Source organism: Struthio camelus, chromosome 8 (genome assembly GCF_040807025.1).
Source record: "Struthio camelus isolate bStrCam1 chromosome 8, bStrCam1.hap1, whole genome shotgun sequence".
NCBI lineage: Eukaryota > Metazoa > Chordata > Aves > Struthioniformes > Struthionidae > Struthio > Struthio camelus.
Window position 1 is genome coordinate 7,798,386 of NC_090949.1, and position 218,980 is coordinate 8,017,365.

The 218,980-nt window shown below is 52.1% G+C and overlaps 1 protein-coding gene across 3 annotated transcripts; it reads left to right on the forward strand.

Moving 5' to 3' along the window:
* The first annotated feature begins 12,869 nt into the window (after positions 1-12,869).
* Positions 12,870-170,312, forward strand: PBX1 (PBX homeobox 1). Of its 3 annotated transcripts, XM_068951865.1 has the most exons (9): positions 13,004-13,533; positions 16,216-16,289; positions 142,312-142,556; positions 145,992-146,182; positions 147,282-147,417; positions 151,021-151,180; positions 159,065-159,177; positions 160,650-160,739; positions 169,543-169,983. In XM_068951865.1, the coding sequence occupies exons 1-9, from the start codon at positions 13,343-13,345 to the stop codon at positions 169,633-169,635; spliced, it is 1,293 nt and encodes a 430-aa protein (XP_068807966.1). In that variant the 5' UTR covers positions 13,004-13,342; the 3' UTR covers positions 169,636-169,983. The 3 variants fall into 3 exon arrangements, with proteins under 3 accessions (XP_068807967.1, XP_068807966.1, XP_068807968.1); XM_068951866.1 differs by lacking the exon at positions 159,065-159,177 and having other exon boundaries at positions 12,870-13,533; positions 169,543-170,312; XM_068951867.1 differs by lacking the exons at positions 159,065-159,177; positions 160,650-160,739 and having other exon boundaries at positions 13,005-13,533; positions 169,543-169,585.
* The last annotated feature ends 48,668 nt before the right edge of the window (positions 170,313-218,980 follow it).

Here is a 218,980-nt window from a genome sequence, read left to right on the forward strand (position 1 = left end):
TTCAGCAAGCTCTACTAAGTGCAACTTGCCTCCCTAAGTTTCTTCAGCCCTTTCAGTGAGGCCTGATCTCGTTCACCATTTCCAGGCTTCAAGGTGTGGGTACTGCTGTCTGCGACGTCTGCTTCTAAAAGGACTTTGGAGGTTGGGAGGTATCTTTACCTGGGAGCATGTTTCTAAATACTATGGATATGCTGGGTGTATGCACACGCGTGCACAGTCCTTTCCCTTCCACAAAGGAATCAACCAGGTGGTCATGTGCTGAGATCTGTACGTATTTGTAAAAAAGCTGCAGCTGCAGGGGTTGATTTCTTAGGGGCTGGGGGAAGAAGAGGGAAGGCTGTGTGTGTGGGCATGCATGTGTTACATGTGCACAAGTTCTCCTGGAATCCTTCAAGGTGAAAAAAAGGCCTGTTGGTAGCCTGTCACTATGGTTAGTGCACTTACTTCTCACTAACCAGAAAAGGCCTAACTGATGGTATTGATAAAATATTCTATGGTGGGTGTGGGAGACAGTGGTGTCTTGTGTTTTAGGAAATAATGTAAGAACCAGAAGAGGTAGGTTGTGTCCTTGCGTACATCCGGCACAACTTGATGAACTGGGAAGTTGCTGCTTAGCCTCAGTTTTCAAGGACGGATGCTTAAAGATGGCTAGCTCTGCCCACCTCTTGGCACCCAGATGCTGAGGGCCAGCAGAGAGGCTGACCCTTAGCTCAACTCCTTTCAAAATTGTCTTGCTTATTTACATGATGGTGGGGGAAAGATATGCATTTAGATGTCAACAAACGAATTAGAAGGCAAATAATTAAATGAATATTCTTAATTTTCTTCTCTATAAAGTAGACAGTCTTGGGTTGTAGTTACTACGGGAGTAATTGAAAGGTTTCCCTAGCAGAAACGAGAGCTCTACCCAGTGAAACTCTGTAAGAAAGAGTCCCTGTCCAGGCAGGAGGCACACAGGCTAGAGAGACGCTGCAAGGGGAACAGAGGCAGTGGCATTTCAGCATGTCTGAGGGAGCCCATGAGCGCAGGCAAGGCCAGCCCGGGAGCCCAGCCCAACGGACTGGCCTGCTTCTCCCCACGGTGATGCTCGTAACATTGGGCAAGGCACGGCCGTTAGCACAAAAAGTGCTAACTGAAAAGCACTTTTTGAGGCAATAGAAGCAGTGTGCTATTACTCTTAGGCTATAGCCATTCACACATTTTTCTCTGCAAAATGGGACCCTCCCTCCTTTATGCGTTTAGTTTGTGCTTGTCTGCTATTCCCTGCCTGTGCGGCGTCCAGCACAGCGATATCCTGATCTTGTCTGGGGAGCTAAAATAGTGCAAATTACCCTCAACTACAGACCTTTGGGTTTGAACCTGAGCACTGCACTTTTGCTGTAGCTCTGTGTCGAAACCAGTGGAGCTAATGACCTGAAACCGTGGGGATGTTTGGACACAGGCTGCAAATCTGTCTCTCGGTAATGCACTTCTCAAAGGATTAGGAGAAGCTTCCCTGGCAAACTGGGAAGGAGTCCAGCCTGGGGAAGCTGGTGTGATAGGAACTGACAGGGCTGGAAATTTGATTTCTGACTCTTTGTGTGTGTATTTCTCGTGAAAGAGGGAGAGGGAGCCGGGGAGTACTTTGAATCCTGCAATCATTAAAACCAATTCCTCTTTTCCTGCCCCTGCCCACCTCCTGATATGTGTGTGAAACAATCTTTACAGCTACACAGCCATCAGATGGTATCGACCCAGCGGTGGAAATTGCTATTGACTGCTGCTGGTGCTGCTCTCTGCACTTCCGTAGCTTTTAAAGCGACACTATTCAGGTGATTTCACTTTGCACATTGTACAGCTTGGGAAGCTGTGCCTCAAACAGGCCAGAAAGGGCATGTGTGATTTGTGTGTGCATGTATGTGCAACAGACACCACAGTTCATTGCCGTTTAGGTGGGGGAAGGATGTTAGAGTAAGCAGGAAGGCATGCTGACACCAGAAACACTTACCTCACGGGAAGATTTAGAAATTTGCTTTTGTCTTTTGTCTGTCATGAAGGGATTCTTGTGTCCCACTAGAGATTTTTCCTTCCAGATCCACTGATCAGAAATCTTCTGCAATTGTAGCATCAAAACAAGACGAATCTTCTACCCTTGTGAGCGTGAAACCCATGTTCCTAGATGGACTGTGGGACGTTGGTTCCTTGTTTTAAGGGACACCTCTAACACTGCGTTATGAATTCTTGCTCAACTGCACTGGGTTCCAAAGAAAAAGCAGGAAATAATGATATTTGCCTTTTTAATGTAAGTGGTTTATGCAGCCTAAATAACTCCTTTCATCATGAAGCATGCGAACCGGGCTCTGGCTCAGGACTGTAAAAATGCGTGTTTTGTTTCTTTTGAGGCAATTTATTTGATGGTATTTAGGTATTGCAGCACTTAGGTTTGGAGCTAAGTAGCGGTGAGGGGAGATGATAAAAGAGCTGTGTAAGAGCTAGGGTTAGAGTCTAATCCCAGCTTCACTGAGTAAATCTAGTGCAATGCCATTCTCATATCACTGGGATCACTTGGGTTCCTGGTGTAGAGAGAAACCTGTGACTGAATGGAGTCAGCTAACCATGTCTACTTGGGGGGGGTGGTTTGCTCCAACTTGCTGCTGTCTTTGAAATGACTCACTTTGATAACTTGACATCAAAATGCAGGCATGTCTTCACCGCTGTGAACCAAACTTTGTTCCTGGTGAAGGGCTCTCCTGCATTGCTTGTGTCCGTCCGTTCACAGGCGACCATTGCAGTGCACAGTGAAGGCCCCTCTGCTGCCTACAGTGAAGATGTGGCAGAGGCTGCTGAGGACATCATGTCTCACACTGCCTTCTTCTGGACGGGCTGTGAAGGGGGAGCTGCCCAGGAGCTGTTTTCTTCTGGGGTTTTGCTCTGGGACTGACGGCGGCACAGCAAGCTCTACCTGCAGTCTGCAGTCCATCGGTAGTTCATCAGCCAAGCGCTGGTTGGACATTGATTCTCTCTATGTTGTGTGGCTTTGCTGGGCTATGAAAATAGCCTCAATGTGTTCTGGTAAATGACGCTTCTCTGATCAAGGAATAAAACAGAGTGCTACCTGCAGTGGTCTGCCTTGTGCTCCCGACCTGACTAAGCCTCCATTTTTCTTTTGCCAGCAGGGCTGGAGGTGCTGTTATGAAAGGGACGTATGTTGCTGTTTCTCATGATGCTTTACCTTTGCTGTCTCTGTAGGCTCACGCCTTTGACTTCAACCACATGGCACTGCTGAGGAACAGCAGCTGGCGAGATGTGCCCAGGAGCACGCATGGAAGGAGTCCCCTTTCTTGGCCATCCTGCCATCTGGCAATCTTGGAGAGCCTGCTGAGCCAGTCTGTTAGCTCAAATGCTAGGGCAAATAACCAGGGCTATTAGCTCTGAGCAGCCCCTAACTGAGCCTTGTTTTCAGGTCACAGGATCAGCAAGCCGACCAGGCTTTCAGGACACTTTTCAGGACTGACATGGAGTCATCCCCCTGCTCTCCGGCCCAAGCCCTGGGAACTGCTCTCCCCGCTTTACGGTGAACCTTGGGGTCCATGTGGTGACCCTTCTCAGCCTGGCTCTGTCTCAGCTGAATGGTAGGAAGAGGGTGAAATAGAAAGGGCTGGGCGTTGAGAACGCTTCCCTGTGGGATGCTTTGCATTCTCCGTTCCTTCTAGGGAATGTTGGGCAGGCTGCAAGGGGAGATGGAGCAGAGCTGGGAGATGGGGTTCGCTGGGAGATGGGGTTCGCTGGGAGTCAGAAGACCTGTGGGATGCTGAGCTGAAGGCTTGGCAGTCTAGGCAGTCTGAGGTCTGGCCTAGAGGGTTGTTTAATGCAGCAAGCACTGTCCTATACGCTTGCTGCAGTTTTCCTCTGAGCAAAAGGCACAGGCCACCTTTGGGTAAGCATGCATCCTTTTGCTGTCTTTGCATCTGCTGCCCACCTCTGGGCCAGTCATTTGAATTGTGGGGGTTGTCGACAATAAAATACCTGCGTCCCCTTCCCTGCAAAACCAAAAGGCTGCAGCTTCCTTTGCCTCACCTCCCTTTCACCTCTGCTCAGGGAGGCCTGTATTTCCCAGCACGTTGCTCTCATTTCTGTCCTTCCACTCTATCCCCATCCAGCTGCTTGGAGCCAGACACCGCCTGTTCCACAGGGATGGTGGGGACCCAGAAGGGTGCTTCTCCTCCCTACTCCTCCTTGGGCTCTGCCACCATCTTTCTCTCTGCCGTGATTCTTGCATTGTTCCAGAAATAGACTACTCAAGTGGGGAAAGAACAATTAGCTGGAGGAAGGGGCTGAGCAGCCTGGAATGCAGGAGGAGCTTCAGCTCTTTTATTCGAGGCCAGGGAAATGCAGGCCTGGTTGGGTCTTCCTAGCCTGGGCCCTGAAATTCAGGCTTTGCTGAAACACCCATTTGGGGCCTCTAAAATCTGAAAGCCAGATCTGCACTATGGGTAAATTGGTACTGCTTTAGAGGAGGTTTATTGATTTACATCCTTTGGGGATCTTCTCTAGTCTGAGTCTGGGGGAAAAGCAGTACGTTAAGGCCGCCAGTAGCCTTCCGAGTTTTGTGTGTCCTCCTTTCGTTTTCCTTCTTGCTACAACCACGGTTCCCTCATCCTCTCTCCAAACCCCAGCAAATATTTTCTGGCCTTCTCTCGAAGAGCCCCATCCCTTGGACACCTTGACGTTTACACTCATTAAATGCAAGGCGGGAAGGCTGAAGCTGCTTCTGGGCTGTGGCTTGCCCTCTGGGACAGTTGCTGAGCTGAGCAGTGGTGGTGTTTTCAGTCCAGGGAGAGAATGCTGGAACCGAACGCTTGCTGCTTTGTGGGCTTTGCTCTTGTTCAGAGAGAGCCACAGGCCATCCTTTCTGGCCTTTCCTCTCAAAGAGAACGTACCTGCTCTTAGGGAAGGCAACCAGCTCCCCCAGGCCCCTCCAGCTCCCCAGGGCCACAGTCACTGGGCACCGCTGGAATATAGAGGTAACCTCGCTGAACAAGCAGCCTTTGATAGTTTCTCTTTCTTCTGGGCTTAACTCGCCTAAATTTTTTTGGGGTGGGATATGATATGCAACCTGACAGCAGCTCTAGATGAGAGTTTTGTCTTCTCTGTGGATTTCCTGCCCAGTCAACCAGGAAGAGGGAAGTTCTTGGTGAACAGTAACCGAGTCTGAGGGCAAATGGCCTGCTGCTGTGATTTGTGTTTAGAATCTCTGCAGCACTGCCTCTTTACTCGCAAGTGAGGGGCTGGCGGCTTTGACACCTCTTTACAATCTGGGAGCCACAAGAAAGGGGGCTTACATATGTCTTGGAAAAACAAGGTCCTCAGCAAGGTCGGCTAATATTGTTGTTTCAGCTGACTGTATGAGAATCCCAACAACTATGAGGACTAAATAGTAATTAAAGTGAACACCCCAGTTTTAGGTTGTTTGGCTATTTGAACTGGTGCTTCTTCAGGTGGACCAAAATATAGAGACATTACTGGGAAAGCCACTGGTAAGAGCAATAGACAGGACGTCCTGGTGTGAAACCTATCTGTCCTGCAACCTTCGGTGTCTGCCAGGGGATGTGTTTCGTGGGCTGTGAAGAACCAATATGGGATGCAATCATATATCAGTGATTGTATCGATCGCTGTCGCAGATCTGTTCAGTCAAGGACACCCGGTGCCTTTGGAAAGGAATTGTCGTTCCTGCTTCGGGAGTCTCGAGAGGGTGTTAAATGCGTGGCAGTGACCGCGTGAGAGGGGAAGTGACTCTGTTTTAGGGAATGCTAGGCCCACGCTCGAACCAATTAGTAGAATGGAGCTGAGCAAAGTACAGGAGGGACCAGACTGATAATAAGCAAAGTGCTCAAATATGGAAAGTTGGGGAAGAAGCCAAATGAAAATGAAATGAAAGGCTATGGTCCAACTCTGGCAGTCGTGTAGGAAGGATGGGATAGCTGACAATAGGAAAGCCTGCAGGAACACTGGGTCAAAGCCCCAGCTAGAGAGATTGGAAGAATCTGCGGACAAGCCAAGGGGGGGAATTTTATCGGAAAGAGAGTCAGCAAATTGGAGCTGTTGGCTTGCTTACAGCCATTGAGACCAGAGTCTGCTTCTCTGACCCTTTTTCTCACTGGAGCTGCGCTTTGTGGTGTTGGCCAACTTGAGAGATGCATGGGACGGTAGGGCTGTAGCTCAGACAGCAGCAACAGCCTCCTTCGTGTGAGGTCTTTACGCGGGAGGACACTTCCCTCCAACTTCGCTGCTGGTATTTTGGGCGGGCAGAAGGGCTTTGCTCTATCCCTTGATTCAGAGGGGGCTATCCTGGGTGGTGGGGGCTGTCTTTGGGGTAGCCCTATCCCCTCTTTTATGCAGATGAAATCTGAAACCCAAGATTGAGCCTCTTCCTTTGCAATCTTTCTCTGCCTCGGACATCTGTGGAAAGCTCATGAGAGGAAAACCAGCTTCTGCCTGCAGATGAATTCCATAAAGACCACTTGGAGGTAGCTGCTGTGGGGGGAAACAGCCCAAAACCATGAGTGTCCATCTGAGGCAGGAAGAAAGTCATTCTAGATACTTATAGCTCACATGGGGCAGCAAGGGCTTCTTTCAGAGAGGATGCGTTCAAGGCAGCTACTGCACGATCACGTCTAGGGGCCAATCTCTGCTCTTGCTGCTGCTTCACGGAGGTAAAGCCTTTCCTTTTCTTGTGCCTCCGTTTATCCATTGGTACAAGAAGACTAGAGATACACCTTCTTGGCAAAGCATCTGGAAACAGGCTTAGTACAAAAGTAAGCCCATACGAGACCGTCTCTTCACCACCGTCAGTTTGCTTGACTTGTGAGATCTTGTGGAGAAGCTATAGAGTGTAGTCATATGCCTACCTCTCTAATGTGACTTTCCCTTTAAAAAGCGCTGTGCAGAATGGGAGATACACTAGGTAAGAGTGGAATTAATGGCTATTTTGTATCCTTTAAGGAACAGCAGGGTATTGGTTGAAAGAGGGAAAAGACCTTTTTCGCTAGGTCCAGAATGGATCTGCTTTTATTGTAGAACTCTATGACTGTTTTTGTTGATACCTCCTCTGATAGCTTTTACCTGACTTGTTTTCAAAATCCACGTTGAATTTTTTCAGTCTTCAAAACCAGCATTTCCTTGCTGAAATTCAAATTTGGGGTCTGGAAAAATGTCCAAAATGATTTTGTAAATGGCTTGCTACAATGTAGAAGATGCAGAAATAGGATATTCTTTAAGGGTCGTCACTTTTTTATTTCTGGGAGGGTAGAGAATTTATTTTAAACAACGTCATTTTCTTTTCAATTAGAGACATTTTTGTGGAAAAAAAATGAAGAAGTCTCTAAGAAAGAGCATGTGATCACAATTAAAGGATGTGTTGTGCTGTATCAGAAGGTAGCATTTAAACTGAGAAAAGACTGAATATTGACTATAACTCATTGTAATTACACCATCTATTTCAAACATGTAAATATGTTTGGTAGCACTCACATGTTTATGTCAGCTATCGGGAAAAGCAGTTTTCCTTTTTGGTAAACTTCTGATGATAAGGATTTTGTTACTTGCATTTGAATAAGCAACAGACATCAACTTTAGACACAACAAATTTTTGTGTGAAAAGAAGTTGATCCTCTCTCCCGCGGTTCCAGTATTTTATCCATATTAAGGTTGTTTGGAATAATATCGTGAGACGGAGGTATTAAAAACAATGCAAAAACATGCATATCTTAACCGAATACACCACTTACCATACCAAGTCAGTGTGATGTAGAGGGCAGAACATGAGATGGGGAACGAGGTGACCGGGAATCTGTTTCGGGCTCTCCCACTGAGTGGCTAGATGTACACTAGCAAATCACTTCTCATGCCTCTCTCCCCATCCACTAAATGGGAATAATGATATTTAGCTCCTTCTGAAAGGGCTTTGAGAGCTACAGATTAAGAGCACTCCAGAAGACCCAGGTACTTTGCTAAGGTCTAACACACAAACCCTGCGTAAACTTGAACATTGATTTGACCTGACACCGTGAGTGAAAAGTCATGTCTCTACTAAAATTGATGAGAAAACTCCCGTAGCTTCTGGGGACTGGGGTCCTCCACCAGGGGAAATTATTCCGAGTCCGTTTCCCTTCCCTTTGACACCTTCTGTTTTATCACCAGCCAAAAGAGTAAACAAGAAGGTTAATAACTAAATCAACAAATAAACATTCAGTTCAAAAAAGCAACACATTTCCAGGAATATTTAAGAATCTCCCCTGAAAACCAATTAGGAGTTTAAACTCTGCTGCATTTCAGCCCAAGAGAGACCATCCATAAGGAGCTCGTTGTGTGATGGTTGCGGCCGGCTGGGGAAGAGGAAGGGTTTTGTTTTTTCCATGGAATACGTTAGAGAAAATTGCAGAACAAGGAAGAAAATGAATTCTGCCACTGTGAATGGAGGAGATCAGTGCCACAGAGGTGATGTGGGTACCGTTCCCTGCCGTAGGGGCGAACAGGTCTGTGGATGGGATGTGCCACCCAGCAGGCAGAGGTGCTCTGTCGTGGCGGTGGCCCAGACCAAGCGCAGTGTGGGAGATAAGGTCCTGCTCTGCCAGTGTCGCATGCAATCTATACACAATCCATCTCCAGGCATTCAGATTTTGGACAGTAGAGTAAAATATTCTGTGGAACTCGGCCTCCCTTCACCAAAATGAAAACGTGTAGGGAGCCGCAGGCCGGGGGACTTGCTCCCGTTCCGTCACGACGCGAGCGCTCAGGGGCCATGACTGCACGCTTGGGATGAGTGACGCAAGCCTATGAGAAGACGCTCATGGACATTCAGAGAAACAGCGCGTTTGGCCTTCGTTTTCGAGGGCTTCGCTTTGCCACAGTAATGATGCGTTAAAAACAGCTTGATTTTCATTTAATAAATAATAGGAATGACGCTAAGAAGGAGCCAAGATTTTAAATAAGGGACTCCCATAAACATTTTCTTCAGGAATCTGTGATCAACCAAAGATAGCGTTAGACGTACTTACAGGGAGTGGGGAAGACAGACTTGGAATCCGTCCATCTGCTTCACCATTGAAACAAACCACTTTATAATAACCACAGAGGAAAGGAAGCGATGCAGCTTGGCGTATACACTTATACTATGTGTGGTGGAAATGTTTATTCTTCATTTCAGAAAGATTTAGTGAGTGTAGAGATAATAGAGCATAGTGTTTGCTTGTATCGTGGGGAAGGAGGGGTGACAGTATTTGGGTTTTAAGGGAGTCCAGTGTCGGCTCCCATGGGGAACATTTTGGGTAATACCTATTGCAATCTCAGGCACTTGGAAGGCAGAAGGAGACAGAGGAATGAAACGTGCTTTTTCAGGAGAGGCGTTATAAAGGCCCAGGATTAGCTATCTCCAACAAGAAGGATTTTACAGACTCCAGTAGATAGCAGAGGCAGAGCCTTGGCCATTCCTGCCCTGCCCAATTGCTCCCCCAAGGGCCCCCTGCCGGAAAGCCTCCCTCGTGGTAGGACTCACCGCCTTCTGGGTCACTCTCCGTTTTCCATGGGAAACGCTGGGGGGCCACCCTGGACCCACAGACAGCTCATCTCCAGCACTTGCCCCCTTGCATGCCTCATACCCCACCACTGCTGGCTGACCTGTAGTGTCCTCCTGCTCCTGTCCTCTGGTATTGGCTTGATTAGCCAGAAGCATTGCATTGTGACTTGGGAAAGGGGGGAAGGACTTGTCTGTGGGGTCAGCAGGCCACCCTATCCCGTGGGCCCCGCCATCACTGGGGCATCGCTGCCTGTCCCTCCCCTCTACACCACTCCCTAGTCTGCAGTCCGTGTTCAGCTCAGCTGCAGCTCCTCTCCTTGGAGCTGCTCAAGATCAAATAGGAAAGACCCTGTCCTGACCTCTGGGGATGGGACAGTCCCTGCCAGATTTTTAGACAACACATGTCTAGACTTGGTGTGTGAGCAAGCGAGTGAAGAGATGACTAAGTGTCTGAAAGTTTGGAACTTCGGAGAGGAGTCCCTTGGCTGATGCGTTTTTCTTGGATTAAGTTCCATTTCCTGTGAAGCCATGTAGATAATGGATATTTTCTCCCATTTTTGGCCCTTTCAAAAAAAGTAAAAAATATATAGATATATTTTTGGGGTGAGAAAACAGAAACCTTTGAAAATTTTGGCAAATCAAGGGGAAAAAAAAGAACGTGTGTTAAGTGAAACATTTCACAGAGACAAAAATCAAAACATCTCACTTTGGCTTCAACCACTTTAAAACATTTTAATGGTTCAAAAGGAAATTTCAAAATGAAAAGTCATGTTTTGCTTAAAACATTGGAAAGTGTTTCATTAAAATAGAAGAGAGGAAGCAAAACTATTGCTTCTTTATTTATTTATTTATTTATTTTTCCTTTCCAATGAACTGGGTGGCTCTTTCCTCAGCCTGTGCTGCAATTAGGAACAGGGCATGGCCTTTCTTCCCTTGCGTTACAAAGGACCTGGAACTTAGAAACTCTCAGATCCGAGAAAGGGACAATCTGAAGAAATCATCCTCCAAGCAGGAAATGCTTGTGATCACCAAAACTACTTTCTATTTCTTAAAAATACAAGTTTGCAGGCAAGCCTTAGCTTCAGGCCATCCCTGGTCATCACTTGCCAATGCCTACAGAGGTCTTTTTGGCCAGGTGACAGTCTCAGATCCAGGGGAACACAGGAAGGGGCTGGAGAAGTCCTTTACTTCTTGAGTGCTGTGACACTGTAACCAACCCATGTAGATCTGAATGGCAGTCACCGTGGCCTTAGGACCTCTGCTAACTTCCCCTGCTCAGAGGGCGTACTGGTTGGGCAGAGCGCTGGCTCCAAAACAAGCTTGGGAGCAGTGGTGGTGGTTGTGGTAGTGGGTGTGTGGGTCCTGCTGGTGTTCAAGGGTAAGGGACATGGCAAATCGATGGGCTTGCTTCAAAGGGATGTGGCCTTTCCTGACCTTCCTCCTCCTCCCAGACGTCCCCCTGAAGGCCTATAAATCACAGAATCACAGAATCGTTGGGGTTGCAAGGGACCTCTGGAGATCAACTAGCCCAACCCCTCTGCTCATGAAAGGTCACCTCGAGCACATTGCATAGGATTGTGTCCAGATGGCTTTTGAATATCTCCAAATAAGCGATATGTGGGTGCCCTTTCTTCCCTGGACCTGAGTGGTGGATCATGGAAGAAGAGCAGAGGAAGAAGGTGAGGAGAAGCTGGATATCCCTTGCCTGGCCCAGCCACCCTCACCCCACTGCGTCCTGCTCCTCCAGCAAACGCCCACCTACTCCTGTCCTAGTTCTCACCCCTTGTCCCCATGTCCCTGCTCAGCCACTGAACGCCTACTCCTCCCACTATGGTTGGAGACAAGATGCCTGCGTGTGGGTTGAGGAAACATCTGACACCACCATCTTCTAGTCTGGTGGATCCCCAGGGGCTCCCTCTTCCATTTCTGGGTTTTGCTTGTCTGCCTCATCCCTCCCCAACCTTCTTTGGAAGGCCTTGGAGGAACTCCTCGGCATGTGAATATTTCCAGACAAATCAGGGCTCCTTCCTCCAAACCGTGCAAACCACAACCCCATTTCCTCCCGTGGAAGGAGAGCAAAGGGATCGATGACAAAACAGAGCCCCGGCAGAGATCTCCCGGCAACAAGCCTGGGGGCCACAAACCCACTGTGGTTTAACCGACAAACGTCCCCCTCCAGCCCCTCAACCTCTCCGTTAAGGGCAGTCCCCACCGCTCCCCGCACAGGACGCGGCACGGCCGGCCTGCGCGAGACGGGGTGCGCTGGTACAGCCGGCTCTCCGGAAAGGCCCCGCTCGTGGGGCTGTGCGGGAGCCCAGTCAGTGGAGGAGGAAGGAGAGAGAGAAGGCGCAGTGAAGAAATGCCGGCAGCGGAGGCCAGAGGGAAGGAGCCCGGCTGGCGCCTGGGGGGCAAAGGTGCGGCCTGGGGGCCGCAGCGCTGTGGGCTGAGGGCAGAGGCCCCGCGCCTCACCGGGCAGGGGTGGGGAAGGCAGAGGCGGCTGGCTGAGGGGAGACGGGGCCGAAGGGAGGCCGAGGAGGCGGGAAGGCCGGCGGAGGGGAAGCTGTGGGGCGGCGGAGGGGAGGCGAGGGGCTGAGGCCTCCTGGGGTGGGGGGGGGGAGCCGAGGCGGCGGCGGGGAGCCGTGGAGGCCGCTGAGGGGAGGCGCAGGGCCGCGGCGCCGCCGGCGGAGCCCGGCGGGCGGAGCGGCAGCAGCGGCCGGGGCCGCTTTAAGGCGCGGGCGGGGCGCGGCCCCGGCCCACCTCTGAACCCGGAGATTGACGGGCGGGCGCGGCGGGGGCGGCGCGGCCGTGGCGGGGCCGCCCTTCCCGCCGCCGCCGCCAATGGCGCCGGGGGGGCGGGGAGCCGCGGCGGCAGCGGCGGTGGCCCCGGCCTTCCTTCCCCCCCCGCCCCCCGCCTCCCTTCCTGCTCCTCGGGCTCCTCCGTGCCAGTTTGAGGAGTCCGGAGCTGAACAAAAGCAGGCGGCGAGCACCGGAGGGGAGGGAGGGAGGGAGGGGGGAGCCGGTGCGCGCAGGCCCGGGGCGGAGGGGAGGCCCCGCTGGCGGGCGCGGAGCGGAGCCGAGGAGAGGAGCGAGCCTCGAGCCCGGTTCGGCCCGGCCGCAGGGTTGGGGTGGGCGGGCGGGGGGGCGGGGGAGGGAAAGTTTGGAGCCCTCCCCCGGTGCGCGCTGCCTGCCCGGCTCGGCGGCGCTCGGGCCCCGGGCGCTCGGCGCTGCCATCGCGGCGGCCGCTCCGCTCCGCCCCGCCGCCGCCGCGGCCCGGCTGCCGCTGCCCCCCCCGGCCCGGCCCGGCGCCGCCTGCCCGGCCGCCCCCCGGCCGCCGCTGCCGGGCGGCAGGGCTGAGCTGCCCTGCTTTTGGAGTCGCCGCCGTTTCCCCTCCCTTCCCCGGAACCCCCTCCCTCTCTCCCTCCCTTCATCCCTCCCTCCCTCCCTCCCTCCTCCAGCAACCAAAGGGATTTTTTTTCCCCCTTTCTTTTCTCTCTCTCGCTCCTCTCTTTTTTTTTTTTTTCTCCCATTTTTCCCTCCTCCTCTTCCTCCCCGCCGCGGAGCTGGAAGCCCAGCGTGAAGGATAAATAAAAAGCAAAGAGGAAGAGGCTGAGGAAGAAGCGAGGGGGGGGGGGCGGCGGTTGGGGGGGGAGAAGGAAGAGAAGGAAAGAAGAAGAAGAAGAAAGCGAGCAAGAAAAGAAAGCGAGCGCGGCGGCGGCGAGCCCCAGCCGCAGCCCCAGGCGCGCCGGGAGCCAGGCAGGGAGGCGGCCGAGGGGAGCCGGGGACTGGAAATGGATGACCAGCCGCGGCTGATGCACACGCACAGCGGGGTGGGGATGCCGGGCCACCCGGGCCTGTCCCAGCACATGCAGGATGGACCAGGCGGGGCGGAGGGGGAGGCCGGCAGGAAGCAGGACATCGGAGACATCTTACAGCAGATCATGACCATCACGGACCAGAGTTTGGACGAGGCGCAGGCCAGGTGAGAGCCGCCGGGGGGGGGGGGGGGGGGCAGCGCGCCCTGCCCGCGGGGGCAGGTGCCGGGGCGGCGGCGGCGGCGGCGGGGAAGTTTCCCGGGGGCCGCCCGGGGCCGGGGCCGCCGCCGCCTTTTGTGCGCCCTGCGCGGCCCCCGGCGCCGTCTTTGTTGTCCTGCGGAGGAGCCGCGGCGGCTCCCGGCAGGACGGACAGGCCGGGCTGGAGGGCGCGGGGGGGGGGGGGGGGGGACGACGACTTATTTTTCCAGAAATTGGCCACTTGGGAGGGAGGGAAAGGAAAGGAGGGCTTTTCTTTCTTTTTTTTTTTTTCCTTTCTTTTCTCCCCCCCCCCCCCCCCCAACTTTGGGCCAGTTTCCTGCGGGTTTGCAGCTCGCCGGCTCCGCGGGGGCGGAAAACCGTGCTGGGCTTGCGGGGAGACCGATGTGTTTTGAACGCCGCCGAAAAACGCGTGAAGTGCTGTTCCATCTTTGGACGCGGTTTTTCTTTTTCTTTCTTTCTTTCTTTTTTTTTTTTTTTCCTTTCCCAACCATGCTCGTTTGGGGCCCCGCGTTGTTATTTTTAAGGCCGTGTTTTTATGCTCGGAGGACGTACGTAGAGGCTTTAAAAAAAAAAAAAAAAAAAGGCAGAGGCGTTTAAGGAAGAAAGGCTGCAAAAGCCGGCACCCGAACCGCCCGTGGCTTCAAGGAGCGCAAGCCTGACGCGCACCTTCAAAGGCGCTAGCCAAAGTTAGGGGTGGGGGGGGGCAAAAAAAAAAAATCCCCAAACTGAGGACATAGTTCCAAAAAAAAAAAAAAAAAGTTGCCCCAAATGCTCTGGGGTGCATTGGGATTTTCTTCTGCGCTGCCGAGCGGTGAGGTGTGGTGTCGTTCCCCCTGGCATTTATGCTCCGAACTGGAACAGATTGCTAGAATACATTGTTCCTGGAAAAACGCACCGTGCAGCCCGCTCAACTCCCTTTGCGAGAACTTCCAGAGGGCTGGAAGCAGCCCCCAGACCTCTGTTTACATCACGTCTCCCTGCCTTCCCGCCTGGTGCGCAGCTCCCGGCTCCCGAAAACGGTGCTCATGGGGATGAGCTTACTAATTCTTGTGTGTTCTTGCAGGGACAGAGTAGCTCTTAGGAGGAGGAGGAAATACTGCGCTCTCTCCCTGGTCAGCCTGGGGGAAGCGAGGGCTCTTTCTCCTGAAAGTGCCAGGAATTTTGTGTGTTCCTGCGTGAGTAATTTAGTGCAGTTAATCAAATCAGTAAAACCAGTCCAGAACAGATCTAGAAGAAGGCTTTATGATTTTGCTTTGCTGGACTATTTCAGCTGCTTCCTCCACACTTTTGTTTTTGAGCTGCCAAACGCGCAGTATTTATCAGTGATGTTTGGCTTTACGTTTCCTGCATCCATCCCTCTATCGCACGGTGGTTTTGCTGCCTTTTTTTTTTTTTTTTTTTTTTTGCTGGTGAAGTTTTGGGAAGATGCAAAGTGCCGGTATTAATTGTAAGAGGGCCCCTAAAGCTTATGTACGTGATTTGTTTATACCCAAGTGTCTGTGCCCATCTGGGTGTGCTGATAAGGAGACACTGTGGTTCCACCAGGGTATATACCTTTGAGAGGCTTCACTGTGCACATATAAATCTCTTTAACATGTTGTGGGGTAAGTAGTGTGAATGTTTGCCAGATGTTCACATCGTCTTCACATGTAATTTTGGTTGGTAAACAGAATTGCCGTAAGTGGCGCCTGATAGGAGCAGCCCTTTATACAGCTAGACCCTCTGCAAAATGATCGTATGGCTTAAAAAAAAAAAAAAAGATGCTGTTTCTTTGCCTCAGCAGGCACATGGTGGGTTTCAAAACGATCAGATTAAAACCCTCCCCTTTCCCCCCTGCAGCTCCCTTCTTTCCTCGAAACCCACGGAAGAACGGCCAGCTCCTAAATAACATCCACCGAAAGCAAGAGACATTGAGTCGGACTGTCCCCTTCCCCAGAAGCATCTGGCTGCGTTGTTAAACGTGCTTGGTGTCCCAGTTGTAAAGAATTAAATTTTAACACCTGCCCCTAAGCTGGGTGCCTGCGAGAGGTGTAGCACGAGCGCGGGGAAATGCAGCTCTTCCTCCAGACGCGCGTGTGCCTGTGGCTGTGCGTTTCCGTCCTCCGAGCTGGGCGCTGAAATTCCCAGAATTGACAGCTCTAATCAGGGGCTGTTTCCAGCCCTGTGAAAAGGGGGGGCATCCCCCCCCCCCCGCCTTGCAGATGAACTGAAGGAAGCACATGGCCGAATTTAATATCGGAGGTGGGAGACGGAGGGAGCCCTCTCCGTGCGTGCCCGTGTTCGAACAAGCGAGTCAAACCAAGCTCGGCTTCCCAAAGCCCCCGGCTTTGGCTCGGCGCGTAGCCCGCCTTGGACCGCGAGGCTCTGCAAGCCCCTTGGTGGCAAATGCTGTTTTCAGGCCGTTTCTGAATTGGCACAATTCCTCTGTTCCCCGCGAGGCAGGCGGCCTCGGCGCTCGCCCGCCTCGTCCCCCGCGTCCTCGCGGGGCGAGCGCGGCCGGGCCCGGGGCGCCGCTCGGGCCAACGTGGCCCGTCCGCCTGGGGCGCGCGCCGGTGGCTCTGGGTTTGGGAAGTTCTCCCCGGCTGTCCTGACGTCCTCACCTCACCCTCCTCGTTTCTTTTTCTCTCCAGGAAACATGCTTTAAACTGCCACAGGATGAAGCCAGCCCTTTTTAATGTCTTGTGCGAAATCAAAGAAAAAACAGGTAGGAAATCAAAGCTGTTGACTCTGCGTTATTTTTTTCTTTCTGCTCTTTAAGGGTATTTATCGTGCAACGAAGTTTGTGCCTTCCCCCCCAGCCCCCCCTTACCCCGCGCGTGTGCTGTTGTTTAAGTGGGGGGGAATAGCTACCCAGTGGATAATGCTTCTGGCGTTGGACTTGCATAACGTGGTTTGTGTCTGTAAGGGAAAACATCGTGGTTTAATTTCCATTGTATAGCTTCTTTTTGTTTGTTGCTTTTTGGGGGAGGAAGAAAAAAATCAAAGCCCTTACATTTTCTCTCTTGCTCTAGTTCCTTCTTTAAAACTTGGCACTGTATGTATATTAAAAAAAAATCTGAATACAGAGGCTTTAAAAAAAAATGCAACAAAATGAAATGGTATAGTTTTACTGCTATTGCTAGTTATGTAAATCTGAAGGTCTCTTACCTTTTTTTTTCTTTTTTTTTTTTTTAAAGAAAGGTTAAAATGCCTGCCAATCATTCAGGCTAGCTCACGTAAGAGCAAGTTGTCAGTCGCCTTTAGTGAAAGCAATATATTAGATGGTTAGTTACTTTAGGGTACTGTTGTTTTATGACGTGGGGTGTTCTCGGGCTTCTAAAGAAGCTAATGACATGAGAGCATCGGTTCTGCCGTTTCCCACTTTCCAGACCTCCTACCATGTACTAACACACTTATAACACATCCCAGGGGGGCATTTAAATTTTAAAAGCAACAATTAAAAAATAGCAGTCATCAATCAAGGGTGATCTTAAACAACAGATGCTCAGGGAAGGACATTTAGCAACATGCACCACTTATTTATTTATTTGTTGGAATCTCTTTGAAAAAATGGGGAGGGGAGGGAAATTCAGAAGGGGGGGGGTTGTCTCTGCTGTTGCCTTTCTGAGCCGATCGGAGGCGGTCGGTGGGCTTCTCTGCGCTGATCCAGCTGCCTTGTTTTAGCGGGCTGCAAAGTACTTGACTCCCCCCCCCTTTTACAACAAGGACTGTAACAGTCAATAATTCATATCTAAACCATATAAGCAAGGGCATGACATGAATGAAAGTGACAATAAATATGATTGCGCACCCAGTTGATATACATTGATAGTTACACATAAAAGGGGAACAGCTTTCGGAAACCTGAATCTGAGTCTTACTCTTTTTTTTTTTGTTGTTTTTTTTCCTCCTCCTTAAATATATATACAACCTCATAGTGTGAGCAGCTGATTGAAAATACAATTACTTGACTCTTGCAATATATATAAAATGACTAAGGGGGCCCTTTGTTAAATGTTGTTTGCACAGCTTGTAACCTAGACAAAGCACCTACCCATGGCATTCGGCTCTCTGAAGTCCGTAAGGCTGCGCTGCCGTGTCTGACCTTACTGAGAAGTCGTTCATTATGTACTTTCCATAATATAACGTAATGGACTCTGTATGGGAACCTGTATAGAGTTCATATGATGTAACGTGGGGGAGACCGTACAGAGATAAATTCTGTGGGATTTTAAGGTCTCTCTCTGTGCTTCCCCCCTACCTCCTCCCCCCCCCCCAAAAAAAAAAAAAGAGGGAGAAAGGGACCATCCGGTTCCTTTCCCTCCTCCCTCTATCTTCTTTTATTTTCTGCTAGCCAAGGAAAATGCTCATCTTCCCTTCTTCTCTCAGTGCATTTGTAATGCTGCATATGTTGCCCGTGCGGTAGGACTGCTTGGCCGGGTATCTGCTCCATCCCGGCCCAGCTTTGCTGTCGATGCAGTCGCGAAGTTACGGGATGGGGAATCCGCCAGGACTGAGCCTGGTGCAGGAGCCGGGCGCCCTCCTGCCTGGGGGTGCTGCAGGGTGGCGGGGAGCTGGGCGAAGCCGGGAGGTGTGCGCACCCACCGCGGCTGGGCGTGCTAACTCCCGTCTCCGGAGTAACATCCAGAGAGATGGTAGGCTGAAGTATGAACATAAAGGGTATTGAGGTGTGGACCAGGGCTATCTTACTTTTTTTTTTTTTTTTCAATTTTATTTGCCGTGCCTGGGTTATTTGGATTCAAGGCTGCTGTAGAGAGGTCTCTGAAGAGGTTCAGTTGAGATGGGCTTTAGGAGCACTGTTTATCTACCTGCTGCTATGCTTATGGTGAATTATTTTGCTTTGCAAGTTGGAAGGCCTCCTCCCCTTCCCCCCCGCATCTGCATCCCTAAAAGTCACGCTTTGTAAGCAAGCAAAGGGCCAGATTTTTGTTTGTTTATTTTTTTTAATTGCTGCTTTCTGGGCCCAAGACTAGAAGGAAGGTGGCCTTGATTTTTTTTTTTTTTTGTTTGTTTGTTTGGAGGAGGAGGGGGATGAGGTTACTGCTTTCTTCTGTTTGCTTGTGGTCTCGGAGGGTCTGCGCGGGTGGGCAGGGGTGAAAGTTGAGGCAACTTATCTCTCTTCCCACTTCTCATTTGAACTCCTATATTTTAGCGTGTGTGTGTGTGTATATGGAGGGGTGTCGCGTACGCTGCCGCTGTCTGAAATCCTGGTGCTTGTTTGTGGCCGCTGGTGGGTGTCTGAAAGCGCGCGCGTACCTCTTCCCCCGTCCTCCCCGGCGTTACGCCGTGCGGAGACGTGCATGCCGTTACCCACTGCCTGATTTAAGTGACTCCAGAGCCTTATGGAGACTTTACCACCGTCTCTTGCAACGTTATGGCTAATATTTCATAGCGTTAACCTTGTCTCAGCAAACCCAAAGTGTCCATAAAGTTGTTAGAAAAAGAGGTCGTCTTTACTGGCCGGAGAGTTCCCTTTTGCACACAGACTCTCTTCAGTTATTTTAAAGGATTTATAGGCGTTTTGTTTAGAGAAGCTCTGTTGTTGGAGTCTGCCGGTTGTCTTTTTGTCCGCAGCCTGGAGGTTGTCTCTTCCGGGGTGATGTCTGTTTAAAAGTAATAAAAGTTGAGAGATTTGATCCAAGTGGGAGCGCGTAGGAAAAAATTGCTGCTTAAATATACATGTAAGTTGTCTGCGTTCATTTGGTGCGGTTTCACTTGCTGTTGGTTGCTTTGTTGCAAGCGGAGGGGCAGGACTGCCTTCAAATGGCTGGCTGGCTTTTTGGAAATAATAATTATGGAAATCGGAGGCATTGTTGTCCTAAATACAATTGATTCCGCCGTCAATAGGAACGGAAATCGGAAATCGGATTGCTGATTTATTAAAAGAAAAAAAAAAGTGTGAAGGTGGGGTTCGCTGGTCTCTGCCTGAGCGGAATAGCTGAGCAGAGGGATCGGGCAAGGCGTACGCAGACGCCGGGTCCTCGGATGGCAAACTGGGAAACATCTGCTGTCAAAACGCAGCAGCGTCTCCCCGAGCTGCGAGCTGTTCCCGAGCGCCCGCTCGGCGCGGAGGGGATCGGCGGCGCGAGGGGAGAGGGCGCGCGCAGGATATACGACCGTTTAATCTGATTCCTCCTCCTTTCCGTGCCGTTTCACTTTCTGCCCGCTCTTTTGGGGGAGGTGAGGGCGGCCCCGGGCGAATCCTGCTTCTCGAAAAGCCGCCGGCTTTTTATTTCGGATGCCCCCATTTTATTTTCTTACCCCCTCACCCGCCTGTGTCAAAGTAATTCGGGTTTAAAAGGAAAACGTACATACCTCCAACGGATAAAATTTACTAAGTGGAATATTTATAGACAGCACTGATTAGCCGTGCAGTTGTTGTTGAATAATGGGTTTGTGTGTGTGTGTTTTTTAATTTTAGAACATAATAGCTATATAAGGTGCCTCTTAGCTACCTTTCCCTGTGCATTATCTTCACCAAACTTAACTCAGATCAGATCTTTGGAGGAGGTAGGATTTTCCCCCCCCCCCCCTTTTCTTCCTTTAACACCCCTTTGTTCTCTCCAGCTCTGTGTTCAATTAACACCCCCATCACAGAACTGTAGTCTTTTTTTTTTAAATGTCTGTTACTGTATTTCACTTCTGACACCTCTCTTATTATCCTTGCCTGCCGTTTCTTTTTAATATAGCAATTACGTTATGGGGTTTCTTTCTTTCTCCCTCCCTTATCCTTGCCTGCCGTTTCTTTTTAATATAGCAATTACGTTATGGGGTTTCTTTCTTTCTCCCTCCCTCGTTTCTCTCCCCTTCTTCCTCCTCCCCCCCCCCCAAAAAAAAACCAACCCCAAACTCTACGGAGAGGGGGGAGAGGGGGCAGGCGAGCTGCGCACGCAGCTGGGTGTTTTCTGCGGTGCGGAGTGTGGCTGTAGGGGTGGGATGTCTTCTCCTGCCCGAGGCCCCTCTCCCGAAGTTTTGCTTTCCCTGGCTGGCCGGCCGCTTGGCTCCGCTCCTGCCTGGGGCGGCTGAAACCCTTGCCCTCGCTTTCTTATTACGCGCTTCCACTGAGGTTTCCCAAGGTGCTGAGGAGGCTTCAACGCCCCGATTTGAATTGCAATGCCGTGCTGCACCTAAGGCTTAATCCTGCTCTTTCCGAAAACCGTGCTCCGGTCGCAGGCCTGGAGGGTCAGGGTCCGGCCTCTGCGCTCCGCTCTGTCCCGCTCGCCGCCGCCCCGCCAGCGTTTCGGGGGGCTCCGTCCTCAGCCCCGCTGCTCTCCCCCCTGCCCTCGGCCGAGGAGGAAGGCTCGCGGTGGACGTTGCCCTGGAAGGGCGGGCCTGGTTTGGGGTCCGCCGGGTCCCTGGCCTGGCTGCGTTCAAAGGGAGAGCGGAAAAATTCCCGTCGGGATCCTCTCTGCAGCTGGCGATTAAATTGCTTCCAGAAAGCCCTTCAGGGAAGGGAGCACGAGCTCTCGAGAGGCTGGGCGACGCGGAGGGTGGCCGGGCCGGGGCTTACGCTGTGGCCAGCGGAGAGCAAAGCCTGGGGCCTGCCCGGGAGGGGACGAACCCGCCGCCCTGGCGGGGAGGACGGCCGGCCCCCCGAGGGGCCTTGCCTATTCGGCGGCCGGCTCTTCTGGGTCGGACCCGTAAACCTGCGGCGGGTCCTGCCTCTGCGCTCTTCTGCTCCCACGCGGCGTTGCCCGGCGGGGCTTTGCCGAGGAGCGTGTTTGCAGGGAGATTTCCTCCTCTTCTTCTTTTTTCTTTAATTCTTTCTGTTTTTGATTTTTGTGTTTTCTTCCTCTCCCCTGGTAGCGTGTGGTTGGAGCTCTTTGAGCGGAGCAGGCTTAATTAGTTTAATCAAAATTGGCCTCCTGCAATTCACGAGGGGAGGAGGTGGAAGGCGCAGGGCTGCCAGCAGGCCTTTTCTCTCACCTCCTCCCCCTCGGGCCTTGCAGCGCGGCCGTGGCGAAACCAGGCCCGGCCCAGGCGCCGTGTTACCGCTCCTCAGTGCGATTCGGGGAGCGAGAGCGCGGATCCGTTTGCTTCTTCCTTTCCAGGTCTGCTTTTCCGTGGGTGTCCGGCGGCGAATGAACGGTCCCGGAGAGCGGAGGGTCGCTGCCCGCAGCTCCGTGCCCGGCCTCGCCGCCCCGACCCCGGCTTTCTCTCCGCTCCGGCTCCCCTTCCCTGCCAACGGCCTTGGCCGCAGCCAAAGCGCCGTGGACGAGCCCGGGGAAGGAGACGCGGTGGTGGTTGGGCCTCAGAGCTGCAAGCGAGAAGGTCGGAAGATCTTTCAGGCCTACGTTTCTCTAGGGGGAAACGGCTCGAGTTGCCTTATTTGAGACCTGCGGAGGGATTTCCCCGCTGCAAGCGCTGGCTGTCTGCGAGCGAAGCTCTTGTAAACGCTCGCAAACGTGAGATTTATTCCTGTTAGCGGGCTCCTGCTCGCCGCGCGCAGGCCCCGCGTTTGAGGGCAGCGCTTGTAAACAGAAAGCGAGAGAAACTCGGAGGCAATTTCATCGTGTTTCTTTCTTCTGGCAGGGAAATTACTGCATGCAGCGATTCTTGAGGGGAGCAGGGTGCTGTTTTAAATGTAAATGGTTTTATTTGCCATGAGATGCACTAGACTGTGCTGCTTGTTGGCGCTCCTGCTGAATCGGAGCCGGGGACGTCGGAGAGGGGAGCGGAGACATCTGGGATGCCTTCTCTGCCTTTGGCTCAGCACCTCGTTTCCCGCTTCCTCCTTCGATCCTGGAACGGCCGCGTCCTCGGTTAACGAAGCTCTGCAGAGGATTTTGCGATCTTCTGCAAATCTTGCTGCAAAGCCTTTTACTATTATCTTTTTTCCTTCCTTCGCTTCGGAGGAGTTCGGGTGCTTTGGGATGCAGGAGAGGCTGTGCTCTTTGCCCTGTGCTCTGTGCACGAGGGCAACGTTTGCAACCGGTGTGAAATATAACTCTTCCCTAGCACCCAGTGGGAGCAAGGGGTGGATTTGCTTCAAGAGCAGTAATACATATATACATATATGTGTGTGTGTGTGTATTTTTTTTTTCTCAACCCTTTTTGGTTTTCTCCTGCCTCTCATTCCCAATGCAGTTTTCTGAACACCACGTTTCATTCTCCTCACGCTGTGCGTGCTTTGCATTGGTCTGGGACGTTAACTGCGGAGGGAAGGGGTGCGCGTAGCCCCAGCTCGGCGCCTGGCGGCGAGACCCCGCTGCAGGGCGTCTCTGGGCAGCCTCCGCGCTTCTGGGCTGATGCTGAGACAGGCTGAATCCTTGTGCTTGAGGGTGCCCGGCGGGGAGAAGCAACGCTGCCTTGCGCGGCAGGGATGTATGCTCTGCTGCGTGTACAGCACCTCGCGCAAGGGGACTGCAGTCCTGGGTTGGGGTTTTGAAGGAGCTAATGTGATTTACAGCAGTGGGTCTGGTTAATAATCTATAGCAGCTTCTGTATACTCAGGGGCTGCTTTTATTCCCAGCCAGGTGTTTGCAGACCAGATCAATATGGCCCTATTTGCATGGGGCCGTCCCTAATCTAATAAACCCAGGCTCTTCCCGGCGTCAGTCCGTGTCCTTAGCTTTCCTCAAACGTACCCGCAGAAACTCCCGCGGCTGGGCCGGACCGGCAGGAGCCCCCAGCGGCGGGTGAAGCTGCTCCTGAGCAGTATCCGACCTCCTGACTGCCGGTCCGGAGCGGCGCGTGACAACGCTGCCAGGCTGCGTGAGGTGCCACTATAATAATAACCTCGGCTGCAGCCCAGTCTGCAGGCACGTGTGTGTGTTTTGGCTGTTTGGGTGATCGCGGGCGCCCCTGTGGTTCTCTGCAGGCCGTCGCTTCCCCGGCACGCTCCGGCGGCGGAGAGATCGGAGGTTTTTCCAGTGAAATCCCTTCTCTGTTAGTGTCGCCTTCGGGGAGCGCCTGCTTGGAACCGCGTTTGAAACCAAAACCGGTGGTTTGGAGGGCCGGGCGGTCGGCTCGCGCCGAGTCCTGCGCTGCGCGTCTCGGAGGCGTTGCATCCCCAGTTACCGCAGCCAGCAATCTGCTGACTTAAATAACACAAGGTGGCGGGCAGCATAGGTATAAATTACAGAAAGCCACGGCCGGGGGAGGCTGTGGGCTGAATACGTTAAAGCGTGCAGTCGTCAGGCCGGGAGCAGGGTCGGGAAGGAATTTGGGAGCCGAGAGGCACGGGGTGGGGGGAGACACCGTGCTGCTTTCTCATGGTGTCGGGGAGTGAGTTTGGGCTGCAATTGCCTTACTCTAGTGTCAACTAAAAAAGGCACTGAAGAGCTACTCTCTTGGCTTTGTGCTCTTGAGCCCTGCCCCTGGATTTCTCTTTTTTTTTTTTAAGCCAGAGCGCTGTGATCCTGAGACACGCGGTCCCGCAGCCGATTTAGCCTTCGAAGGGGATGTGCCGGGAAAGCCCCTCTCCCCACCCCTGCCTCCAGGTGCTGGGTGCCCGCTCTTGTCTGCCTGAGCGCACGAGTCTGCACATCTCCTGCTTGCTTTAAAACATACCAGTCTCGCCCCGCGGCGCTGCCAGCCGCGGGCACGGCGCCTGGTGCACGGGCGGCCCGGCTCGGCTCGGCTCTTAGGGCGGCCATGTCCCTTGGAGGGTTTTTTTCCGCTCTCCTGCGTGCCGGTGGGTTTTGGGATTTGGGATTAACTCTTTCGGGGACGTCCCTCAGCAAACGGGCTCGGGGAGAGGGGATCCTGCAGCTTCCCGGGCAGCTCTCGTCTCTGAGCCGCGTTTTTAAATCTGGGTCTCTCGCTTTGCTCGCTGCAGTCGCCTTTCCTCCGCTCGCCGCCCGCTCTCCCGTCAGCGCTTGCTAATCTCTCTTCCCCAGCCCTTAATAGCTTTCTTCAGGCCTGGTGAACAGAGCCGGGGAACGAAGGGCAGAATCCAGGCAATCGTTTTGCTGGGAAAACCTCTGAATACAGATTTTGCTTTACGGGCTCCTTTTCCTGGCGGCAAACGTGAGGCGGCAGCGGCACGGGGCAGCCCCGCGGAGGGCATCGCTGCTGGAGGAAGCCGCTTTGCCGAGCTGCCGGTCTCCAGGTCTCTGCCAGCCGCGGGCTGAAGAGCAGTTTGTCTCGTCGTCGCTTCTCAGCGTTTTTGGGGAACTCGCCAAAGCAGATAATAGAAATCCCCTCCGACGCCTTCCCAAAGAAGCACGTTGTCTCCCCGCTCCGCGTGTTCTGCGGGCCCGTCTTTTATATGTAGGAGAAGCCGTACCCAGGATAGCTTGAAGCAGATATCCCTGAGCAGCAGGGCTGCCCCCCCCCCTTTTTTTTTTTAATATATACTGATAAATTGAAAGCCCCGGAACAGCCAGTGCTGTGAGGAGTCACAATGATTTAAAATGATGACCGTGCCGTTTTACTTCAGCACTGACGCGAAATGAGCCGCCTTGGCTTCGCGAGTGGCATCAGCCTGTCTTTGCTGCCGTCGGCTGCGTTTTGTGTTTTGTCCAAGCCCGCGCTCAGAAACTCAGTTCATCGCTTTTTACGTCCCCTTTTTAGTCGTTGCACGTGCAGCGCTTTGTAACAAAGCGTTTGGCCTAGCCTGGCTGGCCTGCCTGTCCTTGTTGTTAGAAGAGGAAAATCAAGTTTCTCTCCTGGTTGGATAACATTTTCAAATTCCAAAGTGATGTCGATTAGCAAAATTAGCAGTGGCAGGTTAACCGGCAAAAATACCGTTCCAGTTGCTCAGTGTTCATTGTTCTTTGCTTGTTTCCTAACTGCCGCGGTCCCGATCCTGTGCATGTTGACGCGGCGCAGGATTTCTTTCCTCCCCCCCCCCCCCCCCCTTCATTCAGTGTGGCTGTTTCCTTTGACATTTGATATTTACAAGGCTGGAGCCAAAATGAAAGCGAATCTGCCTATAACTCTCCGAAACGTGCCTTTCTAATTTCAGCATTAATGTTTCAAAACCCAAGCTGCTTGTGGGTGTACGTTTGCTTGTTTACACGCGTCCTTCTCTTTTCACGTGCAGCGATTCTCTGGTGAAACGTTGAGGACGATGCAATACCTAGAGCTCGCTGGTTAAACCTGGAGACCTGTCCACCCGGAGGCATAAGCTGTGAATTCAGCTTTTAACCTGAGTAGTCTCGGACTGTAAAATATTGCAAATATCTTAACGTAGTCCTTTTTTTTTTCTTTTTTTTTCTGTGTGGTTTTTTTTTTTTTTTAAATTTTAGATTTAAATGGTACATTTGAAAATCTCCGGGTGAAAGGGTCAGTCCACAAGCGTAAAGAGTGGAGTTGGGAGCTGTTAACAGTAATTGGTTCGGACTCCCCAGCACCGGGCGCGCAACCTCACCCAGCACTTCTTGCATGAAGCTCGTGCTTTCTGCTCAACGGGTCTCTTTTGGCAAGGCGTTTGGTCTTGCGCAGAAAGTTGCGGGCACTGGGAAATCCTCCACCACTGTCATGGAGGTGGTGTTTTGAAGGGCTTAAATACCCTCTGCTTTGAGAAGGGGCGCGTCTATTTCTGCCGCGAATTTGTCCAGCCTCGTCTTGGGGCTGCTGGGTTTGGTCACGCGTTTGCCTGCTGCGGCTGGGGAGCCTGCCGCGTGCCTGCCCCCAGCGAAGTTGTGCGTGGGCGGGGGGAAGCAGGTGGCAGGAATGGTGTTTTCTGTGAATGTGTTATTCCCCCGGAAAATCCTGGCTGTTAGATCTGGTCAGCAGATGTGAAGTGTTGATCAGCAATCGGTGGTGGGAAGGGGAGTTACAGTATACTTTGCTAATGGAGAAAAATCCGAGGCGCGATTCCTTGATTTACGCGTTGGGTTATGTGAAACGAAGCAGTCTGAAGCGCTTTGCTCAGCAAGCTCTTAGTAGACTGCTTCTTCCCTTGCACTTAATGCAGGATTTTCCAAAGCGGCTGTTTCTCGACTTCGGGACGCAAACACGAGCGCCGCCTTTGCAGACGCAGCGAGGGAGGCGCGGAGCCTTTTAAACGCGTGCGGGGGAACGAAGCGTTGCCCCTCGGGGCTGCGGCCCGCCGGCGTGGCAGCGGGAGCGAGGAGCGCGTTGCGTAGCTCGCGCCGAAAGCCCCCGTGCAATTCAGTCCCCAGGCGGCTCAAAAGGTCACTTAGCGCCATAGCAAATGTTTCTTTTTTTTTTTTTTCTGCGCCCTCCCCCATATAGGCAAATAAACGTCCTTCTTCTGTTATTGGGAGCTTCTGGTGGAAGCATCCCAAGAAGGATTATCAGCAGGAGCGCCTGGGCCCGGGCTGCTCCTCTCCCGAAGGTCTCCGGCTGCTATTTGCACATGCCGGGGTCTGACCGCGGTTGGCATTTCCCCGGTTGGGTGGAATTTACTTTCTGCCTGGCAAGGGCATTCGGTAACATTTGCTCACCTGGGCTTCTTAAGCTTTTGAGGGGTTGGGGGGATATGACGGAGAAGGTCATGGGCCAAAACTGATCTTTTGTCTCTACTTTCCTTATTGGCAGGAGGGGGTGGTGAGAGCAGCTGTTAAATACTCTGTGTTCTGCCTGGGCATTAAGCAGAAGAGGAGAAAAAACACTTTATATAGTGCAAAGGTACCCCTGCAAGCTTCTGGAACCTACTCAGTTTGACACTGGGTAGATGAGAGATTGGCCCCTGCTGTGGAGAGCTCAGACCCTGCTGGGTTTCCTTCTGTGTTGGTGGATGGGTCAGGGCCTGGGGTTGCGGGTGCTTGGAAGGTGCTTTTTAATGCAGAAAAGGGTCCTGTGTTTCCATATGGATAGGCTTGAGGTGTGTGTTTGGGAAGGGCACCCCTAGCCTGAGGCGGGACTTGTTGTTAGAGATGGCGTTTCTGCTCAGATCGACTGCTGAGATGAGCAGGAGACTCAGGTGCAACCTTGTCTCCGCCCAGCTCCCCGGTCCCTGGGCGAAGGGGCCCCGCAGACGCTCTGCTCTTCCTCGCCAATGCGGCAGGTCGGTATTTTCACTGCGGGATGGGCGCAGCGAGTTCTGCGGAGATATTTGCCCATCTTTGTGCACTGCCAGGTGTGTCTAGAAAAGCGTGCGGAGCTGGCCGGCTGGCTGGAAAGGGCCGCTACAGCGCAGCGGGGCACAGCGGTGTGACAGTACAGTTGGAGGTCTAGGAAGACTGTCCGGTGGGCAAACGCGGGGATCGTTTACCTCGGAAAAGCCACAAACGGTATGGAGAGAGATAAAATGCAGAGAGGGATGGAGGCAGGAGGAAGAGCTTGATCTTTTAATGCGTGTCAGGCAGGTGTCCTGTGCGCCAGTCCATGCTGGTGGAAGGAGAAACTTGATTTTCCCTTTTTTTGCAGTGTTTGTTTAGGCCTTAGGACCATCCTCTGGCAAAGGGAGCGTGCCCAGCTTGATTGGATGCTTTTGGGGCTAGCAGCAGCAGCCAGTGATCAGGGCAGAAAGCAAGTGTTGGAAGGGTTGTGACATTTTGTGCTGCAAGTCTTAATGCCTAGCAGTTAGAAACTGTTGGTCTTGGGAGGAGTACTAGCTGTTGGGGCTTGTGAAATGAATATTGAACTACGTTGAACTGCCTTATTTTAGGGGGAGAGGAGGAGCTATGCATCTGGAGGGAGCTGCCAAAGGCCTCTGGGAGATATTGTGGCAAACTGCTAATGGAAACCAGGCCTGGGCTTCCTCCTCCTTGCCGGGGCCGTTCAGCCGGGGAGCATACCGCACGCTGTTTGGTGGAGCTCGCTCCATCTGGAATACCGAGGTGCGTGGCTGTAGGCAAGGGCGTTGGACAGACCTGCTTTATTATATGTAGGTTGTGACTGAGAAAGGAACTACGCAATTAGGCAAGGTCCCTGTGGTTTGTGTTTGAAAGGAGCTCTATTAGAATAATTTTTAAGCTCCTGTTTAATCAGAGGGCTGTCTGCTGATTAAAATGGAAACCACTTGCTCGGGCTCTGAGAGCTGCTGGCATGTGCGGCTGCTCTCCAGTTACTCTTATGTCTCCTCCTCCTGGTCCCTTTCACTTTCCCTTTTACTGTATCTCTTTCTACTCTGCTCTTCAGGGCTGCTGGATCAGAGCAAGGCCCCCGTTCTTCACTGTGAAGCCACAAAAACCTGGCTTGGGCAGTTGAACTCCTGTTCAGGTGTGCTCCTGTTATGTAGCCACGGTCCCTCTCTGCCCAGCACCCCCATGAGATTCGTGGTGATGGTCCTCTGTTGGACAGTTCTTTCTGGGCCCCTTCCACGGGTCTCTTCGGCCTCTTGGCCTGAGGGCTGGAGTGGTGGTTTGCCTTGAGTCTAGCCTGCAGTGTGCTGCCTTTCCCCTTGACAGGGGAATCTCTTTCCTCTGCATGGGGATGGATGATGTCTGAAGCGTGTCCCTCTTCCCACGTTTCAGCTGATGCCATCGTCTTTTCTTGCATCCTAGAAGAACAGGACCAGGTGGGAGTCACAAAGCAGGGAGAGATCTGGACCTGGGGTAATGGCTGAGGTGCCAGGTCTGAATTTTGTAGGCAGGAGACTTATCCTCTGTTTCAAGGAGCCTTTAGTGTGAATCGGCCTTCACAGCTGCGATTGCCTCCTTGCCTTTTGAGTCCGTGCCTTGTCTCTGGCCAGACAGCACCGGCACCACGGGACAAGAAGGATCCTCATCGGTAATGTGCCTCCTGGGTGGGGCCTGGCCCCGCTCCTCTCCATCACACAGTGCTTTGGAGAGAGCTCTGCTAGGTTCAGTGGGGAGCATGGAGGAGATTTAAATGAAGAACAAGTGAGAACCATATAAAGACAAAGGCGAATCAGATTTAGGAAGCAGACGAGACAGTCCTTTGGAAGGGGGAAGGGGCAGGGGGACTGTTTGCTTGAATGAGTCTCCTTGGGTTTCAGGCAATAACACACTAGATTTTTTTTTTTTTCTTTTACTTTCTCTTCCCCCTCTTTCCCAGTCCCCTCTCTTTTCTTCTATTCCTCTTATTTACTGTTTTCAAAACATCTCTGGATCCAACAGCAACAGCATCTCGTCTTCAGGCTCCCACCCTCTGCGACTGGGGTTATGGGCCAATCCGGCTGACCTCTTGTCCAGTTTTCCTTTCTCCTTCTGTCTGGTTATCCTTGTCTGGAGCTTGTTCTCTCTGACCAGAGCTGTCTCGAGCCAGGCTGCCTTGGCAGGGCTGCTGAGGAGGGGTTCCTCCCACTGCCACAGGAGCTTTTCAGCCTTTTCGGAGTGAGCGGTGGACCAGACTTCTCCAAACTGAATGATGTTTTCTCTGTGGAGTCGATCTGTCCTGGCACGCTCTGCTGTGTAATTTAGAGGCAGTCTCTAGGGACAGACTGTGTATGGAGTAGATCAAAGTTCCTCTGCCAGAGGTCCCAGGCAGTGCCCCTGAGATGCTCGTGTTACCCCTGACGTGTGCTTTGCAGGGACCCGGCGGTGACTGGTGACTAAAGGGGAGGCCGCTGTGTTCCCAGCTTCGATGGCCACAGTGTTTCTCTGCCTGTTTCCCTTTGCAGAAATGTGCCCCTTTTCTCATTCCTCCCTCTTTTCTACTTGGTCATTGTCTTTGTGTGCAGTAGGCAGATTCGCAGGGGGGGTCAGAGCTGTATGTAGCGTTGGATAAAGTAAAGTCAAGCCTTTGATCCCTCCTACAGACCTCCAGGAGTCCCAGTGCTCTTTTCTCCTGTCCTAGGCACTTTGCCTGGTGGTGACAAATCGTCTTCGCAAGCAGAGAGGCCAGAGTGGAGCTGGAAATGGCAGTTGCCTTGACCATCTCCGCAGCTCTCCTTGGGCACTGCAGAAGGAATAAAATTTTTCCCGTCTCCGATGGGAACGTGTCTCCTGCATGCTGCTGTGTATGCAGTTGGGGGAGATCTCTCCGTTGCCTTTTGTGGTTTTGCTGATCCAGCATGCGGGGCTGTTGTGGTTGAATGCCAGGTAGAGCAGTTCGATCTGGAGTTGTTTTTATTCTCTTTGGTGGCTGGCAAAAAGGAAATGGATCCAGAGGGCTCTCCTATACATTTTAGTGGTTTGAACATGGATAGCGCTCAGGTGCTCTCCTGGGCTTGGTTACTGATGTGTTTACAGGGCCTTAGTAACTCACTTAACCTCTATCTAACTAAAGAAAGTAAGTTCCGTTGCTCTTCTGGGATGTGCTGGGAAGGCTGGTGATGAACAGCCTCAGGTATGACCTTTGGATTTCTGATTGCTTGTGCGTAAGGTATTTTCAAAGTGCCAGAGCAAAAAAATGTATCGCCAGTCAGCCCGTGGATAGGGGCTATGCGCACCCTCACACGTCGTTCGATGTGTGGACCTTCACGTCCAGGGAGTGATCCTATGCAGCATGGTGGGCTTGGTTTATACGGGCACCCTTTGTGTCTAACGCTGAGCAGATCTCTTACGAGTGCTACAGAACTGCATACACAATTGCAATAATTTTTACGTGTGGCTTGGCGTGTCTTGCGGATAGGCTTTGCTGCTGCTGATGCTTGAAGGACGCTGTGCCACAGTCTGATCTTTGTGGCGTGGCTGTCCCGTGCTGCGGGTCCCCCGTGCCAGCCTGCCTCTCCCTGCGGAGGGGGAGTACGCCCACCCTTTAGGGCGAGAGGCACGGTAGCTGCTTTGCCAGGGCTCCATCTGGGAGAAAGTTTGTGGTGGCCGTGCTGCCAGCGTTGACAGCCGAGGAGGGACTGATTTAATTCATATCTGCAAGGCTGTCGCAGGGCTTTCCAGTTGCAAACTGGTTTGGCTTCACTCTGAAAAAGCAAAAGAAAGCCGAGCATGCCTCGCAGCAGCTTTTCCAGGTCCCTGAGGTTGTCGCAGAGGGAAATCGCATCCGTGGCAGCGCAGGGTGAGCCTCTTTCCTTGCTCAGCGAGAGCCTGCAGAGACAGAAGTGGTGTTTGCAAACCTTTGCCATTGGTATTCGCTTAGGATGTCTGAGGCCTTTCACCTGTGCAACCACGCTGCGGACTCATCTCCCCTAGATCACTAGGTAGGTGCTTGGGGGGGGCCAGGGGAGCACTTGGGTGCTGTGGGTGCGTTCCTGCGCTCCCAGGCCTGGCTCAGCCATGGCCCTGGATGGGTCTGACAATCCCCCGTCCTATGCTGCGTTTCTTTTTTCTGTGTTTCAGAGAGGTCTGCGGATAAAGCACTTCTTGTCACTGCCAGCGCGCTTCACTTTAACCATGCCATGGTGGTGCGTGGTTTTGGGGGGAGCTTTTGGGTTTCCTTTTTTTATTTTTATTTTTTATTATTAGGAAATTCCTATTTGGTTGCTTTAAAAACCAGGCCCTTGTGGCTGGCCCCTGGCCCGCCGCTAACAGATTTGTTTGAGAAAAGGCTGCGTTGGCATCCTGCTTTATTGAACATGCCTCCTGGGAAGGCGGTTTGAATATCCTTCTGTCTCCTCGGAGCGGGGAGCTCTCAGGACTGCTTGCCGCCATGGGGATGGAGAATGTTCTCCTCTCCTCTCCCTTTCCCTCCCACCCCTTTCCCTTGTTCAAACCTCCCTTTTTTTTTCTTTCTCCTCCTCCCTTGGAGGAGAGAGAGAGAGAGCTATGCACGGTGCGTTCCACTCCATGCGGCTTTTCTCTTTCCCCACGGAGTTCATCCAAAGTTCGTATCCAGACGATGAACAAAGTAGCTCAGACCTTTTCCTGACTCCTCACCCTTTGTCCTCGCCACTTAGTGACAGACAGGAATCAAATGCCACAGACGAGCTGACGGGACGGGGTGTGTGTGAAAATCCTCCGTTAAGGAGGAGCGGAGTGGCCCCGGATGGGTGGGGGGCTGATATTAAACCCTGCCCCCTCCACTGCTCCCCAGCGCGGAGCAGAGATGCTTTTACTTTAAAGGGCAGAGGGGATGTGCAGCATTTTTTGGTAGACATCAGAGAAATTTTTAGCCCCAATAGACATGGGGAAGGAGGACTGGGTGGAAGTAGCCCCAGTGTTCAGCACTGGGTGTGCTCCCCATTGTAAGCAGGGGGTGAAGGGTCGTTATAGATCGGGGTCATCTGTGCCTTGGCAGGAGGGATGGAGGCTGCTGGCGCGGTGCTGCAGACAGAGCTTTGCTTGGAAAGGGGTCCTGTGCAATGCACAGCTTAGCCCTCGGGCATTGCCATCCCCTATGGTGTGGCACGTCTTCATGCACGCGTTGAGCTAAGCTCTGTGCTAGAAGAGGGCACCTCTCTGGGGAGGAGGGTGTGCATGATCCTGGGCTGCTCTGCGCAGTCCCTATCTGTTTCTAATGTCTGCATTGTCCTGGCTTGGTCTTTGATCTCACCTGGCCGCAGGGCTCCCCTCTGGGTGCAGGATGATGGTACTCTGGGACTGTGTAGGGGGAGTGTAAGGGTTGACTTGCCAGTACTGCACCTGGGGAGGGCCTGAGAGGTCTCCCAGCCTGCAGGTGCAGTCCAGTTCAGCTGGGGCACTGCCTCAGCTGCGCTCCTTTCTGTAAGCTTGCTCTTGCTGAAAGGAGCCTGATGCTGAAAGTCATGGAAGGACTGTTTCCTCAGCTGGCATTTGAGGGTGCTCAGGAGATGTAGTTGAGGCTGGCAGGAAGGGGAAGATGGAGCAGTGTATCTTGTTTGTTCCTTAGTGCTTGTCCAACTCATTCGCCTGGCAGATGCTTTGGATGCTGCTGATGGATGTTTAACCCTCTCCCTGGTCTCCTCCCCGCCATTCACCTTCTTTCCTCTCTTTTTTTGAATAAATAATAACAACTTAAAAAATATCAGGGACATTTGGAAGTCGTGGATGAGGAAAAGAGAATGGCAGCACCTCACAGCAGAGATCTTGCAGGTGCTTTTGGAGAAGCCAGACTGGCTGTAGCACCAAGTTTGGCAGAGGTTGGAGGGTAAGGATCTCTCCATAGAAATACATAGCAATCCTCTGCTTGAGGATACTCCAAAAGAGAGATTGTGGATTGGCATCTTGTTCCTTATGAGTGGCTCTGCAGGGACACGTTGGTCTGAGCCCTGTTTCAGTCTCAGAACTTCTCTTGACTGGATGCCTCATTTCTGTCTCTGTCTAGAAATCAAGGGCTTGCCCTGTCTCCTAAGGGGATCCAGATTGTGCAGAAGGCTGTGGTCCCTTGGGAAAGTAGAGAGCCCAACCCTGGCATGAGCGTGTGCTCAGGTGCAGCCAGTTGGAGGATCAGGGCATAAATCTTCTGACTTCCTGCGCTCTGAGACGATGGTTCCCACTTTGTTTGTCAAGGGCAAAGCAATAGTTTTTTTCCACGTGTGATGATTTCTAGAAAGGTCCTGGTGTTGCAGATGTTGCTGTTTGTTCATGGTGTAGACGAGTAGTTGCGGCCTCCTTTAATGTGTTACCTGTTCAGCTCTCTGGAGCAAGTTTAGGGGCGTTGTATGAGGCAGGGCTGTGGGGCTTCATCTGTCCTGAGGCCGCCCTATCGAGGAGGAAGATGTTGCAAACGTCCCTGATATAGACAAGCTCTGTACCTTGCTGTCAAAGGCATTGGTATGAGAACAGGCAGGGAGGGAAGAAACACTGTTGCCAAAAGGTATCAGTGAGGAGCGCTCTCATGGTCCCTAAATCCTGGGAAGTGCCCAGGAGGCTACAGGTACGATGAGAATCTCTTTGGTTCAGAGAGAGATTGCTCTCAGCCTAAATGAACAAGAGCAATGCAGTCTCCTGTGTTAGCAGAGGAGAAACCAAATTGCTCAGCAAGTCCCAGGCTGTGCCTCATCCCAAGGCATGGCAGACCGAGTTTCCATCCCTGGTCCTGGCTCCTGCCAGCACCATTCTCGGTGCTGCTGCCTACCAGCGCTGCTTGTTAGGGGTCACTTCAGAGGCAGCAGGAAGGGGCTGGGGAGGGCCAAGTTGTGCCCTGTTTTGTTAGCTGATTTTGCAGCGCTTGCTAGTCTGGCCCCCGGCCAGCTCTTCTGACTCACAGGAATCTTCTCATGAGTCTCCTACGCCCTCCATTACCTGATTCAAGTGTTTCCCAGCATGGAAGCTCTCGCCGCTCTGCCATCGCAGAGCCGTGGCCCTGACGGGAAGGGAGCTGTGCGTTTACACAGCGTGCCTCCCTGGAAGGGAGCAGAGCCCGGGGTCTCTGCTATCTCGCTGAAGAACCCTTTTGCAACGCATGCTCCCCTTTGCTGGGGACCGTCTTTCCTGACCCTGCAGACGGCAGCAGTGTATCTGTCTTTAGAGAGACGTGCTCTGTTTGCAAGGCAAAGTGAAGATTGTGCTTGTTATGAGAAACAAGTTTGGTGACTTCTCTGGTAAACTCAGTGGGTCAACAGGAGGTGACCAGAGTCACAAGTCAAGTCACAACTCCATTTATTGATGCTGTAAGCAGTGAAGTCCCTGTGGAGCAAAGGCAGGTGTGAGACCTGCTTGGAAATCCCCGTGTTACAAACTGGGAAGTCTCCTCGAGTTCTTGGCTTACCGTTTGTGCCTTGAATTTTTTGCATGCAGCTTTACTTCCTCACCCCTGAAGGGAAGCAGCTGGGGTGTGTTCCCATCCGAATCTCATACCCCTGCAAGATGCTTGGTTTGGCAAGGGTTGCTGTTGCATCAGGCCAGGCTGCACCCAGTGCCTCCCAAGCACAGGGAGAAGGTGCTGAGGGAAGGTCTCACCAGTCCTTGCCAGCTCCGACCGCCTGGAGTGTTGGTGCTGCATGCCAGGCCTCTGTGAGGCTGAACTACTCGTTTCTCTGCAGGCACTGAAATGCAGCGCAAGCCAGGAGCCAATACCTAATGGGGCTGTGCCTGCAGTCAGGGGTGTCCTCCCCACTATGCCATTGCTTACTGCCTTTGCAGACGTGTTTCTGCTCCTTTCTTGCTGCTCTGAGACCGCTGTTGCTGTATGCAGCTCACCTGGATTGGGATCTGCTGACTGGGCTTATGGTATCTCAGAGTGGGAGAAAGATGCAGCGCTGTGCTTATAGCAGGAGCATTGCTCAGAAGTAGTTTGATACCTTGTGCCCTCTGGGAGCTTGGGGAGGAGTGTGTTTTTGTCACATGACTCCATATGTGACGTGAATTTCTCTCCTGTGGGTCCCAGTAATTTGTAAGGTATGAGTGATTTGGTGGCTCTTTCTGGTCTATGTCTACCAAGCTGTGTGACATCAGGCAAATAATTTGCATCGTGCATTAAATAATTTGCAAGCATCTCATAGAAGACCCCAGAGAATAGGAGGAGATACTCGTTTTGGTAATATCAGGGACATGCATCTTCTGGTAGCCTTGGAACAAACCTTTCCCACCGGCTGTGTGCCCACCCTGTGGGCACAGCCTGGTGCAAAGGCAGGGAGATGTTTTAGCGAGGAGGAGTGGCTCATCCCCTGTGCCTCTTGAAAGGGCTGACTGTTGAGAGATATCGAGATGGCTCCTTCTTCTGTGATGCAGGAGCTGGAAGGGTGACTCACCTGGCTGGTCCCCTGCAGAGAGAAGAGGCCTGCCTGCTGCTGGCTGAGGGTGCGAGGATGTCCCCTCTGAACAAGTGTAATAGCTCTGGCAGCTCACTCCCTAGTAAGGTGTTTGTGGTTCAGTCAATGTAATGAAGTTATTCAGTGAGCCCTGACGCTTCTGGATGATATCTAAGGACGGGGTCTCTTGCTTGCCTACCTCCCGTTCCTCCTCCAGTGCGGGCTGAAGAGCATCTCCCAGCATCTGGGGCTGGACGCAGCTGAGAAAGGTACAATCACAAGGGCAAGTGTGGCATTTCCGAGGCTATGCAGAGCCCTCCACGTTCCAGCGATGGGAGTGGCGGCATAGGTAACCTGCTGCAAAGTTTCATGCAGAGCTGTCCAAATCTTGCCATTTCCCCGTGAGGACACTCGTGGTGACTTGCAGAGATCCAGGTTTGCCTCTGCTCGGAGTTTGGATGTGAAGCCTGGATGCATGATGAGTGGGAGTGGACTTTGGGGCAGAGAAGCAGAGATCTCCCCTCTTGCAGAAAGCTTTGGGCAAGCAGAGAGTGGGGTACTGTCCTCTGGGGTGGGGGCTGAGATTTAAGTCGCCTATAGCCTGAGATTCCTATGTGGGGGGGTTTTGTGCAACCTGTTGTTAAGAGAGAAAGGAGGTGTGCTGAAACTGGTATTCAAAGTGACTTGGGCACTGATGTTTTACTGCCTTTTCAATGGAGCCAGAGTCCCAGGCCTCTTAAAAATTAACCACTTGTTTGCAGTTGCAAGTTCCCCCCCTTAGCAGGAGGCTGGGTGCTCAGTGCCCCGTGGCCAGAAGGGACTGAGGGCGCGAGGGAGCTTTGCTGTCTCTCCGCTATGTTCCCTGTCGTGTGTGCCAGCCTCGTTAAATACAACAGTGTCACGCAAGATGCGAGATCCTCGGCCAGCTGGCCTTTCCCTTGGCGACGTTGCCAAGCCAGCCCTGGAGCCGAGGTCTCTTTCTCTCTCCTCCTACCCCTGCTTGCCTCCTCCGTGTCTGGGGCTTTGTAAGCCAGCCGCGTGTCAGCGCCAGAAACCCTCGGTGCCGCAGCAAACTTCTCTGAAGTGTCAGCGTGGAGCGCTTGGGTCCCGGCCCGCCTCCCCGCCTCTGCCCCAACATTTATCAACAACCTCCCTTCCCTCCAAGTCGCTGAATTCTTTCTTTGTGGCGTCATCCTCCGGCCAGAAGCCGCCCCGTCCCCGCTCTCCCTTCCTCCGAAACGAGCCCAGAATTGCTGGGCAAACATTTCGCCTGTTGTTATTACAGTATTCCCATCTGCATACTTAGTCATAAACCCCTTTTAATTCCAGCCTTTTCTGGGGCGGGGTTAAGAGTTCAAACCCATCATTTTTCTTTTGGGGCTGGAGGCTTACAAAAGCTGCCTGCAGCGAGATTGTTCTGGAGGACGGGCCCGAGAGCGCGTTTCGGGGGAGGCGGGGGGGGACGCGGAGGGGGCCGTGTGCGGGGAGGGGAGCGCTGGATCCGGAGGAAACCCCCCGGGGAAGGCTTTGGCAAGAGGTTCGTGTGGATTCGAGCCGCAGAGCCGGCCTTGGCGCTGACGCACGCGGGGCGAAGGCCGCGGCACGGGGGTGCTCCCCGCCAGCCCGCCCTCCCTTTCGCTTCTGCTCGCGGCGCTGCGGCTCTCCCGAAAGCCGGAGGCGGACGGGGCTGGCCCTTGCTCGGAGGGGAGATGCAGAGTCAAGTCATGCCGATGCTGGGCTTGCTCTCGTTTGCCAGGTTGCTGGGATAAATTAACTCTAAAACCCCAAGAGAGAACCGTAAGAGCGCAGGTCTCTGCGTGCTCCTTGGAAACCGTGGGGGCAGGTTGGCTTTGAGCCCCCCCAGACTTAGTAGGTGACCAAAGTCTTCCCCCCTCCTCTTGGGGCCTGGCAGCTTTTAATTGGCCCTGCGTCAAAGGCTCTTGGACGTTAGCACTACGCACTTTCCGCCAGCTCGATGCAATGCCACCGTGGGAGTGGGGAGGTAAAAGGTCGTGTGCTGGGGGGAGCAGTGAAGGTTTGATGCCTGGGAAAGCTGGTGGCAAGAGGCAGCTTTGCTCCCCGACAGCCCCAGCAGTGAAAAAGCTGAGAGCAGAGCTGAGTTTGGAGGGAGGTGGGTCCCACCTCTGCAGGGCTTTTCTCTAGCTTGGCAGGTGAGCGGACAGTCACTGTGTCGGGTTATGTCTGTGTATGTTTGTAAGGCTGCTTTTGTGATTAGCAAAGGAGAAATGAACTTCCACCCCTTTCCTTCTCCCCATCCTTGCCCTTGTATTCCTCTCGCTGGACTGGGAACTTGGTGGCTGCGCAGTCCCAGCCACCCAAGACTCACCAGGTCGTTTGCATGGGGCAGTGTGGGGTGAGAGCACTCCTAAGGGCAGTGCTCCGTTCCTGGAAGATGAACGGTTTGTGTGTCCGGGTGCCTGTCCGTACCAGTGCTGCAGAGCAGGCAGGCTCGATGCGGCCTATGTTCAGTGGAGATGCTTCCTACCTCCTTCAGCACCTTCTCCCTCTCTCCTGAATTTCTGTTCATGCCAGTTGCTGCCCCATCGCAGACCTCAGCCCTCCTACCTGGAGGTTTCTGAGGCAGCTGCTTTCTTGGGGCTCAGAGGCTTGCTGGACATGTGCTGACATGGGGTCCTGCCTTTGCAAAAGAGGGACCTTCTGAGGCCAAGGCAGGGGCACAGCATGTGTAAGCTGAGGGAATAATTTTATTCTTTTTCCTCTGCTGTTGTTTTTAATTCTCCCTGTTATCAGAGAATAACCCTCTCTCTCTGAGCGGTCTGCCCAAGCAGCTGGAGGTAGACCATCAAATGTGTCCCACCAGTGGAGACTTGCCTCTTGTCGCTCTGTGGATTGGCAGTACTCTCCTCCTTTATTAGATATTGGGGTCTCTGCTCTTCTGTTCCAGGACCCCACCGGATTCCTGCTGTCCGCGTTTGGGGAGGGAAGGGGGCCAGGGACCTCTGGTAAGGGCAGCTCAGAGCCGACCCCAACGTTTCTCCTAGAAAGGTGGCTTAGGGTGTGCTGATGGGTCTCTGTTGAGAGGGCTCGTAGCACGTCCGCCCCGAGCTTCCTGCCTTGCCGTGCCTCAGATGCCAGGTAGAAGGGCAGAGACCTGGGAGGATGCGGGGCTGGCCCCACGTGCCGAAGAGCGTCCTCCAGGGTGTCCCCACTTCTGCTGCGGGGCTGGGACCGGTGTCCCCTCTGGGGAAGGAGCCGAACGCCTGTGGGGCTCCCTCCTCCGGCTCGCGTGCTGGGGGGCTGCTCTGCGCTCATGCGGGCCGCAGTACGGATCAGGTGTTGCTTCTGGACTTGAGAGGTATTGCCAGCTGCTTTATTTCTTTTGGCAAGATGAGGGCTTCCCCCCCCCCCCCCATTAAAAGGTCTTGAGGAGGAAAAGAAATAATAATGTGTATTCGGATTGACAGAAACGTACAAATTTGTGCAGCTCAATTTCCCAACGTGTTTCGGCAAAGACGACTATCTTTTGCTTTGCTTTGGGGAAACAAGAAAAAGATGCAAATGTCTCATATTTGCATTTTTGAAATTAAGCCCTTGCATCTTTTATTAAAAGTGTTTTTTCTGAAGTTTGACTTTGATTTTATATTACAAAAAACTTAATCATAAATATAGGCCTAGTTATGCTGTTTTGTTTTTTTTTTTAAAAAAAACTCTTCTGAGAACAGGTATTTGGGCAGTTCTGTTTGAAAGTTATGAAAGTGAAGCTGCTTTTGTAGGGCTTTGAGTATTTTTGTTTTGTTCAGTGTGGATTTTTTTTTTTTTTGGTAATTTATTTAGAAGATTGGTGGGAATGGAAAAGCTCAATGCAAAAAAAAAAAAAAACCTCTCAACAAAACCACAACCTGCTAAAGGGAGATGAAGGCTACAGAGCTGCACATTCAAAGACAGGAAATGCCGAAGTGAAGTTTGCACGAACAACCTCCACTTTTCCTCTCAGTGCATATCCTGCCATTCAATCTTTAATTGTATGATCACGCAGTATTACCCAATTTGGACTACATGATAGCTTATCATGTGCAGTTTTTTCCCCGTTTTTCTTGGATGCACTGATTGAGTGTTTCACAGCAGTATGGGTATTGAACAGCCAAAGGAAAATAATCTGAACAGCAAGCTCAGGTCATGCAGAGGTTTCCTTAAGAATTTGCCAGCATAAATATAGGTACTGTGATCTTGCAACTGTATATATGTATGGGTGGAGTTGTGGGGTTATCCCAGGCAGGATTAGTGGTTTGAATTTGCATCTGAATTAACTTTACCACTTGATCCCCTGAATCACCCTGAGAGCTGCACTTCTAGGTGAAGAGATTCCTTTTTTAACATGGGTGCTCCATGGTTGTTAAGCAGCTGTAGAGGGAAAAGAGCTTGTCACGTGAGAAATTTGTCAAAAAAAAGAAGCATGAAGAGTGAATATTAGTGGAAGCTTTAAAAAACAATAGCTTTTACAGCTGTTTTTCTATATCTTAGTGTGGTAAAAAGAAATGCGTGATCTGGCAGGGCCCAGGCAGCTGCGTCCTGGCTCTCAGAGATTTTAGTCCCCAGTAAAACTCAAGCTGTCACCCTGCTGGCCTGAATAGTTTGGTCTTTGCCTGCAGCTAATGTGATAAAGAGCCTGCATGTTAGAGATGTACTTTTTTGTTTGCAAATGCAAGGGTGGGAAGGGGAAAGGCCTTACAGCGAGCAAAAGTCTCTTGTGATCCTTTTTGTACTGCTTTGACACTGGGAGCAGCAGAGTGAGAAGGAGCCAGGCTGGAGAGGTTGGGTGGCTTTCCAGCTGCGAGCATGCCCGAGTTTGCACACGCCGAGCGTGGGGCCATGCCTACCTGCCCTCTGCGTGCTTGGCGAGCCGTGGCTTGTAAGCAGTGGCGGGCCCTGAACACGGGCCGCTTAAAGCAGTGCAGATCATTGGATCTTCCCTCTCCTGCTTTAGGGGGAGCTGGGTGTGTTGGGGCAGTCCACCATTTTCATTTGAGTTTTTGAGCGGTGCTGGTTGATGTTGTGAACAGCTGGTCGTCTTTGCTGATATTGGCTGCAATGTCCAGAGATGCTCTTTTCCCCACTCTGAAAGGACCTTTAGAAAGGACCTTTCCCCTCTGGTGATCAAAGGCAGTAGGTGCTTTGCCAGGCTCTGCTGGATGCTTGGAGATCCCAGCTGGAGGCTTTGCAGGATGCACGCAGTGTTTCTATTAGACTATTCCTGTTTTGCAGGAAGCTTGCGTCTCCAGAATTGACTGGCCTGCCTCTCTGGTATGGGGCAGGGGATAGGCTCAGCCATCACCTGCAAGCCAAAAGGTGTAGGTTTGGTTTCTGGGTGCAACGCTTTGAGTGATGCTGGTCAGGTCATTTTGCTTCCTTGTTGGGCTGCCTTTGCAGTGGGGACGTTATGCTGCTTCTGCAGATCTCATGGCTGTTTGGTCAGTTAAAGCATCTTGGGTTGTTGCGGAAAGTGGAGAGAAGAAAAGAACCTGCCCGTTGTCCTCCTCTTGCTGCCTTGTGTCATACAAAAAGAGGGTCTAACTGGGTTACTGGGGTCATATGCCTTTGTGGTAGGAACGAGGTGGGATATTGGGCAGAAATGACCACTGGTGGAGGTAACAGAGTTTTGAGCTGCCTCCTGGAGAACAGAGCCTGCCGATCTCAGAGAAGCACTTGAAACTCTTCCACACACTGACATCTCCATCCTCAAGCAGATATTGTGGTGCCAGATTTGAGTATTTGCAGACATTGTTCACCCAGGGTTGCAGGGCTGTGGATTGCAACGCCACCTCCTAATCTCTGCTCAGAGCTGGAGAACTTGTGTGTGGAAAGGGACGAGGGTTACATGTCTAGTGGAGCTGTCTGAAGATTTCATTGAATCAGGGTGAACTTTTGATGTTGTCTGCGTGTGTGGTTTCCCGTTGTTCTCCTGCAAGGAAGGCCTTGCTTGCCAGTCCTGGGAGCTGGTAATGTGGAATACGCACGCTCCACCTCTTCCTGCCTCCCTCTCTCTCTTTTTTTTGTTTTTTTTTAAATGAGAGAGCTTGCGAGATTTCTCCTCTCCCTGTGCGCTCACCTGTGCCTTTTACCTTTCTGCTGCCTGATGCATTAATTATGGCTTACGAAACAGTGTGTGCCGGTAAATCTTGGGAGAGGTCGCTCCCATCTCTCCAAGCCACATGCGTCACATTCCAGCTCCAGGAATGTCCGGGACAGGGAATGCTCTAGCCTCCCCCCCCAACTCCCTCCCTCCCTCCCACCCCATGGTCCAAGGGCATGTTTTCATCTCTGCTACTTCACACTCTCTCCCTCTTTTCTTTACGTGTTGCTTGTGTAATTGTTGACTGTTTGTCCACTAATGATTATAAATTAGCGGCCGAGTGTATAAAAAGTTAATGAAGTTCTGTTAGTGGAACCATTATGAGTTCCCAGGCTGGCACGTACAGGTCGGCTGAGCCGGTAAGAAAAGCCAGACATCAAGTCCAGCGTTTCAGGGTATCAGGTTTCAGCTTGCTCACTCTTTCCTGCCGTGGGCTTTTTTTTCTTTCTGGATGGAGCCGAAGTTGAGCGCTGGGAATGCCAAAAGGTGGCAGGTGATATTTTCTCTGCTACTGAGTGAAAAATCACCAAAAAGCTCTCACTTCTCTCCCCCACTCCCCTTGCACTTATTTCCAGCCCACTCGTTGCACCTCACCAAGGCACATGCTTCACTCATCCCCCCTCCCCTGCCTCTATCGTGGCTATTTCAGGCCTGGGGTCCAGCCTCTGAGGACTCCCCATAGCCCTCAACTCTGGCCTGTATCAGCTTTTTTTTTTTCCTACATCTCGGTTTCTTGGATAGCAATCAAATGTCTCTGGTCCCCTCTGCTTCTACCGCTTTGCCCTTTGAGTGTCAGGCCATATCACCGTGAGAACAGCTTCCATCACGGTGCTCGTGGGCTTAGGTGTAGGAAGGGATGTTGGAAGAGAGAGCGCTGATTAGAGATCCTGCAGGTATAAAGCTTTCCACTATAAACCTCCCACCCCCCTAATTTTTTCGTCACTTGGAACTTGGCAGGACTTAAACCGTGCAGCCTGGAATTTCCCTGGGTGGAGGTAGATCTGGTAGTGCTTGCTAAAATGAGCCGACTATTGCAGAAAAGCGAGATGAAGAAAAATAAGATTTTGCTTTTCCTTTTTGCTGTGCGCGCAAGAGAGATTTTGGAGGTGCCTTTGAGACTTTCCAACACCCCCATCTCCTTGGAAGTGCTGTGGAAATCTGGCAGTGGGATTGTCTTGTCACTGTTACAAATTCGGTGGAATCCGGAGCAGTCACCCGTCTGTTCAGTCGGTCTCTATGGAGCCTGTGCAGCATTTTGGCAGCTAAACCCTTGAGAGCGCCTGCCTGCCCCAGGTGCGCTCTGAGCCGAGCGCTCAGAGACTGCTCTTGCCCTTCACGTGTTCCTCTGCAGCGCCTTTTCCTGGGCAGCGGCTGCCACAGAGCTGGGAACTGAGGGTAGAGTGCTGAAGTTGGGATCTCTCCTTTTCCTTTGGGAACAGCCGGCCTCCTGCCCATCCCCACTGCTGTCTGATGTCTCTGCTGTGGCTCAGCTGGGAAAGGGACATTAGGAAAACCCTGACCATACTCTTGCTTCTGGGAGATGGGGAATGTTCTGTAGGATCTTGAGACCCATCAGCTGATGCCTGGTTTGGGATGACCCACGGCACAGCAGGCAGCTGCCGCTGGATCGGTGGTCGAGCACCTTGGCGAAGGTGCCATCTTTTCCTCCAGATTCAGGTTTTTCACAGACGGGATTATCAACACTCTTGTGGCGCTTTTCCCGAGTTCAGGGGTGTTAACATTAGTCTTCTGGCCCTGCTTCAGACTGAACAATTGCTTTCAGCATGCCTTATTTCGCCTGGCTGCTTTCACTTAGGGCCGGAGCTCGGCTTTGCTCTGCAAAGCTCCTGCCTGCCGGTGCCTGGGCTGTTCAGGAGCTGGTGGGCTCCGTCGCTGGACTGGCTGCATCCCTGCAGAAGTCGTCCTCTGCCGAGTAACATGCTTTTACGGTTACTTGGAGGATGGCAAGAGGAGTGTGAGTGTTGCTGGACCTCTGAGATATATTTTGGGGTGGGCTTGAGTCGTGAGCCAAGTTCACTGTCTGGACAGATGATGAAAGGGAGGAAGCGAGGCTGTGGGCTCAGTACAGGCTGTGAGCTTCATACAGGCTGCTTAAAGTCAGCAGGAGTCTTCCCTTTGATTTAATCACGGTTTGGGTCAGCCTCTGGCTTTTGGGAAGGGTGAAGTGAAGCTCGGAGCGAGCTGAAGAGGAGCAGCCCAGCATGCAGCCGCACACGCGGGGATTAGTGCTGGGAGGTGTGGGTGAAAACCGGAGCTGTGAGCAGGGGAGCCGGGAAGCCTGGTGGCATCTGGCATGTGGCGGGGATTATGGGCAACTGTCCTGCCCTCCTCCTGCCTCCCCGGTGCCAGCGGTGCCCTGCAGACGGTCTGTGCATGAGTCCCGTGTGTCACAGCACCGGTACTGCTGGCCTTTACCTCAGATGCTCGCGGCCTCGTGTTTCTTCTCCCTCAACCGCGCCAGCTCATGTGTGTGGGGAAGCAGGAGGGGATGTGGGGTGTGTGTCCCTCCCCGCATGGAGGAGGTGGTGGAAGGTACAGGGCTCTTCGTGTCTTGGACCTGGAGGATGGAGGTGAAGGAGAAGGGGGTGAGATGTTTGGAGTCGTGGATCTCTGATTTTGAGTGTGAGCCACTTGCTGGCAATCCAGCGAGGAGACGACAGGCGGGAGCTGCTGTTCTCCATCGGGGACCTGCCCCGTGTGAGCTGCAGGCAGCCAGAAGACGACCATGGGGATGGGATGGGGTGGCCCATGGCGGGTTTGCCCCTGGCCCATCTTCACAAGCCTCATGCTCTCTCCCCGCAGCTAATTTTCGGCTGGGCGCAGGCATTCCAGGAATTTGTAAGGAATTATCGGGCGGGTGGCGGCGGGAACGGGAGGAGGGGAAGAGCGGGAAGACTCCTGCAATATGAACCATCTGGCCTCGGTCTCTCTGAGCAGCAGTGTCTGGGATAAAGGAACTGATCGAAAACAGACATTGTTTGAGACAATAAAACCGTATTACACGTTAATGAGAAAATACATCGGAGAGCCGAAGGCCTGGGGCGAGCTGGGTGTTCTCCTTCATTTCCTCTCGACCCCAGCGTGGCCTGGTGCCTTGCCCGGGGGCTGCAGGCAGCCGGCAGCTCCTTTCCCCCTCTGCTCCTGTGGGCTGGGGTCAGGAGGGATCCTCAACAGGAGGGACCACTGAGGTCCATGGACTGACTCCTCCAGGCTCGAAGCTGGGCTCGTAACCCAGCGCGCTCTTGCAGCTTGGCTTTCGGGCTTGCTGGCGTGCTGGTTTTTCCAGCGGTCCGACCTTTGCCGAAGGGTCTGAGGGGAGGGAGCTGTGAATAAATTCCTGTTATTAGCAGAACCCCCGGCCCCCCCCACTCTGCATGTTTTTAGGCAAGGGAGAGGCAGGGATTTCAAAGGTGGGGATGGAGAAGAAAAGAAGGGCTGTTGGGGGGAGAGAGCCCTGGAGTCTGTACCTCCCAGTCTAACATTTTCTGAGATCTTTCTTCACCTAAGGCAGGAGTGAGGGAGCTGACAGTCCACAACAATGGCCCCTTTTCTTCTCCAGCGCTGGTGTTTTCATAGTATTGGGTTACATCCCCCTCGCTTGGGGGGAGGGCGGGAGGGAAGGGGGCATTTATAGAACCTGACACAGGCTACATGATGTAATGTTATTTTTCAGTGCTGAAACGAGGCAATTTTTCACTCAAGGTCAGCAGAATTTATGTCGAGCCCTGCCGGAGGGAGGGAGGCTGGGGCGGGGGGTACGAGATGGGGTCTCCAACCAGTCCCTACAAGCCCCTGACCCCCCCCTCCCCACCCCCCCCCGGCCCCAGGTCTGCCACAAATCATGGTTCCTGAGCAGAAGTAACACACATATAACCCTGGAGCCTTCCCTGCTCCCCCTCCTACCCCTCACCTCGTGCTTGAACTTAAATATTTTAATTAAAATAGATTTGGTTGGGAGCATGGAGCCAGGGAAGCCCATTGCAGACCCTTTGGTACCTCGGCCCTCAACATCTGTTTCCTATTGAAAGCTCTTTGGAAAGGAGAGATCACCCCTCCTCCCACCCTCGAGTTTCAGTCCCTTCGGAGACCCGTGCACAGACCTGCCTTTCCCGTGGTTTGTCCTTCTTTCAGCCTCCCCCCAGCCTAGCTAAAGTTTTGCTGAAATAAAAATAAACACACGAAGTTGATTGCGGCAAGGGCGGGCAGCAGGGAGGCTCACATCTTGCCTCATGCAAGAGGCTTTATCAGGATTTTCCCTTCACCATGCAGCCGGTGGGGCTGGAGTTGCTGAGGATGGGGCCTCCACACTCACCAAGCAAGGAAGGAGCTCTTACAGAAAATAAATGGGATTGCCTTTTGTGGGGATGCACTGCTGTTGCTGTGCACGTGAAAAGCTGTTGGTACCCTGTAAAGGAAAAGGTCTGCCTTCCTCTGACTCAGAAAACAAGACATACTGATGCTGCTGGTTAAGCGTTTTTGCATGTTGATCCTGTGACTGTCCCGAGTCATGATTTGCTTCCTATTTCTGGTAGGAAAGGACTGGCCATGCCTCGAAGACCCGCGGCCTCGTGGTCTAAGGAGAAGGTGGACGTGTCCTGCTGTTCCCACTTCTCTTGCTTGCGTTCTGCCGCCAAGACGGTCGCTTCAGGGAGAGCCCCGTAACGGCCGCTCCACAAGGCGCTTCCTAGCATGCTCTGTCTAGCTTAGATGGTTTGAGGTGTGGGAAGCTCAGGGTTGCGCCAAGCTTCTGTGTGGAAGGCTGCTTGGAAAAAGCATTGTGAGCGAGTGTTTGGTTGTGGGCCCTGTTGGCGTGTGGTTTGCTGTGCCACAGGAGCAGCACTGTGGTCTTCCAGAACACGTCAGCCTGTAAAAACTGCTAGTGTTTTGGGGGGCAGCTCTTCTGTGCGTCCACTGTCAGATGCAGAGCCTCCTTGATATTGTTTGAGACCTGGACGTACTCTGGGAGTATAAATAACGGAAAATTTGTTTGCCCTCTTTTTGGAGAGGTGCTACCCATGGCAGTGGTGAGCTACGGTGTTGTCAGCATGGGAAGTTCCCTGATGCTCCTTCCAGGCTTGGCGCATTCTCTTGTGATGGGCCTTAAGGCTGCTTTCCTATGGAAAAATGGCCGACTAATGACTGTTTCAAAGGTACTTTGGCTGGTTTCCACAAAACTGGACAGGACTTTGTGTGCTCCCAAGAAGAAATGTGACTGTGAATTCTGGGAAAATTGGGGCACGCGGAGGTGGGAGTGCCAGGCGTATGAAGGGAATAGACTTGACCTGGTGTCAGTGATGCAGGGTCTGGTTTGGCCCTGGTTTTTGGACTGATTGGGCTGGAACAAGCCAGAGCACAGATGATTTCACGTCAGACGGACCAGGGAGGGCCACAGCACTGGTATGGTTGTAGAGGGCAGATAGTGCTGTGGCTGCCCTGGGAACCAGGCTCTGCTGGCTTTACCCTTTATGCAACCTGGTGACATCTGGCAGACTTGCATAGTTCAAGGAAAGAGAAGACCCACCAAGGCTATTTCAGTGTGCCGGTAAAGATAACAGGTTTGTAAACTCTTCTGTGAGCCCTCCTGCCACGTTGCAGTTGTGGCTGAGGAAAGGTGAGAGAAGCCCAACGGGGCGGTGTGAAACTTCAGATCATGATATGGCTGGGTAAAGAGAACAGACTAGAAACTTCTGAACTTAAAAGCTGGGTCAAATCCCAGCAAAAACTGCAGCAGGCTTTCCTGCAGCTGTCAGTTGTCTGGCTGCAGGATTTGTCTCCGTCCTGGTTGTACAATAGATGCACTGGATGAATGTGGTCTCTGCAGTGACAAGAGCTCTCCAGGTGATCAAAAATGAAAGAGCCTTAGGATTTGAATGGATTTGTTCCTGTTGAGGTTATTTGCTTTATTAGTTAAAATTGACTGTTTTGGTTGGTTACAACAGCCTGGTAAAAGCTGCTTTCTTCACATTCTTGTGCAGAATCAACAGGCTGCACAACTTGAATCCTGGCCCTTCGGGGAAAAGCCAGTTTAAGTGTCTTTTGAAGCTATGTTTTTAGGTGAGACATGGAGGCGTCACTATATGTGATACGGCAAAGTCCAGGGGAGCATGCGTCTTGCTTCCTTTGATCTGTTTTTTAAATAAACCATGTGCGTTTGCAGTCTGGATTCTCTTCCTCTTCACCCTAACTCCCCTTCAATTTACCAAGGAAATACATTTAAAAGCCAGCTCCCTGGAATTGAGCTGGCAAGAGTTCTGGAGCCCTGCCTGGAGGAGTTGCAAGCCTCGTGAGAAGAGTGGCATGTCCCCGGCCCGGCCGGGGTAAAAGGGTTGCGGAGTTCAGCGGAGGGAAGGGAGCTGGGTGGGTTAGCAAAGGGAGGGCAGGCAACTGCGTTTCCGGGAAGGTCGCTGCGCTGCTCGGGTTTGCCATATAAAGCCGGAGGTTGCAAAGATGTCCAGATGTGGAAAGGTCAATCCTGCGGAGCACGGAGAGGGGAGAGGTTCCCTCTGGCCATTTTAGCAGAGTGCTGCCGCCATTTGGGAGCGCGGGAGGGAGGGAAACTGCCGGTGTTCAGGAGGTGGGGAGAGGACGGAGCATGGTGGGAGCGGGGGGGGGAAGGGAGATGGTTGAAAAACTACTGGAAAATAAATCTGCAGCATGTGAGAGCTGATTCTTGCTACACTGAAGGGTTTGAAACAAGGTTGTTTCTCTTCCCTTTCCTGGAACTTTTTCCTGACCTCTTGCAAATCCGAAAGCATTATCTAATGTTAGTGGCTTTTCTTTTTTGCGATTGTTGCTTTTGGCTTGAAAGCCAGGAAACAAACAAAAGCAATATGTGCTGTCCTGACTGTTGCAACCCCCCACCCCCCAAAACAATGGATGGTTTCCAGTATCTGTATGTCAATGAAATGTTGTGGTTGGAGCAGCAGGGAAGGAAGGGAGACTGCTTTAATGTGAATGAATACATCTGCTTGCTTAGAAAGACCTCGTGGTCCTTCTCTGGCTGTCGAAGGGCCCTGGGGCGTTGCTGACCTCCTTGCAAAATGCCTGGGTGAGGGTGGTACCTAGCTGTGTGGTGATTTAAGAAAGGAGACTTGGCTAAAATGAGGATGCGATGAGCTGGTTTTGATTCCCTGGTCCCCCTCTGTCTCTCTGAACTTCTTGGCACAGGTTAGGCACCTAGCACAGCTGTCACACCTGCATGCCCCCGACTGCAGAAAGGGAGGCGCAGATACCCCTTGATTTTTCCCAGAGCCTATCCCAAATGGAGGTGTAGGGAATTTCACCCCTTCCCCTGGACTCCTGTTCCCGTAGGCTACCAACCGATCCCGCTGTCTCCTGCCCTGTATTTTATCTTTCTGGTGATAGTTTCCTGGCTGTGATGGTCCTCTGGTATTGGGACCAGCTGCCGCATGAAAGCATGCGAATGTGCAGGACACAAAGGTTCTGTGTATGAATGAGTAAAAATTGAGAAAGTCTAACGCCACGTTTATCTCATAGAAGAGGAATTTTTTGGTGAGGATTCTCAAAAACATCCATCTTCCCTATGTTGTTTTGTTGGTAGTGTCGCCCATGAGGATGTGTCCTAGCTTTATCTTAGGTGTGTGGGGGGCTTCTCTTCAGATGTGTGTGTAAAAAGCCCCTGGGCTGCCTTTGCTGTGCATGTTTTGTTTTGTGTTTTTGTTTTATTAAAATGTTATATGTTGCTTTGCATCTCCGAGCTGTCGCAGTGGTAGTGGTGGTTGTGGGGTTAGCTTGCAGCAGCTGAAGAAAAGCTCTTGGTTGTTTCCTTCTTTTACTAGCCTCCCCCCCCCTCCCCACCATCTTTGCATTAACATCTGGACAAAGATAAATGCGTGTGGGCTGTTTTCACTTGCTTTGACTTCTTCACGGCGTTAATATAAAAAGATGATTTCTAATTTGGAGGACCGGTGGCATGGATTGCACTGGGGTTTACTCCCCAGCTTCACCGCAGCTCTCCCCAGGCAGCAGTGCGTTGAGAACAAACTCTGCAAACTTGGCACAGGCAGGGGGAGCGTAAGTGAAAGCTAATTGGAAGCAGCCCTAACTTGCACTCTGCTGGAGCTATTTACAATATCTTTCATGCAGTGACTTATTGAGTTATTCGCTCAAAGGAAAAAAAAAAAATCCCTGCTTATTTATAGCAACAGTGGTAACCACTGATACATGAGCTGACTTGGACATGGAAGCATCTGTCCTGGTCAAACCTTTGGCTATTAATTCATATTCTTCACCCTCCAGCCCTGGAAGCTTTGAAACACACAGGTGCTGCTGTTTGAGGGGTTGCATTTTGGGTACCAGAGCCCTGGCCTTTCTCTTATTCTCTTGGTTCTTGACCAAGGTCTTGTGTCACTGTACCGTCCTGGGTGGTTGTTTCTAACACCCTTGATCTCATGCTGTTTAATGCCTGGTGGGTGGTGGTTTTTCATCGTCAGTTTAACTGGGTTTATTGCTCAATTTTGCTTAGTCTGAGCTGGCTGGATGAGGGTGTTGCCTGGCATTGCGTTGGACCGTTTTTGTCTTGGGGCTGGGGAGAGAGAGTGCTCAACTTTGGTTTCAAAGGAAGGAGGAACATGTGTGCGTCTTGCACTGGATATTGTGCTCAGGGCACCTCTGTGTGGGACAGGGCTATGCCAAGTAGGTTAGAGGGGTGTCCTGAGGACAAACAAATTGGAAGAGTTCAGCTTGGGGCTGTAATTTGTCCTGGAGGCCTTTAGCCAAGTGCTATCTCTGCACACACAAAATTATTTTGCATCATGGTTAATGTACAGGAGTGTCTCAGCCAACACTTGCCTTTGAATTGGTTTGCCTGAATGTTGTATGTGGCTTTGGTGTTCAGACCAAGGCGGAGGGGAGTCCCCATAGCTGTGGCGGTCACGTTGTCCTCATCTCCCGTGTGAGGTCTGGATCCTGCCAAACTCCGACATGCTAGTCAGTCTGCTTGCCTTGGTGATGGACCCTTGGAGGCTACTGTCCCCTTGCAGGCTTTAGCCTCCTTCCTAGAGCAGGCGAGGACAGTGGCTGCTGTGTCTCCTAGTTCCTCCACTGTCCAGCCTGCCATGCTGGAGTGCCCCGGCAGCGGGGTGAGCTGCGGGCTGCTCTGGGGTGGTTAGAGAGGGGAGGCTGGGGGTTGCTGCACAGGAGTGTCACTTGCAGGGGAAGGGCATGCTGGGTCTGCACTGGGGTTCAGAGCTGGAATCTTACTTTGGTTCTGGCTATGGTTTCCATTTTCTCCCAACCCTGATGATGGTGGTTTCAGATTTGTGATCTTGATTCATCCCTGACCTGCACCTTACCCAGATTACTTCAGGCCAAAGGAGACGTGCAGTGTATGTGAAGCATCTCCCTGCCTGGAGATGTATATTGTACCTTCCACGTCACCCTAGTTCTCCAGCAATTGGCTTCTGCCCCTGCCTCTCACCAATTTTGTTATTATTTTAAGCTTAGTGCTGATAGTTTTGATGTTCCCAGCCTCCTATCTCTGTGCAACTCCAGCCCCGTGCCTTTCATTACCGCGTTAACAAACTCGAGTCGTGCCTAATGAGGACGCCTCATACGTTATGCTAATGATCAAGAGACATGTTAATGATATTTTAGAAGCCTAATTAGTGGAATATATAACTATATGCAATTTGGTAATGGACTGTGACAAGAAGTTGTTAAAAGGGGGCTTGACAAATCCAGTTGTATGTGGCCTCAGACAAACAGTTGTTGAGAACAGATGAGCAGAAACAGGGTTTTTGGGGTGTGCGTGTACTTGCGTGTGTTGTGTGGTCATGCTAAGGGGTGTGTTTTTGGCAAGTGCGTTCATCAGCCTGGCTGACACAAGCTGTTTTGGGCTCTAAATTTCCTATTCTGCTTCTTGAACTGACATGACCAAAGCTTCAATTTATGGGCACAGTAATTTTCTCTCTCCATCTGTCGATATCTGCACACATACATATAAAATACAGTCAGCCTGTCTGCGGTGGGGAGACTGCTCTGCATATGGCCAGTGCTGTGCCGGAGGTTACATCCTCTACTGCCTAGGAGGAAAGAGAGAAGTCAGAACAGCACCAAGGCTCTCACATGCTGAAAATGTCCCAAGAACAGCTCACTTCATAGCAGCCATCCACAAGCTACACATCCGTGCTCGAGCACGCACCTCTGACTGACAGAAGGAGAGTGGATCTGAGAGGCAGCATCCTAAAAGCAGCACCTTGGATGCTAACGCTAGCAGGAGGTGAGCTCCAGGATACCCACTTCTCCTCCCTGAGTAGTGAAGTGAGCAGTCTGGCTGTAGATATCTCCGTGTGGACAATTACAGCTGTTTCCCAGTTTTTTTTTCATTTGACTGAGGCAGAGGTGCTTTGCGCAAGACTTGAAACTTGGGTGCTTGGTTCAAGGCCAGGGCTGAAAGTTTGGAAACCTGACCTCCCTCTCTTGGCTAGGCCAGAGAGTAGTGCGAGTCCTAGACAAGCAGGCTAGATCTGGGCTTGAAGAAGCGCCAGCTGGAGGGTGTAATATGGTGGCCAGTATGTCGATGACTGGACTGCACGGCCTGTCTAGTGGGGCTTTGAAAAAAACAAATCTCTCTCATGCTTTCCGCGCAGTCTGAGCAGAGACCTCCTGCTAACAATGGTGAGGCTGTTGGTTGTTATCCTGCCTATTGTAGGCTCCCTGAGGTTGAAGACTGCTTCTTTGTGCATCTGGCATCTCTTCTGGTTAGCAGAAGGAAAGCCTTCTTCTGGCAGCTAGTGAGAGACGAGAAGCCAGCTTTCTCACCTGTGCCCTGCTGCATCGCTGCTGCTTGGCCTGGGGCAACTCATGGTGTTGCTGTGGTGTTACTTCCCGTACGGGAATAAGGTGACAGTCCTTTGGGAGCAACTGAAAATAAGACTGGGGACAAAGGGTTAACCATATTAATTCTTGTTGCCCATGAAGCAGTACCAATTATTAAATCTTATTTCTTGATATCAAGCCTAATTTTTGTCCTTTCTTAATGATTTCTCGGTTTTCCCAGCTATATCCTGAGAGCTGCACTGTTTCATTGCTTTGTGCTTCTTCATATGCATGACTTATGTACCTGTCCTAAAATCAAGACTTTAATAAGATTAAACTCTCGTTGCCTTATTATATGTATATATGAACAACACATCTTTATGAGAAAGAGATGCGGAATTGAAGGGACAGGGAAAGACGTGCATAGCCTTTCTGTGGGTTTCACGCGTCTTGCAAGAGGTTTTCTTATTTTGTTTTAATTTCATATGGGCATAACCTGCTAAGCGTCTGGACTTCAGGCCTCAAACGTTGCGTGTTTCTGCTCCTCAGTAAGGACCGGCATGTGCTGACGGGGCCATGGTGCTGCCCTTCGAGGTGCCCTGGGAGGGCTGGCTGTGAGGACAGTGGGATCAGCCGATCCCCACTCGGCACGAAGTCCGTGCAGGGGTCGGCAGTGCCGGGGCATTTTGTGCCTTTCGTGGTGTGGCTGCCAGAGCTGATGCCACCGGTGGTGCCCTCTGGCATGTCCGAAAGCAATGGCAAGCTGTGACCTCAGGCCCGCAGTCTCCCTTCCTTCATATTTCTTCCTGGCCTCCTGAGGGGAGGCTGCTGTGTGGTTGTCTCCTTAGCATCTCTTGCAGAAGACGGTAAGGGATATTTCCAGGCTTGCTGCTGCTCCCCACAGCTGATGAAGCCACGAAGCTTTACGTCACCTGTCCCTCCTCGCTGTGACTCCTCAGGGCCTTGTTTTGGCCAGGGAGCTGTGTTGTGATCCGCGATGGGGAGCCGGCCCTGAGAGCAGCTCTTTGCCAGTGGGGCTGCCCGAAATGTTCGAATCAAGGGGACTCTGCAACCGCTTTGAAGCTTAGAGAACTTTCCTCCTGTTGATATTCCTCCTCCCCTTAAATTTTTATTTTAATGTTGAAATTCTTTTCCTTATTTAGTTTTTTTCCCCCCTGTTAATAACTAAATTATAATGAGGCTCCCAGTGGGATTAAAAAAAAAAAAACACACACAAAAACCCTTGCAGAAATATATTCCCCCCCCCCCTTTTTTTTTCTCTTTTCAGTGAAATCCATTCTGCATAATAGCTCTTTGTCTTGCTTGCAGATAGGCACGGGGGAGGCCAGGAATGAGAAATGAAGCAGCCGCGTTGTACGAAGAGTTCGGGAGTTTTGCGTGGTTCTCGGGGCTTGTGTGCAGAGCCTGGGGCTTTGCGAGTCGCTGGCCAACCCCTCCCTGGGAGCCCCGAGTACGTCCTGGCGCTGCCCGGGCACCTGGCCCGTGAGCGGCAGGGCTTGGGGGACGGCGACGGCGCAGCTGGCTGTGCCGAGCCCTGTGTGTTGCTCTGGGTCAGCCGGGCTCTCTCCGGAGGGCGGGTTGTTTCTGAACAACTTCTCCTGGCTGCAAAGTCCTCCTGGGATTAAACCTCCTGGCCTCAAGCTGCTGGGGGGAAAACATTTTCTTGCAAAATTGGTACCTCCTGCCGCCTGGTGATCGCAAACTGCGCGCCCGCCACCATCTCCCGCTAGCCGCGTGGAGCGCGTGGGATTCGTGTCCGAGCGCTGCCTTGCCTAGTGCGTGCTGAGTCTAAGAGGAGACTCTGATGACCTCGCCTCGGGCTTGCCCCAACCTCCCCACCATTAGACAGGTGTAATAAAGCAGGAGAATCTTTACACTCCGTGATTTTATTCCGTGGATCAAAGATCAAAGCAGAAGAATACACAGTGACCATAAAATTAACTGCTTTTTCAATTTTACAATGCTTTCAGTGATAAAGAATCATATAAATTTAATATTAATTAAACACTTAGCTTTTAACCTCCTCCTGCATCTACTTTTGGCTGCTTGTTGGGGAAAAATTAATTGGGCATCTTAAATCTTGTGTTACTAAATGCTTTGACAGGGGGTTTCAGAAGCACTTAGAACTTGAGCAAAATGTATTTGCACCATTCGTCCTTCCACTCACCTAATTGAAAAATCTGAGAGGGGAAAGGGAGGGGGCAGGGAATCGAAAAAAAAGTATTTTTATGGGTTTGTTTCTTAAAAGAAAAAAAAAGGAAAAGAAAATTATATAACTTATAGCTGCTCTTATGGTCCCTGCTTTAATTCAATCCCTCGTCACACTTAACACCTCACAAAATGGAAGCGATTGATCTTCTATTACACATGGCCTATCGATCCAGAGCTGCATTGCTAGCAGTGCGCTACTGGTTACTTTCGTGGTGTTATCATGCCATGCGTTTCTCTCTTTTTCCTAATTCAGGAAAAAATTGTGTTGTGCGTTCTTTGTGTGTGGAAGATATAAACATGAGTGTATGTCTCTCCCTGCCTACCAGTATGGTAATGTATATTATTAGCTTCCCAGCCATTGAAATGCAGCTGTCTTTGGGGTAGAACCCAGCAAGCGGCTTTTTAGTGGCAAACAGCAACACTTCATAAATGTGCGAGGAAGGAATTGCAAAATACTACCATCACGATCCAAACCGGAAAGATTCAGTGGGAGGAAAGCTCTTGGAAACCAGTAATGTTGCAAAAGACCTAAGGAGCACAGCAGAGAGCAAATTAGATGTGTTATTTGCAGTGTGGTTTGGCAAAGGGAGTGTAGCAGCGGGCTTTCTGGGCTGCATAGGCCACACTTGATACAGCAGGAGAGATCTTAGTTCCTTTTCCTAGCTGGGTCTGGCATTTGTTTCAGGACGTCTTATTAATGGAATGGTACTGGTAAAATAAAGGGACTCTAAGGAACCCCAGAAGTATGGGATTGAATCTAGGAGTTACTGACCTTCGTGGCAGAACCTCATTAATTTCCACAACTGGTTGGGAGATCCACCAGCAGACGTTGTCCGAACAGGTATTAGGGTAGTAGAACCTCGTATGAAGCACCTAGATTGAGAATTAGGGTAACTCAAGGGAACAAACGAATGAGCAACTCCAGATGCTGACTTGGAGCATATCTTCTGCTCATTGAACAAATGACGTTATCTGTTTGTACTGTTTCTTTGCATGACAGTGGCGTTTCATGGCATCTTTTGTAAAAGCAAAAGAGTGGTAGTAACGGCAGACCTTTTTACAGGTGTTTGTCTTGTGGTCTTGGCTGCACTTTAAGGAGAGCAGGTCTCTCTTGCGTGTGCAATAATGGGGCTGCGCAACCACAATGAAGGTTGCTGGACTGAGAGCTCACCAAATCAGAGACACCTCCTAAGCAGTTTTATGGATGGGTGGACATGGTTCAGGGCTAAACTTCTGGAGATGGGTTTTTGAGCAATGCAGAATTAATGATTGTCTGGTGGGTCCTCTGGCTTTGGCTTTTTGCATTAGAAGTCTGTTTGGGGTTCTTGGTCTGAGTTTGAATTCAGGCTTTGTCCTTAATTTTGGGGGTGTTCAGACAAAGTTGTTTTCCAAAAAGAACCTCTTTCTTGCTAAATTCAGGGAGCATGTGTTGCCACATTGCTTCCCTCTGGATGAACTGATGAGGGATGTGGGTGTCAGATGATGAGTAATTATCTGAAGCATAACACAGAGCTGTCCTCTGAGTAGGAACTGAGGGATGAAATTCAGGATGGACAGGTACAAATTGAAAACCAAGGCCAGAAACAGGGCCCAAGTAATTGCTGGGAATTATACTGCAGGGGGCAAAAATGGTAAGCTGTGGGGGCTGGAGGGATTTTGCAGCACCCTGTGTGTTTGGTATGATCTTACGTATCTCTCCCACTGCAAGCTCCTAATTGTTTGCCGAATCAACGTTAAACTGGGGAAGTTAAGAGAAGCAGCATAGCCTGGTGCAGATCGTCATGGACGAGTAACAGGAGACGGTTTTTCCCCTCCCCTCCTTTTCTTTTTTTCTCTTCTTTTCTTTTCTCCAAGGTTCCCCATCCTGTTCTTGGCTGATTCGGTGCTTATATTTTTAAGGGGGATCCCATACTTGATGCTGTCACTGAACAGGATGCTGAGAACCTTCTGGTCCAGCACAGCTGTTTAAGGACTAATCATTTAAAGGACCATTGTCACAGAGTGCCTAAGCGGGCTAGGTGCTTTGCTGAAAGGACACATGCTCTGTGCACTGTAAGGTTTAGATACAGCACTGGCCTAATGGGATCTTTTCTGTATCGTTTTTTGCTGTTAGAAAAAACCCCAAGTCATGACACTGCTCCTCTAAAGGCAAGGAGTGGCCCAGTTTCTCTCTCTCAGGCCGTATGCTTTGCAAGGCAGGCGCCGTTCCTCTTCCTGGGCTGACCCCAAATCCCTCAGTTTAGCCCTGGGAAAATTAGCTGTGACATCCATGTGTGCTTTGCCTGCCAGGGTCTCACCCTTTCCTCGTGAACCAAGAGACTGCCACTCAGACTTAGTGTGTTGATCGATCGATTTATTCTTAAATCTCTTTGGGCTGGATGGAAGGGGTGAGTGTAGGGCCGAGCAGTACTGACTCCACGCGGGCTGTCGCGGATGGTCCTTGGGAGGCATGAGGAGCATGAAGCTTCCATCTTCCTGCTAGACACTTCAGATGCTGGGCTAGAGATTGGCAGTTGCTTAAAAGGCTTAGGTTATCCCCAGTTTTCTGTATGCAGCAGTGGAAGTGCTTTGATATGGTTTATCCTACAGAATCTGTAAGAAAAGTCATTGAGAATCAGCATTACCCCATTGAGAGTTTTCTGAGTAGTCCTTTGTGCGTAAATGTGTAAGATAATATTAACTGGCAAAAACTACATAGTGCTGCTTACCCGAGGTCCCCAACTGTGGCGGGCCCAGCAGCAGCAATAACGAGCTGCGGAAAGTGCTGTCAGGCTACTTTGTGCTTTGCTCTCCCCGACGGCTGCAATTTTCAGGTTTTAATTTCTTGAGGATTGCCAGCAGCAGTGGAAGGTCTCCTGGGCGAAGCAGTGCCCTCGAGGTGTGGGTTGAGACCCTGCTGTGTGCACCTGTGTGGTACGGAGAAAGTGGAGGAATCTGGCACCATAGCACAGCCTGTGCCAGGGCTTTGCAAAGTCAGATGAAGGAGGTGGGGTGGCTTTGTAGAGCCCTCAAACGATACTGGGAAGGATCAGTAGCTGGCTTAAACCAGGGTATTCCTGCTGATGATAGGGGAGCTTTACTGATTTATACCAGCTGGGACTCGTCTTGTTTTTTTGCTGCATGCCTAAAGCTGTGTGTGGGGCAGTCACCACAGAACTGGGCCGTTAGGCTAGTTTTGGCTTGTTTCTAAAGCCCCTCGGTAAGGTTTCTGAATTGCCTAAGCCTCACTTTCAGGAGCAGTCGAGAAGCCTCGCTCTTAGTCAGCTCTGAAAATCAGACTTGGGGTCTTAAATTGCTGAAATGCTTTTAAAAATGTTGCTTCTCCTTTAGGATCCCAGTTCTCAAATGGAGGTTTATTTACAGCATGCATACTGTGCGGGTGTATGTCCATACGAATTGTGGTAATGTGTAACTAAAGCCTATTGGAAATGCTTTCATGCTTTAATGAAACTTATAGAACCTTAGGCTTTGGTCAAAACAAGAAATGTTTCAACTTTGGTGTCTGAAGCGATGCAGCTTGTCGGAGAAGCAAGTGGTGGAGCTAGCTAGATGAGAAGGGGATGGGAAGGATTGCTGCGGTGCCACTGAGCGGAGCCGAAGAGGAAGCGAGCAGTGTGGGCCGTGCGTATGTTCAGGGCTGGTTTGAAGGAGCAAAAGGCATTGCGGTGAAAGGAAAATAAAAAACGTGCTCTTGAATTCAGTGGGAGTAGCACGTAGGCCAAGCCTGAACTTTCTTGGCAAGGTAATCCCACAGGTACGAAGACCGGCCACTGTGGACGCTTGAACACGGAGCACGGCTCTTCCCACTAGCCGTTACCCTGCCGGGAACGTGCCGTCCTGGCAAAACTCTCCCAGCCCGGGTGGAGCCGTTCCGACAAAGGGCCTCTTGTACCCGATTCAAGAAGGTGCTCGGCAGGGGCCAAACAACCTCGTCTGGTGAAGGTGCAGCAGCGCCAGATCCGTCACCCACGTGCGAGGCACCGTGCCTCGTAGGGGCTGCGCTCCAAAGGAGGCTCATAACCCCGGATCCCTTTTGACTTGTAGGACAAGTCTGGGCAGCAAAGGGTTGTAGATGTTGCTGCAGATAAAAATAAGCTATTTCTGCAAGCTGCTGGCTCTACCTGGCTGCGTCGGAGCAGCGGAGAGTTGGGCTTTGTTCTCGTAGCTCGCGATCTCCTGGTCTGTACTCTCATGGCTTCAGGTTGCTGAGCCTGTGCCCCTGACTGTTTCTTGGGAGGCACGAGGGGGGCAGCATAATTAATCCTGAATTGCTGGGTTTCTCCCTGCTTTATTCAGGTTCAAAGTGGTGCCGAGAAGGGAAGGCCTGAAGGCGGATGCAGTTCAGTTCTGGCCACTTTGCCAGTTCTGGCAGGAGGAAGAGAGTGCTTGAATGTGGGTCAGTCACTCACTGGCAGCTCCTCGGGGAGGGTCTGATTTCTTGTTCTTAGCTCTCCAGGAGAAGCGGATCGCCCGGTTACGTTCAAAAAGGCTCACTGGCCTTGTGAAACGTGCAGGAGTTCTTGTTACCTGCTCCAGCCACGGAAAATTAACTCTGTGCTTGCGGTTTGCTCTGGGGAACTTTTCAGTCTCTTGCCCTTAATTCAAAGCATTTTCCCTAGTTTCTCGCTTTAGTCCCGTTTCCTTAAAAGCAAGTAAAAGGAAAAAGAAAGAAGGCGGTGGAGAGACTAGAGAGTCTGCGGATGGGCTGATCTGTCAGCAAGGGGAACAGATCTACTTATAAAGCAGTTGATCTTGCCAACAGCGGGAATTGGATGCGACTGAGCCGGGATTGGCAGGCCTGGGTGGGAGAAAGGCACGCGATTCCTGCCCGTGCGACTGCCCGCCAGTGTAGGAGGGCTGCGTTCCTCCTCGGTGCGAGTGTGCACACACGCACGTGTGTGTGTGTGCTGGCACGAAGAATCACAGCTGTGCTCTGGCCAATAAATATATATGTCAGAGAGCAAGGCTGAAAAACTGCTGTAATGTTTCGGGTTGAAATCCTTCCCTAGTCCATTTGAGAAAGATGTGGAAGTGAGTTTGACTCGACTCGGAGTTAACGCTGTGGTTTTTGGGATCGTGCTTCCGTTGAGCAGGGATAATTTGCATTTATTTATTTTTAACCCCCTTCCCGTGCAAGCAGGCCCAAAGTGGCTGCCCGTGCGCCTGTGGGGAGGGAGCTGTTTTTCTGGTTTGTGGTCAGCCGTCAGTGTGGGAATGACTTGCTGCCGTGGTTTTTTGGCTCCTTGGTAAGCCAGTGCTCTTCAGACCCGAAAGGGGAGCTCCTCTCCCAGGGCAGGCGGCGCCCCGGCACTTGCAACACCTCGGGCCCAGCCTCCCACGACGGGAGGCTCTGCCCCGGGTGCGTGGCCCGTGCGGGGTAGGATGGGGCCACGTGTGCCTGGCTCCGAGGGATGCCCTGGGGCTGCCGGTGATGTAGCGCTCCTCTGGGATCCTCAGCCAGTGCTGCATCTCCATCCCGGTCCCATCCGAGGCCGCTTTCTCCTTGGGCCCGACCTGCGCGGCATCGCTTCCCCGTAGCGTTTCCGCAGCTCGGTACGGAGCAGAAAGCTCCACGTCACAGCCGGGCGGACGGAGCGGGAAGGAGACCCCGTGACCCTGCTCGGGCAAAGCCTGCCGTCCGCAGCCCGCGGGAACGTCGGTGCCTGCCTCCCCCTGCGCGCCCTCCTTCCTGCCGTCGGAAGGAGGGAAAGAAAAGGAGGAACAACCATATGAAAAAAATGTTAATTTATTAATCACGGAATATATAGCAGTTCATCTGAAATGCTGTTGCCATGCCAACACCCTGGGAGTTTATTTTCTTAATCCAGGAGCGAAGCGTTTGGTCCCCCGCTCTCCTGCTGAGCTATTTGAATATGTTGCTGCTGCCGCCGTATCTGTTTAAAAGGGGGAAGGAGGGAAAAAAGGAAAAAAAAAAATAAAGTAGGCTAAACCACCAAAGCAGTCAGATGCAAAGCAGTAAGAAGCCTTTCTCAGTACGACTTAGTAAAAATGACACAAATTAATATACTCTACTTAAACCAGACCAAGATTAATGCTTCTCTTTCAGAGCAGCTTAGTCCAACTGTCACTCGACAAGCGTTCGTCGGACAAAATCAACACTAATCAACATTTATTCCTCTCTTGCCCTTGGGTCTGAGGAGCGTAGAGCGGGCTGCGCCATTCTCCGGCTCGTCTCGCCACGCTTTTCACCCTCCATCCAGCTTCGCCATATATCACCCTTCCTCTCTGTGCTTCTGCTTGTACGGATCCACGCGCTCAGCTATCAGGCTACATTAGAGGCATGATAGATTTTCTGTTTTAATTTACATCTATTATATTACAACATAACAGATCTTGATTCAGTGGAGACCAGTGTCTCCTATAGCCAGACTCTTTGGGAGGATTTCTGCATTAACTTATTAAGCCTGGTTAGAAAGTGGCTTCAAATAGACTCTTGCCTTTTCTTTCTCCCTCTCTCTCGCCTCCGCGTGCTGAGCTAAGACATCTTGGTGCACCTCGCTCAAGGAAGCGTGGGGCTGTCTCCACTCCCTCTCACAAGCTGGCCCCGGGGTTCAGAAACGAGGCTTTGTGGGGGCTGGACCCAGCTGTGGTATGGATGGGCCATTCAACGCTGCCTGATGCTGTTGCTGCTGGTTGACACCAGGCTGGTCTTAACCAAAGCCTGGAGAGGGCCTGCTCTTGCCTTCAGGTGCTGCTGTGTGCTCTTGACCACATAACCAGAGAGAGGGGAAGAAACGGGCTGTTTCTCCTTGTTTTACCCCGGAAGGCCCTTGTGACGAAGGTGACTCGCTCAAGGGCACCAGAAGGAGCCATTGCAGAGGAGTGCAGATCTTGGGTCCAGGTAGTGGGTCTTAACGTTGAAAGCAGCCTTTGAACTCAGGAGGCGGAGGTCCCAATGGACCATAACCAGTACCGTGATTTCCTGTTTCTTTTCCTTGTGCAGGGTGTAGAGGTGCTAAAATCATGAGTGTCTGACACATGTAGGGCAGAAGTGGTTTGTTAAAAGCTGATAATTCATGGTTGCTTTCTCGTGACTGGGGTACCCATTCCTGCCGTACCTTCATGGTAGGGAATGGATAGGTCTGATCTCAGTATGCAGATAGGAGATCTCTCAGGATCTTGCCAGGGCTCTTCTCTGGCTGATCTTGCCTTTGAGCATTGGGTCTGTCTTGTTTCATTGTCCAGAAAGTCTGTGAGGAACGGAGAAAAGGGATAGGAGTGAAAGAAACTGGAGAACGTTGTGTTCATTTCCTCTCTAGCGGAAAAGCAGTGAAGGTCATGATGCCGTTGAGGCTGTTTTGGCATAATTTGAAGAGTTCTTCCTGTTCGTGCAACCTTGGGCTATTAAAATGGAGGGGAGGGGATTCCTTCCTCTGCCTTCCATTTTTTGTACTTTGTGTTTAACGCTTTTTTCCCTGATTACCAGGTAGGGCGCTCACTTGGGGTTTGGATGATATGTGTTTGATTTCTGCACCCCGCTCCCCTCCCCAGTGCCTCAGATCCCCTGTGTAATTTTGGATGGGACTCTTTGGCCTGCAGTCTTCAAGATGAGAATGTATGGGAATTAGGCTCCTGGGGAGATTAAAAGCAAGGTTCTTCATCCTTTCATTAGTCTAAAATAAAGACAGCAAGTACTATCTTCACAGACTGAAGTGGTAAATACAAGACCAGGAGCCAGGTGAGAAGTAAACCTCTCTAGTAACACACACACACTTGCAAGTAGCCTCTGCTTCAGGTTTTGTGTGCAAGCGCAGATCCCTCTGGGGAGGTGGTAAACTCACCTTTGCAGTGAGTCTACTTCTAAGCAAGAACAGGTAAGAAGAACGTCTGTCAGGGATGCGCTGGATATTTTGTTCTAGAGCTGTGGAAGGGGTTGGTCCATACCTGTCCTCTCACCCCTCCCAGCCTTCTGATTTAGGGTGTTAGGTGCCAGGCTGGTGTTCGTGTTGGATGTCCCACTACAAGGTTGGTGCCGATGTGGTTAGTTTCTGTTCTAGTCCTGTGGATTTTGGCCATCAAGCTGAGGTTGTCCTGTATTTGGACTGTGTTTAGGCATAGCCCAAAGTCTAGCGATAGCACCTATGGGATAATGTTCCTTTCCCTAGGGTTCCAGCCTGTGATTTCTGCATTGTTATTGCCAAATTTCTCTGCCTGGGATGCTGTAATTGATGGATGAGCGGTCCCAGGGACAGGATCCAGTTAAGAAAATTGAGGTTATTCTCTCAGGTCAAAGCAGAGCTTGGTGATTTTGCTGGGAGTCATGTGGCCCTGCTCTGCTGTAGGTCTGCTTTGCCCACGTTGCTAAATCTGGTGTAAAAAGTCATAATTTCTCCATTGCTCCCGGGAACGTCTGCCTCTGCCGAAGCTGCGATGGGGAAGCTTCCTCTGCCCCCTTCTCCCACCATGGCCTCCGTCAAGGCTGCAGGCAGGCAAAGCGCAAGAGCGCTCTTCTTCCAGCCCAGCCTCTTGCTCGGGTTAAGTCAAAGGCTAGGCTCAGGGAGCTGGTGGGATCTCTCTCTCTCTTTCCCTCTCTCTGTTGGTGTGAATGAAGATTTGATTAATGCGGGCACTTTAACACAAGTGCCATTTTCCAGGCTGTAGCTCTTGGCACGAGGAGCTCCTGCCTGACCGGAGCATAATGGAACTGCAGGCGGCGTCTGTGTGCCTGCGTGAGCGCCGGGGCGCTTTACGACGTGTTTGGAGGGGAGCGCTGGGCTTCCGTTTAACTTTCTTATTACTCAGCAGTAAAGTAAATGACGCTTAGTATAACTTTGTACTTGCAGGACTGCAGCTCCATTTAAAAAAGCAAAGCTCCAGGAACAGGAGGGGCTCTGTAGCAAGCTCGTCTCTGGAAACCGACCTCGTTAATTTTAATGGTGGGAGAAATTCTCCAGCCGGGGAGGGAGGCAGGCAGAGACGAGGAAGAAAATGCGGCGATTTCAGTGCCAGCAGCCCTGCGGCGCAGGGGAGGACAGTAGTTAAGACTGTGCCCATGGGAGATGGGCTGGGGCAGGCATCGCTGGGGAGCCCTGGCCAGTTTGATGACTCATAAATTCGCCAGGCTCCTCTCCTGCTCGGGAAAATGGTCTTGAGCCAACGCGCGGTCAGAGCCTGGATGCGAGAAGGCAGCCGTGCTCTCCGGATAGGGCCGCGAGGCCGGGTGCGGACCGCTTGCTCGAAGGCTGCAGACAGCCGCCAACTCGTGACGGAGGTTTTTGGAAATGAGATAACGTGCACAGGAATTAATGCTGTTTGTAAAGCTCTTGGAAGATGGAAAGAGCTATAGAAATGCTGTAATTAATAGAGGCTGGCTAATTTAATGCTCTGCCTGGACATCATCTGTGCTGATATATATGTAAGGAAAAGTACCTCCATTAGCACCAGGGAAAATTGTTTCCCCTCCTGTGCTGCGGATAAAGCAGCCAGATTTATTTCTCTTAATTACCTCCAGGAACTGAAGTATAAACGTCCCTGAATCTTGGAAGTGGACTTGTCCAGGAGATAACGAAGCTTTGTATTGGGTCTTTTCTTTTAATAGATACCCGACTGCCCTGTTCTTGAAATCCTTGGCAGAGGATCGTCTGGATCGAGGGTGGCTAGGAAGTTACGGGACAGTATAACCCTTGAGCTCTTACGGAGAGCTGCGGGGTCTGGAACAAACTGGCTGTTACTGGGGCAAGTGGAGAGTTTGCCACGGAGACAGCACAGGGCTTTTCCCCTCATCTGCCAAGCAGGATGAATCTCCCTGTGCAGAGGGCGAAGAGAAAGCAGTAGCGCTCTGGCGAGCCCGTGGAGAACGGAGCAAAGCGTGACGTGCGATTGTTTGCTGCGGCCCTGGGAACAAAGCTGCTGGGGGGAAACGCGGGCTGGCTCCGCAGGAGTGTCCTTTCTCAGAGCTCCTACCATCGCTTCTTCGCCGGTGGCAGGATGTGTCCTTGGGAGGCCACCAGGGCTGGGCCGGGACAGCTGTGAGGTGAATGTCCCTGGGGAGACTGAGGAAAGGGAACATCCTGCAAACGTGTCCCCAGAGGTGCTGCCCGTACCAGCGGTGGGGAGACGTGCAGCAGAACAAAGAGGGTTTCTCTGACGGCAGAACGTGGAAGCGCTGGGTGGGGAGAGGTGGTGGAGGGGAAGTGGTGGTGGTGTTAAATGGGAAGAGATGTTCCAGTTCACCCCGGTGAGACACCCAAGGAGATGCAGAGGCAACGGATGTAAAAGTAATGCAAGGGAAATGTGCTCGTCTGCCATTCGTGGATCGGGATCCTTGAGGCGTCCTTGCAAGGCTCCAAGGTTCAGATGCTTAGTGTTTGCCTACTTGGATGTCAAATGTTAAGCCAGATCTGGTGCTGCTTTGAACTTCTGCTATTACAGTAAAGGTGCTGAGGGCTGTGCTTTTAGTTAAGTATTAATACCAGAGAAAATCTTGCTTACATTGCCTCCCCCCCCTCCCCCCCCCCCAAAAAAGACACTTTCATTTTGATTCAAGATCTGTTGTAAAGTGCGTGTATTTAAACGCGTGCCTTAATTTACCTCGTGGTAGTGTGAATGGTGTGAGCTGTTTTGACAAGTCAGACACGTCCCCCTTCTGCTGTTCCTACTGTAAATTCTTTGTCTAGTTTTCTAGTAACTCATTTCTCTAGCCACTTACAAAAGTCCTGGTCAGCACAGCTATGCTCGCCTTTTTTCCTAGTGTGAACCAAGTGCCGGGCTCCAAAATCCATATATAGTTCTCTAATAGAGGTTTTCTGAGATGTTGGCTGGTCGCAGTTAGGGCTGGTTTCTGTCCAGGTTTGGACGTGCTCGGCTCACTGGGAAGCTGGGTTATTCCCTGCGCCTGAATATGGTGTTGGGGCCTGCCCAAGTCTGAAGGCATTGGCCTTATATGCATAGGAACAGGCAGTTTCTGTATAAATGTTTTTATAAGGGCTATAAACCGTGGCGCTTTGGAGTGCAAGCCAACCACAGAACACAAAGTTTGGAGGAAACTTCACTGGGAGCGTTTTATTCGACGCTCTTTCTCCATGGGGCATGTTGTGATGATTTCTGCAAAATCCCAAGCTGGCAGGCGGCTGCGGAAGTAGGCAGGGATGGAGGTGAGCCACTGTAGGGCTCACCCGGCTCCTGCCCGCAGCTCGGCACTGCTTGCATGAGCAAAGAGCCCTGAAGGAGCTGGGGCATTAAACTAGCGTGGAGCTTCTCAGCCGCCTCTTCCGGACGTGTGTGTGTGTGTGTGCATGCCTCTGTGTGCGTGTATCTCCCTCTCCCCTCCGCTGCAAATTGGCTCCCCTCCCGGCTGAGGCTGGGCGACATCGGAGGTAGCAGATACCACAGCAGGATTCGATAAGTGACCTTCTCCCTGGGTCACTGGCTGCCAGGGTCAGTTGGCTGCTAAGCTGCATATCAGAGATGCTTTTCCCTGCTGGTGAAAGAGCAAAGGAGAGATCCCGCAGGAGGAGGAGGAGGGGGAGGGTCGGCCAGCAGCTGCCGCAGACCTGACCCACTGGAGGTGAGCAGCCTTCCCAGCTCCTGCTGCGCAGGGCCTGGGTCGGCTTTGTTCGGAGCTGGACCGGAGGAGGAGGAGGAGCTGGGGCCGAGGGGAAAGGTGGTGGCGGTTGCAGCATGGGGCCAGCCATCGGACTCTTTGACTTCAGCCCTGCCGCTTTTCATGAACCCAAGCCAGCCTGCCGGGCTTGCCCGTGCCTCAGTTTCCCCAGCTGTAAAGCCAGCGATCAGCTGCTTGCTAGCCGTCTTTGTTTGCAAAATGCTGTGGAGCCTTGGGTAGGAAGTCCTAGGGGGTCCTACACAACATACATGCATCGAGTGAAGGGTGAGATGGCCTAGTTGCTAAGGCTGCCTTTTTGCTTACAGGGCTGCAAAGCTACAGCTAAAGCAGGTCTCCCTGCAGGAGGCAGTGTGGCCCATCTGTGTTTAATGGGGACCACACAAAACGGCAGCTGGCCCCAGGCCCAGAGATATTCTTGTAACTTAATAGCGCCCTGCAGAGAGAAACAGTGCTGTTGAGGGGGTACAGATTTTTAAAAGGTATTTAGGAACCTGGTGCTACAGAGGGGTCTCCTGCAGGACATTTAATAGTGCTTGCTACCTACCTTTAATTATGTGTCCTTACATATTCCCAAATCGCTGGGGTTGAATTCTCCAAAATGCCTCTGGCTCAGGGCCACAGAGATAACAGGTGCTCTTCTCCCGTTGGGGCCTCGCCTCCAGGGACTTGAGTAAGTCAGCCTGGAAAGGTCTCCGAAATCCGGGCCAAAGTGACTTAGAAGTTTCCAGTGGGACTGACACCCTGAATCACAAGGGCACGTCTGATGATTTTATCCAAGATGCTCTGGGGCCTTGTGACCCCGCATGAGGCTCTCTTGTTGGGAAGCATACGACATCTGTCCTTGGAAAAATCAGGTGATCCAAGGCGATCCACTAGAGATGGTGCTAAAGGCCACATATTTCTCCGTTTCTGTAAAACAGGCCAGGAGGACAGGCCTTTCTTTGCAGAGAAGCTCCATGGAAAGAGTTTGGTAGACCTGTTATCGTTCTACTGAATTTGCTTAAGTGATTGAGCAGAGCGTGGGTCCCTTCTAAGCGAGTTTGGGGTGAGGGCAGGTGTGCAGTGTGAACTGGCTCTGCCCAGTGGCCCAGCACATCTGCTGTGGGGCCATAATTCCCTGAGTAACTGTACAGACAAAAGGGGACAGCTCTCAGGAAAAACTGGAAATGTTTGTGGCCCAACCTGGCTGAGCCAGTCCTGCTAGGGGGGACGTGGGGAGTGCTGGGCCGGCTGTGAGCCCCAGGGACATCCATCAATCCTCTGCCCAGCTGGCTGCTGGAGAGGTGTCAAAAGGCAACAGCTTTCAGTCGCTTTTGACCTGGGCTGGATTTGAACTTGTGACCTGGAGATAAAAGCCTTTCCCCTCCCTCCCCAGTTCCAATGACCTTTTCCGTGAGTTGTCCAGGGTTTCACACTTGCATCCAGCCAAGCTCGCAATGGAGAGAGGTCATTTATTGTGGTGGCCTCCCTTTTGCATCCCGTTCTGATTCATGCCTTAACCACGAGGCCATCTGGCTTCACCGAAAGCCTACCTGCTGCCTCCTCCTCTTCACCTTCATCCTCTCCTTCCCCAGGCTTTAGCTTGTGGATGCACAGAGATGTGCCAGCAGGTACAATGCTCTAGGGTGAAAGGGGAAGGACTGGTGGTCCTTGGGCTGTTAGCGGGAGCTGTTGGAGAGCCCTGATGAATGATGGGGCTGTGCTTTCACCAGCCCTCCATGGCACAGAGGCAGTCCAGGTATCCTGGAGGAGGCATTGTAGTGTCCCCTCATCCTTGGAGGGCTGGGGGAACTCTATGCCCTCCCTGGATGAGGAGGGAGCTAGGGAGGTTCCTGCTAGAGAGCCTCTGGGCTATTGGCACAACTTCATGAATTTGGAGGTTTCTTGGATTTGGGGGTTCTTTATGTCCTGAAGGCTCACAGAGTTGGAGGGACTTGGCAGAGTGGCATGGGGATGGGAGATGTTTCTGCAGGCTTTCCCTCCCTCCCCACCTGGGGAAAGGAGCTGTAGGGCTGGGGAGGGAGAAGAGGGATCTGCACAAACGCATGTTACATCTGTCGTTAATTTTGTGATTGGAAACGAAGTAACAAAGGGAGGTGGTGCAGCGTGAGGATGGTTTAACCTTGATAAAACAGTGATTTCACCAAGGATGATGTTCTCCCATCTATCTTCATCCATCAAGGCGCTGCTGAAATATGCTGATGAAGCCTGTGGATAGGAGTACAGTGCAGTTAAATGGGGCGTTGCAAACGCTCTCTGTACCCCCGTGACAAGGTGGCGTTGCTTACTGTCCAAATTTAGTACAGGGAACAGCATGAACGCTGCCTTTTGCTCTGTGGGCTGGGGCAGAATGCAACTAGGGTGTTATCTCCTCCATGGAGGAATCGGAGATGGTAGTGGCATCTCGGTGTGTCCTTTAACTCTCCCCCCTTTTTAGTGCTGCTAAGAGTCGCAAGTGCAGAAGCTTTGCACTAGCACGAAATAAATTTGACTGTGCTATGCAAATGTCCTCCCTTTTCCATCAGAGGGAGAAATTTGGTTATGAAAGACACCAGGTTTGCACGTAAGGTGATGATCCTCTTGACTTTGGTTGAACATCAGCTGGAGGGTCTGGTCTCTGAAGGAGTAGAAGAGCCAGGAGGAAATCCCAGGGCTTTGCTATTTGTTTAGCTACCATGTGTTTTGCCTGTATGTGCTGTGTTGGAGTAGCAGTAATTAAGCTTTATTTATATGGGGCTTCCCAGCTTGCAGGGTGGGAAGTCACTGTACGTGGGTGTGAGCGCTGCGTGTGAACTTCTCGTCAAGTTTGGGGATTAGCAGCACGGGCCTGAGAGCTGCAGTCTTTTTTGGTCAGGTATCTAAAGTCAGTTTATTGGCTGTGTGAGGAGATCTAAGTGTAAATGTAGATAGGTCAATGGTAAACCGAGCCCTGTAATCCAAGCTGTTGTTTTACCCGACTCTGCTGCGACTGACGGCATTCTGCTGGGGTTATGGCTGTTGCGCAAGGCTCCAGCGTTTCCAGTCTTGACTTTCAGTAACTGCATCCCTGAGTCAGAGCCAGCTCACGGTATCTCTGCAGAGCGAGGAGTGCTGGGTTATGGCGTTCTCAGGAGGAGCCAGGACCTCCTCACCCTGGGAAGGAGTGAGGCAGGGCTGGTGGGGAGGGTTGCTCTGTTTGTGCTGCTCCAGCAGAGCAGGAAGGAAAGGGCCAGTGAGGCTGCCGCTGTGACTACCTTCGTCCCAGGAGTAACCGTGTCCTGTATACCCCAGTGTCTCCTTTGCAGTAGCTGCCACCTTTGCTGTGCAAGGTTGAGGGAAAGTGCTGTAGCTGCCTTTCTATCTCTGGCAACCTGCTGTCCTTGGCAGATGTGGGGACGTGCCTCTCTCTAGAGCTGGCTCAGCCCTCTGTTGCAAGTGTCCGTAAATATCTGCTTTATATCCTGAGGCAGGCCGTGGTGTGTGGGTCTTGTGTCACCCGCGCGTGTGGTATAATATGAGGCAGGACGTCTCCACCATCCCCAAATATGTTGGAGCGGTGGAGCCATTTTGGGACAGGAGGGGTATGTGGCGGGGGGGGGAGGATGGGTGCCACTAGTAGCATGGGGCCATCCCTGACACCCAGAAGAACTGAGGACTCAGCCTGTGCTCACAGAGTGCTCCGTCTCCAGCCAACTCTTCTGTTGCAACTGTATTTTCCGAAGTCATCCTTCCAAGAGCTGACCAGGTGTGACCGTATTCACCTGCAGACCTCCTTCCAAAGTTGTGCTTGCAACAAAATAAAGTGATCTGATAAGATTCTGCAGTCACCAGGGCTCTGAGACAGCTCCAGAGCTCTTTTCCATGAATAACCCAGACAGGCAGATGCCTCCTTACAGGCGTGACATACGCTGAGGGCTGGGTAGCTCTCTGTGGACCGGGAGAGGGTAGCTCTTGAAGGACATGTCCAAGCAGTGAAGCGTAAGGCCTGTGTGACCTGCAACGGGGAAGGCAGACAAACCTGGTCAGAGTCTGAGCAGCAGAAGGAGTAGGACAACCCGTTGAAGGCATGCAAGAGACTGAGAGAGTGAATGATGGCAGAGAGGAGCTCTGAACAGTTAGAACTGCCGATTCTCCTTCAGCACAGCCCTGCCTTTGGGAGAGCACAGGATCTCTCCTCTGGTGGGGCATGAGTAGTAGAAAGGTTAGAAAGTTTAAGAGCAGGAGGCAGAAGGCGACTGAAGACTGACATGCCCCTTTGCTTTAGGCACCCACCAGCTTTCCAGAGTGATGTGATTTCACATCCCCAGAGCTCCCTACATATTTGGTCCTATGGGCACTCTGTTGCCCCTGCTCAATGCCAGCTCTGGACCATGCTTGGGGCTCTCAGCTGGCCCTAGAGATGCTGCTCAGCTGTAGTGAGATCATACTCGTCCTGGCTACCTCCAGGCACGGGCAAGAACATAGACACAGCACAAACTTTCAGCCCATGGATCTTCTCCATCCCACCAGAAAACTCCCTGTTCAGTCCATCTTCAGTGACAGTCGAACTTTGTGATGGCCTTCCTCTTCCTCAGAAATCTCATGTGACACCTTGGGAGCTGGGGGTCGGAACGGTGGGGTGGTTCAGGGCCCAGGCTAGTCAGCTTATAACGCAGCTGTTTTTTTTCCCTTTCTCAGCCTCTTGTGTTCCCGTTCTCCCGTTGCTGCTTCTACTCCTGATGCATTCGGGAGCATTTGGGAAAAAAAGTTGACAAAAGAAATGAATTATGCATAAGGAATTAATTTCCTTGATGAATAGGGACTTACAAACTCAATTGCCATTCGCTTTCAAGAGATGCTTGGGGGAGTAGGGGGAGGGAATAAAAGCAGAAGAGGGAATGAAGGGTGAATGGCTGAGTCTGGAAGTGTTCCTGGCCTTTGAGTGGACTTCTGGAAACAGCCGTGGGTCATTTAAACCATATGATGAATCCTATATTCCCATCAACTCGTGGGGTTCTTTATTGGTGTGAATTTCATGGTGTTGAAGATCCAGCAAATCTAGCAATGTGTTTGACAATAAGTCCCATCCTTTGCTTGGAGAAGGAGGAGGAGGAGGGGGCCGGATGAGGGTTCTCCCTCTGTTTTAATATGTGAGGAAAGTGATGGGGCTGTCTGTGTACTTGTTCAGCTCAGTTACAGGTCAGGAGCCAATACAGGAGTAGCGCTGTGGGCTCTCGTGCTCCAGAAGTTTGTCTTTTTTTCCCTTGTGTGCCCTTTTCTCTTGTATGCTGCTAGGTCCTCGAAGCAGAAAGCAACTGAATGAAAATGCTGAAAAAGCCTTCTGGAAACTTTGCCCAGCCAGAAAAATTGCCCACAAAGCCAAGCAGAAAGCTCAAACTCCTAAACAGAAATACCTGGCAACCCAAGATATCTGCCTTGCTTTGAGAAGCTGATCTCTTGTGCCGTGGTGTTGACATACATGGGAAGAGGTCTCTTGGTAGCGTGATAGGACAGGTCAAAATTTTGGAGAAAAGGAAAAGTCTGCTTTTGCAGCCAATTGCTCTTGGGATGGGAAGTAGTTCACCTTGCAAAGCACCATGGGAGTTAAAAGAAAAGTGTGTTCTGGCTGTTGCACAGGGTGATGAATTTGAGAAGTGGTGGGATGAGTGAGGCACGGAGTGGAGCTGTGCTTGACCCTGAAGTCAGCATGAGATCAGGCAGAATGAATGCTTGGAAGGTCAATGGCCCTGTCTTCCCCAAGATCTGGTTTCTCAAAGTCTACATGGCTGTTCCCGATATACTGCAAATAGTGCCTGCTTCTACACCCAGCCTTCTGTCACGCGGGTAGTTTGGAGCAGCCCTACTGTAAGAAAGAGCCTTACCTTCCTGAAGGGTACCTCTCAGTGGAGAGCCAGCAGGAGAGGGGATTTTGGAGATGGATGAGGAGGGTGTGAGGCATCTCCTGTGATACAAAGTCTTTTCTTTGGAAAGCATGTGGAACCCTGCTAGAACTGGTGTTTGGACACCGAGGAGACGCCTTGCCATGTGGGGGTCTGTGGGCTGAGCCGTGCCGCAGGGCAGCCAGGCCTGTCTCCTCTCTGGGCAACAGTGGTCATGGAGCAGTCCTCTTAGGTCTTTAGATGCAGTGGAAAACCCCAGCATCACCTGATGATCCTGCAGGCCTGGATCTTGTGAGGGAAGCTGCCTGGGACCGTCCTGTCTGTGTGTCCCTATAGTCCAATGTCAAAACTGGTTAGCTGAGCTGAGTAGGCAGTTTTCTCCCAGAGCCTTCTTTCCTCCCTGTAACTCCTGATCTGGCTTAAGCAGATACCTCCTCCCCACAGCTCTCATCCTCTGGCCTCTGATTTGGTGCGCTCCTTCAAGGTCTCAGTTAATTTAATTTCGAAGACTAGTTGTCTTGAGGGGATGCAGACTATCTGAGGTACAAGTTACCCACGTGAAGGCGTAGTCTATCCTGTCGTGCTCCATGCGTCTTGGGTGGTCGCAAGGGGCTGAATTTTAAAATGTATTTTAATTCCATGGGTTTGGAGCTCCGCGGTTTTACTGCATTTTGCAGTTTGTATGCTGCCCTTCAGATACTGCCATCTTGGTAGTACTGATGTATCCGGGTACTCATGGACATGGGACAAGGATGTGAAAGTGAGCAAAATAAGCTGCCTAGGTATTGCTAGAGTATAACGGGGTTGGTGAGTGTTTGCAGAAGTTATGCCAGACCCATGAGTGCAGTGATGCCGTAAAAACACGGTGCGTCAGGAGCGCTGTCTGTGCACGCGTATGTGCCCTTGCGCGCGCACCGTCAATCCCGTGTTACTCTGGTGCGGCTGCTCTGCGCTCTCCAGCTTGTTCTCCTTGCTGCTCAGTCAGTGAGCCTGGGCATCTACGGGAATTTGCACAGTACCTGTCTCAGCTTGCTGCCCCGTTCCCTGGCCAGTTTATGGGGGGTAATTGGTGCGAGAGGTGCAAAATAGCAGATGGTACAAAATAGCAACAACCCTCTAGACCCAAACCATGGGGCAGTTGCATAGAGTGTGCGATCGTGCCTAGCCCGCTGGAAAGGGTTGGCACGAATTGGGTTTTTCTTGCTGCCGAAGCCGATTGGCGGAACGTATGCGTTGAAGAAAGGGTAGTTTAATCGCTATTTTCTTCTCCTTCCTCTTCTCCCCCACCCCTTTGCTTTCCCAAGCGCAGGGCAAAGGGGATCCGTGGAAAGGGGGCTTTGGAAGCTGTCGCTTTGCATTGTGTGGATGAGGAAAGGTCTCTACCTGCCTTATTTTGTCCCTTTTGCTTAGGCTGTCAGCGCTGACAGTGCTCATGTTTATTTCATCCGGCGTGGCGGCTGTCTCGTTTCCCTATCCTCCGATGTCATTAGCGCGCCGAGAGCAGGCCCTGCAGTGCTCAGCCTAATGAATTCCGCTGTGGCTCTTCCTCTCCCCACCTCGTTACCAAAGCTCAAGGTGTCAAATTAAACCCGGCCTGAGAAAGGAGAGCGAGAGAAAGGCAAAAGAGGAGGAGGGGAGGTGGCGAGCAACAGTCATGGGGTGGAGGAAGAGGGACAAGGCGTGTTGCCGGGGTTGATTGGGTTCTAGGGTTTCCCGTTGCCCAGCTATTTTTCTTTTTAAGTCATTCCCTTTGCAGCTGGGATTTCTCTGGGGGGCTGGACGTGCCGCGCTACCAACGGTGGTGAGGTTGTCCTTGCCAGAGTGTTATTTTTTGCCCCAGTCCTTTTCTGGTGGGTGTGGGAAAGGGAAACACTCTCTTTTTTATCCTCACCACTGAGAAACCATCTAGGTGTCCTCTGTCTTGTCACTGCTGGGTGCTCCAAGGTAACGTGGAAGGTATCTGTGGCCGTGAAAATGCTGTTTGGAAAAAAGCATGGCTGTGTTTGAGCTCCTAGCGTACCTTCGGGGTGGTGCCCTCAAGCTGGGATTAGTTTTGCAGGTTGTTTTACGTGAAGGTGAGCTTGCCGGTCTCCAGAAGCAGGTGGTTTTGGAACGAACTGCTGTCTGTCGCGAAAGCCGCGCAGGTTGGGCCGAGCTGCTGGCAGCTCTGCTGCTGCCCTTAGCGCCGGCAGGCTCTTTTGGGTCACATACAGATTTTCTTCAGTTTTTCTTTCTCAGGAGGGTCACAGTGCCCGGCCGGGGCTTCGAGGCCCCCCTGGCCTCCAGGTGCTGGTGTGGGAGCAGAGCCCTGCGTGGGGCAGCGCTGCAGGCGGCCGGCCGGGGTCTTGCCACGTGGCACGGAGGAGAGGAGTCTGGCCCCCTCCGTGGCCAAGGAGAGTGTCCGTGGCGGGCCGTGGCAGCAGGCCTGGAGTGATGGCAGCCTGTCTTCCCCCCCACCCCAACATCCATCTTGGCTCTCATTGATTTAAAATAGTTTTGTAATGTAATTATCTCCTCACGGATAGTCTTTTTCATTACGTCGGCTGCTTCAGCTGTGGTGAGCATATTAACGTGGGATTAGTACCATGGTGGAGTGTGTGCTGGTGGTGGGGAGAGAGGGAAAACCAGCCCCCTCGGCGGGTGACCTGGCCCTGCCGCTCTCCTGACAGCTGCCTCCTGTCGTTCACGTGTAGCCTGCATTGGAGGACAAGGGGCTGAGAGTGGCTTCGTGGTTTCAGAAACCCGTTTTGCCTAGTCTGGAGAATTTGGCTTGAAAATCGCCAGCCTGTGTGAAGCATCTCTGTGGTCCCACCGTCTCCTCCGGCTGTGACTGATGAGCAGGCTCCTGTCCTGCAGCATGGGCATTTGCCACTCAGGTGAAGGGTTCTGTGGTTCTCCCTTTGCTCAGCGTCTCCTTGCTGGTTTACCGGAGACCTAAAGCCTCCAGCCTTCTTAAACTTCTCCGTAGCAGTGTGGCCTCTTCCCTTGTCCCTGGCTTTTTTTGCAGGTACAAACTTGATGGATGGAGAAAACCATTTCCTTGGGTTTCTTCTCCTCTCAAATCTCTGCCAGCTGTTGGGTCTGCAACTTGTGGCAGGAGAAAACTCGTTCTCTTCTTTCTTTAAATCCTAGAAATTAGCAGCTGGAGGGTGCTAGCTGGTCTGTTCCTTTGTTTGTACGTGAGTTAGTCGTATTTTATTGTCCTCTTCTCTTGCTCCTAACAGCCTTGGTGGTAGTGTTCTTTCGCCGCTCTTGGGCACTGCCTTTGGCTTCAAGGGCTTTTCTGGCAGGAGATGAACCCATAAGTCTGTCACATTTCTTTTTATTTTGCCTCGTTTGCTGAGGGGGGACACCCAATTAAAAAGGGTGGCAGATGCCTGCTCCTGTGCTCAACAAACCTGCCTTTCCCTGACTCTTCTGTCCTGGGAGGCGTCAGTGCGGAGCGGGAAGGACATGGCAGCATTGCCTGCCTGTGGGACCCGGTCCTCATCCCCTGCCCGCAGAGCAGAGCGGGGATCCCGGTGTTCAAACCAGGCCCCCTCCTGCCTCCGGCTCCATTGGGCACGTGGCAAATTTACGGTGAAAGGAAGAAGATACGGAGGAAGGAGGTATCAGACACCGCTCTCCCCTTTCTCCTTTGCGCAGCTGGCTGCGAGAGCTGGTGCAGGACGCGGGGCCATTGGAGTGGACACGCTCGGATTTAAGGGCTTGCAGATGAGGCTGGCTGGGCTGCGTGGAGTTGCAGTCAGAGACGTGCCCTCTTGCACTGTCCCTTGGGTGATGGCCTCAGGAGCCATTGGCTTTGCCGGCTCCTGAGGCGCTGTCATTTCTGGCAGTGGCTTTTAACCCCGTGCAGGCGGCCGGGGCACAGCTGGGTGCGACAGGAGGTGAGGAGCAATTTCACGTGCAATTGGAACTGCAAAGGGAGAGTGGAGGGAGGCGCGATTTAATCACCTCGGCTGGCTGTGGGCCAAGACCACCAAGGTTAAAACACCTCTCTGTTGCAAGAGATGCCAGGGGAGTACTAATTGTCATAATTCGTCAGCTGTTTGGCGCTTCGTGATGTGTTGTCCATGTAGTGTCCTGGTGCTAGGGATTGGGTTCAGCCTTGGGAAGGATTTGAACAGCTTTGAGGCTTTTCTGGAAAGATGGTTAAATCTGCTGGCCTGGGTGACTCCAGGGACCTTGGCTCTGGCTCTGGGGGATTGGTGGAAAGGCCTCAAAAATCCTCTGCTTGGAGGTGAGGAAAAGACATAGGTGGATTTTGGTCTGTGGCTACTGCTGCTTGGGCCACTTCCTTGGCAGGATGGCTCGCAGATTGAATGGATGTTTCAAACCCAGTCCAAACGCCTGACTTGGCCCGACCACGTTTGGCCCTTGAGAAGGGCTCAGTGCCAGATGCTATGGAGGTAGGATGACCCTCTCCTGCTGCAGGGTGGGTCAGCGTATGGCTTCCTACCTGGAACGTTTGGCATGACCTCAGTGAGCTCCGTGGGCATAGTGGTGCGGACCAGTATGGCACTGAAGGTCTTGAAGAGGAGTTGAGTGATATGAAAACCTGTTAAAGTGACAGACTGTCATAAAGCAGAAATGTTTTCCCAGCACTGGTCTGAATAAAGGTGAGAGAGAAGGAAATGCAAGTTTCCTCTTTTGATATGACCCTTTGGTTTTGGTATGGCTCTGGCCTGTTGAAAGAAAGAGCAATTGCAGCAAAAAAGGGTAGATGCAGCCTGAAACGGACTCTATATGAGTATCAGTCTGTTATGCAGAGATATTGCCATTTTTCCTAACTGTGAGAGACACTGAAATGCAGCCAAGGCATCTCGATTTAAGGGGTTTATATCGTGTTCTCTCAGGTTACTGAAAATAGTGCAACTATCTCTTTTCCCCTGAAGACCAAGGAAATCAAAGACTTGTGTGACCAAACAGCCCCTTTTGTTGGGAAAGCATGCAGCTGTTGTGTGGAAAGTCCCTGGGTTGTCTCTGCAAGCAGATATCTCCAGATGTCTTCAGGGCAGAAGCAGAAACCTTCAGGGTGGCTGTGCCAGGTCAGGCCGAAGGTATGCGCAGCCCGGGTTGCCCTCATTGCCAAAGGCTGGGGGCAGCTGCCAGGAGACGGAGCATAAGCGACAAGCCGGGAGTGAAGTGACCCTCCCTGGTGTCCTTCTCAAATTCGGACAGCACGCGGTTCCAGCCAGACCTGGGCAAAGCTCACCGTGGTGGCAGCTTGGTGTTTGTATTTCCCGGGGTGTAGCACAAGTACGCCTACTCGGCCTGGTTGCTTTTGTTTTGCTTTGGATCACAGGAACGAGGATTGTGTTTGATAACTCTTAGCAACAAGTTTGCTGTCACTGTTGTGATTCCTTGTTAATGCAGGAGGATTATAGGGAGATTCTCCTCGTTATCACTGAACGCTGTGGCACTCTGCTTCCCAGCTACCTGTCTCGGGAAACACATGGTCAGGGCAGGCAGCAGAGCTAGGGGCAGCAGTTTAAAGCTTCTTATATGACAGGGAGCAAGTCACTCTGCATCCATGCCTCGATTTCCCTGTGCGTGCAGAGAGACTGATAGGCATTTGCTCCAGCTCTGGAGAGCGGTGGAGACAAATGCATTCAAGCACTTTGAAGTCCTCTGAAGAAAAGTGCTGGAGAAGGACAGAGGCTTATTAATTGTTGTTGAGAATATCTGTCAATCCAGCATGAGGAGTTGGTTGCTGAATTTCTACTGTCTGCTTCTGTCTAGAAGAAGATAGTGACAGTATTAAGACAATCGGAATGGGGCTGTCATTCTTACAGAAATCAGGCCTGCAGGCTAAAAACCCTCCTTGTTCTTAGGAGCTGCATATCAAAGTTGTGATGGGAAATAAAACCCTGTCCTGGTGCTTCTCTGAGGAGGCCTGGCCTCCCTTTAGGCACTGGTGGAGCCGCAAACATGTAGATGCTATTTCTTTTGCAGTGGCCTTCCTCTTCCAAGACCTTTGTACTTCTGCCCTCTGCTTTCTGGGAGCAAAGGGTGGAAGAGCTGCTAGCAGTGGTTTTGGGTGCCTGGCCTTCCTGTTGACACCAGCCCATATTTGACTTGTGCCTTCTTAAAAGCTGCAGGTCAGTCGGAATGATAATGGACAGTTGTCATCGCGTGTGCAAAACTCATGGGTTTGTGTCTGACCGCTAGCCAGATTCGGTTACCTGATAGACTTACATTTCAGTGGTCTGGGGAGGTTTCTGTGCAGTTATTCTGTATGTCAAGAAGGACTCTGTGGTCCTTTACTAATGCAGTCTCACCTATGGTGTACTTGGGCTCCTGAGCAGTCTCCCTCTCCAGTGTGGTGCACGTGCTTCCCTGAGTCCTGCTGATGTGGAGCTGATGGGTCACTGCCAGCCCAGATGGTCTGCGGACCAGGTTTCCTTGGCTGGTCAGCTATCAGCAAACCAAGTGGTGACGGCTTGTATGTCCTACAGCAACTCCGTCTGGCAGAGCAGAGGCGGCATCCCAGCTGTCTTGGTGTGTCATCAAAAATCACCCGTGGAGTCGCTCTGCAATTCTGTATCTTTGGTGCTGGCTTCATATGTTGTGAGTATTCTTCTGGCAAAGCTGTTGGTGGGAGCTGGGCTACCTAACCTGGCCCAGCATGAGCCAGCATGAAGATCTTTGTATTTTGCAGGTGGAAGTGTTTCTGGCACAGGAACCATACAGGCCTCCTAACCTTGTGCCTTACCAGGTGACTCCAGTGCTGGGGCTTGTAGTGCTTCTCAGTAGCGCCACTCGTCTCTTTCCAGCCAGCCCTGGCCAGCGCTGCCCTGCTCTGGAGGGTGCGTGAGCCCTCAGCTGGCATAACTTGTCGGTGGTGCTGGTCCCCAAGTCACTCTGGTGCCAGTTCTCCTTTATCATCTCCTGTCACCCAGCCCTGGCCCATTCCACCCCACTCTGAGTGGCAATCCATGGCCTAATCCAATGGCTGCCACTTCTGGCTAATGTTTTGGGTATAGCACTGTCCTTTGAGCACACAGATCTGTGCACCGTGCCTGGCCCAGGAGGAGAGGGGAGAAGCATCTCCCTCCACCCTCCTCTGCTTCCAGGGTACAAGATAAGGTTACCCTCTATTTCCCTAGCACCCTTTGAGCCTAACCTCTGCTGTGCTCTGGGCCCCTCGCCATCCTGCTAATTAGATGTGTGCTGGAGCAGTGATTAACCTCTCAGCTCTCTCCTGCTCTGGCTTGATTCATGTGCATCTTGGGGTTCATCGCTTTGTGCACAACTCTTCTGGAGGAGCAGTCGAGGTAGGAATTGCTAAAACAGGGCTTGCCACTGGATGCATTCGTGTCCAGGTTTGTGACGCTACCCAAAGAGCCTTTCGCTCACAACTTGAGGAAGGAGCTGCAGACCTCGTCTTAGGAGAGCTGTGCACCCAGTAGCAATGGAAGAGGAACCACTGGAGGGACAGAAATCGTCCTTTCTTCGAGCCAGCTCATTGCCTCTTCCGTGCTTTCACCCTGGAAAGGTCTGTAACGTTGACCTGTCTTGTAGGGTCTGACCCCTTGTCATGGGATATTTTGCCTTGCTGAACGCAAAGAAGGCCAGGGTGAATTTGATGTGGCAAACTGAGCATTGCTGATGGTATGTCTCATAGTTTTGAAGCAGGGAGGTCTCCATACTCCAAGGCTGGTGCCAACAGGGAGAGTGGGAATAGTCACTGGTGAGAGATCTTGTTGGGGAGCAGCAAACAGCGTCCCTGACAGTGATGGCCATGGAGAACTGGCTAATACCAAACGTTGTGTGTAGGTGGGTGTTTACTGCTGTCTGGACGTTGCCATTGGAGCCTGAACCGTGCCTATGGCTCTGCTGAAATGCCTGCTTCCCACCTGGAAGCAGCTCTGCCACTGCACATCCAGACCACCACTCCATCCAGACTCGGGGCTGCTTTTCTGGCAGCTGCTTGTACTCACCACCGCAGGTGCTGGGCCAGGACCTCCCAAACTCGTCTTCTCACTTTGACTCACTAACCTGAGTTAGCCTGGAAAGCCACCTCCTTCTCCCCAGCTCCATCCAGCGCTGTCCCCACCCCCTGCCTTGACACTTAACATCTTTCTAGCGGGTGAATTTGGCAGTGCCAAGCTGGGCTTTCTTGCCAGTGTGGCAACAGCCACAGCTCCCAGCTTGTTAGACTGAAAGAATGTGCCGTTTTAATTAATGATATGTAAATATCCTTGAATGGGCCGCATTTGCATATTAAGAGAGATTTGCGGAATCTGCGGAGTAATATATTTTAATTAAGGATTAATTAAAAATAATGGGAATTTCATTTCGCCTGGCAGAATCCGTTTAGATCTTAGCACACGTCTGCTTGGGAGTCTGGTCTGAACGCGCTGCCGACGCGGCCCGCAGCTGAGACCGGCGCTCGGGTGCCGGTCCTCTCCCTGGCGGGTCCCGAAACCGCCGGCAGAGGGGCAGAGCAGCCGGTCCCCTTTGCCGCGCAGCCCGGCTGCGAATTTTTCGGGCTGTTTTTTGATATTCTTTATGGCAAAATAAGCAAATGGCTCTGAGACACGGAACACTAGTTGTGTTGGCAATTATGTTAATAGCATGCTATTAGGCTATGATTCTATATGAGCAATTGGGGAGAAGAAATGCCTTACTGAGAGAGAATGATACAACAGACGTCTGTCTTATTGATATAGCTCCAGAGGAGCTTTGTGCGTAATTACACGCGGCCACTTTTCGGAAGTGGGGGAGAGGCTGTGGCCATGGGATGGAGGGGAGAGCGGGCCCACACCCGAGCCTGGCTCTGTCCCCGGGTGCCGTAACTCGGGTGGCTCGTGGTGCTCCATCGACCCGCGATGGAGAGCGTCAACGGGGAGCCTCGCGGCTTCCTTGGGCAAGCGGGCGCGAGCGGGTGGCTGGCGAGGACAGCGGGAGCTGCTGGGGTGGCCCAGGCGCCTGGGAGAGGAGGGGAGCGGGGCAAGAGCGCGGGGTGCCTCCATCCCGCCGCGCTTCCCCGGCGCTAAGCTGGCTGCGGCGCGCCGAATGCAAATGGCAAAAATGCAGTTTGTGGTTAAGTGTCCGCTAATAAATAACCTCGGAGTCTTCTCCCTATCAGGCAGTGACATCCTGCATTTCTCTTCCCTGCCGCACCAAGCCCAAGACATTTAATGATGTGGTGCTCCTTATGGGATGTGCTGTCCATGCTAAATATCTCCAGCCTCACAAAATGGTGGGAAGAGAGCCCAGCCCGGCTCCCGCGCCCCCCGCGCCTCTCCTCCGCAGCGCCGGGCCGAAAGGGCAGCCCCGGCGGCCCGGCCCTGGCCCCCTCCCCGCTCCGGCCACCGCTCGCGCTCGCCAGCGGATTTCATTAACTGAATGAAGTAAAAAATAATCAATTTCAGATGTTCGCAGTGTTTGTGGTAATGGTCTCTCTAACCGTTCTTCTGATTAGCCGAGTGAAATGGAATTTTTCTTCTAAATTACAGTGCGTTGACATTAAATATAGGCAAACTTTGTGTGCGCGGGATGGGGGAACAGGCTTTTTACATTCATCCTTGTCCTCTTCCCTCCCTGTTTGTCGTTTGGTGTTATCTTTCCATCCCCCCCCCACCCCAGTCGCACTGAAAATCTCCAACGACTTCTTTCTGCTGCCTAGAAGACTGTTGTTGTTTTTCCCCTTGGGTTTTGTGGAGTATTCCCCAAGGTTTTGGGCTGGTGGGTGGTATGGGTGTCTTGTCTTCCCCCCCCCCCCACAGTGTTTTGGGGACCAGTCTGGCTTGTAGGAACGGTGCTGCGCAGCGGCGGCGTTCTCCTCCTCCTCCTCTTCCTCTCGGCTCTGTGGTTTTGTTTTGCTTTCGCTGGTGTATCCCTTTTTGATTTGCGGTTTCCTTTTGGTATTTTGACCGGAGAAATCTGCATCGGAATCAATAGCGAGAGCCTGTGGGTTTGGAAACAGGTTGGGTTTGTTTCTCCAGCGCAGCGCCCCCCTTCTCCCACCCGCTCCGACGGAGCCGGCTTTGCCGTAGCCGAATTCCCAGCTCGGTAGGGAAGCTCTCCGGCATGCGCTTGCCTGTCCATATGCCCTGTACCTTCCCTTTCTTCCCCAGACCCCTTCCCTTTCCGAAGGATGAATTCATTAGACTCCGAGGAGCCCGCAGTGGCTTTTCCATTATTAATTTTTTTCTTTTTATTTATTTTTCATGCATTCTTCCCCTACCTGCCTTTATTCTTTTTCTCTAGTAGGGTATGTGTGAGCGTGGCTGTGCTCTCTCTAGGTGTGCGTGTGTGTGTGTGTGCGTGCGCCTGTACAGTAGAGGAGAGCCTACTGCTTGTACTTCTCCTTTTGATAAGCTGTCATCCCCCGGCCCTGCGCGGGGATTTGATCAGCGTGCTCTCTCGACCCCGTGGAAGACATTAAACACCCTCCCAGACCCTTTTCTCTGTCTCCATCTCTGAACCTTTCACTCTCCTTTAATGAGAATTTCTCCTAATTATTTCAGTGGCTGCAGCACAGGGACCGCAGTGTAGTTAGATCTTGATACCGGGACGTGACTGTTATGCTGATAAAGGCAAAAGATCAATAATTTAGGCCCTAGCGTTAATAGCAGAGCTGAGAGCTTAAGTGTCTGTATTCAGGTTTAGTCCTGAAGGCTCCCGGAGTATTAATGATTTCAGGAGGAATTCCCCCCCTTCCCCTTTTCTTGTGCTGCCATTGCTTTTTCCTGAGTCCTGTGTCTTTTAAAAGCCCTCTTTGCTCATTTTTGATTGTATTTTTGTGCTTTCTTCATTGTTTCCCTGGTGCGGTGCTTTGCAGCCGACCTGCTTTGCTTTCGAGTTGCCCCTGAATTGCCCTTATAAAATTTATCTGGCCGTCTAGCAGTGTGTTAGAAAGCAAATGGGAGGAGGGCACCTGGGGAGGGGTGGAAAGTGTTGAAGCAGGGGCGTGGAGGGATTAAAAAAAAGGTCTCCTTCTGCCTTGCTTTGGAGACTGCAGGATGGGAGCCGAGCAGCAGCGCTGTGTCCGGGCCATCGCTTGGGTAGGAGCGCGTTCTGCAGAAACTAGACGTCCCTGATAGCCTTTTCATAGGTGTCGCGTAGCTGGAGATGCGAGAAAAACCCTCCAAAGGGGCAGCTGGAATTTTCCTTAAGCCCCAGGGCTCAGTCTGAGCTACCTGCGCCCTCTCCCCCGTGGGAGCTCGGTACCTCTGAGGGGGAATGGAAAAATCTCTGCGCTTCTCTCTTCCCAAGCTGTTCCTTGGCTGCTTGGCTATTTGGGAAGCGTTTTGAGGCCCAGGGTGGAAAGGGGGAAGTTTGGTGAGGGAGAAGGGAGCCGGGTGGGAAACATTAACCAGTTTTCAAGTGAGTCATAAGTACTTCCCTCCTTGGTTTTTTTCTAGCCTGTTAGTAGTACTTGAGGATTCAGGAAATACTGAGTTGATTTGAAAGAAGATGACAAATGATGAAGGGAAATTGGGGTATAAAGACTGTTATTTAGCCACTAGGAGCCATGGCTGGAAAACACTGTTATATGCATTAGCTGGTTAATGGGAATTTTGCCTGGGTTATCTCCATCCTCATTAGGGGGGAGAGGTGGGGTGCTCAGATTTTGTTGCTTTTCAATCTGCTTGGCATCCCAGGCTGTCCTTCGCAGCAAAGGGAAGCAGGAGGATTTGTTCAGAGCTGCCCTGTGGTGCGCAGCATCCCTTTCCTCACGTGCTCTGGGTCTTTCCCTGAGGATTGCTGCCCCTCCATCTGGGGTCGGTGCTTGGGCTCTTCCTGAGCCTCTTCCATGTGCCGCTGATCCTCCGCTACTGTCCGTGGGCCCTGGCAGCTCACCCCAGCTCCGTGGGAATTTGCAGAGCATAGCTTATCCCTAGCAGTATCAAGAAGCGAGTGATGTGTCCTAAATTCCTTAGTGCCGCAAACCGGATCTCACCAGCTTGCAGTACTGATTTGTGATTTCTTAAGGTTGTCTTAGGTGGGAGAGAAACCTCACCGTAGCAGCCTGGTCTGTCTGTCATGTCCTTCCTGAGGAACAGAGTGTTAGTTTTTGTTCTCATTCCGTTTTATTTTCTAATACCAAGTGCTGTGAGTCTCATCTCTCCCACGACTCCCGAAGCTGGGGCTTTAGGAGAAAAAAGGGCCAAAGAATGCAAGCATCCCACTGAAGTGGAACTTGGCAGTCCTGCGAATACCAACAAGCTCTTTGTTCCCGGCTGGGAATCCGAGATGTCTTCTTGTTTCTTTCCTTGCTCTTTGCTACCAGCTGAAGGGTCGTGTTGTCATCCAGGGGAACGGCGTGCTACCTGTGTCTTGGCTGGCTTTGGACAGGCAGAGGAGACTGGAGCTTGGTAAACAGTCCTGTAGCTGCACAGTCCAGCTGGCTTCTCCTAACTGGCTTGGCTTGGCAGGGCTAGCCAGAGTATAAATTAGTTTTAACTTATTGTAGTCACTGAAGTATACAAATATAGCTGAGGACATGCAGGGAAAACATCTGGCCAGTGCAAAAGTGCTTGTTGGTTTTTATGTGACAACCTTATGTGGGGTTGGCAGTGAAGAAACTTAAAAGCAGATTTTTTCAAAGAAGGAGAAGGTATTTAAATGCTACCTGATTCCATTCTGTTTACAAAAATACACACACATTTATGTATACATGTGTATATATGCATGCATGTATATACATAAAATGTATATAATTATATAGGAGTGCAAATGTGTGCTGTTGGGAGTCTAAGTTAGTGGTCTGGTAGATGCAGGTTCTGTTGTAGAGAGATGCTCCAGGGAGTAAAGGAGCCCCAGAGTTAAATTTCTTCCTGCAAAGTGGGGACCGTGTGGCCTGGTCCCCAAAGCCTGCTGCTTCTGCTATAGAAAAAAGGAGACAGAACTTGTTGGAAGTGTGACTGTGGGGGAGCAGCGTCGTGTAGGGCCAGTCCACGTCCCAGTGGGATGGCATGTGAAGTTGTCTCCTGACTCAAGTGCGTTGCATGCAGTCACTCGTTCTCTCTGGGATCTTGTGGTCCAGGGTGATAGGGAGGCCTTTAAAGTGTAGGAGCGTGGGCTTTGAAAACACCCTGAGAGTGCTCAATTCCCTGGTTTTGCAGGTGGTCGTCATCTGTTACCCAGTCCAGAAGCTCAAACACCATCTTCAAGGTCACTTTGAGTTTTATTCTTACTTTTTCTAATAGTCTTAATTTATTCTCATGGGCAGGAGATAAAGACTAATGTTCTGGCCTAACTGTTTTCCTGAACAGGTTACACGTTTACACCCAGCTATTCGGGTTCCAAATTCTGTTGACTTCAGAAAGATCTTCCTTATCCAGGGATGTCCGAGGCTCTTGATAGATTTGCTAGGGTTGGTTAGTAGGTGGATTTCTGGATGAGCTGGCCTTAGGCGATGTGCGTATTGAATACATGCAGAGCTTGTCTCAGCAGGCTTTGGAGAAGAGAGAGGACTTTAAGGACAGATATGAGTTACCGTAGGTTTTTCTGGCCGCCAAAATGTTGGTGGTGAACTAGGGAAGGATTCTCCAAGCTCTGCCAGCATTTGTTGTGGGTAGCCCAGGGGAGCAGGTATTTGTATCTGAAATGTTAATAGAGAGACTGAATTGAATCGTGCGTGCTGTCGGGGGAGCGGTAAAAGTCATTTACAAAAGAAGCCAAGAGAAGATCAGTAGAAACGCACACAAACCCTAAAAATCCCAATGTGACGCCTGAATAATCGCCTATTTGTCTGGGGAAAGAGATTAATCCAGCCAAGGTTCAGTTTAACAGGATTATTGAGTGCAGAGGGGGGCAGAGGAAGGGAATGCTCTGGGTTTTTCCATACCATTTCAGACCATGGATCTTTGTACTCTAGTAGCCTGGTCAGTACTGGGAAGCTTCAGGAGTTGGGGTAACTTCACTAGGTGTTGGCCAATTAATTGTACTGGGATGTCTGGCTTTTGTTTCAAGGTGCCAGCTGGGATAGGGCCATGGATGTGAACCCTGTATATTATGGATTGGGTGTTTCCAGAGGTGAAGTCACAGAGGTAGGTGTCTCAGGCAGTTGTTGCTTGCAGTTCTTGCGTGCCGGGTGGCTGGGAGCCGGCAGCAGGCTGGGACTTGGAAGTATGACCTGAGACCAACCTGTTCCTTCCCCCCTCTGCGCTCCTCAGGCCTCTTTGGTTAGACAAGGTGCTCTTCAGGGTAGAGCTGGGCTTTACAGCAGGTACTGTGCTAACATTTTTGCTCCTGTGGAGACCTGCGATTCTTGTTACAGATGTGGTTAGCAGCAAAGCAGAGTCTTGCAAAATAAGAGGGAGATATTTGCCGTGCCCCAGTGATGGCGCAGACCTGGAAGTGGGGTTGGTGCTTCTGTGGCATCACGCATGTTGCACCTTTCTATCTGTGTACCTTAGTCGCAGCCAGGGTCTTTTGCTCCTTTGAGGAGTTCAAGACTGTCCTCAAAATTTGGCAATTTTTAACCCTAGCACTAAAAAAAAAATACATTTTTCCTCTAACCAGTAGTTCCAAAGTCTGACTGCAACTCCAAGGAGGTCACGAGCAGAAAAAGACCTGGCCCTTTGGTGTCTGTTGCAATGTTATCAGGAACTATTCTTTGGAAAAGTAAAGACGGAGATTTAGGGGGGATTTTGGGGAGGGACATAAGCCCTTGATCAGCCTCTACTGAAGGACAAGCAAGAGACCTCCCAAAGGGGTGGATTAGCCATCGAGTGCCATGGGACAGGCACTTTTTCTGAAGCAGTAGATGTTGGCTCCCGCTGGAGGCAAAACCCTTTCATTGGGATCGTGCCCTGAGAAGTGAGGGAGCTCATGGCTGTTTCTGCCCTTCAGTGCTTTCTTGCCTTGCTGCTGCGATCCTAGCAGCTTGCTGATTTTGAGCCATATTCTAGCCATTAGTGTGTGGAGGGTTTTTTTTGCTGTTTTTTTGTGGTGATTTTTTTTTAAGCCAGCTTTTTACTCTAGAAGCAAGCCGATGCGTAGAGGAGAAGGAAGACAGTTCTGCTGCCTCTACAACATTCCCACAAAGCAGATCACACAGAACAAAGTGAAAGGAGAAATGTTTTATAGTATTGCCTGCTTTATGTAGAGACAGATAGGAGGGTGTGTGCGTGTATGTGTATGTGTGCGCGCTTTATAACATAAAGCAACCACAATGTCTCTACAGCATTCCCAGAGAGCTGTTGATGTGCTCTCAGATATTACTGTTTCTTTTAAGTCTACCTTATGTTTAGGGTATCTTGAATATTAGGTGAAGAGAAAAAGAAGCTGAAGAATAAAAAGGGGAGGGGGGTGGACGTGAAAATCACACGTAGGGATTTAACTGGCTGTGCTTTTTGCTGAGCCCTTGTCTTCACTTGCCTTTGAAATACTTGGGGAAGTAAACTGCTTGTGCCAGAGTTGGGGAGCCCGGGGGGAAGCTGACTGTGACTGCGGTGACTGCTGGGGCAGTTTGTTTGCCCTCTGCACTTCTCTCTCTCGAACAGTGCAATCTGGCTGGCTAGTTTTGCTTTGTGTATAGTCCACTTCATTTTCCATTTCTCGTGTATGAGGCTGGGTTTATTGCTCTGGAGTTGCCAGCGCTGCTGGGAGGGCAGAGGAGCTGAGTTCGCTTCTGGAGCCTCCCTTTTCCCACTGTGATGCCAGTAAAATTCCCCAAATGCAGTAGCAAGGACCCAGTCCTGTTATGAAGCAATAAACCCCGATGTCATTCAGAAGTTCAGACTGTACAAGTCCACCATACGGTGTTACGTGAGGATAAGTCCAGTTCTGAGTTTATCTCCTGTAAGGCTGTGGTCCAGTAAGCCAGTTCATGCGTGCTGAACTGGTGTGTATGGAGTCTCACTGTAGGAAAAACTGTGAAGTGTCTTGTGCTTGTAAACCCTTGCTCTGACTGTCCTGGTGTGTGGTATCTCCATCGCTATGCTCCTCTGCCTTGTCCCTTCAGATGAGCATTTGTTAGTCTTTTGATGTGACCTTTTTGGAGGGGAGGACAGGGGAGAAATTCATGGATTGTGCTGGAGCTCCCCTTATCCTTTTGGGGGTGGTGAGTCTGTGCAGGGAAGAGAGGGATAAACAAAACAGTGTTCGCATAAACAATATGTCACTATTTTATAAAGGCATCATTTTCCTATTATGCTGTTTTCATGTGTCTAAACCACAGATTATATGTAAAAAGCCTTTCAGCAAGCAGCTTTGCTGCTTATACACATGTAAAAGTAATAAAAGTGATTCTGTCTGTCGAAACGCACTTTTTTCTATCTGTACTGCTCTTCCTCCTCTGCACAGCAAGGCCTCCCAGTCCTTCTCCAGGTCTTCTTTGCTCCCCATAGCCCCACTCCCGAGGTTCCCCCCTCTCCCTGCCCCAGCCCCTGTGCAGCTGCTGCATTTATTTGATAGGACATGTGAGGAGCCAAGGCCTAGTGATGGAGAGAAGATGCAGCCACCTCCGTACCTGGCTGACTGCTCCATTCCTTGGGAATGCTGTTGGCAGGAATGGGCCATTTCTTATGTGCATCTCTGAAAACCCCACTGAAAGGTGCATATCTGTCTGAAGACTATAAGGTCATCAGCTGGCTGCTGATGTTGCCTTCGAGCAGAGGCTGTGACACCCATTGATCAGCGGGAAGGGATGAGCCTAGAAATGTTTAATTTGGAAGGAGATATGTGCAGTGGGTCCTTATCAGAAAATCAGGTCTCTTGTCTCTGCAAGGCAAGATGTATGGACCAAACAGGCTGTTTTCTAAGCAAAGTATGGCCTTTGTTGACTGAACTGTCTGAGAATCCCGTGTTTAAGAAACTGCTCAGCAGCACCCACCCTAGGAAAAGCAACGCTGTTACCCTCGTTTAATGGGGATACAGTGGTGGAAGGTGCAAGTGGAGGGCTTGCACACCTAGGAATCTTTTAGCCTAGTTGTCCTGCTTCCTTCTGCTCTTCTGACAGTACAGGATCAAGGCAAGGTCCAGAAGGAGCCTTAGGGGACGTACGAACAGCCATACTGGCTCAAGACTGAAAATCCAGCTGTCTCGTTATCTCATCTCCAACAATGGCCAAGACTAGATGTGTTGGGAAGAGTCATAAAGATAGTAGGGCAGGAATGGTATGCGTTATGTCTTTGTATTTAACAGCTATTCTGAGATTTCAGCCCTCAAACTTGCCCAGTATCCCCCTGCACCCATGCGGAGGTTTAGTATCCAGAACAGCCTGTGGCAAGGAGTTAACATAGCTTAATGGCATGCTCCGTAGTTCATAGTACTTCCAAATGTTCATTGGAGCCAGTTCTTCAGGGACAGTATTTCCAGGTGTAGATTGGGAGCACGGTACCTTATGTGGGCAGGATGTTGCCTGGGAGTCACTCTGATGATAGCATAGGATGGCTGAAAACTGGACCCCAGGGCAAGCAAGCCAGATAGACCCTCCTCTTTCCAAATGGCTGGCCTTCTTAACCAGTTTAAGTACCAAATAAATGCTAACAGGCTATGCAGGAGTGCAGTGTCAGAGCAGCAGCATCTCAGTGCCATCACGTTTGAAATGAATGTCTTCCAAGCATCTTCTCACTGCTGTCCGCTCCAGGCAGCCTGCAGTGTCCTTCTGCTATCTTTGCTGAGGGACTTGGCCTTCATGCGGGACCGGAGCTTCCCAGGGCCACGGGCAAGCAGATCGGGTCGGTGCTCTGCTCGTCTGGCTTTGCCCTGTGCTCTCTCTTGGACGAGCTCCTGGTTGGGCCATGTTTTCACCGGTGAGAGCTAGTCCAGGAGGTTTTTGGTCACACTGGGTGCTTTGCTGTCAGTGTTGCTCCGGAGGGCGGTTGAAGCGCTATGAGCTTTTGGACAGTGAAGCTCAACAGGGGAGTAAAAAGCAGGGAAAGGCTATGTCGTCTGCGTGGAGAAATGGAGACCCAGTGACCTGCCCAAGACCTCAAGGGCAGCCCGTGCTGGACTGAGGATGCCTCCCTCTTCCCCAGGTCTCAGCCAGCGCCTTTCCCGACGGTGAGGTTGTCCATCCTTCCATCACCCGGCTTCCCCATTTCAATTCGGGTCTCCTGGAAGGAGACGAAGCGCCCGGTGCTGCTTTCGCGTCTCCCCACTGCCCCTCGGCTGGATCGGCGCCTCGTGCCCGGCGCGGCCTCGCGGCAGCAGGAGGGCTGGCCGCCGCTCCCGCCGCGCTTCCTCCCCGCGGCCGGGGTGTGCTGAGCCAGGGATGAATGATTGGGGCTCAACAAAGTGTTTAAACACCAGAATTGAAATTAATGTCCCCTCATTGCTGCTGAGGCTGCCAATACATTACAGCAAGCACCTTCCCAAAGTGAAATGAATGTTTGTTTATCCTCATGAAATATACATCAAAACATGTTGGGGGGAGAGGCCCTTAATGAGCGAAAGGGTTGGGTTTCCGTTAATTCCCGGCTGGGAATGGACGCCAGTCCCTTCCTCTCCTCTTTTCTTCTCTCTCTGGGCTTTATTTTTGAAGCCTAACCTGTCCGCAGCTGTGTGTCCAAAAGCATTAATATGGCTTTAATGAAAACTCCGGTTGATCTGTCCAAAGATATTGATGAGTGGTCCTCAGTCGTATTAATCTTCTCATTGCGGGAGGAAATGAAGGGGGTGAGCGAACGGGTCTGTCCGGTGCCACTCCGCAGGGGAAGGAGAGCCGGGAAAAGCCCGCTCCGGCCGCCCGGGAGCCACCGCAGCTGAGGGTCGCGTCCCCGCTTTGGGAGTTTGTTGGTTTGGGGTTTTTTGGTTTGTTTTTTGGCTCAGGGTTTATTTTTTCAATTTTGATTCCTTTTTGAAACTGAAAACAGAACAACCACCTTTTTGGCTGGACCGCGCAGTGAAATTCCAGGCCGGTGTTTAACATTCAAATCACTAAGTTTCTGCCAATAAATCCGTTACTGTTAATTATATTGAAGGGGCTAACGATCCGTCGACAATATTCTGCCATTGATTTCCATTCGCGTCGAATCAGCTCCTTGCCTTTAGTCCGTGGTGGGGCGTGTGTGCGCGTGTGCCTGTGTTTGGGATGTTTTTCTCCCCCCCCCCCCCCCCCTTTCCCTTAAAGCTTTTGCAGTAATGCGGCGTTCTCGCTCTCTCTGGCAACCCGGTTCTCCCTAAGTGCAGAACGTTTCTTGATAGGAACAAGCTACATTTCTTTATGGCTTATGGCAAACTGCCTTGATTACTTCTACTGTTGTACCCATTATGTGAATTAAATATGTATTCAGTTGCATGCTGCTTGCGTTGTTATTGCAGGGTGACATATGGTAGTGACTCAATTAGAATGAAACTAGCATTAGATAACCCTTCTGATTGCAGGCATCCCAACCCGTTCTTTAGGCTGGCGGCTGCTGCTGCTTTGCCTGAACTCCTGTTACCGGCGGGCCGCGGGTTTCTCGACCTGTTGTCGTCTCTGCCATGCCAGAAGTGGGCTTCAGGTGGGCGCCTACGAGGAGAGCGTGCACGTGTGCCGCGCGCATCCTCAGCCCCTTGCAGCCGCCGGCCGCAGCGTCGCAGTAAACCCTCGGCCCCTCGCAGACGGGGTGCGGGACGGCGTCCTTGCTTTGGCGCTGAACCTCCCCCCGGGGCTTTCCAGCGCAACGGCGATTACCTTTCCTTGGCAGCGGTTTTTTGGGAGCCCGTGCGCGCCCGAGTGCCGGGGACCCTCCGCGGAGTCGCGGCAGGCTGAATAACGCTGCTGCTGCGCGAGCACCGGCGCCTGTCCCGCGGCGCAGGGCTTGGGTAGCGCTCGCGGCGTCTGCGGATGCTCTGGCGGCAGCAGCGGAAGGGGCTTAAGTTGCGTCTGATGCCGGTAAATGGTACCGAGCTCTGTGTAAACGAAGGGAATCAAAGAGTAGGTGATTTTTTAATTTGTTTTTCCTGCCTCTTCTTTCTCCAAATAAAGCGAGCACCGGGTGGGAAACATCCTGAAAGCCACGCAGGGCTTTTCTGCTTCTCCTGGGTGCAGGGTCGCGCGCAGCACGGGTTTGGAGAGCGGTGGCGTGGCGGCGGGTGGCTTTGTCGCTGCTGCCCTCTGGTGCGCGCGCCGGCCCGGGTCCCCGGGGAGCCCCAGCGGCCCCCGCGCTCGCCCGCTCCCCGAGGGGTGCAGGGGTAGGAGCTTGGGGCTGCGTCTGCTGCAACTGGAGGATTTTCTGCTTCCTCAGCTTCCTCGTGTCCTGCAAAAATCAGCCCTGAGAACGTGCCCAAATCTCATGCTTCTTGAAATGAGAGCGTACGTGTTGCCCAGTTCCCCCGTACACCTCTGCTTCCATCGCTTCCAGCCGTCCCAGGACTCTGCTCCGTGCCGCGATCAGAAGTGCTGCTGATCTTGTGATCGAGTTTCCAGTCCTGGGTTTTGGTAGAAGCAAGCCTGGGAGGTCTGGCTATTCCACGGCGCACCCAACCTTTCCGGGTTTATCCACAAGGTGTTTCGACTCCTCAGAGTTGGGAGAACTGCTTGGAAACTGGGTCAGAAAGGTCAGGAAAACTTCCAGGCAAAACGTTGTCTCTGGATATTGTGCCGGGAGGCCTGAAAAACAGTAATTTACAAGTTCCCCTTTTTCTTTTCCCCCTCCTCTTTTCTCTTAGGACTATTTGAGATCTTTGAATTGAGTGCAGTAAATAAAATCAGGTTTAAAATCAGCCTTAGCCACCCCACCCCGCGTGAAACTCGCAAATCCGCCGCTTCAGTTTTATAATTTTACAAATTGTTTGTCAGCAATTCCTGATTAAAAAGTAAATAGGAAATGGGATTATATCAACATGATTTGTTTCTAGAAACAAATCTCAGCCTATGAATTGTTTGCAAACGCTTTCTCTGGGAGGGTTGCGCTCGGTGCGTGCGCTGCGACTGGCGTCCTGCGTCACAGGGCCCAATTTCTCCTCGCGCTTGGGGCAAAGGGAGTTTTTTAAACCGAATAATGACTGCGATCAAAGGGTGAATAACACACTTGCTAGTGGCGAGGTTTAGCTAAATACAAATTTTATCCGTGTATGTATATAGCTATTGAGGGGATGCGTGTGAATGGAAAGTTAGGCAGCTTCACAAAAAAAAAAAAAATGTTTTTTCTCATAAACCCACCGCGTTTGGTTTGTGGCTTTTATTTCTTATTAATTTTTCATATTTCTCTTGCGTGTTCCTCTTGTGAGCATGCATATATGGGTATATATACATACACATGGGTCTGCATGCATATTATGTTGTCAGACCTCCGCGGGAAGCTTTATTCTTGCTTTTGCGAATAGAAAGCTGGTTTTTACGGGGGAATAAAGGCCATTCCCAGAGGAGCACCAGGAGCCTGTGGCTTCTGGAGTATTAATCCTTTCTCCCATTCCAGTCGGTAGCCCAGATCCCCTTCGCTTCCTTCCTGGCTTGTTTTCTTAGGGACTCCGAAGGCTTTTGTAGCTAAGCCAGGTCCTCTCCAGGTGCCTTGCAAGGTCAAGTGTTTCCCATCTCTGGCCGAATTCTCCAAATTTGGGTGAGGCTCGACGTCAAATTGCGGGGAAGGAGGTGTCGACGGCTGGGGAGCGTCCCCCGAGTGAAGGGCCGCCCTCGGTCCTCAGGTGGAGGTGAGGCCCTTCCTTGCAAAGAGTCGGAGAATTTTGCAGATTTTCCAGACTCGAAGCTTTCCTGGTTGCGCAGCAGGTTTTTCCTCCCGGACTAGCGTTCCCAGGATGAGCTGTCGGTGGTGTCGCAGAGCTCTCCGGAGCAGAATCCGTCCCTTTATTGCGTGCGTTGCTATCGCTTGTGTTGCTTTTGGCTGGAAAACCGTCAGCTCTTACAAATGACTGACAGCAGCCAGTGTCAGGCCTTGGCAGGTGTGTAAACAAAGGAGGGAACGGATTTCTGTTTTCTTTTTTTTTTTTTCCCCCTTTTTTTCTGTTTTTGAAGGAATCGTTTTAAGCATGCGGGCGAGATGTGCCACGGTGCAGTCCCGCGTGCATTCCCATCCGGGGCGTGGAGTGGCCCTATCCGGTTTTACGAGGGTCTCGGCTTTATTTCAGAGCAAGCACAAGTATTTGCAAAAGGGCCGGGAGCAACCTGCCCTCTCGGAGGGGTGGCAGGTGCTGGGGTGGCACCGTCCCCCTCTCCTCGTCCCCGCTCTGCGCCGTATCCCTGACGCAGAGGGACCACGGCGAGGGGTGAGGAGGGTAAATTGAGCCGCGAGCAATCAGCTGCCTGACACAAAGGAGCTGGGCAAGTGAATAAATGGGAAATTGTGAGCGCCGTGACAGTGCGCTGCCGACTCCCTGCCAGCCCCAAGATCTTCCGAGTTTTTTGAACCCCCCCCCCCTTTTTTTTTCCTATGCATTTCCTATTGCGTTTGCACCCATTTTCTCCTTGCCTTTCTACTGTTACATCTCTGCTGGCTTTTCTCAGCCTCTTAAAGAGCAAAGCCCCAAGTCTGCAGGGCTGTCAAGGGCTGTATCTCTCTCTGATTGATTGAAAAAGTTCTTGTGCACGTATGTTTTTTACTTCCAATGACAAACACCTGAGCAGGTCTCAGTGTTTGTAGAACCTGCTTAGCTCCTGGAGAATGAAGGCAAGCTTTCAGACAGCAGCTGAAGATAACGTGTCAACATTGCCCTACTAGGGAAAACCCAAATTATTGAAAAAAGTAGACTTTTCTACTTTATTGTTCACTATAAGAAAAGGCCCATCATTTTAGGAACACTTTTTTATTATTATTGGGTGAAAATATTTATTTTGATGCAGTTCTTTGCCTTCGCCACGGCTAGTTGCTGGGGTTAGCCCTCGTTCTCCATTAAACGTAAACCTTGGAGCTCCAGCCTTGCGTTGGCCCATGGCAGGGTGCTCAGAGGGACGTCGCAGCGATCCCACCTCGTCGGTGAGTTGCCTGCTCTCGGGTGGCTGGTGTGCGTGAGCCTGGCCCGGCTCTGTGCCAGGGGTAGCGCTTGCTCCTGCTGAGCCGAACGGGCTCGCTCGGCCAGCTCTGCTCCTCCTCCAGCCCTGGTTGAAGGTAAACCTGGCCACAGCGCTGGTATTTGTTCCTTAGAGGGGAAGGTCTGGATTTCAGCTTTAGGGAATTTCAGAGTGAAAGGAGATGGAAAATACCGCGGGCCCGCTAAGCTGTGACCTGGAGTGGATTATTAAAGTGGATTAGTGATTTCTGATCAGGGGCTTGTGTAAAGCAGATGGGGGTTTTGCCTGCTGCCGCTGTAGGGTCTGCGGGGATTACAGCGCGTGATGGCCGGCTGGAAGCCAAGGCATTGCTGACAAATGCATGTTTGAGAGTGCGTAGGGCTGGCCCAGGCCTGATGGGGCCTGAAGAAATCATCTCATTGCCAGGAGGCCCTCTCGTCTTCAGTGGCTCATCCCCCCCCTGCCCAGACACTATGGTTGACCATCCCTCGAGAGGTCCCGCCTTTCTGCCCGTTGCTGCCCAGCTCCTTACCCTGTCCCTGCTTTTCCCCCGGGGCATGTGGGGGCTGTGAACAGTGCTGTCATCCTCCGGTTTCCTAAGTGTTGCAGCCTCCGTGTTGTCTTTGGCTCTTCCTTCCCGGGCTGTCCGCCCCCGCTTTGCATGGGGGCGGCCGCAGATTCCTGCTGTTGCATCTTCAGGGCATGCACTGCAAATCCAACGCTTTGCCCTGGCTGCGGCGCTTGGCTCGACCCTGGCGATCACATGCCCCTCTTCTTGGCGGTGGTCCTCCTTTCCTGGCTGGCTGTGCCCTGGCTTGTGCAAACCCAGTTTCAGGGTGTCTGTTCCTCATCTCTCAATCTGCTCGAACTTGCCCTTCTCCGCTTCTCTCAGGTTGCTGTGCTGTGCGCGTAAGAGATGCAAGAGGACCTGCTGTCTTACCTTCTGCAGTCCCCAGGGAGGGTGGCCCTACTGTTCCAGGGTGTTGTCTCCTCCCCACCCCAAGCTCAGTAGGACGAGTTCCAGGCCATCTCCCAACACAGACCCCTCCTGAGAGCGCAGGTGCACCTCCTGCTACTTGTGCCCGGCTGGCAGCCCTCTGGGGCTGTGCCTGCCTTTCATATATGTGATCTTGGCGGTGCTGGTGGTGTTTTGAAGAGGATGGAACGTGCTATTATCCGTATATCCTTTTTTTTTCTTGCAAACCGCTGTGTCCTCCTTCCCGGAGAGCAGCCGTGTAATGGGGTCCTTACTGAGGGGCCTCAAGAGCTGCTCCTGTCCCTGGCTGGAGGCATCGCTCTCTTCCAGGAGCCTCCTTCCCTTGCACTCTCGACTGCTCAGGGTTTTTCTTGGCTCTGCACTGGGGACACAGGGCTTCAAAGCTCCTGGTATCTCTCTGTGCTGGTGCGGTATTGTCGATGCCTTGTCCAGAGAGTGTCACAGAGGGAGGCACGAGGGGCCACCGCTGCCACTGGGAGCAGCGAGGATGGAGAAGGGCTGCGCTAGAGGCGTCCTTTATGCAATCTCCTATTTTCTGCTCGCTGCTGGCAGGAGACTGGGGTACCATAAAGTCTCTCCTTTTTCCCTGCCTTCCCCCTTCCTCGCCTCTCCTCTAAGCCACCGTGTCAAAGAGGGGATAAAAGAGCAGGGTCAGAAGGGACAGCAGGGGTGGGGGGCAGTCGGCTCTGGCTTTGTCTGGATCGGAAACACCGTGCAAATCTCTGTAGGTCTCTCAAGCGTTTGTTTGCATGGGAAGGAAATTCCCTCTTTCCCTCTCTTCTTTCTCTCCACCTTACATGCATTCACTTTTTTTCGGTCTCTCTCTCTCTCTCTCTCTCTATTCTTCCTTACCCTTTGTAAAAAAAAAATAAAAAATAAAAAAAATAAAATAAACCCCCAGCAGAAAGCAAGCTGTGATACTGTCGGGCCTGGCGTTGATGTTATTTATTTTCCTCAGTTGCTGCTCTGGAAGCCCGGAGTTGACAGAGCGGTTTTGTAGAATAGAAACATTATAGACTGTTACTGTCAGAGTGTTAAATGTGATGGATAGAGAAATACAGGAGAGGGAGGGGACTTTATACTAGCCATGTCTGCGAGCGAGGGTGCTCATGGGAAAATAAACCATCCGCATATAAGAAATGAATGAGGTAATGTGGCGGGAGGTAATGGACTCTTGCAACACGCCAGAACAGGGATGCGTACGACGGGGCGGACTTAACCCTTAGCACTCCGACTTCCCTCGCCGTGGCGTGGGGCTGGGAGGCACAGGGGCGTGAGCGCGGCGCTCGCTCCTGCAAGCACTGCGTCCGAAAAACGGTGGGCACAGCTGAGCCGTCCTCGGCCGCAGAGCCGAGCGCTTGCTCTGGAGCAGGAGTGTGCATGTGCCTCTGCAGCTTGTGAGATGCCTTTTGCACAAGCGTCTTGTACAGAGAGACAGTCCCGCGCTTGGAGAGAGGCTTGAGAAACGCACCCAAGTGACAGAAGAGTTCTCTCCGTCAAAGCTAATCCAGCCTGGCTTGCCCATGCTGGAGCGCGGCTGCCCGGAGGGCGCGCGGTGCAGGCCGTCCGCCCACAGGCAGGTGCTTGTGGGCAGGGGTGGCTGGGGAAGGGGAAGGGCTAGGACAGAGTGAGCTGGAGGTGCCCTTCTGGGGTGAGGATGGCTTCTCTAGGGCTTGGGGTTGATATGCTCACATGGGAACCAGAGTCTCTCCGACGTGTGTGCCTTCTTTATATGGCAACTGAAGTCACTCCTTCTTGTGTATCGTGGGAGCCAGCGTCACTCCCTTTCATCGTGGGTGTACCTTGTCACGTAGGTTTCTCCTTCTTTGGAAAACAGCTTTCGTCTCTCCGTTGATGTTTCCCTGCCAGGACTGATGGATGTGCTTCCCAGGTTCAATGTTTGAAGTACTCCCCGAGACGATCCCTCCGTAGCCAAGCTCATGGCGGGTGCCTGGCACGTTGGAGGCACACAAGGAGTTGGGCCACCCAAAGGTTGCCCCTGGTTCTGCCTTTGCTGGATCGTGCCTTGATTTCCCTCTCTGTATTCTGCCTCCTGCTTCCTGAAGGTGCTGAGATTTCCTTAGTGAAATACCGCTCAGGTTCCTTTTCATCAGAGCGTTTGTTTTTTTTTGTTTTTTTGTTTTTTTTAGTAAGACCAGAAGGCTTCTTGAAGCCCCCAGCACGTGCCGCTCCTTGCTATAGCATCAAACACGAGCGTAGCTGGGGATCGTGAGCAGCCTGGCATGGGGCACCTTCATGCCCAGCACCAACAGGTTCGATCCTTGCTTACTGGCAGCGTGATTTGCAGTGCTTGGGAGGTGCAAAGGTTGGGTGATTCTGGGATTGGGGCTCAGCTGAGGAGGAATGCAGAGGCTTGGGGCCTCAGCTAGGATGCACGTAGCCCGTGATGGCTCGTCATTCTCCCCATCCCGCACCGAAGACCAATTCACTTGTCTTCAGCTTACACGTGGGGAAACGCAGGCTGTGTTCTGAACATCAGATCAGGCATCTCTGAATTCTTCTTCTGGTTCGCCTAAGTGGCTTTTCCAGTCATCTACGTAGCTCTCAAATTGTATTTTGGAGGGTAATGAGCGTTTGGTGCTCATTTCAGTCTCTTCTCATTACAAAGCCTCTCCACAGCTCCCGTTGTTTTTATGGCCTTCATCTGAACTGTTTGTGCTTCGGCTTTCTGCCGTTTGGAGCGGATTTGAGAACTCGCCCCTCGTGAGGAGGCCACGCTGGCATAGCGTCTCCTGGATGATTCGCTCGCTTTGGACGAAAGGAGTCAGTCTGGCAGAGCCTGGGTGAAGCAGCGTGATTTTTGTTACGCGGGCGGCCGGGCTAGCTGGACGTAGTGCTTTGTGCAGCCTGAGTATCTATGACTGCCCCTTTCCTTAACGCTTCACTAGATGGCTAGTGTGACCATGCCAGGTTTGTCATAGTCAGTGTGCATGAGTAATTAAATTACGTCCTTGTGCATTTTATCCTCGCTGACTTCTACCTACCATCTTATCTCCGGCTCATGCAGCTTTGTTTACACTTCCTTTGAGGAGTTTCTCAGCCTTCTTGAATTTTTTACTAACCCGTAGTATGTCTGTTCTCCTCAAACTTACTACCACTCATTTCCTTCTCTAGCAGTAGACCTTTTGACAAATCTTCTAAGTCTTATCGCCTTGTTGAAAAAGCTATTTATTTTTCCCACTTCCGTCTCTTAACCAGTCTTTACTCCTTGTGTTTACTTGAAGAATAGTTACATTTGTCATTTATGAGTAGCCAATAAAACTTCTGGGAATCTGAATAATGTCAGTTGTGCTTTGTCTTTTCTGTCGTTGGGTGCTCAGCAATCCTAATAGATTAGCGAGGTATGTTTTCTTTTTGCTTACAGGGACTGTGTTAATCTCTGCAGTATTGTGTCCATCTTGTGCTTGATTCTATCTATTTATCATTTTAGCTGGTACTGAAGTGAGACTCACAAGTCTCTGGATCTGTGGCTCATCTCACTCCATTTTTTAAAAATAGGGTATGACACTTGGTGTCCTCTAGTGTAATGAGAGATTGAGCTGCTAATGAAAATATGCAATCATTTTATTTCTGAGTCCCTGCAGAACTCTTAGACAGGTATTATCTGGTCCTGGTGACTTCTCATTTTTCATTTTCCAAACGTGTCCTAACATCACTTCTTCTGACATCTCAATCTCTGCTTGAGCCTCAGCTTTGCCACCTGAAAGACCCACCTGACTTGGGGATTGCTTTGTATTTTTGCTGAGCTGCGAGACCTGGGTTCCCCTTGTCCATGTCCGCACCCTTCCTCCCCTACTGCAGGGCCTGGGCAGCATGAAACGGCCTTCTCCTGAGATTGCCTGTAATGGACGCTCAGCTCCAGGGTTGCTGCCTTCACGGAGACGGACTGTAGGTGGCATGACAAAGTTTATCCTCTTCTCCTGGTTTGTGAGGCTGTCAAGCTCCCAGCTATTTAAAATTTGCAAATAAATGACTTTGGGGAATTTCCTTACATTTGCCTGCTGCTTCTACAGGATGTTGGCTGGATTTCTTTGGGATTCTGTGACAGTCCCCAGGCAGTTTCAGTCCAGGAGGAGCTTGGGTGCTCCAGTGTTGCTGTGGGACCTTCCTGTGCTGCTGGCCCGCGGGGGCCAGCCTGGTTTCTGCTCCGTGGCACAGGGCCGGCAGGGGATGATGGCTTCGAGAGACATTCTTGCAAATCCTTTTTTATTCGGTGTCCTCACATCTTCTCCTTCCTGCATGACACCGGAGCCAGGCAAGAGGAAAAGAACAAAACAGAGGAGTAACCCATTGTTTGTTAATCTATTTTTTCCTCTCTTCCCAAGAAGGAAGGCTGGTCTCCGAATCATCTTGATTTGGTAAAATGCCTCCATTGCAGCATGTCACAGATAATTTATTCCTGGTTGCTGTAATCTGAAGAAAAACAGATAGAAGGACCTCTAGTCACACACGCACACACACAAAAAAAGTTAAGTATTCTTGCTTTCGCTGACAGTACAAAGGTGTCATATACGAGAAGGATTGACACAGACCAAAGGGTCTTGTGGGAAATATGATAATAACTATAAAGAAGACAGATTATTCCCCTGTTGCCAACATTCAAACCTTTTTACAGTCAGTTCAAACATATAAAACTTTATTGCTGTAGCAGAAAGGGGAACAATTTCTGGTTGCACAGCTTTCCCAGGGCTGGGTTTATACTGTCTGTGTTATTGCTCTATAGTGGCATTTTAAAGTTTATTGAACAAGACTTTTACAATTGAAGGAAGTATATAAAACTGTAAATTTATTAGATTTTTCAGGATAAGTGCCCTTTCTAGTTGTGCTCAAGAATTCGGAGCTACGAGAAACTGCTAGTTACAAGACTTATTAATATTAAAGACTGAGAGAGCGCACATTTTATACCTTAACTGATCTAAAAAATAATATTATGGTATTACTGAAAATCTGAGCTGTCACAGAGCAGGGTATATAGAGTGTTCGTATAGTTTGCGTATGTATAAATATTCTATAGACTGTGTGTCGATACGTGTATATGTGTCTGGATATGCCTTGTGAGGGTGTATATGCACATACCTATGAGGGTGTCTACACGTATGATATGTAAACAAACAAGTGTACCTGTATATGAGATCATAGGTAAATCTGTGTGTTCCTATGCATTATTTTATTTTTATATGCGTTGATTTCCTAAATTATGTGGTGCTTTCTAATATGGAGTCTTGGTGCGTGTATAAGGCTTTCAGAAGATGTGGGAATACAGTTAATTGGGTGCCTATGCATATTTGATAGCTATACTATCAGATATGTGATATATGGTGATATATACTATCACTGTACTGTGATTGTTTGCATTTGATATTCATGTGCAGCTCTATGCAGCTTTGTGTACGAGGCTCTCCAGTGTGTTAATTGTGTAATTTATACCACGTACAATATTCACTTGTTATTTTATGCCTAAATACAATGCATATATAAGCGATGATACGATGACAAGCTCCAAAGGCCTGGGTGTCTGCCTGAGTCCAGCATCTTCACTTTAAGGCTGCAGTTAAGTAACAACAACAATAAATTTGAAGGGACTGGATTCTCTGGTCTGCAGATTTGCTCAGTGCTGCTTATGCAGCAAAAAGAGAATATAATGCTGCCAGAGGCGGCCCTTGGAGAGTTCCCCCTGTGCGCAGTCCGTGTGGGAACCCGGGTCTTGATGGGTCCCTGTTGTAAGTTTTCTTTTCCGGCTCCGGGATGGTTTCACTAAATACGTGTCTTGAATTAAAAGAAGTCACCGGTGCGCTCTTCTGTCTGTTGTGCAGGGAGCGCTGCCGCCTGCCCGCAGTGGCCGGGCTCAGAGAAGAGAGGTCCCTGGCATGGGTGGCAGGGGCTTGGGCCGGGCACATCTGACACCTTCGTCCACCAGCACCCCTTTGCAACAGGCGACAGCCGCTGCCTCTCACCGCCGTCCTCTGCTTGCTTTCCATCCTGTTACTGTGTTAGTCTTTTTAATTAGGATTTCTATTAGATTTGGCGAGGTTTTAGCTGGGGAGAAATAATCTCCCTGTAATTGCAGTATGTGCGTGCACACTTTGAGGAGGAGGAAGAATGTGAATGAGAAATGATAGTATTTGGCTATAGCCAACACATCCTGAACCCTGGGATGTCTCTGCGCACGTAAAATGGGTCCTCATTTAGAAGAGGATGATGATAGCGAGCGGTGGGAATCTCCACCCGGGCAAATTGTCTCTTTAAACGCCTTTCTCCTCTGCTGGCACAGGGCTGGGGGCAGGGAGAGAGAGCGGTGGGGAATAAATCCCCGCGTTAAGGAGGAGAGTTTTTTCTCCAGCACTTGGGTCTGTCAGTCCAGCACGGCAGAGCAAGTAAATTTCTTCAACTTTGGCATCTATGATGGCAACTTGAAAGGGCCGCGGGTCCTTTTGAGGCTGAAAGGGAGTAAGCAGGAGCAACATGAAACGGGAGCGAATGTAGGGAAGTCAATAAGCCCTGAATCTTTTATGAGACCTTGGATATTCTGATCACAGCTCCGCTGACACCGAGATTGGAATACAGATTACGTGAGAGAGCGTCCGTGACTTGAAGCCCACTCCTGAGTCTTCTGCAGGTTTTTAATTTGCCTTTCCCTCCCGCCCCCGGCCCCGTATTAACATTTTGTTGGTGATTTGGGGATGGGGCGGGGGGGGGGGGCCCTTTTTCTCCTGCAAGGAAGGTAGAGCTCAGGTGTTGTGGTTTCTCGGCGCCAGGGCTGGCTGGAGAAGAAGGTGGGGACAGCGTTAGCGCAGCTGACGGGCCGCAGGCCCTCATCCCTGGCTATTGTCAATGGCAAAACGAGGCCGAGGGAGTCAGAAGAAAAGGAAAGCGCGCGGATGCCTTGTAATCCTGCCCTGCGCAGCGGGATGGCAAGGGTCCTCACCGGATTCATTTCGGGTTTGGAAAGAAAAGGAGAAGGGGAGAAAATAAAGAGGGATGGGGAGGGGGGGAAAAATAGAGACCTCTGCGCCGAGATGAATTTATGCCTAAGCGCTTGTCTTGGGAATGCAAATGTGTTTAAGACTCTCTGAGCTAAATCACCTCTTTTGGGAAGAGGGAGGGGGGGGAAGGGGGGGGGGAAGTATGACACAGAGAGGACACCGGGAGAATGTGAAATGAGGGTTGGCCGCCCCTCCTCCTCCTCTTCCTCCTCCCGCCGCGGCCTGCGCGCTGGCGGGGAGATGGCCAGCGCCGGGATGGGGCCACGTCAAATGTGCTGCGGCGAGGGGGGTCCCCGGGACCCTGGCTCGGCCGAGGGAACGTCGCGGATGTCCCCGGCTGCGGTGGCCTGGGGCATCTCGGGTGCGCGCGGCTGCCGGCGTGCCGGGAATAACGCGGCATCCCGGAGGGAAAAGGAGCTCGGGGAGGAGGGAAAAGGGGGAAAAAAAAGGCTGCGGGGGAGCGAGCGGGCGGGAGGGGGCTCGGGAGGCAGCGGCGGCGGCGGCGGCAGCGGCGGACCCGCTGCCAACTGGGCAGTTGTGCCGCTTGTCGGGAGGCTGCCGCTAACCACTCGTTACAATTAAAATGAAGTGTCCGTCAGCGGCTATCTTCGCTGTGTGGCCCATATGTTTCTGAGCTGATACTGTCCGGATTATTCTGTTTGGGAGAACGATAACGGCTGTTTATAACCTTGGCAAAGACTGAGGCCTAATCAGGCTGGAGCACATTTTCACTGACTGGCTGATAACGGGCTGTTAGCTGCCTTATCGCCGGGGAGAGATAGGCCAAAATAAGCAGATCCGTGAGCACAGGAGCCCAACCAAGAGGCACATACTCTGGCCTGGCCTTTATTTTTAGATGTTTTTTCTTCCTCCCCCCTCTTTTTTTTTTCTTCTTTCCTGGCTGATTTCAGCGAGAAGGGGGGATTATTCGTGCGGGGGTTACTGATGAGCCTGTTTCCATCCTTCCTCTTTTTAATTTTTTTTTTTTTTCAAATTATGACCAAGTCCTGCAAAGAATTGTGCTTTGCCTGCATGCAAGAGCGGTAGTTCTGGGGAGGGTGGATGGTTTCCTGCATATTGAAGGGCAGAACATTTGACTTGGTCTTAAACAGGAGGTCACCCCACCCCTGCTGTGTCCCATGCTGGGGAGCTGAGGTCTGTTTCAGAGGGGGCTGCTGAGCACCGCTGCCAAGGTGTTGTGGCAACAATGTCTCTGAAGACACCTTCTCCCCGTGTAGGTGGCCAGGGCATCTTTCTAATCCGCACTGATATTGGACTATTCTCAGGAGCTGGGTTTAGCCCGGTGCTGTTGGTGACACGGTCGCGCAATCCCAGCAGCGCCATCCTCCTCCCCAGTGTAGCCGGAGTCTCGCTTCGTCACACCTGTGTCTCCTCTCTCGAACCTTCCAGTGGAAACCGTCCAGCTCTCCCAGCACCGCTCTTCCCTCCCTCCCTCCTTCCTTTGCTCAGGCTCCGTACTCTGCCTTGAAGTCTAAGGCAGGTGTTCAAATAAATAATGCAGCTAAAAATACCTTTTGGCAGCAGCTGGGAGTTCTTGTGCGCGGCGCTGGAGTGGTGGGAATACAGCATCCCTGCTCCACGGGCAGGTGCGTGTGTGAGCTCCAGAAAGTTAGAACAAACACTGTAGGCACAAGGGTCTACATGCCTTCTGGGCCCGCCGCAGCCTCGCAAACAAACCGAGACATTTATCCTGTCCGCCCCGGTTTCGAAACAGGCGTCACCTTCACTGAGCGTGTTTGCAGTTGGCTTTTGTTAGGAGGATGCTGCCGAGGGGACCCACCAGCTGCATCCTAGCTTGCGTACGAATGTCAAGCTGTCCCTGTGCTCTGGCTGTATCGGCAGGCGTCAGGAAATAATAATGGTTTGCACTTCGGTAGCGTCGCGAGCCGTTTCCCTTTGGAGAGTGCTTTGTAGCCTGGATCTCGCGGCCACCTCCCGGGAAAGATGCTGTGCCGTGTTCAGCCAGGGTCTGCGAGAGCGCTCGTCACTCGGGGCTTTTGGAAGGGGCCTTTGGAACCAGAGCTGCGAGGAAAACAGGGGAGGCAATTTGGTCTGGTTTGCTAAAACTGTTTTAAAATCTCCACAAAAAACCTCTGCTGCCTGCCCCTTCCCACGGAATTGCTTCAGCTGAACTGACAGTAACGTTTCCTCCTCCCTTCACCAGCCTAGGCTGGACCTGGAAGCCCCCAACCCTAGCGGGTGTAGCAGGACCCATCTCCACTGGCACTCATCTCCTGGCTCTGCTTGGAGACCTGCTGAGAACTCTCCTGGCAGCAAACTGCAGGACGACAGCTTTAATTATTGCAGCAGGAACATGGCTGGGGGCAGAGCATCTTTCATCTGGCCACAAACAAAACTGACCTTGGTTTTCCTCTTGCCCAACCAATAGGAAATTGTTTGCTCCAGGTCAGTGCTGCTCCCGCGCTGATGTGCAGAGGAGAAGGGCTACTCGACTGCTCCTTTCCTGCACCCATGTGTTTTGGGGTGCCTTCTAAACCAGCTATGCACCTTTTGATGGGTTGTCCACGTGCACCTCTGCTCAGAGAGCTGTACGCAAAGCCCTGTGTGGCATTGGCAGTTGGCTAGTCTCTCACCAGACTGTTCTCTGCATGCCATATCCGCCTTTTTGGAGACTAGCGTTAAAGACCAGATTTTCAACAGAACCCATATCTTCTCCAGTGATGTCTTTAGAAGACCTTACATTGTGGGAGGTTGCCTCCCCCAGGAAACCCCGGTACCCATTAGAAGGGATTGGCAGTGGAAGTGGCTTGCTAAATGAGTACCCAAAGCAAATAATTATGCTCGAGTCCAAAGACAGAGGTAGAGGAGCTGAGATATTCCTGAGTTTACAGCTGCTAGTGGTGCCCAGCACTCTTGGGGGACACTGAGCTCTGCACAGATGGCAGCCTGATCCTGCTTATAGTGCTGGCAAAAATGTTGTTAGCTCTTCAGTATAGGTGCCGTTGCATTACCTCCTTCTTCTGTAGGAGCAGGTATGAAGTTGCTGGTGGGGCTAGCGTGGTGAATTCAGGTCACTTCACTGTCCTGCAGTGCTTTGGCCACGTTTTTGTTTTTGGCCGCAGCTTCCTTTGAGATCCGAAAGGATGAAGTCTTATGGTGTGCTGGAAAACTTTCCAGACAGTGGGGAAGATGCTATCTAGGAATTGCTGGCTGTTTTTCTTTGCTTTTTGCGTATATTTGGCTCACAGAAGCGCAAATGCAGTACAAAATCAACGAAGGGCTAAGCAACTTTTGAGTGAAAACATGGAAAGCTGTTGTGTGGTCCAGTGCACGCACCCGCAAGCACATCCATGGTTACTTATCTCTTTCCCGAGGGGTGGGGGGTTTTCTGCGGCTCCACAGCCTGCTGGCGGCCCATGAAATGCAATCAGAGCTATGTGGATGCCACAAGCCAGGGCAAACTGACTCTTCCCATCTCGTCCTGCACAGAACAAACAGAGCTCAAGGTAAAGTGCTGGAATTTCGCGATGACCTTTTCTTAAAGCATTATAATCAAGTTGAACGTTTCCAGTTGTCCCACTAATGTTTGCCCCATGGGGGAACACGTCCTGCTTTGAGGAGGATGTTTATGGCGACTAGCACACGTGCCCCGGGAACTAATTGTGCTGGATGCCAAATGCCTGCCGTGGGCAGGGGGAGGAAAGGGGCAGAGGTCCGGGGCTGCTTCGTGCCTCGTGCTGTAATGCAGCCAGGGGAGCGACTGCCGCTGAACGCTGTGCATCTGCTACAGCCTTTGCTCAGGGCTCTTCGACACACATATCATAAAACATACGCAGCCCTGCGTGTCGCTGAGCTCCCGCAAGGCCTCTGAAGTGTGATTTCAAGGCGTTCTGTTGGCTCGGGCTGTGGCGTTAGCGTCTTCTGCCTGGAGTTCACTTGAGGGAACCTGGGGCTAGAGCCAGAGGCACGACCCAAGGATATGCAGAGGCTTGTGGGCACAGAGAGCCTTCAAAGTCCAGCCTGGGCACAGAGGAAGCCTTACTGGAGAGGAAAGATGAGCTGTGTTTACCCTGCTGCGTCTCAGGCTGATCTCTCTCGTCAGATCCCTCTGGTCTCTTTAGGCTGGTGTCTGCCATGCTTCATCTGGGGACTTGGGATGTGGGATCACCTGATCGCATCTCAAACAGGAAACTACCCATCCTCTTGCCTTGACCTTGTGGCTTACCTGGCCCTAGGGTGACCAGGGTTTCCACATCCCTCGGCCAGCACTGGAGAAGCTGATGCTGTCTTCCTCGATGAGGAAGAGGGACAAGGTGTATTGCATGTCCTGTTCTGTCTCTCAGAGGCACACAAGAGAGGGGACCCAAAGGCAGCTTTCAGGCTGCCCATCCAAACACAAGTATGCCTCTCTTGCAGGATTAGGAGGATGGGCACCTTGCTCTGGGGAGGGAAGATATTTTTGCATACCTTTCCCCAGCCAGAGGGAGGGAGGTTTGGGTTGAAAAGTCTGGGGCCTTTGGGCATGTGTTTTTGGCCCCCATCAGATTTCCAAAAAATACTTAAGGGATGGAAGATGGAGGTAATCTTGTGTCTGCAGCACGCTGTAGGTGTGGGAGGGACACAGGGAACATTACACTAGAGGTACTGAGAACTGAAGGGGTTTTGGTGATACCAGAGGCAAGAAGGTATTTGTGGGAGGGGGTGGGAGAGGTACTACTCAGGGTGGGGGCAGCCCAGGCCAGAGGCAACGGCAGGGGGAGCCCGGCCAACCCTTGTCAGCCTCGCTGGTTGGCAGCTGCTTCCCAAAGTCCCACAGCTACATCCGCACTTGGGGTAAACCCCTTTCCCCCTTACGCCTAGTTTATGGTCCATGGGCTCAGCTTGTGGTCCTTGGTCCTCAGAGGATGCACATTGCCTGAAGCAACCCTGACAACCCCAGTGTCCTGGTTTGTAGCTCCTGGTTTTTGATTGTGCTCCCTTTCCGCCTGTTCAAGCATGAATGTGCAGTGGCAAAATGAGAAAGGACAGGGGTTAAAAACAGCCACTGCAGTAATAATCGCCTCTCCCTGCCAGTCCTCGGCATATCCCCAGTCACGGGAATCCTCTCTGCTCGGTGTAACAAGGTGCCTAAAGTGCCTGTGTGCGTCCTGGGACGTGAGGGTCCGCTCCAGCCACGCGAGACGTTATCCCACGAGTGTGCACCGGCTCTTCTGGCACAGCTGACATTTGGCTTGCAATGACTTGGAACGATACATATTTATGAAGAGCGGGCAGGAGGGTGACGAGGTGCTGGCCGCAGCCTCGTGACCCCAGAGACTGAGCCGTTGCGTGTCACAGCCAGGGCTAAAGTCAGCTCAGGCTTTTTTTTCCAAGATTTCTCATTGAAATGTTCCAGCAACCCCTGTTCAGTGTTGTTCCCTTCTCCGCCTCCCTCTGCGCAGGCAGTGGACGGGAAGGCAGAGGATGGCCGAGCTGGGTGGTGCTTCCCAAGGGCTGGTTCTTGCCGGGCGAGCGGCTAGCAGCCACGTCGTCCCTTGCGGTGTGGCCTCGGGCCTTATTTACTGCAGGCTGCTTGAGCTCTTTTTGAGGATGGGACTGTAAATTTCCTCCGGGGCTTTTTTAGTGGCATTCATCGATGTGGTACCACACCGCTCTGTGGGCATGCACACGTTTGTTCTCACAGTGAGCCACCTTCTCCACACACCTGGGCTCATCTCCAGGGCAAGACCTGGGACGGGAGAATAATAGGTGATGTTAATGCCCACCTTCCCTCCTCCTGGCAGGCCTACTTCTCCCCTCCTCCTTGCTGTGTATGCAGCTCTGCTAGGAATGGGCCAGGTGGCTTGTCCTCCCTGCACAGAGCTCCCTCACCTCCTGCCCTGCATCTGAATTGAGCACCGTCCTCGTGCGTGCTGGCATGTTGGCTGAACATGGCAGGAGGCCTCAGGTTGGGAACCTGGACTTGTCTCCAGCGTTGCCTGCAGCTGCCCAAGCTGCCCTTGCAAGGAAAATGTGGCATGGGTCTTGGGCGAAGGTCGCTGCACATCTTGGAGATGTGCGAATGGCAGCTTTCCAAAAGATTGTTCATTTAGGCAGGTTTTCCTGGAGGTGGCCAGAAAAGTACTTCTTTGCGAGCCTGCTAACACTTTCATCCTCCATCGGCAGCTGGAGGGTGCTAGAGCTTTTGATAACAGGAGAATTGGAAAGGTGAACAAAACCCCACTTTTTTTTTTTTTTTTTTTTGGTCCATGTCCTTTCTTCCCTTCCTCTTTAAACAGATGAACCTTGGGGTTAGAAATGAAATGAAAAGAATAAAGTTGGAGTTGAGACGCCCTGCAGAGTTTCATCCCAAGCAGGCCAAGTTTGACAGCGTTTACAAGCAGGAGACAAGGAGGCCTGGGGTAGAGGAGGCCTCTCTTGTAGGTGGTGCGATCAGGCTCGCTGCCGGAGAGCGGCACCAGCTGCATCACGTGGATGTGGTTCGAGATCTGCATGATGGTGGTGTTCAACTGCTTCCTGCTCTCTGATGTGTTCATCCCAGAGGAGGTAGAGCGGTGCTATGGGGTAGTTGGGAAAACAAGGCACAGGACAGCTAAGGGACATAGGACTAAAGCCAAAGGTCTGCTTGAGAGTCACTGACTGGACAGAGAACTAGACCGAGGTCCTGAGACCCCTCTGTGTAGCTAAGCCCTTTTAAGTGACTCAAGTCCAGTTTTTGAGTATGTGTCCACTTCTCCTAGGCTCGGCTTTATTCCCAGGCGTTAAGTAATTGCTGATCAAGCGGTCTCCCAAGCGAGCACGGAGGTGCCATCTCCCGTATCTCTGCCCAGCATCGTGACTCCATCCCAATTTGGCGCTGGCCTCTCCCTCCTCTGCCTACCCCTGCGCCAGGGAGGGCAGCGCGCTCCTCCGCGCCAGGCAGGTTTCCCACACGCAAAATGGCTCCCTCGCTTCTCTGTCCTCCCCCTCCCCAAAACTTTCTGCTCTCAGGTTCACTGCAGAGCTGTCCTCCGTTTCAGTTGTTCCCGGCTGTCAGAGGTTATATATATCTGCTCTGTTCATGCTCATCCTCTGTAACCATTTTCTGCTACAGAATCTTCTGGCTGCTCGTTGAAGCCTTAATCCGTAATGCAGCGATCAATGGGTGTGCGCCTTTACCACTCGGATGCTCATTTTTTAATCCCCACTGCCTCCTTCAATGTCATCCCTTCCCATTTTTCTTTATAGAATTTCAGGTCTACTGTACCTGCTGATTACTTAGCGGAGACCACTGGACATCTCCCTTAATTAATTCCATCGATTTCTCAAATCCCACAAGGTTTGGGGTCCTTAGATTTCTGAGGCAGCTAAATGGAATGTCTAAATTCCGACATTTTCCCTCTATAAATTGTTTTGCCAGGGAGACGCTGGGAGGCAGCGCTCCGGCTTTATTTATTTGGAGGTGATATTAGCCCAAGAACCTTGCCCGTCCTTGCTGCGGGCGGGAGGCTGGCGCGAGGAGGGCGTTCGCAAGGGGACCGCGTTAACCCCTGGCGTCCGGCCGTGCCGTCCACGGCCACTCACGCCCCGGGGAAGCCGGTGTGCGTCCCGAGGACTCTGCTTCCACGCGTCCGCGAGCGGGCGTCACCCATCGAGGTGGGATGCAAGCGAGGAAGCGGGGTGCAAGCAGGCGCTGTCAACGGCTGCGTGCGGAGCTGAGGCCTTGCAAACGCAATAAAGCTCTACAAAGGGATCTATTTACCAGTTGGGCCTGGAGAGCGGCAGAGCCCTCGCTGCGCAAGGCAGGGGAAGACTCTGTTGCTATGCACAGAGAGCTTAATTTTATTATTACTCTCTGCTATTTAATGTCTGTCTCTCAGGCAGCTGGTGATGTTTTAATGAAGCTGGAATTGTATAGTCTGTAGCGCTGGATAATCGTAAGCTGCCGAGTCAGAATCAAATTAATAATTCATGAAATTAAAGTGTATAATTAATTCGAACTGTGCAGATGAGGAGGGACCCGAGTCCTCAAGCCTAGAAGGAGCACATGTGTGTCTATAAAACATGCGTGCCTGTGTCTGTCTGCAAAGATAGGCACATCTACGCCGTGGCTGGGATGTGCCTGCGTAGATCTGCAACCTCTTTCCTCCTCAGCCTCAGGTTTTTGGGCCTTTTTGCCTTCCTGGACTGTAAGGGTTAGTTTTATTTTGTTTGGTTTGGGAATTTCCCCCCACGCTTACTTTTTTTTCAAGCTAAAACTTCCACACTTGGGGTTGGTCCAAAAACAATGATGTTTGATGGCTGGGGAAAACATTTGGCTGTGTGTCTGAGCATGGCTGTGTTTCCCTTCCTCTAGAGAGCTGACATGAGATGATGTGCTTCTCCCTTCCACGTTGTTGTTAATTTTTTTATGGTTGTATTTGTTTTCTGACTTGACCTGGTGTGAAACTGTAGGTGGAACATACAGTGGTTTGCACTTGTAAGGACTTCTGCAGCAAAAATCCAGAGGATCTATTTGGACTTTAAAAGGAGGAGAGGGTCAACTGGCTGGAGCAGCGATTGTCCCAGATACATGGGAGGGACGTTTGCCACGGTGGCCTCCCAGTAACTTGTAGTGCAAGAGAAGGGACGTGTTCCTGACCACAGAAGTAAAAGCTGAAGGGTCTCGAGCTGTTACTCGGGCAAGTAGGAGACGCCATGCAGGATGCAGGCTTACAAGTTTGTGATGTGCCAACTGTAAGTGGAGAGTGCAATTTAATCTTTTCTGAGCAGCACTGAAGGTTTAGAGCTTTTAGCTTAGGATCTGGTTGGACCCAATGGTAACATCGTTGGTCCATCTTGCAGGAGGCACTGGACCAGTCTTTGTATTTCTGCAAGAGTTTGCCAGCATCTAGAGGAAAAGCAGGCAGATGAGCAGAGGAAGTTGCACAGCTTCACCCCCTCTGTCTTCCCTCTTTGGGGGGAACGGGCCTCGTCAGATCCTGATCTGGTGTGGGGCAGCTGGAGGGTGTCTTGGGAGCTGTTCCTCTTGAGTCTCTCCACGCACGGAAAGGAGCTTCCTTGTGTGTCTAGAGATCAGGCTCTGTAGCCCGAGGTCCTCCCGGCGCCTGCGTAACCCACGCCGGGTCCAGGCTCAGGAAGCAGCCAGGTACTGCGGGAGGTGGCTTGTGCACACAGCTCTTTGGTTGAGGGGCAAGTCTGTCAGATCCCTTCTTTGGAAAACAGAGTACCCACGTGAGGCAAGGGACGGGAAAGGAAAAGAAATATTTTCAAAATGAGTCAGAGAACTTTTGATACAAAGAAAAGCAGAGGCTGAAATGAAATGTCTGCTTCAGTCCAAAATGACTATCTTACTATGAGTTTTGAGCGGCCCATATGCTGAAAAGTTGGTTATTCATCCAACTTGTGTTTCTTGTTTAGCTTCTGATCAAAGCTTTCCCTTGCTCTGGTGATTCTTCTCTACATAACGAAGTCTCCATCCAGTAACTAATGGCGCTTTCGTGTTCAGATTAAAAAAAAAGAAAAAAAAAGAAGACATTGTCATAGTATAGTTTTACGTGACATGGCAGTGTCTTCTGATTATTGATGCTGTATCACAGTAAGATGTGGAAGGTCTAGCTCTTCAGGAGGTTTCCCAGGTTAAGAACTTGACAGAGGAAGCTTAGGAAAGATCCTGAATCTCAAACAAACTTTCCATCTTCGTCCTTGACTGCTCAGATTCTCATTGTACCTGACTACTTAATTTCCCATTGTACCTTTCTGCCTGTGCGGACTACACATCACCATCCATTAGGGACTACGGAGTGATGTTCCCGAACCCACCAGAGGCTCACAGTGGTCCGTCTGACTAGAGTGTTTACTACTGGCTTAGGAGATATCTCCAAAGCAACGTATTGCCATGCTAAATCCTGGCAGGATTTAGTTTGAAAATAAGCAGTAGAAGCAGGCCCATTGGAAGGAGAGATGGTGCAACGGAGCTCAGTCCTTTCCTCTTGGTTCCTTCTCCGGACTAGGAACATTTTGCGGCTTTGGAGACCAAAGCTTTAGCATCTGCAGGCTGTGCAGATAGCTGCTGGCTGATACTCATGGAAGGGAGACAGGACCAATCAGGCTCTCTTGTCCCCACCGCTAAACCATCTGGGCTCATTGCTGCTTCCGTAGAGCTGTCCTCTGTACTCTTTCTGCCTGGCTGAAACAGGCTTTGTCTACTTGGTTACAGCTTTCCAATTTATTTTATTTCCATGGAAAGCAAAATGTTGGCATTGTAGATGTGGGGGTTATATTTTTCGAAGACATTTGTGAGAGAATCTTTTATTCATATGAAATAATTTTAACCAAAAATCTGGCTGTAGCAAGATAATATGATTTATTGTCAATGCCATATCTGTGAAAGATCTCAGTTAAAAAGCTTATAGAGTGCCTATTTAAAAACTACTGATAGAAAGGAAAATTGCACTGTGCGGACAGTGAGTTCATTTTTGGGGTATGAGTCAGGGGAAAAAAACCCACCGTTTGAAGTTGCCTGCAAAATCCTTTCCCCTTTTTGGAGCATCTGGGATTAATATGCATTTGTAGCCGTCTCAAGGTAGCAGCCATGCAGGTAAGCGTGCTTTTCAGAGGTCTGCCTAATCCAAGAATGTGAGAGATTTTGTGGAGGGTTTGTCACTTCAGTGTGCTTAATTTTTGCTGCTCCATTTAGCCGTTGGTGGCCTTTGGGGTTGTGGAACGCAACTTTCTTCCTTGTGAGGAAGAGAAAGCTGTGAATTCTCTGTCTCCGTAAGCAAGAGGCAGACAGCAAAGCGTGGGTTTCTGGGAAGGGTGCGTGTTCAGTGTTGGCTGCTTAGCGGATGTTTTAGTCCTTGGCTTCTTAGCGGTGGTATATGGGAGTCTCCTGATGTGGTGGAAAAAACACATTTTTCTGTGAAGTTCTTCTGCGCACAGGAAATTCAAAAGGTTTATTTTACTTATTTTCTGTCAAGGGCAAATGTAGTTCCTTTTAGTGTTTCATAAAATGAGGTGGTTCTGATAGTTTCCAAGGTCTGCTGCATCCACTGGCTTTGGCAATTCGATACCAGTTTAGCCCAGAAGACAGAAAATATTTCAGTACCGAAGGGCTCTTCAGCGCTCCCTGCCCAGGATTAGGGAGCTCGGTGCAAAGATGTGCCCGTCCTTTCTGTATTGTATGATGAAGAGGCAGGATAGACAGGACTTTCATGTTCATTAGTTGTGTGCAATTAAGCCCTGAGGTTTTGCGGCACCTACTGAGATCAGGCAGATTGCTTGTGGACCATCACCGTTCTGGTTTTGCCCTTGAAAGTCCACGGGCGCCTCCCCATAACAGTGGAGGTCGCTGTCCGGTGGGTCTGTGTGCTGCTGCTGACTTGCGTGGTTGGAGGACCAGTGTCTCAAAGAGCGTAAGCCGCTCTTTTGAGCTGTCCCCAGTATCTTTCTGCTAGCTCAGAGCCAGCCGCCGCGTCCTGGCAGCGCGGGACGGGGGCCTGCCTGATGTCGGCAGCGAGCCCGGGGCAGCACCGTTTGCTCCTGAGCTGTTTCTTTCAGCGTTCAAATACTGCAAGCCGTAGCTGGGCTTCGAATACCCTAGTTCACCTCTCCGTCTTGTGGCTTCTCTATTGTATGAAGAAAGGGAAGGGGAAGGATTTTTCCCCCTCCCTTTGAGCGCGGCTAAACATCAGCAAAGACCTCCGAGGCTGCGCGGCGCTGGGTAAATACGGAGTGGTATTAATAACAGCCTGCCCCTTGGGATAATGCGCTCCCCTTTGGAGTCTAGGTCTCTTATTATGATGATTGCTGGAGCTGTTACAGCACAGGGCGCAGGCAAGTCGCGGAGCAAGCCTGGCAGCCTCCGTCCCTTTGCACGGCCCGCGGCCGCAAGCAGGCCTGGGCGAGCGGCTCTTTGGGCCGTCTCCGTGACCCCCCTGCCGGGTGGGGGTCTGCGGCGGGGGGGATATTTTATATAAAATGCTGTGAGCAGCTCCTGCTCTGCAAGGGAACGAGAGAGGGTGCGAAGGAACCCTGCAGCTCCGGGGCCCCAGTGGGTCACCCGCCTTGTCCCCAGCACCCGGGAGGACCCTGGGCTGGTAGGTGACCCGTGGGGACATCCCCAGCTCCCCTTTTCTCTCCTGCTTCCCGTCTTGGGCCACAGCTGCTTCCTCCTCCACCTCGTCGGCGAGGTTCACAGAGCTCCTGCAAATCCGGGCCGGCCGGCCGGCCGGGGGAGACGCCGCGCTGGGGCAGGCGGTGGCGGAGGGCAGGGGGAGCCGAGGCCTGGGCTGGGAGCCCGGCCGAAAGGGTTACTGCGCAACGCAAACAAAAACACTATGCAAATGAGCTGCTTGCAACAGGTAGCCTTAATCAGATGCTGTCAGATGAATTCAGCATCTCTCCGATTGTCGCCTGCGCTAGCCTCCCATTCGGAAGCCCTCATCTGCTCCAGATGTGGTTTAATTTACTGCGACTTGGCTAATTACTGTAATTAAGGATTAATTACTGTTAATTACTTTCACATAAACTCAACGCCAGTCAAAGAGCGGAGCCTTATGAAGCCTGCCACAGCAGCGAACACGAGCGCGGCAGCCTGGGTGGGCCCGGCAGGTCCTCGCGGCGCTGGGGCCCCGGCGGCGGCACCCAGCCCAGGCCCTCGGCCCGGCCGGTCGCCCTGCCCTCCCTCCCTGCCTCCCTCCTGCCCGGGGCCGGCGGGCAGTGGTGGCAGAGCTCCAGATGGCATCCACCGAGCCGGCCGCTGTTATTATCGTTAATAATTAGATGGAGTGGGGATTTGCTGTGCACACCCCGGTTGTGCAGGGGACGCTGGCGGTGTCTCTAGCAGGCTCTTGAAGGATGCAACGAATTAGCCCCCTTTCTCGTGTTAAGTCCTTTCCGCTTCTTGCTGCTCCCATGCTCTGCTTCCTCCGACACTTCCCCCTCTCCTGCCCGGGGACCTTGCTGGAGACAGCTAATATGTAAGAGAGACACAAATTGTTATGCTTCCCCCGGCGTCATGCATGCAAAAAGGTACTTTAGCAAACCAGGGAAAATCAACTCTGTATCTAAGGGAACGAGAGCCGTGAAAACCAGCGGCGGGTGTGGGAAGGAGCGTTGAGAATGATTAATAGACGGTACGGTGTGCGCTATTCCTGCTGAACGGCTACGTAAGAGAGGGGCCTGCTGGTGGTGCAGGGCCTGCCCTGCTCCAAGAGCAGCCGGCTGGTCTGTTAGACTTGTTAGACTCGGTATCTATTGGGTTTTAAAAGTCCTGAGGCTTTTTCCGCTGTTGCCATCCTTGTGTGCGTGCAGAGGCGCGTGTGAGCTGCTCCTGTGCGGATGCAGAGAGGAAGATGCCGACGGGCAGGGCGAGAGGGAGCTGAGCCCGGCCAGGGCGCCCCGCGGGAGTGTGTCTCGTCCGGACCCGGGTGCAGGACCGAACAGAGACCACGAGGGCAAAAACAGCCCTGTGTCCGGGCTGGACACAGCTCCTGCTCCTCTAACGCTCGCTGAGGAGCGACCGGGGTGAGCTGGAGCGTGCCCTGCGCCTTGCTAACGCGTTGCACGCGAGCGTGCGCGCCGAGTGCAACGCGAGGGGGGATGAGGGGAGCGAGCGCTCGGTGGCGAGATGTTACTGCCGGCTGCGCGTGTGCTCGTGTAATATGAAGGCAGGATGCAGAGAGAAAAATAGGAATGATTAGATCGGTATTGTTCTATTAGATCTCTGCCTGCTTGCTGTTGTGTCTCAGCATTTGAAGATGAAACATATTCATTTAGCTCCCAGGATGAATGGTTTTAATAAGGGGAGCAAGATGAGGTGGGGTAGTCCTGATGACTTCAGAGACCCATCAAGTCTCCCCCTAAGGCCATTTTGGTGATGACATGGGCCACACGACCATTAATGCTGCAATCAGGACAAGTTTTCTGTGTCCCTGCGTATCCTTCAGCTGGGAAGAGCGTGTTTTGGAGCCCAGGAGAAGATGTGTATCAGCAGTAATCGGATTGAGCTTGCGGGAAGGGGAGGGCAGAGGGTGACGCGTGAGCTCTCAGGGCAGGATTACGCGGGGGAGGCAGTTCGGAGCAGCGCGGGGGAGCCCGGGGAGAGGACCGGGCGCCGAGGGGCTCCTGGGGCTGGCAGCGGGCAGCCGGGCACGGCAACGGGCTCCGGGGCTTCGCCGGCGGGTTGCCAGCCAGCATCTGCCAGGTTACCGCTTCCCGCATCCCGCCACGCGGCTCCCGCCACCTCGCGCCGGTGGCCGAGACCTCGCAAGGCTCATTAGTGGTTTCAAAGAGCTCCGGTGCCCCTGCCTGCCTCTGCCTTCCCACCCAGCCCTGACCGCTTCGTTGCAATCTGCCTCCAGGCCTGCCTTGGCCTGCTTAAGCCCCCAATCATTATAATTACCGTTATTAGGAGCAGCTATGGAGGCAGGAGAGGGGGCCGCCGGTGTCCGCTTGCCCTGGCCTTGGCGGGGTGCGCGGGGGAGCGCGAGGCGGGGGACGGCAGCCAGCGCGCCGGCTGTCAGCTCCGCTCACCCCGGCTGTCAGGCGCGGGGATGCGGAGGGGCTCATTGCTTTAATTGACACCTTCCCCTCGCGTCCCACGCTCGTCCGTCCCAGCCTCGTTCTTTCTTTCGTCGCCCGTCTTTTCTCCGGGAGGAAGCGTGGCGTGGGCCAGCCCTCCTCCGCGCCCCGGACCCTCGGAGGAAAGGCTTACGGGGGAGGCTGGCACGGGGAGAGGGGGAGCCCAGCCCCGGGCACAGCAGCGTGGGGGGATGTCCTGGAGGAAACGCTTGTGCGGTAACGGGGAGCTCTGTGGATGAAGGCACCTTTCAGAAGCACGGTTGCATCCCTGGGAGGATAGCTCTGCGTGTGCGGATGTCCCTGAACGCTGGAGCGTCGCTTACGGATCTTCTTGGCTGTGCCTTTTTCCAAGGCACTGCAGAAGCGTCCCATGTCGGCCCCCTTGGATAGTTTCTGCCCATGGAAGGACCGGAGCCCTAAACCCCATGGGGCTTCTGATCATGCCTTGCTCTTTTGGAGGATCTCTTTGTGCTCTTCAGCAAGAGGGAGCGGAAGCTGGTCGCTCGGCTGCATGTGGACCGGTGGCATTACAAGGCCTTTGAAAACACAAAGACAAAGGGGAAACGTGGGGGCCGAAGGAGCTAGCGGGCATGGCTTTGTCGTCCCCGGTGATCTCTGATGAGAGGAGGACTTGGGTGAATGCTCTGGCTGCTGGGGCAGCCTGTGTCTGAGCCCTAACAGGGCCAAGGCTTTCTCTAAAAGGCTGCTCTTTAGACCAAAGGATGGTTTTGGAAAATCCAGTCTCAGGAGCTCTAGGTGCAATGGGTGCATTCAGCTTTAGGGAAACTGAGGCACACGGCAACTGGGGCCGGTTCTCAGCCCGGCTACCAGGGTGCAATTGCCTGGCAGGTTTTGCGTCTCTGAGCAGCCATGATTTGTGTCCCATCCTCTCCTGCACCCGAGCTGAAGCCCTCTGAACTGGCCCGCTCCCTCCAGTGCCCCGTGGTTTGGCTGCCTCAGCTAGCACACAGGCTCAATAATCTGTCCTTCCCTTGGATGTAGGTCTCATAAGGCAAGGCTGGGATCCTGGATGTTCCTGCAAAGACCGTCCTCCCCCGCCCTTTGCCTGTGCCTGATGGGAACGTGACTTGCAAATGATATCTTATTGCCCCCCTCTTTCCCTTTTCTGTGTTTTCCTTGCAGGAGGTCCCCTTGCTGCTGGGACTTTTCCCCTGCAGTTCCTGACGTCATTCAGCCACCTCCCAGCAAGCTGCTGCTCCCGTCCCAGGGCGCAGAGGAACCCTTAAAAATGCAGCAGCTGAAATGCAATTAGGATTTCTTTTTTTGTGTGCGGAGGCAAGGTATCCTGGGAGGTCACAGTGGTCATGTTTCGTGAACCGAGTCACTCCCAACATTCAAGGCAGGCAGGGAGCTCAGGCGATGGGGAGAGATCTCCCATTGACTATGCTGTCTTTGTTATGTATTTATTTTAAAGTTTGGCCCTTTGATGTCTGACTTTGCAGCTTGTATTATGCGGAGAGGCTCAGAGCAGCCTGTGTAATTAGCCCAGAAAATGCTGCTTTCATGTGGGTTGGGGGACCCAGGCAGAGAATAGATTTCCAGGGGCTTTGTTCTGCTGCAGAGAAATGTTGTTTGGGGTTTGGTGGGTTTCGACAGAGCTCTCCTCGCCCTTCCCTTTTTCTCCTACTGTGGGGTGGAGCACAGCATTTGGCAGTGAAAGCACACATGGCAAGCAGGCCTGCTGCGGGTTTACGGGAGACGGGCCGCTCGTTTCTGTTCTGCGTTCTCTGCTACGTACAGAAGAGCCGGGGGTCCAGCGCTGCTGTGCTCCACTTTGGCAGGAGATCAGCCAGAGTCACACTCCAGCTCTTCCAGGGGAAGAGTTAAACCACCCAGCCCCAGATACTTGTGGGATCACTTCTCATGGCTACAAGTTTTCTGGGCTCCTGCTAATAAGTAAGTGTTTAAGGCAGGGCTCTTGCTCTTTCAGGCTCTGTTGGTATCCACCTCCGGACGGTGTTGCTCTCTATACAAGTATGAGCGCACCGGTGTAATCACACGCCACATGGTGCGTCCACGGAGTCGGTCAGCTCTTGAGCCAGCAGCTTTGGTTTGGTTTTGAGTTACACCTACTGTGCGGTAGAGCCGTTGCGTTGTGACTCTGCGATGGGCATGGCAGAGCAGGGACCGGGGATGCTTGCTGCACAAGGGGTTTGCAAAAGTACGAGGCCTTTTGGGTCGTTTGGGCATGCCAGGTTGGAGTTTCAGCCTTGCCTTTTAGCCAGCTTTGCCTCTACGAGTAAATCAGCAGCAGCAGGAGGTGAGCGGGCCCCGGTGGCTTTTGCAGCAGAGCAGGTACGAGCGCCTCCACCACTGGCGCAGTGGGTTGCGTCCCTGTGCTGCACTGCTCTTACCTGCTGCTTGACTTGTCTTACTGGCACCAGCATTGCTCTTTCCAGCTGAGCAGTCGGGAGCGGCTTGCAGAGCGCGTGGCTCCCATCACTGCCCTGGGCCAAGCGGGCGCGTGGCCCCGTCTCCGTGCCAGCGGGACCCCGGGAGGACGGCGTTTATGACAGCCAGACAGCGGGCAAACGGGACGAATGGAACAGCTACCTCCCGCCCCGGCTCTCGGGGCGCCCGGTGGGGAGGGAGCGCTCGTGACCTCGTGTTTAGGGTTTTCCTCCCCCTTGAAAGCAAGAGTGATTTTTCCACACGGCTGCTCCAGAAGCACCGCGCGGGGGGACGGCAGCACGCTGCCTCTGCTCAGGGCGCTTGCTGCGACGCTGAGCCTTTCCAGTTAAGTAGTTTTCATTCCCACTTGTTAGTGGGCACTGCCTGAGTTTCCTTCCCTCCTGTCTTACCCCCTGCCCTCCTCCTCCCCTGCTCCGCGTGCGTGAATTCGCCGATGCCCGTGTGCAGCAGCAAATGCTGTCTGCACTGTGCTGCTCCTGGCAGGCCACAGGATGTCTGCAGAGAGGAACTAGGGAGCGCTTGGCTCCAGCTTTTCCGTATGAGTGAGGTAAACTGAGGCCCAGAGCCGTTATGGGAAGTGCTTAAGACTGTATGAAAAGTTGGTGGCCGAGGCTGGAGCTGCCTTCCTTGACTGTCCCGGGCTTCTTCCCCTGCGCGGCAGGTGTAAAACAGCCTCCGCTTTGCCTTAGCAGCTCTGCCCTGCTGCAGGTGTCAGGGAGATGGAGGATCCCAATCCTGTAGTTACTGTCCTGCTTTTAACATTAGAATTTCCTGCAGGATTAAATACGGCTCTGAGCAGAGCCCAGGAGCACTGCCTGCTCCTGGCTGCACTCCTGGGAAGACTGGCCTTGTAGGGACTGCTTGCATCCCCGCACCCCAACAGCCTCCAAACCTTTGACTCCACACATCTTCCTGGATTGTACCGGATAAGGGCAAGAAGCATCCTTCCGAAGTTGTTGTACCTTGTGGATGCTTTGGCCCCTTTCGTGCCTTTCCGGGGCAGATGCATCGCTGTTCAGATCTTTTCTGGGTCCCATCCAGGCCCTCCGAATTGCGATGTGACCAGCAAAGAGGGGCCAGAGATGCTCCTGCTGGAGAAGCAGAGATGTCCTGTTGCCTAGGAGGAAGGATGAGCTGGCAAACTGCTTTTCAGGATCCCAGGGACTTGGGCTTAGAAACAATTTCTGCATGAAGGTGCTGTTGTGGAGATGCCAGGGTCTTCCTTGCGTGACAGGTATTCCCCATCCTGAAAACAGCAAGAGACCCAGAAAACTTCTGAAATTGAGATGCAAATGGGTTTTTAATTTATTTTTTTTTACTTAGTCTCCCCTGACTCTTGGGAAAAAAAACCCAAAACCAAAAAAACAAACAAAAAACCCCAACCCACCCAACAAAACCTAAGCCAACAGGTAATTATTTTTCCCCAAACCGGGGCCAACGCACAGAGCTAGCTGCAATGTACGTGGGCAGAGGTATTACCTTCTCTCTCCTTTTATTTCTCCTGTATCTTTTGATTAAAAACCTTGTGCCGTCTTCCTGCGTAAAAGGCAGTTGTGCAGCCTCCCCGGGAGAACACCCTCCTCTTCCCCGTTCTGATTCATTCAGCTTTTGTTTGCGGGATGAATGGGATACGGCGGAGCCCCCGGGTGCGGGCCGGGGGCTTCTTGTGCGTACGCTGTGCGTGTGCCTGTTCAGCACGAGCGTGTGTATACCGTGTGTGTGTTACAGGCGAGAACAGGGTATTTAGACCACATTAATGAGTATACAAGAGAGTGGGGAAAATGGATCATTTATGGTTATGATCTGGCTACTGTCAAAATAACATGTTATTTTGACGGTTGCTTTGTCTTTGCTCTCAGAGCAATATGAAGGTAGTTTCTTAGCAACAAAACTGTGTTCTCAAACAACACCGGTGAAAAACAGCCCCCCGGAAGAATAGCGTCGGGGGGAGAGGCAGGCTTGAGAGCACCTCTCTAGCATGTTCTCTGGGCACGGCGCGCTAATAAATTAGATAGGGAACGTCTTGCTTGACGGTAATCACTCACCGGCAGCAACGGCGCTGTGCAAGCGCTGCCCACCCTGCGTGGACCGGGGGGGGAGCTCAGAGCCGTTTTTCAGATGGGTAAACTGAGGCAGCTTGAGGGTGAAAGTGGATGACGTGATGGCCCTTAGGTGCCTTGGAAGCTCTGCCGGGAGCGCTCCGTGTTGCTGGGCCGGGGACCGGGGACGGTCTCACGGCCCCTCGGGGCTTGACCGCTCGTCCCTGCATGGGAGGTTGCTCTAGCTGGGAGCTTGCTCCGGTGGAGGAGCGTTCGGAGCTTGTCCCTCTTGGTTGCACGGGGGACGTTCCTGCTCGGCGTGCCCGGGGGGTGGTCCCGTGTGTACGAGGGTTTCGTAGGAGGGTGGGTTTGAGAGGAGCAAGGTTTGAGAGGTGCCAGCGCTTTGCCTGCAGCTGCAAACGTTCGTTTTGGGGGAGCAGTGAACGCAACGCTCGCGGGAACCCGCCGTGGGTCTGACTACACCATCAGAGCTGTCTCAGGCTAACAAAACACGCGGGGAAAATTACCCTGCGTTTTCTTCTGCGAAGTGGAGGAACAAAGATGGCCATTTAGCAGCAGAGAAGCGTCCAGCTGAGGGACCTAGCAAATCAGGGCTCCCTCCAACACGGGCGCCTTTCCCGCGCGATGGATCCAGCGCGCTGTGCCTCGTCTCTGCTCAGGACTCGGCGCCGGCTGCAGCGCGTCAGGCCCTCGCCCGGGGAAAAACGACGTGGCCCGGTGTGAGTAGACGGAGGGGCGTCTTTACACGCCTGGAAATGGCTCTGCCCGCGCTGGAGCCTTCGCGGCGCTCCTTCGTCGGGGTCCGTGAGCCGCGCGCGGGCTTGGGGACGGGGCGTCCGTGGTGGGGGCCGCCGCCGCTCCGCACGAGCCCTGCCAGCGAGGACTTTGCTCGGAGTGGCAAAAGTCCAGACCCTGACGCGGCCGGACCCGTTGGCGGGCTGCGGGCCCCGGGGATGGCACTCTGGGAAAGTGCCAAAGTGGCTTAGGGACCTGAACTGCGTCCTGGCGCAACCCCTGAAACGCCTTCAGGGCCGCTGGGGGGCACTTTGTGCCCCGCTCGGCAGAAGGCTGCGCTTGCGGCGGGGGAAATCGGGAGCAGGTGCCCTGCGAGCAGCCAAGCGGTGCCGTTTGCAAACCAGAGCTCGGGCCCAAACCGAGAGCCGGTGCCGTCAGACGTCGCCGGTGAGACGACGGCGTCTCACAGACAGAGCGCAGCAAACACAGTGCCGCGGGGTTGGTTATTTTTAAGGCCGTGTCGTGGCTCGACAAGCCCCGACTCACGTCCTTCAAGCGTTTCGGGCCGGCAGCTTCCCGCGGCCTCTGCAGGGCTGCAGCGGCGGAGAGCAGGAAAAGTGAAGTGAGGAGAGAAGAGAGAGGAGGTTCATAAAGCTGGTCTGTTTAGGCTCGTTTTCTGTGCTTTATTTTTTTTCTTTTTCCTTTTAGTTATTCACAATTTGAGATGAAAGTTGGGAATTTCTGGTTTAAAGGGAGGAGTTAGGCTGCTTTTATCCCGGTTCCTCCGAGCGCACGATGGTGCGTGGTCTGTCCGCGTGCACACGCGTGCTGCCGCCGGCGTGTGCAGGACGACACGTGTGCGCACACGCCGGCAGGTCCCACAGGTCGGTCCTGCAGATGCTCCGTGCCTGGTCGCTCCCCAGCCCGCGGACACGCGCATCGCCCCGCGGACACCAGCCGGCTCTCGCGCCTCCTCCTGCCCGGCCGGGTGGGCTCCGGACGTGTGCAGTCGCGCACGCGCGTGTTTTTGTGCAGATTGTCTCAGATGGAGCCCAGAAGGAAGATGGGCGGGAGCTGCCTGCAAATGATTTGGCAAAGGCTTTCCTGTTCAATTTGGAGCGTCTCTCCTTTGAAGCCAGCGCTGGGTCTTGTGTCTGCGCTGACGTTTGAGTCCATGAGAGCAAACGGTTCCTGCAGCCAAGTATCTGCCAGGCTGTGTCGGGAGAACTTTTATCATTTCTGTCACAGACATCACAACTCGCTTGTCTTACCATACATCTTCCTAAATGTGACAGAATATTCAGCTGTTATTAATTGAATACTCTCTAATTTAACTGCTTAGCGGGAGCGAGAGCGACTGGTTTGTTTCATGGCGCAGAGCCGGCGTGGGGCTCTGGAGGGCTCGCGGTGGGGCTTCAGGCCCAGCTCCGGGGTGTCCCGGAGGGGTGCCCCGATCCCGCCAGGGCAGGGCACACCGCCGCCTCCGGCATCAGCGCGGAGGATCCCTGCCCAGGAGCCAGCGGGCTGGTACGTGGGAGAAACTCGGGTAGCTTAGAGCCGTTCCCGTTGCAGGCGCTGCTGTCATCAAGGCTCTTCCAGTGGCCGTTTTTCTGACTGAGTTTGCGTCATTCGGGGGCGGATTTGAGCTAATCTGAAACCAATATCCGGAGAGCGACCAGGTCTCCGAGTGAGCAAAGCCTGCTCGAGACCAGTCGGCTTTGATGCCAACCTGTGAAAAACAAGCACAGCTTTCCCACGGAGACGCAACAAGCCGTTGGCAGGGCCTGGGACGCTCCAGCAGCTAAGGGGAGCGGGGAGGGCTGCCGATTGGGTTTAATCTTTCAAGATTTGGGCTCTGCCAGGGCTGTGGAGCTGCCGTCTCTGTTGCCTGGGGCTTGTTCAGCTTTAGGCGAGCAGGAGCTGGGCCACGGGTGCAGACACGCAAGGCTCAAACTCATGGTTATGGCTTCTTGTCTTCCTCGTCCTTGGAGGCTTCGCATCGAATTCGAGGACCAGGAGGGTCATCGGTAGCCTGTGGCTAGGGGGAGATGGCCCACATGCAGGTGGATCATTATTGCAGGGTCGTTCAGGAGCTCCAGCGCATCACTGTGGCCATTTCCTTTGGAGGAGGCTGGAGGAGCCCGGGTTTCTCATACCTGCGCAACGAGGTGCGCAGGGCACGTCCTCTTCAGCCACACCAGCCAGCAGAAAGGGCTGCCACCAGGCACAAAACTGGGGATAAAGCGGCCCAGCCTTCCCCAGCCACGTGCTCCGGGATGGCCAACTGCTTGCACCAGCGCGTGCTCACCTCTCTGTGTCGCCCTCCATGAAAGTTCAAACCTGGAGTCAAGTTTATTGTTTCTATCTCGTTTATTTTAAGTATAGTTTTACACTTTATTATATGCTGTGACATCTTAAATGGAGCCTGTCACTCCATCTTGACTACTGCTAGGGGCTACAGCCACTTACTGTGTCAGGCTTTTCGGCAGCCCTGATTAACGATATCAAAACGAATGGATCCCAGCGCAGGCACACGCACGAAAATCAAGGGGTGATTTGCATATTGAAATTGTGCACGGCATCGAAAGGATACGGCTAATACAAGTATTCCACCGACACACCCTGTGGATGCAAACATGCGCTGCCGTGCATCCCTATGTAGAGGACATGTGCGCGTTGTTAAGGTTTATGCGCGCACACACACACGTATTTACTTAGTATCTTCAGCCAGAGGGAAAAAGCACTTGCCCTTTTTTTTCCCCGGGTTTTTTTCTTCTCCCAAGACAATATATCAATTAAGATAGCTAAATGGAATAATATTTTTTTCTTGTGAGCCTGTTGGGATCTGTTGCAAAATTACCCATGCAAATGCTTTTTTCCTGAAAGTAACATTTTGTTAGGTTAATTCATGCACTGGAAAAACAAACTTTCTGTTCTTCCAGTCCAATCTCCGCTTACAAGTCAGGTTTCTGTAACCCTGTCATTAAAATGCGAGGTAGCCTACAGTAATTTGAATATTTCATTCTGCCGGCTGCTAATGCACTCTGCATTACAGATGGTACTTGCTCCATCCTTCTGGACTGGGTTCAATTATAAATGAAAGTAGGGAGCTGAGATTTGTCTTTTTGTCTCTGCTTAGTTGGAATAACACAATAAAGCTTGATGGGTAGGAATTCCTCAAGCTGCCTCCCCTTTGCCTGGTACGTTTCCTGTGTAGCTTTCTCCTCCTGACTTGCCTTTCAAGTCCAGCCGGGAGTATTTGGGTTTGTGATGGCGTGTTTTTTCATGATTCGGATCGACGCCTCGGATGCGTCGTGTCCCCTTTTGGAAAGCGCTCAGTTCAGTTCCTCTGCTTCTCTCTGTTATTCGCCTGTCTCTGCATCCCCTTTTGCTGCCCAGGTGGGGACCGGCAGTGGGAGAGCGCTGCTGGAAACACTGTGTGGACGGGAAGGAGGGTGCCATGGAGCGGCTCCTGCGATGGATGGGGGCTGCTCGGCCGGGGCTCCAGCCCATCTCGTCGTGCTGCTGGGACACAAGCTGCTTCCCCTCTCGGTGTGTCCCCAGGGGGGACAAGGGCAAAGTCCTTAGCTGGAGAGATGCGGGAGCTGAAAGGCAGCCCTGTTCCAGCCCAGAGTGACTGCTGTGGTCTCTTTCCAAAGTCCCTATTAATGGTGGGGCCCCTGGAGAACCAAAGAAAACATTTACCTCTGCTTTGTGATTAACAAAAGTGGGGTAGCAAATCTATAGTCCAGCTGTACAGGGGCTCTATTACATACAGATGCCTTTTGCGAGCTCCTTCTCTCGTCTCCAAACGCTAAAAGCAATATTGCCGAGGGAGTCAGAGGAGGTGAGGGCAGGGCTTTCAATTTGGTTTTACATTTACAAGGACCAGATGGCCCGCTGGAGATGATCTTTGATCTGGGACGCAGCCGGAGTTTGTCGAAGATTTTTGCTCCCTTTTTAATCTCCTGTCTGTTTATGGCGTGGGCCTCTCGCAGAAGGCTGGAATTTAAAGAGTTGGGGGGGGTTTATGCGTCCGGCTCTTGCCAACGTGCCGTCACTTACCTTTGCGGGCTTGGTGTCAGCGGGCAGGTTTGGTGATAGAAGCGCTGAGCTGGCTTGTCCGAGGTCAGCAGTCCTCATTTTTGGACATGTCGTTCAGTCTCCCACCTTTCCACTCCTTGCTTATCTTGTAAGAAAGGGCATCAAAACTCCTCTTTCCCCACATGAATGTCTCAAGCTCTCTCTGTCTTAAGCTCTCAGCTCTTTTTGGACAGGATCTCTGTCTTTCTTGCTTGTACCCCGTAAAAGGACCCATGATTTTTGCAAGGGATTCTGGCCCTGTCTGGAGTAGATGTAGGAATTTACAAGACTGGCTTCTGTTACACCACTGCCCTGCAGCCTAGAAATTTGTGTCAACAAGAAGATCTTGCACTGAATATAATTAAACATATGCAGATGCCTTCAAACAGAAATGTCATTAATTGATCCTTTTTAATTATTTTCTCCATTTTCTCTTGTGTCTAACAGCCTTTCAGAAACATGGAGAGGCATGGCCTCTTTCTCTCTTCCCCTACTTCCTTGCCATCAAAGGCCAATTTTGGGTTTCTTTCTTCCCCCACATGTTTTGAATGGAGCTGAAATGAACGCAGCCGATCCTATTTCACAAGCTCTTGGACTCTTACAGCACTCTCCCTCCTGTCCAAACAGATCGTTTACAGAAGGGGCCTCTATTTAAAAAAAGGAACTGAACGTTCAGAGCTGTTTTCAGGCCTTAAAACACTGTCGACCGGCTGTTGCCTTTCAAAGAATCGGGCTTTGTCTTGCACATTCAGGCCCTGAAGACCAGGGCAGAGTTTGACACTGTAATCAGAAGATCAACACGATGGCTTGCGGAACTGAGTATCACACAAAATGTGATCATTTATTTGCTGGAGATCATGGTCTCCCCAAAAATGGGGTGGTTTGAGCCTCAGGTCAAAGGACTCGCTGTTGCGGCTTCAGGGCTTGCCCGAGTAGAGGTGGCACAAGTGGAAAGTCCATATTGTCTGCACCTCTTCTGCTGCCTTATTGGACTCAGATGCAATGACACTTTCCCAAGGGAAGATGTGTTGTACAGGGTTTGCAGTAGTGGAGATGGTGGAGCTCAGGCACAGATACAGATACAAATACAGACCTGGCCATTCAAGCCGTGATTTCACAGCCATGTGTCTTAACCATGCTAGCCTGACGGACCATCTGCGCTTGGGTAAACTTGAGCTCTCTTTGAAGCTGTGGATGGGGCAAGCTTGGAAACCAGGCAAATGGAAGAGGGAAGCACAGGCAGGTTTTGATCTGATGTACGTATAGCTTTTGAGCGAAAGACTTTGCACATGTGCCGTAAGGGAGGTCTGCAAGCAGCTAGAGGAACGTTTAAGTCGTGGAGAGCTGTTGTACTTCAAACGCGCGGGGGGGTCACATGCACGTGGGCTCAAGGGAGGCTAACTCTGGCCCAGTCACCTTGTCGACGTCTGTAACATGCAGAGCAGGAGGCTGGCAGGACTGGTTTGGGAGGGTGCCGTGACTACGCTCAGGTTGTAGCAATGAGGTGGTCTGGTACTGTCCCAGTACACGCCCCACCTCAGGACATAGATGGCTGAGGTTGTCCAGTGGCTGATGTGTTGCATCCAAGCGGTGACGGCACTGCAGGAGCTGGGGTGAGATTTCTCCTGCATTTGGTTATCGCTGTTTCTTGTGCCTCAGACTTGACATACCCTTGTGTGCACATAACTTATTTTCAGGTTATATTTCTCACGGAGGAGGGCTTTGAATCACCTTGTACCATGGCTAGGGGACAGGTAGCCATGGGGAAGGGTGGTTCCTAAGTCATCTGGAATTGGAGACCCTGGTCCCTTGGAGAAGCAGGGTGCTCTGACGAAGTGACCAGTAGTATCCTCCCTCCATGAGACAGAGGTGCTGGGTCTTGACTGGCCTCTGAGAAGACAGTCACTGATGGTAGGCACCACTGATCCACTCGTACTAAGTAGTGGCTGCAAAATCCCCTTGACTGGGCCAGCAGGTTTCCTACCTCAAAAGCTTGGCCTTCATTGATGGAGGTTTCACCCTGGGTGGAGACTCCTTGCTTAATAGTTGCTTCTTACTTCTCTTTCGCTCCCCTTTTGTCCGCCTGCACCAAGAACGGCACATATTGTGCCTGCAGCCTCCTTCTCAAGGCAGCAGGGAATTAGTGCCTTACTTCCTTCAAGTAAGAAGGAAGAGTGTCAAGGGGTGTGCTCAGCTCTTGCGTTGTTTCAGAAAGTTAGTGTTGGAAATGGGAACGTGGTTCTGGGCAGAAACCATGCTAGGAAGTGAGAGGTGGAGATCAGCTGCTAGTGGAGGGGAGGGGATGTGGCCCGAGGGCACTGTCTGCAGTGGGAGGGCATTGCTTGTCTGTGCCTGGCTCTTGGAAAAGAAGTCTGCCTTGGTTTCTGTACCATTGCTCTGCACTGTCTGCCTCTTTGAGAGAGAAAGGGAGGAAGACATCAGAGGATTTCCTGCTATCACTTGACTCTGAGACTTGGAGCTTTAGGAGATCTCTCCTGTATTGCACAAAATCCTAAATCTAGCCCATGGCAACACCGTCAGCTTTGTGCTTGGTGACAGTCACAGTGCTCTCAGCCACGTGATGGACAGTGAGTCCCTTTGAATTAGCAAACCTGAGACTTGAGTAGGACATTGCCATCTAACAAGCACCAAGCCAACTTTTCTTGTTTGGATTCTCAAGGGTCAGCTTTTTGAAGGATGACTGGAAAAGAAAATCTAAAATGCAGCTTTTCGTCTTGGACTCTTGCCAGTCTTTTCACCTATGACTTTCTTGCCCTGGGTGCTTTGTGTGTTGAGCAGCAGTCTGCAAGCTCTGTGTGTCCAGGGGAGATGACCTTTTCAAGAGGGGAGCAGGCTCGAAAGGCAGCTTCCTTCTGGGGAAAGCCTCTCTTTGTTTGCCTCGGGTTTCAGGGCTTGGCCTGGGGCGGTCGAGGGGGGACCCTTGTCCTCGGAGGGGCTCCAGAGGCCCTGGGTTCTCATTAGCAGATTCAGCTCATTCAGAAGACCCATTTCTTTTCAGCCAGGAGAATTCATATGCAAAGCGCTGAGCCGGAGTGGGAGGCAGATCTCAGCCCGACTGGTGACTGGCGTTCAGAGGTTTTTTATGATTGGACCTATGCTCAGAGCAATCCTGTCTTCTGTCTGCTGATTTGTTCCTGCAGGGTTTAGAGAGTCCTGCTCCCACTCCAGGCTCCGAGCTGGGCGAGCTGGGTAGCGTTTCCGGACGCGCGTCGTGCCGGGTCCAAGCCATCTCTTGGAGCCTCTTGTTGCTTTGTCCCTCCGTGAAAATATACTGTCTTGGTGCAGAGGAAAGGGGAGACTGGCTCGTCACCCATCCTCCAGCAGATGAAGGCGAGGTTTGAGATGGAAATCCCCTGCACCCCACCGCTCTCTGCAGCTGAGTGAGCGGTGGGCTGAAGTGCCGTTACGGCCGAGGAGCGCTTTACAAAGGCTGACTTTAGAAACGGGGAAACCAAGCCGTGGCATGGCAGGCCCTGGCCATTTGAGGGACCGAGACTGACCCCTGTGTTTAACCCACACATGCTCACTTCTGTTCTTCTTACTGGAATAGCAATATTGGGTTCTTTTCCCTCATATCACAAACTAGGGTTGGAAAGAAACCCCAATACCTTCCCAACCATCTCCAAGAGGCATGGGAAATGCACATGTATGCCTGTGTGTGTTATCCTCTTCCCCTTGGCTGTTTATAATGCCAATTTACCGTTACAGCCACCAGGTTTTCTCCGAGGCAGATGCTATCCCTTGAGCCAGGCCAGCCCGTAGTCAATTAGCTGTGTTACGTCTTTCGCTCATATCTGATCCAGCAACACAGCAGCGCTGATTCTCCTTCTGCTTTTCTTTATCTCCTGTGCCTGCTGTTCAGAGAAGCTGGAGGTCCGACCTGTTTTTTTTCCCCCTCTCCCATGGTGGGGGCTGGGGAGGCTGGGGTGAAATGGAGAAGGCTGTGTGGCCGCAGACAGTGTGGTCTGTGCCGTGCGGGAATTTGAGAGGCACGCTATTTGCTATGCAGATAAGGGATTGATTGCACTTCACAGCTGTAACTGGAGCCTGCTAATCCTGCCCTGGTTCGGAAGAGGCAGACTGCTTCCCGAGATAAGCTCAGCGCGAGCTAGCGAGCGCACTCTGCGGAGGGGACAAGTCCAGCATTGCCATCTTACCGAAACCTACTTCGAGGTCCAGAGTGGGAGCCTGACGCGGGAATGTGAAGAGGACACGGCGGGTGGTCAGTGGGAGAGGGAGAGGAGCTGCAGTCGTGGTCCAAGGATGTGGGCCAATATTTATCTGTGCTCTTCCAAGGGAAGAGTGGCAATAAGATGGTAGGAGAGCAGACAGGGCTGACCTCTCCATGCCCGGAGTTCAGCTCTGGGTGGAAAAGGTTGTTTACTGAGCACTGTTAATGGGCAATTAAGTTGATTTGCTAAATTACCTGGAGTTGTGAGGGTTTGCTGCCCCGTGGGGCACGGCAGAGGAGTAGAGTGGGATGGCTGGCTTTGGTTGGCTTTTTTTTAATGTTTGTAAGCACTTCCAACTTACTTTCTGTGGCTAAAGCCACCTCTGCTCGATGATCTGCGTATGGTCCAAACGGTTCAGACAGCTGCTGGATTCTGAACGTTACCTGCTTCCAAATGTCTCCCTTTCCCATGTGGTTGCGTAGAGGAGTTTTGCACTGATGGGAGTTAAACACAGGCCTGAAGCTAAGCACCTGTGAGTAGACAGGGCTTGTAGGGTCAGCACTATAAAAATAAAATCAAGAAGTATTTAAATTTGATGTGCAGTGCTTTATTCGACCACAACAGAGCAAGAATTGGGCATTTGAAAATGGAGATAAAAGTTTTTGTGCCTAGCTAAGTTACTAGCCACGAGCTAAAGTGGTTGACAGGAGCAAGGTGTGGGGAAGTACTAGAAAGAAGGGCTCATCTGTGGTCGTTTTGCTCTGCGGAGTCACATTTCCCAAGGAATCTGGTTTTCAGTAATCACTGCAATATTGTGTCTTATTTTGATGGGAAAGGCTATTTTAGGTCATTTTCCAGTTTGGTCTTTTTTTCTTTTTTTTCCTTATGTTAGTGATAATTTTCCAGACCTTTTGAGCATTGTGCTGCCAGATCTTTGCTCGCTATGGCAACTAGTTTGGCATTTGGGGAGGGGTTAAGAGAAAACATGTGCAGACTGTTTATTGACATGCTAAAATACATTTCTCTCTTCTGCTGCTTACATGGCACATGCAAGCTGCATCCCCCTGAAAGGATGAAGAGCCTCTATTGGGAGCTGAGTGACTTTTTGGCAGATGATAAATTCCCTTCTCTCATTCCCTACCCCACAAAATTATAGCGTGAGGGTAATTCAAACTTTTTGTGAATTCAGGTTGAGTGTAGCAAATAATTTGGTCTCTTCCAGCCCAGAAAGATGGGAAATGTTCCCCCTTTTTGTTTTCTATGGCAACAGTTTGGTTGTTTTCAAATTGACCTAAATTTTGATTAAAAAAAAGAGGGGAAAAAAAAAGAGGGAGGAGGAAAATGATAACATGAGATGGAAAGAGAAGATTTCATTTTTGGTTCGGGGAGGCATTTTGATTGATCTGAAATTGGATTTTGATGTGGAGGGGTGGACAAGGAGGAAAGAATGGTCTAGAAAGGAAATAAATAAATAAATAAAATCGCTTCAGGGATCTTCCAAAGTGTTTTTTCCTCCAGCGTCCTCAGCTGAGCTATCGTTCTGAAGAACGTGGTATTCCCACCGCGGTGGCTTCTGCGAGGGGTGAAGGTAACTTGCGCGTTCCCAAAATTGGTGGCAGTTAGGAGAGTGCTGGGGAAGTGTCACTGCCCTGAGCGTCTAATAGTTCTGTTGTCAGTTGTGACCCTGGCTGGGTCTCAGGTAGGCCTTCTTGGCTACTGCTCGAGTTGGCTTGTGGGGACATGATGGACCCTTAATCTGAACGGATGAGACTGTCCTTGGGTTGTTGTTCAGCTGCTGAGCCTGTTTTCCTGGATCCCAAAGTCATGATGCTGAGCACGGTGCATTGCACGGATGGATACGTTGCCAGAGTTGGAGTGTGCCTTGCGGTCACTGGAGGACCTTCTGCTCAGCTTTAGCTGGTTACACAACCCCTTGCTTCAGGCTCTGTGGGATTATGTATCTGTGCACAGTGCTGTGTTTGTGGACTGAATGAACACCTCTCCACCTCGAAAAGCATCTCTCACAAAATTGTTTAAGCGCTTCCTTTCCAAACAGCCCTGACGCACACTCCAGTGTCAGGAGAGGAGGTGGCTTTGTAAGTGTCCAGGGTGGCTTTGCAACGTTCACGGGTACAAGTGTCTTGTTTTTTGTTTGTTGCTGTGATTTGTTGGTTTGTTTTATGGCTTTAGACTGTGGAAATTGGTGACAGAACCGGCCCATCAGTTTCACAGTGTTCCTCCTTTCTCTGGGAAATAAATAAATAAGTAGATGCACAAAAAGCCATTTTGCCAGCTGAAATTTTCCATGCCTCATCTCACGGCAGCCTGCTTTGGAAAATCTGAGCAAAATCTGTTCATCCGTTTGTAAGTTTTGGAAAGGCTGGAGAAAGGAGGGGAACTTTTATGTCAATTTTAAGAAAAAATAAAAATCACTTCTCCTTATTCCTTCTTCCTGGAAGAATGCGCTCCTGTGTGTTTGGAAAGTCCGGCCTCCATTTAGGTTGGAAATAGGTATCTGTGTTTTGACTTTCTCAGTGGCTTCTCTTAAACACTGTGAATACATCCAACTTGAGTTTAAAACCCTTGTGATTACTTAACACCGAATATTCCACCTTGCTTGCTGAGAACATGGGTATTGATTTAACATGGACACCATGTGCTTTGCCAGTAAGGCATTTACTTTGCTGTCTACTGCATGGTGCTCTGAACTGGTGGTTGAAGACACAGCGTGGACAGAGCTGTTTTAGCATCCTGCAGAATGCATTGGGAATTTATTTACTCCCTGTGAGCATAGGGTCCCTAAGGTCACTTGGTGTTTAAAGTGAAAATCCAAGTCAACAGTTGCAACAAAAACATGGAACTTGGCTTTGGTGACTGCTGTCAGAAGATTTTGGTGGTGTAAGGGAAGTCCTGTGTGAGAAGGGATATTCCTACTTCCCTGACTTCTGTCCCATCATCTCATCACATGTAGATAGGCCTGTGCCTGGAGCAGGGCTCTTTCAGGATTGCTGCAGTGATTTTACATGGGCTGAGACTTGGCTGAGTTAGAGCAGTTTAATGCCTTGCTATGTATTGGCCAAGCCATGGTCAAGATTTGCACATATGCTTGGAGCGTGGGGGTGATGCAGTGTGGGTGCATTAGCTTAACTTAGATTTATGTAGCTATGGGGCCTCTGAAGCAAGGGAATTTGATGCTTCCCCTTTGTGTGGGGGGTTTGCCATTGCATTGGGATGCAGAAGATATTAAGCTGCAAATATACTTGAACAGAAGAGGAGGAAAAACAGTTTAAGTAGGTGCATGGTGATGTAGCTGGCTTGGGGGCATTTCTGCAAAAGCAGAGAGTTTGGGAAGAGTTCACTTGAGCCCATGTCATCAGAAGATAATTGAGGAAGTAAACCCCGGCTATCCGGACCTGGGTACGAGCGTGCGTATGAGCATGGGGAGGTTATAGACAGACAGCCGCAAGCCAGTTAATTGTGTCAGGTCCTCACAATTTTAACTGTCCCCAGATATGAGGCAGAGGGGAATATTTTTTTTATCAGGTTCGGTGTTGTTGATCTTAAACATTCACAAATGCAGAATCAGGCCCTAGTGAATATTGAGATCAGCTTAAAATGATGAGATTTCTTGCAGGTTTTGTTAGCAGGGGTGTTTCTCAGCGTTCTGGCTGCCCCTGTATTTGCCAGCCGTTGCTTTAGCCCTGGAGGCCTAAAAGCATATCTTTAACGAAAAGCAGTGAAGTATGTGACCTCTGATGCTGGGACTTCATCAACCCAAATGACTATTGTGAACCATGGAAAAACTGCAAAAGGTAGCAAGAGTGATAAGGTTCACCTCTCAGTAGCGTTTCAGAGTCAAGCTGTGCGGCTGTGTGGGTCTGTGTAGGATGTAACCGGGAGTTTCTGCATTCCGGGGAGGAATTGGTGTGCGTTCATTGCATGTACGACACTACAGGAGCGTACGCTGGTCCCAGGCCGGGGAAGTGTTTGGGAAGGACTTTTTCTTTCCTCGATATGCAGGTGAGGTTTTAGTGCTTTGGTAGGTGAGAGCCGTTGTGGACAAGGAGGAATCTTGTCTCATTTGTGTCTATGCGAGCTCTGTGTCAGAGCAGCCAGCACTGCTCTCTACGAGTGGCATTTCTGCTCAAGGCATCTCTGATTTCCCCCTGGGAAAGTCACGCAAAAGGCCAGCTCACAACCCCGTGGCCACAGCAGAGGAATCGCTTGCGTCTCTTGAAACTCTGTTGTTGGGTGGTTCCCTCCCCCTTAGGCACAGTGGAGGCAGAAAAGAAAACCTTTCTGAAAATCACAACCTAATTACTCCCATCTGCTCCGGCACTGCTTCCCATTTCTGCCTGCCAGGATGCTTGTCTCTGATGCTAAGTAGCACATTATTTTCGATAAGTTGCAATCATTTACTTGAAATCTCCTTCTCCTTTAAAATGTCCCCCTGGAAAGGCAATTCGGCAAGTTGGGAATGGGCAGAAACAAAGATGAGAAAACCCAAAGACAAGCAGTCCAGCTCAGGCTGGAACGTGGACTCTTCGCTGGTACTCGTTGAAAGTGCTCAGCAGGTTTCTTTCAGGGTGGGTTTAAATGTCCAGCTGCTAGGACCAGCTTTTGGCTGATGTTCTCAGCAAATGGAGCTGTAGAGGGATTGCCAGCTTGTATAGATGGAGGGGTTTTTGACCAGATGGCAAATTTTAGGAGACAGGGCTTTTGACTGCTGAAGTTAGTGGAGAATTGAGGAACCTCGAGGTACATGGTAGCGTGCAGCAAAACCCTAGCAAGCACTTGTGGTAGTTCTTGAAAATCTCTTATTTTGTCTTCGCAACCTGGGCTGGCCTGGTATTGCTCACTGTGTTGTCTTCCTCCGAAATGTCCCTGTTGCATCCCTGGAGAGTCTCTTCCCAATGCTCCACCTTGACCTGGTCTCCAATTTCTTCTGCTTACCTTTCTCTATGTGCTCAAAGAGTCTTGGCCACATAGAAACAGGGATGATTGCACATACATGCAGTGGCGTCCAAGGTGAGGTGGGACGGGGAGATACAAAGACAAGAAGTGGTGGGGAACATTGTACCAAAGCAGGCTGTATCCTGTTACGAGCAGATATATCCTTTGTGGGAATCTAGCTAGGACAGTTGTATGGTTGCCCCTCTTGTATTTCGTTAGCTTTAGGCAATTGACTACATTAGGATAAAAAGGTCTTGCCCTTTCTAGAAGACAGGTAGAGCTTGGAGATTTGAGCCTCCTTTTTCTGGTCTCTGCCACCTGGCTCCCTTGACTGCAGGGAGCATTGCTAAGCCATCGTCTCCTGCTACCCTGCTGCCATCTCCCTGACCGTGTTTAGTTGCCTTCGTGGTGATGTTCTGCCAGCGTTGCTTGTGCCTGTCAGATTGGAAGGGTTTGGTATGGTTGGAGAGCAAGGAGTTGCTGAGCTGAGGCCTTCGGCCTGGATGGAGAAGAGTGGCGGCTGCACGCTTGGCTCCTGTGCTGAGCTGGCTCTGCAGCTCCCTTTGGAAAAGTGCTCCCAGGAAGATGGAGTAAATATGGGATGGGAAGTTGGGATGGTGGAGCAGGAGGAGGCCCGGTACTCACTTTAGTGGATTTCTTAGGTGTCTTCAGAGCCCTAGGCCATCCCCAGGACACAGTCCATTTTGAAGGCACGTGCCTAGCACAGTGTCTAACCCAGGGATGTCTCTGCCCTGCCCTGTGACCCTTCACCCTGGCTGTAAGTCAGACTGGCTGCCCAGTGCCACTGTTGTGGTTTGGGGACACGAAAGCACACGGGGGGTCTGCTGCCCATCTCACGTGCACGTGGGGGCCGGCTGGTCCACAAGTGCTCCTGGGGACCAGAGCCTGGCAGATGCCCAGGTCCGTGGGACGTAACCTGGAGCATCTGAAAGCCTTTGATGACTCGATGCAGTTTTCCTCCTGTGTCCCTGAATCCTAGGGCAGGCACAGAACCCGGGGAGTTATTTTCGGCTTTGCCTCCTTGCCTGATTCCCGGAGGCCAGCCCTGCCACCCCGTCCCTGTGTCCCTGCACCGCTGCCAGGCAGCAGAGCAGGCCCACGGTCCAGACTCGGATGATTTCCTCCCGCACGCGATGCCCATAATATCTTGCTCGAGAGAGAGAGAGAGAGAGAAAGAGCGAGCGAGCGAGCTAGGGAGCCATTTCCCGGGCTGCGCGTGCTGGAAATGCCCAAGCAGAAAACGCGGGCATGACCCAGTGAACTAGAATCCCCCGCTAGCGCGGCTCTCCCGGGCGAGGGAGTTAGCGGCGCGCGGCTGCCTGCTGCCCGCCCCTTCGCTGCTGCCCACCCGCCCGCCCTCGAAGGGAGCAGAGAGCGCCCGGTCCCCAACGGGGGCCGTAGCCAGGCGAAGGCGGGCGCCGTCCCGGGGCGCCCCGTAACGTTTGGGGCATCGCTGACGCTTCGCGCGGTGTTTGTACCTGCAGGAGCAAACTCTTTGCAGCCGGGGAAGCAGTCGGGGTTCAGCGACGTGTGCCGGCGCTGCCCTGCTCCCCGACGGCAACGAGGAGCACAGCTCCGGCCGCGGAGGGGTCCACGGCCGGACCGGCGGCTCGGCGGGTCCCGGCTGCTCCTGGCACTGGAGTCGCCCCGCGCGGTGCCCGGTGGCCCGCGAGCCGTGGGGCTGGAGGTCTCGGCCCCAGCCGTGCTCTGAAGCGGAGTGTTTCCGCGCCGCGGTGAGCTCAGGAGCGTTTTGCAGCAGTGCAAATGGGGACAAGGTGTGTGGTTTTGCTTTGATTTTAAAATACATGTATCTATATATTTTTCTATATATATTTTTATATATATATGTAGGTGTGTATATATATAAAATTGTGTGTGTGTGTATATATATATATACACATATATATAAAACTGTATTTTGAGTCAGGCGTGAGATCTCCGCGAGGAGCGAGCACCCTCTAGCGGCGTTTGACCCGGCTCCCGGCGTTTCGGAGGCAGCAGGAAAGCAGCCGAAGACAAAGTCTTGCGTTCCCTTTCCTTCCCCCCCCCGCCAGCCCCCTGGCTGATAGTTGGTAGCTTTCTTTTTGTTTTTCCTTTTCTTTAATCAGGAGCAGCAAACGGAGGGTCGCGGGGCCGGCGGGCTCCACCGGGGGAGCGCTCCCAGGTTTCTGTCGGAAAAGTGCCGCCCGCTCCCGGCCCGCGGGCGCACGGGAAACGTCGTTGTGCGTAATTTGTTCTATTTTGATTTCCTGTGAAAACCGACAGCCTGAGGAGAGCGGAGGCCTTTCGCAATTATCCGCAGCGGTACCGCGGCGCGGGTGCCGACGCTCGGCCCTCGCCTGCCGCCGGGCGGCTCGCTGCGGCCGCTGGCGAAGGTCATACGCTCCCTGTAGCCCGGCGTCTCCCCTATAGCGCTCTGTATCCCTATAGCCCCCACCCATCCTGCGCCGGGCGGCTCCGTCACCCGTTCGTTGCTGTGTCCCCCCCCCCCCCCGTCCCCGGCTGCTCTTCGGCCCTGCTGGGGGTGGAATCACAGAATCACAGAATCGTTTAGGTTGGAAGGGACCTCTGGAGATCATCTAGTCCAACCTCCCTGCTCAAGCAGGGTCCTCTAGAGCATATTGCCCAGGATCACGTCCAGACGGCTTTTGAATATCTCCAGCGAAGGAGACTCCACCACCTCTCTGGGCAACCTGTTCCAATGCTCCGTCACCCTCCCAGTGAAGAAGTTTTTTCTCAGGTTCAGAAGTGGAGGGAACCTTTTTTCTCAGGTTCAGGGTGGAGATGTGCCGAGCTCCCAGCTCCCAGCTGGGTCGCCTGAAACCGCGTGGAGCGGAGCGGGAGCCGAGCCCGGGGAGGCGAGGAGGGTCTCGGCGGCGCCTCGGAGGGCGCCGGCAGCTCGGGCGTCCAGGCAGGACGTCCGTTTGCGCCTTGCGTAGGGCCGGGAAGGTGAAAAGGAGCTTTTAAAGAATCGTTTTGTCTTCTCCGCGCCGGAGCGCAGCCTTCCAGGGCTAAATGGGCAGCATCAGTTCCGCTTAGACGCCTTGGCCTTTTCGTTTATTTACTTAATAGCGTTATTCTCGCTGGCCAGCCCAAGCCGCGTAATCGCCGCGCGGTCCCGGCCCCGTCTCACCCCGCTGGATTTTGGTCCCTGCTCCGGAGCCGCCTGTCCCTCGGAGGGGACCGTCATGTAGCGCCTCCGGCACCGAAGCGTGTGTGCGTACGTGCACGTATATACGTGCATACATACATATATATATATATAGACGTGCGTGGGTGCGCGTAGCAGGCCGCGAGCCGGGCCGTAGGGGCTGCGGGTGCTTCCCGGTGCGCGGTACTAGAGCTGAGCGGCGTATACGGCTCCAAACATAAACTAATTAATCACTTGTGCCTACCCGTCAGGCCAACGATTCCTGAGATACTTAATCTAAAAATATTTCCCTTTTGAAATCGCCGACGCGCCCGTTTTGGCAACTCCGTTTTTCGGTTTGTTTGGGTTTTGTTTATTATTTACCCGTGTTGATTGCCGTTGGTATTTAGGCTTCGGATGTGCTTTTATTTAAGGATGCTTTTAGCAGGAGAGCAGGGATTTATTCTCTCTCTTCGTAGCCAGGATATCTCACCCCTGCATCTTGTCATCTCTTCCCCTTTCCTCTGCTCTTTTTAAGGCTTTCGGTTACTCTTACCTCTTATTTCAGGTTACGGACCGCAAACCCCAAGCCGTTTTCTGACCTCTTCCCTTTGAATTTGCTCCGCGGCGGATTGCGCGGCTCTCCGGGACGCCTTGGCCTGGCGTGTCCCGTACAGTGGCTCGTCGGGCTTCCCGGGGCGGTAGCGGAGGTGGCGGCAGGAGGAGCGCGGCGGAGGGGAGCTCCGCACCTTGTCTCCCCGCGTTTCCTCCAGCTGCGAAGCTGGCGTCTGCATCCAGAGCTGGCACCGTGCCCCCCTCCCTGTTTATACGAGTGATTGTCCCTAGTGTGGAATTATTTATTATTAGCTCATTCTATTGGCCAATTTACTGCTGCGGGCCTTCTTTCTTTCTTTCTTTCTTTTTTTCCTTTTTTTTTTCCCTGACCTTCTAAGCTTTGTTCGCAGTCACTGTTTTAAACACAAAAATGCCGCTTAACGAGAGATTCCTGCACTCGTGATTTCGGAGGCGTGCGAGGCTTAAAGAAGCTCTGTCACGGTGTGTCGTCCAAACCCCTCCACAGGGTCTTCTGCTTCAAGCGATTTTTATATTAATAATATCTGTATCCTTCTCAAACTTGTTGCAGAGTGAGGAAACACGTGCTCCTTATCTGATTGGGCTTTTTATACTTTACTGCTCTCTTGTTACTGGCAACTGATTTGAGGGGTTGTTTTTTTTTTTTTTTTAAGGACAGTGGAAATCATTAGCGGTAGTTTGTGCTGCCGATTGGGGGGGGGGGGGGTCAGAAAAATGGGTCAAATTCATCGTAGGTGTTAGCAGGCCCGGCTTTATTAAAATGCGGGGAGCATGGCCCAGCTGTGACACGTGTACAGAGGCAGGGGGTGCACGAGCGTGCCTGTGTTGTGGGTGGGTGGGTGGGTGGGTTTACACAGTGTTTTCAGCTCGGCTGCCAGAGGAAATGGGAAAACAGAATTCGTCCCTCTTAGGAACTGCCTTTTTTCCCTCCCCCCGCGCTTGCTGAGCCGTTTTCCGCCGCTTTTTCCCCGGCAGGCGGGCGCACCTGTGCGCGTGCACGCAGAAACCCAGGCTTTCGGCTGCGCCCGCAAACCCCAGCCCGCGCGCGTAACCAAAACGGCATTTCCAGATTATTTAAAAAAAAAAAAAGAGAGAGAGAGAAAATTGTGCGCGCGTGTTTATATTATCAATACGTGCGGGTGCGAACTCGTTCAAAAAGGCAGAGGGAGAGGTGGGGTGTCCTGCGGCCGCGGGACACGTGTCTCCCGCGCCGCCCGCCCGGCCGCCGCTGCGCTGGAGCCGCCTGCTCTCGGCTCCTCTCTCCCCAAAGCCGCTTTTTCAGCCAGGCGCCGGGGCGCCCGCGGCCGCCGCCGGCGCTGGAAGGTGCCCCTCGGCCGAGCCAGCCCCGAGCGGTCGCTGTGCTCCGGGGTAATTTTCACAGGAAAGCGCTCGAAGGAGAATGACTTTTCCTCGGGGCAGTAATTGAAGCAGCGTTTGGGCTGGGGGGTGGGGGGGGAAGAAATTCTCTCTTTGGCAAGTCGTTTTGTGAGGGTTGAATTATTGTTGCCCCCTTTTCTTAGCACGGTTTAAACTGCGCTTGGATGATCAAATCAATCAAAAACCGGGTGTCTTCCAAAGAGTAAAATCTGCTCTTTTGTAAAGAGTAAAAAAAAGACAAAGAGTAAGATCTTTGTCTTTTGTGAGGTGGCTAAAAAGCCCAGTGGGCGTCAGTGAGGCTTTGCCAGCCCTCTTCCTCCGTGTTTAAACATAGGGAAACTGAGGCACGGCCTGCCCTGGGCCCTGCTCCGAGCTCTTCACCTCGGCGCCGCCGGTGCGGGGTCAGGCCCCAGCCGGCGCGGCAGCGGACATGAGAGCGCCTCGGGGCGAGCCGAGAGCCGGGCGAGGGGCTGACCGCCGGCTTCCCATGCCGCGCGTGCCTCAGGGCACCGTCCGGCGTCGTGGGTGAGTTGTGCTGGTCGCCTCCAGCCGGTTCTGCCCTCTTTCCCTCCTCCAGCGGGGAGAAGACAGAGGCGCAGAAGTAGGAGTTAGGAGTTAAAATGCCCTAAAATTGCTGCTTTCACCTCAAATTCTCGCCTGTCCGGGTTTGCAAGCTGAGGGGCTGCGTTTTGGGAGTAGTCGCGTGGGATTGACCTTCCCCTTCTGGGGTGCAGACGCGGGTTTTCTCGCTTTTGCCCGGGGAGGCCTGGGCCCTATCCGCTCGGCCGCCGGCCGCGTCTCACGGCTCCTTCCCCGTTTCGTGTCTCCGAGCAGTGCTGAGCATCCGAGGAGCCCAGGAAGAGGAGCCCACGGACCCCCAGCTGATGCGGCTAGACAACATGCTGCTGGCCGAGGGGGTGGCCGGCCCCGAGAAAGGAGGCGGCTCGGCCGCCGCCGCCGCTGCCGCCGCCGCCTCCGGCGGGGCCGGCTCCGACAACTCGGTGGAGCACTCCGACTACAGAGCCAAACTCTCGCAGATCCGGCAGATCTACCACACGGAGCTGGAGAAGTACGAGCAGGTAACAGGCTCATTCGCGCCGGGGCCGGCCGCGGCGGGCGGATGCGCGCAGCCTGGGACGCTACTGACATCTGTTGTTAAAGCACGTGCGGGCAGATGCAAACTGTTGCTTTGTTTTGTAGCCAAAACGTCGGGTTTTAGGGGTTGGGAGGGGTTTTTTTGTGGATTTTTTTGTTGTTTGTGTCTTTATGTTTTTGTTTTTTTGTTTTCTCAGGCTATGCAAACGGGCTCAGCCTTTATGGCCCCTTTTATTTTCTTTACTCCTTCCCTAACACTTTGCCTAAAACTGGCCCTGTGCAGGGGACTTCTTTTTGAGTTGTTTGCCTCGTTATAGGCAGTTTTTCAGGGAAACCTAAGCGGTGCTTGAAGCAGAATCTTCCTTGAATATTTCTTCTGTCTGAAAAGTTAGCTTTCCAGAAGGGGGGAAAGAAAAAAAAACAGTGTGGCTTTTTTCCTGTGGAAAATGATTCTTTAAAAAAAAAAAGAAAGGAAGAAAAACTATTTGGGTCATGAACACAACTATTAGTAACACTGACAATTGCATGAGCAGCTTTGCAGACCAAAACTCAAAATTGGTTTCTTTCAAACGCTTCCAGATGTTTTGCAGACCTCTCCTCTCTGCCGCGCGACTTGCCGTTGTGATGAATGTGGTTTCTACCTAGCGGGTTGCGGTTTACAGAGCGTGAGCAAGAAAGTATCCCTCGTTTTGGGAAGACGACTGGCTCCGCGGCCAGGGGCCAGCCTGGGTTTTCGGCTCTCTGGTTTAGCTCCATGCTTTGCCGACGCGACCAGGGCTGTGAGCCAAGGTTGGCGCTGGGGTCCGTACCGGGGCGCAGCTGCAGCAGACCCACTTTGCTGGGAGCAAGCGAGCCGGGCCGTGGCAGGCCGTTTTGCCCAGATAACTGCGTGCGTGGTGGGGCTAGGGATGTCTCACTTCTTCAGGTGTCTGGTTGCCCAAGCTAAGGCTGCTGAGCAGCGTCTTCAGGCCTCCACCCTGGGGCAGGAGGAAGGAGAAGGTCTTCGTTTAGCACTATACGGGTCTCGTTATTTTAGATGGGTGTCTGTAATTTGGAGCTGGAGTCAGTACTGGAGTTTGAGAGGCAAAGCGTGGTCATGTCAGTAAGGTGTTTTCACAGTGCCTTAAACGAGGAACGAGAAGGGGTGGCCAGGCAGAGGGAACGGGCAGGGAGGAAGTTGCAAGGGTGACCTTTCGTGTCTGTCCTCAGCCGTTGCTGCCGCTCCCTCGAGGCGCATACATCGGGTGGCACGGCGCAAGGGCTCCTCAGCCTTCTCCTGTGAGTAGGGGTGGAGAGCATGTCCGAGCTCATCTTTCAGGCCCCAAGCTGAAGGGGGGGAGAGAGAGACCCCCCCACATCTTCTGGCATCCAAGCCCAAGGAGAGATACCTGAACATCAGGGCCAGGGAGGACTCCTCCAAGAGCACAGCCGGGCCCAAGCTTTGCAGAAGGCATTTCTGTTCTTTCCTTCTGTGGGTGGGGGGGTATTTGTTTGTGTTGTTTTTCTGTTTTTCTTTCTGCATCATTTTTGCCCCTCAAAGCAGACCCCCAGTTGAGAGGAGTGTTTACCACCAGCCCCCTTGGGTGAGAGAGGCTGCATCTTCCCTGCTGTATCCCATGGCTCACCCAGAGCTTTCCCTCTGGCTTGTTCAGTCTTGCAGCCCGCTTAGGTTGTCACTTTTACCACAAAAATGCTTTGCAAATGGATGTGTCAGGCCACATTTTGCAGCTGTGGCAAAGCAGAGCTGGTGTTGTCACCTGCACCCCTGCAGTCCTTCTGCAGAGCAAGGGTTCAGATGTGGTTTTCGACCTACGTGCCCCTATTTCTTGTCTTATCAGCAGGGCATTTGGAGCAGAGCACCATCACTGGCTGGAGGGAGCTCAGCGCCTGGCTTCACATGGTGTCTGGCTGTTGCTGTGACAGCACGGCTCTCTCCTGCAATTTTGCCTTTAATGCTCTTATTTCACGTGAAGAGGAGACAAGCTGAAATTGCTCAGGCGTCTGGGAGCAAAGAGTCGCCTGGCTCAGAGCTCTAGTAACCCCCTGCTCAGCTGGCACCCTCCGCCCGGGGGAGATCAGAGCTGTCAATTGAAGCTGATGATGGGCAGTTTCTGGGGCTCTGCTGACCTTAGTGACATCTCCCTGTTGGGTCTGAGCCACAGAGGTGTGGGCAGGGACTCGTCACCTCCCAGACTAGTCATGAGCAGGCTCTGTGGATGTTGAATAGAGGGGGAGAAACTGCTTGAGAAGCTTGGAAGTGCGTGATGGGAAAGACGTTAAGTCAAGTCTGTGCCATCAGTCCGCAAAATCAGTGTTTCTTTCCCCTTATATCCCTTTTATCCCATCATGGCATGGGAACCGGGACACTGCCCCCCAGAGCAGCTCCCCGTGTCCCAGGAGCACCTGAAACTTCTGGAGCCATCAGTGTTTGAGTGCTGCTCTTGGCCTGGTTTTTGGCGGCCTGGATCCCAGACTGGTTCTGGGAATCGGAGGATTTCTGTCCTAACAGCGAGGTGCCAGGGGATGCAGGGAGAGAGAAAAGACCCCACCTGGGCTGGCTGGGCTGTGGACCACGTGGAGGACAGCAGAGTTAGCAACATGGTGTCACATGCTGTCTCTAGCTTGCAAGCAGTTCTCTTTTCATCCTGTCCCAGGACAGGTGGTTGGGCTGAGAAGTCACCTTTTATCTGGCTTCAAAATCCCTCCTTTCAGCCTCCTACTGCTCTCTCTGCCCTGCCTTCACAAGATGGCAAGGGGGCAGCAGGAGCAGCTGGACAGTGCTATGCCAGGAAGAATCTCATTTGGGTTATTACCTGCTTGCTCTTTCCTGTCAGGGCTCCTGTCTCATTCAGGCTTTAATTATTGTCATTATTTACTTCTTATCAGATGTGCTAAAAGCCCAGAGCAGGGTTGTGTCTCTCTTGAGAGCTCTTCTTGTGAAGCGCGGAGGTGGCTCCGCGGGCACCAGGTGCTGGAGTCTGCCTGGGGCAGCAGGAGGAGGGATGAAGGATTGAAAGGTTCATGATTCTCCCCAGATACATCTATAACTCCTCCAGTCCCATCTGGAAAAGCAGCGTAAAGGCTGGGATTTCTTCATGCTTCCCGTGAGTCCTAGGGTTTTACTTAGCCTAGGTCCATCCATGACCCCTGACCGCAAGGAATTTGGCTCCTGCCTTTCCCTCTGTGTCTGTTGGGAGTCTCTCGTGCCCTCTGCCTTGCAGGCAAGAGAAATTCATTGCTCTCCTGAGAGGCAACACATCCTTTCCTTGGGTCTGGCCTGACAAACCTCGACCTCACAACTCAGTGGTGAGGCCTCTACCTATGTGTCCCTCCTTAGCTGTGTTGCCTCTGTCCTGTCCTTGACACCGTCGAATGACATTCCGATCCTGGGGTTTCTTTTGCTTTTCTTGCCATCCCAGGCATGCAACGAATTCACCACCCATGTGATGAACCTGCTGCGTGAACAGAGCCGGACCCGACCAATCTCACCGAAGGAGATAGAGCGAATGGTGAGCATCATCCACCGCAAGTTCAGCTCCATCCAGATGCAGCTGAAGCAAAGCACGTGTGAAGCCGTCATGATCTTGCGATCCCGATTTCTGGACGCGCGGTAAGCGCACTCCCCGAAACCCTCCTCCATGCCTACGGTCTCCACTGTGGGTGGGAAGGCGCCTTACGGAGTCACGGCAGAAGGCATCCACGTTCTCTTCTGGGTCTGTGAATGGAAAGATGAGATGGGTCTGGGGCACTGGGTTTTCTGGATGAATGGCTGTGAAAACAAAGGGTCAGGGTGGAGGTGCAATATTGTTTGGGCCTGGGAGAGGTGTTTCGAGGTTCTGGAGTGAATCAAGGTCCATTTGCAGGGCAGTGTGCCTTGGCCCTGAGCTGCAGGAGCTACTTAGCTTCCTCAGCCCTTGGTTGTCTGGGGCCTGGCAGGGGAGGGAAGAATAGCGATACAAGGCACACACAACTCCTGTCTCAGGGAGGATCCCAGCTGTAGCTGGAGAATTGCGTGTTGATGATTTTGCTGTGGCAAAAGAAAATTCTGTGGTGTATCACAACAAACCTCAAGGTGTGCGCTTCAGTTGAGGATGAAAGATAATCCTCCAGCCCATCCTGTCCCCTCTAGTTTCCTGTGCTTTTCCCTCCGTTGTCTTTGTCCCAGATTTTCATCATGCTGCAGAATTATTTTCACTCCCCAAGCCAGTTACATGCAGGCTAAAGGCTTGGCCTGTGGCTTGGAATGGGAGGGGGAGGCAGCTATGATTTGAGGGCACTTGGGAAGAGGTAACAGATGGCTAGTGTCTAGCTGTAAGCGGAACAAACCTCACCAAGTTTATATCCTTCAGTGCTTTTTCCACACAGACCCTTGCAGAGTAGTACTGACATCTTTAGCCAGGGCAACCAGACTTCCCAGGTGTAGGGGCTGGTTGCCAGTTTTAAGACTTCTGCAAGCTGGAGGATGCAGCGATAATGTGAGAAAGAGACTTATTTGCTCTGGAAGGTGCTGAGAGAAGAGTTGCCAACAAGGTCCAGATTAGAGGTTTCCTGACCATGAGTCTATTGCATGCGATGCTCCCAGGAGCAAGGGAAGGAGGGAGGGAAGTGAGAAAGGTCAGAGAGTATCGAAATTGCATTTTTGTTTCTGGATCCCTGGCACTGATTCCCTTTTCTTTTTGTTCTGTTTTTCCATCTTTTTTCACGCCAAGGCGGAAGAGACGAAACTTCAACAAGCAGGCTACGGAAATCCTGAATGAGTATTTCTATTCGCATCTCAGCAACCCTTACCCCAGTGAGGAAGCCAAAGAAGAGCTAGCCAAGAAATGCGGCATCACAGTCTCACAGGTAAGAGCCCGAAGATACAGTGAAGATGGCTACCACTAACAGGAAACCTTGTCATTTTGAAAGCCAGCCCAGACCTCAGCAAAGTCAGTTATTTCCTAGTGCCGAGTATTTAAATACCAAATTAATGAGTGCTTGGTTTTGAATGAAGTAGTGTAAGTGGGCAGGAGAGGGCAGATTTGCAGGATGAAGCTGTGGGTGAAAGAAAAAGAATTTTGGAGAGGACTTGAAAGGGAGGAAGACTTAATGAGCAGTGGCTGGATGTGCAGTGTGCAGCCAAGGTGTTACTTGCATAGAAATGATGTGGTGTGACCCACAGAGGCAAAGACAGCTTGAATTATATGCATACCTTTGAGGCAGCCACATAGTTTCTGGAGCCTGTAGCTCTGACCTGGGAGCTTCCAGGAGTCATGAGAGTACAGTCAGTCCTTGGAGTGTTCAACTGTGCATTGTTGAGGCCTGCCCTTTTATTTCTTCTCTTTTTGGAGCACTCCGCATGTTTGGAAGCCAGTCTACAAGGCCTGTAGTCTCGTCTTCATCCGAACTTGGCGCTTCCTCTAGGTTCCCTTTGTGTTTGCCATCTGGGGGCTCTTCCCTGCCCAGACACGTGCCCAGTCACCGCTTGAGTAAGCTGAAGACAGCAGTAGCATTGGGTGTCCTTGCAGGAGCTTGTCTGCCCTCAACAGGAGCAACAGCATCCAAGGGGAGGTATCACGATTGTGTGTAATGCCTGCTGAGTGACTCCGCTGTATCCCCTGTGTTAGAAGACCCAAACACCGGTTCTGCTCGGAGTCACCTACAAGAGAAAGGACACACTGGCTCAAGTAAAGCTAGAGATTTCCTGAAGCTTCCTCCACCACTTTAAATTGATCCGTTCATACTTACAACTTCTGCCTTGCAAAGAGAAAATGCCCAGGAGAAACGCTACATTTATGGTATTTCTAACTGTGCTAAATCAAGACTGCATTGTGCCTTGCCCCTAGGATCTCCCTTTCTCTACCTGGCTGTTCATCCAAAGAAGGTAGAGACAAAAGCAGATGCAAGTTTCTGTTTTTGCTAAGACTGGGTGGGAGTATGGGATGCATGAGTCTGCACAAGTCATGAGCTGAGCTCCAAGGCTGACCAGGGTTAGGCAGGTTCTTTGCTTCACAGGTTTTGAGATGAAGATGAATCATGGTGGCCATGTATTTTGACTTCCCAGTGGAGCTCAGAGGATTTCACCAACTGGCTCCAGCATTTGAAGCCGGAATATCTGGTGCAGAGAGATGGCCATGTGGGAAGTTCTCAAAGAAGCACATTGGCATTAGTGAGGAAGCTGGAAGGAGAAGTGGAATGGAGCTCCAGTGCTTGCTCCTGGTGCTGTGGCTCTTCTTGCAATGTTCTCTCTCTGATCTGGGTTGGGTGCTGATTTGAATCGTTACCTTCTGCCTCCCAACATCACCTGGAGTCTCTGGATATTTTCTTTATCCTGCCCTGCAGCAGTGTAGGGCTGGGTATGTGCAGTTCAGTAGCTGGTAGTGGATGAAGTCACTTCTGTATAGAAGCTGCTGAGCACTCTAGGAGCGCTAGAGATAGAAAACCTTCCAGATTTTCTGGAAGGAATAAAACCTTCCAGATTTCAGCTATCAACATTCAAGCCAAAAGATTTTCCCTGAGGTGAGGAAAAAATTGGTAAACTCCCTAGAATGAACATCCCGTCTTGTCTTCTGTGTCTTGGCACTTGAGCAGTCCTTTTGGAAGGGGGAGCACTGATGTACTGCTTTGGCAGTGTTACCAGCGAGCAAAGGGACGATGTCCTTGGAATCAGGACAAAGAGGTCGTTCTTCTCTGAGTCCCAGCTCAGGTTTGCACCCCAAGCAATCCCAGGAAGGGTTGGAGCTCTCCCAGGAGCTCCAACAGCATCCTCAGGCATTTGACCATGTAGCCTCCTCATCCTGTTGAGCTTTGTAACTCGAAGTCAATAGCAGCTGGAAGTTGTCTTCTCTTTAGATTCCCCCAAATCTCTCTGTTCAGTGATGTCCATGAAGAAGATGAGAGCTGCTTCCCAAAATCTAGACTGAATCTTTCCCATGTCTTCTGTGAAATTGTTGGTTGTGACATAGTGTCCATGAATAAGGTATTGTCAGCAGGGTTCTGGGTGGGATTTTTGGTAAAGAGTTTGTAGTGGTTCGGAGGTTGCCCTTACATTTTCCGTAGAGAAGCAGCTCTGGCAGGGTACTGCAGCTGGATTTCACAGACTTGAGACTTTCCTATCACTGCGCTGAGATTCTGACATGCAAACTTTGGGGTGTTTATCCAGATGTCTGATGGGTTCTCCAAGGCACGGTATTTTTAAGCATTGACAGTGCTAATCCCAGGATGCCACCTTTATAGTCTGTGAAGATCACCTGCTCGACTTCTTTTGGAGGCTTTCTGAGGACTGTGCATTGTGCTGCTGCAGAGCCAGGAAAACACCAGGTTTGGCATGAGCAGAGCTACGCTGCTTCACTCCAACATCAGATCTGGCCCATCGTTTCTGGCTGCTTCTTCAAGTTTGTAATAAATCAACCAATCCCATTCAGTGCACTTTTAGGCACTTGAAGTCACCAGGCACGTAAAGGTCTCTAGGAAACCACAGTGGAAACAACTCCCGTAGAGTCTCTGCCTGCCTCCCTCATGTCCCAGAGGACTTTTTGAGGGGTGGGGACACAAGATCTGAGCTGACAGCTGGGCTTGAGCATAGCTGGGATGCGTGAAACAGAAATCAGAAAGGAAGTGGAAGTCATCTCAGCTATCTTAAATACCCACTTTCTAAAGGACTCAGTTGTTTCCTGGGACCAAAGTTAGATCTTCTGATGTGCCTAATGCTGCCTTTCCAGTCTTCTGAACATGTTCTTGGCTCCCAATTTATATAGCAGTTCACGCTAAACCAGTACAAGGCAGATTTCAGCTGGATTAAGAGTGTTCAGTTCTGGGTTTTTGCACTGATTTAACTCAGACAGATTGAAAGCAAGAGCTTAAGTGATATCAAGGCAAGTTTGTGTGTCATCCAGGCCCGAGTATCTCACGCAGCAAGCTGGGTCCTGGTCAATAAATTCTTTGGGGATTTTTCCTGAGAGCCACACAAGCTTCTCTACAGGGAAGGAACGGGACACCTGGGAAAGGAGCAGGAGGAAATGCATTGAACTGCTGTCCTTGTCAAAGGGACACCGAAGATGAGGCAAATAAAAAGTACTAAAATAATACGTGTTCATTTTTAAATTTTGCCGTTTCAGGGCTGTTTTGCTTGCTCAGTTTTTTAAACCCATCTGATGTTTATTTGTGTTTCTGTGGTGGGGGTTAGCAGTTACTGTAGAGTGTCCCATTAGTGGAAATCACATCCATAGAGGAACGAGATGTATCCACACAAACTCGGCTTTCCCAAGTGGGTCTGACTACCATTCCTGGGGTTGGTGTGATACAAGCAAGCAGAAGGTGCCCCCCTCCATATATTCACATTTCCTGTGAAAACCGGGGGGAAAAAAAGAATGTGCACAGCTTAAACTGAATTAATCCACCTTCCTCACCCAGTCACGCTTTCCAGAGCTGAAACTTTAATGCCTTTGTCTTTTCTTAAACTCGCTCTAGGTATCAAACTGGTTTGGAAATAAGAGAATCCGGTACAAGAAGAACATAGGTAAATTTCAAGAGGAAGCCAATATTTATGCTGCCAAAACGGCTGTCACGGCTACCAATGTGTCAGCCCATGGAAGCCAGGCTAACTCACCCTCAACTCCCAATTCAGCTGGTTAGTTTTTTTTTTTATTTTGGGTTGTTAGTTGTTTGGTTTTTTGTTTATTTTTTCCCCTCCCTCTAATCTTTCTCTCTCTCTCTCTCTCTCTTATTCTCTCCCCTTGGTTTTCTGCTTTTTTTTTTTTTTGATTGGCTTGCTTTTTTGGTCTTTAAAAAAAAAGGATAGATGGGTTTCTAAATTTTGGGATTGCTTTAGGGGAGGATACTTTCCTTTCATTTCTTTTTTTTTCTTGGATCCCCTTTCCAAGGGTTCTGTTTTTCGTTCAAAAAACGATGCGATCAGACCGTATGACTGATGGTTGACATACTGGGGGGTTATATGCATGGATGATAAACACAAAATCCAGGAAAATGACTAGAAAAAAATTGCTTGGATTGCTTACTTATTTTTTTGGGTGAGGGGGAGGTAAAAAAAGAAGAAAAAATAAAGTCCTTGCATACTTGTTCTGTTTCACTAGGGGCTGAAAGCATGAATGGCTCTAGCTAATAGAACCCAAGACTTGTGGGATGTCCTAGCTCATGCCATTTTGGGTCATTTTGAGGGTTGTCTGGGGTACATTTTTATCCTTTGGTTTTCCTTCTGCTGTGATTATCTTTGACTGCTTACATGACAGTGTCTGGATCACCTGCAAGAGCGTGCTCTGTGTGAATTTTATTTTCCTTTTCTGTCAGTACAGAAAATACTGAAATCCATGGGTTGCTTTGTTCCCTTTCCCCCTTCCCTTTCCCCCTCTCCTCCCCATTTGTGTGGTTTCCACTTTATTTGTTTAGACGGTCAAAGACACAGAGCACTTTGCCCAGATTTCAACTCCTCCTGTAGAGAACGATGCCTAGTTTGTTTGCAGTGTCTGCTGCAAGACCAGCCGATCCAAAAGTGAACCTAGCCTGTGGTTGGCATGCTTTGTTCTGGTTGTGTTCAGCTCCCAAAAGAGATGGGAAAATTGGGACCCAATTAAAAGGAAAAGAAGTTAACTTCATGGGTGCCATGTTCCTAAAATTATCCGTACAAATCTCTGTGTGTCTGTTTTCTTTTTAGGGGTGGGAGGGAGAATGGGAATGTGTCACTCACGTGTCTTTGAGTTTGGTGTCTGATCTCAATACCCTTTCCTCAGGGCATGAAGCATGCTGTTACCAGGTAGGCTACTAAGAGGAAGGAAACAATGGAGGAATGGAAAGGGCGGTGGGTGGGAAGAGAAGGCAGATGTTGAACACACCATTGGTGGTACATCATACAAATACTGGTAAGACCCAAAGCAGAGCCAAGGGTCAAACAAATGGAAAAACACCATTGTGGGTTTCTGGCTGATTTCCCAAACCAGCCCTCCACGGGAGGGGAAAGACCGTCTGTTATCCAGGAGCTCAGGTGGTAAATGGTGGTTGATCTCTGTGCTGGGGAGCTCGTCCACCCCTCCCAGGGACTCATGTGACAGTTTGCACAGAAGCATTTGGTGGTTTTATTTAGTTGGGCTGTGGAGAGAAGCTCTTACACACGACCCCTTATCTTCCAGGGGGCTTGTAACCTGCTAGGGGACTGTTAGTCCACCTGGAGCAGGAGATGTTGCAGCTTTTGTTTCAAGGTCAGAAACATTGCTGCGAGGCATCCTTCGCACCTCCACATGCACAGGGTTGTCTGTGATGGGCCGCATTGTAGCCAGAGCAAGCTGTGCTGCCGGCTCTGGTTTTGGTGAGGTGCATAGAAGGTTCGGGAGGAAGTTGTAGAGTTCTGCAGGGATAGATGGTTTGCGAGAATTTTGTTTGATTCTTTTTGACTTTTTTTTCTTTCCCTTCCATTGTTTTAACTGCTAAAGATTTAGCTGCAGTTTTAAAAATGTCATCCTTTGCGAACAGCTCACTCAAAATACTTGATCAGAAGCAGTCTGTTGATGTTAAAGCTCCCCTTCCCATTTAGAAAAGCCTGGAGGATAGACAGCAGAAATGTGTGTGTTGTCAGAGATACCCTCCTGCATGTGATATTGTCCTGCAGTCCACACTAGCTTGGAACAAAAGGGCACGGCTTTCGTTCTTTTCGTCTTTCTTCAATTGGAGTCAGAACCAACACCCTGGAATAGCGAGGGAAAAGCTCCACATCACTTGCATGGGTTTGGATCTGGCCTACATACAGTGGAATAGGCATTTCCCTAGTGCCTGCCCAGTTAAATACTGCTCCAGTGCAAGTCTCTTTCTGCGACTTCCCCACAGGCAGTAACGTAGCTATTTTGAAGATAAATTGGCCAGTACCCTGCAGTAAACGACTAAGATAATCCCTGGATAACACTACACTTTCAAGGAAGGACAAATAGTCTTGTTATTAACGTGTAAGACTTGAACTCCTGGGTCCTCTTTCTGGCTAACTTGTCTGTACTCCAGAAACATCGGCCTCTTTTCATGTACCTAATGTGGTAAAGCAGCACATTAGAGTGAGGGGAACTCTCAGGCCATGAAGATCCTTTTTCTGCTCGAAACGAAGTGTGCTCTAACCTAGACCACCAGTTCCCACCACCTTCCCTGTAAGCTGCAGCTGTGGGACGGGAGAGCAGGGTGGACACCCCTCTTTTCAGCACCACAATAGTCTCTGGGTCAGCTTGCAGTGATAGTGGGAGTGGATGTCCTTGTGGTCCTCTCCTGAGAAGGCAGCTGGAAGCATCTCAGGATTTTACCTCCAACAGTGGTATGCCAGGTTGAGATCTCCCCAGCTAAGCCATGTGGCCATAACAGCTCCATCAACCATCCCTGCGCTATGTTGTATTGGGCAAAGGCATGTCCTGATGACATTTGAAGTTGTGTGACCTTCCCTGCTTCAGGTCCCCCTTGTAGGGGCTAGTAGCAAGGGGCATACCTGTACGTGCTAGGTACAGCACGTACCATCCATTAAAGATTTAGAGGGTGGTGTCAAGGCCCTTGAGGATCCAGTCCTCAAATGTGCTGAATCACCCTGGGCGGGATCTGGTCACTTTCAGTCTTTGGGAGGAACATGGAAGTGGATGGAGAGGTGAAGAACTAACATGGATGGTGCCTCTCCTATTACACTGCAGGCTTCTTTCCATTTTCAGATCATTGTCTGAGGCTTTGGGGAGGAAGGAGGCTGAACAAAGACTTGATTTGCTGGGAATTTTGGGGGCCTTCTCATTGAAATAAAGGCATGTTGAAAAAAAGAGAGTAGGCAGAGGGACAGGTCATGAGAAAGAAGCAACCAGCAATGTAGTCCCTGGAGAGCTGTGGTGTTGGAAGAGGATGTGGATGTGATGGGACCTGGGACGGGAGCTAAATTCATTTCTGCTGTGGCTACTCAGGCCCATCTGTTCTCTGCATTGGTGCCCACGTTACCAGAGATCGGTGAATGGCTACAGTCAGTCAAAGAGATTGGCCACACATTGACAAGGGCAAGGATTGCATCTGTCTAGCCATCTGGCACGTTCTGAAGCAGGGTCCCCCATCCTCAGTCACCCAGGCCTGAATGTCAAACACCTTTTCATCCCGAATACGCACAGTTGGGCTTTATCAGCCAGATGTTCAAATAAGCTGAGATGTCTGGCTCATTTGGGCTAACAACTCCCCAAACTCACTTTGATTGTCTGGACGATCTCAGCACAAAAACCACATGGCAAGTGAAGATTATTTAATGTGGACAAACCCTTTGGCCAACCAGAGTCCTCGAGGACCATGCACAGGTGATGACATCCAGTGAAATCTTCCGTGCAAAGCAGCCAAAAATGTCCTGGGCTTTTTTTTTTTCTTCCCTATTCACCTTTTTGTTTTGAGAAAACCTTCTTGCAAAGCTGCTGATGGAGGCGATCGTGCTTTCTGGAAATGTACTTCATCTGGCACTGACTTGATTGTTGCTGTGCTCTGTGTCCTCTCTCTTCTCTGCCTTCCTCCATTTTTTGTGACACCACTTGTTCAGAGAGTGCCAGAGTGCAGGGTCAGAGAGGACTCTGAAGCACGAGCTTCAATGGAGAGATTATTCTGATCATAGCTGAGCATTGCTTGGCAAGTGGAAAAGGAACAAAAAAATGCCCTGCTGGGCTTGCTCAGAATTTTTTTCTTTGTTTTTAGACCTGATGTCAAACTCCGTGGCTCTGTCCAGCTGGGGAGCTGCATGGTCTGTCTGGTTCTTCCATCATCTTTGACCGTGGTAGGAGCACAAGGAAAAGTTAGGTCCTGTATCTGAGGGGAGGTTGAATTCTGTGCTCTTGGTGCATGGGTGTCAGTGCCATTGACTTCAGGTAGGAGTCTTGTATACAGGACCAAAGCTGACTTGAGTGGTTTAGTGTGCTAGATGTCCACCTGCCTGGTGGAGAGTGGAATGAAGCAGCAGATGAAGATGATTTGATTTCATCTCTGAAGAACACCATTTCCGTGTTGGTTTATTATTGACACTCCTTGAATTGTCACGTATTTTAGAAAGAAGGACTAGTTAGACATCCTGGAGAATGCGAGTTGGAAGTGGGAACTCTCAAAAGTTGTTGGCATTTGAGAAGCTGGCGAGTGAGCACCCTGAAGACTTGGAGGTGGTGTAAAAATACCAGCAATCAAGCTTGTGAGGATTTTTTAATTGGAGTCAAACTTCAAGTGAGTTTTGTTTAGGGATTGAAGAGATCCCTTTGCTGGCATTGTGTACATGTAGACTTTCACCCGATAGCAAGATCTGAGTGCCATGGCTTGTTTCATTTTAAATATATCCATCACTTTTCCTGGAGTTATTGTTGACTTGATAGAAACTCAGCACTAAGGAATGGTGGTGATAGGTCTTGGGTTTGATAAGATGTACAGAGGCTGAAGATGAACCACTGTTCCACACTGCTCCAGGCCGCAATGAGTGTTGTTTTTCTGGTGTTCTTTGGTCTCAACTATAGCATCAGGGGACTTCCATGCCGAGACCAGAGCCCTTTCATCCTGAGTTTACAGGCTCAAAGATGATCATTATAACTCAGTTCTTGAGGATTCCGAGATTAAATTACGACCATTGAAAAGCTCTGGTGTGTTTAAAATGGAGCCTTTTAGAGACACAGATGCGATTTATGATGGAGCTTCTTCCAGCGGAAGGATTTGACTTGTATTCCCTGGTCTTGTCCCCACTGAGGCTACTAGCATCTTAATTTTGAGGGCTCTTCTCGTTCCTGCCTCCTCTCCCAACCACCCCCGTCCATCAGCCCTCTTAGCTGCCTCTCTGAGACTTTGGACCGTCATAATTTTCACACATGGCTAGTACATACAGAGCAGAATGCTGAAACAGCAGAGTAGGCAGCATAAAGGGCTCTCTGCAATTATGTCTGTGATACAAATGCATCCATACATGCGGGCCATTGGTATGCGCATATTTGTCTTTGCATCCACATCAGTGGCAAGACATATTTACCATTTAGATATGCACATATATTGTAAAAATACCCTGTGCCAATAGCAGCGTATATCTCGCAAGTGACATTTCCAGCGTGCCTCATGATTTCCAAGACACCAGTGTTTTTCAGAACGAGAGTTTGTAGCTGTTTCTTTTTATGTCCTCCCTCCCATTCTCAATTTTACGGACAAGTTTGTTAAGTTTCAATAAAATATCGGTTAAGTGCATGTTGATTTTATTTTTTATTATTATTGTAATTTTATTTTGGCAGAGGAAGGTAGAATGACGTGTTGCTCTGCCGGGGATAGAGTGATGGTGGTGTCTTGTCAGTTGCTAAGGGATTCCCAAGTTCTCTTCCCCACTCTGCCACTGGCTATTTGTGTGATCTCCAAGGTTTTTGCTCACCTTGGAAGAACAGGACAGTAGGTTCTGCTTCCTGTGAGGGTCAAATGGAAAGTCATTTGGTTTTCAGCTGCTGTGGGAGTACAAAACCAACTTATTGCCCTATGCTTTTATGCCAGTATTCAAAGTGATCATTTAGAAAACCTAGTAAGAAGCATCTTTGTATATGTGAAAAGTGCCCATCTTCATGCTTGCAACTGAGCAGTGTCAGGGTGGCATATCCTCAGTCTGCCAACTTGCTTCCATGACTTTTGCTTTTAAAATAGCAAGTAACCTGAGAGGTTGGGAAGTGACAGGTGCCCTTTGCCAGCTGAGTGAAGGAAGCGGTGGTTACAGCTGCCTTGTGGCTAGTCCTGGTTGTCTTATACACCGTTGTTTGATCGTTCTCTGGGACACGCTGGGCAGGGCTGGCAGTGAACACAGCCAATTGAGCTCTTCCTGGCTGTGCTCCTTCCAGGCACAAGTAAGAGGGTCCTGATCCAAGACTCATTTTGCTCAAGCTGATCATCTATCCTGGATGTTGTATCTAGCAGTGATTTTTCTGCCTGCCTTTAATTCTGAGATTTATTAGCACTTGGTAAAAGAGCCCTTTGCAAAGAGAGCAGGAGAAAGTTTAGTGAACGTGAACCCTCTAGCCTAGACCTCCCATCCGCTCCCTGACCTTTTTTGCAGGTGGCTTCCATCAGAGAAGCCTTCCTGCTTGATTTCCAGGGGAGAGGTGGAGTCTGTCCAGAGGATTCCTTCCCTGTCCAGCACAGGCCAAGAGACGGGCTGTCAGACCTTTCTTAGAGCGTACGCATGAGCCATAGTTGGGCAATTCCACCAGGACTGTGGTTGCCAGTCTTCCAAGTTGGAAGTGGCAGTGGAGAAGCTGAGAGCGTATTTGGGGTTGGAGCTGAAAGCGTAGCTGACCTGGGCCCCTGAAGTCTCTCCTTTCCAAGGCTAACGTCATGTTTATAACCAAACCTTGCACGTTGAGCTGTCTCACACTTAACGCGCTGATCTGCACGATAAGTTCTGAAATAATCCCATAAAACCTTTTTTATTTATTTTAACCCCCTTGCCTCCCCGCTCTGCCCCCCGCCTTCCAGTTACATGATGGGTTTGTTTCTCCTATTCAGCAGCTGGTAGGTGCTCAGATATCTCAGAGCTGGAAGCAGAAAACCTTGTTTCTGCAAAGGCGGGATGATTTTTTTATCTTTTTTTTTTTTCCCTGATCCCACCCAGTTGTCTTCACTGTTACCGTTTTTTTTAGTTTAACGTTGGCGACTGGTGCATGCGGTGGGGAATTTGCTTACAGAGCTCATTCTTCTTGGGCAGCTGGCCCAGTAGGAAAGATGACACCCTTGTTTTCTCTCGTAGCCCATCATGATGAAAGACACTTGCCAAAGTGATCAGTAATGGAAGGCTAGCCCAGGTGCCTTCACATTTTTGTGCGCTTTCACTCTTGGCGTGCTGCGCTCCCCACCAGTGATGGATTTCTTGTGGAGGACAGTGACGTGCCTACTGTTGCAGTGTCCTGAAGGCAAACTCCACACTCTGCTGCCTTGCAGAGCTCACCTTAACTCAGTGGGAGCTCTGACCTTGCGATTGGATGGTGTCTGGATGTGTTCACCTTGCAGAGAGCAGTGCAGTGTAGATTTATCCAGGCTGATCTGAGCTGCTCAGGAAGCACAGTAGTATGGGTCTGGTTAGCCTTGCTGAAAAGACTTCTGCTTTCAACAGCAAGGCTTGTTTGAGTAATTCTGTTCTCCAGTGCAGTCTGCTGGGTGGACACCTCCCAAAATCAAAATTTTCAAAGCTAACTGAAGGACTTTGACACCCTGAAATGAAAGGAAATGGCTGTCTGAGTCTTCCAGGCTGGGCTTTGTTTCTTTTGGTCGAGAGCATGAAGAATCCTTCTTCCAGCTGAGGAGCTGTTCAAAGACATTCTTGGCATTGAGGTGTAGCAACATGTGGCTTTGAATAACCTTAAGAGTGCATCCTTTTTTTTGCTTGCTCTGTTCTTCATACTACTAACCTGACTGTGTGTTTTGTTTTTGTGGTTGCTTTGCATGTTGTTCCTTCCTCTTGGCTGAGAGTCATGGGGTGGATCTTTTTCCTTTCTGTGATTCAGGTGCCTCACTCTTTCCTTTCCAGGTTCTTCCAGTTCTTTTAACATGTCAAACTCTGGAGATTTGTTCATGAGCGTGCAGTCTCTCAATGGGGATTCTTACCAAGGGGCCCAGGTTGGAGCCAACGTGCAGTCACAGGTAGGGACCCATCCGATGTACTGCCAGTGAATGCATTAGTGTTGGAGGAGCCTTTGATTGTATTGGCACTTCTCCCTCCCGTCCGAAAAGAGCAAATCTCAACCAGCACAAATGAACCAACCAACACTTAAAAAAAGGCAAAGCAAACCAAAAAAGCAACCAACTAAACAAAAAAAGCAACAGCAACAACCACCAAAAAATCGATCAAAAAGAAACCAAAACCAGACACCCCGATAAACCATGGTCTTGAGGAAACTTGCCCAAACTTTGTGAATGCATTTGGCTCTGGCTTGATAGTCGTACTAGGAGGAGAGGAGGTTTAGGAGAACAGGCACGTACTTAAAGCAGCTGAGGTTTCGGTTCTGCTTGCTTTATTCTTCCAAGGGAAGGGGCCAGATGTTTGGACTGGTGTCTCATTTTACAAGGCTTCCACTCATTCCTTTGATGCCAAACCAGGTGTCTGCTGAAAGGCAAGAAGTGCTGAAATATACAACAGCTAGGTTTTTTTTTTTTTTTTTAATTAAAAGTCTCCCCCTCATCATCTCCCCGTCTCCCTAAAGCTCAGGCACTCACACCACCCGTTTACAGACCAGCAAGACAGAGCAAGGGAACTTTGGGCACTGTTACTGAAATGTGCTTTTTGCTTTGAGCAAAAATAAAGAATTTAAAAAAAAACAGTAACTCACTGTGATCTCCCACGTCCCATCTGATGTCCAGATATGCCACGAGTCTGCTCTCTGGCATCTAAGCCTCTGTATCGTGTTGAGAGATGACAGCCACTCTGACACCTTCGTGTTAGGCAAAGAGCTTGCTAAAGCCAAGGTCGCTCCCCTCACAAAGCTGGACCAGAGAAAGCGTGCTATGCGTGGGTGATGGGCTGTGCTTGCCACGCGTACCACTGGTGGGGCTGGGATGGGGTAGTAAAGGGCGAGGAAGGGGGCACACAGAGGAGAGATGGCAATCCGTTTGTGGTGGTAGGTATATTCCCTCTCTGGGCCCTCCAAAACGAAGGGAGGAGCCACACTTACCTGACTCCGAGGATCTCCTTCCACTGACGTGAGCTCCTGGCACTCGGGGCCAAAGGGTGGCAAGGGATAGGGGTAGCAAAATGGCTCCTCAGGTGCAACCGTGAGCCAGCCGCAGTGACATGCTCCGCAAGTCCGACCCCCACACTTGCCACACTGTTTTCCCTCTTTGCTGTTCCTGTCACGAGACTTGGGACCAAGAACAGAGCGTGGCCAGGCCACCGGGGCAGGCTGGCGGGAGGCGAGGGAGGCAGGAACAGTCCTCGACCTTGGATCTCACCCTGAGACCAATCGTGGTCCCTTTTTTTCCTTCTTTAAATGTGTACCTTTGTTACTATTACTATTTGTTTGTTTGTTTTTATCGTGCCAAAGATGAACAGAAGCGGCTTTGCCCACTAACCTTTCATTCACTCTAATTTGTGTCTTTGTTGTTGTTGGTTTGTTTAGGTGGATACCCTTCGCCATGTTATCAGCCAGACAGGAGGATACAGTGACGGACTCGCAGCAAGTCAGATGTATAGTCCGCAGGGCATCAGTGTAAGAAAAAAAAAATAGGCTTGGGTTCTTGTTTTATTTTTTTCCCCCCTTCCATTTTTATTCTCTCACTAGCAATTATTTCAAAGCCATAGGGCTCAGAATGCCACTTAGTAGGACTTGTCTTTGCTTTTACGGTCACCTAGTTTATTGCTTCTGTATCGGTCACGCCAACGGCAGAGTTTTGCCCACAAAAAAAGTGGCGACTGGGCAGGCTTTGTGCAGGCAGCTGGCGTCTAGGCTTGTCAGAGCAGATCAGTGTTCGCACGGCACCTGCGGCCACATGCGTTCAGCTGAGAGGAACTGCTAAACAGGTGACACCTAGTGTAACGGCGGTGGGGAATGTCACCATGAACGTCCAGGCCTCGAAATCTCTCCGCAAGGAGGCCAACGGTGGCATCCGGAGCGGCCATCTAAAAATAACTATCTGCAGCCAGCAGCCAAAGCTGGACCAGGGAAGAGAGAGGGCGTTGAAAACACGGTGACGATGGGGTTGATCGTAGTGACGGTCACAAATAAAGCACAAAAGAAAACGCAACCCAAGGAAACCTCACCCAACAGGAATGGGAGAGGATGGGAGGGGGAGGGAGGGCTTCAAAACATCTTCTACTTGTTCCTGGGTGCGCTGGCGGGTTCTGACTAGCATGAAAATTCATAGCGACAAGCTGTGTCGTACAGGGCAAAATCGATCAGACACACACAAGGAGAACCGAGTGTAGATTCGGGACAGCAATCCAACTTCATTTCTCAGATCAATCGTCCGCCATCTCAGCGGCGGTGACAGCAAGCTGGGAGAAGGGGGCAGCCTGGAAAAGGAGGCTGTGCTTGCAGAGTGGGTTTTGCTGTTACTGTCTGGGGTGGCGAAGGGAGGAGGGGGTGCTTGGCCACGAACGTGGCTTTCCGTCCGTCGCTGTTGTCACTGCGGCCCCTTTTGAGCGGTGAGGAGGATAAAGGCTGAGGTGGGATTATCTTGGGACGGGCAGGAAGGTGGCATTTGTTTTGTTTTGTTGCATACGTGGCTCACAGGAAGGGCTGGAAGAGGAGTCTTGTTGGTGAGAGGGGGGCAGAGCTCAGGTCACCCCCCCAGCAGCACCATGGGCGTCTTCTCCAAGCGATCCACCTCCAGAAGTGCAGTGGAGGGACGTCTGGGGAGCTCCCGGCTCTGCCAGCCAGCATCTGTGACTTCTTGTCAATTTGAAATGAAGGCACTGAGAAGGAGACGTGATACAAGAGGAAGCACTGATAGAGCTTCCTCACACCCTCCAGCCCTTTTCTCCCTCTGTCTTTTACTCAGGGAAGGGAGAACATGGCTTCGGCCGCCAACTGTAGGTTCACCCAGGTGGGACGGCAGCCCTGTGTCAGGGCAGCCCAGTGGGAACGCTGACCTGACACATCTCTCTTTGAGTGCCCTCACCCTTCTGGCCAAGGAGGCCACCTGGGCTTTGCCGCGAGCAGCACCTTGTGTGTGAAAGCCCTCAGGCCATTGGTGTGGCAGAGGCCACCACCACCAGGGTGGGGAGAGCCCCGTCATGCAAGGAAGGTGGGAGAGGCGGCCGGTGGGGTCGGGTGCTTTCCTCCGCTCTCGCTTGGGTGCGCGGAGACGGAGCGGGCACTGGGGCTTAGCAGGAAGCTTGACGTCATGAAGCCGAGCCAGGGAGGATTTGTGAAGTAATGTAATTGAACATGTGCAGATAATTATGTCTCATTACATAAGCCCGTTGCAAAAGCGGTGCTTGAAAATGCCACATGAAAGAGCCTATCGTTCCGCATTAATTTCTCTGTGCGCTGAATTTATTCCCTTTCTGGCTTTTTAATACTTGAAGAGTAAATGAATTGGTGGCTGATCATGATAAGAGATGATACTTTTGTATAAATTAAAATACCCCCAAGGAAAGAGGCTGGGCTGATTATGGTTGCAGTTGGCTTGGAAAATAACAGTGATCTGGGTTAAGCCAAAATTTGGGGGGAGGGTTATTGCTGGGGATTACAAAGTAGGGAGGGGGACAACAGGAGAGAGGAGAAGAAAGAGATAGTGTAAACTCGAAAGCCAAATAAGATAAGAGCAACTGGTCTGGTATCTCCGACTGTCAGCGATGGTGGTAATGGGAGAGCCCACATTGCCGGGGACAGCACTGGGAACTGGTAAGCTGGCCGAGGCTCTGTGGTGCGCTCTGCGCTTCCCAGCTGGGGATCTGGGATGTCTGGGATTTGATGGCTGCTTGGGTTGATTTTCTAGGACAGCAGAAGCCCAAATTGGCCCAAAGGGGCCAGGCGTGGGAACGCTCTTCAGAGAGGGGCAGGGTGGCAAGTGGACAAAACGATCGCCCAGGTTTTGGGGAATGAGTCCTTGGTTCCAGGTAGAGCATTTCCCCATAGAAAGATGCTGTAACTCTGGCAGGCCCCCAGAGCAGGGCAGGGAGTAGGGAAGTTTGTTTAGAGCTGAGCAGGAGGTTTAGGAAGCATCTTCTGGGTTGTGTCTCTCTCTATGAATGTTTTGCTTCCCTCATATCCCTGGCAGCATGTTCCTCTCTGTGGCTTTTATTGTCACTTAATGTCTTTCCAGCTAGATCCCGAAGTGCTTGATAAACTACAGCTGTGTGGTTTGTCCACCCTTGAACTGTGGCTACCCTCTGGGGAAGCGTTCTTCCTCGGCAAAGTCCAGGCAACTGCTTTATCCAGGCACGGGGAAGAAGAGCACTGTATCCTCGCTGGAGGTGCAGGCAGGTTTTTCCTGTCTCGCCCCTAAACCTTTTAATGCTGAGGAAGGGCAGCAGGTTGCAGGAGAAAGCTGCTAGTTATACAGAAAACTGCGCATCCCCTGCAGAACTCGAGTATCCCTGCAAGCCGTTGGAAGGAGATGAACCGAAACCTAGTCAAGAGCCCTGTCACAAAGATCTCTGCATAGGGCTGAGGTTAAGTCATCCCCAGAGCCCATCAGGTCTAGGAAGTCAGAAACAGGTTCCCCAGCTCCACCGTTACAGCCCTTGGCAAGGGAGACAACACACAGAGTTTGCGCTCCTTGATGGAGGATGAATTTTTAAATGTGTGTAAATCATGACAACCGAGGACAAAAATATAGCCCAAGCCCAGTTTCCTCTGTGGCTCTTCTGCAAATGTGTCTGCTCGTTGCAGCTGCTCGACGGCTGACAGAACGCCCCGCGCTGCTCCCGTCAGCTCCGCGGGGCTAAAAGGGCTGGAGTCAGTTCTGCATCGTTACCAGAATAATCAGCTACGTCCCAAGCAGCACATCCCTGTGACCTGCAGTGATGTCTGAGGCAGAGAGAAAACAGCTGGCTTCTCATATCCCAGCTGGAGATACGTCGGGAAGCACGCTTCCCAGCAAGGAGAGAGGGCTGTCTGCAGCCTCGCACGTCCGTTTGAGGAGCAGTGGAGGGGCAACTGCGACCCGAGTCTGCATGCAGGTTCCCCGCCTGCCTTGGATGGCCCTGCGAGGAAGGGGGGACCCCCTGCCTGAAAGGAGCTGCTCTTTTGGGCCTGACCCAGCAGTTCTTGCAAGCTTTGAGGTTGGGTTTTTTGCACAGTGAAGCTTCAGGTGTCTGGTCCACCTGGATGGCGCCTTTTCATGTGGGTCTGCATGTATACCCACTCTTGGGTCCTCAAGGCTGGGATTTTCAAAGGATTTAGAAGTCCAGATTCTGGTGACTTCCAGTAAAGTCGGACCCTTTATTTCCAATCATCTGCTGGAGGGCCCCAGCACAAAGCACTGCCCTTCCTGCGCCGCTCTGCAAGCTTAAATTCACAAAGTGTTTTAGGTTCCTAAATCCCTGCTAAACCCATCTGGGGACAAGTGCCAACCACTGAGTGAATCTCAGTGCTTCCTTGCTGGTACAGCGGGGAGATCTGTGTAGGACAGGGCTCCCCCGATGTAACAACACGCCTATGCAAAGTACAGGTGGACAAAGTACAATTGCTCTGGTGGATTTGCGTACGAACACACATGTAATTCAGAATGAGGTTGCTACTAATGCATAGATCAGCCAGCTAATTAACTAATGAGTTATAATCATCTTAACGAAAACCTTTTCAGAGATTTCTTTTTTTGAGTCCCGGCTCCCCCTCTCTTTCTCTCCCTTGTCCCTCCCATCGCTAACCCTCTAGCAGAGAAGATTGGACAGGCCAATTTATAGATCGTTTAAAAGCCTAGTACAGGAGGCTATTTTTGAAGTTCATCAGTGTGCAAATTTTTGATTTATAAATGCTATTCTGCGTTGCTGTGTGTATTTACACAGCAGTATTTGTCATTAAGATGTTGGTAGTCAGTAGCAGGGTGTGCGATTGATTTTTGCATCTGCTCCTGTCAGCTGAAAGCAGGGATCATCACAGTGCACTTCAGTGGCTGCGATACCTGTAGGACGCTTGCTGTGAGCACCCTTTCTCCAAGAATTTGTGCCTTGCAAAGAAAGCATCTGTAGCTCTGCCCCTCTGCAAGCTACGATTCACAACTGAAAGCTGATCCAACAGGGGTATTTGGTCCCCGAGCTCGTCCGTCGCATATTTGATGGCTTGTGGGAGATGCCTTTGCTTATCCTGAAGACTGCAGGAAAAGAGCTGCTGTCATAAGTCTTGGAAAGTGACTTTGGATATTCCTACATGCTGCCAGATGCCTGCTGACATGTACTCGCATGTGTCCACTGTTCTACCCCCTTTACCCGCCGACCCAGAGGCAGTAGCACGGTCTGGCACCGTGGAGGTTGCAAGAGGAGCTTCACTGCAGAGGAACGAGAGTCAAAGCTGAGCCATCTCTGAGCTCTTCTGGGACTCCCTCAGTCTCCTGGGGCAGAGGGCTAGCACCGACGAGAGAGGCATGTGTCAGCACGCGTCACACACGGCCTACGGCAGTGCCAAGCTTTAAACAGAGTGGTTAAGAGGCTGTGCCGTGCCACCAGCTGGGTAGCCCCTTTCTCCAGCTCCCCCGCAAGCCTGCGACCCTGAGATTGCAGGCGTTTGTTAGCCACACGTTGTTTGGCAAGCAAGGAGCTTGATTTCCTAGAGCTGGCCAGATCTGCTTGGGTTCTCTGTTGTTTAATGAGAGCTTGAGTGCATATCATAACGAGAGACTAATAGGCTCTTAAAAACCCACAGATACGAAATCTCTCTGAGGCTACTCCCATTCTGTCAGGTTCTCAGTTTCCCCTGTATCTGATGCATTTGGAGGCTAACCCGACATCTGCCTGCCTGCCCTGTCAATGATGGGACAAGGATTTGGTCACAGAAAGCAAGATGTTGAGACAGCCTCCATGCAAAGCAGAGAGCTCATCAAAAAAGAGACAGAAACTCGGCTACCAACCCCTGGGCTGTCAGCCAACCAGACTTGACGGAGGTGACAAAAATGCTGAGAGACCTGCAGCAATAAAAGAAACAGGCACCAAAACCAGTAGCTTCAGCAATCCATCACCGTGGCTCCGCCACTTGAACAGCCACCAAGGCCTTGCCTGTGCACTGGGACCAGAAGACGATGTTTGAAGAGATGTCCTGAAGTCCTTTGCTCTGTCTTTGGCTTCTGTCCCTCCTGAAGAAGTCACAGGTCTGTGCAGGGGCTCCTCGTAGGGTCTGCAAGGAGCAGCAGCCACTGCTGACTCCTCAGAAAACTTCCTCATCTTTCAGGGAGGTGTTTATCACAGCCGATCCCAGCGTTTATTATGGTCAGATCCCAACTGATCTCCTTAGTAGGGAAAAGAGGCAGGGCTGACTGGGTGAAGTTGTATGTGTCATGCACGTGGCCTTGCGCAGTGCCACAACTGTATTCCAAACCCCACCCCAAGCACCACAGCGTACCCAGCAGGCTCCCAAACTTTGTTCAGGCCTCAGTGAACTCTGCCGACTGCAATGAGTTGAACTCCAGGGACGGAGGGGTGACTGTGGATGGTGACTGCACGCCTTTGACAGGGCGAGGGACCCAGCCTCCCTGTGGAGGGCTTGTCTGTAGTGCACAGCAAAGGATGGCACCAAGATGCTCCAGTTGTGGCTAACCTTGGGGCCTCTTTTCCGTTGCTCCACCCACGACTAAGGGGCCTCATTGGGCTGGAAGAGCAGAGCTGTGGGGTCTGTGGGATGGAGGGAAGTGCCTTTGGGACCAAACCCCACGGGAGGCTAGGTCAGCATCTCCCCCAAACCCTCTTGTCTCCGCACTGGATCCTGTAACTGAGGTGGTCATGAGGGCACAAACTCCTTCCCTGCAAAACGTGAAGGTGATTCCCAATCTTGAGTACAGTGGGGCTTCGCGGCATTTTGGGGGGCAGAGGAGGGCAGGGAGAGAGATGCTGAATATCAAAGCACCGCAGTCATTGTCTCTAAGGCATTCTGCCTCTTGCTCCTTTCAAGAGCGGCTGGCACGAAAAAGCCTCTCTAAAAATAGTTCAGCACAATAGGGACCGAGCCCTGCTCCGAAGGGCCCCCTCCTCCTCCTCCCCCCTTCTGCTCGCTGTAATGACCCTGCAAACACTAAATGGCATCTGAGTGCATTAAGCAGCAAACTCTCCGGTGACATAGCAATTACGGCTCTGAAATAGATTTGGTGCGTCACGGAAGATAAGGGTTTTGAAAGTTTCTGTTGTGATTATAGCTTGTAACTCCAACAAATAACAGGCTTCGTAATAAGAGGCTGCCAGCACAGCTATTGTGGTTCTCTCTCACTGATGGCACGTAAATTGCTATTAATGTCCTAAGTGTACTTGAATATGCCAGTCTCTGGGCGGCGGAGTTGGCTCTGTGTCTCTCTTTACACGGCCTGTCATTGTCAGGCTGATAATCTACAGTAATTGCTGCCTCTTGCAATGGTCCAAGATGTGTAAGGGTGGATACTGGATCTCGGGGGAACACACGGACTGTGCGTATCGGTGCCTGTGCGCAGGAGCGACGTGATCTGCCGCTTTGCGGAGGGCGGCGGGGGCCAGCCGCAGGCCGGCCCCGTGCAGCCGTGTCTCCTGGCGCACTGGTGGGCACGCGGTGGTGGGTTCTCCTGGGCGTTGCAAGGCCATGACTGTCTGTGCATCGCCCGGTTTCATGCTTGCGTCCAAGGTGTAGTACAGCGGTCTTTGATGCACCGGATCCTGTAGCAACTTCAGACCGCGACTGCTGTCTTTGCATTGCCTAAATACCTTGATGCCTGAGGTGGTAGCGCATGCGGTTGCACGCTTAGATGTGTAGGTGGAAGGATGCACAAGCTGGTTGTGTGCATGCCTCCGCCTTTTCCATGTCTACTTTTTACATGTCCTGGTGCAAGTTGGTTTTTCCTCTCAGAGCTGTGTTTTTGTGGCTTGCTTTGTGGTCAGCTCTGCGGTAGCCGCTTTGCTTCTCTCTCAGCTGCCTCTCGGTAGCCCTTGGCAAGGGGCAGGCAGGGAACCCGTGGTCAGCATATGTAACCGCCGGGGAGTCGGGGACGGCTATGGGCTTTCCGCTCGTTCCTCTTCCACGCCTCGGGGCGGTGCGGCTTTTCCTCCCCCTACCCCTGGGGCACTTTGGGGAAGCACCGTGTCACCAGACCATCCTTGCTAGCGGCATACGGCCCACCTCTAGCCACCCTCGCGTGCTGCGCTGACGCGAGCAGCTCTGCGGCTGCCACGTGGTCCCAGCACGCGGGGACTGTCACGGCCGGTGATGGATGCCCCGCGTCAGCGGAGCGCTGCAGAGGGAGGCGCCGGCAGAGGCAGCCGGAGCAGGCCAAGCAGCCCAGGCATGTCTAAAGCGGGACGGCGGCTGCTACCGACTTGAGCGCGGGCAGGAGTTTGGAAGGATTAATTAGCCTAGCACTGAATCAATGTCAGAGCGAGCCGAGGAGGCTGGGTGCAACATCTGCTCCTCTCCGAAGGGGACGGCAACTCCGAGAGGAAGCGGCAGCCAGACAGGAGCAGCTTCTGCATGCTCCCTGCTCCCGCTCGCTGCCACAGGGGCCCCTCTGGCCAGCTCTGCTCTCAGGAGGCCCTGAGAAATTCGGCTGCGCGTGGGAAGGTGCCATGTCTTGCATTGCCCCCTCTTGCACCGACCAGCCTGTTTTTAGGGAGATAAATGAGTTCCCCCCCCCCCCCCAGCCGCTTTGTTGTGTGACCCCTTGCATGAGCCCCAGGCCAAGGTACAGCAATTGCATCTCCATTGCAATGTGGCTTGGAGAAGTCCATCGAGGACGGGCTCCCGGTGGTCACGGAGGGCCAGCGCCAGGAGCCGGCGCAGAGCTGGGACCTGGCATGCCGGCTCCAACCATACCATGCTCGGCCGGGGGGGTTCACTCATGAGCAGGCTCCTCGGCAGGAAGGATGTAATGGGATCCCACCTCGGGATGATGTTTGAAGAGGTTGTCTCAGGACCAGGGCTCTGTAACGAAGTGCCATCCGGTGTGGGCTCTCGGGATGGGTGTCGGATAAGCTAAGCATGAGGAAGCTGCAGCTGTGTAAGGAGGCAGGTCTCCTCTGGATGGCCCTGCCAGGGCGAAGCAAGCGCAAGGAGCCGCTCTGCTCGGCGACAAGGCTCAGCGCCGATAGCTTGGCAGGGAGTCGTCCCCTCGGCGGGTGGCCCTGCAGCCCCCAGGAGACGGGCAGCCCACGGTCCCTCCCTGCCGCTGCGCCGCAGGAGGAAAGGTGCCCTGAACCCGCCGAGGGAGCGATGGAGCCATGGGGAAGGGTCCTATTTGGGGCTTGAGTTGGGGTTGCATCTGAGCATGGCCCTCCCGCCGCAGAGTTGAGGGGGGGGTCCACGGCGGGGAGGGGCGGGGGGGGTGGCCGTTTCGGCTGGGCTGGCCGTGGCGGTGGGTGCGCGCGGCAGCTCACCCAGCTGTGTCTCTCCGTTCCCGCAGGCTAATGGAGGTTGGCAAGACGCTACTACCCCGTCGTCGGTGACCTCCCCCACAGAAGGCCCTGGCAGCGTTCACTCTGATACCTCCAACTGATCTCCCGGCAAATTGCATCCCTGGCTGACCCCGGCCCCCGGCGGGGGCGGGAGGGGAGGGGGCCTCTCCGAACACCGCAGCAGTCAGACTGGAGGTGAACCCAATCAGCACACACACGAAGACTCCTTCTCTTCTCTTCTCTTCGTCGGGATGCTTTTTTCAGCCAATCTGGACACTTCTTTATACTCTCTTCCCTTTCTTTTCTGGGTAGAAGCCACTCTTCCCTCCTCGCCGCCGCCACCACAACACCCCCCTCCCCACACACACGCATACACACACCCCTTCCCACCGAAGGCTATTTCGACAGGTAGAAGAATTATAAGGAGGAAAAGCAAAAGTCGCCACCGCAAAAAAAAAAAAAAAAAAAAGAAAAGAAAACCAAACCAAACCAAAAGCAGTGCACGGCCTCGCGCTGGGTTTCTTGTCGAGGAGCCAAAAACGTACCTCAGTCGAGTCTGGCTCCTTCCCTCCCCGGCAGCTCCCCCCCCCCCCCCCCCCCCCGTCCCTCGCACGCTACCTCGCAGTAGGAAAACGCCGCATCAGCCCTCTGTCCTGCTGCTTCCTCATCACTGCCGGTGCTGGGAATAGCTAGCAGACCGCCTGCCTCCCCGCGCCACAGTTGTGCCGATGCCTCGGTGAGTTGCCCCCCGGGCAGTGCCGGTTACAGGGCAGATGAACGCAACCCCGCTGCACGTAGGAGAAAGAGCCAAATTCCCCTGCCGTTGCCCACCCCCCCCTTGGCTTTCAAAAGGTACCAGGCCGTTCCCAGACCCATGGAAACAGCCAGCCCGGGCTGTCCCCGGCGCTGCTCTGCAGCAGATCTCAAACACATTGGCTTTTCTGAGCTGGATCAGATGTGCCGCTCACCCGCGTGTGCTTTGCAGGAAAGCCCTGAGAGATAAGACCCCACAGTCGTGGCCCCCCCCCCCCGTATCCTTCATTGCGATGCTGCTAGGGACGGGGAGGCGAGGAGGGAAGGAAACAAAGCAGAAGGAGGCAGGTGAGAAATTATCATCACTGATAACGAAAGCACTGAGCGCGTCTGCAGTGTTTTACATGATCAAGCATTAAGTAATGATTGATGGGACCCATGCAGTTTTCTCGCAGCACCTAGGGAGGCCAGCAGTGGATTTTTTCTATCAAGGAAAGCATCGCACAGTGCTGGCTCGTATTTTCGCCTGTGGGGCTACCCGCTGTAGAGTCGAGCGGGCTGGGCCGTGCAAAAGAAGGACGTGGGTTTCCCAAGTGCAGACAGGGCCAAAGGGTTTGGCAGCATCCTCTGGCCATTGCGTTTCCCAAGCCGTGCCGGAGAGGCAGTGGTGCCTGGCACGTGCGTGCAGGAGCGACCATGGCGGTGCGGTCCGTAGTTAGCTCCTAGGATTGGTAATGACGTCAGGGAAGCCGAGGTTGGATCCCCGAGGTTGGACACGGTACGTGTGCAGGGTGAATGGACTGGGTGCTTGAGGAGGAAACTCGGTAAGATGAGTGGATGTCCCTCTTGGGGTTTTTTTTTCAAATTAAACTGACGGTTTCAGTCCTTGGAGTAACTATGGGATGTGGCATCCGAAGTCGTGGGACAACTTGAGTGATCCCCTGCCTGGCCACAGGTCTGCTTTTTGGGTGACTGGCAGTAAGCAGGGTTTCTTCGTGCTAAAATGCTCCTCTAGATAGACAAGGTGGGCTCTTGTTTTGAGAGCAGGACAACAAATTTGCCCTGTGCAATGGCTGAGCTTTGCTGTGAGTGACGGGACAGGAGGACATCGGAGCACAGTAGTTTTGGCTGCAAGTCCTCCCAGCAGGCAAGGAGGGCAAGCCGACCCTCCGTGAGTCCAGGGTAGGCGTTTGCAGGATCAGGGTCCAGGTTTTGTGCGGATCTGTGTAGATACAACGGGTATGGTGCCTTGTGACGAGCTGTGATACCTCTCCCACATCTCGTGCTCTCCCGAGTCCGCGGCTCGCGCTCCCTTCTCTGCCCTGCCTGCGCCGGCATCTGCTTCGCCAGCCGTTTCGAGAGCAGAATAACGCTAACGCAGAGCAGCGTTGAGCGGGAACCGTTCAAAATTAAAGCTCTGCCAGAAAAATTTCCACCCTTCCACTGGGAAGAAATAACGGAGATTGGCCTGCAGCCCAGCACCGAGCGTTTTCAGGCCGGCAAAGGCGGCGCGTTGGCAGCTCTGGTACGCTGAGACCTCGCCGAGCGGGGCCGGCAGCGTTGCTCACTGAAGCGGCGGTCAAGCCTGGCTTTCTGGGGGGAATAACCCCAGAAGGCTCCCAAGCGCTTGCTTTGACGTTTGTGAATTTCCCCCGATTAAGAGCAATCTTGATTCAGCAGATCTTTTTTTGTCTCCGAGCTGCTGGGGATCAGAGCAGGGCTAGGAGCACGTTTGAAAGGCGGGCTTTAAAAATGGCAAGAACTTGCGCTTTTTGTTGAGCGTTGAGGGACTCTTTGTCCTTCCTTGGGAAGACCAAGCGAGGGCAGGCGGCGAGCGCGATGGGTCGTCCGGGCTCCGGGGCTGCCTGGGCGCTGCGTGCGAGGTGCCCAGGTGCTCCTTAGCAGAGAGAGGGTCGTTTCCCGCCAGGGCCGCCCGCACGCGCTGCCCGTTGTGCCTCCTCCTCCTCTTCCTCGCCTGGCCTCCCGCTGTGGTCGCCACTGCTCCCAACGTGGCCTCCTGACGGGTCCCATCGCAGGCGGGAAGCCGAGGCCTCGTCCCGGCGGCGCGTTTCGAGGACGCGGAGGTGAGGTTGGACTCGCGTGGCCCCAGCAGGAGCCTTTCTGCAGCGCTCGGTGGGACGGGGACCGTCCGGTGGCCGGGCGGGCGGCAGTGCAGTGGTACCTCTGGAAAGCGAGCGCTCGGCGAGCCGAGCCGCCCGGGCGCCGAGCCCCGGCCCGTTTCTCTGCCCTGCGATTGCTGCCGGGCACGGTGGTGACTCCTTGACGGTACTTTGCAAATCACACTTTTCCGGTTCCCCGTTTTTGTCCCTCCGGTTTGCGTTGTCGTAGCTGGCTGGTCGCTTGCCTTTTTCTTTGCTTTGCCTTTTTTTTTTTTTTTCTTTTTAACCTCTTTTCCCCTCTTTGGTTGTGTTTCTCCCCCCCTCCCCCCGCCAAGTGTTGGGGGTTTTTTCTTCTTCTTTTTTTTTTTTGTTCTGCCCAGAAAAACCTGACTTCGATACCAAAAAAAAACAAAACGAAACAAAAAAAAAACAAAAAAACAAACAAAAAACTGCAGAAACTCAAAAAAAATAAAAATGAAAAAAACACAAAAAAAACTCGACGATTCTTTCAGCTTTATTAACATTTTCCATTGTTTCTTGCGATTTGTGTCTCGTTCTTTGTAGTATTGATGATAACGAACATTTGATAATGAATGTTCTTGTATATTCAGATAAAAAAAAAAAAAAACCAAAAACGCAGTCTGAATTTAATAGTGTTTATAATAAAAAAAATAAAAAATGACCCTCTTAGCACGCAAAACTGAACAGGGGAAAAGTCCCGTCCCTGTTCTTTCTGTGGCAACAAGCGCTTCATTCCTGTATAGTTTATAACATCAAACTACCTACATTCATCTTCTTTTTTTTGTTTGTTTTTCCCATTTTTTTTTAATTTTCTCGCATTTGTGAATTAGTTCAAGAATGCTAGAAAAGTGTAGAGTTGTGCACACTCATTTCTCCTTACACAAATGTTTAAAAAGTGACAGTAATTCATTTTGTAAAACTTAAAAAAAAAAATGGTTGGAATAGTGAGCATTAATAGGTACATTCTAACACTTTATGTTTCTTAACGTTGAGACCCAGAAATTTCCTTTCTATTTTATTTTTTTGGCATTATTTGGGGGGAGGGGTGGCTTTGATGATAATGATGATGATGATGACGGATTTCTTTTCACCTGTCCGAGACGATGGCCTTGCAGCTTCCGCTCCCCTTCGCTTTTGACCCCCGTGTTCGAAGTGATGTGAAAAGTTACGTTGGCTTTTTTTTCTTTTTTTCTTCTTTTTGGCTGTTTCTCCTGCCTCCCTTGGGTGGGGGGGGCCGGGAGACCCGTCGGTGGCTGCTTGAGTTGGGGGGGGGCCGGCGCCTCCGGAGCGGCCGAGGGGGTGCGGGGAGGAGATGGGTCCTGAGCCTCGGCCCGCGGTGGTTGGGGTGGGGGGGGGATGGATGCTCGGCGCCGGCCGGAGGCTCGACCCAGCCGAAAGGTCGAGTCGAGGGCCCAAATCCTCCCGAAATCCCGTAGCCCTCGGCTTCTGCCCCCCGAACCCTGGCCGAGCGGCTGCTCTGAGCGGGCGCGCGCCAAAAGCGGGGCTTTCAGCCCCAAAAGCGAGGGGAGCAAGGCGAGCCCCGAGCTCGATTGCAGCCGCGGCCCCGGCCTGCGGGACGGGATGCCGGCGGGCGCCCCGCCAGCCCTCGAGCCCCCAGGCACCGGCGCAGCGGGAGCAGCCGCAGCCCCCCCCCCCCCCCCCCCCGGCCTGGGGACGCGGCCGAAATGTGCCCCCCCCCGCCAAAAACACCTCCGGAAAGCTGCACGGCTGCGCGGCGGGGTGCAAGGCGACGTGCTGAGAAAGAAGCGGAGCGGGATCGCTTTATTTTTCTCTTAACAATATTTTCCCTCCTCCCCCCCCCCACCCTGTTTCCCCCCAAAAACTGAACTTTTCACATCACTAATCGGTTTAGGGTTTGGGGTGTTATTTTTTTTAATCCCGAGGCTACCTGGAGTCCTTTTGTTTTCATACACCTTTATTATTATTATTATTATTATTATTATTATTAAGACGATGTAAATCAGACGTTGCCTGGGGGGGGGGGGGTTGGTTTTGTCGGTTTGCTTTTTTTGTTCTTGCAAAGCCCTTTCTGTCCCTTGTAAAGATGATCCCGTTGCTCTGAGTTGCTCTTTCTTTTCCTTCCCCCCCCCCACTTTTTTTTTCTCTTCCTAATGGATTCCAAATACTAAAAAAAAAAAAAAAAGGAAAAAAAGAAAAAAAAAAAGAAACCCTAAAGAAAGACTCTCTGTTCTGACCTGGTTTTGAAACTTTAAGCTTTTCTGCTTCTGTAAAGGAAAAAAGGCCTCTGTCTTTCTGATCCCAATTGAGACTTTTATGTTCTATGACGATACTAACAAGGTGTAGGTTTTACAGTTTCCTGATTTGTACTGGTAATGCATATTCCAAATAAATAGTTTCTTTTGTTGCAAAAAAAAAAAAAAAAAACTTAAACCAAACCTGGCGTATTTTTTGCAACTCCAAAAAAAAAAAAAAAAAAAGAGCGAGCTGCCCGGGCCCTGGGGGAGTTTCACAGCCCTGAGGCTGGCAGGCTGCTGGGGGACAGCGGCCCCGTGGCCGCGGCTGGACTGCCCCGGCTCCCGCGCCGCTGTGTGCTCCGGGGCTGCGCGCAGACGCTGCCCTGGTTTTGGGGGGGCGAGGGGGGGGGGAAGGCGTGGGGGTGCCGCAGGGCGCGTGAGCAAAGGCGATGCTCCGGCCCCGGGCTGCCAGCGCAGCACCCTGTTGCCGGTGGCGGGAGCTCAGCAGAGGGAAGAGGTTTCGGGGCAGTTCCCGATGCAGAGCATCCCCCCTGGTCCGGGGGGTGAATCCCTCCTGCTGCCCCCGTGCCTCAGTTTCCCCATGCACGGGGCAGGGTGGGCAGGACGCCTGGCGCTGGGCGGCTGCAGCGCTGGGTAACAGGTCACGCAGCCCCAGCGCTGGGCTCGGGAAGAGCCAGCGCGCCGACGAGCGTCCCTAGGTTTCCCTGGGTTTTCACTTAGGAACAAAACGGATACGAGGTTGGATGCTATTTCTGAGGAGGAAAAAAAAAAAAAATATATATATATATATATACACACATATACTTTTCGGTCTGAGAACAGGCCGTGAGCGGGATGAAGAGCCCGCGGGTGCCGACCGCCGTGCCGTCGCCTGGGCAAAGGGGCGGTGGGCGGCGAGGCTGCTGCCCCTGTGCCATGTCCCCCCCCCAACCAGGGTACCAAAAATCAATCCCTGCCCGGCGTTGCAGCCCAGTGGCCCACGGCCTGCTTCCAACCCGCTGTGGCGGCGGGAAGGGGCTGCGGCGCGCCGCCGAGGGAGAGAGCGGCTGTGATTTCCCGACGTGCCGGCCCGAAGCCCCCCCCCCTCGCCCAGACCCCCCCCCCGGGCAGGCACCCGGCCCCCTGCCGGCGCTGCTCCTCGATGATGCTTGAGTCTCCGGCCTGACCTTTCTCTTCTAAACAACACGGCGGCATCGGCGCCGGCAGGAGACGGACCGCGGGGGAGCCGCCAAGCACCCGCCGCTGCCTTGCTCTGACACCTGCTCAGCCCCGTCGCCCACCAGCCACGTGTTGGGGTTCGGGCTGGCCCCGACACGAAGCCCCCGGGCAGGGTTTGAGCAGCTCCTGCTTCTCACTTCAGCCAATTTAGCCGGCATGACGTGTTTGCTCACCGGCAAGAAACGTCACCCCGTTAGACAAAGCCACTTCCAGCCTAACAAGGACCCTGACGGGCAAAGCCCGCTGGTTTATTTTATAATTGGTTGCGTGTTCGTTAGAGAGTCTTTTCTCTCCCCCGCCGCCTGGCTTCCACACCTTTTCCTTTCCGACGCGGTTTCCCTTGCTTCTTCACCTGCCCCTTAGGTAACCAGATTTTTTTGTTTTTGCTTTTTGCTTTTTCCTCCCCCACGTTTGGAGTTTTATTTTTTTTTTTTGCTTTTTCCTCCCCTGCTTGCGCAGCGATGGCTGCACCCCCCCCCCCGCCTGCCCCCCCCGACAGCCCCTCGCGGCTCGGTGCCTGCTCGCGAAGGCGAGCAGCGCCCAGAGACGGGCTCATGCTTCCCGGCTCGTATATCAATACCTGGCTAAACATAAATTTATTTTATTTATTTATTTATTTATTTTTAGCTTTCTGAACGCTGGCTCCCGCTAGGCAGCCTGCAAAGGCGCCGGTGGGGAAACGCGTCGCTGTTGAATCAAAAAACGGATAAAAATGTCTTGCATCAGAAGAGCACAAACGGCCGGCAGCCCGCTTCCCTGCAGGGGGGGAGCCCTGGGGGTGGACGGGGTCTTTTTTGCCAACTGAGGCACGGAGCCGCTCCACGACCTGCCCGAGCCCTTTGCGCAGGGAGCCCAGGTGTCCTGGCAGCTCCCAGCAGCCCTCCTCTGCCTGACTTGCAAGCAAAAAAAAAACCAGCCTTTGGGAGAAGCCCTTGAGATAGGAAGTGCATTTTTCAATGCAAAGGGTTGAACCCCCCCCCCCGAAAAGATTTTTTTTGACCCTGCAAACTTCCCCTCACAAAAAAAAAAAAAAAAGAAAGAAAGAAAGAAGGGGAGCGTCAAGCGGACGGATGCAGAGCGCTCCTGGAGCTTTTTTCCACCCCCCAGGGCAGGTAGCGGGGGGGATCGCCACCCCCCCCGGCCGGGTGCCTTCGCTGTCTGCAAGGCTGTGATTTCCCGCGTCCCTGGCGGGCGGCTGGCGCCGCGCACCAGCCCCGCCACCGGAGACGGCGGTGGGGGCAAACTGCTGGCGCGCAGTGGACGGCAAAGCTATGCCCCAGATATTAATAATCCTTCCGAAATAACCGAGTGGTTTGGAGGCATTAAAGTTATAGTTTGCCGTAAACCCCATGTCTGTTTGCTGGAGACTTTTAATATACGGCAGGAAGTTTCGCCTATAAAAGGTGATTGTTATGTTTTCTCCAGTTCGCCAGGAAGTATATAACTTACGACCTCCATAAACGTGAGTGGGTCTCGCAAGTCAGTCCATCCGTCTTTGGAGTAATTCTGCTTCGTAGTAAAATTTTTTTTTTAAACTGTGGTTCCCTCCTGCCTTGGTTGCGGGCTGATCCCCTCCGTCTGGACGGGATCGCCTGGGGGCGGCGCGTGCCTCTGGGGGCCCTTCCCGGCCTGCCGTGTCCTTTGGGGGGGGGGGGGGGGGGAATACCTGTCTAAATATAATTTTCTTTTTTTTTTTTTTTTTTTTTTGCTTTTTGAACCCTGTGGCCCGCAAGGCAGCCTGGCGGCCTGCAAAGCACCCCCCCCCCCCCCGGCCTTTTGGGGAAAGGAGCCTACTGGGACCGCAGAGATTTTTTTTGCCCCATTCGGGCCGTTTTCGCAGGGCGTTGAAGGCAGCGCCGGCGCGCTCCCTGCCTGGGATCGCGGAAGCGCTTGCCGAGGCCGCGATTACCCAGCCCGCTTGCTGACTCAGCTACATCGCGTCTCCCCTCGTCCTGCTCCTAATTAGACTCCAGCCTCTCATCTTGTTAATAAGCTTCCAGTTCATTTGCATGCGCACACACACACACACAGAGTGAAAGAGAGCGGCCCGTTTTTACCTTTAACATGTGGCTAATTCTTATTAAAATATTTCACCTTTCATGGCGGCGCAGAAGCAGCTGTTTAGCCCAAGCCAAGCCCAGGCAGATGCCACCAGCCTGGCGCTTCCCGCACGCTCCCGGCCCTCTCCCGCAGGGCGAACGCGCAGCGCCACCGACTAGCCCTCCTCCGGCGAGTCCTGTCCGCCCCAAGGATATTGGGAACTGCAGCTCAGAAAAACCCATGTTCATCCCTCCCTGGGGTACCCAAGGGACACCAGGAGTGACAAAGCTGCAGAGGAGCTGAGAGCAGAAGCCGCTGTAGCTCCCCAAGGCCAGCAGGTGCTTGCGGTAGGGGGCTGCATGGTGCCCACCTCTGGAGAAGACCACACGGGTGGCACGATGGCCAAACAGTGTCCATCATGCCGTGGTTTGCAGCACCTAGAGAGCCCCATTTGGGCATCAAGTGGGTAAATCCCGGCGGGTTTCCGGCCGGCGCTGCCTTGTGCGGGCGGCGTGCAGCCTCCCGCCCCGAAAAGGGAGCAAGGCGAAGGCCGTGCGAGCGAGGCGGTCGAACGCTGGAGTGAAGGTGAACTTGCCATCCCAGGCTGCAGGCGCGCAGGTTGTTTCGTTACGATTAATTAACCCGGGACTAAGAGATTTGCAAGTTAACCAAACACCGGCTTGCTTGCTGGAGCCCTGCCAGGGCGGGGGGGGGGGGGGGGGGGGGGGGACGGACGGACGGACGGACACGCCGCTTTCTGAGCCGCCTCCGCTGCCAGCTTCCCATGCGGAGCGCGCCGGAGGACACGGGCAGGGTGGAAGGAGCAGCCTGGAACAATTTCCCACCGAGCTGCTACAGCCGTATCGCCAGCCGCTGCGCCAGCGGTCGCGGCAGCGCGTGCAACGGGCCGGCTCAGCCCCGCCGCTGATGCCGGGGCCCGAGGGGTGATGCCCCGCGTGCCGGCGAGCTGAGCCCAGCCGGCTGCCGGCTCCCCGACTCGGTCCCGCTTCTAATAACGCCCCTTCGCAGCCGTCCGGGCTTGAGCAAGAGGCGGCTCTGCAAGCGTGCCAGCAGCTAACAGCTGCGCCCTCCTTACGGGATCGACGACACACGTGTGAGTTTGTATGTATATAGCTACACACACACACACATACGTATACATATATACACGTGCATCCCCCCCCCCACAGAGTGTTGGACGGGACCTCTGGAGACCATCTCATCCAGCCCCCTGCTCATATATAAATACCCAAACATGTATGGAAAATATATAGAATATAAAAATATATGCATGTAGATATATATATATATATATATATATATGCACACACATATGCATACACACATGCATGTATACATATATGTATATATATTTAAATATGCAAACATGTGTAAAATACATAATATAATGTATGCATATATGAATCCACATATATGTATTTATACATATACATACACACACATATACACATACATGTGTGTATGTATGTGTATATGTGTATATATATATATATATTTAAAAGGGTGGAAGTGTCTTGGTAGTCTATGAGGTCCCCAAAATTTTGGACACTTGCAAAGCCCAAGCAATGCTTTCAGCACCTGGAAACAAGAGTTGCTTTAGGAGGGGACCGTAGTGCAAACTAGAGGTGCCACCACCACGAAACGACCCCCCCCCCCCCTCCCCGGCAGCCCCTTCCTGCCGCGCGGTTTTAGCAGGTGAGCTGACTCAGGGCAGCCCTTTGCCCCGCTGCAGGCGACCAGTGCCTTCCTCACAGCCTCCTTCACCACCAGCACGGCCACCTCCCTGCCCCGGAGGTCAGCCCATCTCCGCCGCGGTACGTGCCACCACAGGGTCCGCGCTCAGCACGATCCTGCCTGCTGCGAAGCCTGTGAGCCCAGGCAGTGCCGCACACCGTGCGGCGCGGCCACGGGCCCAGCAGCGTCCTGTCTGCAGCGACCAGGCCGGGGACAGGACGGGAGGAGGCTGAGGACAACCAGGGTGGGCAAGTTTTTCACTGACGGAGGGGTCCCAGCCCGTCACGCCTTTAATCAGCGCCAGTCAGGAGCAATCTGCAGGCATCACACCAGCCATGGCCTCGGTGGGGGGATTTGATGGGGAAGTGGCGGCTGAGAGTTTTTGCTTATGCATTGCAGAAAATGTGGAGGGACAGACATAATACGCAGCCACTTAAACCTCGGACTGGTTCCTTGATCCTTCTAATTACTCGCGTCGGCTGGGGAATTCGCAGGACAATTAGGCTCCGCGCGCGCTGGCTGGCGTTTGTTGGAAAGCGACAGCGGTGAAATGCAATCTCCCCGCGTTTCCTTGGGAGGCAGCCGCCGAGTCTCGCTCCGGATATTCGTCATGCTCCGCTGGCATGTAGCGTGGGGCTTGGGCACATGAAATGCTTTTGTAGAGCTCCCCCCTTAGCTAACAGGGGCAGACAACGCGGCCCCATGGATCCCCCCAGAAGCACCCGCAATTTGGCGGTGGAGGGCACTTTCCTTCGCTGGAAGATCCGATGATAGCGAGGAACCAGTGGGAAGTCTCTGGGCAGCGTGGCTGGATAGATTTACTAAGGGCAACACCTTCTCCCAAAGAAGATGATCTTGCAAAGAGCCTAGAAATGTGATGTGCCCAGGGAGCAAACCAGAAGCCATCACCAACACAGACAGCCTCGCTGCTGCTCAAAGCGTACTATCTCTAGTAACACACCAGCTTTTTTATTGATGTCTCGAGACCCGTTCTGCTCATGTTAGGTGATGCGAGGAAAAGGCATTCAAGGAGCCTCCCCGGCTCACTGTGAAACAAAGTTAATTAAGCTCTTTTTGGCATATTAGTGGAGACAGTCTTATTAGAGACATTTGGCGTTAATGATATGCATGTACTCTGCTCCCCCAGAAAACTGCATTTAAATAAATTGATATACAGTTCAGCCGTTATCATGTCTTTAACCGGCACTTCCGCTCTCGCATTATACAAACCTAATTGCCTCTGAAGTCCAACTTGTTTTTTGCTTTCTGACATTAGCTGACAACCCACTCCCCCCATTAATCTAGCCTTGGCCATTGCTCATCTACAGCTCTCCACGGGGAACTGTATGCGAAGATGACCGCGGCTGCCCTGCTTTTTCACCCCCCCCTCCGCCACTTCCCCAAGGTGCATCTGAGTCACTCTAACGGCAGAGCCCAGAAAGCCAGGAAGACAGCAATTGCTGTTCGTCTACAGGAGGTCTCTTCTGGGCTACATGCTCTCCTTGGTGTGCCTCAGCCCTGAAGTGGATGGGGGCACAACACAGAGGTGACTCTCAGATCAGCCTTTGCTCCTAGCGAGAGAGCTAGCAAAAGGACTAACTGGAGATCTTCACCATACAAGTGTCCAAGAGCTGTGCTGAGGCCCCGATGGCATTTCAGGCTGGCCATCCAGAGGCAGTAACTCACCGACCCTGCTTGCCTGGGTTCAAACACCCAGACTCAAGGTAGAAGCGTCTGGCTTGCTGTTGCAGGTCTTTGGAGCTGTCATCTTAGCCTTGATCAGGAATTATTTTAAGCAGATTCCTTGCTAAGTTGTGGCTACCAGCCGGGGGCTGGAAAATGGGGCTCTCCAGAAATAGCAAATCCAAGCCAAACCACAATGTTAAACCGAGCGCTGGTACCTTACAACTGCTAAAGAGGTACAACAGCATCCCTTCTTCTTAAAACCCTAAGGGCTTAGTAAGAAGCCTATTTCCAGGAGAAAGGCAAAAAGAGACAACGAGATTTCTAAGAAAGAGCATTCCTAGTCCGAGCCAGAGCTGCTGGGCTCAACGGGAGGTTTTTCTTTCACTTTGGATCAAGAGCTGACGTGAACACCAAGGCAAAGGGGCAAAAGCACGAACGTCTGTTGCTTTTAGCTTCCCTTTTTGACAAAGACAAGGCTGGCTCCCAGTCACCGGTCCAAAGACACAGGATAGTCCAAAAGGAGCAAGCACTTAGCTAATGAGAACTGGCATAATTCAGCTGAGGCCCAGGCTGCTTGTGTTAGGGCATGTAAGCCTCACCTCCTCCTCGGCTCCCTTCCTACCTTCCCGGCATCGTCTGGAAGCCTGGGAAGAGCCAAGTTTTGCAGCCCTTGGAGATCACGCTCCTGGGGGAGCTCTGAAATTATGCTGGCAGCTCACACCGCTGAGCATCAGCGCGAGGCAGCCATACCCAGCTTGCTCGGGCGCCCGTGGGCAGCGGGGACACTGCAGCGTGGGAGACCATGCTGTGCAGGCAGGTCCACCATGGGCACCTCGGCTGGCTCTGGAGCTGGTTTCTTTGTGTTCGCGATCTTGCATCCCACCGGCAGAGCCTCTCCCGGCCGCCCGTGGGCAGGGGTCAGGTTTCTGCAGTTTAAGGGCACGAGTGCAGCGTGCTGCTCCGCTTCTTGCCCGCTCCTCTCTCCGGCTGGCTCCACACGCGACCATGAGATTACCAGTCGCTTGGCTTTTTCCTTCCTCCTTTCAGAAACTTTAAAGCTTGATGTGAGCTGGAAGGGAAAAGACAAAGCAACCAGGGGCTGATCAGCAGGCTTTGAAACTGATTCGTGGTGAAGGCTTGCGAGGAGTCTCCTCGGAGACTTCCCGCCGCGGCTGGCCAGGTGGACGGCAACTCGCGGGCGTACCTGTCGTGGACGATCAGGCCTTTGGCCTGTCTTCTTTGTGTCCTCTGAAGGTCAAGGCTCCCCCTTTCCTCGGGCTCTCTCCGGGCTGCTTGACTACTGCCTTTTGTTGGAGGTAATAGCTGGCGCGCGACTGCGGCAATAGCTCTTCCTCCATCTCTTTGGTTCTTGGTGGAACTGCTGTCGCCAGAGCTGAGCACCGTGGTTCCCCGGGAGGCATCACCCCCACCACCCCGACAGCCGCCACATGGGTTTTGCTGAGCTTTCCCAAGGCCTCTTCCGCTGGTGGAGGAGGGAGCGCGAACACGGAGCCGTAGCCCCCAGCCACCAGGAACAGCAGCGGCTGGAAAGACGCTGCACCCAGCGACAGCTCGCCGGAAAGCGGCCGGAAATGCAGACGCCGAGTCCTCGCTCGGGCCTTGCTGTCGCTGGGAGGAGCAGCCGGTGCCTTCCTGCGGCCCGCGGAGACGAGGCACAGGGGACTCCGCAGCGCGCGTTTCGGAAAGGGCACGTTGCGCCTGCCAGCAGCCGGCCGGGGCCCTTCCCACGGGCTGCTGCCTGAAAGAGCGCCGCCAGCCCGCTGTACCGTGGACCCCTTGCATGGCTGAGATGCGGGCTCATCCTACGCACGGCCCTGCCCAGCTCTGCCCTTCGGCCGCTGTTAAGTGCCAGCCAGCGCTGGACCCCCGAGACATGTCTTTGCTTCCTGGGTTATCACACAGGAGGCAACTCGCTGCAGCACAACGATGGTGGGAGACCGAATGCTAGCCAGCAAAGTACACCATTAGAGTAAGATGCTGAAGCCAAGACAGCTGGTAGCTTAAAAGCCAAAGGATATCTTTTGTAGGGGTCTTGAGAGGGGCCAGCGTTGCCAGCTCTGGGAATGCCATGCCCTGTACATGCTAGGCTGCCCCTAATGTGGTAGGACAATTTTCTGACAACGAAAAGGTATCAGCTCACTCTCCCTTACGCCAGGCTCAGCAGACGCGGCTCTCGGGCAGCAACCTCGGGTCCCTCTGCTCTGGGACGATCCCTCTCGCTGCCCTTTGATCTCTGCTCCGCTGACAGCTTCCCCGAGGATATTTTGTTGGTAGTGTCAACCTTGACCATTAGTTCTTCACGCATGACTGTAACGTGACATCTCGGATGCGGTGCAGCCAGAAGCCGACAACTTCAGGGAGCAATTAAAACCGAACGCGTCATTGTGGACAAAAGCGGCTTTGACCACCGACCTCCGTTGTTTTCCTGAACGCGGCACCGAGCCACCCCCCCCCCGCCCCCAGACTCACTGTTGTCCCCACGTTGTCTTTTCCTCACCTCTTCGGCCTAGATACATGATGGCCATCAAGCTCTCCTTGTCCTAAATGGATGCTGAGCATCGCCATTAAAGCCATCAGGGCTGCGCGACCGCTGCTGAGCGGGGACGGGGACGAGCCGCAGCCCGGGCTGTACCCAGCGCCGAGGCGCGGACGGCTTTTCGGCTCGCCCCGGGGTGCCCGCCGGTGAGCCCCGCGCCAGCACCCATCCCTGCCGCGGCGCGACCCGGCCGCCTGCTCCGAAGGCAGGACGGAGCCGGGAGCCGGGGGATCGCGCTGCCGCCAAGGGGCAGGATTTTGCTACCCCGGGAAGCCAGCAGCCGCCGGGACACCCTCTTCTCCAGGGGCGCAGGGGGCCTGGGAGGCAGAAGATGGATTATTCGCCGTCGCCCTGCTACGGTGCCCTTTGCGGGGCTGCGCGGCTCCCGCCGCTCGCGTTACCGGCGGAGGCTGGGGCCCGTTCCCGCTGTCTCGGGGAGGCTCGCGGCCTGTCAGGCTCTATCAAGATCTTCCCTGCTCAAGCTCACGTGCCGTCATTATTTTAAGACCGGGGAGGCCAACGCGGTGGGTTTTTTATGCGATTAGCTGCCGAGATGAACGTTAATTAGTTTTCAATTTCCATAAAGTACCCCACTGACAGAAAGATTAGTTAAATCTGCTAATGGCTGTGGATGATCACTCGGAAATGGGGAAGGGGGCGGAAGAGGAAAGAGGGGGCAGGTAATGAGGGGAGGATACAAGAATGGGGTGCAACCAGCGCCGCTGAACCTTGCAGGGGGCAGAAAGCCAGCGGGGGACAGAGACTTGGGGAAGGGAGAAATAAACCCCAGGTGGGCAGGGGCCAGGCCTTGCAGCTCCGGCCATTGCTCCATCAGCTCTCTGCTGACCACCGTCCTTCTCCCGCGAGGCCGGAGAAGAGGCCAGACTGCCTCGACTGGCAGCGGCACATAAGGCGAATACAGCCTGCAAGGGCTGAGACCTGGGGTGGGGAGGGTTGCATTTGTCTTTTTACTGCTTTTACGTCCTTCTCGCTCCAAAAAAAAAAAAAAAAGGCTCAGAAATAATTAGTCTCCCCCGAAACAAGTCAGTGCAAGCCAGGAGAGCTGCTGCAGCCCTCCTGGGCAGGGAGAGCGAGTGCCCCCCCCCCCCGCTCCCCTGGCCGCTCACCCCCCCCCCCCGGCTGTGTGACGCCCTTGGAAGGGAATTGCAAATGACATTTCATTAACGGCTTGAATAAAGCTGTTTTCCCTCTTTTCTGCAATGCCCAAAAGCTACTGCAATCTTTTGCGCAAAGTTCTCTTCAAACCCCCAAACAACACAGCAGAGCTGTAGGGGCCATTCTGGGAGGGGACTAACCCCCCCCCCCCAAGTGTCTCGCTTCTGGGACAGAGCAATGCTCTTTCGAAAGGGTACGAAAATAGTGGGAAAGGAGCCGGGAGCCTGCTGCCCTGCCGTGTCTGCACGGGGTCACCAGGGTGGCCGCTGGGGACAGCGCCCCGGGGTGCCTGTCTCCATCCCGGGCTTGGTGCCGCGTTGGCCGGGGCAGAGGAGCAGGAGCACCGGGGCAAGGCGTCCGGGAAGCGCCTAAACCTGCTGAGTGCCACCGCCCGCCCAGCACCTGACACGGAGCGGGCTGAGAGCCGACAGCTCTCGTTACCCGGCCCCGTGGCGGAGGGCAGGCCACGCTACGTGCTTGTGGTGCAGCCTGCAGCTGGCCGCAGACCAACCTGGGGCCCGGCGAGTCCGTTTTTCTTCCCTTTCCACCACCGTTTGGCTCAGGGACGGGGCTGAACCGCAGAGGCAAAGCTTTTGGGGAGGCCAGCGGAGACCTCTACATGTACAGCAAGGCCAGGCAGGACCTTATGCAGCCTGCTGGACCTGGGTTATCTTCTCCAGACCCCACACTGGGCAAGAACATGCCCTGAACAATTTCATGAGATAGTTACTACTATCTTCCCCTGCTCCCCCCCCCCCCAAAAAAAAAAAAAAAAAAAGAGAAAGGCACCAGTGGCTTTGGACAACGAGGCCCTCTGCATTTCAGGTTGGTCCACCTCAACCGTTCCTGAGTTTTTTCTTTATGTTCACTTAATTCTAAGTTTTAGGTGTGTTGGTGTTTTTTTTGTTTTTTTTTTTTTTTTTTTTAAACAGCTGTCTGCAAATCTCTCCAGTGAAAGTTTCCCACAGCCGCAACACAGGTGGCAAACCTGATTTCTCAGGAAAGAAAAAAAACCTAAGCAGGGAGAAACGCACCCCCAAATGAAGCACACTCAGGTACCTAGCTGCTCCCCCCAAAAGGTGCTTTGTGGGGGGGCGCCGAGGCTTTGGCTGCCTCGGGGGCAGAGAGCGCGGCCACCGCGGGTCCCGCTGCCTTGGGGCCCTCGTGTAGGAAGTGACCCCCCCCCCCCAAAAGCCACGCTCCGCCACGGGCCTCCCTCTTCCTTGCACCCGCGGGGGAGGCGAGATTTGCAGGGAAAGCGGCCATCGCTCGTAGCCTCCGGGCGGCAGATGAAGAAAGCGCGCAAAACTTTCGGCGCACAGCTCGCAGCGCAGAGCCTTTTTTGGCAGGGAAAGCCGCGGAGATCGGGAGCAGACGGGGTCGGGGGGGGCCGGGGGGGGGGCGCTGGGGAGGAGGAAGCCGCCGCCCCGCCGCGCCGCGGTCCCGCAGCCGGCCCCGGCCGGCCGAGCGCGCCCGTCCCCGCTCCCGGCTTTGACGTGATGCGGCCGGACAGCGGGATGTCTGCGCGAATCATTTTCAACGCTCTTACATATTCATAATGGGCTAAATATAGGGGAGCAAAGTGGGACCCGGCGGGCAAAAAAATAAATAAATAAATAAATAAAAATAAAAAAGCAAAAAGCAAACCCTCTTCTCCCCGGTGGGAGCGGATGAGACCCGCGCCGAGGCGAAACGCCAGCGCTCGGCGCGGCGCGCCCGGCGGGGTGCGCAAAACCGTACCCCGCGCCCCCCCCGCCAGCGCCTGAAACCCAGACGCAGTCGGGAGGTTTGGGGGTTTTTTTGTTTTTTTGTTTTGTTTTGTTTTTTGTTTTTTTTAGCCCGGGCTCCCGGTGGCCAAATGCAAATCACATTTCATGCGGCCCCGGCGTTTTGTTGTGGCTTGCAGGGATTTTTGCAGCGCGGGGCCGCAGCCCGGGAGCGGGTCTGGCCGCCGCCGCGCCCAGGCGCCCCCCGCCCTCCCCCGAGTCATGTTTTTCATTAAACGGGAAGGTTAATGATTTCAATTATGTAAAAGGCAAGCAGCTAAATGAGTATAAATAAACCTTTTTCTCGGCGGCGGGGAGGGCAGGAGGGGGGGACGAACGGCGCCGGCACCGGGGCTGCAGCTGAGCCCCCCGCCGCCTCCGCCAGCCAAACTCCCTCTCAGGAACAGCGGCCGGCAGCCGACAAGGGAGCCAGGAGCGGCCTTTCCCGCCGGGGTTCGGCGTTGGGGTGAAAGCCCTCTGAGCTTTGGCTTTTCCCTGGACTGCACGCAAACGGCCCTATGGTAAAGCGTTGCGGCGTGCAGGCCCCCAAGCGCGCAGGCTGCTCCGCTCGCAAAAAAAAGACAAAGCACTCACTTCTCCCCCCTGCATCTCCCCTCCTGCTCTTCCCAAAGGGATCAAGTCTCCTGGCTTTCCTCCAAAGCAGGCAGAGCCCTGCTCACGCGCCAGCCCCTCAACGTCACCGAGCAGCACCAGGGACCGAAACAGTCCTTGGCTTGCGTTCACGCTCCTTCCAAGAAAAAATACTGCGGAAACTTAAAACCGACAACTTGTTATGGAAAAAGGTAACAGCTCCCTGTTGTTTCGCAGGGTCCCACTCGGCTCCAGCGCAACTGACACTTAACGCGAGCCGAAAAGGCCATCAATAACACCAAGCCCGGCAAATAGTATTTGCAAAATCATGGATAACTTTTAAATAAAATTTATTAGCCAGTAAATCTGCTGGTATTCCTCGTAAAGATGTCCCTGCCTCATTGCTGTAATGTATTGAAATGCAAGCCCTGGGCAGAATATTTACACAGCTGGCCTGCAGGTATGAGCGCGGCTCCCTTGGCCCTTTTCGGGGGCAACTCTGCGCCGAGCCCAGCAGCCAGAGCAATGCTGGAGCCAGGCGGAAAAGGCTGCAGACAACATGGTCTTCGCTGGCGCTTCCCAGGCCTGCAGCTCGCCAGTCTTCAAATTAGCACCAGTGCTCAGACCCTCGCAGCTGACAGCACCAAATGCTTTGCTCAGGACGATAACGATTGTCTAATCTCAGTTTTTATTCAACTTTCTGCACATCTGAATTTGCCCAGCTGCAAAAAGCCCAACCAAAGCTGCGTGCAGCCCTGCTTTGCCAGGCAGGCAGCAGGACCGACATGCAGGAGCATTTCGGCAACTCTCCCTGCAAGGCAACAACCTTTTATTCTTGCAAGGATTTTTCCAGTAGGTCAAAAACAGGGAGATCCCAGGGTAGCTGGCGCAGCACAAGCTGTCACCTTTGTGTTTGCAGCAACGGGAGCGCTCAGGGGTTACCTCAGCTTATCCCCACGGTGTTAAACAGCTGCATCAGTTTGCTGGTTCAACAGCAGCTCACGTGTTGGGCTTTTTCGGCAGGATGGCTGGTACCCGCAGGCCTGCGACATCTGTTCAGCAGTGCTCTGAGCCGCGGCAATAGCTGGCAGCGGTGCTCCCGGCGGCTTCTGGGGACCAAGGGAAACCTCCAGGCTGCAGAGCACAGCGGCAGCGTGCAGCTAATTCACAGTCAGGCTCATGCGCAGGCATAAAATTCTGCAGATGGAGCTTAATTTTTGGCCTGCTGCAAGTTTGCACTTTAGCATGAGAAAAGGAAGGGGGAGGAAAAAGGAGGGTTTTCTATTCTGGGGTTTTAGTTAATATATTTTGGGCATCTGCTATTAGAATAGCAAAGCGTGTCCCCCTTCCAGCACAAATGAATCGGCTCTTGCATTGGAGCGGTTGAGCAGAAACCCTGAGCATATGCTTACCATGAGCCGCATCACTGAACGTACAGTAAGAAAGGGGGTGTGTGTGCGAGGCAGGCTCTTTCAGCACGGCCTCGACATGCCAAAACGCTGAAAAGCAGGTACAACTGCCCAAATCTGGGCAGCCAAACAGGCAAAGGGCTGAGAGCAGCGATCAGCAGGGCTCCTCGAAATAGCCCGTCAGCACCCTTGATCTTAGCAGAGAGCTTCAATGCAAGGAGGTCTGCTGGCGTCTCCAGAGATCAGCCCCCGGCTGACAGCACGAGCGGCGTTTCTCACTTCTTTAGCCGAACTGCCACTCACCAACAGCTGACGGCTCCCGGATGGGGAGAGCTACCCATTCGGCTCACCTGAGGTTAGAAAAAGAGTCGCGGGGAAGGACGTCTCACAGCTCGGGCCACCTCCGCAGCACCATCACGCTGACGCCTACTGCCAGGGCGTTTGCAGGGACGGGGGTTTCCAAGGGCGCACGGGACGGTGCAACAGGAGCTGGGCTGCGCTGCCCCGGTGTTGCTATGAAAAGTTGTGCCCTTGGCGTCCTCCAGCATTTCCCCCTTGTGAGAAACTCAATATCGTCTCTCTGGGGGAGGAAAAAAAGAAAGAAAAGAAAGGAGTATTCTGTGACTCAGGAAAAGGGACAATAAACTGCAAAAGCCACACTTGAATAGATATGCTGCTGTTTTCAGGTAACGAATAAACCCCTGAAGTAATAAATAAACCTAGCAGATATTTTTCAAGTTTTTCTCTGAATTTTGAGAGATAGATACATATATTTTCCTTCAATTAAAACAATTATCCCGCTACAGTGAGAATCTAGAGCTCCCATCACAATTTCCAGCCCCCCTGGCTTTACCCCCATGCTATCCAAAGTGCCTTTTAAAGCCTCACCTCCAGGAAGCAAGGGCTTGGCTGAGAATGAATAGCTTTCATTAAGAAAAAGAAAAAAAACAACCACCAAAACAAAGTTTCCAGCTATCTAGTTAAAGAAAAAAAACCTAAGAACCCTAAAAGCTCAAACCCCAGAAGGATTTCTTTTAATTAGGCTGATTAATTTACAGCGTGCAGTCTTTAAAAATAAGCATTTTAAGCTAATCTCCCGGTTTTGTGAAGGGCTGTCCCCTGACTTTGGAGACACTCTGATGGCAGCACCGTGGTGGCCGTGCCTGTCTTCTCTTTTAACTGTCAAACACACGAGAGACATTTCAAGAGGCACAAAGGAAGCAGCTCTCTCCTCTGCTGCGCTGCCAGCGATAACCTCATCCTCTCCAGCCAGAGCACGGCCGAGCCCCGAAACTCGGACGCGGGCCTCTAAAACGCCTTTCAGTTCACCTTTGAGATACATTTAGTAACTCACCTTAATATTGATGCCCTCTATACGCATCGCCGCAGAAGGACTCTTGGCCTCGGCCACGGTAATTATATGTTCAATATTAACGTTCTTCATCCGTCAAAGCTCCCGGGCGTGCTCCTGATCTCCGTCCCGGGGAGCAGTGCGCCATCCCCAAACGCCCCCCAGCAGCAAGCCATGCGAAGGACTGGTGGAGAACTCAGCGACTTCATTTTTAACACTATCTTCCAATGTTGCTTTAAGATATTAGACCTGTGAAAGGCCAAAATGCAAGAAGGTGCCAACCTTCACATTTAAAAAGGCTCGTTTATCACAATTTGGGACGCGTGAGCCTCCTCCCAGCCTTTGCCAGTCGGATGAGCCAAGGGCCAAGGCAGCTGCTGGCATTGGCCAGACCAGAGGGCTGAAGAACCTGATCAAAGTGAGATAAAAAAGGGTTTTTCCAGCTGATCCGTTGTGCTATTAAGGCCTTTTCCTCTGGGCAAGCATGAAGTCTGCCTCCTTCCTCGCTCTTATTAAAGTCAGGGCTAAAATCCCTTGGGGAGCAGCAAAGGCGGATAATCCCCACATTCCTCCCGGCCTTATTTCCCTCCTCGCTTTGCACGGTTATTGCAGCTCCCCAGGAGTTACTGGCCCAGGCAACATAGCCCTTCCTCCTCCAGACTAAACCCTGGTGCCCGAGGGAGCCCTCCGGCCAGAAGGGCCGCACAGCCCTGGCCGAGGAGCTCGGGGCGCCCGTCCTCCCGAACCCCCCCTCTCCCGCCCCAGCCAGCACCGCGGCTGCTGGCTATTCCCCACTGCCCTCTGCAAAAGGCCATTACAGGATCAGCTGGCAACGTGCCCTCTCCTACACATTTTAAATCTTTACGGAGCTGTTAGAAGGACAAAAGGGAAAAGGAGGAGGAAAAAAAAATCCCCCCAAACGTCTACTGTTTTCTTCCTTTGCAGAATAAGCAGCTAAAAGCAGTTTACTCTTCTCCAGTGTTGCAGAGGTTTGTCCCCAGGGCTCGACGGCTCTCTGTGATGAATTCCAGCAGCAGAGGGAATTGTTGAGTCCGCTTTTAAAAAGCCCCCAAACTACAGGTTTTACTACAAGAAAATGCCGACGTAGCCTTCGCCGTCTTAGCTATCGCGGTGCAGAAACGCAGCGGGGACGTAGGCAGGAGAGAGCATACGTAAAAAGTGAGCAAGAAAGAGGGCTGTGAATGAATAAACCTCCTGCGTATGGATATATGCCTTTAATGGCAGGCTAATCACTTATATTGATGCTGATTTAAGGCTGGGGATATGGAAATCCCAGGCAGGGCGGGCTGGTTGTGCGTAGCTCCAGCTACCTCTAGTGGAAAGCGGGCAGAAGCGGCCTCCTTCGAGGCGCTGCACCAGGGCCCTGTCCTGGGGCATGGTCAGCGGCACTTTGTCAGCTGTGAAGGATGATGGAGACAGACTTAAAACAAATAGCAGTCTCAACTCGCACACAGACAGTATTTCAGTAAACCTCTTGATGTCCCATTCATTTTCTCCATGAATCTCACTGCACGAAAGACTATTTACTGCACAGGGCTTTGCATCCACCCTTTCTGAAGTCTCCATGCAACGTTTTGCTGCAAGATGCACTTAAACCCATTGCTCTCAGGTCAAACAGATGTATGTCGTTCAGTCAAGCATGTTGTTTAAAGGCTTTGCCCTACGTCCCGGTGGCTTCCCACCCTTCATGCCTTTTGGTGGCCTTTCTCCTGCTGAAGGAGGACATACTTATTCCAAGTAGCTTGGCTGGGTGCAAAAGCCCTGTATTGTTCAAGACCTTGAGGACCAAAGAGGAGCGGCTCTCGACACTCCCAGCATCTAGGACGTTGCCGCAGCAGGACCTCCCGAGCAGCCAAGGATCTTTACAAAGCTGCCCGCAAGCTACAAAGCCCCTTTTTCTCGGTACATGGCTGTGTGACTCAGGCCCTCAAGGCCTGGTGGGGCTTCATGACCTCCCTGTAAAGACACCTAGCAAGGCCAGGCTTGGAGGGACGCCCAGGGATGGCCGCCTGTCTCCTGGAGCACAGCTGTGCCATCACCACCACTGAGACACATCTTCAATTAACAAGTGCAGCTTGCACACAAATTAGGAAAAACGCTGCTCAGTGCAGGAAACATCATTATTCCCATCGCAACAAGCGTACTGCGGCTGCAAACATGCACGATTGCAAAGAGCCGACATAAACGAAGAGCACAAGGTGCTTTCCTCAGCGGACGACGGGTCTCAGCAGGCTCCCCGTGCCCGGGGGCAGCCCCTTCGTTGGGTTAACTACGCATAACCACACGGGAGAGCAAAACAGCTTACTGCTCCCTTCTGCCCTCGAAACCTGGGAGGTTTGTCCACATGCGCCCCTGCTACCATTTAAAATAAATAACGCAGAGTTACTTACCTACTCGCATGACCCCGGGAGCTGGTGCTTTCCAAAACTGCCCCGAATTGGCTGCCTTTAGCGACGGCAAAGCAGCCGCAGGAGGTGGCACTGCTCTCCGGCAGCGGTCACCGCTCCTCGGCTGCCCGGGCACCACGCTTCCCAGCGCGTCGTAACAACGGCTATAACATGCACACAGCATGTCTAATTATGGCTGTTGCCTATAAAGGAACAGAAACATTTTTGAGCATCTCCACCGAGCTGTGGCCTTGCAGCCTTTGGGGTGTTCTTGGCCTCTTGCGATGAATCTGGGGCAGGCCAGATGGAAAGAGCAATAGCTAGTTTCACCCGTGCCCCAACCTCCATCTTTCATGCTGTTTTTATTCGAAACTGAAACAAAATACGAGGGGAGGAACCAACGCAGTTTCCCCCCGAATTTCAGAATTCCCTGAAAGCAGCGGCAAAAACGGTTAACCAGCCGCGAGCGTCAGGGACAAGTGGGGCTGATGGGAAGGATTAGACATTAATGAGAGTCATCTTCAAAAGCATCCATCACTCCGCTTTCATGAGTTTCTTAATGCGGTGGGAACGCTGCCATGCCTGGATTCCTTTTTATTTAAAGCAGAGATAAAAAGCTAGAGAGGTATTAATATTAATTAAAAGACAGGCGTTTGCAGAAACTTTCTTTACCCTGCCTCACACCCAACTCTCAGTCCCGCTTCAGCGAACGACCAGATTTTTTCCAGAAAGAACTAAGTCGTTCTGCAGAATTTATGAGCCTTTGTCACTTCGACTCTGACTTTTATCCCCAAGGACAGAGAGTAAGACAACACCAGATGAAAGCTGATCGAAACCCAGTTCTCTGTCCCAGGACACGCTGCGAGAGTTTCCATTTTCTTGAAATCCCCCTCAGCATTTCTGCAACGGGAGAAAAACTATTTCCCACCCGCCCCCCCCCACCAATCCCTTGCTGAAATTGGCTTTTAGTTTTCAAAACAAAAAAAAAAAAGAGAAACTTGACAAGTTTAAAGAAAATATCTGCGGTTTGCATTCTTGCCTGGGAAAAACCTGGAGCAGGTGAGAGCCCGGCGCAGGGAGCTCCTGGGGCCGCGTCCCCGGCGCAGGGGCTTCCACGCTGCCGCCCTGGGTGAAGGCAGCAGCCCGGGAAGAGGCGCCGGAGGTCTCCCCTGGGACCGCGCTTCCGAGCGGCGCAGGGAGGGTTCGATCCCGACCCCCCCCGCCGCACCGCGCTTTTAATGGCTCTGCGGCCGGGCGGGCAGTTTGGCAGCCCAGGTCCGCACGCTTCGCATTGCGCTGCCGTTCGTCTTCTCTGTCTTTCTTTTTTTTTTTTTTTTTTTTTTTTTGGTCAAACTTTGTCCTTGATCCGTGCAGAGCGGACTTGGCAGCCAAAAACTGTCTAAGCCAGACGTCTCCAGATGACAGCGAGTAAACAAATTAGCTGCAGTTGGGAATTGTTTAAATGAAATGACACCCCGGAATGATGCAGCCAAACAGCCGGTACCTGCGCGAGCGGTAACAGATGGGATAAAGCGAGGACGAGGAAGAAGCTGCCCTTCCACAAGAGCACGACGAGACCTGGATTACCCCTCCTCGCCGAGGGTCCAGATTTTCTATAGCAAGCTTTTTCCCCTGGTTAAGAGGAGAATTAGGAGTCATACGCTGAGCTTAGCATGGGCTGTCTACACGACCACGGCACAACGTGGGTTGGGCAACTAGCGATTCCCCCGTTTACCTCCCGGACAACAACTAATGGCAGAGCCTGAGGGGTCTCAGGAGGTACCCCAAAACTTCATCCATGAAAAGGGTATCTCCAAAGATCTGCGTGAGCCCGATGCTTGCTCACTGCCCCGTTGCGGCGGGGAACGGGCAGACCTCCAGCTCTCCCCCGAGGGGCTCGTTTCGGTGCTCTCGTTGCTCCTCACGCGTTGCCTCTCCATGGAGCGCTTTCCCATATTCGGCAGCGCCCCCGTATCCCTTTGAGTTCTCGTCGCAAGAGCGACCTGTGCCTTTCCGTGTGAATGGGCTCGCTCCGAGGGTTTTCCCCAACTGCAGAAATGAGTTGTTTGGATTAGGAGAGTGACAGTCGCACATAAAACCTTCACGCTTCCCTTGGGTTACGGCAGTCTTGAACGACGGTATGTTTCCAATGGGAAGCTCCTTGGGTCTGCGAGCAGGGGGAATTTCACACTTGAGGGTTTTCTTCAAGCTACGGATTTAACTTGCGCTGGATGGTTTTTTCCACTTACAGAAATTTCCAGAGTTTTAATTTGGTCTTAAAACACAAGAGGCCTCGTGGAACAAAGCAGTATATGCAGGAGGCTGAAAACAGATTTGCCAAATTTGATTATAATCCATGCAAAAATCCATCACAGGGAAGAATTAGGCCGGAAAGTAGATTGCACCAAGATATTCTTCTCCTTAAGATGTCCACAGACAGAAGCTCCCCCTGAGCGCGATCCCCCCCGAACCACTGAGGCTGCAGGACGCCAAGGCGAGCATGAATCGGCCCAAACAGAGCCCTTCCCCGCTTGCTCCTGACCTCCCAGAGCTGCTTCACGAGCTTAGAAAGCTCAGTGCAAGCAAATCCTCAGGCACCCAAAACACGAACGGTTTCCCGATACCATCAGCTCATCGTCTCACCTTCGGTCCTTTCCGCTACAGGGCCGTCTGCGCCCAGCTATGCACTGTGATTTCGGGGAAGGTGCATTTTTCGTGCTGGTTTGCTTCAGGGAAAGGCTCCGCTTGGGCCTTGAAAACAGAGCAGAAAGCCCTCGAGCATCCTCGAGGAGACCAAAACTTACAAAGCCCACGCGAGGCAACCTCGGAGGAGCTGCGGATGCTGAAAACCAGAGTTGCACTGGAGGGGAAAGAAAGAAGGTTCTCAGCTTTACCTGCAGAGCTGCCTCTCCTGGCCTGGCGAGGAAAGGTGGGCTAAACTCTGCCCAGGGTCCCCCTGCGCCCCAGAGCAAAGCCCTACCGGGGAGCCCAGGGAAATTAAAGGGCAACGCGTTGAACCTTGGGCACAGGAAAGATTTTCTACGTTTTACGGCGCTAACCAGCAGGCTCCCAGCCGCGCTGCGACGGAGGGGTTGCTCCGGCCGTCGCGTCGAACGCTCCCGCTGACGGGTTTGCTCAGCGCTTCCCTCCCCCCTGCAGCGAGACAGGCACCCTCGTCCCAGCTGACGGGTGGGGAAACTGAGGCACAGCCTGCTTGGCACGCCTACACCCCGCGGCCAACCAGACCGCCCTCGAGGCCCACCAGCCAGCTCACGGCACAAGGACAAGCCTGAACATCTGGCTGTCAGGTGATGTCCTTCTGGGACCACGAGCAGGGCCACGCGCTGAAGGCCAAGCCAACACAAAACCAGGAGTTAGGCCAAAACCTGCAGCACAAACCTCTGGGCTTAGCTTCAGCTTGCTTTGGCAGAGCTGGCTAAACCATCACCTCCGAGAGAGGTGGCAAGTCAAGGGGTAAGCAGAAGAATCAGGTTAAGCGGAAAGAAGCTTTTCTCCAAATTTTCCAACCTCCTCCCCAAAATCCACCCCCGAGCGAGCCATGCAGTGCACACGAATGAGCTGCCCTATAAAAGCTTTCCGGTTGCCTAGAAAAACTAGAGCTCAACAGTTAAGAAATAGAGCTGAGAACCTGCTTAAGTTAACAGCCTGCTGGAATAGCTGTTGGGCAGCAACTACGCGCCGGGCAAAGCTGCGACAGCCTTCTGGCTGCGATTAGATACGAAGTGCAGACATTGAGGGGAAGCTGTCAGATACCCCATCATGCACCTTAAACAGGCGGGAGCAGTGGCTGGGTGGGGGGTCCTTAAAGTCCTCATGTTCCCGTCTCCCCCTCCCAGGACAAGGACAGCAGGGACAGGCCAAGAGGCTGCCTGGTGGCAATACCACAGTGCAAAGGGCTGTGCTGGGGCCTGCTGGGGACAGGAAGTTGGGTATCGCTTTTCTTATCCAGGTCCGCTCTAGGAAGGGGGAAACTGAGGCAGGCAGGCTTCCTCCTGAGTCAGCCAGCCAGCAGCCCTGCTGCCTCCCGGCTGCCCTTCCAGAGCGGAGGCCACTAGGACACACTGCCTCTGTGCACCTTGCCCCTGAGCAGGATCATATCTTGGACCGGATGCTAACAGGGCTTTGAGGCAAGGAAAGCAACTCCCTCCTCCTGCACCCTTCCCAAATTCATTTAAGGAACTAAAAAAGTAGAAACACAGATGTCACACCCGGTTGTTAACTGGGACAGGTGAGTCCCGTCATCTGTCAGCCCAGGATGGAGCACCTGTGAGCCCGGCAAACCCAGGCAGAGGCACCTGGGGTGCACCCCTGCCGAAGCGCACACAGCCGCCCCTGCAGCTGCCTTGGGCCAGCGCTGGAAATAGCTTCGGAAATAAAACAGCAGAAAAAAAAAAAAATCAGAAAGACTTTGTAATCTTCCGGGAAACTTTCAACTGCAGGAATAACGTGTGCTGAAGAGATCAAGAGCAAACAAAAAAATAACTAGCTCAATATGAGAACATTGACTCCGAGGTGAGTTTGCAGCAGGGGGGAGAGGGAATGGCTAGTTTTGTGGTCAGCGAAGAAGGAAAGCAGCAGGGGCTACAAAAGAGCCAGGGGACAGGCAGTGACACCCCGGCCTCGTCCCTGGCGGTGCCACCGCGGACGTGTCGTTCGGGGCTCGGCCACGAGATGGAGGCTTCAGCCTGCAGAGAGGGAGAAGGGCGGCCAGGACAGGGCCGCGCTGCCGCAGGAGGGTCCCAGCTGGGCCCTGGAGCATCCTCGGCACTGGAGCATCCCTGGCTCGTCCGCTGTCCCCAGCGCCCAGCCGCGCAGGCCTCCCCATCACTGCTGCTCCAGCCCCTTCTGGGGACAGCCCTCACCTTTTTGGCATTTGGAGAGCAGCAAATTTGATGCAAGACACCATCACTTTTCTCCGCTGAAAGCCGGCTGCATGCTGCAGGTTGCGTTTCTGCTCAGAGCCAAGGGGTAGGAGGTGGCCGAGCCCCCTGGGCACGTCCGCCTCCCGCGGGAGCCCGGGGCAGGGGCGCAGGTGCCTGCTGGCGTTTCTGAACCCCCAAGAGGTGCTGCTGGGCAGGCAGGAAAGCTCCAGGGAGGCAGTCGCATCAGAAAACCAGGTTTCAGCTCAACAGTGACATTTTCCTCTTGGAATTTTTTTTCAGTTGGCCATCAGGAAAATTCAGAAAAAAAGTCCCAGGCAGACGCTTCCCGTTACCTTACCTCTTCAGTCAGCCAAATACGCGTAGAAATGGCTTGCTTCAAATCTTGTAGTCCAGAGCAGAGCAGGAAAACATACCTAAAGTGACGTTTCTATCAACATTTTTTCCGCAAAAACAGCTTGCTGTCTGTATGATTTAGGAGTTGTGGGTATCCCCTGAGGGGAAGGAAACTCCCTTTGGTCTCTAAGCTGCTTTCAGTTAGAAGCACAAAACACCTCTCTGTCCCCCAGGGTGCAGGGCAGGGTGGCCAGGTCTGACAGCAGCCGCTCTCTTGCGGTGCCAGGTTTACCACAAGACATCCAAGCCCTAAGGCGCTAGGCACTATATACTTAATTTTTGACTGCTCTGGGCTGCTTTGATGCAAGAGAGGGCAACAGGGTCTGTGAAAGGGATGAAAATGAACTGCCCTGTCTTTCCGATTTTCACCCCCCCACCCCTCTGAAAGTCAAGACTTGCTGATGGAGAACGACCCATCGTCCTGGGTGGACACGGCTGGAAGAGGGATGAAAGGCACCGGCCACCCCGGCAGATCCCGCTGCCTCCTCCGAAGGGTTCCCCGGCCGGCTGGCCAGGTCCCCCGCGGGGCACGGTGCCGTCACAGAGCGGTGGTGGAGGTGATTAATTAGAGGCTCGGCAGCAGCAGCAAACATGTGTCGGCCTCCACATCTGCCCCTTGACAGCAGGGCTTCGTAGGCGAAGTGTCACCGCTTTCCCGCTCACCTCCTTCCCGACATAATCGGCTGCGACATCCGCGCCAGCTGCTCCGGGAGGCGAAACGCCGACCCGCTCCTGAGGAGGGATGGGCCCTACAACCAGCCCAGCGAGTCCTCCGCGGCTTGACCAGCACGCCTGGGCCCCGCCATACCACCCAGGGCAACGGAGAGCTCAGCTAAACCACATAGTTGCCATATATATATATTTAATAAAAAAGTAAAATCTCAGCCAGCTCTGGGACCTTAGCTGCCCCAGAGGTGTTAGAGCACAACCTCCCTCCTCAGCTCCTGAGCTTTCACACACCCACCTGAGCTCGTGCATGGCTCCCATGTCCTCTGCCAGCCCTAGCCGCAGTGGCCAAGGCAAAACTGCCCTCACCTGCCCGCTGCAGCCTCCGAGGCTCAGCAGGTAATGGTAGGAGCACTGCCTCACCTGCACTAAATCAAGACCACAGTATGCCAACGTTTGGGCATCAGAGGAGTTTGATCATGTTTGTGAGCACACTGGTTTCTCACTATAAGTGACTAACAAATGTTCATAGCTTGTTGGTGTTGATGCAGACTTAGCAGATAGACTGGCTCAAACACATTTACTGCTGCTGTTAGATGGGGTGGGATACTGAAAACACTTAGAGTTTTAAAACATGTCATCTGTGGTGCAACAGAGGGCAATGGCTGTTACACACTGCACTGTGCTGACAGTCAACACACACAAAACAGATAAAAGGCTGCCTTATTTTTTATCCTTAAGATATTTCAAGGAGTTGATGGGGCAAATCCTGCCTTTGTTATCCCCATACAAATTCCTTGATGGGATTCACTAGAGTCTCACCATTCCCAGGCAGACACAGTGAAATCACATTCTCCCTCAAGCAGCCCCGAAGCAGACAAACTAGCAGTTAAGCATCATCTCCCGATTTCCTGAGTCAGACCGTGTACTGCTTTCCACAAACTCCATAGCAAGGAAGGTTTATTTTCCTGTCCCTGACTTTGATTCCTCATTACCAGCCTTCCCCTCCGTGGAAACCCTGATAACACCCCTCTCCTTTACCTGTCTATTCTTGCAAAAATTGTAGGAACTTAATTATCTTTGAGACTTCTCCTCCTGTCAAGCCAGGCTGCAACAGGCCAGGAACATCCAAGAGATAAAGGGGACAGACAGGCAGTGGTTATGGGAGCAGAGCCTCCTCTGGAAGCAAGGTTAAAAATACATCTCCCTCCCATCAAAACTCTGGGCCAAAAGCAAGAACGAGGGCACGGTGAAGCTTCCCTTCCCAATGAGCCACTCCCAGCGTATCCACAAGTGGGAACTGAGACGATTAAGAGGCAAGAGATGCTGGTGCCGGCCGTCAAGCAGCGGGCCAGTAATAACCTCATTATTAGCCTGGAGATGCCGGGGCTGCAGATGCCGTCCTTCTGCCACCCGCACACTCCCGGCAGCTTGCTGAGCCAGTCAGTTGTCAGCCCATCTCCTGCCTCTCACCTTGCTTCTCATTAGCTCCCCACCGCGCTGCCGTGCAGGCAGATGGGGCAGGTCTCCATGGCTCTGGGGAGGTGAGCCACGGCCGGGCAATGGCATCGACCCACCATGCCAGCCCAGGAGGTGCCAGGGAGCACCGGCTTCTCATCCACCCGTTGTCCCCTTACCACCACCGCATCCTGCACTTTGCTGCAGGGCTGCAATGCTCTCCCTAGGGCTGAGACCAAGCAAAGGCACAGCTGGTATAAAGTGCATTTCACAGGTTACAGCTGGGTAACACTGTGCTCACCAGCTGCCTCACTGAGGCAGCTGCACTGGTTCCCAGCATGCAATGACCCCACTGGGAAGATGAGCTAGAGGCAGTAGAGTTCAACCCTGTGCAATGCAACAGCCTCTGCGGCTCTTGCAGAGCCAAGATGCCTGAGGCACTTGGGCTTCTTCAGGCAGCACAGGGGAGCAAGGCCCATTTCCTAGAAGGGGACATGCCACCAGAAGAGGGCTGGGTGCAGCAGCCCCTCGGCAGCACTGCCCTGGAACTCAGGAGCCCATCACACCCTTTCTGCCAAGGCAGCACAGCTCTCAGTGAGGTTGTGGAGCAAAAACTGTGCCAGTGTGAAACTGTCTGCCCTCCCATCCATATCCACTTCTGCCAGGTCTTGTGGCTGATGGGCCAGACTTGCTCTAGTCAGGTGCCAAGATCACCATGGAAAGAGATGTCTAAGTCCACAGGACTTGGGATTTAGCTGACCAGACCTAAGCTTCAGTCTTCCAGGTGTGGAGTGCAAGGGATAAGCTTGTTTAGAGACAGAAGGAGAGATGCTGCAAATACAGGAGTTGCATCTTGATCCTCTATTTCATGGATTTAGCCTGCCATGCATGCAATAGCATCAGTGTTACACTGGCCTGGCTGGCACTGCTCACCTAGGGACCACCTAGGGTGTTTCTCACTCCCTTGAGGGCAGCAGGATGATTTGCCATGAAGGCAAGAACCTACAGAAAGCACTCAGAGATCATGCTCAGACCTAAGTGCCTTGCGATGCCTCATCACAGCCATCCAGGGTTTGCTGTGATGACCTGAAGAGTCTTGAGTAGTCTCTTGGAGGGAAATACAGCACAGTGGTGGTGGATCCTCATGGCTGCAGGAAGGAAAGCCCCCATATATTCCTTTAATCCAGGTGCCAAAAGCCTAAGCAATTTTATCACATTCGAAACATTCAGCCACTCCGATGTCTGCGGTTTTGGCTATGCAGCACCATCTGGGATGAGAAGTGCCAAAACACTGCATTAAGGTGTTGATGAAATGGCAGTGCAGGGGAAACATCTCAGCCCCCAAAAGTTTGCAGGCCTGTCCACAGGCTTCTCCTGACCCCATCCAGGCAGCTTTTTTCTTTTACTTGCCTCAGTCCCTGCCAGGAAAGCCCAGCTCTTAATCATGACAGTTTCTCCTGCTCCATGGGAGACTTTTATTCCACTCCTGCAGCAGCAATCCACATACCCCAACACAGCTCTTGGCAGAAGGCAGTGCGGCTTCCCAAGGCTCCAGCACCAGGCAGTTTCCTTCCCTGGCTGTGCTGAAACCTGGTCTGGCTCTAGCTACGATCGCATTAGTGTCTCTGCAGAGATCTGCGGCCCCAAAGACATATTGAGACCAGCGCACAGCCAACATTTGCCTAAAGAAGCATCCAAGCTGACCATGGTTGAGCCCTCTCAGTTGTCCTTAATGCAAACTGGGGCACCTCTGCAGCAAAACCAAAACCTCTGCCAAGCCAAAGCTGTTTACATCAGACCTGGGAGAATGAGATCATGGAAATCGGATTTTTCTGGCTTTATCACACACTCAGATAAAGCTAGGGAACCTTTTTGGATAAGATGCACAGGCAGTTGCCCTTTTCACTCCCTCCAATTCCCTCACATCCAGCCTGGAGAGCTCACACAGCCCTGCCGTCCCCTCGCCTCCTGCGGCCACCGAACACCAGCAGAGCTGCGAAAACACCTCCGCTCCCGAGCCACTGCATTTATTGAGGTCCCAACCCCACAGGGAAAGGGGCACAGCAATCCTTGGCTAATTCTGAATGCCAGAGCCCCAAACAAACAGCATCTCAGCGCTAATTGGGGCAGGATGAGGCTTTTGCTCTCCTTTGTCCACCCAGGCTGCAAAGCAAGGGAAGGAGATTTAAAGGCATGCGGTACCTGTGTGAAGCGGAGGGGGTACGGGTGTGTGTGCAAGCGTACAGAGCTATTAATTAAAATTGCTCAGTCAGATGCTATAGAGAGATTAGTTGTCACATTGTGTTAATGGCAAGCTTGGCAACACTGCGAGAAGGGGCAGGACTGCCCGCCGTCCCCTCAGCTGTTCAAGTGCCACGTTTATACCCAGCCAGAATGACTAATTGGCAGGTTTTGTCGAACAGAAGCCCCCTTGTTATTGGGAAGAGATCAGCGCCTTAAAGAAGGGGGAGGAAAGAGACACAGGAGCACTGAGCTCCCGTGGCCACCTCACAGGCAAAGGTCCCATGGGGCAGTGCAGAGGAACAGCTGCATCCTCAACCTCACAGCGAAGGTGTAACGGGGGCTGGCAGAGGGCAGCTCCAAGGGACACCTCAGCATGAGGCCCTTCAGGAGCACTGCAAGTGCTGGGCAACACCGTGGTCCTCCCCAGAGCCGGGCTGCACCAGAAACACAGAAGCATCTTCCTGGAGTCCTCCCAGCACTAACTGCAGGGGATTCTGCAGAGCCCTGGCACGCCACGGCTAGTCTTCCTCAGCAGGGAAGAAAGCCTCTGTCCTCGCTTTCGTTCCTTGCCACAAAGAGGAAGGAAATGCAGAAAGCTCTCCAAAATGTAATGCCTGGGGAGCATTGCTCAGCATCCTTCAGTGATGGAGCCTGCAAGCGCCTGCCATGGCAGACACCACCCTGCCCTGCATCAGGGCATGGACTAGACAGCCCCAGGGGGCCTGCTCTAGCCATCCTTTCTCCTGCTCCAGCAATCTTCTCCCTCCTTTTTCCTCTCTTGGAGCCCCCTTCCAAGTTGCTTCCCACCCCTCAAAATTAACCAACCTGTGACAGGGAAAAAGCTTTAGTCTCAGCCCTCTGCTGCTCCCAGACAGCCATGGAGAAGTGCTGTGCTCCATGCCTGGAACATAGCCCCTGGCAGAGGTTTCTTGTGATCACAGATGTCACTGTAGCCAGGGAAGACCAGAGACATCCAGTCTTAGTACCACAGCCTTCAAAGGGCTCAGCTGCAGCTGCTACTCCTGCTCACTCTAAGGATCAGCCCTGCCCCAAAGAGGAAGGAACCAAAGGAAAGTGCTCTTCTCACATCAGAGGAGGCTGAAGGAAACTTGAGCATGGAGTCACAAAGCTATTAGGTATCCAGCACCCTCTGACCCCCACTAGATTTACCCACCTTGAGACATTTTTAAGTGATTTGGCGAGACCTCTTGGAGAACTGGCAGGTGGGGAGACTGAGGCACAGAGTGACTGCATCACAAAGCCCAGGGACTTGTCAAGATGGCCTCATCCAGATGTTCACATGAGGTTTTCAAATCTTGTCACCAGTGGCCTATTTAGCCTAATAAGTTTAGCTTCCCAAAGGCCTGGCTTTTACCCACTCAACTTTTGCTGATTCAGGCTTTGCTGGAAGCAAACTGGCAGCCCACGGAGCTGCTCCCACAGAGCAGTCGCTCTTTTCTTCTCCCATCTTCTGAGAAGCACTAAAGAAATAAGACTTCTTAGTGATAACCCCAAACTCCTGAACTGACTCACTGCCTTGAGCTGTCCCCAGACACCCCAGCTAGCCCTGGGTGAGGGCAGACAAACCCACACTGCTGCTGAAGAAGGATGCCCACACGCAAAAGGCAGCTCCCCCTCTCCCACCTCTGCTCACCCAGCTGCCTGGCCAAGCCAAGCCTGGCCCTGCTCTCAGCTGCTCCCTCCAAGTGCCACAATAACGAACTGTCCATCTCATAATGAAGCTGTATGTATGGGATCAGGCACTCAGGACTGACAGCCTAATAACAGCCCTCCAGCTGGTACCGAGTCCGGGTGAGCTATATCCCCACAGAAGGGGGCACAGGATGGAGAGGCTGTCATCTCCTTGCAGCCTCCACAGTGAGTCCTGCTGGCTCCTCCAGGCAGCTCTTGGATCTGATAGCATCACTGTCTCAGCCTAAAGACATTTGGGGGTCTCAGCTTCTGCGGGATTTGCTCAGACAGCTCTGGCAGAGGCCTGCCAGGCAGGATGACACCCAGGCATGAGAGGGAGGGCAGCGACAAGGGTCCATTTGTGAGCCTGCATTGAGTGTAGCCATTAGCTTCCCTTTGTGCCTCAGTTTCCCCATAAATAATAAACTATAAATGGCATGGCTATGTGGCAAGATAACTGTTTGGCCATGTAGGGAAATTTCTTCAGCCCTTTAGAGTAGCACAGCAACTAAGCTGGACATGAAATAAACATAAAACCAGCAGCCAGGTGGAGCCTTTTCAGGCCAAATCTGAGCTGTGTGCCACCACAGCTGTTACTGTTATCCAGCTAGGAGGTCAACTTCAAGTTAGCTCAATTATATCTGTCCTCCAGTCACACCAAAACCATCAACCACCTCAGTTACGTTTGACAGCCATGACTTGGACCTCCCTTTGCTACACAGCCTCCAAGCTGGCTTTATAAGATGATGAGGCAGGCAAAAAAGTCACAGAAAGCACCATTTGCTATCTGAGGACTGGAGGAAATTTGGGTAGGGTGGTTTGGTAGCTGGAGATGCACGAATGCCCACCACATGTTGGTATCATTCCTACCTTCAAACAGCTTGGCCCTAAACGGGTTTTTGGGACATCACTGCACAATGCCCATACAGTCCCCCAGATCATGTCTCTTGGGGCCGTGGTCTACTTACAGGTGAGCTCACTTCACATCACTCAGTCTTGCAGGTTATTCCTTAAGCACTATTTTAAGACAATTCACAAAAAGAATCCAAAACTTTTCTACATATTTCCCCACCATCTCTGCTAATTTGCTGTTTACCTGGTGTTTTACTTCATGCTCTTTACTAACTTGACCATTTTGCAAGTTCTCCCAAAGCAAGTTTCTGCAGAGAATCTCATTGCCCATCCGCAAGGGAGAGTAAGGGAATCTGCCCTGAAGCCTTTGCTTCCCTTGCAACTGAAGCTTTGATTCTGCAAACGCTTAATCCTCTGCTCCCAAGACGTCCTTTTGAATTGAACAGGCCCAAACAAGGAAAGTATTGCATTGGTCTAGAAAAGTGTTGGATCCAAACTTTTCTTTTGTTCTCTGCTTTCAACCACTTGAAGTCATGCACTGTCATCTTCTGTGCAGCAGTTACCTGTCACAGAAGACACTTTGTTCATGTATTTGAGGCCAAGTTCTAATCACTGAATGTAATAGGGCAAGATGAGTGATAGATTGACACAATTAATTTCCATGTTCCCACTAGTAAGACTGATTTTAGCGTAGTCAGTCTTTAACAAGCCACTGAACACAAGGGAAAACTTGTCTTTGATCTTTTCATTAAAGGTCAAAAAGATGCTCACATCTCATAGGAACTCAACAGTTCAAATACCCTTCAGGGTCTTGACATCTACTCCATTCACATGAGTAGAGGAAGGGCCTCTCTGGTTGCCTTTGCTCAAAAAAGACCCACTGAGAAGGTCACATGGATGCATCTCCAGTGCTACTTAACACCCAAGACTTTCTTGAACCCTTCTCTCTACAGAGCATACTTGGAGGCTGAGTTTCACTGCCTGCTGATCTTCTAAAGATGAGTTCTGGCACTCAGTCCTTTTCAATCCACCATTATCTAATCAGTCCCTGACTAGATACCAGCCCTCCTTTTTGTTACTGCTGTAACAGGCATTACACTGCACAACCAGCCCTCACTAGCAGGAGGTCTACCCTACCCCATCTGGAAGGATGGGCATGCCATACAAGCAGATGTGAATCATTAGTGGATGCACAGGAAATATGTCCTACCTGGCCTTTACACTGCTAGAAGATGCTCAGAGATGAGCCAATCAGGAGTCCACTCTCAGTTAGTTAAGGGTTGTGGTTTCAGGCATCCAGTCTGGAGTCTGGTCTAATTTTTATATAAATTGAGAACTCTGCAGTCCTACAACACTCAGTGGCAGGATGGGAATGTAAAACACAAAGCAGCTTGTGAAGACCAGTTTCATAATTCACATCAGGTAAGTAAATTATCCTACTTCCAAGGAAGCTAAGGATAAAGAAATGACACAGCTTACAGCCTCAGCCTCATAACTGAGGCATCCTCTCTACAGTCTGTGTCCCGTATTTTTCCAGCCTTCCCTTCCATGTACTAACATGGAGAAGACTTGTTAAGCCAGTCCCAAACACATGACCCACCATCTCCTTCCCAAAGTCCCTGTATGGTTTCTCAGAGTCCCATTGTCTTCTTAACTTGTGGATTATGTGCCTTATTTGCAGTCATTTCCTTGCATCCCATTTTCTACACAAATCCATCACACATCTCTTTCCTGAGGCAGAATTGCCCCCCCAAAGATGAGAGAGAGAGTACACAAGTCCAAGAGAGTACATCTTGAGAGATGTACACAAGTCCAAGCTCCACTACACTTTTTTTGAAAGCAAGGATACCAAGAGGAGAGACAAGTGCTTTAGATACAAAAGTAGGTTGAATCCAGCAAGAAATGGAAGAAAAGCAAATTATTTTCAAACCCAGGCCAGATCCCTTCTTGGAAGACAGGCCGTAGCATCCAACACAAGTTGCTGGGCTTCATCTGCTCAGTGCCCCATGAAGTCCTCAGAGAGGTTCCCTGACCCCATCACTCCAGCAGAGCTTTTCCTGTCCCTAGCTGTCTGGTCACGCACCATCCTTTCCTCTTTGCCTCTCTCCTCTGTGAGCAATGCCTGGCCTAAGCAACCACCCCTCAAGCAGGCAAGCAACTGCAACAAAGCAGCCCTGCTATGCACGGCATCCCCACTCGCAAGCCAAGCCAGGAGATTCACCTGTGCAGCCCAGACAGTGAAGAATTGTTTAGAGCAAAACACTGTGCAATCAAGTGGAGATAGCAGAGGCAATGGGGTCAGGGAGGCTGCCTGGGGCATCTTTCATCTCTGACTTCAGGAGGTGGAGTGTAAAGTTTGCATTGGCCAGGCCCAAGGCTGGCTCAAAGGCAGCCTTGTTCTGCCAGCTATCTGCCATCTCTGATGTCACAGGTTTCATTTGGGCAGTTCACTTCAAAGGCCCCCTTCTTATGCTCCCTCCCTCCCCTCACCCTTTCCTCTTTCGGGTTCAGATTTTGCTATTTGGGGGATAATAGCCCAGCTTTCCAAAAAGCATTTTGCTGTGCTATAAAAATCAAAGATGCTTAAAGAGTAGCCGCCCCTTTTAACCCAGTTCAAGCAGGGCAGGGCTAGGACAGGCTAAAGGAAGCCAAAGTCTCTTGCTCTCTCCTTTCACCGCATGCTCAAGTCCTCTATGAGCATCAACAAATTTGGGCCTATCCTGACCCCCACAATTCTGCTCCATTGACAAGGGAGTGTGTGTCGTATCCAAACACTTTTGTCATAAGGAACCTGTGGCCTGATTTAATAGCAGCTGGCTCCTGCTATGAGCATGTGCAGCCCCATGCACAGAGGTCCAATTTGGCTAAGGTTTCTAGGTCCTGCTGCAAAATTATCCTTACATCTTACCAAATACTACCACCTTCAAGGAGACAAGCACTCTGTGCTCCCTGGAGTCTGGTTCACATCCTCCAGTCTGAGTTTCCCACCAAACTTTTTTGGGTGCCCATACACTGCACTTGCTGAATCCTTTAAAGCACGGCATGCAGGATGCCAAAATAGCAGCCATGGTACATTGGCCATGCCAGTAAAAGACATGCTCAGCTGCAGCATCTTGCTGAATGATCTCTGCCAAGTCAAAGTTGTCTAACCCTGCTCAAGAGAAAGGTGGCACTTGAAAATGTTGTCAGGGTTCTGCATCCTTCTCACAAGTCAGACAGGGACCCAGGGCAGAGCCCTCACATCACTTAGCTCTGCAACTGTAGTTACCTACCAAGAAAATTTGTGTCCCAGCAAGTAAAACCTTGGGAAACCCAAAGAACAGGACATATTCAGATATAGCCTGGGAGAAAGGCTTTGGCCAAAAGCCGTTTCACATTTCCTCAGTCTTAAGCATCAAAAAATTATGACTCCAACTATGAACTGGGTGACTTCTGCCCTCTGGTTTTTGAGTTTAGAGAGACTGACAAAGGCAGTCTCAAACTTTTTGCCCCACAACTACATCTACTGAAAACTATCTAGCATAGCAAACATCTCCCTGCAAATAACATGGTTCCAGGAACGGGGGATTTAGAGGTGAAAAACTGTAGCAGGGAAGAGGAATTGAAGGCCTGTGCTTGAAGGAGGTGGAGGAGGACTGGTACCCAACAGGGGCGAGGGAACCCCGGAGAGAAGCTATTTAAGCTGCATCACCATGTGGGATCACCTCAGCAGCACCTCACCTAAGAAGGATGCAGGATGTAATTTGTGTAGAGGAAGCCGTTCCGAAGCCTCAGGGAAAAGTCAAGAAATGACCTCAAGGGATTTCTGACATTAACACTGACAGCATGAAGAGAGGCACAGGCACCCTAAATACCAGCACTGAAAGAAGCAGCCTCTGCTCCCTAAGCCAAGGGACCACAGGAAGATTTAAGGGACTCACAGACACTACTAGCAGGTATTAAAAGTTCACTGGGGCTGTAATAGCAATCTGTCAGCTTCCTGCTAATCCATCTTGACAGAAACTTTATAAGAAACTGAAGCGCGTTAGACAGTCCTGGAGTTTAAGCAGAGTAAAGTCAAGCAGGGAGGTTTAACATGGTAGTTATTTTCCTTGGACCCCCGATCAGAAGCCTAATGGCCAATTTAGGGTTTGGCTCTGCAACCTATAAACTGTCTCTCCTAGAGAAGAGACCTTCAGAAAACAGTCATCCAAACATTGCTGAGTTGTACCCTGAGCAGCTGATCCAGAGTCCCCCACCCAGCTGGCATGATCACCGATACACCTCACAGCACAATAGCAGCTCTGTGCAGCATTCACCCAGCTGCCTGCACTCCTGGAGGCAGAGAACAACACACTGGAGGGGGCCAAGAGGCTAACAGGGGACCGTCTGATGCACCTGCACTCACCTTGGAGACAAGAATGCAAATAATTCACATCTGCAAAACCTGGGAAATCCATTAGCTATGAAACTGGATACATTCACCCTGCTAGGGAATTTTGCCCAAGTCTATGCATCACCATAGTTTTGAGGATGGTTTTATCGACTGATTATCACAGAGCTCTCAGTCCAGCCTGTGTCATGCAGGTGGTTTGTCTGGAATGGTATGCTGTGGCCTTGAATCCATGAATGCTAACAGACAGGACACCCAGGTGTACTGTCCTGGGGAAAGCAGTGCAGAGTCTCTACCCAACCCATGGCACTGAGTGTGGCAGTACCAGCCAGTACACTGCACACTAAAAGCACAGCTCAGTATAACAGGACTGCAACTTGCCTGGCACTGAAGGACTACTTCCCCTCCATCTCCTACATAAAGGGACACTTCCAGTTGCACTGTACTTTAAGGTCCAGCAGCTGAGATCCCACATCCCATGGGTTCCCACACCAGTAGAATTGGGCACACGTTGCAGGAGCAAGTTTTTGTTGGCACTGCTCTGAGTATTCCCTGCAGTCAGTTTGCTCTGGAGCAGATGGCAAAGTTTCACCATCATCTCTATTTCATTACTCTATTTCCTAAGCCCTTTGGCTTTAGGTAAGGGTCCTACTACTCCCTTCACAAACATGCTATGCAATGGAAAGCTCCACGAGGAGCACAGACCTCATTAGGGTGACTCAAAACTTCTACAAAGGCACTAGTACACTATTAAACTTTCAGTGAGAGCCTTCCAGGGGTCTCTATTTCACCCTCAAGTTCACTAGAACTTGAAAGGGAGTGAGGAGAGAGACCTTTAGCTAGAGAGAAAAACAAAGGAGTTTCTCTTATGACCCTGCCAAGGCACCAGTTACCAGAGGACCAGAGGCCAAAAAATAACATCATATCCCTCACCCATTTTGGCCTGGTCTCCTAATTGAGAGAAAGAATTAGCCAGTAACAGGAAAGCAGCTCCTCCACCACTCTGGCATACTCATAGGACTTGGCTCAGCTAAGCAAAACTCATGGGGCTCCTCAGAGGAGCCTGCTGGCCAGAAGAATCACAGTAGGTCTGCAAACAGCCAAACCTGTAAAGTCTGATTTCCTGTGGCTTTGTGCATCTCCTTGATGGGCTGGTGTGCCAAGAGGTGTGATTCCTGGCTTGACACTCCACCTGCAAGTGCGACATTGATAACAGAGCTCTCCAGCATTGCTCCTGATGTCCAGCAAGGGCTGCATTCACACTGAAGTCTTTCCGTGGCAGGAGAAGAGAAGCAGAGGACACATTTGTAGACCTCTTCTCCATCCCTTTATGCAATGCCTGCAAAATGATTTTTTTGGCTATCAAAATTGACTGAAATTAGCCAACAGCTCCAAAAATTATTTGGGTGAGGAGGAGAGGCCAGGCAGTTACATAAGTTACATAATTTGAGTAGAAAAGCAGGGTAGAAACATTGACAAGGAAAAACCGTCCATAGTGAGAGAAGAATAAGTCAGCACCAGTCTTGCTGGTGGTGCAGTAGCAGCTAAAGGGAGAACTTGCCCTGGAGCTGCTGTGGTACAGCACAGCAAACTCCCTGCAGAAATAAGGATGTAAGTAGATGCAAACTGGGTAATTTGCTATAAAGCCTTTGTGTGCAGACAGCCAGTGATTACTTGCTTAGGAAAACCTTGAAATGATCCCAGAGGCATTCACAAACTACCATTGTCATTTTTCCAAGCTCCCTTTTCACCCCCAGCACCTTGTCATCATCTTCATCTGGGAGAAGAGTTGTTCCCAGGTAACCAGATCCGCCCCCCCCAGCCACAATGCACCTACTGTATTCACACTGATGTTATCAGGAGAGGCTGGCCTGGTGCACACGGTCAGGCAGCACCTAAGCTCGGGTGGCCTGGGGCTGCAAGGATGAAACAGGACTCTCCCTCCCCCCAGCACACAGCTGGCTTTGAGGCCTTCTACAGGGAGGGCTGCAACACAAGAGTATTTCATTGGGGAGCTCTTCCACACCAGCTCCAGCCCTGGCTAAATCACTCTCCATCAGGCACTTCTGTCAATTCCTTTGCAACAGCTAGCACCACCACAAACATTTGTTAGCTCCTCACATGCTCCTGGCTGGAGGTGAGCTGGTCAGACCAGCAGTTCTTTTGTTTTTTTTTTATTTTGCATAGGACAAAATAAGTCAAGGAAACAGCTGTTAAACAGCAGGAACAACCAATTAAAGGGCAATTCCATCTTCTTGAATAAGCTCACTTGCACTTAAAAGCTTTCTGAAGTGAATAGGCTCTAACTGAAGGTAACTAAAGCCCAGGAAAGATGCAAAGCAGCTCAGTTTTCACAGCCATTTCTGGGGTGCAGTATGAGCCATGGAACCCACCATTGCTGCCCAACACTGATGCCTCTGAGGGTAGCAGCTGCCCTTGGGCTTATCAAAAACTAACCACCACTCAGTAATACCTTCTTCTGGGTTCAGTTTCCTCTCTCCACCCCATGTCCCCAGATGGCCCAGTTGAAGTGGAAAAGCCACTAGTCACTAAATGCTAGCCATGTTGTTTCCTCTCTCTGCCGCTGGCTGCAGGAGTCTGGGCATGCTCAGCCAGCAGCCAATGGAGAATTGGATCCATTTTTCATACCTTAACTCTGAGGGTCAGAACAGGCTTCCAGGCGAAATCAGATCTCCTCCAAGGTCTTTCTCTTGCACTGGCTTCAGGGCAAGGGTAAGGGCCTGTGTCACCTCCCTTGGGTATGGGTTCCAGCCCACCAAGCAAAGCCACCCATGCAACAGCTGCACCCTCTCTGCTGAGATTGCACAAACTGCTCCCATAAGTAGGAAGCCTGCGGAGAGGAGGCAGGAGTCTGGGTCTGCCCTTTTCCAGTAGGGCAGGCCAAGACAACCAGTCCATTGCTACACCTTGGTTGGTTCATGGTGCCTTAAGCCCCCTAGGCAACCACGACAGGGCTGCTCCTTTTGTCCTTCAGTGTTTTGCCCTTGTGTTTATCAGGGAAGTGACAACCACTCCATCTACCTCAACTACCTTGATCCCACCTGCAGCTAACATCCCCTCCTTCAGATCAGCTGCTCTTCCACATTTTCCACTACACCTGTGGTCTTTTCCACTGTCCTTTAACCACTGTGTCCTGTACAGGCTTCTCACTGTTTCTAGCTCTTCCACTCCAGCCTCAGTCAAGTTGCTCCCGGGACAGCAGTCCTTGCTCCATGGGATCAGTGCCTCACTTGCCTCAGCACTGCTGGGCGCCACAGGGCTGTGCCTGCAACAGTTCTCCTGCTGGCTTATTATCAAGGTCTTTTGCTGGCAGCACTGGGATGTCACCACTCCATCCCTCACTCCTCCGCCTACTCGAGACCCAGCAGCCGACTGTCAGTTATAGCTTCTGGCAGGCTCCAGCTAATCCTTTTGGAAGAGTTTCACCAATCTAGTCTTCCCAAATTCCTTGGGGCCTCTCCAGTTACTTCATGAATACCTACATATACTCAATAGCAGAGCCAAACCCTCCAATCTTGGGACACCAGCTCTAGGTTGCCTAGACAACATTAATCAGCCACCCAATGCACAGGCATCATGCTACCTCTTTAGTTCCATGATCTCATACTATATTTTCCATAAGGTCTCTGCCTCATTCAGCAAATGGGTGGTTGTTCACTATTTCCCATATCCTCCTCGCTCTGTGTACACAGCCTCAGGGCCCTCTGTGCTTGCATATTATTCTGAGTGTTTAGCACAAACTTATTTCCTCACAGATGTTCTGGGGAAAGCACTGGCAGCAAAGCCCCAAGTGCTCCATAGATACATCCCTTCACAGCCCCTCCGCTCTGAAGCGGAGTTATTGCATCTGTACTGCAGAGGAGCAGAGGCAGGAGTACAGCCAGAGCTGTCGAGGGCCAGCCAGGTTTTGAGCATGGATCCAAGATGCCACTGCTCAGGTCTTCAGAGCAGTGAGCCCCTTGGGACTTTCTAAGCAGAGCCTTAAGTTAAGCTACAAGCCTTAAATCAAGCTACATGAAGGCCCACTATGTCAGCAAACCACACCCAGAGGAAGATGTCAAGGCACATAGTTAGCAACGACTGTGAAGAGCCCAGGATCACAGGAGCTCTGTAAGGGATACAGCTACAGAACCCATATAGCCAAATGCCTCAGTTACCAGGCTAGCTTCCTCCCACAAATCCTTCTCTAGCTTCTGCCAAAAGGGAGACAGCAGCCTCCCCAGGGGAAAAAGGGACCACACGGGCACATCTTAAAAGGCATAGGATGTTCCAGAAGATTAGTCCAAAATGTGCTCTTGGGTCTTCACTTCCACTTGAAGCTACCAACTTAAAGCATCCTAGGGCATTGCCTACTGCACCTCAGAAGGAAGAGGGACGGTTTGCTCCCAGCAGTTTCCAGCCTACTTGTTCCTGCAGAAGTCTCCATAGCAGTCACTCTGGCTGTCTGCATAGCAGTCCATAGCTCTCTGCAGAGCACCAGGGATGCAGTTTGGACTGGTCTCAGCTTGAGCCTGCCAAGAGCAGTAAAGCACCTCCTACGGGCTACAAGATGAATGTAGATCTTATCAGCCAGGTCTCTGCAGAGCAAAAGGGATGGACAGGTCTCTTCTCCTGAAGAAAAGCCACTGGTAGGGTTTGCCACCAGCTGCCCATCTCTGTACCATGGGGCCTGCTCGCCTTCTGCCACTTCCCATGCAAAGGCATGGATTTATACTGCCCCAAGACCAAGATTCAATCCTTCAAGCAGCTCTCTGAATGAACCCCCCTCTTCTCAGGATCACCAAAGGAGAAATCTGATCCTCCCCTCTAAGCAGCAGCCTGGAGGGCCCAAGGCAGCAGGAATCTGCTGTTCTTCACAAGAAGTCCTGTCAGTATTTGATCACTTGGAGTGTTTTGACATGGTTTTCAGTCGGCTACACTCATCCTCAGCCTGTGAACTCAGACACATCAACCAGCTAAGCACATGTCAGCCTCCACATCAGCGTCTAGGAGGTCTATAGCTGACAAGATAACCTTTTCGTGACCAACACATTGCTACTCAGAGGAATGGAGACAAGAATTCGGTCTGATCTCCAACAAGATAAGAGACTTATTCACATTTTTACACCTGCAGAGCTTTTGACCCTTTTCCTTCCCGCCTTTCCATTGCAAGTCTTTACCATTTTATAAAGGTGAACTTTCTGTACAGAAGATGAGCAGAGAAGAGATTTAGCAAAATGCAACTCAAATTGGAACAGCTGATGTTACCTGGTATCTTGTTCACAGATCAACCATAAGGACAAGGCATTCATTCTCAGTGGTCTGAGCCATATTGTATGTCACAGGACAAGCTTTTTCTAATGACAGGTGATGCTTTGTGCCCAGAACCGCATCAGTTTAGATATCAGACAACTGGCAAATGATTCCACTCTAGAAGGATGACAAGAGCAACCAGAGCTTTGGCCTCCCCCCAGCCCAGCAGAAAATGAGCATTTGCCACTTCCCATGGCAAACTCTTACTGGCTCCTTTCAGATATGCAGTGCTTGGCACACCACACAAGAAGGCACTGCCACCCTGGCACTGCATGGACCTCCCCCATCCCTTTCACTGGGGTTCAAACATGGCCCCCCTCACAGCAAGCTCTGCTTCTTTACTAGTAAGCCATCCACTTTAGGGTCTCTTGGTGCCCACACTTCAGCTGCTGTAAGCCAGCACATGTCCATTGACCTCAGAGTCACCTACTGAGCCAGGCTATTTTAAGCAGGCCAAGGATCCAGCCCTCCTTCCCCTGGAGGGTAGTTTTCCTAGACAACATCTGTTTCCAAGAACACACGTTTCCAGGAAGGTTGCTTTCTCCCGCTCCAATGCCTGTGCGCTACAAGTCTCCTACAAACATCTAAAAAATACCAAGATTTAAATCTCCTGATGCAAACCCAGCCTTTTCAGCCAATGTTGCCAAGACCATTTTGGGTTCCAATCCAGTCCACATCCGCCCTAAGCCCCTGGACCATCCATTCCCAAAGAGCAAGTTAATTAACATAGTATCACTCAGAGCTAGCTCGTTCCTGACTATCTGTATCATCTAATCAGTGTCCTCAACTGAAAAGTAATCTCTAGTTTGATCTTTCCTTGGCCACCGAGCTGTGTCTAAACAGAGGGGGCTTTGTTCATTCAGAGTCAGAGGCATGAAGGTCAGCTCCCAACCCCTTCCCATCATTGCCCTTGCCATGGAAGGCAAGGCAGAGTGTTTTCATGCCAGTCCTTGTTCTTTTCTTCCTGGGTTTGACAGAAGGTTATCATTTGTCCTGAGGAGTCACTCCCCAGACCAAGAGCAGGCTCAGATGTGCAATGCAATATTTCAGAGCACCTCCCCAAAACAGCATCCCAGAGAGCCTCCATCCCACCACTCACCCAGGCAGCACCCAACAAGGTACCAGCCCTGACAAGAAGGTGTCTGCCACATTGACTCTTTCATCATCTCAGCAGTTTCCAGTAGGTACTGAGGCTACAACTGCTTGGTTTTACTTTGGCCAGATTAGTCCAGATCCCTCAGAAAAGGCATACCAGAAAGCCACATCAAGGTGACAGGATGAACCACAGATGCTACTGCATCACACAGTACAAGCTGGACTTGCACTCAGGCTGTGTCAAACATGTGCATCAGCTGGCAGAAAAGGGACAGGTTTAAGACAGTGGACTCCACTGATTTTACTAGGTGAGGATCTGCCCCCTTCCACAGTGCTGACAACAACTTGTATACTACAGATATTAATTCTATACATTTCTATGTAAGCAGCTTGAGATACTGTCATTATATGAAATATTTTTGCAGGTTTTTAAAACAAGCAGGCAAAGAGTTTGCACATGAGATGGCTTTCATACGGGTTTTATTTGGGGAAAAGTAATTTGGTATGCTCAGACTGGTAGCTACACTTACGGAAAGCCTGATTGATGTAGCAAACATTTTTCAAATAAGAGATAGCTGTGGGTGGGGAAGAAAAAGCTTTTTACACTTAAGACATTTCATTAAAAAAACATAAAATAAGATGTTTTAAGAAACATTCAGATGAAGAATTTTTTTAAAGCAACCTTAATAACCATTAACAAAACCACCCATTTTTCTATTGCAAGCCTAGGTGGCATTCAACAAGCCATTATCTACACCTGGATCCTAGAAATCAGACTTCTGCTGGCTTCATGAGTCACAGCAGTTCCCCCCACACCACACATGCTCCCTCCTGCCACAAACAAAGCACATCTTCCCCTCCAGCCCACAGCAGCTATTAGCCTCATCCAGGCTCAGATCCTTTTTGTTCCACTAGTACCAGTTAGCATTTCTCTGAAATCACCAAAAAAAAAGCACTATAGTTCAGCTAGACCTCAAGCAATAATTTCTCCAACCTGCTCATAGCAGGACAGATTTGACCCTTGACCCTGCTGCTATACAGTCCATCTGGGCCAGACTGACATAGCTGGGACCCCATCCCCATTTTTGAAGGCAAGTCACATGCAGAAGCCATCTCCAAACCAGACTCCTCACAGGCAGCCCTCCACGGTGCACAGAGAACTGTTGCGTCCACAGCTGCCAAAGCCAGAGGAAAAAACCCTAAACTAAAAGATAAGATTCTTCCTTCCCATTTCATCCAGCCAGAGGCCTCAGCTGAGGACAACCAGCTAAAACATTTTGTCTAGCCAACATTAAAAAGTAGTAGTGATTTTTGGGGACCCAACCCAAGACACCAGAAAGGACCTTTGACTTCCACAAGCACTGGAAGTTACCCTACTCTCAGGCTCTGTGCATGTGCACTAAGCACCAGTATGAACAGGCATTCCTAGAGGCACCTCCTATTTCACACTCTGGGGTTTTGTAGGCTCACAACCCACTTGGCCTGGCCTGGAAAGACTAGCACCAGCTCTGCCTGTAGACCTCAGAGGGCCACTTCAGATTGAGAAGTCTGAAAGAGCTTCCATCCAGCCTGATGGCAGGGTCTGTCACACAGTCCACAGCACCCTGACTGCACCCCTGCAACAGCCCCTACCCGCGAGCTTTCCAAGTAGAGTACACACAAATACCACCATCCCTGCAAAGAAACTCCCCAACACATATTTTACACTCAGAAAGAACAAGGGCTTTAGAAACACAGCAAACCTCACACAAGTCCCTACCCTGTTGTCCTTCAGAAGATCTTCAAAAATCAGGACAGCCAAATTTCTACAGCATATCTTCCCACCTTCTCCCAAACCTAGGCATCCTGTGAATCCTGCTTTTGTAGGGCTTTACCCTCCCTCCTGTCAGATGACCATGCAGAGCTCTGCAAGACCTACACCTGGTGACTCACTAATTACAGCTTAAATCAGTAAGCAGGTTTCTCTGGGCCACAGCTGAGATATTTCTACTGGAAGAGAAGACCTTGCAGCTCAATAAATCTTATTTATTCTCCTTGGACAGTCTTCTCCTACCTGCTAGAAATTTCTCATTTCCCTCCTGTGTGTTTCAGTTCGTGTTTGAGGCAACAGAGGCCAGAGACAGGCTCGGAAAAGTCGTATGATGAAGACATTATTGTCGAGAGAAAATAGACCCTGCTCAGTGATTAAAAACAAGTCTTCATTTTGGAGAACAGGGGGGAAAACTGAGCTGTACGATGACCTAGAGGGCACAGCACTGAGCCCTGTGGGTCCAGCAGGCTGTGCAGCATCCAGGCTTGAGATGAGCAGTTGGGGTGCAGGCAGGGCCGGTGACTGGCACAAGTGGGACCTGTGTACATGAGGAAGGGTTAACCATCACCTAGGCTGTCTCCTGCAGCCCCTCATCAGCCACAGGGCAGTGTTTGGAAGCGATTGCAATTAATCGCCTTCAGTGCCCATCTTCCCACAGGTCACAGGGCGATTTCGCCTGGAGACCCTCCAAGAGAGCTGAGGACCGCCTCTCTCCATGACCGACTGGCACCAAAACACTCCTTTGACAAGCGAGGCCTCAGGGCTGGCTTTGAAAGTCTCAGCCGCGGCACGCGGGCAGCTAAACCCCAGCTCTGAGGTCAGCTGGAGGTTTCGCTGCGCGAGAGCCGTCACCGAGATGAGGTCTCCCCACCTGGCTCTCCGCGAGGAGATCTGAGCCTCGCTGCCCAAGGCCAGATTCCTTTCATTCCAGCTGACAGGAGCAATCCCGCTGCCAGTCTCCCTCTTGACTCCTTCCCGGGAGCGATTAATGAACGTCTTCACGGCCAGAGGTCCCGACAGACACCCCGCCATGCAAACCGACCCCCTCCCTCACCTCCTTGGGCTGCGTCTGGCAGGGAAAGACTCTGCCCAGGCTTTTGGCTCTTTCTCGGGAAGACAGTAAAAAACAGGCTTTTCACATTGTGTTTGGGAGGGAGATGGAAGGTTTTCATTTTCACTTGAAATGCTAACATTTCAGGTGTTTGCCTCTCTGCCTTTGTTCATCCAGTCCCCAGCCCCAGCCCTTCAGCCCCTGCTGCGGGGCCTCTTGGCAGCGCCTCTGCAAAGATACAAATCATTGCCTCTCCTCTCCTTCGCCACAGCTCCTCCACCCTACCCCAGAAAAGCCAGGGGTGTCTCAGGAGATCCACCCCGACCTCCTGAGTAGTTGAGCCCCCTGCAATGGCTGGGAACTCAGCGTCGCTCAGCTGGAAGCCAGTCCTTTGATTCTGCCATGTCAACGCTTTTCTGTCCTGAAGGAGAGCAAAAGCCCCCAAAAAGCAAGAAATCCATGCTTTTTCCTGGAAACTACAGCTTGCAAAAGAAAAATTACATATTTA

Excerpts from the sequence above, each read along its gene's own strand:
- PBX1 (XM_068951865.1), top strand. The coding sequence starts at position 13,343 with ATGGATGACCAGCCGCGGCTGATGCACACGCACAGCGGGGTGGGGATG. Across the intron at positions 13,534-16,215 it reads TTGGACGAGGCGCAGGCCAG|GAAACATGCTTTAAACTGCC; the intron begins GTGAGAGCCGCC and ends TTTTCTCTCCAG. Across the intron at positions 159,178-160,649 it reads GAGCCAACGTGCAGTCACAG|GTGGATACCCTTCGCCATGT; the intron begins GTAGGGACCCAT and ends TGGTTTGTTTAG.